The sequence below is a fragment of the Podarcis gaigeae genome, assembly GCF_964106915.1.
Source record: "Podarcis gaigeae genome assembly, chromosome: 1".
NCBI classification, from domain to species: Eukaryota; Metazoa; Chordata; class Lepidosauria; order Squamata; family Lacertidae; genus Podarcis; species Podarcis gaigeae.
The window spans coordinates 45,939,439-46,172,838 of record NC_139678.1 but is presented as its reverse complement, the minus strand read 5'-3'; the positions used below and the strand labels follow the sequence as shown (position 1 = coordinate 46,172,838).

Here is a 233,400-nt window from a genome sequence, read left to right as displayed (position 1 = left end):
GTTTCAACCCACACAGGATTATCACCTGGGGTCCCATTTTTGTGAGGGTATAATAATGCAAAATGCAACACTCCCTCTTAAAATATGCTGAGTTTTGGAAATGTTGCATCTTTAAACTCGGCTGTGAATTTTGCACCCCCAACAAAAGCTCTTGAAATGATGCCTGATTTTAGATGCTTGTGAAGATTTATTTTTTTTCCACTCCAAAGGCCACTGCTTAGCCATGTCTGCCGAGGCGACCGACTTCATTTCTTAACAGTGGCCTCTGACTCATGACTGGTGAGAGATAATGAAAGCTTTTAACAAGGAATGAAATGTCTGGTTCCAGCAGCACACAAGCACCATCGCGTTCTCTGAGGACTGACCTGAATTATTAGACATGTCTTCCCCCTTCTCCTATACAACCTGTCGCCTTCTTTGGATCCCAGGATGGAGTGAGGCAGAGAATCTGCAAGGAAGGGTGCTGTTGCTCTGATAAGGCAGCCAGCTTTTCCTGTGAGTTATCTACCGCCTACTGCATAACAACAACCCGCCCCCCACTGTATCTCCATATTGGGAACATTGTACCTGTTGAATGTCTGCCTGCTTTACAACTGTGCATTAAGAGCATCCAACAAAGAGCCTGTTGGATCAGACTAGTGGCTCATCTCGTCCAGTATTCTGTTCTCACAGAGGCCAACCAGGTGCCTGTGATAAAGCCCAAAGCAGAACCTGTGATCAGCAGAGCACCTTGGCTGTGTAAGCACAGCCTGTTCTGCACACCTAGAACTATCCTGCTGCCCTCAGGTGCAGTAAAAGCCACAATTACATTGGTAGTACAGTGGTACCTCGGGCTAAGAACTTGATTCGTTCTGGAGGTCCGTTCTTAACCTGAAACTGTTTTTAACCTGAGGTACCACTTTAGTTAATGGGGCCTCATCCTGTTCTGTTCTCATTCTGTTCTCATCCTGAAGCAAATTTCTTAACCCAAGGTACTATTTCTGGGTTAGCGGAGTCTGTAACCTGAAGTGTCTGTAACCTGAAGTGTCTGTAACCCGAGGTACCACCGTATTGAAATAAGATTCATCTGCTTGTCCAGTTGGTTTCTTTCCATGGAATTGCAGCGGCAGCCAGACTGGTGAGTGAGCAGCTGCCAGGCCCATCTAACACCAGACCTGAAAGACCTACATTGGCTCCCAGTACGTTTCTGAGCACAATTCAAAGTGTTGGTGCTGATTTTTAAAGCCCTAAATGGCCTCGGCCCAGTATACCTGAAGGAGCATCTCCACCCCATCGTTCAGCGCTGAGGGCCTTCTGGCGGTACAGGGCACCAAGCAGAGGGCCTTCTCGGTAGTCACACCCACCCTGTGAAACACTCTCCCATCAGATTTCAAGGGGATAAATAATTCTACAACCTTCCATAGACACCTGAAGGCAGCCCTATATCAGCACACTTTTAATGTGTGATGTTTTGTTGTTGTCTTTTTGTATATTATGTTGAAAGCCGCACAGAGTGGCTGGGCAACCAAGTCAGATGGGTGGGGGTAATAATAATATAATAATAATATATTCCAACTCTTTTAATAAAATGAAGAAGAGGAGGAGGAGGATTTTTGTCCCATTCATCAGGCACCTCTTGTAGCACAAGCTCTCCCTGGTGACACACTGACACTTTACAGCCAGGTGAAAAACCTGAATATTTTCTGTGCTCTTGAGATTCCGAGTGTTTAATCAGGTACAGGCCCCCTCACAACAGACAGGTATGTCTCCTCTACAGGATGCAAAACTGGTCCCTTATTCTCCGCCTGCATATGCTCTCCCGAAGGAACATTTTAATGAGACTCACACAGCTGTACTATCACACAGTGAACATTAACCATGCTAATTGCCTAAAGTTTAGCCTGTGAATACTCAGTGAGGGATACCTCAGTGACTTGCTGGTGTTGGGGGGTGGGACTCAGTTCAGCTTCCATGAATTTGAAATGCAAGGCCAGGCTTGTGGAGGAACACAAATCCAAGAAGGGAGCATCTTCTGAAAGAGCTGCTCTATAAGCTTGTGTGACTTGTGCCTGAGCCCGGAGGAGGAGCTGATATCTCTGAAGAAAATTGCCATGAGTTGCCCAAATCCATGGAGGAAATTGTGTTGCCAGGCACCTTCCCACTTGGGTATATAAAGGCCTGTGTGAAGTGAGGGGGAGGGAAGCTGAGGCTGGGAAGGAATTAATTGTCAGACAACTGCAGCTGTTAAGGCCTAAGCTGTGGAATCAGCTGGGAGATGCGGAGAGGCAACACACACACACACACACACACACACACACACACACACACACTCCTATCTACCTTCCTGGATTAGTTTCAAGCTCTGTGCTTGTGCACCATATGCACAGCCATTCTGTAGCTCAAGGTCACTGCAGAAAAGGGAATTGAACAGCTTTGCTTTTCCAGCTAGCTTGAGCCAGTCAAGCTCCCATAGCAGTGGAGCTTAGCCTTGTAAAGGGTAAACAATGCTGCCGAAGTCTGCATGCAGAATGGCTCCTGGCACAGCTATTACGCTGCCTGTCTTGCCAGTTCCTCCTCTTCAAACTAGCCATTACCTGATGCAGAGCAGCAACAGCTCTGCCCATCCTCTGTCTCTCTACTGGTATTCAAGCACTGGTGTTTCCAAGTGTAAAAGATGCATTTCCATAAGCTGAGCTGAGCCCCGTTCCAAATGAAAGCAGAGGCGGCATCCCAGAATGAAGTTTCAGAATGCTAGCATGAATTCCTATTCACTGAAGGTGTTTTTTGTTTTTAACATCCTCTCCCATTTTCCAGAGGATGACCGTGTGATTCTTAAAGTTGAAAGTATTAAGAAGACGTAAATAATTGTTGGACTTGACATTCACATACAGAAGCAAACCAAAAACATTTTCAGCTGGAGTTTCTATGAACAACATCCTTAATTCCATAATGCATATTATAGGCTGTGCCATTTTGGAGCGCTATAGTTTTTGATGGCTCCTTTTTCAACTGTTGTTTCCAAGTCTAAGTAAAAGTAATACTTGGCCTCTAAATTTAGAACTGAAGACACACTATCACCCTCTTGACCAAAATGCTCAGGGTGATGATCTTCAGATGGAAAATGAAATCAGGGAGACATCTGAAGTGGCAGGTTGAGTAAATGCATGTTCTGGTCATGACACAGGTAAAAATTCTAGATGTCCTAAACCATTATGCTTTAGATCAGCCATGGAAGCAGAAGGGATTCAACTCTGAACTTAACTCTAAGTGATGCCCATCACTTCATGTAAGTGTTGTTGAAGCATGAGAACTGTGATGACTTAAGTGTTATCATAGATATTGCCAATGAAGTCTAACACAGTCACATTTCAGTTCAAATAAGCCTTGCTGTTGGCATCCATTTGTCTGGAGAGACAATGGAGTGTGCCTCCAGGGGTGAAGCCCCAAAGTGACCTCACCAAGGCACAAGCCTGGGCAGTGTGTATGGAAGGTCTGGGTTGCCCAGACAACAACCCCTGTCCCCCGGGCCTTGCTGATGTGGTGGTCCATTGATGTGGTGTAATGTACACTATGAGAAAATAAAGTTCACATTTGCACTGATGGGGTTCTGAGCTGGTAGCAACTAATAATGAAGGGATTCTGAGGTCATCGTGGATAGCTCAATTAAAATGTTGACCCAGTGTGTGGCAGCTCTTTTAAAAAAGTGGAGATTATTAGGAAAGGGATAGAAAATAAAACTGTCACTGTCATCATGCCTTTATATAAATATATACTGTGACAACACCTGGTCAGCACAACTTGGGGGGGGGGGATAGTGCAGAGCAGAAAAGGGCACCCAAAATCATTGGAGAGCAAGTACAACTCCCAAGGAGGAGGAATGGTTACATTCAATGCTTGGAGCCATTTCAATTAGAGGAATGGTGCACATAAAATTATACACGGAGGGGAGAATGTGGAGAGAGGGAAGAGTTTTTCTTCCTCCCTCAGAATGCCAGAACCACCATCCAAGGATGATGAGTGGCACAATATTCAGGGTATATAAAATGAAGTACTTCATGCAACACATAGCTAAAACTATGGAATTTGTTTCCATAGTTTGTTTCCATAGTTTCCAAGATGTAGTGAACGGTCACCAGTCCAAACAACTTTAACCTGAGGTTAGACAGATTCCTGGAAATCAGGCTACCAAGCTGCTAGTTATGGGTATACATATTGCCTCTGGGATCAGAGGCTGTATTGCCTCTGAATACCAGTCACTGGGGAACACAAACAGGAAAGTGCTAGGTCATCATGTCCTCTCATTCATTCATTCAGTTTTTCCTCCAACGAGCTCAAGGTGGCATACATGATTCTCCCCCCTCTAAATCTCCACAACAACCCTGTGTGGTACATTAGGCAGAGAGGCAAAGACTGGTCCGAGGATGCCTAGTGAGCTTCATGGCTGAGTGGGGATTTGAACCCTAGCCCAGCACTTTATAGCACACTCTTATGGGTTTTCTATAGACTTTTGGTTGGACACTGTCGGAAACAGGTTGCTTGGATAAGAAAAGCCTTTGATCTAATCCAAGGAAGGTTCTTCTTAGGTTCTCAGGGTTATAAACTATTCCATTTTCTAAATCTATGGGCACATATGGGCACATTTTAAGAATTTTTAAGTCGCTTTCTAATTAAATGTTTTAATAACAACAATTTAAATGTAATATTAAATATATAGTTAGCCTTGTAGTCTGAGGATGTTGATCTCTCTCCTGGACCATAGCTGAGGAGGACCTAAGCACAACAGTTTTCATGTACCCCAAAGATTCAGTTTATCCTGCCTATAAACCAGACTTTAAGTTGGTGCCTGTCCTGAAAAGCCATTTAACTAGCTGACTGGGCTTGAGGTCATTATTAGTAATTATATCACTGCTGAAGACAAGGTTTGGCTGCCTGCCAGTCCTCACTCCAGCTTCCTATTCTGCTCTCACCAGAACAGAGAAGCACACAGCCAATCAACCAAAGCCTTGACTGAACCCACATCTAGTTTTTCATTACCCTTGAAAGATGCTTTGAATGCTCAGCATGAAGTTCCTGGAACAACACTTGAATCGAAAAGTCTTGCAACTCAGAGCCAATTCTCATGGGTCTCTCTGGTGCGTAGCAGCAGCGTTTTTGGTCAGGTTGCATTGACTTTTCCTTCCCTGCCATGCATGGAGTTGATTGTGCAGATGCAGATGTCACACACCAAACTTGGCACAGATCATTCTCTCTGTGCTTGCAAAAAGCTAGTGCTTTGAGTGCTGCTCACAATGGTACAAAAAAAACCAAACAGACACATAATACATGGTTTCTCCATAAGACCCACTCATATAAACTTATCTACATACAAGGCCATTTTAATGAACTTGCAATGCACTTCTTGTTATTTTAAAATGTTGGTATAGCAGCTAACAATATATTAACACTGGAGCATTTTATTTGCTGGCACGTGAAATCTTAGACTTGAATTGCCTACAGTCCTGGTCATACTTTTACAGCAATGAGTCCTATTAAAATCAATGGGGCTTACAACTAAGTATTTGTGTAGGATCACAACCTTAATTTGGGTTGGCTTAGCCTGCTCAGCTTTCCATTTAATGGGTTTCATAACTCATGTGTTTTGCTTCCAGTGCTTCTATTTGGGGCCCAAACAACTCTCAGTGCAAGAGAATATGAGGAATAATAATGCATTTTCTTGTGATCTAACAGCAGACAAAGTTTTTGATGGCTCTAAATGGTTCTCTTGTCCTTTGCAGAACTTGGTTGCATCATATGTATGAGTCCGGGTATATAAATGTGCAACTTGCCATATGCTCTAATCTCATCATAATGAATTAAAAAATACAAAAGGTTACAGACAATGCAAACAAGAAAAAACAATTCAGTTTTTTTTATAATTCATTGCGTTTTAATTTGTTGAGGAGGTGGTGGCAATAACGTCAAGTGATACTTCTTTTGACAATGTACATTTAAATGCTCAGGTGATTCATTTTACAGAGAAGCTTCGAAGAGTGCATATTTTTTTCCCAAATGCAGCCTCGGCCATCTTCCTATCTGACTTCCATTGATCCCAGTGGAGCTACCCATTACTTCAGCAAACAAATTGCCCAGGCGTTTGCTTGTTAACAGTATTAAGGAATGGGATGGAATTTGTAAAGGAGAAATAGTGGGCAGAGAAGGGCTCTTCCCAGGGCTCCTCCCAATTAGCTGGGGAGACGTGTTGCAGGTGTGCTCTGCAACATGTCAGTTGACACAACAACAGTGCATTAGTGGTGGGTGTATACTGTATCACTCACACAACGTTCTGCTTTATTAGTTATTTGCCATCTAAAGGGGCACCCTTGAGGTACAGCACAACATTTGTTGTGGAAAAAGCTGCAGGATTTCGGTGGGAAGCCTGGGGACATGCACGGATAGGAAACTAAATGGGATGTCTGCTGCAAAACTTTTGCAGGTGCAAACACTTTTAAAAGCGAGGCCACCCTGATACCATTATGAGTGCAAATCATCATGAATGGGCATGATGGAGAGGTCCTCACTGTTAAGAACCTCCACCTGTCAGCTGATCCTTTCCTGCAAATATCCTCCCCCTCCACATTAGTGCCACATGGCAAACACAAGATTTGTAATTCCCCTGCTTGCCATTCTGCATTCCATGGACTGCTTTGAGTTCATAAAAAAACAATGCTTTTGTCATTTCAGACAACTTTTAGGGCCAAGAGAGACATGATTTTAAATGCCTCCTTGGGTTCCATTCTTGCAGTTCCTTATGGGAGGTATCCAATGGTGGGATTCATCAGTAGAATGAGGGGTGGGGGCAATTTCCCCTGACAATTCCCTATCCCCTGCCACCTTCCAGGGCCCTCCTTAATCTGCTCTCCAAAACATGTTTAGGGGAGCACAGGGGCTGCAGGGAAGGGTGAAAACCTCAAAATTGCCTCCTCCCATTCCGCAGATGGATTTGTTCTGTGAGCAGATGGTCTTTCTTCCATTTGCCTTTTTTCTCCTTTTCCCTGACCCTAAAAACTGCCAAATCAGTTTCTTGCCTTGCTATGAATGCTCAGTGCTACTCAGAGCATTACTCAGCAAAGGGATTAACTAAAATGTACATAGTTGCATTGGCATTTCAAGATAACACTGTTCACCCCATCCCTTGATCTTAAACACAATATAATTGAAAGCAAATCCAATTATTTCAGAGCAACTTACTCCCGAGTACTGGAAGTTGATGTACTGAGCTTACAGAAATGTGTAGCAGCAACAGTGTCCAGGATGGATTGCTCTGGCACAAGACAGGCACCTCATATTCTGGGCACATCCATCCTGCTGCAGTCCCATTTCCGAAAGGTTACTACTTAATTTTAGCTGCATAGCGTTGTATCAACTCAGATGACACATTTCAGCCCCATGGTGACTGAAATGTCATCTCAGTCTCGCTCCCTCTGGGCAATACTGGGCCATACAGTCACTGTGCGTAACACCACATCTGGTAATAGAAGCTGATGGGATGGAAGCTGCAGTTATGCCAACTTAGTTAGTGCTAAAACAGTGCTGTAGTTCATAAACATACACAGTGATAGCAAATGATAACACTTACAGAGCCAGCCAGCCAAAATTAAACTTTTTATGATTGAAATCTGATGCATGAGCAAGTCCCTTCGGTGGGGTTTACTTTCGAATCAAGATTTAGGCTCTAAGTCTCATTGCTTTCTATGGCAGAAATAAGCAAAGTCATAGCTGATATCTATGGGGCATAAAAGTGGTCAACCTTGGCTGGATTCTACCCTTATTTCTGAGTAGTGGGTTATGGCACTTTAAAATAGATTCTAGAAAATCTATTTTATATTGCATATTGCAAAACGTTTTACCAGCAACATTTCCCCCCCCCCTCACTTTTGTTTCGTTTAAGATCAAGTTTGAGGAAGAGCCTGGTGAAACTAAAAAATGAGCATGCTCCTTTGTGACTGTTAGCAGCTGGCCCAAAGAGAAGTATTAGGATTCTGTTCTTGCTGGAGTTTTCTTTTAAAACATGGCGGCCTGCACTTTTCTGAAAATAAAGCCTACTTGCTTCTTTACCTTAAATGGTGGCCTTGAACCAAAGCAAATGGCAATTTTGAGTAGTTTCCCCTGGCATATTACAACAAATTAGTTATGGAACGTATACAATTTATGCATCTACATACAGCCATTCTTTCTCTAAAATCAAATGAAAGAAAAAGGGTCAAACACAATGTGTCAATCATAAGGACATTCAGACAACCACAGCTCAATGATATAAACAGCTTAGTGCCCTGTCTCCCACTGTGCCAGTACTGGATCCTTCAAAATAAAGCTACAAGAAAGCAGGTGCTTATAGAATGAAGGACCCCCAGTCATCTTCCAGCTTCTTGCAACTGGAGGCTCAGGATATCTTGACAATCACAATGTATTCTGTAGCCATCTTAAATCATGATTGGTAGAGACCTAGGGTCCACAGAAGATATGTAGGACACTACAACCATCTTGGGTTCACTTCTCTTTTGTTTTGAACACAGCATCTAGAACATTTGCAGGTCTTCTTTTAGGGAGGGAAATGTGTTGCAATGGCCATTTTATATTTTCGCGAATCAAGCAAATCCTCCATTCAAATCTACAGGAACACCAGACTCTAGATTTTTCGCTTTAGCAAGGGGTTCTGCTGCTCCTGCAGCACCTTCCCTGGGGCTGACTGCCATCCGAGTGCAGCTGCTACAGCAGATGTGCAGTTGCTGCTGGATCAGGGCACCACCATGAGGATACTAGCTGTGCGCCCTCATCTCTACACTGGAGAGTCCTTTAAGCAGTTACTAAAATCTGCAGGTTCAAGGAAAGGGCTGACATTCTGAGTTCCAAGTCTCTTAGTGTTTTGGTAATATCGGAAGCTGCCTTATCCAGAATCAGACCATTGGTCCATTGTCTACACTGACTCAGCAGGGTCTATCCCAACCCTGACTCAGCAAGGGTCTATCTCAACCCTACCTGAAGATGCCAGGGATTGAACCATAGAGCTTCTGCATGAAGAGCAGATGTTTTACCACTTAGCTACAGCCCCAGCCCCTGCTTTATACACTTTAAAATGTCCTTCCGACAACTAGAGGAAATTTTGGCTGGACCATGCTCCTAAGTACTGTACATAGCCATTGATTTAGATGGAAGAGAGTTAAGCATGGGCTTAAATCTGTGATACTTAAACATGCTTAACCTGGACTAGTGATGCTGCAGTGCAGAGGTGGAGCGCATTCAAGAGGCTGAACTTGGGTTCAATCCTTGTCTTTTCCATGTAGGGCTGGGGATTCAGGGAAAGACTCTTGTCTGAAACCTGGAGAACTGCCATTTGCCGTAGACAACACTTGAGCTAGCTGAATCAACGGTCTGGCTTTGCATAAGAAAACTTCCTATGGATCATGCACACAGCCATGGGATGTTGGGTGCTCTACCCTAAGCACATGTGCTGCTCCCATTTTAAGTCTTCGGATCAGGCCTGAAGAAACAGTGTCCTTTGGCCCAACTTAAATGTTGGCAGGTCAATGTGTTCGAAGAGGAGGGTGGTGGGACTTTTCCAGCCTGAGGACAGCATTTCCTTGTGGGTAACTTCCCCGAGGCTGCATGCCAGAGGTGGGGGAGACCAAAGGCAAACAGATGGGTAGAGCGACAGATGCAAATGCAAAACCAGAGGCTTCCTCACACACACACACAAGCACACACACCCTTCTCCACCCCAGCAAGCGAGGGGCATTATCACAGTGAAGGACAAATTCCAGCCAGGCAAAAGAGCTTTGAGCAGCATGTGGAGTAGGGACAGTGATAGGATGTGGCTTGGGGAACATTCTGAGCAACCTGGAGAGCGATATTTGGACCCCAGGGCTGAATTTTCCCACCTGCTCAGATCTACTTCAACCCCATGTAAGCAGGAGGCTGAGGGCATGGCCAACAGTTAGGGATGGTGTTGAAAACAACATCTGGAGAGTCACAGGTTCCCCATCTCCACATACATGTTACCAGAGAATTGGGAGGACTTGGACTGGTAGCACCCAACATGTAGCTTGGGCCTTACTGTCAATGACTAGGAAAGAATTGTGCTGTTGTATCCTTTGAAGGTCCTCTACATCTAAAAGTGTGCTTGTGAGGGGGGAGTTCCTCTAGAGAGGGGTAGGCAACCTAAGGCCCATGGGCCGGATGCGGCCCAATCGTCTTCTCAATCTGGCCCACGGACAGTCCAGGAATCAGCATGTTTTTACATGAGTAGAATATGTCCTTTTATTTAAAATGTATGTCTGGGTTATTTGTGGGACATAGGAATTTGTTCATTCCCCCCAAAAAATATGGTCCCGTCCACCACATGGTCTGAGGGATGGTGGACCGGCCCACGGCTGAAAGAGGTTGCTGACCCCTGCTCTAAGACACCTGCAGCGAATGATACTTCTCAATATCTTCACCACAGCTCTGCATCAAGGACGGATGTGAAAATGACACTGGCATTTCTCTTGGGGTGCTAGAGTGGGGGTGGGGGACAACAGATCAAACAAAAAGCACAATGCCACACAGTTTAAATGCCTAAATACCAACAGTTACAACAGTTCCCTGCTTTGCTATTATCATAACACATGTGAATCTATTACGGCATATCTGCAACCATGCACTGCAGTGGGGATGGGGGAACATAAAAAAACAAACAAACCATGTGTCTTCCTTCTAGTAGAACCCAGGAGGTACAAGATTTGTGAAATCTACACTTGGACAGCAAATACCACAGAAATTTCTTTGAATGTCCATTCTCTTTCATGTGTGTTTGTAGTGACATAGATCCTTAGGTGGCAGGTGACAGTTGTGTGCTGGTGCCAAAAGTCCAGGAACAAGCCCAGTTCTGGTCCACGGAGACTCTTCTAGGGCTGGAAGCAGAAGGCAGATGCTCTCTCTCGGAGAAGTTCTCGGCACAAATGACAACTCCAACTCCCTATAAATAAATACAGTAATAAAACCATCAGATCAGTGAGTGGTCCTGGGGTACATCAGTGGCGTAGCGTGGGTTGTCAGCACCCGGGGCAAGGCAAGTAATTTGTGCCCCCTAACCCGTGGATTTGCGCCCCCTAACCCTAACCCTCAGATGTTGCGCCCGGTGCGGCCGGCCTCCCCTGCACCCCGCAAGCTACGCCACTGGGGTACATCAATCAATGTCAGGCAGAATAAGTGGGAAAGCTATTTAAACCGCACTACACAAGAGGACCAGTTTGTATGTCACATATTTCCTACAGGTAAAACATTTGCAGGTTGGAGGACATGCGGATCCACATGTGTGATCACAAATATGCCTATTCCTCTGTGTGTGCATGCTATATGAACAGCCTATATGTATTTTATATTAAGGACCAAATGACAAAAGATGCAGGCGTTCTTCAGATGTTTCCCCACTGGAAGCATCAGTTTTGATTGGCACCCATCCCTCCACCACTCTGAGGTGGTACAATCCTTTTTTAAAAAAAAATGTGGGTACACACTCTAATCTGAAATATGCTGTGCACATCTCTGTGTCTCTGCATGAGTGCAGGTACGCATACCTGCATTAGAGGTTTTTAAAAGCAATATTTAAAGCACCACACAACTACAACTAATTACAGTGATGTTTGTCACAGCTGTGTGATAAAGACAAGGCTGGTATCAATTCATCTTTGGAGACAGTGGAGGAGTGTGCCTTTGGGGGTGAAGTCAAGCTGTTGGAAGGTTACAGCGCCTGCTCTCTCCCACTTTGCAGTGGAATGCAGCACCAAATGGGGTTACAGATGCTTCAGGTTACATACCCTTCAGGTTACAGACTCCGCTAACCCAGAAATATTACCTCAGGTTAAGAACTTTGCTTCAAGATGAGAACAGAAATTGTGCGGCAGCAGGAGGCCCCATTAGCTAAAGTGGTGTCTCAGGTTAAGAACGGTTTCAGGTTAAGAACAGACCTCCAGAATGAATTACCGTATTTTTCGCCGCATAGGGCGCACCGGCCCATAGGACGCACCTAGGAAGGTTTTTTTTGGGGGGGGGGAATAAAGAAAAAAAATATTTTCCCCCCAGGTGCGGGGCTGGGGCGGGGGAAGCCCGAGCTTCCTCTGACCCCAGCCCCCAGAACAGGCAGCTCTCCGCAAACCTTGGGAGACCGGCGCGACTTCCCACCGGGCTCCCACGGCTTGCGGATATCTGCCTGAAGCCCAAACCAGGTCAGGGAACAGTGGGATGGCAGCGCTCCGCCTCCCCACTGTCCCCCGAGCTTGTGGGGCTGGCAGCAGGGCACTTGTCCCTGCCGCAAGCCTCCAAACCAGGTCGCGGAACCGAAGCCCGGGGTGCGCTGTGCAGCGCGCCCCAGGCTTCGAGATGCAGGCTGCTATCCGCAAGCCTAGGGAGCCTGACGGGAACTCCCGTGGGCTCCCAAGGCTTGCGGAGAGCTTCCTGAAGCCTGGAGAGTGAGAGGGGTTGGTGCGCACCGACCCCTCTCACTCTCCAGGCTTCAGCGAAAGCCAGCATTCGCCCCATAGGACGTACACACATTTCCCCTTCATTTTTGGAGGGGGGAAAGTGCGTCCTATAGGGCAAAAAATACGGTAAGTTCTTAACCCGAGGTACCACTGTATAAACAAGGGGGATGCAATGATGTATTGCATACAGTGTGCCTAGTGAGTGGCAGTTATGTTTGCCAAATATACAATACCTTTCCTTTTGGGTGGTTTCACTAAATTGTATTGTATTCAGCCTAATAAACAGTTGGATAGTTGAAGATGTGTCAAAATTACTTCTGTCCCCCACTTCCCTTTGAGGCTGATCAGAAGGAAGTTAACTATGTAGAGATTTGGCAGGCAGTTGACTCTGTGAGGTAGGATTTTGGACTCGCATAACACATTTAATTATTTAGTTAACTGGTTGATTTCCCATGGCACAGGTATGGGCCTCATTACACAATCTGGAAAATCACTCCTTAGCTTCTGTCACCACACACACACACACACACTCAAAGACACAGCAGCTTCCACAATCAAGATATATATATTTAAGGAATATTTTCAAGAACACTACAATGAGATTGGATTCCCATTAGCCTGTTCTTGCCTGCATAAATTTGTTTGCATCACAGCTAGGTAAGTGCTGACCTATAGTCACAACGCTAGAGATTATTTCCAAAAGCCATCACTTCCAAAACTTTGAAGGAAAGCAAAATTTGACCTGAGTGTGTAGCGGAGTCAATAAGGCAGCTGTTAAAATGAGTAACTAGTGGGTAGAAAGTAGGAAGAAGTTTTCTTGTCTGCTTTTGCTGCTGTAATAAAGAACTATTTAACACTGAGCTTTGTGCTATTGGCCTAAGCCAGGGTTGGGGGACCTGTGGCCCAAATGTTGTCAGACTGCAGTCTGCATCAGACCCAGCCAGCATGGCCAGGGATTGTGGAATTTGTTGTCCAACAATATCTAGCTCGTTCCTGGTGTAAGCTGACCTAATACAACAAAGGAGAGGTTACATATGCCTGCTTGTAGACCTATCAGTTTCAGGAGATGCTGTTTCATCATGTCATGATTCTACAGTAGATGGAAAAGTGGAGATTGCTTCTGGCTACTCATCTTTAACAATACCAGAAAGAACCATGATTTGCAAATGCCTACGTCTCCCTGCTGCTAAATATGCATCAGTTTTCAACAACACTGAGTCAGTGTTTCTCAAACTTGGGTCCCCAGCTGTTGTTGGACTACAACTCCCATCATCCCTGACCACGGGTCTTGCCAGCTATGGATGATGGAAGTTGTAGTCCAACAACAGCTGGGGACCCAAGTTTGAGAAACACTGCTCTAAATACCCTTGCAACTTCAGGAGCAACCCAAATTTGCCATGAATTGCTTTGGAGGAGGCTTGCTCTGTTCCAGACAAGATCCAAACCTCTCCAATGCATGCTGATTCAGTTTGTGATGTAGGTTTCATCTGAAGCAGGTGTACACCTCTAAATGTAAGTAGGTTTCATGAACAGTCATGTTTTCTAAGTCAAGAAACCACCCATTTGGTTTGTGTTACTTTTGTTAGTGTAGGCTTCTGAAATGCTTGCAAAGCAAGTTATAAGTCACCTGAACTCATCTGCTGGTGCAAATTCTGTTTGATGTGCAAGGAGTTTGCATTAGTATTTGTGAATCCTTTGGCTAAGTCATGCACATACACAGCATGATTTACAACAATGACTGCTTTACCTTTTTCCATATCTTGAAAACGTCTTGACCTTGTCCCATATTTTGGCAACATGGGAACAGGCCTTTTCTGTAGTGGCTCCCTGTTTGTGGAATGCTCTCCCCAAGGAGGCTCATCCGGCACCTTCATTACATATCTTTAGGCACTAGGCAAAAACATTTCTCTTCAACCAGACACTTGGCTGATTAACTTCTATGGCCTTTTAAGTATTGGAGGGAGTTTATGGATTGGTTTTGCTTTATTGTGTATTGTGTTTTCCATTTTGTATTTTTCTGCTGTGAACTGCCCTGTGATCTTTGGATGAAGGGTGGCATACAAATTTAATAAATAAATAAAGTTGGAAATGGTACCCTGAGTGCTCTCTGAGCAGAGAAACGGGACAGAAATATTTAACAACAACAGCAAACAGCAAATAGGGTAGATTCCAAGCAATGTTACCTTCAGGAGGTTCAGAGACTGGTGGGTTTAAGCAATACATGTGATAGCCGCGGTCACAGTCATCACAGAAGAGCAGCTGGTCCTGATCCAAGAGTGTTAGGAGGAAAGAGAAGAAGACAAACATTACATTAGTCATAGCAGCTGAAAGTATCTCATAAATGGGTGCGTTGTGGTACTATAAATATGAAGTTGTGGCAAGAAGACAACAGAGAACATATATGAATGCAGATAGAGACAGGAGCATCCCTCCTGCTTTCTGAAATGGCTGTCACTCTGTTCTCACTTTTTCACAGGCAGGAGTTCTGGACATAGCTGGCATGCATGTTGCAACTTGTATTTCAAATGGGGGGGGGATCTCTCATTTTGTTCAGGGCATGGCCTAACAGCAGCATCAACACACACAGAGAGAGGGGGTGGGCTTCTTGTAGCCCTTGCATTAAAAAAGCAAAGTTTCCTTGCTAAAACAAGAGGGGCTTGTGTAAGCAGCTTATTTTCTGTTTTTTTTTTTATTATTGTTGTTGCCAGTTATTATCTTGGAAAGATGCTTAAAATCTCCAGTGCCAAGAGAAGCTGCTTGCCAGGTGGAGCAGAAGTGCTATGTGGGTCGCTGTTGCTTAACAGGATGAAGGGGGAGTGGCAAGGCAATGGGAAGGTTAGTAAAGGCAAAGGGACCCCTGACCGTTAGGTCCAGTCGTGGCCGACTCTGGGGTTGCGGCGCTCATCTCGCTTTATTGACTGAGGGAGCTGGCATACAGCTTCCGGGTCATGTGGCCAGCATGACTAAGCCGCTTCTGGCAAACCAGAGCAGTGCCACAGAAACGCCGTTTACCTTCCCACCGGAGTGGGAATATTTATCTACCTATTTATCTACTTGCACTTTGACGTGCTTTCGAACTGCTAGGTTGGCAGGAGCAGGGACCGAGCAACGGGAGCTCACTCCATCACGGGGATTCAAACCGTCAACGTTCTGATCGGCAAGTCCTAGGCTCTGTGGTTTAACCCACAGCGCCACCCGCATCCCTATGGGAAGGTTGGCATGATGCAAATGCACCTGAGGAGTTAATCCAGCGTTCCTCCTGGTGAGTTTGCACTACACCAACCTCTCCACTGCCTCTCTCCTGCCCTTCTCCCTTCCAGTAAGCTAGGACAGTGGCTCTATCCCATCTTTTGAGCCACTTCTGCAGCAGAGATTCAGCAGGCATCCTCAATGCTAATTTTCAGCCATCTCTTGAAGACCCTTTAACACCAACAGGCTGTGCGAATTTTCTCAAGATGAGCCAGTCATTTTTAATGATTAGTCAATATTTTATTTATGGTCTCTTTTGCTTTACAACAACCTCCTTATCTTGTTGTGCCCCATCTTGATTTTTATATGAGTGGTCAGGTTTTTTAAAATAAATATATTTTTTTAATTAAGCAACACTAAACAAAACAGCAAATTAGACCAGGTGGGAAATTCAGCAACCTACTTAAGACAAATGACACCAGTGGTATCAGGAGGAGGAGGAAGAAAGGTAAAAAAAAAAAAAACCATCTTCAGATCTGAGATTTCCAAGCATTTTACTAAAGAGTGCTTACAAAGCTAATGTACATGTAATTGAACTGTGATTCTACCACATTACCTTTGGGACTTTGCATGTTCTCCAATGTCCGCTGCCTGCAGCCAAAACCTATTCCAGGTCCTAATACACTGAGGCTTGAACCACCCTTAGCTATCGTAGTTCAAGTCCACACGTATTCAAACCCAGATCAGAAAGGAACATACTCTTATTATAGTGGCCTTATTAAGAGGTGGAGAATCGGTGGCCCTCCACATCTTGCATCATCTCTGACCACTGGCTAAGCTGGATGGGCCTGATGGGAGCTGGAAATTGTCAACATCTGGAAGTCCTCAAGTTCCCTTCCTCTGCCATAAAATGATGGGAGCCTATCATAGGCCTCCATTCCCCTTGCTGTCTGTGCAGAGGGGATGGTGTTTGCATTGGGCCACATCTTGTGAAACACCCTTCCGCAAGACAGCAGAGATTTCCTCCTAACCTGAGACTGGAAGCCACATCATGTATGTGGTTTCAAGAAAATAGTGCAGGGTGGTCCCTCATTTATACTGCAGTGGTTTTAATTTACTTGGGATAGGGAAAGGAGCACTAGCAGCACTCCTTCCCTTGGTTGTGCTGTGGGTGTCTGCAGAGTTGGCAAATGCAGAGCTTGCCCCTCCCTTGCTGCAAAGTTCTTTAGTGGTTACATCCTGGGTAGAGCAAATGAGCCTTATGAAGGCCATCTGAACCATCACAGTTTTGTTATCATCTTGATCCATTTGAACCAAGTGTTATCATCTTAAATGATCCTGTGTAACAGTTCAAAACAATGGGGCAGGGAGGAGAGAGAGCATATGTGCGCACCAAAACATTATAGATAATAGAAAAGGCTATCTTCTGCTTGCGGAAAGTGCTGCGATTTAAATGAATGAACGTTACAAATGAACTTGTAGCCTTTAAACTAAGTTGCTAATCTCAATACTGGTAATGAAGATGAACTTACATCATTCTCAGACGTCCCACAGAGGCTGCAGGATTTGCACTCAATGCATTGCCACTGATAGGTTTTGACAGCCTCAGTCATGTTTGCTGTGAACTGCAAGCAGGTTGGGTGACCTGGAGAAATGGGAAATGTCCACCCTTAGTCAGGCGCACCTTGGATTGCTCCTTTAATCAAAGTCATAAAGTTCAGGAACAAAACACACATGGACATGGACCAATCACAACATGGGCTCCAAACTAATGGATATCAAAGAGGAAAGCAGGCATTAACCCTTTTGCTGCCGGGCACAAGAAAAACCAAAGTCATCCCTTCCCGCTTCCCCATTGGCAAAGCAGTTTTATTCAGAGCTCTTAAAAACATTGTGGGCTTCTTCTTCTTTTTCCTCTTTTACAAAAGCAAGGAGAGTGAGAGGAAGGAACAAATAGCGCCTCCCTCTTCCAAATGAATCAATGTGGGCTTTGCCCACCACCTTGCTTGGAGACCAATTTGAAACTTGCGGCTGCAATAGAAATTTGTATTTTTAAGAGCTCTGCACTCCCAAGGTTGGTTCGCACAGAAGAAACCAAACTGCACAGCTAACCTTTCAGGATCAAACAAACAAAAGAAAAAGAAAAGCACACCTCCCAACGACCCCCAGAACCAAAAATAACCTACAAAAGGAATAAACGAAGGAAAGCTAGCATAACAGTCACATCTATTGGGGACAGCTGCCGGGACTCTGGCCCCCTTCCCTACATGCGTGTCGATTCCAGCTTTGCAAAACAGCAGGACTACGGTAGCAGGATCAGCAATGGGGGGTTCTGGAGGGGAGGGGAGGGGGGAAAATACAAACAAACAAACCAAAGGTAGGGTCAGTGTTCCTTCTGCAAAACAAGAAAGACAACAGTAGACCACTGAGATAATGACAACAATCACCTTCTCAACCACATCTCCCATCCCTCCAAGGTTTGCCTACACATATGCAATCTTCATCTCTCACAAGCAGTCTTCTACATCCCTGTCTCAGCAACTCCCAAGTTTTAACATGCATCCAAAATGCACATGTGCAAAAGTAAGCAAAGGACGTACGTGTGGCTTCATACAGGGAAAGCTTGTCATTTCAAGGATTTGCATGGCTTAAGACTTGCAATCATTAGCAATTGGGCAGGGGTGGGGACGAAATGACTTTTGATTGGAACAAAATCAATCAGCGTAAGAGCTGTGCTCAAAATGAACGTGGTTACAAGGAGCAGCAACAAGGAGCAGTGAAAATTCCCGAAGAATTGATTCTCCCTCTTGTTGTATTTCTGTACAATGCTGCGGCTAGACAGCATTCACCTTTCTTTTCTTCCAGTCTCTCAAAGGATCTGAAGAACTCCTAGGGGATAATGGCTCAGCTCTGAAGTTATTCGGTCTCAATGTGGCTGGCTGTCATGGGTATTGTCCCTTAGCATTTCCTGCAAAGCACAAGTAGACTCAAGAGGCTCCAAGTTCAAGGATCATGGGCTGGAGGGAGGCTGTTTAAGCCTTTCACCTTCTTCCATTTTTCTACTCAACTCCCCCCACTGCTTTCCATGGGGAAGGAGACAAAAGGAACCTGTATCTTTTTCCACAGAGGTGGAGAAGCAGCTGCTGGAATGGAAAAGACTGAGCAGGGAGGGAAATGACAGATGGAAAAGAATAGAGCATGTCCTCCTACCCACCATTCCTTTGTTCAGGCTCACTTCCTAAGGCTGCTTTTGGTCTTTAAAAAGGTCAAGGGAAACATGAGCACCACTGCATATCGCATCTAGTTTAGGCCTCTGAGCAGAGCCACCAAACTCAAAAGACCACGTAACAGCCTCCATTGTATTTTTGTTGCCTCCCCTCCATAAATTCTATTTTCTAAGGTGAGCACTTGAGAGCTAGTGAGCAGCCTAGTGAGCAGCCAATTCTAAACAACCGTTTGCAAGTATGACCATGCATATGCTATTGTGGTGGTGCCACCTTGCATTTGTTCCTCTCAAGTCTAGCCATTCAACCAGCCCTCTTCACCTACTTGTCTGGGTATGTTCACTCATCTTGACAGTTCCATGAGGTTTTGAATGTACTTTGCATGTTAGGAGTCCCACTGATTCCTGTGTAAAGGTAAAGGGACCCCTGACCATTAGGTCCAGTCGTCACCGATTCTGGGGTTGCAGCGCTCATCTCACTTTATTGGCCGAGGGAGCCGGTGTACAGCTTCCGGGTCATGTGGCCAGCATGACTAAGCCACTTCTGGCGAACCAGAGCAGCGCACGGAAACACCATTTACCTTCCCACCAGAAGGTACCTATTTATCTACTTGCACTTTGAGGTGCTTTCAAACTGCTACATTGGCAGGAGCAAGGACCGAGCAACAGGAGCTCACCCCGTCGCGGGGATTCGAACCGCCAACCTTCTGATCAGCAAGTCCTAGGCTCTGTGGTTTAACCCACAGCACCACCCACGTCCCTGTGATTCCTGTGTATCCATAGCTTATTGTATTGTAAAAAAAACGGTGGACCTGATTGCTAAACCAAACACTGAATGGGAGATCTGTGATTGCATCTCCCTGTATAATTTTCTTTTCCTAAAAGCAGCTGTGATGGAAGGTTGGAATGAGGCAAGGTGTGGAAAAAGTCTTGCCCACTATTCTATGGTACAACACTAATCCAGCCCTAAGGCAGAGCTGTCATTAGTCACATACAGGGAAAACACACAAGCATATATGTAAGTTGTAAGCATATATATAGTTGCCTGCATGGTTTCACCTCTGTAACTAATAAGAGATCTGAGAACAGTGATTTGGACCGAAGCCATCATGTGCAGGGGAAGGGTTAAGGCCCCACAACATGTTGCAACTCCAATCCATCTCTTTTCCCCACCCCAGATATTTTGGGAAGAAAAGTAATGTATAATTTGGTGCTTATGAGTTTAATGCAACAATGCAAAACTGCTATGTCACCCGTAGCAGTAGGATATTACACATACTTCGGGGTGTAATTCTGTATATTTTTGTCTATGAAATCAGAGTAGGGTCCCCTGATCAAGCACATGGTGATTAATTGAAAGTCTGCCTGGTGGAACAATTCACTTCTACCAAGCAAAATAAAAAAAAAAAAGAGCGGAAAGAGGAAACCCTCACAAAACACAGTAGCACTGAACTAACAACTTGTTATGAATGTTTAAAGGCGGATGTGTGTGTTTGTGTGTGCATGTGTGTTGGAATTTACAACAAGGTTCATAATAATCTGTGAGCCTTGCAACCCATAACTATATGGGGAGACAAGAAATACATGTCTGTTGGTGCCGGTTATTGTTATTGTTATTGTTACATCATGTGACTGATCTTAAAACAAAGAAAGATGCTTGAGAATTACATGTTACAGTTGTGGGACAGGCAGGGGAGACATTTGAAATGACACTTGGGGGCAGGGCCCCTCCTATCTCAGTGAGGCACTTCCCTTATTATTAGATTCAATTCTCTACCAGCTGTCCAACTATCTAGTACAACAAACAAGAATTTATCTAGTCATTTCAGCTGACTGAGATTTAGGATGTGTGACATCCCCGTGAGAAAGGTTTCCTTCTTCAGATTCATTGTTTGCTTTCCTTGAAATTTTTGAAATGTTTTGCTTAAGAGTCCTAATTGGGGGATGACCTGGGGATGGATAGAATCACCCTAAAGTTTCCCCAGTCTTGCTCTCCTTTCTGTGTTTTCTGTCCTTTCTCCCTCATTGGCAGGTATCCCATAACAAGAATCCCAAAAATTACAGCCTTGGCCCTCTTTCACCAAAGGCCCACGCACATTCTTTACACAGAATCTCCAGCAAAATGCAAACTCTTCATCACAGCCAACTGTTCTGAAGTAGAACCAGCCCTGAAGTAGAACCATTAGCCATTTCCTAGCTTGCAATCATCTCTGGATCCGTTGGTCATCTCACCATAGCTTTACAGCAGCCCCAGAATTAAAAACAGGTTTTTGTGAAGGGATTTCTTTCTAAAAGAATACTGTTAGTCAGGTACACCTGAGAGAAAACAAATGGAATTCTCGAAGAAGAGCTTGCTTCCCAACACGCACACATATTTAAAAAGAGCGGTTGTCATTAATTGTGAAACCTTAATGACCAGAAATGCCATTAAGGGCAGGAGCAATTGCTGTATGCAGACATCCAATGACCACTAACGACCTTAACACAGCTCATTTATGCTTCTTCATTAGCGAATTCTCCTCTACAAGATTAATTGTGGCCACATATGCGCAGCCACCGCAACCAGACATCTTAAAGCAAATCAATATCCTCTCCAAACAACAACCCTAATGACTTCAGGAAAAAAATAATGGCCATTTACTTAAGAAAAATATAATATATCTACCCCACCCCCTTTTACTAAATGGCTTTCCTTACAACAAAGATGAGGTTGTGCCAAGTGGGCCAGGAGGGGAGCTCTAGGACCTAAGACAGCAGTTCCGTCCTCTGATTAGCCTTGCATGACAGCAGCCTGGAGGCAAGTGATTAGGCTAGGTGGACTTCAGGGAGGAAAACTCAAAGAATGTAAAGACAGGATATCACTCCAGGTTGGTATTTTATTCTCACTGGTACACCCTATATTCAGCATTTGAGTAACTGGAAATTGAGGGCCATTATGGATTTTAATTGGTCAACGGTTGAGGGGGTCACATCTACAGTAAAGGAGAGTGTGGCCTGATTCACATTTCATACTAAGACAAACCTTGGCTTAACATGAGTGAATGTGCAGCCTCCAGAAAGCAGCATGCAGCCAGTGGCGTAGCATGGGGGGTGCAGGGGGGGCCGGCCGCACTGGGCGCAACATCTGGGGGTTAGGGGGCGCAAATTCACGGGTTAGGGGGCGCAAATTACTTGCCTTGCCCCGGGTGCTGACAACCCACGCTACGCCACTTCATGCAGCCGCTTTGCTCCTCCCTGGTCCTTTTTGCTGCTACACTGGACGGGGCTGAGCTAAGCCAAGGTTCTCCAAACCCACAAGCTCATGGAGCCACAAGCTGTAACCAAAAACAAACCAATATTTGGCTTAAAATAACCTTTGGACCAGGTCTATGTTGGATGGCAAAGCCACTCCCCCAGTGGATGGCAATGGGAAGCTCCTACTTCTAATATTATCTTCAAGGCCCAGTTTAGGCTAACCAGCATTCCAAATACAAATCTCAGCATTTACATCCTTGCCCTTGCCTTGGCCGCTTCCTAAGCTCAGTGTTGCTGAAAAGCTGTCAATATAACTTAGCTACGCGCCCTTCCCTGATCTTTCCCCTCTCCTAGGACAACCTATAAGGCCTTTCATCTAGCTAACTAGGAGCACGTAATCACAGAAAAGCTTCCCTAGGATACAAGGTGGCTCTATTTTCCAGTGTAAGCCTTGCAGGTGTGTACACTCAAGTTATGAAAAACCAGTTTGTGCAATTTAAGAGTCAACACAATACCATTACCAGCTCAGCCTCCAATGCAATGTCATAGCCAAATAATTAAAGGACAGTACAAAGTCATTACCAAAAATAGGCCAATTGACTTCCCAGGATTTAATTGTGTTAAAAGTGATAGCTCTCTTCTTGTTTCAGAATTAAAACTCCAGGAAGCAATTCATGACCTAGGTGTACAACCCACTGAACTCGGCGGGAGTTTATTCTGTGTAAACAACTACAGGATCAAGATACAAATGCTACACCATGAAGCAAGGGAACCTGTAGCCTTTCAGGTTCTGCTGGATAAAAGCTCCCCCTCCACCCCAGTCAGCATGGCCAATGGTCAGGGGCGATTGGAGGTGGAGCCCAATAATGTTTGAATAATACCAGGTTCCTAATGTATATTCCTGATATATAGTGTTGTTTCTGGAAGACTTGTGCTTTTTTATTATTATTTTTAACAGTCACTGGTCAGACTGTATTATTTTCCTCTGAACTCTCTCTCTTCTACTTGTGGTGGTTTTCTAAACAGAATCCACACGTGCAGGTCCTGATTGCAAATTTAACCCCAAATTCATAGAGTTGTGGGTTCCTGAACCACGGGACAGATTTGAAAACTTAATGCTACTCTCTCAGCAGGTCTGCAAGTTGTTCCTGAGGTAAATCATATTTACCCAGTTCAGTGGACAATTGGTCAGTGATTGGTCAAAGTCTAAACACTGTAGTGGGAAGATTTGTTTATCATAGATGACAGCTTCCATTTATAGAATAAGTTATTGGGTTTTTTTTTTCAATTTATGTGTTGTTGATGCTTACAGTTCACAGGCAGTTAAGCGCACAGAGGTTTGATGAAAAGATAATGAAATTTTCTTCTGGTTACGAGAAATTCCCTGGTTTTCTATTAATAGTGTTAGAAATTACCAGTTATATTATGAAGAGCAGTTATTGGACCTGTTCCTTGCCAGCACCCAGCACCAAACTGATCCTGTGAGGAATGCTCACAACCAGTTATTATTATTATTATTATTATTATTATTATTATTATTTTATACTCCGCCATCTTCCCTGACAGGACACAAAATAGCTTACAGATAAAAACAAGTACCAATAAGAACAGAGAAAAAACAATCATTAAAAACAATTAAACATTGATAGAATTAAAACTATATACATATATACCTATCCCATTGTGTAGCACTTAAATCTGTTCTTTCTGCTGGCCCACTATGGTGTGGGGAAAAGACATTACATATCTGAAGGAGAAAAAGAACAAACTTTTCAAAGGCTTGTAAGTTTCTAAGTTTAAAGTTAGCGGATAATTTATTTTAAATAGATCAAATGTTTAGATTTGCTGTTCTTACATCTCAGATTAAACAGGTGTCTACCACAACACTTACAAAGATACTCACAAATCAAATACATAACTCACTAGGGACAGGCATTCCCTATGTACTATGCTGCACTATCCTCATATGTCCTATCAATATCTCCATGATCAGGGCTACTTAACTATACCATCTGCACATCAGTTCCTATTATAAAGTGACATACTAAGCTCTCAGAAGAAGGGGATGAACATGATCCATTCTTATGCCATTCCCTTTCCATTCATACTTGCCAAAGTGACTATTTGGCTGAGCTTTAAGTGGCAAGAGGTTAGTTGGAGGTTCTGATTGGTGATCTTTCAGGTTTTAATTATAGTTTATATTTTAAACTCAGGCTTAAAAAGAAATGCATTGTATGTAAATACATTTTGCTGAGTTACATGTATTATAAATTTTGGCTAGAGCTCAGCAGCCATGGCAAGCTTCCTTTTCACTGAACTGAGAGTCAAAGAGGAAGTAAAACTCAAAAGCAGATGAAGAGTTAAAGGAACAAGGCATCACACCTGGTTTATTCACTGTGACACCTAGGCAAAGAGAAAGAAGGCTCAAGACAGAGCTAAACTAGGATTCCTCATCACAGCACCCCCTGATAAAATGATGTGTCAGTCCTAGGGGGGAAAGTAGTTCTGCTATATACTGTAGAACTAGAAGACAACTTTCTTTAAGACAGAGGTTTTCAACCTTTTTTGAGTCCGTGGCTTCCTTGACCAACTGCATTCTTTCTGCAGCACCCCTGTGGGGCTCAGGAACCCAGTTAGGTCACCCCTTGCCTGCAGAGCTGGCAGCCCCTCACCTCTTTTCGAAACCCTCCCTTGCAGAGTGTTCCTTCAGCCTCCTCTCTTCTCCCTTCTCCTTGGGAGTCCTCCAGCTGCTGGTCTCTGAGCTCTCCCCCCTGCCCCAAAGGAAGGTGCCTCCTCATGCTGCCCCACAGGGACCTGGGCAAAGGATTCCCCCAGTCCTAGTGGCCCAAGGCAGATGAGCCAAATGTGATTGTGAGGCCAGCACCTCGGCATGGGAGGCAGCAGCAGGGCTGCTGCAACAACAGCTGTGCAAGCCTTTGGAAGGCAAAGACACGAGAGAGTGCCAGAAGAGGGAGAGAAGGAAAGAGGGACAGAGGCCAGTGTTGCCCGCGGCACCCTGACCACCATTCAAGGCACCCCAGGGTGCCAAGGCACACTGGTTGAAAACCACTGCTCTAAGAAATCTTTATCCAAGAGGATGGAGGGTTTAAACAGCTCAACACTGCTCACAGCTCCATGCCAAAATGCAACCAGCTATCAATTTCTGTATCAACCACTGTGGTTCCCATTGCAAGATCCCTGTATTCAACAACTATGCACATGAAACAAGATTCCTCCATGGTAGGAATCGTGGCCATGTTTTCACTGCAAAACCCAATAAAATGCATCTCTTTGTTGCACATAAAATTCTTGAAACTTCAGGTGTAGTTTGGGGCAATTGTTTCGTTGCGTAGAACTTTGCAAGGTTTGTGACAAATTTTTATATTTTCCATTATGTGACGTACAGTATATGCAGATCTTCTATATTTGAGTGAGAAGAGCCCAGTCTTCATGCTCATCACCAGAATTTAAGACAGTGATATTCTTGTTACATTCAAGGGACTACAGACAGCCACCCAGTCTTAAACAACTCCTAACCCACAATAATACTACAACCAGACCTAACATGGACACTGGCACCAGAGCCTGCAATAAACCCAGATGCCAACTTTGCCGCCACATACACCCGGACAACACCATTACTGGCCCCAACAACATCACACATACCATCTCGGGACTATTTAATTGCTCATCGTCTAACATTGTGTATGCCATCAAATGCCAACAGTGTCCTTCAGCTCTCTATATTGGACAAACAGGCCAGACCTTACGCCAAAGAATAAACGGACATAAATCGGACATCAGGAATCACAAGACAGAGAAACCAGTAGGAGAACACTTCAATCTCCCAGGACATTCTATACAAGATCTCAAAGTAGCTGTTTTACTACAAAGGAATTTCAGAAATAGACTGGAAAGAGAAGCTGCTGAATTACAACTTATCACCAAACTTAAAACCATGGAGAAACCTGGCCTGAACAAAGACCTTGGATTCTTATCTCATTATACATGACAAAGCCATTTTTCACCTTTTCACCCCTTGCTTCTTCCTGTAAGACCTATTGCAGTCGTTAAGAGTCGTCAACAGGCTCATCACAGCTATCTGCCAATCACCCATTCCCACCACCCTTCTGAGTAATACCCCTCCCCACCTTCTCACTATATAGAAGGGTCTGGAAACTTCTGTTTCAGTGTATCTGAAGAAGTGTGCATGCACACGAAAGCTCATACCAAGAACTGACTTAGTTGGTCTTTAAGGTGCTACTGGAAGGAATTTTTTTTGTTTATTCAAGGGACCATTCATTATTTAATTTGTCGATAATCAGAATAAGAATTTATAGATAGATTGAATTGATGATTTCCACCTATTATGACTGTAGGAAAACACACAAAAGAGAATCTTTGTGAAGGATTCATTTTACTACTACATACATCACTGTTGGTGGTTTATATATTATAAGTGAGACCTGTTCAAAATGCTAGCATGTATCCTCCTATCCTAACAACACAGCTCGTGGTCAGGGCTCCAGCCAGCCAGTCTGCCAGCTATGTTCTCCTCTAGCATATGCCATTCCACTCTTCCCCTTTCCCATTTTTCTTTTCCATCTGACACCCAGCTTTCTGTGACTACTGAGCACCCTCAGTCCTCACTGGGCTGCTCCCTTATGAGCGTGTGTGCACGCACATACATTTCTGCAAACCTTGATATTCCTCTGGATATGCTGGTACCTCCCTGATGTTTCACAGTGACCCCATTTTGGCCCTAATTCTATTGTCACTTGCCACCTGAGTTTGCTATTGGAGTGACCTGGTTTTTTTGTAGTAGATCTTAAGTATATTCAGGTGCCTGGTGGATAAAATGCAGATAAAAGAATGGCCATAAAAAGCAAGAGAAGCAGCAAAGAAACTTCTCTCCTGGACATGACTTAAATAGGCATTATAGCACTGTTAAAAGATCAGAGGAGGGAGAAGCAGACTTTTCATCTGCTAAAAATAAGCTTCTTTAACATAGTAAAGGCAAGACTGGGAAAGGCCAAGAAATACAAATCTGTGCTTTTCTAAACAATATGCAAACTGACAGACAGCCATCCTTCGCACTTCTCCAAATTTTGCAATGCAGTTTTCCAGCCAAGTACCATGTACAAAAATATGCAATTTTGTGGTGTGCATAAAAATGTATATACTAGTGAAAATAGCATACAAAAATGCATTATATAAGGGGAAATAGCTTTGCAAAAAAGTGTATATTAGGATAAATTCGCATTAAAATGTTGCTGAATTTTCATAGGGACTTTTAAAATAAAAAATATTTTAAAAAAAATATTTCCAAAGTGATTTGGGAATGTAAAGAACCTGAACTTAAAGAGTGGTGAAATGAGAAACTGAGAGAAGTGGAAAGAGAGGAGAGATAAAAACATCTAGCACTACACAGAAGTTTGGAGATAATCCCAACAGAACCAGATCCTCAGGATAAGAATCAAGGGTCCTGAGAAAAATACAGTAGCAGAGTTCAGAATGATACCCTTCTTGGAACACTTACAAGACAGAACACACAAGAAGAAGTCACAAAGAGGAAAACAGATCAGTGCAAGAGGAAGAACTTCTGGACAAAATGTAAGGAACAGAGAGGTGCATGTACAAATGTAAACAAAACTTGCATCCATCCAACTTTAATGGCAGAGCCTTTTCTGGCCTAGATCTAGGAAATGCAAAACAGCTAACATATGAGCTGAGTTACAAGAAAGCGTTTTCTCCTTCAGGGAGAGCACGTGTTGCGGTGGGGTCTACTGAGCCACCCCTTTGTTGCTGGGTAAGTTCTCCAAGATGGCCAGGGGGCATTGATTGGATTGCCGAGTTGCTGGGGCAAAAGTTATGTTGCAATTTTGGTGGGAGGGGTAAAAGGTTTAAATACTCTGCACGCAGCCTTGTACTTTCTCTTTTGCTGCATGCAACGGATCACCTGGAGCACTTGGACCGTCTGGAGGACAGTGGAGCGATCTTCTCATTGTCTGGTTACATTTCTTTATTTTGCCCTTCTTTTTAATCTTCTCTAGTCCCTTAATTAATTTAATTCCCCCCCTTTTTTCTGTTTGATTTCCCACCCCACACCTCACCCTGCCCTTTGGGAAGATTCTCCCTGTACCTGTGAGCACTGCCTGTGCATAATCCTCCTTTGCTTGCTTTTCCCAATAGGGAGAGAGCCCCCATTCGGGGCTTTCTTTTGCAAAAAGGTTTTCCCCATTTTCGCCTGTTTAATTGTGGGGCTAGTCAGGGCTGTTCCCAGCTTACCTGGAATCACTTTCATTTATAAGTGTCCCCATAGGTTGGCTTTATTTTGGGTGCGTGTAGTGCTGTTGGCCAAATGCAAAACAGCTAACATATGAGCTGAGTTACAAGAACTGCCTCACCTTCAATATCCTGGCAAGGAAGAGCCTTTTCTACTAATAATAATTTTTTAAAAAACACACCAGGGCATCAGACTGCTGCATTAAAGATGCAGGGCTGACACCTGGACCCAAGCATGCAGTAATTATTGATTGGAGCCTTAACCTGAGATCTGTTGATAACATGGCTTCCTTATAATTCTCCTTGTCAGGCTAAATACCTAGTGCATTGCCTCAACTTTTACCAAACTGCCCCTTACTGACATTCCTAGTTGCTAGGCAAAATGCTTGCTCCTTGCCTATGAAATCTACTGGGGAAGCACTCAAATGACCTTATATTGATGCATCAGCTTGTTAATGCACTAGATAAGGCGCCCAACACTGTTCAATTCCTGGGGGTGAATTAGGTCACTGCGACCTCCAGAAAACACAGATAAACACACACAGAGACACACACACAGAGTACATATTACAATGAGCAAAGCATGGGGAATGAATTGCTAATTGCCAAAGGCAGTTAGACAGCTTAGCAATCCCAACAGGGAAGAAACCTGTCTTCATGCAAAGCAAGGGGATTTAATGGGAGGAAGACTGATATGTAAAACTGGAATTTAAGCTTGTCATGTAAGCGCTCTGAAAATAAAGCCTCTTCCAACTTATAAGATACTACCAATCAAAAGTACATAAAAGTTAACTTACTCTGGGCAAATCTTTCATGCTGAATGTACCTCTCTGCAAGGGCATTTTGCTATACTTGACTGCTGAGCTACGGGGCAGACAAACAATATGTTGATAGGAAGGAAGAGAGGCTGGGTGAATTGCCACAATGCAAGAGCTACAAGGGGGTGCTCCCTTTGTACCCCCTTTTCACCCATCACGACACCCTCGGCAAACTTCATCAGGGGAATCAATTTCTTCAGGGGCTCAGGAAGTTCTCCCTATATGCTGCAGGCTTTTCAGCCTGGCCAGTTCACACACCACAGAGCTTTCAATCAACTTGCAAGCTCACTAACCCTTTCAAAATGTGCAGCCAAGCAAAAACGACATGGTCATGGTACGCTCAAAATTCAGGGTAGCAGACTGGCTGTGGTTCTTCCCACCCCCACCCACAATACTTAATAAACAACACCATTTCCCATAAACTACACATGTACCTTTAAACTTCCTTATAAAGCTATAATGCAATGCAATAAAGCTTCTCTCTCATCCTTACTGGGTTAGTGCAAACAGGCAGCGTTGTGTGTGCATGATTTGTAGTGCTGCCCAACAGACAGACAGACAGACAGATTTAAGGTAATACTTACAAAGAATGAATCTATGCCCATGTACTGCAATGGCTTCTCTTGCTGATGAATGAAAGAGAAAGGTCCAAATGCTTCCTCTATCATTTCACTCTCACCTGGAACTAGCCCAATGACCTTCTGAAACCGAAAGATCACCCATATACTTAATCTTCAAATATTTATGAAAAGTTGGGAGGAGGAAGAGGTAACAAGGAAGGTAACTGGAAGAATGTTCTTAATAATCCACAAAAGGCATATGGCAATTGACAATATGCCTAATTTTATGATTAAATATATCCTGCTTGTAGGGGATACTGTGATTAATTTTGTATTATTAGATGTTATGTGGACATGGGATGTGCAGCTATTATATGGCTATTACGTTGACGTTTACATTACATTCCTACGATTATTTAGTGGTTGCTTATGAAATGTGAGAGAGAGCAGATTCAATACAGTAGAACTGTAGAATCTTAAGAACGGGAAGGGGACCCAAGTCCAACCCAAGTCATCTAGTCCAACCCCCTGCAATGCAGGAATCTCAGCTAAAGCATCCATGACAGATGGCCATCCAACCTCTGCTTAAAAACCTCCAAGGAAGGAGGGTCCGCCGCATCTCGTGGGAGTCTGTTCCACTGCCAAACAGCTCTTACTGTCAGAAAGCTTTTCCGAATGTAAGCAAGTGCATCACATTTTCTATGCGCCAGGTCAACAATGTGTCAGTGAGTCATACTGAACTGAAAATACTTGGAATAATGTATATGAAGAGTTCACATAGCACCTCCAGGGGAGGTTGCAGTTCAGGTTGTCTGAACCTATATTTGTTTGTGTAAAGTACCCTTCCCCAATCTGAGGTCCTCTAGTGGTTTTGGACTCCAACTTCCAGCAGCTTTAGCCAGCAGAGTCAATGGTCAGGGATGATCGGAATTGTAGTCCAAATTGTCTGGAGGGCATCTGGTTGGAGAAGGTTGGTGTAAACATACCTTTGGAATTAGACAGCGTATCCTCATTCAATTCAGAGTCATGGCACAATGCTTTGCAGTTATATCTTTAACAAGAGATAGAAGTCTGTAGGTTTACACAAAATGTTAAGGGATGCAAAGACCATGTGCTAACACACTTCATAGGAGGATTCTCTACCCATGGACTCTGAAGAAGCCTGACAAAATACAGCTGATCTATTAAATGATAGGAATACATTTGAATGGGTGCCTATAAGCAGGAGGTGGTGATCTTATTTCCAGTTTTCTAGCAGTGTCTTTCTTAGAAAATGGTATATTGTTTACTATCAACTCCAGTACTAAGCAACACACTTCAGAAACATTTTTTACTGTGGCATAGCGTGTTATATTGTGGGGGGAGATTATAATTTCCCATAATTAGTAAACTGAGAACTCAACTAAGTACAGCAATACACATAACTAGCATGTGCACATGATGATTTAACTGTTTGTGTCATGCAGATACACACTGTTCAATAGTTCCACCTTTTACATTTAATCCTGCTGACACCTGATGGTAATACTAATGCACTATTCTAATTCCCACGTCTAATAAAGGCCAAACCAAAATAAGAAGATTCTGTGCTGAGTTCTGCTAAGTTATTTACCTTCAGAGACTATTTCAACCACTTGATGTGAGTTCAATGTTTAAAATTTAACTTCCCATTAAAGAGAATGATCTATTGATTCCTCCCCTTTTCTTTTCAATTAGAACCAATTTAGTTTGCTTCCATTAGAAACAGAACATTAGCAAGATATGGTTATCATGTTTAGTTCTGTACTAGCAGTTGATCCTCAAGATCTGCATTTAGCACACGCCATTAGCGGATAGATGGCTGGGGCTGCGAAGCTCATCCTGAAGTTCGGAAAACTGTCTCAGGACTGATTGCTTCTAATGTTCCTGGTGCTACTATAGAAAAAAGGTTGCAAGCATGCGGTGAATTCCATTTTTATACCAGGCAGAATTGCTATGAAAGAGCAGCTTCTGCTGCATAAAAACGCTTACCTGGAAGAAAGCCCTATTGAACTCAGTGGGTCTTACTTCTAAGTAGATATGAATATGAATCATTTACCGTCTGCAAATAACAACAGGCCCCAGGGAGATTAGACTGGCCTCAACCAAAACCAGGGCCTTTTCAGCCGTGGCCCCAGCCTGGTGGAATGCTCTCTCACAAGAGACCAGAGACCTGCGAGATTTGACATCCTTCCGCAGGGCCTGCAAGACGGAGCTGTTCCACTAAGCCTTTGGTCAGGGTTCAGTCTGACCCTTTTCTCTTTGTATAAGAACAAGCACGAAGGAGGTTTCCCAGCCCGCTCACAGGTCCTTATAATATCAGTGGAAACAGTTGGTTCTGGCAAGTATTAACAGCTTTCAATTTAAACCTGGGGATCGTCATTTGTCCAGTTTTAACTTTAAATTATTTGAATCAATTTTGGGATGCATTTTAACCGACTGATTGCTTGTTTTTATGTATATTGTATTATTTATGATGTTAGCCGCTCTGAGCCTGGCTCCGGCCGGGGAGGGTGGGGTACAATTATTATTATTATTATTATTATTATTATTATTATTATTAGAATTGGAAGGGACCCTAAGGGTCACTTAGTTGCACCCCCTGCAATTCAGGCGTCTCAACATGTGCTCCCCCATCCAATTTGAAACCATACTGGACCCTGCTTAGCTTTGCAAATGTGCCAGCAATTTTATTGCTGCACTATCAGGGGTGGGGGTAGGGTTAGGATTGTGTTGTAAACTCTAGTTAACAAAGGATTTCAGGGTGCTGGCACATTTAGACTTTTAAAATTAGTTATCAACTAGATCTCCCTAAAGGGAATGGGCTTGATGGCAGGATGGGGTGTAGGGAATTTGGTCTCTATAACAGACTTCGAGGTCTAGTCACTGAACTTGCTACTGAGAACCACTAATGTATAAGCAGGTCTTATGAGAGTTGAGGAAAGAAGTTTTCAGGTTGCTACATGTCCTGAAATATTTGGCATAGTTCTGATGGCACACTCGGGGGGTGGGGGGTGGAACTACTCAACCCATTTCACCAGATATATCTACAAAGGGACCATTGAAAAGATGTGCTGATTAAAGTACAGTGGTACCTCAGGTTAAGTACTTAATTCATTCCAGAGGTCCGTTTTTAACCTGAAACTGTTCTTAACCTGAGGTACCACTTTAGCTAATGGGGCCTCCTGCTGCCGCCGCGCCACTGGAGCACGATTTCTGTTCTCATCCTGAAGCAAAGTTCTTAACCCGAGGTAATATTTCTGGGTTAGCGGAGTCTGTAACCTGAAGCGCATGTAACCTGAAGCATATGTAACCTGAGGTACCACGGTACAGTTCACCCTATCTGTCCTATTAATGCTGACATAGCAGTGACAGAGTGAAAAACAGCACCATTTCACCAAACTGTACTTTAAAGTATTACCAAAAGCACTGATGAGAACACTGGTTTTGAACTGGAACTATAATAATCGCTTCTACAACAAAACACAAAAACATTTCTGTAGCTAAATCTTAACTCTACAGGCAGAACTCTGCTAGGCAGAACTATCAGACAAGGACTAACACCTATGAATAATTTCCAAAGTTTTGCATCTCTTACATCAAGCAATGGCTACAAAAGGCTGTTTCAAACTGTTGTTCATTTTTCAGTACTTACAATAAATCTCTGTTTCCATAGCAGTTTTTAGCTGGACCTCATCTGTAGGTCATTCAGTACTAGTGCAGTCAAGTACCGATATTTCTAAAGATATTGAGTACAGTGCTGTTACAGGAGTTTCTATCCTGAAATATAGAAGTTTTTCATGAAAGAGGAGGAGGAATTTTTAGAACTTGGTATTGCTGAATATGATGCTTTCTTTTGTGGGGTCGTTAATCAAATTCGCATTTTAGCGCTTATGCTAGTTAAAAAAAATCAGGCTAGTAGAAAAACTGGGCTCTGCCTAAAGAGATGCCGGCAAAGTGGTTTACATGGTGGTTATCCTCTTTTGGAGGAGAAATGGAAGTTCCTATTCATAGGGAGCTCTGTAGTGTAGCAATGGGCTTAAATTTTGTGCACACCAAACTGCATTTAAATCTGAAAGGGGATCAAGTGTACATTAACTGTAGGTCAATTTATGGCCATGAGATGATAGATAGATAGATGATAGATAGATGATAGATAGATAGATAGATAGATAGATGATAGATAGGTAGATAGATGATAGATGATATAGATAGATAGATAGATAGATAGATAGATAGATAGATAGATAGATAGAGATAGATGATAGATAGATAGATAGATAGATAGATAGATAGATAGATAGATAGATAGATAGATAGATGATAGATAGATTAGATAGATAGATAGATAGATAGATAGATAGATGATAGATAGATAGATAGATAGATAGATAGATAGAGATAGATAGATAGATAGATAGATAGATAGATAGATAGATAGATGATAGATGATAGATAGATATAGATAGATAGATAGATAGATAGATGATAGATAGATGATAGATAGATAGATAGATAGATAGATAGATAGATAGATAGATGATAGATAGATAGATGATAGATAGATAATAGATAGATAGATAGATAGATGATAGATAGATAGATAGATATAGATAGATAGATAGATAGATAGATAGATAGATATAGATAGATGATAGATGATATAGATAGATGATAGATAGAGATAGATGATAGATAGATAGATAGATAGATAGATAGATAGATAGATAGATAATAGATAGATAGATAGAAAGATAGAAAGATGATAGATAGATAGATAGATAGATAGATAGATAGATAGATAGATAGATAGACAGACACACATTAAGAGAGGAACTACTGTGGGATTCTATTTGCTTTTACATTTCATTACATATACTACTGATCAGGCTGCCACACCAATTTTAAAGTTTCTATGAATTGGGCATCAACCTTACAAAAGTAATCAAATGCGTAGTTTGATTCTGTCAGTCTGATCCTCAGCATTTTTGCTTCAGAGGTAAATCCCGCTGAGTTCAGTAGGACTAATGTCCTAGTTAACTGATGAAGACTTAAGCATTCCTAAGCAAAAGACTTAAGCATAAAAAGACTTTAATCATTCATCACAATCCTTCTGGAAGTTCTGCTCTGAAAGCCCACTGAAATGTATGGGAATGTACAATAGCTGTAGCATGCAACTCTCGTGCAGTTTTCTCCAAAGGACTCTGCCCCTTGCCCCTTGGTTCCCTATTACAGAAACTACTGCAGTTTGTGCATAACCTGCTGCGGCTTTCCTGGGAGGGACTGACACCCGTGGAAGGGCCAGACTACAAGTCATATTGAACAAGCATTATTTCGAAGGAAAAGCGGCCTTTAGGGACTCCAAGCCAGTTTCCCACTGAAAATCTACTCAGCTGCCCCTGAAGGTGTGATTGACAGAATCTTTGAGTTAACAGTAGTTTGGGGTTCAGTGGGAATCCAGTGAGGGACCCTAATCTGGGCCTGGGAGCTCCCAGAATGGATTTTAAATGGCCTTTTGAAGGTTTATTTCTTCAAAATAAAACTGGTCAGCTTAACCATGCTATTTCACATGCCCAATGTAACATGTAGTTTTGCCTTGCATCTCAGTGGTAGCTGCTTTGCCTACAGAAGAACCCAAATTCTATTCCTTGCATCTCCCATTAAGAAAGACCTTGGCCTGAAACCTTAGAGTCAGTCAAACTGCCACAGTAGATAGCAGGAGTGAGCTACACGGACAAAAGTCAGACACAACATCAGGCAGCCTTGCACATCCTGTTCTCTACCTTCACAGCAGCCGCTGACTATGACTATGGACAAAGTCAAAATACCAATGGAAAACAAAACAAAACAAAAAGTATGTTAAACATTTGTATTTCGGTTTTTGTTTGTTTGTTTGTTTTTTGAAAACTGAAATAATATTTTACCACATGGGGAAACAAACAAAAATAAGTAGAGAAGGAAGTTTTATTTTCAGTATGGAGAACAGCATTGTAAACAATGAGGACCTTTAAAAACTATGTACAGCAATTGCAGTTTCACAATTTTTTTTTTCCTTTTAAGAAAGGTTGGGTAAATAAATATTTACAGAGAAGTATACAGGAGGCGCCTTGGAAGTTGATTTTAAGTGAACACAAAACACAAGTTAGTACAGTTTGTGCATTTTGCATCTAATGGGAACATTTGTTTTTAATGGCAGCATAAGGTAGTCTGCAGATTTCCAAGTGAAATCATTGAAGTGACTGTCTGTCTAAATGGGTCTTCTGTCACTGACCCCAATAAGAGTTCTGCCACTGATTTTAATGTGCGATGTTCTGGAGCTCCAGCTCCTCAGTAGGATGCAGATTTGACCTACTGAGTTGAACATGTCTGATGCTTTTCCGGACTGGATTCTGCATTGCCCCCACAACCAGCATCCCTGAAAGAACAACTGAGCATGCAAAATTCATAGCACCCTGCTGTACAGTTGTATATTTCAAAGTGGTTTCACTCCCCTGGACTCCTGAGCAAGCTCAATGAGAATGCACGATGGCTGGGTTTGCTCAGTCCTCTTAAAGCAGGATCGCTCTAAGAATTTCAGGAGAAGGCTTCAGGTTTAAATTGTATGGGGATGGTGTCATTACCTTTACTCAAAACCAAATCGTATAGCAGACTCCTGTGCACACTTACTAAGGAGTAAGCCACATTTTAACTCAGCGAGTGTTACTTCCAAGTAAAGGTGCATAGAAGTACATTGCACAGTACAATTCGAAGGCTCACACAATCAACTTTTTCACATCATCTGGTAAGCAAATATCCACTGAAAAGTTATATCAGAATGGCTTTTCCAATTGGATTTTCCCAGGAACTATTCTGGATCAATGGGAACCTGGGGTCATGTTCATACGTCCTTCCCAGAATAGGTAGGGATCACTCTTTAAAAGCTGTCACATAAGCACCAGCTATCAGCATGTCACATGTTGGTCCTAACAAATTACTATAGAGAGAACTATGACCTGTGACTAGATCCAACTGTATAAACTTTGCTATTCCTGGAAAGATTTTTTTTAATATTCTACCTCTTCCCAAATATTATTTCAAATGCCTTTTAGAACAGTTGTAGAGAAAAAGGTTTCTCTCCAGATGTATTGTCCCGGTTGCTTCTTTTTGTCTTGCTTACATTATTTGTGGACTATAGCAAGCAGCTGTTAGCTGCTGATAGCTCTTGAGTAGAATAATCAACACAGGAAAACAACTTCTTTTCAGACAACAAAATCTATTTTATAAGCACCTAGTTTAAATGGCATTATTGCTGAGAACTGGTAACACCCAAAGTTCCTGTCAGATGATAGTGCTGGGAGACTGCGCTTATAGTCCTTGTTACAACAACTGTCCAAGATCCAGCATTTCATTTTCAAAATATTTTGTTGAACGTTTTGACTTTTGCCCTAATACAATACAACCAAGCAGGAAACATTAGCAGACATTCAGGAAAATAAGCCAGAACAACTTTAAACTTACCACATCCAGTTTGGGGAAAGAAAAAAAAAACACCCAGCGTGTGTATGAATGGCATCTTTAAAGTAAGAGAAAGCAGAGTTTATCTTTATTTTCATAACTTAAAAAAAAATTAACCTGAAAGCAAATAGTCAGTCTTCATCTTACATTTAAGCGCTCTAGGGGAAAATCCCCTCTTCACAAGAATTGCTTTTAAATTTTGAAGTTAAATGCATTTTAAACAAAAATACTGTGCGACATCAGCACTACTTTTCTCTCTTAAATATTCAAATAAATAAAATAACTTGTTCTATTTTTTGTCAAGGTTTTTTCTCTCTCATTTTGTTTCTTGTTTTCAGTCACTTCTACTGTAAATCAGTTCCAGTTTGACCTGGGCTTTTATATATATATATACGCACACAAACTCATACAACACTTAAAAGAAAGGGATTTTAAAAAAATAAAATAAAATGGAAAGGGTATCTTTGTATTGCACAAGCTTAGGGAATCCCCAAGACTTCTCTGAGCAAGTGCCAGCAGGCGTTCCACAGTCCAGGCTCCTGTGTGGGATGAGACACAGGTATGAAAGGATCAGGCAATAAGAGGACGATCAGAATATCCTGGCTATTCTTGGTTGGCTTCTTCCAACAGTTTTCTTGAAAGATGATGGATTCAGAATCTAAGTGAGCGCAGGCCCATTATCTGCAGAAGGAGAGGCAATGAAAGGGAAAACTAAAAAAGCAACCCTCATACAACAGGCAGAACACACTGCTCCAACACCCCCTCTTTGCACATTCAGTGTATTCCTGTTGAACAGAGTCCACAAACAAGAATGAAAGTGCTCATATGCCTGAAACAGTTGCACAGAATTTCAGCAAGCATATATGGATGTGCCACAGGGCTGCTGAGGTGAAAACTCCTCCTGATGACTTTCAAACTATTTTTTTTAAAAAAGTGCAGGAGTCCTGTGCTTTATTGCCTCTAGGAGCAAAGATATACACTTCGCTGCAACAAAGAACGGCAATGCTATAGTTCAGGACAACTCTGTGACTACAAACCTAAGGACTGCAAACCATAAATGGCAATCATAGCTGTGTTGGTTTAATGTTGGAATCAAATGAAAAACTTGCAGTTTATCCTTGGCCTAAATCTCCTGCTACAGGATTACGCTGACACCAACACCTCGGCCTATGAGCTGCTAAAAATAGCCACAATGACTACTTCTCATAAAAGTACATCACACCACCATCACCATTCTGTATACATGCACACATGCACACCCACACTTCATAATTGAAACATTTGCTGAAGGACAATATTGAATTCTGAAACCAAGAGGAGTAAGAAAGGATTTTCATACTGTGCACCAGCCAAATTCAAACATTTCACCAAGTTAACTCAAATTCTATGCTCATATACAAAATTGATTATTTTGAATGAACCTAATTTACATCCTTTGTTATTGACTCAATGTTTTCTTTCTCTTTTTTTCAAAAAGTGAGAAAAAAAGGTGTGGTAATAGGAGAAAAATATATTGGAAATATCAACAATGGGAGTTTATGAACGTGGGAATCTGACTGGGAGTATATTGGTAAGGATATATATTTATGCAGTCCATTGGATTGTAGTTCCATTTGTACCTACAATCCATTACTTAATTAGTGTACTTCAACCAAATTATTTCAATGGGCTTAAGTATGGGCTGGATTGTGGACCAGTCTATGTTTTCAACCGTTTCTGCACAACCATGGAGATTTTAAAGGTTTATTAACAGCTGAGATACTTGGGGTTCTACAGCAAATAACAGACACCACACTTATGGGAATACTATTAGAATATGTGGGTTTATGCATACAGAGAAAAAGGACAAGAGGGTTGATTTGGGTGTGCTTGTCCTACACCTGCAGCTGCTTAAGTGTGAGTCGGCAAACTTGTGAGTCAGAGAGTGGCTCAATCTAAAGTATAAATGTCCTTGTGTTTATAGCAAGTTTGCCTCGGTCCCTGTTGCTTGGCTAGAACCGAATGCTGCAAGGAGGACAAATTGCTGGAAATACTTTTTATTACTTTTGCTATGAGCTGTCTCTTGGGACAGACTGAGGTAGGATTACTTTATGCTACAGTTGAATATAACTGCTAAGCTAAGGGGCTGCGTTATCCTTTGGACTACCTGTCAGTAAAGGAACTGACCCTACCCAAACTGTCTGGTGTTTTTCTTTCCCATTCTGGGTTCTCCATTTGCACATTTGCTGTAACCTTTCATTCACCTAGGAGTAGAACATCCAGAGGGCAGATATTACTATAATGAGCAAAATTCCCAAAGAACCATACCTAGGCCTATTCCAACTTTCAGATTGCAAATTTTGTTTTGTCCCTGCCTCTCATGATGATGATGAAAAGAATTTGCCGGATTCAAATATGACAGCAGGCACAGAAGGCATTTAGCACAGATGGTGTCCCTTCTACAGGCTATGCTTATCAACTATCTGATTCGCTCCAGGCATTAGCAGGAATGATTTTCTGTATCTATGGAACTACAGCCACAGGCTGAAAAACAGCAAATCTGAACAACTTCTAACAATGAGTAATAGATAGGGGAAAGGGAAAACAAGTAAGGGTGAAACCACATAGACTGCCCTCACCCCATATGTGTCCAACACAGAAACTATGGACCATCTCATTATATATAGTTATAAAATTATTTTTGCTACAGTCACAGTAGTTAAAATGGGGTGCTTTTAGGCAATATGTTTTATCAAGTTGGCAAATATTAGGAGAGGATCAGATTACCACCCATCTGCCATTAACTTCCATGGTGTATCAGGAGGTACTGCTCTCCGTAACTCAATGATTTGTGAGAAGACAGCTGATAGTGCCAAAAAAGAAAGAAAATGAGGAGGAATAATTGCTACAGCATTGGCCTTGGGAGATATCTGTATGAGAAATGTGTCTGGAAGACAAACTGTATTGAGGAGTTAGTGACCTGACATGGTTACCCTTCCTGCATCTGTTCCTTCTCCCTCCCTCGCTCTTGTTATGTTTTTGATGGTGTGAGAACAGTCTTTAATGTCCTGAGAACGTTGGGAGGAGGTGAAGCCCAGCACACAGCTGCCTTAATCAGTTGTGGAGGATAATGCTGGGTGCCTTCTTTGATGCTGGACATTGTTTTGAGAAAGTGAGGCATTGGGAGGGGATGGTATGTGCATAGATACACAGGCTATCTATCAAACTGGACGGTTTGGGCAGAGTTTCTTTGAAGCTCGTGCCTGGACTGATCGGCCACAGGGCCATAAAAACTGAGGTCACCTGGGGGAGTCTCTTCACCAATTCTTGAGGGCTTCCAAGTACACTTACTTGTGTACTTATTAGTATGGTTTCTGAATCTCATTTTAAAAGAATCGCCTTCCGCAAGACAATATCAAGTCAGGAGGCTGGAACAGATGGTGCAAGTTGCCCCCCTGTTTCTTGCAATAATGAGATTTTGTATTGTGGGAAACAGAGCAGACTTTCTTTTCTGTACTTATTAAATGAAGGGTGGTGCTTCCACAACCCAAGTTCAAACTCGCGCTCCCTAGGGCTGCTCTATACTAGGCTACAAGTTCTTCACCTCCACATCCCACAAAAACTTTGCCTTCCAGAAGTCCCTTCTAAATGCTGTCACCTTTTCTTAGTTCTTGCTTTATCACTCTAGAATGTTCTGCAAACATTCAAGCACCAATGATGCTATATACATACAGTAGCTGTTGCTGGGAACTTGGTATATACGGGAGTAACACACAAAGATATGGTCTGATCATAATCCTATTATAAATTAAAGGCCGTAGAAGCACAGAGTCTTGCACTAAAATTTCCATCAGCAATGGTGACTGGGGCTGTTGGGAGTTGCAATATATCATAGGAAGTCACTAGGTTGGGGAAGGCTGGTGTATACTGACTGGCATATAGGAATACTTCCCAGCCCTCCCTAGAGAAGAACATCCTATGTTAAGTCAAAGTATCGCTGATCTATTATAAGGCGCCAGCAAGCAGTAACATGGCCTCGTAGAATAATAACAGGAAACAATCATTAATATAAAATATGGATCACACACACACACACATACACCCCACATACATATATACACCATGACACTTTTTCAAACTTACATCTATCTTTAAGTCAGGCTTTTAAATGAATTCCTCTCGGGAACTCTACAATTGTCTAGGTCAGAGCTAAAGATGTCCCAGCACAATGTCAACTCTATAAATACCTAAAAGCATCACACAACACAATGCTATTGTCCCTATGCAAACATAGTGCTTATCCATGCTGCACTTTGGGGATCTTAACCAATGTTAAGCTAACCATACTTGAGTGCTGGCCCAGTTACGATGATCATATCCCACCTTTACTAGCCAAGATATAAACTTCTCTTTTGCCTACACATGCAGCCCCTTTGCTCTTCCCTTTGTAGCATGAGCAATGAAAAGAAGCTTCTAATAAATCATAGTTTATTGTGTCACCTGAACCAGGAAACTATGGTTACCAACCAGAACAAGCCAGGATATTAAAGCAATTTCAAATTGATATGATCATCCAAACTTAGCCAGTATGTCTGCATTGTGCTCTTTAAACAAGAATGCAGAATAGTTTGGGACAAACTTAAAAGTGCAGCCATTTCACAAACAATGAAACATACTTCATTTTGGAACATACCTTTTACTCCTGCTGCTCAGCTCCATGGTGCTGGAATGAGAGAGATTCTGTCTTCTCTACTGCCCTTTGAAGATTAGTGAGTATTGCTTTGGTTTATTTCAACAGGAGCTATCAAAAATAAGACTAAATGGGTTTTTGTTTTTTTGTTTTTCAAAAAGTAAAAGAAACGTGAGGTATTTTTTTCCTTTTCATTTCTTTCAATGTTCACATCCTTTGTTTCATTTTTGCAGAATCTGTGACTTGATGGTTGTATTCCATCCCTGTGCTTGGAAATGTCTTTCCACAACGTAGAAGGTAAAGGAGCGAAACGTAAAACACAAAGCAGTGGCTAGAAAAAGATGCCAAGGTGGGGGAGAGATGAAGCATTCTTTACAGAAGACAAATGTGTCCAAAATAAGGAGGCAAGAAATTCCTCAGTTTTATGTTCTTTGTTGATCTTCCTTGCCTTTTTATTTTTCAAACTGTTAAAGGTGAGGACAGCAGGAATATGAAGGGGGAAGTCACAAAATCCAGTGTGCTACAGTAAATGCAAACTTTTCACAGTGCAAAAGTCACACTGGCAAGGGATTGAGTTTCCTTTCCATCTGGGAACTATCCATACCACAGCGGTTTCTCTTTATGTATAGTTAGATTATCAAGTAGACTTCATTGCTTTTTTTCTCTTTTAATCTCAAAAGGTCTCTTTTTTCTAATAATATATAGAATATATAAATAAATATATAAACACTCTATGAGGCGGGTTCCTGGTGTCCAACCCTTCTGTACTTTTATTTTTTGTATCTGGCTGATATATATTAAAAGTCCAGAAAATTAGCCTTCTACTACTTATTTGTTAAAGATGTCTACATTTCAGTGGTTGTAAAGAAAGGAAGGGGCCATGAATGATCATGAATATAAAATAACCCAAACTTTAATAAAAAGAGAAGGTAAGTTTTCTATTAAAAAAAAATTATACTGTTGTGCTTTCAGTGTACACATCCAAAAGTGAAAATGGGTCTAACTGGCGACAGGGTGGGGTGGGGAATGCAACAGCCACAATAAACGTAGCAAAAAGGGCAGGAAGTAGCTCATAGAGTTTGTGTGTGATTAGTTAGTTTAGCAGCTGCCCTTTTTCTTTGTGGATGGGGAGCTGCTGCCCTGGTTTGAGAGAGGCTCTTCTGAATCATCCTCTTCAAAGCCGTGAAAAGTTGAGGTGTCGCTTTCAGATGTGGAACCGAACAAGTCCTCCGTAGTGTGTGCTGCTGCTGCTGCTGCTGCCGCCGCTGCCTCTTCCTTCCTGCTTTCTCTTCCCAAATGAGCTGACATGTATGATGAATATATCAGCACATGGGTTAAGCAACAGGCATCATCATTAATTTCATCATTATCGCTTATTATCACTATTCAACAGTTCAAACTAAAGAGATCTCCCAGCCATACAAATATATATATGTCTGTGTGTGTGTCTGTCTGTATATATCTAAAGTGGGGTTCAGGTTGATAACAGAGCAGTAGAACAGCAGCAGGAGCAATAAGGAAAGTATAAACTGAATTGCATTTGAAAGAGTAAAAAGCAAAACAACCATCACAGTTGCCCATAAACTAAGGCAGCAAAAGGGTTAATATTGTTTTCCTCTCTTTAAAACATACAGAAAGCATTTTTTTGTGATTATTTTGAGCAGCTTTAAAATAACTCATACTGTGTGTAATAGTGGGAATTCATTAAGAGTATGGAGTAACATGACTGGCCTTCATTTTGGCATCAACTGCCCTAAATGTATTATTTGAGAGTAATAATCCATTTCAAAAGTTTTCCATAACTTAAAAAAAAACAAAAACCCCAAAGCACCCTCATCCTGATCTTTCTGCACCTGTTCTCCTAAGTGGCATAGTTCTTTCGTAAAACAAAGTGGAAAACTTTTTCAGAACTAGTAAATAAGTAAATACATAATGCCAGCTTAGTAAAGTTTCTCTTTGTATATATGTTCATATATAAAAAGGCAGATAAAGCAAATTTTAAACATTTTAAAGCATTTCGTCCAAAGAAAGAAAGGTTTCTAATATGTAACTTTGACACAATTTTCAGAATACACTATATTCCTGGATCCATCTTCAGAGAGTGAAACAACAATACCCCCATTGTTTCTTGTTCAGTAATTCCAATTAGCATGACTTCAAATAGATGAAGGAAGTAGATATCGAGAAACTATTCTGATGTACAAATATCAGAAAATGTTCTGATGTACAAATCATATTCCCAAAGATGAAAATACATGTAAAATAGTAACACTTAATGATTTTACTATGTCTATACAGGCAAAGAAGCTAACCTGTCTCCTTTTGTCATATGAAGGAAGTTTCTTCAATGGGTAAATTAGTAAGGTTTTTGTTAGAATTAAGAATGATGCGCCCCCCAGACTGTATGTGCTTGTACCCAGCATGCTGTATACAGACTCAGACATCTGTGTAACAGATAACTGACTCTGGTAAACAATTCAAACTGAGTAATAGTTGCTTTGCAAAAGGATTCCATTTACGGGAGTATCCATCTCCCCCTCCTCCAATGGTAGCTTATACTAATATACTGGACTCTATAGTTAGAAAGTCTAAGCAGGTGGTTTGCAAATATGAAAAATAAATGAATAAGAAAAAGCTTCATATCTAAATTATAATGTAAAATTAGGGATGCTGGAAATACAGTGTTACCTCGGTTTAAGAACAGCCCTGTTTACGAACTATTCAGTTTACAAACTCCGCAAAACCGGAAGTAGTGTCCCGGTTTGTGATCTTTAGCTCGGTCTAAGAACGGAATCCGAATGGTGAAAGGGCACCAGCGGCGGGAGGCCTCATTAGGGAAAGCGCGCATCGGTTTAAGAACAGACTTCTGAAACGGATTAAGTTGGTAAACCGAGGTACCACTGTATAGACAGGGGCTACAAAAACAAAAAACAGCCCAGAAGACTTGGATCCAACTTTAACTGACTCACCCCAATGGTAAGCATATTCCTAGCAGAACCTAGGAAAACATCTGAAAGACTAACAGATTTATTGTGGCATAAGCTTTAATGTTTTACAAGGCTGGCCCAAATTATTGTGATGCCTGAGGCAGAGAAGCAACTGCCCCCTACACTGCAAGTCAAGGTACACAATACCTCAGGCCGGTCAAGTTATTTTGGCACCTAAGGCAGAAAATCCTGCAGCTGCATCTTCCTGTCCCAGGAAAGTACAACAATGTCAAATAAAACAACCAATGCTTTTTTTCTGGCAGTAAGCACTGGTTCAGTTGTACTATGGAGGCTCAGCCTCATGTTGCCCTTAGGGAGGGTGAAGCTTTGGAGTACTGATACTGTTTTTCCAGGGGGAAAAGCACTGAAAATAACCAAGAAGTTTCTGCCATTTCATGACACTCAAAATCAGCTACCTATGACAGCCACTTTACTCAGCCTAATGGTAGGGCTGGTGCTATAAATGACCTCCTTGATTATAAGCATGGAGTCTTATCCTCAGCTAGCAGGTGTATGTGTGTATTTGTAATTCAATATACCGGTAATGTTTAAATGTATGCAGAACGGGCCTAGGTTTGCCACCTTTGGTTGGGTTAAAATAAAGGATAGGTCGGGCAAAATATGGGACAGGTCAGGGGGGGTAAAATCCCCCTTGCTCTCCACTAGGGCCCAGGAAAGTGGGTACAGGATTGCAGCATAAATCTGTTGTGCTTTGTTTACTTTCTGTAAAGCACAAAATAGCATTCTGCTGTCACCAGCAGAGTTTGGAAGACGTAGGGACAGTCTTTGTGACCCACCGGTTTTGATAAAAAGTTGACTACTGGTTTTTAGAAGAAGTTTCTGCGTTATTTGGACAACAAAAGTAGATGATCCTACCATGTAATTAATGTCAGGAGCAGAATCAATGCAACAGATTTCAAATTCCAAGGATTTTTGTTACTATAGACACTATACAGATGCCCACCACATCCTCCCAACCTCTCTTATGTGTATGGGAGTTTCCTTTCACCACCACACACCATCAGTCAGCAACCCTACATGTGTGAAAATCTGCGCAGAAAAGGGCTGAGTGCACATAATCATGTGCATAAGAACTAACTGGATTGAACCTTATGATTTTAACCCATGGGTTTATATTCCCCCAAATCCCTAAAAAAAAATAGAAACAAGTTTAAAATGGAATAAACATTGTTAAAAACTCCTTTTTTCCTTGTTAAAAACAACGCCCCAAGTAGAATGAAAACATCCATACAATCCCCAAACTCAACAACTGAGCTGGACAAATCTCAAGATGATAATGATAAAAGGATCACAATTTATATTAAAACAGACGCACATAGATTAAAAGCATTTTTTTTAAAAAAAACCCCTCTTCAGTAGTATTACACTGCAAAGAACAATGTTTGACACACATCCTCAGTCCTATGCAATATTGTGTGTATGCTTGTGCGTGTAAGAGAGACAGAGAAACAGAGACAGAGGAGAGCGCAGTGGAAATAATTATCCAAGTTGAATGGGAACAAATCTCATCTGTATATACGGTTTTTAAGATGCCCACCCAAAACTACGTGTCTAACCAACTCCAGTTGTACAAGAAAATATAACAATAAATCTACAATTCCTAAGTATGAGAAAAAGGAATTTACACATGTCAGTCACTCACAGGAAGTTACAATAAGGAATCACCTACCAGATCGCCCACAGTCTGAACATGAGACAAGTTCCTCTGGCCTTCCGCTTTTTTTATTCATGTTAGATCCTCCAAGGCAGAAATCACAGTAGTTATTGGAGATGATGGCCCCATCTGGTCCTTTCTGGGCTGCAGGTAAGAAACATTCTTGCTTAAACCAGGAGACATGCAGTATGCAACTTTCACTCTTTTCTCTACATGGATTTGAACAATACATTTGACAAAGAGAATAACTGGAATAAAGCTAGTTCAGACTGCCCAGTGCATGTATCTGGGTGCCCCATGACTCCTGTGCTCTATGGCTGAAAATTAAAAGCAATCCCCGGTGAGTATTTATTGTGAGATTAGTGTGCCTCATGCACATAAGGTTGCTTTTCGGTGTTTTGCAGCAATCACACTAGATCATTGACATTAAAATGCCATCCAGTGTCCCCCAGACCCCTGGTAATCTGGATTTACCTTTTCAGGGGCGGGGGGGGGGGCAATCCAATAAGTGAACACAATTCCCACCTGTTGCCAACATCCCATTTGCAATATCTCAACAACCCTTGCAAATTAACCCATCACCTCTGAGTCTGGAAACACTTTAAGTTAACTGAACTTAGTTCTCATTGAAATCAAAGAGACTTGAGTTACGACTAACTTGTCCAATATATTTCAACGCAACCTAAGTTCAACTGACCATTTGGATCCAACCCATTTTTTTTTAAGTCAGAGAGCAAAGGCCAATGATGTTCCAAATTACTGCTAAACAAGTTTTAGGGGCATCCAAGTGTGCTAAGCAAGACTAGCTTTACAATTCTGGGTGTTTCATTTTCACCTTTTCCTAACTCTTAAACTGCAATTTTAAGCATACTTAAGGAATTTTCATAACAGCACATTCACAAGTAAAGGGAGAGAAGGGCAATCTCTGCCAGTCCCACTGCACACACTGATGTGCCTGCTGGATAAATTTTCAGATGGCAGGGAAGGGTTACTTGTACTTGGAACCTCATTAATGCTGGAAATGTTGCCAATGGTGACTAAGGCTAGACCTCAGGGCTAAAGTCCGAAACCTTATGGCCCAGTATCCCAATTAGGATATTCCAGTGAGGTCTTGTGCGGTTATAATTTTGTGCTGTTTTAATTTAACTTCTGCTCAGAAGTATACATCAATATTTTTTTTAAAAAAAATGGAGATTGTCTTTCAGAACCTTCTTCCCAGCCCCCACATGTTTTCTAGTGCTATCGCCAGTTTTATTTGTTCACTGTTTAAGATTTGCACCCCGCCTTTCCACCCAAAAGGTGCTCCCAACATGGCAAACAAGAATAATATAAATACTACTAGTAAAACATAAAGTTGTAATTAAATATGCAGCCCAAAATGAAAGCAAGGCAGATAAATTATCATTTAAAATGATTAAAGGTGACATGTTAAAACCGATTACAACAGGCAAGTCAGCCTGGCCTGTCTAAATAAAAATGTCTTTGCCTGGTGGCAGAGGTTCATCAGCGACTGTTAATGGCTGAACCTCTTGATGCGAATATTGTAACTCCACCAAAGGGGGAGGTGTGTGCAGGGAGACCAGCACTGATTTAAACTGGAGTTATTTTTTTACTCTAAATTAAGCTTTATGACACTACTCTAGAAGACAATTCACATCCCAAATCAGGAAATCTACCATCAGCGCCAGGAAGAGACTGTGCAGTAAGGCTTGCAAATAACAATAAAGATCGCCAAGCACTTGACTCACGTTAAATAAAAGTGCTATTTAAAACAATTAAGGATAACAATATAATACAATGGGCTGCATGAGACTTTTGTTATCTGCTTATTCTGCGTCTTATAGGCCACTATAGTCCTTTGTGCTGGCACCTCAGGTCAAAAAAGGAGAGAGGGGAGAATGAAGCCCCTGCAGTTAGTTATGAGGAAACAAAAGCTCTTTGTTTGAGGCCTAGGCTGAGAGCTTCTCTGTCCTGCGCCCTCAAGCCCTCTTCTTTGCAGTTCAAATCTTGTGTTCAGAATCTGGCTTCCCTGTTTCCACATATTTCCAAGCCTTCATCCCTCAGAGGGGTGGCTGACATACAGTCTGAACCTATAGGGTAAGTGGCACTGAGCTGCTCTCGTGTTCCTTCCCTACCCCCCCCCCCCCCACTGCTGACAGAGCTCATCTCTCTGCAGGTCTGACATGTTTCCATGACAACCAGAATCCCAGGCTCCTGCTGCCTCTAGTCTTGCCACCTGTTATTACCCTATCTCTCAAGTGTAAAGAGCTGATTTGTGGCCTCTTGTTTCTCCATTCAAAAGCAAGTTTGCAAGGAATAGGTGGGATTCAAGAAATGAGAAATTAAAAAAAAAAAGAAGCCACAGATTTGCATCAGCTAATAAATGGGAAAGGAAGAGCAGTAGAAACAGCAGAGAGGAGACAAGCTTCTTGGAAGCGCCTTGCGCTAACAGAATGAGAGATTGAATCCCTGCTGGAGACATGTCCACCTCTGGCTGGCTTATTCCCAACATTTAATGAGAAATGGAGAAAGTCATTGCGGGTGGGTTTCAAAGGGAATGGTTCATTGCACAGACCATTACATTTATTTTATTTTTTTTATTCTTTGCACACAATAAAGGTGTGGACTGAAACAAGACATAGAATAAATCGGTCAGAGTGCTGAAGGACAATCCAGATGCAGCTTACACAAAACTTAAGACATTTCGCATTCATTCAAAAGGAGCCTTTTCCCCCACCCCCACCCCCACCCCCAGATGCTTTCAACATTGCATTTCTCTGCTGCTGTTTTTAAGACCATTGGCTCAAGATGTAAGTCTTTGTAGTGGCCTGATTTCACAAATGGCTTGGAAATTGCTCTGATTATCCCCTCCACTCCAGCTGATTTGCAATCACCTCAGTTCACAAGGGAAGCTTCTCTTGGTGCAAAGGTCACCGTTGTCCTTCCAGCAAATGTTGTAGGGAAAGTGTGCAGTTTATGGGATCCGTCTAGAAGACCTGGTCTACACATAGAACAGGTCACCTTCAGGAATATTTTGCCTCAGAACAACATATGTATTCCTCTTTCCTTAACATCCAGCAGAAGGAGGGGTAAATGGACTGAAGGTGGGATAAAAATGTAAATAATCATAACAATAACGTGATACTGTGTTCAGTGAAAAGACACTGCTGTCATGCTCCTCAAGGAAGGCAAGGGAAAACACTCTTTGCATTCAAATATACTTCCTGCCATTGACCAAGGAGAAAATACCACTGGGGGGGGGGGAGGTCCCTCATGCAGCATTCTAAATAGCTGGTGCTTGGTGTGAGGAACAAATAGCTTCTCTCCCACTGAGAAGCCGTCTTGATTTATTTATTCATCCATAGCCTCCTGCTTAGATGAAAATAAAAGTTAAGAAGTTTCAAAGGAGATTTTGCATGGGAAATGGGGGGTAGCTTGGGATTCAGTGGGATAAAGGCATCATTTTGTTTTCCATTTCTGGAGACTAGGTATCAAATTATGCTTCAGATCTAAAACTGACATCAGCTGATGAGCGGAGAGGTTCCAATTTTATTTTATTTTAATCTGTCCTGGTCCAAATCAACCACAATGCAAGGTAATTTACAAGATGGCTTCCAGTAGGGTTGTCATCCCTCCCCTGACACTACAGATAAGAACAGAAAGTTTCTGATGCATCACCAGAAAATACATGGCTGATCTCAGGTGTGTGTGCCCCCCCCCCCATTTTACTCATCTGCACTAACTTTTGCATGGCAGACTTGAAGACCTGCTTGTCCCACTGGGGGCGAATGAGCACAATGGATGATAGGACTGAGAAACAAAAAAAAGAATAACAGCTACAGCTGCCCTTTCCCCTGTATATGGAGCAATTAAAAATTCCATGCCAAGTATGTGGGGTAAAATGAGGCATTCCCAGGCCTATTGGAATTCTTATTTGGACTTTATGGTCTCGAGTTCCACAATGCAGAAACGTGTCTAGCTTCTATTAGCAGGAGAGTCCTATATGCTAGCCATACTCTTCAGCACAGAGTGTGCATTCAGATGCTGCATATTACCATGAACAGTTGGGATGGCAGTAGCATTAAGCACAGAATGCTGCTAATATGACAATGGATAATTATATTTAAAGCCAGAGTACAGTAGTAGAAAGTAGGGCAAAAAATCAGGAGCAGTTAGCATTGTTGGAGCTATCTATAACTATGCAGTATGAATAGTCACACTCTCACTATTTTGTAAAAGGTAAAGGTAAAGGTACCCCTGCCCGTATGGGCCAGTCTTGACAGACTCTGGGGTTGTGCGCCCATCTCACTCAAGAGGCCAGGGGCCAGCGCTGTCCGGAGACACTTCCGGGTCACGTGGCCAGCGTGACATCGCTGCTCTGGCGAGCCAGAGCCGCACACAGAAACGCCGTTTACCTTCCCGCTGGTAAGCGGTCCCTATTTATCTACTTGCACCCGGAGGTGCTTTCGAACTGCTAGGTTGGCAGGCGCTAGGACCGAGCAGCGGGAGCGCACCCCGCCGCAGGGATTCGAACCGCCGACCTTTCGATCGGCAAGTCCTAGGCGCTGAGGCTTTAACCCACAGCGCCACCTGCGTTTGTAGACCCTTGCAAAAAATTTTATGAAAAATATTATACACGCCAAAAATAGCATGCTGTCTCCATTTCTTGAAGTGGAAAGGCTGATTTAAAGACTGGTCTTGTGTTGCTGCCCTCTGGCATAAGAAGAAGGACTTCAGATGATTGCAGGGTCTGGGTGGGTTCATATGGGGAGAGGCAGTCCTTGAGGTATTGTGGTCCTGAGCTGTTTAAGGCTTTATAAGTAAAAAACAGGACTTTTAATTGGGCCCAGAAAATAATTGGCAGTCAGTTCAGTCAGGCCAGGATCAGTGTAATATGCTCAGACCATATTGCTCCAGTGAGCAACCTGGCCAATGAATTCTGCACCAGCTGAAGTTTCTGAACAGTCTTCAGAGGCAGCCCTACATATAACATGTTGCAGTAATCTAACCTAGGTTACCAGAGCATAGGTGACAGAAATTGAGCTATTCCTGTCCAGACAGAGGCACAGCTGGGCCAGCAGCTGAATCTGATGAAAGGCATTCTGTACCACTGGGGCCACTTGAGCCTCAAGCAACAGCAAAGGATCCAAAAGTACCCTCAAGCTACATGCCTGCTCCTTCAGAGGGAATGTAGCACAATCAAGAGCAGGCAACCTCCCACCCATCTGGTCTAGAGAAACACCCACTAGTGCTTAACTCAGTCTTATCTGGATTGAGCTTCACTTTGTTGACTCTCATCCAGTCCATTACCAAGGCAAGACAACAGTCCAGCACCTCCACTGCCACACCTGAAGACGTAAAGGAGAAGGATTGCTGAGTGACATCAACATATTGCTGACAATGTACTCCAAAACTCTGGATAACCCCACTCAGCAGTTTCATGTAGCTGTTAAGCAGCATAGGAGATAAACTGAACCCTGAGGAACCCCACATTGAAAGCTCCATGGGACCAAAGAGCACTCCCCAAGAATCACCCTCTGGAAACAACCATTCAAGTAGGACCAGAACCACTGCAATGTGCTGCCACTCATCCCTCCAGAAGGATACCATGGTCAATTGTTTCGAAAACCGCTGAGAGGTTGAGAAGAATTAACAGGGACACATTTCCCCTGTCTCTCTCCCAACAGAGGTAATCATACAGGGTGATGAAGGCAGTTTCTGTACCAAAACCAGGCCTAATCCCTGGTTTTGGCATCCAAAGTACCTGAAGGATGGTATAGATGGGGCAAACTTAACATCCCATTTTGGACTCTCTGTTTTTTTATGAAGCAGACCTTTTGGAAGCCAGTCAGTTCAAATTAGGATGCCCTGACAAACATTTTCTCCAGAGTCCTTGGGAAATATACTTTTTAGACATCCACAGTGGCCAGAGTGGGGGATAGAAAGAGGAAGGAATGTTTTTCTTCCAGCAGCTGACGTCAGACAGCAAATCTATATCTGATTTTGGCAGATTCCGCACCAGCCTATTATTACCACAGATACTGCTGTGAAGAGATGCTTGAACAGAAGACATGGATGAACTAGGAGGACGGAAATAAGCAAGAACCCTGTACTGTGGCAATGATCTATCTTCCACCACCCCACAGGTCACAACCTATTCTGGGTTTGTTTTGCATTCATTAAACTGGGCTTCTTGCATTTCTTTCCCATGTAGCTAAGGAAATAATCACGGCCTGCCGTTTAACGTGCGTTTGGCCTTTCCGGCCATTTCAGAAGGCTGCAGATTAGTCATATGGATTAACACACACCCCCCACTTCCCTTCCCAAGAGCCATACAGAGAGGATTCTTGAAGTCCAGACCTTGTGACCTTGTGGACCTGTCAGATCTGATTCACAACACGCACCCAACTTAGGGAGTAGACGGCTCTGGCATTCTGGTTTTCCCTGCCTCCTCCCTGCGTACAAAGGCACCACTTAACTACTACGTATTAGCAATATGAACAATTAGCATTCACATGAAAGATGGATGGCAACATAAATTAAATCCTGATAAGTGAAAGAAGAGAGGTTTTCAGGCTGTAAATAGACATTCAAAGAGAAGCCAGGTTTTGGCTGCAGGGGGGCGGGAGATTGAGTGACTGAAAGAGCGCACTATGTAAAATCCTGTTCCCAGATACAGTGGTACCTCGGGTTAAGAACTTAATTCATTCTGGAGGTCTGTTCTTAACCTGAAACTGTTCTTAACCTGAAGCACCACTTTAGCTAATGGGGCCTCCTGCTGCCACTGCACCGCTGTTGCACGATTTCTGTTCTCATCCTGAAGCAAAGTTCTTAACCCGAAGTAATATTTCTGGGTTAGCGGAGTCTGTAACCTGAAGTCTATGTAACCTGAAGCGTATGTAACCCGAGGTACCACTGTAATACTTTTTACCAGTTCTAATAAATTTCCTGCTGCATAAGGTGGGAGAGCAGATTGTGGCTGCTGACGCAACCCACCATGAACACATCTAGGCCTGCCAGATATCCAGGTATGGGTATCCAATAGGTGTAGGAGCTCTGCACAAAATAATTAACATCTGTATTTGCAAATAATTTGGTTTAAGCCGATACAAGTTGGGTTTTTTTGCATATAGGTACTTTGCTGGTGAGATGCTCATGCATAAACAGCAAGTGAGAAATGCTTTCATTGTGAACAGGGTGGGCAGACTCAGTCCTCCCATCTCACATGAAAGCTAAGTTTATCAGAACTGGGCCAAGAACAGAAGGCGTTTGAAGGAGCTGCAGGAGCCATCAGAATCAACCTCGGAGCCAACCCTACCACTACACCCGGTGTAGTGAAGTGGCCCACCTCAGGCATCTTCTTATGGGGATATGCGGGTCATGAGTGGATAGAGCCAGCCAGAAGTGGGGTCAGGAGGAAGAGCAAGACCTGGAAGGAAAGCTCAAGGTAGAGGAAAGGGGGCTGTGGTTAACACAGCCACAGGCAATTTAAGAAGCTAAGAAAGGGTTAAAAGCGGAGCATGAGTTCAGTGTGCTTAGAGCCAGCAGATACAGCATGTAAGGGAAAGGAAGGAAGAGATAAGGAGCTAGAGGTGAAGGAGAATAGGAAGGGACTTGTGACAGGGGATGGCATGGTGCACCTAAGTGCTGTGGGCAGCTGGGCTCAAGGCAAAGGCTGTGTAAAGAGGGATAGCAGCAGCAACAGGCCTGAATGGCCATGTTCCTGCTGGAAAAGTGCAAATCACTGAAAGGATGAAAGCAGGGTAGGCTTTCATAAGGCAGGTGAGCTATGCCACCCTGCTGGGCTACGGGATATGGCTCCCTATGGTGTTTAACTGCCCCCATTGCAAATCTGTGCACTGTGACAAGCTACCCTTAAAAGGCAACAAACTGTCATTTGGTTTGTCTCCATTCTTGTGAAGAGGACATGGACACTTCAGATGGGACAGCATGCAGCAGCTGGTCTTTTGGAGTATGTTATTCTACTTTATCAACTGCTGGACCAGTTTTGAGTCCAACTGAAAGTCCTAGATCTCACTGTTAAAGCCCTAAAACATTTAGAACTTGGATGGTTAAAAGGCTGTGTGTGTTTGTATATATAAGTAGCTTGGACTATGTTTTATTATTTTTTATACGTGCTGGAAGCCACCTAGAGTGGGATGATGATGATGATGACTATAATAATAATTGCTCACTGTTGCTCGCTTCACTCACCAGCTCCACCTCCCTGCCACCCCCCCCCCCCCCCGTGAAACCTCCACCTTTACACCTGACCAAAAATGCCACAAGCTTATTTCTCTTGTTTTCAGCAGCAGCAGTGACAGGGGGTAGTGTGGGGTGGGTAGTGTGGGGTGGTTTGCAAAGCCCACTCCACCCTGCTATCACTGAGCAGTCAGGGCTCCCCTCTCAGAAGAAAATGCCTACGAGGATTTCTGTGTTACTTCTGGTACTACTCTTCCTACTGTGAGTAGCATTTGAAAAGGGGGGGGGACTTCCCTCTTAAGCACCTAAATCTCAGAGCGATTAACAAATGTTAAAGGAATTAATATGGCTTTAAGCCACTGCCTAGCCTAAGGGTGAGGAAGGGTGAAAGACAAGCAGCTTCCCTCTGAGCCATCCTGCCAACAGCATGCATAATGCCACATGGAATTATGGTGCAGGGCTAGCCTGAAATGCCCCTGCTACATAGTTGTAAAGACTTGAGTGTGTTTGTGTTGTTTACTTTGCTGTGGCTCACAGTGTGATGGAAGACACAAAAGGAGGAACACGATCAGTTTCTAATGAGTCTGGTAGCACCCTTGATGCTCAGCAATCCCCGTCACTTGAGAATGTAACAGAGGTGATAAACAACTTGACTTAATTTCCTGGAGCAAGCTTAAGGGTGGTGGTTCTGTACATTGGGGGGAACCCAATGTCAGCTGTGTTGACATTAGCATCTTCCTTCCCCATCCCTGGAACAATTTGTGAAATGTTTTTAATCACAGACCAGTAAGGTGGAAGATGGACATAAAAGGAGGATAAACATGCACACAAATAACTACTACCGCTAGAGCTTGTGGTAATTAAAATCAAAATCCCACTGCATTAAATGAAACAAGAAATCTCAGCTAGATCATACATGACAGGTGGCCATCCAACCTCTGCTTAAAAATTTCAAATGAAGGAGAGTCCACAATCTCCCGAGAGAGACTATTCCACTCTCTAACAGCTCTTGCTGTTGGAAAGTTATTCTTGATGTTTAGTCGGAATTTCCTCTCTTGTAACTTGAATCCATTGGTTCAGGTCCTACCACAGTAAAATGGTTTGCCATTTGTTGATAGCCACAAGAATTCAAACAGATCCAATATGACTACTAGCAGAAATGCAGTGAGGTGTGAAATCCACCAGTGTTGATAACTTTGATAATGACATATTTTATGATATAGAGATAGGAGAATGAGTTGTATGCTAAATATGGGGATAGTATTTCCCCCCCAGTACTGGATAAGGCACAGGGGTCTTTGTTTAAATGGAGGGGCTACTACTATGCAAGCCTCTTGAAGGATGCATGCAGTGAATTGAGGGAATTGATATGGTTGCAAATGAATGATAATTATTAAAAAGAACAACTGAACAATCTCATTTAGTTATTTGACAAACTGAATTGCACATTTGAAAGAGCACCTTGAGAATATTTGTAGTTTGCTTTTAAGGTGCTCAGGGTAATTATATTTTGATATTCCAATCAATCAATCAATTGCTGCTTTAAAAGAAAAGAAAAAGAAAGACAAGACTGACTGCCTGGTTCAGTCCACCTGCTTCATCTTATATTCCTACAATTAAATATAATTCAACAGTCACCTAATCTAGTTTAGCACACTGCCTCTGGGAAGAAACCAGTAACCAATGCTTCAAGAGAGGCTTACTAACCTTAACTTGGTAAGAAGCTATGGTAGTTTATCCTGCTATGAAGAGGAATGCACTTTGTTACTTCCAAATTTATTTGTAGCATTAATAATAGTTTGATCCTAGCAAAGATTTTATGTTACCGTCGGTACAACTTCACCCCAGTTATAATAAATTCTACTATAGCCTTTCTTCATATAAGAGCTATACAACACTTAAAATAAAAAAAGACTCTCAATATGTCTAAACGCACGGTAGAGATTAGTGTCTCCGGGCTTTGCTTTCAGCAGTAGAATCAGCATCCCCTCAATAACCAGTCTTAGGACTTTCAAATAAGAGTTGAGAGGGGGACATCATTACCTTTTGAAACATCCAGAGGCTTTCTGGAGCAGAAAATATTATCAGATCTAGGCCTAGGCCCTTGCGTCCGACTTGCTCCCTTGATATTTATGGAGATCATATCATGTGTCACATAAGAAAGACATTGGAAACGTGCAGTGAATTTTGTACAATAACAAGAAGAAAAGAGACAAAGATAGAAGATAATAAAAAAGTGTGTTTTCTTGTTCTCAGAGCTAAACCACAGTGAAATGGCTTGACAATGGGCAGATTGGGTTCCCCTCTTTCGCTTGTCTTCCCTCGACATGTTCGCCCCATGGGAGCAGTGATGGAAAGTGCCCTGCTGCAGAGTTAATGTGAGGTTTGGAGCTGAATTTTTTGACTAGCTGAGCTCAGCACGTGGGAAAGCTGCAGTTGATTAGCTCCTCTAAAAGCCCAGGTCCCAATAATTCACAGAGGAGCAAAGTAATTGTGGCCACTGCTGAAATGCAAGTGGGAAGGTAGCCCAGGAAGAATAGATGGTGGATTTGGAGCATTCCACAAAGGAGGGGGTGGGCAGAAAGAGGAGGGAAATGTATATTCTACTCACGTTTGTGATTTTCATTTCTGTGGACAGGTGGGGAGCGTGTCTCCTGCTCTTGAGCATCATCCCCCTCCTCACTAGCAAGGTGGGTGTGAGCATAATGGTAGCTCAATCCTGGCCTGTTCTTGTAGCGCTTTCCACAGACTGTGAACAGAGAAAACACAAAGAGCAGAAGACAGAGGATGATACATCAGTAACAACTAAAGTGGCCTTAAGTATTTCCTCACTGCTGCTGCCTTTCCCAGACAAATAGACGTTTATTTCTATTTCATAACACCAGAGGGATAGCTCTTCACTGAGGGCTAAATACCCACATACAAAACTACCTGTCCCTCCAGTCAGGTTTGAAGTAAAATATTTCTTTTAAAACACTCCGAAGAGGCAACCGGACATGGACTGAAAGTCTGAGGAAAACGTGTTTTCCACTGGACAATGCATAGCTGAATAAATGAAATGTAGAGTAAGAATCAGCCCCAAAGGTATCTCAGGGTGGATTCAGATGTGGGGAATATTGCATTAGTTTTCTGGATTATAATACTAGCACTTCCATCCCATTTTCTAATATTCCTTTCACACCACAGTACCTATCGTGCTATGGAACTATGGCTTTTTGACCAATATACCAGCATACCACGCTAAATTTCATTCAAACCAGTGGGTGCAGTGTGACACAACAACAAACGTTATTGGACAATATTTCTATGCTCACACCCCTTCTGCACATGCAGGCATCTGTATACTGCTCCAAATTCCATCCCTTTACTGCAAACAGATTTTTTTTTCTGCAACCAACTAACATGCAAATGAGCGTAAAACATGCACCATCTTCTACTGGTTTTCCAGAAGTGGCGTTTACGTTCTGTGAAAGCTCAACTATAATTTGGAAAGTCACAGTTAAGGGAACATTGAGGAAATGGAATGATCTATGTGTGAATACAGCCTCAGTTTAAATTTAGATGCTGCACGGTTAAGGTCACAGCTGAGTGCCATGCTGTGGTAGCTCTCCTTCAGACTAGGGACAGTGAGCTGCCAGCATTTAGGGATCAGATGCCTCAGAATTCATGTTAACGAGAAAATTCCCAAGGAAAAATGCCCTGCTGAAGCTGATAGTCTTTATCAATTTTAAATACTTTCCCATTAGAAACTGCTTTCTGAGTATTAGCTTGTGAGCATTAATAACAAATTATTATCAGTTTCCCATTGAAGAGACTAAAGCATGTAGAAAGGTTAAAATAGCTTATTATGAACACAAATGATCTGTGCTTATATTAGAAACTATATTATTATATGTGTTCATGTACTTATAATCTTTTTAGGCCATCTCTGTGGATAATGTTTTTTCCCTCTCTCTCTTTCTCTCTTCTCTTTCTCTCTCTCTCTCACGTATTGTGTATAGACCCATTATAATCAATGAATTTGAGACCATTGATTTCAATGAACCTGTTTTATAACTAACATTGGATGTCATGTCACCCTATCTATTCCTCAATGGAAACTGGCTTGAGTGAGAGAGCTGAGGCCCTGGAGGAAAACCATCCTGGTTATGGCAAACAAGCTGAAATTACAATGCTGCAAACTATCTATTAACTCAAATTGAATGCAGCTCTGGTGGCATGCAAATTGCAGCTTTGGCACTAACAGTAAGTTGTAGTTGTTGTTATCATTATTTAGTAGTGATACTTATATAGCACTTAATATACCACTCTCTAAGCAATTCTCATAAGATATACTATAAAATCACAACTATAATACATATATATATACAATTAAAAAAACTCACAACAATAAAACTGACCAGTGCATGCTTTATTTATTTCATAAAAATTATATACTGCTTAATTGTAATAATAAGCCTGCTAAACAAAAGGGTTTTTAGCAGGCCTTTAAAACTCATTACAGTTCCTGCCTCTTAAACTAAATGAGTCAGGTTGTACTATATCTTACAGGAATAAATGTTAGCAGGTCAACACCATGTGGAAATGAGGACATGATGAATAAGGTCAATGAAAAGCATCATTCTTTGTTTATACCACCGGCTGTTTTAACTACCAAGCAGCAACATTGGGAGAGATGCACAAAACTGTGCAGGAACTATTTTGAAAAATTATTACCCTAGACGTCCTGAGAATATTGTCAATAAGCTTGAGAATATATCAAAATGTTTCTAAATTAAGACATTTAATTAGAGGTCTAAGAAGTACTGGATTATGGCAGAATTAGGAAAATAATAGAACATCTTTTAAAAAAAGATTCTGATGAGGTGCAGCTATCTTAGCCCAGCTATTCTTTTAAAGAAATAAAAAATGAGTGGTCTGGATGGTAAGGGGCAATGATCAAAGCAATACTTAGACATATTTAAAACATGAATGTTGATACATATCATACACACTGTCCCATTTGACAGGTGTTGAATGTATAATTAATACTACCTTTCTTATTTATATAAGACTATTACAGTCAAGCGACTGTCAGGTATTGAATGTATAATTAATATTACCTTTCTTATTTATATAAGTCTGTTATCAGAAACCTCACTTGTGTGCTGAGAGTAAGCTATTAGGACAGTTGTCAGGGACAATACAGTACCTAGTTTGCAGAGCTCAGTAGTTTTTCAGGCTTCAGCTTCATTTAACAGCCACCTCGTTCAAACTAAAGTGAGTGAGAACAAACGTCTAAAGCAGGGGTGCAGAACCTCTGACTTAAGGCTAATTAAACCCGCCAGGCCTTGCAATCCAGACCACAAGGCTGTTTTCAGCTGGCCACACACACCTGTTACTTACCTGATGTCATATGACATCAGCCACAGCATAAGCAAAGCTGCTATGGAGGAATCCAGAGCCTCAGGGTGTGCTCCCAATTTTTCCTCTGCAGCCCTAGCTTCCGAATGGATCCTATCACTGCCAAAAGCAGGGGGACTTGCATTCAGTGCCAAATGCACGTTGGGGCTGCAAAGGAAATATTGAGAGCAATTGTTCCTTTGCAGCCCTGGTTTCCAGCCTGATGGAACAGGTGCCCTTTAAGCAAGCTCTCAGGGAAGGGGCACCAGAAATTGAGGGGAGGGTTATATGCTCCCCACGGACTGTCAATTGATCAGTGATTTAGATAGATGGACTTTGCTAATCAATGCGTGTTCCTAGAGCAAATTTCCCCACAAACGGAAGTAGCAGGAGCATTAAATGCAATGAAACAACAAGCTAAGAACATTCCTTATTGCTAAGGAATTCAGGTGCTGGCTGAGAATATGGTAAGAACTGTGGAATAAAAAATGTATTTAGAATTTTATTGTGGCGTGGTTGGAGGAAAACGGAACAAGGCCAGAGGTAACAAGCATTAAACAATGATTCCACAATATCACACAGAACAATCACTTCCAACAAAGTATGCTGATCTGGGCCACATTGGTTCAGTCTTCTCATCTTGGCATAAACTTTGGAATGTATCTGCACATTTCACTAACTGAAGATTTTCCACAAAGGAAAGCTGAGTTTAGGGTAGAAATTCAAACCAGCTATGGTGCCATCTCACATCTGTTTCCATGCAGGCCCTCATTTATTGTTAATTATATGGATTCATTCACCCTTCCTTCCTTCTCAGCTTCAGTAAAGGAGATTGCCATTGGTCAGCCCAGGTTTTCTATAACATTAGAGCAACTAAGCCAATGAAAGCCAGAGGAGACTTACATTCACAATCCCCCTATAATATCAGGACAATTCCACCAATGTTATCAATGGAAACAGGGCAAGAAGAGGAGAACCGAACCAAGCAAGTAAATTGCAGAGGTGAGTTTAGTCTAGTTTCATGTTAGCCTTCACCCAACCTATCCTTTGTTCCAAACAATCTTTTTTGAAGTTTAATTTTTAAAACTTCACCATGGGTCCTAGCAGTGCTTTTGAAAAAAGGAAGAAAAAGAAAAGGTGCCAGGACTCACCATGAAGTTGCTATACTTATAACATTTAGGAGAAAAAAAATGGTGTTGGTACTGTGTACCTTTGAGTACTCCCAGAAAAAAAGCACTGGATCCTAGAATCCAAAATCAAAGGATCAGAGCGACTGAGTAAATGAAACACAGAGGAGACTAACCTACAAGCCCCTCATAATATCAGGACAGTTCAGCCAATGTTATCAAGGGAAACAGGACGGGCAGAAAAGACTGAACTGAGCAAGAGGTGAAGAAGTTGAAAGAGGAGACAGAGGAAAGTGAATGTACAGCATACCACCCTTCTTACGGATAGGCTCTTCACTAGTTATAACAAAAATTAAAAATTAAAAAGTGGGCTCCCAGTCTCCCACCACCATTCCATCTTATAGCAATCTTGTTATCGGGCACATCTAGGACCCTGAATTAAATAGCACTTTGCTCTTATCCAAGCAGGGCTCTTCTTATACTGTCACCTTTCTGTACTTTCCCTTTCTAGTTGGCCAGCCCCTTGAACAGTCACACCACATGGTAGGTTAGGGAAGCATTCATATAAAAAGGCAGTTCTGAGGACTGAATTCTATATTGGTTTATTCAAAAACAGCTCTTACGACACAAATTACCTGGTTGGGACTTCATTAGGTTAAATGTGTGGTGTTTAATGTGCCTTCTAAATTGGTGGGAGAAAGTTCTCAATTACAGTACAGTAGCACCAATAAAAAGCCAATATAGAATTCAGTCTACAGAACTGCCTTTTTATATGATTTTAATTAATTTTTATAATGAAAGGTTTTTAGAATGTTGGATTATTTTGATTGTTGTTAGCCGCCCTGAGCCCAGCTTTGGCTGGGGAGGGCGGAGTATAAATAAAATTTATTATTATTATTATTATTATTATTATTATTATTATTATTATTATTAATAATTAACAGAGCCTTTGCAGGGGTTAGAATGGCAGTAATGGCAAACATAGGAATTGTTACAAAAAGCAAGTTCATTCCGCGTGGCTTATTTCAATTACATTCTCTGCCACGTCTGTCATAGAACAGAGAGAAGGATTGATACAACTGAGCACCCAAGCAGGGCTCAGTCACGTATTGTGCATGCAGTGTTCGAAACTCCCATTGTTCTAGGCACATTTTGCGACAGGGAATTTCATTAGTGCGAGCATCAGCTCTGGGCACAGTACTGCACCTAAGATTTCAGATTAAAAATGCAGAGTGGTAGGAAAGGAGAACCTTTTTCTGCCTCCCCACTTCCAGCCACTCTCTGAAGACTGCAGAAGAGACCCTCTGAAGAATATTAAAGGGTTAAGCAGGGGAAGGACTAGACCATGTGAAAAAATGAACGTTATATTTTAGCTGCACTGCATTCATTTTCAGCTTTGTATTCTTGTTATAAAAATATGTGCCTAGACATTCTGTTGTTGCACCCATAATCTGGGTTTAAAGTGCCATTTAGCTCCTAGCTTTCGTATCTCAGTTTCTAACACTGTGTACACGACAGTTCTGTCCAAGTGAGAGATGGAGAAAGAGCAGCATGAGATTTTGCCTTTGGACTGGAAAAAAAAGTTTTTGGGAAAAGGGAATTGCATACCTGTAAAGTACCTAAGTATTCAGGTGTTACTTTTTATTTCTAACCACAGAGTTGAGCTAGGTGTTAAATGAGCAATGCATATAACAGTTTTCAGGCAGAGTTTGTGTGTATTTTTTTAATGGAAAGCAACCACAGGAGGCTGGCAGTTTCAGCACAGGGACAGCATGAGGATAAAGAGCTATTTCATCCCTTTCCCCTTTTGCCCCAAATCATCCCCAATTCACAATGGGAGAGAAAAATGGCTACCTCTATAGAAATACAGGCAAGGGACTAGTTTTGAGAAGAAGAAAAACATAACTGGGAGGAAGTGGGTGAAGCAGCTGCTTCTCCCCTTCTCACCATACCTCTGCTCAAACTGGCAGCCTCCCACAACTATTTTTTTCATTTGAAGAAGAATGCTGGGAGGCTGTTCATGCATCTCCCATGTAGCATTTAGTGTGGCCCTATCTGAACCACAAAAAGAAAAGAGAGTGACTCATGCGGTGGACATAGATACCAAGGCATAGAAGGCCGCAGATGAAGCAGAGAGGGAAACTGAGCCTAAGAGAAAGAAAGAAGTGAGGTGTGATGTGGTCTCTTGCCACGGGTTTCATTTTCACTCACTCGCTCAAAAAACAGTAACAGCAAGTAGTGATGGGAGTGGCAGCTCAGCAAATTCTAAAGCAGTGAAATGTGTTTCATTTTCTGGAAAGGAATGAATTATGTCTTGATTGCTGCACCAGACTGAAAGCAAAGTGGAGGGTCTGGACGCTACTTACTGTCACAAACGTAAGGTTTATCGTGGTCGTCCATAGAAGAAACATCATTCCTTCGCCTGCCACCTCCAGAACCCCGAGCCTAGAAATAAACCAAGATGTTAATGCAACAGCCACCACCCAGACATCACAGTGGTATCTCTAGGTATCTTCTGTGCTTTGCACATGCACAGAAGTGCTGAATCGCAACCCGCATTGCAAACGTGCCTCCCACACGGATCATGTTCACAACCCGAGCGTCCACTGTAAAAGGACACATTCTACTCATGTAAAAACACCAGGCAGGTCCCACAAAATAACCCAGAGATGCATTTTAACTAAAAGAACACATTCTACTCATGTAACGCTGATTCCTGGACCGTCCGCGGGCTGGATTTAGAAGGTGATTGGCCTGGGCCTTAGTTTGCCTGCCCATGCTCTAGAGACTATTAAAACCGTCTCTACATGTAGGCGTAGGGACGCGGGTGGCGCTGTGGGTTAAACCACAGAGCCTAGGACTTGCCGATCAGAAGGTCGGCGGTTCGAATCCCCGCAACAGGGTGAGCTCCCGTTGCTCAGTCCCTGCTCCTGCCAACCTAGCAGTTCGAAAGCACGTCAAAGTGCAAGTAGATAAAGAGGTACCGCTCCAGCGAGAAGGTAAACGGTGTTTCCATTCGCTGCTCTGGTTCGCCAGAAGCGGCTTAGTCATGCTGGCCACATGACCCGGAAGCTGTACGCTGGCTCCCTCGGCCAATAAAGCAAGATGAGCGCTGCAACCCCAGAGTCAGTCACGACTGGACCTAATGGTCAGGGGTCCCTTTACCTTTACCTTTACATGTAGGCGTATTTTCTGGACCAATGGGAGGACTCAGCTAGTCATACACTTGGCCTTGTTAGTGTTGCTATGGTAACCCAGTGCACCTGGCACCCTTATCTTAGGACAGCCATATTATTGGGAGGGGGTACTCCTCAAGACATGAGACCAAGCACTGTGTAATTTAACCCATTGTTCACAATACACCAATACTAGGAGGGCCCTCTGAGACTAATTTTCTCCCTCTTGCCCATGTCCCTGGACTCCAGTACATTGGGCCAGCAGCCGCAAACAGCTGAGAAGGGAATGATGCCTCTGTTCTACAATGCTGCGGAGCAATGCTCTGGCAGGGTTGATGCAAGCCATCTCTTTTTAAAACTTCACAAGGGATACAATATAATCCTCATTACCAGGAGGAAACAAAGTGAAAGTGGAAATGTGATTTTTAAAGGATATAGTCTCTGAAAAGAGATGCTCTAAGAAATGAACACCATTAAGCATTTTGTACACATCCAAATGTGTTATAGCATTGTTAATAGTGCAGTAATTATAACAACAGTTACATAGCACACAAAGTTTTCACTTTAAAGTCTCCTTGTTTAAAATAGGAGAGAGTGAAGCACATGCATAAATTAAAATGTCTGAACCTGGAGCTTTCAGCAAATTTTTCCCCCAAGCACATTCATGCATGTTGATTTCTAATTTCTTTTCTTGTTCCTTTTTTTAAAAAAAAGAAACGGTTGCTCTTGTTGTGCTGAGGACACTGAATAATGAATGGTAGCTACACCTAACCTGCATCACCCAATGCGCAAAATATACATCCCTCCCCCCCTAAAATACATGCTCGTGTTCTCAGGTTGTGTGTAATGTGCACTCTGTGATTTCAGGCCTTATTGTCCTGCCCATTATTTCTGCCCGACAATGTTCTTTAAATCACCCTCTCACTGTCTGCAAATCCATATATCCTTGGCCTTCAACTCTCTTTCCCAACACTCCCATAATTTCATGGCTGGCCTCAGGGGGGCTGGCAAATAGACAGCCGCCCCAGAGGCACAAACTCGAGTGCCACGTGCTTGCTGTCAGTGCTTCAGCATGTGGCATTCAGTCATCCATGGCTGCCTTCAGCCTCCTGCCGTTCTACAGCAAGGGATTGATGTACATAGCCGGAAAGCTTCGCCAGAGCAGCCTTGGAGCGTTCAGATGGAGCCAAACAGGGACGCTTGCCAGAAGGACAGATGAAGGGGCCCAAGATTAAAAATGAAATCATGCTGCAGGAAAGGGGAGGACGTGCACAAATTGGGAATGGCCAGCACATCAGCTCCTCCGCATTATTTCTGTTGCAGTGCCTATCATTTCCTCATTGCTGCTCTGAAACAGCCAAACACATGGGCCTAAATATACATTTAGGGGCCTCTACATTGCTTCTGGAAATCTAGTGCAACGGTGTCCTTAAAGCAGATGAGTGGATAGGAAACATACCTTCTAGGTCTAGGAAAAAAGGATGAGGTGCTTTGTTACAATGGCCACCTTCGGTTTTTTATGTGTCCTAGCGGGAGAGGCGTGCGGGGGAAACATTGTACCAGAGCTTCAGTGTCTTAACTGGCTCTGCATTGTACTTCAGGCTCAGCATACTATAAAGTGGGGGGTGGACAATCTTCAGAGCTACTCTGTGTTTTCTCAGAACCCCGATAAGAACCAGTAGTGTGGGGCAATTTCCTATTGCATCCCAGGAGGGGCTGGCATAGTGGAGCAGTGCTGTGCCCCCACCCTCACAATGGGAAAGATCTCTTCAGGAGAGAGCCACTGCCAACCAGAGGAGGCAGTGCCAGGTTAAATGGAGAGGCAGTCTGAGCTGGTAGTGAATTGGGTCCATGACAGTACACATTATGGCAACAGACCCTCATCTTTAAAAGTTGGTTTTCCCAATTCATATGTAAAGTGAATGTGCTTGCACGTGTTTGTGGGAGAGGGGTTAATGGTTTGCTCTGTTATGCATGTTGTATTCTCATTTTGTATTTTTCTGTCGTGAACCACCCTGGGATCTTCAGATGAAGGGTGGTATACACGTAGTAGTAGTAACAAAAAAATTCCTTCCAGTAGCACCTTAAAGACCAACTAAGTTAGTTCTTGGTATGAGCTTTCGTGTGCATGCACACTTCTTCAGATACACACTGTATCTGAAGAAGTGTGCATGCACACGAAAGCTCATACCAAGAACTAACTTAGTTGGTCTTTAAGGTGCTACTGGAAGGAATTTTTTTGTTTTGACTATGGCAGACCAACACGGCTACCTATCTGTAACGTAGTAGTAGTAGTAGTATGTATGTATGTATGTATGTATGTATGTATGTATGTATGTATAAATAAATAAATAAATAAAGTAGTGGTAGTGGTGGTGGTGGTGGTGGTGAAGATAGGCATGTAGACAAGGATTCATAAGTCTGATCCCACCTGCAGCTTCCCCCCCCCCCGGCCTCTCCTCCACCCCCCAGGAACTTTCCTTCCTGCTGAACTCATTTCCAGTGTAGGCCAGTGGTGGGAGGGTTGTGTACTCCCTGCACAAACACCACTTTGGGCTCCCTCCAGACATATATTTTATTGCACTTTCTTGGTGATTTGTGTTCATGATGCTATCAGGGCTGTCACACACAGTCCAGCTTTCAATATTGCTTGTACCCGCAAGGCTTTGAGGGCAGTTCCACTGCTTCATTTCCAGTCAGTGCGTGCCCCATAACATTCTATAGCACAAATGTTCTAACTTATTTTTGCCCCATTACAGCCGCTCCGGGCAGCAATAATGGGGAAGCATCGCAGAACAAATCCGCCACTACTGTACTATGATTGTGGCAAGAACACAAATTGCAGAATACTTCCGCAACAAAACACCAGTCTGGAGAGGCCCTTTGACCCTTTTAATTGCACTCCGTCCGACTGTATTTTAACTGCAAATTTGGCAGACTTGCCTGCAAAGATGCACGACTGCTGCCATCAAATGTAGTGTGTGCCTCATTCTGTGCAATAGGTCAGCTCCAAGGGCAGCCAGATGTAGTCATAGCATAAAGTGAAGGGAAGCAAGGCAGGCAGGCAGGTAAGGGCCAAAGAGGAAATTTCAAGAGTAGAAGGAGCCGCGTGCAAGAATGAGATTTTACGGGAAGATGAAAATATAGCTTGTGGGCTTTTCCTACTGTTACCACAAGCACAATGTCTTTCCCTCCTGCTTTCTGCTTGTGGCACATTACAATTTAACAGATTGTAAGGTGGCCTGGGTGTCTCCACCGGCCCACCCCGCAACCCGTAAAAGCCACTTATTGATGGAGGAGAATAGAGGAGTTTGTGAACATTTGGCTAATGTAAAGATCTCCCTGCTGTGAGTCTGCTACCGGAGGTTTGCAGGGGCTGGTGCTTGCTCATGTCCTGAGAGCCTCCAGCAGTTCACTCCAGAGAGCAGAGAGGGCCAGAACAGCCAGACAGCATGAAGAGTGGGAGGTGAGCTGCCTGCCTTCATGCTGTGTGGGTTTCTTGCCAGGGGATCTGATTACTGAGAGCCTCCAGCTGCAAGACCCATGCAGAGAGCACTGATCAATAGCCAGCTCTTCCCTGCCAAGGGAAAAGATATAACTGCAGCCCATCTGAAAAGGCAGCTAAAACAAGCACCAAATAATAAAAGTTGTGCCATCTATGCACACAAATATCTCCATGTGTGCATTCAAAGGAATCCTTGTTCATCACATCACTTTATAATGTATACATATCAATACATATGCCATACATACCATACAAAACGTATCACATAACACAGGTATCATTAAGCTCTTTGTCTATCTATGCAATCAATATAAATAGAAACAACAGAATAGTGTTCTCACTCCTCCCTCTCCCCCCTCCCCAATGTGGCTGAGGCAACCTACCCGTCCTCTGGGTCTGTTCTTTCGTTTCGGAATATCTTCCTCCATCTCTTCCTCCTCATTCACTTCATCTGCATTTTCATCATTTTCCAAAACCCTCTGTAGTTAGAACAATAAACAGTAATTAAAAACAATTCCCAGAACAACAGAGGCTTCATAACAGAAAGGCAAATGAAATCAGACATTGTGGATGCAGACTCTGGCTTTGTTTGAATACAAAGCAACTTTGGATCTGGCCATTTCAAGTTATGGATTGAAAGTTCCAAACCTGCTCTCAAGGAGGACATGTAGTTTGGCTGTAACAAGCGTCAACAACCGATCATTTTTAAGACTACAAGGTGGGGTTTGGGGATCTTCCAAAAACCTTATTGGAACCCTTCTGTTGCTCACTTTGTTCAAAGCATCTTCACAGCCCTGACTAGCTGGTGCTTTGTTGCCATTTTGGGGTTTTTTCAAACTGGTTTTCTTGGCTTTTTTCTTCCAGGGAACAGTGGCATCATTATGTAGCCTAGAAAGATGACCAATCTGAGGGAGTGGGGGGGGGGGACACCTGGCAACGAAACAGCAGCCAGTCAGGGCTGTGAAGAGGCTCAAATGGCACAGTGGAAGCTTCCATGGATAAACATATATCTTCCACCCCTACTTTGCAATACACCCATTACACAGGAATGCATCTTTTGGGTGTTTGCTGTAGTAATCCACCTCAAAATTACAGAGGCGTTTCAATTCCCATCATGCTTTTATTCAATAATTGTATCAAATCCTGAATTTACTACAGATATCAAATACACACACACTCACACACTCACACTAGTGTTGCAGTCACAATGCTCGCCCTTCATGTAGTGTTGTGGTAGGAATTTTATGGTCCTAGATATATGGCAATGTTCATAACTGCAAATACATAGATCAACACAGGAAGGCCAACCTGGAACCATTTTGATTCCTAAACTGACCAAATGTTTTCTCTGCAAGGTCAAACTGGAAAAGTCTCCCCATTGTCTCTTTCTTCACAAATCCTGTCTTAATCTGTGTTTGAATAAGGGTGTGAGCCTTATCATTACAAAAGAATGGCCAGGCTCTCAAGGAAATCCAATCAAGTAACCTGCCAGACAGGAAATAAACAAGGACAAGAGAAAAACAACATTTAAATTTCTGTGATGTAGATGGGATGTATCTGAGGGGTGGTCTTAGGTTACACCCCTTCTGTGATGTATGCATAATGTTTCTGGGGGTGGTCTTGATCTAGAGGATGGAAATTTCAAGCCCTTGCACAGCATTTTTGGGGGTCCTCTTCCTCTCCTGCGTGTGAGGGGAGCACCCTGTTGCAACAGATTAATAAAGATCAAGCTTACTAGCTGCTTTGCTTCTCAATATTCTCTGGTTGGCCTCTGTTATTTTCTCCTACCAATAGGGCACCTATGTAAGGACTCTATATGGGCTCTTGGATACCCCATAAGGGAAAAGGGCATATTTTTTATTTACAACAGTGTTGAGATGCAAATGTATCTTCCCACAAGGTGCCCCTGCAGTATTTGGTGCAGCGTTAATTTGCCCTTTCTGCAGTGCATTTGTCTTATGTGAAGTAAATCCACTCCTTCCCACATTCCTCTATTGTGTATTCATTTTCCTTAATCTTGAAGGAAGGGGGAATGAATTGGGCTACCCACTGGGTTGTGTGGGCAGCATTTGCCCAACTGTTATTATGTTATGGTCCTTTGCAATAGTTGGTTATGGCAACAGAGCAACACAATCACACACACACACACACACTTCCTTTCTCCTTCTCACTGGAGATTATGGTTATATACAGCAGCATGTATGTGCATTTGTGTGTGCTCTCCTGTAGATCGTGGGATAAAGGTCACAAGAGATTAATAGGCTGGAGGTTGAGACTGAGCCACAAAATCTTATAAGCAGCCATTTCAGTATTACATAGACTGGAAATGTGACCAGGCCAATAGAAGAGCACTTAATCACCTGGATTTCTTGTAGAGTGTCCTCCTCTTTAGTATCTACCTTCTTTTCAAGCCCTTCTCCACGCAGCAGTGCTTCCAGTGTGGTCCCCTCTGATGTGAAGCCATCCTTCTTCAGAGGCAGGTCAACTTCTGACAAACCAAATACAACAACAGAGGCTATGGTTATTTCCTGCAGCGCCAGGGATGCACAAGCACAGATAAATCACAGAATGTGTGAAATTGAAAACCACTCAAGGGGCTCTCTTGAGAAGTCCTGCCCAGCTCATCTTCTCTACTGCTGTTAAGACTTCTCTCATGTCATCAACTTACTTTGTGTTTCCCTATATGTGTTCCTAACAGTAAATAAGCAACCAGAAGATGTGCATCATGTATAGAAGAATAGCCATGTGGATTTTCAAGCTGACTGAGAATGGGCAACAGTCAAACATGGATTTATGTGATCATTGTCTGAACACCATGAAATAAAATACACGAGTCAATTTTTCCAATGGATTTGAATCCATTAAACTGGACTTGAATCACAATTCAAAAGTGGGGGTGTTAAGGGGTTTTTTTTAGACCTCTTCCTAGCTGACTTGTTTGCAGGAAGCTTTGTTATATTAAAACAATATAACATCCTCTCAACATGCAGTCCATGGAGTCAGTCAGAATTCAACTACCATGTCATGTGAAAAGCTGTTGTTACCCATGCAAAGTCTAAACAAGGGGAGGGCAACAGGTAGATTGGAAGCTACTGGTAGATCTCTGGGTGAGTTACAGTAGGTCAACAATAATTTCTGGTCTCCAATTTTTTAACAAAAGCAAAAAAGACTTCTGTCCCGCCACAAGCTTGAAGTCTTCCCAGCCTTAGTCTGAGCAACGAATACCATTAGCCTTGCCCTGTAAACAACGTTTGTATTTTAAGTTCTGCTTTGCACAAAAATGATAGGATATTGGAGGCCACTTTAGATTGTTCCCTGTGATGACTACCTCCCTTTAGCAAATCATTCACGTGGAGCCATAAGAATGGTGGGCCCTCACCACCTGCCACACAAACCTCCCCAAGCAGTTTGCAATGGTGTGAAGAAACTCCCCATATCCCAGTGGCACACCCCTGTACAGTGGTGCCTCGCAAGACGAAATTAATCCGTTCCGTGATTCTCTTCGTCTAGCGGTTTTTTCGTCTTGCGAAGCAAGCCCATTGACAGCTTAGCGGATTAGCGGTCTAGCGGCTTTTAGCGATCAGCTGAGAAGCGGCTTATCAGCGGAACAGCTGATAAGCGGCTTAGCGCTTAGGGAAAGGGCAGAAAAAAGCAAGAAAAAAACGCAGGAACTCGCAAGATTTTTTCGTCTTGCGAAGCAACCCCATAGAGAAATTTGTTTAGCGAAGCGCCTCCAAAAACGGAAAACCCTTTCGTCTAGCGGGTTTTTCGTCTTGCGAGGCGTTCGTCTTGCGGGGCACCACTGTACTACAGTGAAGTGCTATTGTATTTATTTCTTTATTTCTTTTTTACTCTAGCCTTCTGTCCAAAAGATAAACAGTTTTTAAAGTGCCATCCATTTATATGATTCACATGTGCATGTTGATAAAGCACCATCAAGTGGTGCCTTAGATGTGTCACAGCAGCACATAATGAATTTTCAAACCACCTCTTTGTAATAGAGTCAGTTTACAACAAGGTACCAAAAGTTGATTAATACAAGCAAAGCATGTTCATGGATGAACCAATCCTAAGGCAGCCATTGAAAAAGGAAAGCTGGCTGCTGTTTTGGTGACCACAAAATGGCAGGCTTATTTTTTTTTATAATCCAAGTACATTTTCCACTAGAATGCTGGCATGGTTACAGAGGAGCAAACTCCTAGGGGCCAAGCTCCCTTCGCCCCCCCATAAAACATTTGAGAGGGCCAGGGCCCCCCAAAGTTGATAGGCATTGCCATTCAAATGGTGTTCATGCATTGCGTCATGCGATTGGTTATGTGAGGTAGTGCCCCCCCCACCCAATATTTTATTCAAGTTGGCACCCCTGCATGGTTATGATTAAGAAAACGCTTTTGGATAAATTTGGTATCCATTAAACCATGGGTCAGCAACCTTTTTCAGCCATGGGACGGTCCACCATCCCTCAGACCATGTGGTGGGCCGGACTGTATTTTGAAAAAAAATAATGAACAAATTCCTATGACCCACAAATAACCCAGAGATGCATTTTAAATAAAAGCACACATTCTACTCATGTCAAAACACCAGGCAAGCCCCACAAATAACCCAGAGATGCATTTTAAATAAAAGGACACATTCTACTCATGTAAAAACACGCAGGCTGGATTGAGAAGGCTATCGGGCCGCATCCGGCCCCCAGGCCTTAGGTTGCCTACCCCTGCATTAAACTAACCTCCAGCTTTCCTGAGAGCAGACTAGACATGATCACATTCCAAGAAGCATGCTGTTTCACACCTATTGTCCCTTCCAACTCCTGGGTGCTTCCTCCCAAAGTGACAGCCAACTTAAGTGCTCATAAAGTGGTGATAATTAAGCACTGTCCCTCCTCGATAGGTGTCAGTCTCATTTCCTAATCACATCTGCTTTCAGCAATTAGCATACTCAGTCAGAAGGCCAACTTCAAAGCCCATTTGTCCCTTGACTAAATCCAAATTTGCAAATGGCTATTCACATCTCCTCTCCCAGGCCAGATTGGCCAACAGTCCCAAAGGAAAAAAATCCACCCACACAAGTGGCCTGTTTTCAAAAAGAGAGTCAGACTTCACCACCCTCAAAAAAGAACACACACACACTTAATTTAAAAAATGGGAATATATGGCTTTCTTTGCAATCTACTATGGTCAGCTCTGCAGATTAGTATCAATGCAGAGTGTTGAGTCGTTAGAGCACACTTTTATCATTTTGGGTTTGTTGGATCAATGCATATATCTCCTTTCTTGGATTAAATGCTCTAAAGCGGTGTTAAACTGAACCTCTGCAATCTGATTGCTCTGGAAAGCAGTGGGTGCCAGAGAGAGACTGGCAAGATCCAATGCCCAGAGAGAGTTGGGACACAGATTTTCCTGAGTCATCTTCCTCAGAAGGGTGCCCTATATCTTGTGAGGAAAGAAACAGTCCATAGAGGGGCTAGTAGGAGTGACTTCCTGGTAAGGCTCAGCCTGGAGAAGTAGTTTTTAGTCAGCACTAAACGTGGGTAGCGCTGTGGGTTAAACCACAGAGCCTAGGGCTTGCCAATCAGAAGGTTGTCGGTTCAAATCCCCGCGATGGGGTGAGCTTCCATTGCTCTGTCCCAGCTCCTGCCAACCTAGCAGTTCGAAAGCACGTCAGAGTGCAAGTAGATAAATAGGTACTGCTGCAGCAGGAAGGTAAACAGCGTTTCCGTGCGCTGCTCTGGTTCGCCAGAAGCAGCTTAGTCATGCTGGCCACATGACCCAGAAGCTGTACGCTGGCTCCCTCGGCCAATAAAGCAAGATGAGAGCCGCAACCCCAGAGTTGCCCACAACTGGACCTAATGGACAGGGGTCCCTTTACCTTTACCTAAGGGGATGGCCAAACTACCTCAGGTGACAATAGGCTACAGTAAATCCTACACTCTAGGTTTACCTATTAAAATAAAACTATCAGCATTTTAATTTGCTATACAGTATACAGTGTATCACAACACAATGCCAAATCAGCTGCCACCCAAACTACTGTCTCTCTCTGCACAAAAGCAGCTCCACTTCCAAGTTCTAATTGGGAACGAGATACATTTTGGGTGAGCTCTAGCGATGCTCTGTCACTCCAGGGACAGCTGCTGTGCAAAAGCAAACCACAGCAATTCTGCTTCCTCAGAAATGCTTACACAAAGCTTATACAAACACTGTGTCACATTGATTCTCTGGACTAGCTGATTCTCATAAACAAATACCACTTAATTGTACATCATGATTGATTCTAGTAGATAGCATTTGAGATGGTAAATCCCAGATCCAAGGCTGTAACCCCAATAATCTTCAAATAATAAGTGTGTGTGTGTGTGTGTGTGTGTGTGTGTGTGTGTTTATGTATCCACATGGCACCTAGCTACTGCTGGGTGAATGTAGCCACTGAGCTCATTAACAGGATGTGGCAGGATGTGCCTTAAAGGGCAACTCAGTGGCTCAGTGAGCAATTAAATCTCATGTCAGTTTCAAATGAGAATCTATCAGTGTCACAAGACTGTAAAGTCTCCATTCCTGTTTCCCACCCTTAGCATTTTTATTTAAGGTGGAGCACTGGGAACAATGGAAGTCAGAAAGAATATCACGAAATATGCCACAGGAAGGAGAGGGGGAAAAACAGATTAAGCCCACTCTTCTTCTGGGAAATATGCAGAGAGAGAAGCTGTCTGTTAGCTGTCGAGTTTGCAAAAGATACCATCTTTTGGGATGGTGCTCTCTGCCAGCAGATGGAGCGCCCCGGGGGAAATGGTGGTGAAAAACCCAGACAAGCTGCATCCATCCATCCATCCATCCATCATATTGCTCATTTCCACATCTCTATAGCATTAAAGTGCAAGTGGGAGGGGGTAGATTTTTAAAGATTGGGTGCGGGAGAAAATATACAAACATCCTTAGTCAAATAGCTGGGTTATTAGCTGGGAAAATGATAAAGTCCGGTCATTGTGGTACCTGGAAATTGCTTGTTTTGTACTTAAAAATTGTGAGCCACATCCACAAATTCATTTTTATAGGCCTAACAAAAGGAAAGCTTCACACAGTACAGTGGTACCTCGGGTTACATACGCTTCAGGTTATAGACTCCCCTAACCCAGAAATAGTGCTTCAGGTTAAGAACTTTGCTTCAGGATAAGAACAGAAATCAGGCTCCGGCGACACAGCAGCAGCAGGAGGTCCCATTAGCTAAAGTGGTCTTCAGATTAAGAACAGTTTCAGGTTAAGAACGGACCTCTGGAACGGATTAAGTACTTAACCCGAGGTACCACTGTACTCTAGAATTTCACTCTGGAAGATGTCTTGTGACGCCCTTTCTGCACATACCTCTCCCAATATTCAACAACTCTGACTTTTACCATCATCACTAATCCAGACCTCCACATCATTCTCCCAGACCCAGTCCTGTCCACTCCTTCTTTCCCTCACTCTTCTCTTTCAGTTTTGAAACTTCCTTGCAGCCTGCATTGTTTGTATAAACGATGATGATTAAAATGTTGTTCATCATATGACACAGCCTTAGCCCAGAGAGCCCCTATTGCTGAAGTGAGGTGTGAGTGACTTCATCATGTGAACAAGAATTTGAAACCATCCAATTAATTTAAGGGGATGTCAGGCTTTTAAGGTGCCAGAGCCCCTGAGATAAAAGCTACATTTCCACCAGCAAAAAAAGGACACATGTCAAACGTTCTCATAACCATGTATCTCGGCTCATTTTTGTATGAATGCTGTATTGTGCCTTGACTATGGAAGAAAGGATTGCCAGGATCTTATGTGACAATAAGATCCTGCGATTCTGCCCTAGAACAACAGCTACTTCAAACTGCAGCCCCAAGCAGAGAAATCTTAAATTGCACTAGCAGACAAGATTCTCTGATGTGGGAATGTGAGCAGATGGCTGACAGTGTGCATATGTTGTCTTCGCAGGAAAGCTGCCTAACCATTACCTTCCCCGCACCTAAGTGTGCATGACTAAATTGCCTTAAAGGCAGGACTATGAATACTTTGCAATTAAAAGGGAAAGGTCTGCTCCAAGGTAACCCAACCGAATAACCAGAGAACAACTGAATTCTGCATAATATCGTGTATATACTGGTAAAGCTCCATGCTTGAAAGACCTTACTCACTCCTGGTCATCTTGAGAACAGGTGCATGGGAGAAAGTCAGATTTGAACATGAAATATATAATTGGTGATTAGCACACTAACTTTCATTGCAATACCTTAAAGCTATTGCACTGAGAACATAAAAACATCCCTGCTTGATCAAACCAAATGCCTATGTCACCCAACATTCTGTTCTCGCTGTGGCCAACCAGATGCCTATGGGCATGAATGCTGTAGCACTCTCTCATTCATGACCACCACCTGCCCCCAGCAACTGGTATACTCTGCCTTCAATACTGGAGGTAGTACATAGCCATCACGATTCCTAAATGTTGTTAGAATCATGAATCTATTTATTGGTTTATCGAAGTGTTTACATTGGATTAGATGACCCTCAGGATCCCTTCCAACTCTACAGTTCTATGACTCTATGACACACTGAGGGAGAGCACACACTGGTGTTTTTCACATTCGTTGATCTTCCTCTGTGTAGGTGGAGCCCATGCATCTCATGATGGAGGTGACTTTTGGTCAACTTTCTAGAAGCACAAGTCTTTTGGGTCCCTTCTTTCTCCCTTCCCATTGTATGTGGTGTGTGGTCAATGACAAGACACCCTCCCTTAGTTGTAGAAAACTCTCTTGTAAACCTTAAATCCAAGCATCTCCCCAAAATATTGTAAGAACTTACTGTTTGAGTAACCACTTTTACCAACCAGACATATGACCATTAAAACAAGTTTCAGTTGATTTTAATAATGCTTGAGTCTTCCTGTTTGTTTGTTTAAATAAAACGAGTGTTTTCTTTTTAATTTAAATGTACTGTTGCCAACCATGCACCCCTAGGACAAGAGTATAAACCATCTACGAGTGAGATAATTCCCCCCCCCCTTTTGCTGTACTGTACTGAAACAAACTTCTGAAGGATGTTCCTTAAAGAGTAGCGGAGCTTTTTAAAAGCCAGAGACTTGAAAAATTAATGTGGGGAGTATGATTTGGAGAGTAGTGCTCCTTTAGGTCAAATGCACAGCTATTTGAAATTCAAAGACACCCTGCTTCCCCGCTGCTATTTATCATACCATTGCACTGTGGAAGAGTAAAATCCCAGAGTGTACCAATTCTTGGCTTTCTTTCATCTTGTGAGACAAGTTGGCCTTGCTGGAGGGGAAGCAAACCAGCCCAAAGAGTGTCCAATTGCCCTAATGCACTCTGGAATATTAAACTGCCGGAATACCATAACAACCCCCAACCCCTTAGAAGTTTGATTAGGGTGTTACTACTAAACACTGAAACACTGTAAAGTCCAGCATTCGTCAACAACCAGATACCTATGGGGAAGTTGAAAAGCAGGACATGAGAGCATTAGCTCTCTCCTACTCTAGCTATTTCACAACTGGAATTAGAGCCATGCCACCTCTGATTATAGAATCATAAAATTGTAGTGTTGGAAGGGATCCCAGGGGTAATCTAGTCCAACCCCTTGCAATGCAGGAATCTCAGCTAAAGCATCCATGACAGATGGCCATCTAATCTCTGCTTAAAAACCTGCCATGAAGGTGAGTGCACAGCCTCCTGAGAGGCCACTATTGAAGAGCTCTTACTGTCAGATTTTTCTTACTGATGTTAGTCAGAATTTCCTTCCTTGTGACTTGAAGCCATTGGTTTGAGTCCTACCCTCCAGAGCAGGAGAAAACAAGCTTGTTCCCTCTTCCATATGACAACCCTTAAGATATTTGAAGATGGCTATCGTAGATCCTCACAGTTTCCTCTTTTTCAGGCTCCTAGAGAGCACAACTGGACAGAGAAGTAGGAGAACCTATTAATCATCAACAAAAAATAAGCAAGTTGTAATGATGAAAAAGAGAACAAATATCTCATCATAGGGAGGGGAGGGAACTGGGTCCAAGTGACTGTGTGGCTGCTCCGTCTGGTGCTGATGGGCAGCATCAAGACCCCTGGCTCTCCCTTCTTCTCATTCTTAAACAACCACTTCTGATAGGGGGACCTCTTCAAATAGATCAGTGGTGAGCCATTTTCCTAAAGGCCACCTGCAGCAGTGGATGGGTGATCAGGGGCCACATGCCAGTGGTGTGGACATCGCCTGGTGCACACAGAGACACACGGGGGCGGGGGGGAGCACTTTGAAAGCAGAAGCTGTGCTGCTGACAGCAAGAGCAACCCTCTCTCTCAAAGTCTCTGCCTGCTGATGAACAAAAGGGCAGACCCCTCTTGCCACTGAAGCAGGGAGGGGGAAAGAACTTTGAAGGCACCAGTGACAGCCGGCACAACCCTGGCTTTCATAGCCTCTCCCTGCTGAGGCAGAAAAGGGCAAATGCCCCCCCCCCCGCCCAGCAGGGAGAGGAAAGCACATTTGAAGCAGGGGTCATGTTTGTGACAGCCAGCACAATCTTGATTTCCAAGTCTGTCCTTAGCAGGAAGAGATTCAGAAGCAGGGAAGGAGGAGGAGGAGGAGGAGAAGGAGGAGAGTTTGGATTTGATATCCCGCTTTATCACTACCCTAAGGAGTTTCAAAGTGGCTAACAATCTCCTTTTCCTTCCTCCCCCACAACAAACATTCTGTGAGGTGAGTGGGGCTGGGAGACTTCAGAGAAGTGTGACTAGCCCAAGGTCACCCAGCAGCTGCATTTGGAGGAGCGGAGAATCGAACCCAGTTCACCAGATTCCGAGTCTACCACTCTTAACCACTACACCACACTGGCTCTGGGAGTGCTTGGGCACTTGTAGAGGGCCACATCAAAGGTATGAAAGGGGAAAGGTATTAGTATGTATGGTAGAAATAAGCTAACCAGCTCTGCCAGCAGAGGGCAAGGACTGTGATTGTGCAAGGGGGCTTCCCTCATTTCCTCCCAAAAGCTGGCTTGTAGGGGGTTAGGAGAACCTCTAGAATGGCACGTGAGGGGAGGAGAGAGGGGATTGTTTCATCTGACAAGCTGAAATGCTTGCACCTACAGAATTATGGAAGAACATGACACTGACTTCCACCCTATGAGTGGTAGGTGTCCAAAAATGTGGAATAGAATATTTTTCTCTGACAGCTCTCTGTATAGAGTACCTTTTTTTTTTTTTTTTTGAAAGCATGACACATAGCTACCCTGTGCAGAAAAGGTGGCAATTTCTTGGACCACTGTACTCATTATGTTGTTAGGTGTACACCTAAGCTATTTTGTATATATCACCCCAAAAATGTCAGGTGTAATGGTGGCCGACACATTTGCAAAACATCCCCATCATTCAGGGACCCAGAATCAGCCACAGCTCCACATCCAACATAGGCTCAAGTCAACACTGTCAAGTGTTGCTTACCTCAGTATAATGTGTGAAACAACCTTTAGATATAAAGGAGGTCTAGAGGGGAAGATTATATACCAATTACATCTGAGAGCAGTCAGTATAATCACAGTTTCTCAGATACTCTTCCAATCATTTATCAGGTCCCAAACCACCATTTAGAAATCACTGGCTTTGTCAGGTCTTTTAATCACAGATTCCTGCATTTGACTTCATCCCCTTATGCTCTCTGAGGTTTAAAACGGGAGGAACATGATAACTTTCTTCACTTTGGTTTCTAGTCAATTAAATGAGAACACAAACACACTCTTAAAACACACTTGTCAGATATCCATCCAGAATACGCCACAAAGCTATCTGAAGAGCTGCACATGTAAATAGCTTAATAAAGAACGTGTTTTAAAGTATTGTCAGTCCAACTGTGAATGCCCTCTGAAAACAAAATATTTCAGATGATTTCTAAGCAGTTGGGAGGTTTGTGTGTGATATTCTAGCCTGTCATAGGAACTATGCAGAAACAGGAAGATAAAGCTTTTTCAGTAGAGCACCTGATAAACAACAAGAACAAACATATAAAAGTTCTCTCCTGTAGGTTCTATTATTCATATTAGCAATGCTTTTTTTCTTTAAAAATGTTTAGGGGTACTATCATTTTCCTACTCATATTGAAATACTGCTCTTCAATGAGGCCAAACTTAGATTCACAAAATATTTAAGGGTATGCATACCCCTGCATATCCCCATAAAAAGCATTGCATATTACTATAATAATATTGTCCCAGAAATCTCCACAATCGATCAAGTAAGTATCCTAGGTATAAAGAGGGGGCAATTCATAGAAACATTTCTAGACAGAAAAGTCACTCACTTTACCATTTTGGATACAGCTTGAGGGGCAAAGTCAGTATATTTCCACACAATATCCAAAATGATTAACTGGTCTTAAGGATCAGTCTTCTGCATGTGGAAACCTCGCAAATGCTCCCAGAAAAAAAGGAAGAGCTACTTATGGGGGGCGGACTGCTGAACAAAACCATATTCCTGATTCAGTATTGATGGAATGAGCTCCTTCATCACAACAACCATATTAATTGGCCTAGCATAATACAACATATGGCTAGCCTGTCAGTACTTACTCATGCCCTGAGCTCTGGACTAACAAAGTCAAAATGGACGAGAGAGAAATGAGGCTGCAGGGATGGACACCAGCATGTTGCTTCTACCCTGTCTCACCCTAAGATTTGACATTCAACCCAAAGGACAGGAAACCACATGTTTGTGTTGTCTACTGCAGATATGTAGGGGTGATGGGAGGCTTTCCATTCTCCTCGAGAGTTTTGCCTGGCTAGAATGTGTCCACATACTCTGAGAAGGCCTCTTGCTTGCCTGGGTGTGCATAAATGTAAAACTGGACTACAGTGGTACCTCAGGTTAAGTACTTAATTTGTTCTGGAGGTCCGTTCTTAACCTGAAACTGTTCTTAACCTGAGGTACCACTTTAGCTAATGGGGCCTCCTGCTGCCTCTGCGCCGCTGCTGCACGATCAGTGGCGTAGCGTGGGTTGTCAGCACCCGGGGCAAGGCAAGTAATTTGCGCCCCCTAACCCGGGGCAAGGCAAGTAATTTGCGACCCCTAACCTACCGCCGCTGCCAGCTTCTTCTTGCTGCTGCCTGGTCTGGTGTGGTTCTCTCTCGCGCTCAGTGCTGCGCTGGGCGGCCGCTGCACTGTCCCTCCCCCAGATAGTTCCTCGCTCTCTCTCCGCACCACACGCCTGGCACCCACCCCCTCCACAGTGGGCGGCGACCCGGCGGCTCAGATCGGATTCGCACAGCCAGCACTGCAGTGAGAGAGAGTGAGTGAGCCAGGTAGGGGCAAAGAGCTGCGAGTGCGAGCGCGCCCCCCCCAGATGTTGCGCCCGGTGCAGCCGGCCCCCCCTGCACCCCCCACGCTACGCCACTGTGCACGATTTCTGTTCTCATCCTGAAGCAAAGTTCTTAATCCAAGGGACTACTTTTGGGTTAGTGGAGTCTGTAACCAGAAGCGTATGTAACCTGAAGCATCCGAGGTACCACTGTACAGTACAAAGATAAAATTTACATTCTGGGTTCTGCCCCCTTTTGCCTCTGCCCCCCCTCCCCCCCCCCCGCGCATGTGGTCCTTGAAAGGTTTTCCGGAACAGAGTGCGGCCCCTAGTCTGGAAAGAGTTCCCCGTCCCTGCTATTTGCAGGGATACGGAAAGAGTTTTGCCATGGAGTCATTAGCACCACTAGTCTTCCCAAATGGTGGCAAGAGATGTGTAATTTTATTATACCAATAAGAGGTGTCTGAAAAGGGAAATTCTGCCTGCTCCCGGAGGGTATGCCAGAAGCTTTTATATAAAGTTTAGATAAAAAATACGAGCACTGAAATAAACAAGATTTCTGGCAGCAGAGAATATGCAGATGGGGAAAATGTGCCCTGTGGGCTCAGCAAGAATCAGAACGGTGGGAGAAAAGAGAAACTGTGAACAAGGTAACATTCACAGTCTCTGGGGTATCATTCTGGGGGGTGGGGAGCTTTAGCCAAAAATGCAGCATATAGAGTTGGAAGCCTTAACATAGCTGAAAGGTTCATAGTGCAAAAAATCAGAAATGGAAACACACAGCAGAGAGTAAAATGGGCCTGTTTGCCCTGAGGATATAGAGAGAACTGGTCAGATTCAGCTGATGAACTGAAGGTTTTGACCCAGAGAACAAGAGATGGCAATCTGCTTGTGACTGCTGGGATGGCCACAGAGGACTGGACCAGATGGACTGATCTAGCAAAAGCAGCAAGGCAGTTCTTTTGGAGAATACACCCAGAATATGACCGTGCGTATCTGAAAGTGAAACATGGGAGTTATCAGCCTCTGCCATCTATCCAAATGACAGCATAAACTGTGGGAAGTGGAGACAAATCCCCACACTCAATAAATTATTCTCAGTGCCTCCGCCTTCCCTGACCAAAAATAGTAAAGACTGTGAGGGGAGGAGAACTGCATCTGAGGAGAAAAGCAAATGATAATGAAGGGGGTGAGTAGTGGTGCCTCTGTATTTCTCTTCATTTGATTAATGAGGAGCCAAGAAGCTGCGGGTTTGGGAGAAAAGATTGATGGCTGCAGAGAGGCTCCACATTGCGGAGATGAATGACTGGTCATCTGCCCTTGATGTGCAATGAAATGTCTTTTCTAAACAGCCGTGCCAAATGCAGGCATGTCATGTTCCTTTTAGAAAGACAGATAAACACCAGGCAGATGGAGCCACCTGGGGTGCCTTGCCCCTCAGAAGGAAGGGGAGCGCAGGCTCCTTTGGGTACTCTGGCAAGGTCAGTGTGTTCGTTCGTTAACATCTGGCCATGAGATTCATTAAACTACGTTCCTTCTCCTTCCCACCCACCCCGCTCCCCCACAGCAGTCATCTGTCTGCAGAACATGAGCAAGGCCTAGCCTAGGTGCCTTGCCGGCGAGGGAGGAAAGGACTTTAGGAGCTGAAGAGAACGATGTAATAAGCTCATCAATCTATGGATATCTTTGGCTGGTGAGCTGCTCTTCTACAGCTAGTGTGGAAGACAGAACAGCCCAAACGGCACAGTGGGCTGGGAGACGTCTTATCTCCATTAACGTGTTCTGCATGCATCAAAGCAGTAGGAGACCTATTAAGATTCAGGATTGAAGGACTGCAAAGAGAAGTTAGGTATGCTTTGGTTCAAGCCATCATGCTGACAGTTTAGATTCCTTTCAGGCATCATTTCTAAGAGGAAGTTGATTGATTTGTCCATTCAGATATGAAAAGCTAGAATCACAAAACTATAGAATTAGATAGATAGGGAAACCCCCTCGCCTCTGGTGAGGAATTTGCCTGATCAAAACTTTAATCTCCCCTCAAAAAAATTCTTTTTTTGCTTGAGCAGAAACATCTGCTCCAAAATGTTGTTTTCAGAGAAATTCAGGGAGAACTAGGTTTTAATGTCATAGTGTTTTACATTGTGGTTTTAATTTATCTATTGTATTTTATGGCTTTAACAGAAGCCACCTCAGTATGATTTTGCCCTGCAAGATGGCACGAAAGTCTTCTGAGGGGGGAAGCCCCATAAACTATGTGTATTTTACCATATTATTGGCAGATACAGCAGCTGCAGGCATATACCCTCAAGTTAACATTATCATTGTTTGCTGACAGGCTTGTAATCCATAGCACCACATACAGATCTAACATCACTGCTTTCAGTTCTCCTGCTGTGCTTGCACCTTGCAGAGCAATGAGCATTAGATTACAATGACAGGTGTATGTGAAGGATCATCTGTGGGTACAGCATTACTTTAAATTCCCTGCTAGGGCGAACTTCATTCTAGCGAAAGGGATCTTACAGAGAGTGACACTTTGTCTTCTGCTTATGATACTCACAATCCAAACTTCGCCTATTTTTCTTTCTTATAGCATATGCTGTTTGTTAAATGATCATAAATCGATTGGCTCTACACAGGGTGCTGTTTTATTACCTTTTTTCTTGTGGTAGTATTTCTAAAGTCATAGGAGTCTGAAGTATAAGTTTAAGCCAGTGTACTCAAAGTGGAATGGGGATAGGATCATAGCTGTCAACGTTTCTCTTTTTTTAAAGGGAAATTCCCTTATTCCGAACAGGATTCCTCGCAAGAAACAGGAAAAGTTGACAGCTATGGATAGGATATAAAGACAAGCCACTTTTCCACCTGGTGGAAAAATCAAAATTGGAAACAGAATTGTTAGAACCCAAAATTAAGAATTTGTCAAAAATGTATAACTTGCTGTTGAAATGGAATACGCAGGATGAAACGGTTAAATCAGCCATGATCAAGTGGGCACAAGATATTGGTCATAACATTATGTTTGCTGACTGGGAACAGTTGTGGACCACCGGTATGAAATTTACGGCATGTAATGCCCTAAGAGAAAATATTATGAAAATGATTTATAGGTGGTACATGACCCTAGTCAAGCTTGCAAAAATTTACCACTTGTCTGATAATAAATGTTGGAAATGCAAAGAAAATGAAGGTACATTCTTTCACCTTTGGTGGACGTGCCCAAGGATTAAGGCTTTTTGGGAAATGATATATAATGAAATGAAAAAGGTACTTAAATATACCTTTCTGAAGAAACCAGAGGCCTTTCTCCTGGGCATGGTCGGCCAATTGGTGCCAAAGAAGGATAGAACATTCTTTATGTATTGCTACAACAGCAGCAAGAATACTCATCGCAAAGTATTGGAAGACACAAGATCTACCCACCTTGGAAGAATGGCAGATGAAGGTGATAGATTACATGGGACTGGCAGAAATGACTGGCAGAATCCGAGACCAGGGAAGAGAGACGGCGGAAGAAGATTGGAAGATATTTAAGGACTATCTTAGGAAATATTGCAAAATTAATGAATGTTAGAATGATGTTGGTTTAGAAATTAAGTGGTTTTCAGCTGTAATGATTAAGTAAAAAGAAAAGAAAGGTTAAAAATTAAATGAAAATTAAGGGAGAGGATTTGCTGAATTAATAATTAGAAATTGGAATACAGAAAGGGGAGGTATGAGGAGGTCGGGGAAGTAAGTTATAAGAAAATAAGGGAACGAAACTTTATTTGTTTTTAAATAGTTTTTAGTTTTGTATTTTGTCTTTTTTATATCTGTTATTTTCTGTGTTTGTGTTTTGTTTTTGTTATTGCTTTTTTTCTTTTTCTGTATAACCTTTAAAACTTCAATAAATATCTTTTAAAAAAATAAAATAAAGATAAGCCACTTTTCAGGCACACCTATAACCATCTTCTTAAGAGGCATAATTGAGGCTGGCCTAACCATCTTCCTTTCTCCCAATATTGGGCCCATTTAAGAGCATATTACTGCCCCCCCTTTTTTTCATGCACACTGGCAGTCAGGTAAAGGTAAAGATAAAGGACTCCTGGATGGTTAGGTCCAGTCAAAGGCGACTATGGGGTTGCGGCGCTCATCTTGCTTTCAGGCCAAGGGAGCTGGCGTTTGTCCATAGACAGCTTTCCAGGTCATGTGGCCAGCTTGACTAAACCGCTTCTGGCACAACGGAACACCATGACGGAAGCCAGAGCACACGGAAATGCTGTTTACCTTTCCGCCACAGACCTATATATCTACTTGCACTGGTGTGCTTTTGAACTGTTAGGTTGGCAGGAGCTGGGATAGAGCAACGGGAGCTCACCCCGTTGTGGGAATTTGAACCGCTGACCTTCTGACTGGCAAGCCCAAGAGGCTCAGTGGTTTAGACCACAGCGCCACCCGCATCCCTTATCATTCCTTCACATATATACACAGGTGCAACTTTAGTTATTTTTCCCCTGCCAGATGTTGATGCAATACCAAAGTCACTTTATGAACTCAAAAAATAGTGCATTAGAGATATGATCTCTGAGTGGGGCCTTAACAAACCATAGCATATACATATAACATATATCTTGCTTCAGAGTGAATTACATCAGCTCTCCTTCCCATGCATACCCACTTCCATATACCCCATACAAATGCATTTATTACTTGGAAAGTGCAGGTGTTTGTCTGAATGTTTTAGCATAAAATACCTGCATTTTATTAGGACATGAAGTACAAAATGTAGGGAAATATTGAAATGAATTGCAAACCAGTAAAAAACATATTTAATATCCATCAAGTGTAAAATGATTATGAGGCTGTAAAATGTTTACCCGGGAGAAGAATAAAGATGACAGATTGAAAACATTCGCTGAAGAAAAGGGGAGAATAATAGATGGGGACAAAGGAAAATTATCTTTTAGCTCTTACTGCTCTCTGTGTATCCATAAAACCTGGCTTGTAACATTTCAAAATGGAATTTAATATCATTTATTGCTTATTCATTGAAAGTATACACTGGAGAGGAGGGGGGGGGGGAATCACTGTTTAAATATTATCGTATTTCAACCTCCTAAACAGTTTAATCTGCCAAAGAGACCTATAAAACAGAATAAAATTAAAAGATCACATTTTAATGAAATACAATTCCACATTTCTTTTAACACATAGCACATATGAAAATTTGTATTGATTCCTTACACACTTATTACTGCATCAACTTTATAGAGTTCTGGCTTAACTAGACACCACATGAGAGATATGGCCAATAGTGTCTCCCCAGTAATGCTTGGTAAAAATAATCAAAAATATTATTACATCTCCATCTTTAGGGACAGACTACAGGCTCCCCCCATGGTTTCTAAAAGTCTTAGAAACCAGCAGGGGTGGGGTGGGGTCAATTCAGTTTTGGACCATGCTGGGGGAAGAGGTTTTTCCTTTTCCCCCATGCAGTTTTCCCAGTTAAAAAACCACACAGAGAACCTTCTATTTGACACTCAGGGCAAATGTATGGCATACTGGAATCATACCTATATGATGATTTTGCACGTGGGGAAAAACCAACAGTTTGGAGGGAACTTCTGGTACTTGTTACTTGTAGACCACATAGAGATGACTGCAGTTAAATGGCATATAAATTGAAAGAAAGATAAAACAGCTCTAAATTTTAAAAATGACACAGTCAAATCACAAAAACTAGTTTCAGCTCCTGTTCTAGCAGGTGGGTGTAGCACACAATCCCTTTAATTGATTGATAGTTATTGTTTTTGTGTTGCAGTTTTTAAATTAAGCCGCTAGGTCATTGTAAATATTCTTTTTAAAAAATAACTGCCACTGAGTCTTGTTCAAAAGGTGGACAAGGAGGGGGTGTGTGCTCTAGCCTTCTCCTGTGCCCTGCATAGAAGCCAAGCCAAGCAGGTTACCAGAGGAATGAATAATAATAATAATAATAATAATAATAATAATAATAATAATAATTTATTTCTACCCTGCCCATCTGGCTGGGTTTCCCCAGCCACTCTGGATGGCTTCCAACATAGATTAAAAATACATCAAAATGTCACACATTAAAAACTTCAACAGGGCTGCCTTCAGATGTATTCTAAATGTCAAGTAGTTGTTTATCTCTTTGACATCTGATGGGACGGTGTTCCACAGGGTGGGCGCCACTACTGAGAAGGCCCTCTACCTGGTTCCCTGTAACCTCACTTCTTGCAGTGAGGGAACCGCCAGAAGGCCCTCAGAGCTGGACCTCAGCATCCAGGCAGAATGATGGGGGTGGAGATGCTCTTTCCTGTATTCTGGGCTGAGGAAGATCAGACACCTGCCCCCCGCCCCAGTGTCCCTATTTTCCAGTGACAGTTTCAGATTTACAGAAGCCATCCAGGATCCCTCCTCTAGACCCAGTATAGAAATGCAGTGGGCTGCTGCAGGAATGATGGGAGTACCCTGGTTCTCCTCTTTCAACTCCCAACAGACTACAAACATTTTTTGCAGGCCAATGACATTCATGGGCTTATTACACTGTCGGTACATCCACTTTTAGCAAAGGCATAAAAGAGCTTGCTAGTACAGTTGTACCTTAAATCCCAAACGCTTTGCGAGCTGAACGTTTTGAATCCCAAACGCCGCAAACCCAGAAGCGTGTGTTCTGGTTTGCAAGCGTTCTTTGGAACCCGAACATCCAACGCGGCTTCCAATTGGCTGATGGAGCTTCCTGCAGCCAATCGGAAGCCGTGCCTTGGTTTCTGAACGTTTTGGAAGTCAAACGGACTTATGGAATGGATTCCATTCAACTTCCAAGGTACCACTGTACTTGCAGTCACAGAGCCACAGAGTAATAGGTGAAACAATGTTCATACTTCATACCCAATCTTGATGTGTGACATCCTTTAGCTATAGTACAGTGGTACCTCGGGTTACATACACTTCAGGTTACAGACACTTCAGGTTACAGACTCTACTCTAACCCAGAAAAATTACCTCGGGTTAAGAACTTTGCTTCAGGTTGAGAATAGAAATCGTGTGGCAACAGTGGATGGCCCCATTAAGTAAAGTGGTATCTCAGGTTAAGAACAGTTTCAGGTTAAGAACGAACCTCCAGAATGAATTAAGTTCTTAACCTGAGGTACCACTGTACTCCATGCCTAGAACAATTACATGGATAGCTATGCCAATGTAAAACATGGAGGCAGGAACCAGGCTGTAGTTTTTCTAAGGATTGGCAGAAGATCTGGGAATGAGAGCCTATCCCATCATTCTCTAAACTGCTTAGAAAAAGTGTATATTGAACTAGCAGTATGTCTGTATTCCCTTCCTTCCCAAAAGAGAGTAAAAAGTTACACATTTGAAGTGCATGAACACAGCAGCACATGAAAACCCAGGGCCAGGATCCTAGACAGCCATATCCCTGCACACTAGGGAGATAAGCTCACACAACCAGAAAAGTTTTGTACGTTTTTACTGCTGCCACTCAGGTGACAGAATAGGTAAAACACTTTGCCATATAAAAGCAGCATGCTTATTCAGCCAGGAAGTTGGCTGCAATTAAAAACTTTTTAAAATTTCCAGCAGTGTGCACATTTCTCCCATCACCTGCATAAATGACTGGCTAGCATTGCAGTCACAAATCTGAGCACCTGTACTGGCTGGAGTTACAAAAAGTTACAGTGACAGATCTTTTATGGCTATACGTTTCTATTTTGCACCTGTGCTTTTGGTGTAGCAGTCAGGAATTTAAGTGCACAGTTTTATGTTAATCCCATGAACAAGCTCACTTCTGACATACATCAGCTTAAATGAAAGCAGAATCAAACCCCATACACACAAAATAAATCCTGTAATATTACTCCCTCTGCTGGCCCTAAAACAGTAGTTTTCTGTACTGATTCAAGGCATGGAAATACATATTTTTTTTAAAAAAAAATGAATTCTACAAATTGAAGACATGGGAACTACTTATGGTGTAAATGCAAACAAGCACTATAAATAATTTTTTTCTTCTGAAAATACTGGAGAAGCACTGAAGTTTGACTCTGAAGCAACAGTTTGTTTTTTCCCTGTAATTTTGTCCAGATGTTTTCCCCACCATGCAAATAACATCACATGGAATTATTATTATTATTATTATTACTGTATTATTATTAATACCCCATCAATTGGGCTTGGTTTCCCCAGACACTCTGGAGAAAGAAGGGTGTTACACTCCCTAGTCCAGCCATTGCGCCTCCTGTTGACTCTGCCCTGTCTACACATTGGGGGAAAGATCTGATCTATAGGCTGTCTCCATCTGCATCTTCTGCCTGTCCATCTAGTAAAAAGTGCAACAGGACCCCCAACACTGCTGGAGGCAGGGAGGACTTTGGTAATGATAAGTAGAGCGACATTTATTTTTTCAGAGAATGTGGCTTATTTCATAGTAAAAAAAAGATGCAGTAAATCTTACACAACGTGTGTCAGGGGCGCAGCGGGAGCGCAGGGAGGGGAGGTGATGGAGAGCGAGGGGGAGCAATCCGAGGGCAGCGCAGGAGATGACAGTAGCCCGAGAGATTCCATGAGCCTCTCCAGCGAATCGGAAGATTCACAGAAGGGGGCACCGGTGGCCAGGGCAAGGGGGGCCCCAAGGGGGACACCCCAGAAGCAAGGGGCCAGCGGGGACTCCCAGAGCAGCAGTTGGAAATCAGGACCAGCTTCCCCACCAGAGCGTAGTGGGGGGGGAGGAGTCCCAGGTATCGGGGCCAGCGGATTCACCACCAGCGAGAGAAGATGAGTCAGGATTGACCACGCTTCCATTGGAGAGCGGGGGAATGGTCAAGAGGAAGGTTGCCGGTTGGGCGCGTGCGCCAAGTTCAAACGTACAGGCGAGCGGCACAGCAGGTAGCCCGGATAGGGAGCCAGGTCCTAAAGCCCGCCGGAAGGAGGGGCAAGAATCAGGGGGGTCAGCGTCAGAAGAGTCCAGAAAGGATGAAACCCCAGCGGGCAGGAGGGCCCAGAGGAGGAAGGAGCTAAGGAAGAGGTGGAGCAAGGCTAGAGTCTTAAACTGGTGTGGAAGGGGAGGAGATTCAGACGGAGCTTCGCCGGTCTAGGGTTTAAGACGTAGAGCTGCACGCTGCAGCTTTGAAATGGAAACTGAACGTCAATAAAGACTTTTGTATATAACTACAGCCGGGCGTTGGTCCTCTGTGAGCTGGGACATAGGGGCGGCTCTGACAACGTGTTATCTCAAAAAGCAGATTACACGTCAAATATTTATTCACAGATGGAAGTAGCCATGTTACGTTTCTATATAACGTATTAGATTCATTAAAGAGTATATCTGGGGCAGTCATTCTGAAGGACTAGCAATTTTGCTATTAAATCACAGGAAGCAAAGTCAGCTGAATGCCACTGGTAAAATAGTAAGTTGTCACATGTTACAAGAAGCGCAGAAGAAGGCAGCAAACATTTCCAGAGCTAAAAAAAAAAAGAGTATTGCCGGTGCTGTGTAAATGGGGATTTTCATATATCAAAAAGGCAAACTGTGTGGTACGGGGAAGGTGTGTAATCTGCAATTACCATGGGGGGGGGGCGATGCTTTATCTAAATGGACAATATCAGTCAACCTATCAATTAGACTTTTATCCTGGCCATCTCCCATTTTATCCCCACAACACTGTGATGTAGCTTAGGCTGAAGGCTAGTAACTGGCCCAAGAACAGCCTGTGAACTTTGAACTTGTGCCTTCCCAATCTAACTGCCATACCACACTGGATCTGTCTCCCGTTAAGCTGTTTGCACCCTCTCTCTCCTAAAAGTAAAGGGACCCCTGACCATTAGGTCCAATCGTGACCGACTCTGGGGTTGTGGCGCTCATCTCGCTTTATTGGCTGAGGGAGCCACCGTACAGCTTCCGGGTCATGTGGTCAGCATGACTAAGCTGCTTCTGGCAAACCAGAGCAGCACACAGAAACACCGTTTACCTTCCCGCCGGAGCGGTACCTATTTATCTACTTGCACTTTGACATGCTTTTGAACTGCTAGGTTGGCAGGAGCAGGGACCGAGCAACAGGAGCTCACCCCATCGCGGGGATTCAAACCGCTGACCTTCTGATCGGCAAGTCCTAGACTCTGTGGTTTAACCCACAGCGCCACCCACGTCCCTTCTCTCTCCTAACGGAGCAGGCATTGACCACGTCTGTTCTACTTCCACATAGCCCTATTTGTTTGTATGCCACCATGCTATCTGTCAAAGGGTACCTCCAGATGGGTGATACCTTGCACTACCCAATCATTGCTCTTCCACTGAAAGTTATTACTGGAATTGCAACCAACTATTCCATCCATTGAAGGTACTGCACTTTTTCTACGCGCGCATCCCACTCTAATCCGCCCCCCCCCAATAAAATGATATGTGGATCATGTTAAATAAATAAATGTTTTCCACAATAGTGAGCATGACAGAACAGCAGTGATGGAGATAGCAATTCATCTGAGCTGTCTTATTTTTTAAGACCCCCCTCCCCACTCAATCTTTCCATTCTTGCTCTAGTGCTTGATTGATAAGTTACAACTGCTGAAATATTCCCTCTTCTACAGAACTATGAAAGGGAGAGAGAACTCTTTTGCATCTGGCCAGCCTAGTTTGAGAGCATGGATGCCAAGGGAGCCTCTCAGCTGGGATTCAGAAGGGGGAAGAGCCTCTGAAGGCTAGATCTAGGCATGCGCACAAGCCAAAGTATCACTAGTGATGCTTGGTGGAAATGAAAGAAAGAGGTATGCCCAGCGCTTGTTAGGATTAACCCTCAACTTTTCAAGGCTATTTGAAGTTGTCTAGGATCTTATACACACTCATACATACAATAGAACACACCTTCTAACACCTGATAAAAAGAGGGAAGGTTATTAGTTGGGGAGAGTTGTGTTTTTTCAAGCGATAACAAAAACCTTGGCAGCCCTTCTTTGCTTCCCAAGTCTCCTCCTGAGTCAACAAACCATTGAAAGGACCTTTTGCCCAGTAAAACAAATGTGATTACAGAAGCCGAGCTGAACACAGGAATGCAAAAAGAGATCTGCATGTAAGCAGGGCTAACCTTACACACACATAAACCCAGATGCCGTATTACACTCTCTGACAAGAAAGAAAGAAAAATTGAGATCGCCCTCTCCTTCCCCACCCCCACACCCCAAAATAGTGTGTTGGTGAAAATGCTAATCCTGTAAACAGTTAAGGACACTAACACGGAATGAAGGACATCAGTTAGGCAGTTGAAACCATGTACTGTACAAAGTATTTTGCTTCCTCAGATTAGAATCCCTCTCTGCTGAAGGCCACCTGCTATCTCTCAGGAATGAACTAAGCCATGGGCAGTTCAAACTCCACAGTGACGCATGAAGGCCTCAGAAAGGGGAGATGGACAGTCAAGCAACTCCCAAGAGAAACGCCTGGTCTTTGGCTCTCCCTGGTTCCAGCATCCATGTTCAGCACTGCTTCTTAATAAGAAACAGGTGCTGGTTCTTGTCTAGCATTATTCTGTTAGTGAATGTTATCCTCTTTCTTCCTCCTCCGCCCTATTAGAATAGAATTGCGGCGAAAAGTGCAACGATACATTCTATTCTAATTTCTAAAATCAAAAACCCCTCTTCAAAACGTTTGAACAAACACAGGGGGAACTAGAAGGGAAGAGGAGGAAATAGCCTGCCTGAAAGATTGGGGGGGGGGGGGAGGGAGCTGAAGAGAAGAAAGGCAACTGCCTTCAAACCAGAATTTATGTATGTTTTGTTTGAGCAGCAAAAAGCAGGGAAAACAGAGCTCACAAACCCACTTCTCCAAGCACACCCAAGAAAAAGTGGATAGCCGGGAGGAGTGAGGTTAGCTCACAGCTTAGGATACAGTGAGGTGGCCGGGGGGGGGGGCGGGGAGGGACTGAGAGAAATATCTTAAAAGGAGGAAGACAAGCCCAAATTTAACGGTCGTACCTTGTGCCACTGGTCACTTTACATAAAGACCACACAGGCCGCATTGCCTTTTTTTTTTATAAGGTCAAAAAGGTTCGAGAAAAAAATCAATATTCCTTTGTGGGTCCTAAATGAATCACACGTTCATATTACCAGGCACTGTAAATCAATAGATATTCAATGGGTGCATGTGCACTTGAGACTTTAATATAGCACAGGCATGCTGGAATGTTGTGCAATGGGCTGTGCAGAGGAATCACATTCAGTCCATGCCCCTCAGGACACAGTCTGCGTTCCACCACAGAGGCAGAGGGCTGGCTCATCATGCCCATCGTGTTGTGTTTTTGTGCTTTCCCACCTCTCTAAATTGGAGGTGGGAGAGCTGGGGCATTCCAAGTAAACACATATCTGTAAACCTCTTTGAGGAAAGCACTCCAGAATTGGGGGGGCCACCACTGAGAAGGCCCTCTCTGTAGTAGGCATTTGCCTCACAATTTTTGATGAGTGCACCCAAAGGAGGCTCCCCACCTAAGGTCTTCAAGTATGGGTAGGTACATATGGAGGTAGGTCGTCTGTCATATATCCTGGTCCTAAGCTCTAAGGAGCATTTAATGGTTAAAAGCAGACCAAGTTGCTTTCACATATGATCCCTCATAAATCCATTCTGCCTCATTCCCACATTCATCTGTGGTTTTATTTTAAAAATTCATATTTAAATACAGACTGAAATAAAATATTTTGAAAGTATTCCATGTCAAAATACATGTTGCAACATTCAAAGAAGCATACTGTAAAATCTGAGGGATAGCTATGTTCCAATCTGCACATTACTCCAGAAACTGTGGTTCATACTGGAGTACAAAAACCCAATGAATTCCTAAAACATCCCCACTTCACCCAGGCCCAGTAGCTAGCTGATAGACTTCTTTTCCAAATACCTGGTTTGTTGTTGTTTTTTAGCCATCTAACTAAGGTGGATATCCACACACACCTATCTGGGAATAACTCAGAGGAACTTCCTTCTGAGTAGATGTGTATAGGATTGAATTCGTAGTGGCTATCATCACACGTTCAGCGCCAAATCCAATAAGTGGAAGATGCATTATGTGGAGTGGTAACGCTATGTGAGGTTGCCTGGATTAGTTTTTCCTTTTGTGTCTGCCAATACGGGGTTGAGGGATAGTAGCAATGTTCAGCAAGCCATCTGTCTGGTCAAAGAAAAGGAGGCTTGGTTTGGTGTTCAGAGCTCTGGCATATATACTCAGATTGTGTCCTTGGCCAAGTCATCCACCCACAGAAGAGGCTGCCTGTCGTATCTTTGCAAGATTTACTGCTCTGGACTTGCCTGTTTTCAATCAAGAGGCAAGCCCAGATTAGTGACTCATGCAGAAACAAATCTTTATGGAGTCTTCTGAGGAGAAATAATTCTTGCTTTTACATACTCTCCACATAAACTTCTTCAAATGGAAAAATTGAATTAAAATTCAGAAGAACATATGCTTCTATTACTAAAAGTCTAAGAAATGCTCTCCTTGCATCTAAAAAGGGCTATGAATTGCAGATTAGCTGACTTTTCGGACCTGCAGCTAACACCTTTAATCTTGCAAAAGCTTGCAACCTCCTCTTGGAGAGTGAGGAGGGCAATAGGGAAACTCCCTTGGGACAATTCCTCCCCTCTGCTCCCCCCCCCCAGCTTTCCCACAAGGTTATCAAAAAAACAGAGCATGCTGCAGAAAATTTACTGTGGGTTGTTGTGGTATGCTGCCACAATGTTCTTCTGAAACATTCTCTCCTCCAAAAACCTTTCCTTGATTTTTCACAGATAACTATTTGTAATTCCTAAATACTTTATAGAACACAATGTGACTAAATCACAATTTCAAGTTGATACTGCAGATGAACTTAGACATTGTTTCTGCCATAATAAATAAATGTTTAATATGACTCTGTTGGGTTTTCTTTTCAGACAAGAATTAACATCACCAGACTCTTGATCATGTTATCTTACAGCATCAGAGTGAACAACCCTCCCAGGATACCATAGTCAAAGGGCACTCGAAAACAGCTACTTAGCATTTGATCACAGTAGATAAAAGAGTCCATAATTACTGTTAAATGAGTACGTACAGACAGACACATAAATTAAATTGTGCGGTGCTGGACAATGACATTTGGTTTCAGAGAGATTTCCCATTTTCTACTGTATGGCTGGAGGGAGGAGTTGTAGAAATATGCTAATGTGAAAAAAGACTTTTGGGTTTATTCATCAAATACTTTATTTTTTTGTGGCTGAGATATGACTAAGTGTTGAGCATGCTATAGATAGATTAGATATTAGGATTGCTGCGGTTAGATTTATTGCACATCTCAGTTAGTATCCTAAACAGACTTTAGTTTGGTTTCCATTATTGACCATCTGGCTACTTTCTGTGATGAAGCCAAATGTGATTAAGCCAAATTAAGATCCAAATATGCCCAATTTTGCAATGGTTCAAACATAGAAGACCTGTTCTTTACCACTGGGTCTTCTCTCTCTGGTGAAAAAAATGGAATCTGAACAAATGAGAAAACACACACAAAACACACACCAACACACACACCAGTTTAGTTCTATGTGGCTTGCAATAGGGATTGGAGTCTTCCTGTTTGCCCAGAAGAGGCTGCCACTTTTGTGGGATTTTATCAAGAGTAAATCCTGCAAGTAAAGATACAATTAGGCATCCAGGTGCTCCTCCTCTCCAAAACTGAACAGTATGAGAACACCCTCCTTCTGATGAATATTTAAGCACTAGAAGGGTTTGAAGCATTATTGAAGGGTTTCCTACAAATTGCATTGCAAGAGCTGCATGACTACTTTTTTCAGGTGGTTGTGATTATCTGCTGAACTATGTAGGAAACTACAACACACAAAAATATTTTCCCATATGGAATTGCACCCACAGTTGTTTCACAGACAACCATGCTATGGCTGTAATGGATGAATGGAGCCTTAGCAAACATTTATTAGGATATGCCATCATGAGGCATAACACTCATGAGATACATTTCCCTCCCAAACGTCAAGTGTTAAAATTGAGAAAAACACTTGGCCCCAACATAAATACTGCAGTTTCCCACAATATGATAATAATAGTAATAGTAATAGTAATAGTAATAATAATAATAATAATAATGATGATGTTGATGATGATAACAACAATAATAAGAATGTTTCTACCCCACCCATCTGGCTGGGTTTCCCCAACCACTCTGGGCAGCTTCCAACAAAATATTAAAGATACATTAAAACATCAGTCATTAAAAACTTCCCTAAACAGGGTTGCCTTCAGATGTCTTCTAGTTGTTTATTTCTTTGACATCTGATGGGAGGGCGTTCCACAGGGCAGGCGCCACTACCGAGAAGGCCCTCAGCCTGGTTCCCTGTAACCTCACTTCTCGCAGTGAGGGAACCACCAGAAGGCCCTCGGCACTGGACCTCAGTGTCTGGGCTGTACGCTGGGGGTGGAGATGCTCCTTCAGGTATACTGGGCCGAGGCCGTTTAGGGCTTTAAAGGTCAGCACCAATACTTTGAATTGTGCTCGGAAATGTACTGGGAGCCAATGTTGGTCTTTCAAGACTGGTATAAATTACAGCCGCACTTAAATTCAGAATGAATGGGTTTTTCCTTTTAAAAAACACAATGGATTTTAGCAAAATTCTCTGCTTGCAAACAGGAGATAGGCAAAGACAGAAAGGAAAGTTCAAAAGCACTGAGGTTGTGCCTGCCAGAGTCATGAAGTTACATCAAGAGGAATACCTACCAGGTTTAATCTCCAGTAACTTCAGCCTGGAGTCTTCAGGAGGATGCAAACGTCTCTTTTTGCGCCAACAACGAGCAGGATACGTGTAGAGCTGACCTGGTGCTAATCCTGAGGGTTAGAAGGAACGAAAACAACAATTAAAACACACACAATTTTGTTTCACTGTCAAATCATCATTAGTCTTGCTAGAATCTCACTCTTTCTTCACCTCTGGAATTACACTTCATTACATCTTGTCTTTGAAGGGTTTTTAGCACCTCTTCAGAATTATAGCCAACTAAAAAGGTAAAGGTACCCCTGCCCATCAGGGCCAGTCGTGACCGACTCTAGGGTTGCGTGCTCATCTCGCTCAAGAGGCCGGGAGCCGGCGCTGTCCGAAGACACTTCCGGGTCATGTGGCCAGTGTGACAAAGCTGCATCTGGTGAGCCAGCACCAGCGCCGCACACGGAAACGCTGTTTACCTTCCCGCTAGAAAGCGGTCCCTATTTATCTACTTGCACTTAGGGGTGCTTTTGAACTGCTAGGTAGGCAGGAGCTGGGACCGAACGACAGGAGCTCACCCCGCCACGGGGATTCGAACCGCCGACCTTTCGATCGGCAGGTCCTAGGCTCTGTGGTTTAACCCACAGCGCCCTTGCAAAACTCCTTAGCATCTTTCCATAGCTGGATGTCACTGGATGTAGCAAGTGTAATGCTAGATGCCCCAGCACCAGGAGTGGTCCCAAATTCATGTGGCACATTAATCATGCTAGTGATGGGTCCACAGCATCCCTAACACCACTCAGCTGCACAATGGTATGTATCCAGAACAGCTCATAGCAGATTGATTTACAGCATGCACATTTGAATACAAATCTCATGTAGACACAGGGTGTGTTCACATTACTGCCTTGGAGTGTAGTGATTCCCCCCCCCCCCCCGTGTGTTTCACAGCTCCCCCCTCCCCGCCACCTGTTCACATCAACATACCTTCCTTAGTGTTTGATTTGCTTTTTGTGTGTGTGTACACACCAGGTAACATTGATAGGCAGAGATGTCTTTACCCAGTGCAAAGGTACTCACACCTTGGCTAGAGATGAATTACGGACAGCTTAAGGACTGCAACTGATGTGAAGTTGGTTTGATAAACAATGCATTAAACAGTAGTATTTTATAACAATGTACAGCATACATATGCATTTTGGATAACGCCTTGTGAACACTGATTAAAAACCCAGCACTGGAAACGCAGTGAGTGTACAGCGAATGGGAGTGTGAACAAAGTCTAAGTTTGCTAAAGAAAGCTAGCAGAGTTTATTTCTGAGTAGGCATGAGAAGACAGTCTTCTTACTGTAAGATTTACTTGGGAGAACATTGGCAAGCAGCAGTTGCGACATGCTAAGTGGCACCAGAGGAGGCTTGCCTGGGGCGCATGATGTCAAGATGGGCTCACGGATGTGAATTTCTGAAGTTTAATGCAGACAGGGCTTAGGTTTTGTTTTCCTCTGCAGGAGAAACAAGTTTGTTGCTGCATTTTGCAGAATCCAGAGTTACGTCATGACAACTCAAAAAAAATCATCCCGACAAGTTTGTAGACTGAGCATTGAAAATCGGTTAGTTTGCTGCAAGTATGCCCAATAGGTATTAGAAATTCCTAACAACCAAGAGAAAATGGTAATATGTAAAAAGGTAGCCTTTTAGCAAACTAACCTTGTGTACTGATATGGAACGCTGTATACTAACAATAGTAGCAACAGTGTGATAAACAGTTGACAAAATTGGGGAGGCAAGAAAAAAAATATGACTTTTAAAATAAATCAACGAAGAGACATAATATAGTATTATAATATAGTCTAGACTTTATGTTGGCCAGTACAAAAGACAAATGAGTCCTGCAGGGCATTGAAGAAGAACCTGTTAATTGTAGCATGAGCTGCAATAGGTAAAAAGACTGCAAGAGCCGATAAGTACACATGGGTGGAGGTGCATGGGAGCAAAAACTAGGTTAACAAGGTAAGATTTAACGATTTCCCCCCAAAAGCATGGAACCTAGCAGGGTTCTGCGTTTGCTGAAACATCAAAGCACAAAAGCAGCTATCACGTGGGGGACAATTACTTTTTATAGCCCTTATTTAGACCAAGAGATACAGTAGCAAAATTGTAAGCCAACTCTAATTGGGCACCTTCTCAGTCTAATTCTCTTCTAAGCCTTTCTGTTTAAGCATGGCAATCTTAAGGTCAGAGACAGAACCCCCCGGGGAGCCTGAAAAGTGCTCCACTTGGACATTTCCATTTCTAATACCCTATTATTCATGTCCATTCATTTTCTCACTTAGAGGGTGAACTGCTTGGCTCATGGGCGTGCCACAGGAGCATCGCTGACAGGCACTGAAGAATGCTCTAGTGAATGTGGCTTTGATAATATGGTTGATGGTCTTGGGGGTCATAGTCCCAGCAGTAGATGAAAGGACAGAGCTGGTACTGGCGGGATTTTGTGGTTTTCCTTTCTTTCTTTTTGCAGGAGTTAGTTCTTAGATCTGTCTCTGTCGGGTGAACCACACAGGGCTAAATTTATAATTAAGCAAGAGGAAGCAGCTCTTTTGGCCTGAAGGCAACCTTTGCTTGCATCCTACCTTTGGGTATCATTTCAGAAAGGAGGAGTGGAATGAACCACTATGGGTTTTGAGAGCACCTTTCACAATAAAGATTTCAGGGCAGACTTTACCGGATCAACACATTAAAATATTTCCAACTTAAAATATTTAAGAGGCTGGGGGCAGGGGGTTAGAAAGCTATTTTCCTGGCATGCAAATAGTAATGCTGTAGTATCAAGCAAATTTTCCTGGTTCTAAAAATGTTGTCTCTGGAGTCTTTCCCCAACTTAGCTCTGGCTGTGAGGCTGGGACTTAGGTTGCTTTGCTTTAAAATGCAGGCCACACAAATTTCTCTTCCATTCCTACATGGCATCTCAGGTCAAAACCACATAGGAATTTATATTTCAGCAGCAGAATGTTGAATTTAGCTTGGAAATAACCTGTATAATAAATCTAGCTACAGCGTTGGCTGTTTCCAAGCACAATTCAAAGTGCTCGATCCAGATAAGACTGAAGCACTGTTAGTGGGTGATTCCCTAAACAGGATGGATGGGAGATTGCCTGCTGTTGATGGGGTTATACTCCCTCTGAAGGAGCAGGTATGCAGCTTGGGGTACATCAGGATCCTTTGCTGTCACCTGAGGCTCAGGTGTCCTCTGTAGTGTGCAGTTGCCTTCCATCAGCTTTGGCTGGTGGCCCAGCTGCACCCCTATCTGGACAAGGATAGCCTAACTTCTGTTATCTATGCTCTGGTAACCTCTAGGTTAGTTTACTGCAATGTGTTAAACATAGGGCCGCCTCTGAAGATGGATCAGAAACTTCAGCAGGTGCAGAATTTGGCAAGATGGTTTGAGCATATAACATCAATCCTGGCCTGACTGCACTGGCTGCCCATTACTTTCCAGGCCCAATTCAAAGTGCTAGTTTTGACCTATAAAGCTGTGAATGACTCAGGACCACAATACCTCAAGGACCGCCTCTCCTCATATGAACCAACCCAGACCCTATGATCACCATCTGAGGCTCTTTTTCGTGTGCCTCCTCCATGAGAGGTCCAGAAGGTGGCAACACAAGAAAGGGCCTTTTTCCTGCAGTGAAATGCTCATTTCCCATTTGTGGAATGCTCTCCCCAGGGATGCTCACCTGGCGCCTTCATTACACATCGTTAGGTACCAGGTGAAAACATTCCTCTTCTCTCAGGCCTTTGGCTAATTAAACAACCTAAGGCTTCTTAAACTAGGAGAGGGGTTGCTGTTTTGGTTGTTGTTGTGTTACTTTTTTTGTTTTTATTCTGAAAATCACCCTGTATAAACCACCCTGTGATCCTCAGATGAAGGGTGGTGTAAGGTAAAGGGACCCCTGACCATTAGGTCCAGTCGTGGTCGACTCTGGGGTTGCAGCGCTCATCTCGCTTTATTGGCCAAGGGAGCCGGCGTACAGCTTCTGGGTCATGTGGCCAGCATGACTAAGCCGCTTCTGGAGAACCAAAGCAGCGCACAGAAACGCTGTTTACCTTCCCGCTGGAGCGGTACCTATTTATCTACTTGCACTTCATGCTTTCGAACTGCTAGGTTGGCAGGAGCAGGGAGTGAGCAACGGGAGCTCACCCCGTCGCGGGGATTCGAACCGCCGACCTTCTGATCGGCAAGTCCTAGGCTCTGTGGTTTAACCCACAAGGCCACCCATGTTCCATGAAGGATGGCATATAAATTAAATAAATAAATAAATAAATAAATATCACCTATAAAGCCCTATATGGCTTAGGTCCAGGTGATCTGAAGAACCGTATTGTCCCATATGAACCTGCCTGGGCTCTGAAATCACTGGGGGATGATCATAGCTGCTCAGTAAAGCATAGGACTAGGCTCTTAGTTTTGCTGCCATTAGTGAGAAAGAAATTGTTTTTTTATGGCATTTAAGATCCTGGTACTTTCCTAGAACATTAGGCTATATAACAGAAACTCATACAAGAGTTTCTGTGGGAATATTAGATTCTATTATCTCAGAACGATTTCCTAACTGGGCATAGCCACCACACATGCATATACAGCCCACTACTGAATAAGATTTGACTGTACCGGCCAACTTTGCTTTAAAAAAAAATCCCTTTCCATTCCCTGAGGAGAAGTTAGTGCTAAACGATGCCACCATGAAGAATCAAATTTATTGAGAGAGGTTCACCACACACACCTGCACACAACTCCGTGGTGATCTCCCCACCATCATCAAGCTGCTGCAGACTGTGAATATTAGATAGCATGGCTGTCAAGATTGCTATATGTGAAATAGTTGCAAAAACACACATAAAATATTGTGGAGATTATTTCAGCATGTTGGACGCTGCCGGTGGTGATTCACAATTAATGTGACCATGCTAAATAGCTGCAATGTGAAAGAATGACCCAGATATGGGAACCAAGTAAAACAAATGGAACTATTGGCAAGTTTCTAAAGAAATATGTATTTTCCAATATGGACAATGATAATGAGCGTAATGATTTTTTAAACCCTTAATAAATCTCTCTCTCTCTCTCTCTCTCTCTCTCAAGTTCACCATAAGCAAATGGAGACAGGGGTGTCAAATTTTGCAAATCTAACTGTAGCTTTCATTCTGAAGCATCCACACTTCCTGACAAGAGAGCTTTGCATGCAATTAGGCTGCCCACCCTTCCTCCTCTCGAGGCTGACAAACTCTGGAGTGATTCACAAACAGGTCAGAAATCGCAACCTCTCTGGAATCAAATGTATCAAGCTACTGCAAGTGAGTTTTAAACTTCTACCCTAGGGTAAGGAGGTCATTTAATAAATCATAAGAAGAATAAAAAAATATTTTGTTCTCCATCTGGGGATTCTTCAAAGGTGAGGAACTCCACCAACTGTATGTCCTCTCTGGTCTGCACAGGCTTAAAAAAATAATATTTAAGAACATTTCTATAAGAAAGGAAATGGGCTGCGGTGAACTGAACTACACTAGTTTCCCTTGAATACTAGGAAGAGAAGTGGTTGCAGAACATGGTCTTCAGGTCCACAGTCAGAGGCATCTTGCGCTCCCATCTGGTGGGTGGGAACTAAGCTGCTAGGAGTTCTGCCCCATATTTATCAACCTGTGCTTTGTCACAAATTTCCTTGTATTATTGGGACAATAGTCAGTAACTGACCCAGTTCATATGCTCCTTGCCAGCAACACGACACATTATAATTATTCAACCATGGGCCCCTTCTATAATGTTTTGTGGACATGGTTTAAAAACAAAAAACTGGAGAACCACAGTTGACTATGTTCGCTTGGTATGTTTACCACATAGTTACAGAAGACATTCAGACTCTACAGAAAATATGTGGTCAACCCACAGAGGAAATGCAAGGACTCGCCTTTTTGCTATGACTTCTGAAGGGCCTTATCACAGCTTTGAGAATATTCACTTAAGCCCATAAGCATGAAGTCTGTTGAGGGGGGAGGGGGGAATCCCACTTTATATCATCTAAAAATTGTATGAAAAGAGAGCTCAAGAATGCTATGCTATTTTAATCTGCATTAAGTCCTAGGGCTCTTCCAGACTACTTTAATTGCAGGGATTACAAATGTTGTTTCTTCATCACAACTATATTCTTAAATTGAGTTCAGTGGTGTTTGCGGGCGAGAGAGAAATCCCTACCATTCCCCTGGGGAGTTTCTATAAATTCATAGATGAACAACAACCCGCTGTGGCAAAGAAGGAGCAAGGGAAGAATGCACTTGCCACCTAGATGCACCATTAGATGATGCTGTGCTTGACTGGGAGAGCAGTAGTGTACAGACTGGCATGTGAGACTTTGGAGGAAACTCAAGCCTTTTTTCAGGAACCAACCAAAAGTGATCCAGAAGTTCTGATCAAGCAGCAGAACTTCCCCACTGTGTTTCCTTCCAAGTAAATTCACCCTCCCTCTTGGGTATTTGTAGAGTGGGGGCGGACACTTACCAGAATACATGTGATATCTATGCATTTACCCCAGTGGGGCAAATGGCAGCTACAATGCAATGTCACACCAAGTTTTACCACTGGGCTGATAAATTTAAGACCTGCACCGCTTTACACTGCAACTAGGTGACCACATTACTAAGAGCTCCCCAGACAATTTTTAAATATATATATATTTATATATAACTTAGAAAACTAGCATGTAGCCAAGGCTCATCTTTGAATCTAGTTTTCGATGGGCAGTGGTTTTTATTTGTGTGTTTGGAAGAGTATTCAGCCACGTAAGCCAGCACTTGCAGCCTGAAGTGGTACAGGCCAGAAACAAGCTCACCATCTCATTGAAAACATGGTCGCAGTACCTCTTAATATTTAGAAAAGGTGAGATGCTAACGGGGACAAAGAGGAACATGATCCACTTCCGGGTTGGCGCCATCGCCGAATGGCGGACTCCCTCCGAGCTCCGGAGGGAGCCTGCTCGGCAGGGGCTGGGTTCAACCGCGCCGGCGATGCGGGGACCCTCAAAAGCCATGGGCGCTGAAACCCATGGGCATGGTGACTTGGCGGGCACCATTTGTGCCCCCTGACCCGCGAAGGAGCCTTTTTAAAGGCTGCGGAGCGGGTGCCGGGGGGGTGTGGTGCTATGAGTCTTCCGCTTCCCCTACCGAGCGAAGCCGCATGCCATTCAGCGGAGAGCGCTGACTTCTTCTATTGAAAATTTGGACCAAAAGGAACAACCCGTGAGTAATTGGAAACTGGACTTAAAAAGGAAAAAAAAATTTAAAAAAATTCGGAGCGAGCGGGGGAGGTGCAAAAAGGAAGTCAGTCTCCCCCCGGTTGTAGAGGATCTAAAGCAAAGGATTTGACAACTAAGATCAAGTGCTACCATATTTTGATAAAGTTATTAACTTCACGATGGAAAACTATAAGATTGGGCTGGAGGAGAAAAGTAGAATGTGAGCTAAAAGGCAACCCCCCCCCCCCAGGAGCCGGGAGCAATTCGCGAGAGCGCCGGGAGAGGAGCAAAAGAGGCTTTGACAGCTGTCAAAGGAGCTGTCAAAGCTGAAGAATAAAAAGAGAACTTTGTTACGAGGACTTTGCCGGTTATATTCGTTACAAATTGGATATTAACTGTTTAAAATAAGGAATAACAAGTTACTTTGACTGTTGGGTGTGATCTGGAAACTGAGTTACTAGAGGGGCTGTGGGACACTACAAGTATTGCTGGTATGGAATTTGAATAGGACTCTTTATCTCTTGGGAAACTGCAGAAATGGAATACTATTTTGTCTACAGAGGTCTCTACACTAAAGGAGACAAAAGATTTATCTATTGAAGAATGGAAGGGACTTGACGTAAAGTTTGGTTCCTGAATAACAAAGCCTCTGTAGAGGATTTAGAAGCTTTTGGAATTAGAACATTTTTGCAGGGGAGCAGGAAATGAAACTAGAGGAAACTGAGGAGAGAGAATAACAAGAACAACATGAACAACAAGAATTGGACAAAGCTGGAAGTGGGAACATTTGGGACATCCAGATTTGAAAGGCCTAAAGAAACAAGATTGGAGTTTTTGCTCTTAAATATAGAGATCTGGATGGAAAAAATGGACCTTTTTGAGATAGAGTTCTTCCAAGATTGGACGTTCGAAATTAAAGATGACCAAAAAGGCGGCAAAGACTTTTAAAAAGATGGCAAAGTGGACTTGTGAAGGATTTTGGCCTAGATGTGGGATCTCCAGGATGACAGCAGGCATTGATGGACACTGGGGAACGCAACCGGGAAAGGGGGGAGGGGGGAATTTGGAATCCAAAGGGTGTTAAACTATACTTTATTCTTTTTTCTTTCCTTTTTTATTTTTTTTAATCTGTTCTGCATATTAAAGAGGGGAACTCGTGGAAGGGAGCGGGGTCGATTTTAGGGGATGGAAAAACACTGTTAACATTGGGTTAATCATAATAAGTTTAAAATTTGGGGTAAGAACTTGCTGAATCTATTTGAAGGAACTGGAATACAAAAGGGGGTGGGGCGGGGAAGTCCTGAAAGGATATTAATGAAAATAAGGTTATAAAATGGATGTTTTATTTTTCTTTTTTCTTTTTTCTGTTATATTTGAAAATGTTCAATAAATATTATTTTTTTTAAAAATGATCCAGCACACAGCACCAAGTCAGATCCACCAATTTTTCACAGTACAGTGGTGCCTCGGTTTATGAACTTAATCTATTCCGGGAGTCCCTTCTTAAACCGAAACCGTTCTTAAACCGAGGCGCACTTCCTTAATGAGGCCTCCTGCCACCGGTGTCCTTTCACCATTCGGATTCCGTTCTTAGTCCGAGGTCAAGTTCTCAAACTGGGATACTATTTCCGGTTTTGCAGAGTTTACCAACTGAATCGTTCTTAAACAGGACTGTTCTTAAACCAAGGTAACACTGTATGCATGTCTATAATAGATTATGCAAAAATATTTTTGTGTAGGTATACAGTGGTGCCTTGGTTCTTGAACTGAATTCATTCCCGGAGTCCGTTTGACTCCTGAAACCATTCAAAAACGAAACCGCCAATTGGGTGCAGGAGCTTCCAACGGAAGCCACGTTGGACGTTCGGCTTCCCAAAAAAGTTCGCAAACTGGTTTGTGACGTTCAGGAGCCGATTTGTTCGGGAGCCAAGCCGTTTGGGAACCAAGGCACCACTGTACCCTTAATGGCATCTTCAGAGAGTGGAACTCTTCATACTACTGTGATAGATATGGGGAAATGAGATTCCCTACATACCTTCCTCCTGCAGAATAATTAAGACAGAGGAATCCAGTCCTTTATTCAGTCTGACAACTACAGCGTCACAAGTAATGTCAAGGCAGCTACTTTTAAAATATAAGTTAATTTACCCTGCTTTTGTTCCATATGACCTACTTGTTTTATTAAATACTAAGAAAATGTTGATAGTGGCAACAGTGGCTCATTCCAGAGATGAATGGAAGCTCATACTCATACTTGCTCGAGAGCAGCCTTCCCCAGCCTGGTACCCTCCAGAGGTTTTGGGCTACAACTCCCATGAGTCCCAGCTAACATGCTGGTTACAACACATCCGGTGGGGCGCTGCCACTGCTCTGTCCTACCCCATTTGCCACAACAAAACACCCATAGGGCACTTGGCTGGAGAAGTCAGCTCTAGGGAAAACATTTGTTTAGGACTGAGTGCCACCTGTGACTGAAGGAACACCAGGCACTCTTTAGAGGAAGCTTATATGTTTCAGGCGATGTGGAAACCAACAGCTGATTCATTCACTATGAGCTTTCCCACTTGATTAGCTCAAAGTGACACATGAAGTGGAATGAAATGGGCAAAAAGGCATTGCAAAGCTTCTCTCTCCACCTCTTCTCTCTTCTTCAGGGTTGTGAGATCAAAAGTTCAGAAATACCTGTCACTGCAGAGACACAGTTTCAGTTCTCTTCAGTGTTGTATTGCATCTAAAACCTGAAATAAGGGGCTCATATTAAGTGCTATAAGGATATCACTCCGGAACAAAGACAACATCCCTTGTGAAAAGACCGGCTGTCTTTAAAATAAGGGGCATTTGGCAATCTCCTTCTCACTTTGAAAGTGCCGTTTATATAGCTTTGCACCACGGAGAGTTACATTCTTCTACAACATTATCCATCAACGAAGAATTAGGTCACTCAAACTGAGAGTGGCTGTCTTTTTAAGGTTGGGGAGGCAAAGGTTCCCTGGTCAGAACAGCAGCAGCAACTGGCAGCTTAAAAGCATTGATCTAGAGGAGGAGAATAATGGCATGGGGGGGGGGCGGGGAACGCAGATGCAGCACATGTTAAAGTAGGGTGCCAGGATACTTACCAGCCCACTTGGGGCAAGCAGCAATTGTTCCAGTTAATGTAAATAGTCATGGCTGCAATGATGCATTGTGGGGTGGGCTTTTTTTGTTTTGTTTCTGTAGCTGAACACCTTATACTTAACATCCTGAGAAAAAAATGGAAGGGGGAGGGGGGGAGAGAAACAGCCCCTCAATCGCCTGTCCCTGTTTCAAACCAGGCATAAAGCTTTCAAACTCAAAAAGCTGATTGGGCAGATAACCCCTAGCAGCTACAGTAGAAAGAGGCACAACAGGGATGGGAAATGCCCTACATAAAAATCTGCTTTTCCTTTCCTAATTGATGAGACTGTATGCTAACAAGCAGTCCTACTACACAATCTTGTTAATCTGAAGTAACCTCGTGTTATCTTCAAAAGCAGAGTCTACTGAATTTGGAACAGGAAAGGGATGTGTTGAGCCTAGCCACTGCAATATAATTTCCCAAAAGAAGTATGGTGTTCTTTTTTAAATTCTTCTGCAAACAGAAGTTTAGAAGGCAAGTCCAGGAAGACAGTCATTTCTTACTCTTGCAAGGATCTCCCCAGTTTTGACATGGGCACCAGATACGTGAGAATACATGCATGGTTGTTGTTTTTTATCTTCTTTGTTCTCCTGAGTTGCCTCACAATTCAGTGCCTTATAGGGCAACCACAGAAGGTTCTAACCATTTGATTATAAAGGAAATAGCGGGACCCGCAATGAGTTATGTTGTTTATCTCATTAGTGTAGAAGAGTCATAACTCAAAGCTAAAGTGAAAGGTTGCCGGGGGGGAGGGGGGAAGAGAGGAAAGGAGTTATGTGCAGTACTGTGTGAAATTAACCCTCAACTTTTTGCCATGAGATACAGCATTTATTAAGAGAACTGTACGAAAGCAAGGTGATGCAACAAAGGAATGACACACACACCCCGTCGGATAATGAATATATTTCAAGTATATATGCTAAAGAGCAGAATGAATGGGAAAGAATTGTTCACTGGACACAGTGCTATTCAGAAGTACAGTGCGTAACACTTGAAGAAACCAATACCCAGAGCCAATCTGTGCATTCAGGTCCCTGGGACTGCGCCACTCCAGAGTGCAAGTAGCAAGAGGCTGTTCAGTAAAATTATTATAGTAGTAAATTTTATTTGGCACCTTAGCTTTTATTTATTTGGCACCTTAGCTTTCTTCGATATGGAGTGCGGTCCCCCAGGACTCTATCCCACACTTTTTCTGAACCTGCAGCAGTGACTGGGGCCCACTGGAACTAGTGGTTGAGGACTGGGCAGTCAGCAGTAAGTGGAGCCAGAGCCAATGCCCAGCTGAGTTTTGCAAGGCGGCGCAAGTGCAGCACGCAACGAAACAGCTGGTTTGGATTTTTAAAATGGAGGGGTGTATCAAGAATTCTATGTAGGTATAGTTTGGTCCTTGGGTTACTATTAACGTGTTAAACTTTTATGGTATGTGCAAAAAGGGAACAAGGCGCTCCCTATCGCTTTCTGAAATGGGCAATGGTAAAGTCACTTTAAAATTGCAAGCATGCCACTAATGCATTTTACCTTCTGAGAAATAAGGTTCATTATTCTCAAGTGTATCAGTAGCAACGTACGGATGCCTTTCCCTCGCAACTCTTACTTAAAACCATTTCCCATTCACTTTCCATTGCACTTATGCAATGAAGATCAATAGAAATAAAGGGGCTGAGATGATGCTGCATCCGAAGGAAACAACATGTCAAGCAATCCTCTCTAGTGACAGTGAATGGGGGCGAAGGAATAATTAGGGCTTCCTCAGTGGAGGCTGGTCTAGCAAGGGAAATGGGACAGTGCCCCACCAACCTCAGCCAGCCCTCAGCCAGCCCCCTCCTGCCTCCCAGCCTTCTTAGTTACAGATAGCCCAGGAGGTAGACCTGCCTGTCATCTTCCTCCTCCTTAGTCTCAACTTTGCATTTGTAGAACCCAACAGGGAGGAGAATGGAGACCAAACTGGCATTAGCTGGCTCTGCCTGTCATTGGCTGTGGCTCCACCAGCTGTTGGGCCCCCTGCCTTCCGCCCCACCAGTCCCAATAAGCACCAGTCTCCACTGGGTTTACTCATCTTCTGAAGTTAACAAAAGGAATCCCTTCCAAGCATATCTTTTCAGGCAGGCCCTCCTGCGTGTGGCTTCTCTAAGTTCCTGGTAGCAGAACTCTGTGCGTCCTCCATGCCACTGATAAACAATGTGTACCTGGTCCCCGGTGCCTCTTTTCCATCCAGATGTAACAGTTATTCTGAGCTACACCTGTCTGCGAGTCCAGGAAAGGAAGACGGACGCTGCGTTCAGCACATAGCCGGGAATTGTAGCTGCGACAGTGTTCAATGGCTTCTTTGTAGAACTGGTCCCCAAGTCTGCAGAGGAGGAGGAAGAAGCAGAGGATGAAGCAGTGGACATCCACCTTTCCCCAGGATCAAAACAAAACAAAGAGGGGAAGGGGCATATAAAAGATCAGTGCAATTACAGGATAATGAAATTACTGAAAAGCATTGAAAGCACACAATTAATTGAAGTTCTCCACACCTTCCCACCCCTCACAGGCCTAGTATTCACAAAGGGAGGAAGCTAGTGAGGCCCTAACTTTTAAGAAGGGAGCAGATTGGTGGCTTTTTGTGGGTACACTCTGCAACATGACATTGACACAATAATAGCGCGTTAGTTGTGGATTTACACTGGGCTGTCCACGCATCATTCTGTTCTATTAGTTGTTTGGTGGTGTGTCTCCAGTATTACCCCATTATTGTCATCTGGACAGGGACTTTTGTGCTATAGGCCAACAGAAGCAGGACCAAAAAAACGCCAGCAATATTTGTGGTATAAACAGTTATGAGTTTCAGCAGGCAACTAAGCCACATGCACTGATTGGACTGATAAAGCAGTTTGTCTGCCCCAAACTTGTTGCAGGTGGGAGCGGGAACCAAAGCAAGATCATGTACAAAAGCCCCAATACCATCATGAGCACAAATAACCATGAATGCACAAGAAAAAGGACATCTGGAGAGGCCCACAGTTTCAAACATGAACTGAGAACGCACCCAAAAACCTCTGCAACGTTAACAGAAACTCTGGGGGTCGACACTGCAGTTGCAGAAACAGTAGGCCATGCTATGACAAGAGCCAGCATGAGAAACACACATGTTTTTCAAAAGCATGCAAGTTGAAGGTAGGCAGGTTGTCCTAATTTTAAAATGAAAAAATAATTGAGTTTAAAGCAGCATGTCTGATTCACTATTATGCCTTATTCTTGTAACAACTTTCACCTGACAGGCAATTATGTAGTTTAACAGGAAGCAAGTATACTTGCTAATGCGCTCTCATGCGCACTGAAATGGGCATCAAACGGCAAGCAAAACAGCATGTAATTTGCACTAATGGCTGTCTCAGAGAGTTATTCTCATAGAGTTATTAGCTGAGATCCTAAACATGGATTGATCCATGGATTGTGAACGCAATGGGAATTCCCTCTGAATGAACACAGTTAGCATTGGTCTGGGTGTATTTCCACATCAAAGTCTGTTTTTCTGAGACTATGGAAAACCCATCCCTGCTTAGGGCAGTTGTGTTTTGATTGATGTGTGGTGAGAACAAGATGATTTGTACAATTTATTAGTTACAGTCAGGATGTTTACCATCCTTGCCAGTTTCAAACCGGAACTAGTATCCTTGTTAAGCGCTGTGGTGAGGTTTTGGCCTAATTGTTAAACGACTAGCTAGGGAGAGGGGCTGTACAGCATTCTTCTCCCACCCTCCAAAAATGAATTGTACAGCATTCTGATAATTAAAAAGTAAATAAAGCACAACATGGGAGAGAGGAAAATAGCTGCACAGGAAGGGAATAAAAGAACGACAGAATGCAGCTTTGAGGAGGGCTGAGCTGCTCTGATTCACTGCCCCAAAGGGACACAAGATCCTGCGGTTACAAGCCCCATGGGAGGCTATAAAGATGCTAGCCAGCAGGCATCTCCACCACTGCTTAGCGCTTCTCATCTACTTGACTGCCTCACCCTCCCTTTGCCTTCCTCACCAATGAAGCTTAAGAGAACGGGACAGGGTGTGGGGGCATATCCTGGTTGCTAAGCAACCACTGGACTGGACATACGTACCTCCCCCTGCACCACACACACACACACACACACACACACACCATGCTTCCCACTGCCAAGAAAACTGACAGACTGAGCAACTAGATAGCAGGAAGGTTGAGAGGTGGAACGAGAGAGAGAGGGAGACAGATGAACTGGGGAGGTGGAGGTGATAGCATGCCCTCCAACATGTCTCCGATGAAAACAGTGATGTCCTATTCCATAACAACAACAACATTTTTATTATTTATACCCCAACCATCTAACTGGGTTGCCCCAGCCACTCTGGGTGACTTCCAACATACAGTGATACCTCGGGTTACATACGCTTCAGGTTACATACGCTTCAGGTTACAGACTCCACTAACCCAGAAATAGTACCTCAGGTTAAGAACTTTGCTTCAGGATGAGAACAGAAATCGTGCTCTGGCGGCGCAGCGACAGCAGGAGGCCCCATTAGCTAAAGTGGTGCTTCAGATTAAGAACAGTTTCAGGTTAAGAACGGACCTCCGGAACAAATTAAGTACTTAACCCGAGGTACCACTGTATGTTAGAACATAATAAAACATTACTTCTATTCACAGAGTCTCCTAGAGGACACCCTACTACAACATTTCTCCAATGAAAATAAGGATGTCCCAAAGAAAAGAGGGACATTCTGGGATCCAATCAAAACCCAGGACAGCTTCCGTAAATCTGGGACTGTCCCTGGAAAACAGGGACACTTGGAGGGTCTGCGATAATATGAGGAAGTTTGGTCCAAGGAAAAGAGTGTGGAGTTTGAGGCTTGGGGAAAATTTGGCAATTACATATATAGCCATTCCTTCCAGTAGCACCTTAAAGACCAACTAAGTCAGTTCTTGGTATGAGCTTTCACGTGCATGTATCTGAAGAAGATGTGTATCTGAAGAAGTGTGCATGCACACGAAAGCTCATACCAAGAACTGACTTAGTTGGTCTTTAAGGTGCTACTGGAAGGAAATTTTTTTGTTTTGACTATGGCAGACCAACACGGCTACCTATCTGTAAGTGGATATATAGCCATGTCTGGGTGAGTCCATGTTCCCATGCTGAACTGTGTGGTCCTCCTCCAGTAGTCAGCTGCATAGCAACATATGGCATTTTATCAGAAAGCTTATATGCGGGGTGGTGCAACAACAACCCTAATCTGCTTAATAACAGGAGAAGGGCATAAATAGGCCACAGTAGCTGTTAAAAGGTGCACCCACAGAGAGAGAACCTTGTTCTCTTTTATTTCTTCCCTCACTCTGGACTAAATTAAACCCACTGCTTTTCTTGTGGCCTGGTTCCTTCAGCAGCTGCACGGCAGATAAGAAGTTTAACCGCTGCAGCTTTTCCTGGCACCGGAGCAAAGCAGCGGGAAAGACTCAGGCGAGAGTTTATATTTGCCCGCCGTGCAAGCGTAAAAAGGCGCAAGAGTCTCGCCAGGGGAGAAAGAAAAAGGTAGCAGATATTTATTAGGATTCTCCAGTAGCCTGAAGGATATGGGAATGTGGGATGAGGTGGGGTGGAACCAGTACCAGCGGAGACATTTCCCTGAGGGACTGCAGGGGGCGGAGGTCTGTATGGCACCAGGAAGGGAGGGGTTGTGGCTGTGGATATGCAATCTGCAGGGAGATGCCAGCCTACTGAGAAAGCTCTTTGCACAGAAGTCCCAGGGTGACTGTCTAGACCCCTGTTTTCAATTAGAAAGTGCAGGCCGGGCGGCGGCGGCGGCGGCGGGGGGAGACAACAACAGACAAACCCAACCTGAAGTCTCACTAGAAAGAAATGAAGCTGATTAAAACTGGGTGACACGCACATTTGTTTTATCAGACACACTCACAAAGGAACTAATCAACAATTTAACAGCACAGCGTCAAATTTTTGTGACTGTGAAAATTGAGATGCACAGTGAAAGAGGGGGGGGGGAGAATTTAAGAGAAATGAGAGCATGCTGAATGAAAACAAACTATCACCCGTTGCTCAAGTTCTGTGTGTACCAAAAATTCCTCCCAACAATGAAATATGAGCAGTGCCCATCACTTTGTATTAACAGAAACTAGGGAACAATAAACTACAGTAGTCTTTGCCAAGCTGGTGCCCTCCAGATGTTTTGGGACTAAAAAAAAGTCATGCTTGCTGGGGTTGATAGAAGTTTTAGGCTTAAACATCTGCAGGGCACCAGGCTGGCAAAAGTTGAACTATTGCTACCCATATAAGAATCCCTGCTGCTCACCACTTTAGTTGCAAGGCTAAAAATAAAAGTATAACTTCAAATCTTTTTGTTAAATACCAGTTTTGCTATGGTAGGGGAAAGTTATATGAAAATCAAAGGGTCCAATTATTGCAAGCAGTTGAAAAGCCGATAGAGGTCTGAAAATAAGAAAATTTGATTTTTAATAATTTTTTTAAAAGATGTTTTTTAAAAATGATGTGTCAGTTATTTGATGTTATCAAAAATGTTACTATAGCTTTAACCAGAAAATAAATGTTTTCATAGAATATAGGCTCTACTTTACCACATTTAGCTTTGTTCTCATCATTCATCTCTTGTTCTTATCATCTCTTTCTGTGTTTTAAATTGATTTTGTGGTGTGAGTGGATGCAGAAAGAGGGAGAGAGCATGAATAGCCAGCTAGAGTCTTCCTGCCATAACTCTAGAAAAGTCTCTGCGAGTTGGTTTTGTTTTTCCTTTAATGTTCCTCTCAAATTCCTGTAGTTCTGACACCTGACGTTTCCAAATGGGCTACACAACGATGTTAGTATTTTGGTGTGAAACCACCAAAGACATGAGCTGAACTCTTTGTCACGAACTTAACAAGTGACCTTAACCAAATCAAAATCTTTCAACCAGTATGAACAACAGGCTAAGTAGTGAACAGTGGCCAACCAGGTACCTGTGAGAAACCATGAAGCAGGAACTGAGCACAAGAACATGCCCCATCCTGTGGTTTCCAGCAACTGGTTTGCAGAAGCATTTCTGCCTCCAACCACTTTAGCTATTGGGGCCTCCCGCTGTCGTCTGTTCTCATCCTGAAGCAAAGCTCTTAACCCGAGGTACTATTTCTGGATTAGCGGAGTCTGTAACCTGAAGCGCCTGTAACCTGAAGCGCCTGTAACCTGAGGTACCACTGTAGTCACTGACAGCCATAGTCTCCATGAATTTGATGAATCCTCTTTTAGAGTACAGTGGTACCTCGGGTTATATACGCATCAGGTTACATACGCTTCAGGTTACAGACTCCACTAACCCAGAAATATTACCTTGGGTTAAGAACTTTGCTTCAGGATGAGAACAGAAATCATGCAGCGGCAGCAGGAGGCCCCATTAGCTAAAGTGCTTCAAGTTAAGAACTGTTTCAGGTTAAGTACGGACCTCCGGAACAAATTAAGTACTTAACCTGAGGTACCACTGTATTGCAAGTTAGTGGAGGTCATTGTGAGAAGGCTCAAGACAAGCAAGATAAATACAGTGGTACCTCTGGTTGCGAACGGGATCTGTTCTGGAGGCCCGTTTGCAACATGAAAGGAAAGCAACCCGCAGTGGTGCGTCTGAGCATGCGCAGGTTGTGATTCGCCGCTTCTGCACATGCTCCTGTCATCATTTTGCGCATCTGTGCATGTGTGAGCGGCAAAACCTGGAAGTAACCCTTTCCGGTACTTCCGGGTCACCGCAGGACGCAACCTGAAAAAATGTAACATGGCGCAAACGTAACAAGGTATGACCATACTATTTTTTACATAGATTTTTAAAATATTTAAGCAGCTTATATATGTCTTTCAATAAAATGAAAGATAAATAAACAACTGTGCAATCAAAATACATCCAAACCCAATTCCCATGGCCTTGCTAATAGTTTTCCAAACCTTAGGAAGCAATTGAGAAAGTGGTGACAAACTATCTGAATCACCCATAGCGGAGATCAGGCATAGGGAACATTGGATATGAGAACCAAATGCAGCCCTCCAAGTCTCTGTGTCTGGCTCTTTGGACGTATCTCAGGCTTCATATCCTTCTCAGCCACACCCCTCTCCCAATGCCCCATCTCTCACTGACCTTGCTTACTGTTTCCCTCAAATACTTTTGCCTGGCTGGCATGTGTACTTGAACTGTGATAATGCCTCTTGTTTGCCTGGATGGAGTATTGATCGGTGAGGGAGATGCAGGACCCTCTACATGGCTCTACACAGCTAGAATGTAGCCTATGGCACAAAGATAGGGGTCACATCCATTGCTCTGTCCACTTTTGCTTCTGGCTTCCCCTACTACTGGCCTGTGGCTTCCCAGAAGGTTGCCCATGGATCCAGGCTTTGGGCTCCCCATCCCTGCTGTAGATTTTCCAGGTGAATCAAGATGCAAAGCAGCAATGATGTTTCTTCCAGATGAGTCGTATATGAAAAACCAACGCAGCAAAAATGCACTGGGCATTCGTGAGAAATGACAAAAAGGAAATCAGCCATTCCGCTGCTATCTCTTGATCTATCAGCAGCGAGGCATGGCCGACTGTGAAGTTCTGCCAGCACGGTCAGTACCAAGAGAATGGTGCTAAGCTGACTACACTAATTCCTTTCTAACAGGTCCCAAGAGATGCATAATGGGCAGCTGCTTTTCCTCCCTAGGCAACTCTCATATATGCCTGAGAGCCACAGGGCTCGGTCCTGTCACCACTTGTCTTTAACATCCGAGTAAAACCTGCCCAGTATATTTAAGGTGATTTTGGCTTTGGCCAACAATATGTTGGGGATGTTCAACCAGTCAATGGAGACCAGTGCTCAAAAGTTTCATATTGCATGTTAAAAACCCACTTTGTTCCTACACGCAACCCCCTCCCCTCAAAAAAGAATTAAATCCTTTTGGTGGTGACTGTTAAAGATCCCATGTCATTGGAAGTGAAACTATGACACATCGCCCAATGACAACACAGTCCCATAAATGTCATGCATTAAAACACCACCTTCTGTCTTCAAACAGCAAGGGGAGAAAACCACATTTTAATTATTTTGTTTCCATGGAGTTCTTTCCATTTTAGAGATGAGGAACTAGAATGCTGCTTAAAAAAAAACGGTGGTCGCACCCACTGTGGTTGAGGTAGGATTTCAATGGTGGGCTTCCATTTCTAACAGCACCAGCCACTGTTCTTGCACCTTTTAACATGCTGGCATCGCATATTTGGAGCATTCACAACACAGATCCAAGTAATTGCTGTGCATCCCAGGTGCATTTTTATCTAAAACTGACTTAACTGTGTAGCAACTTGCAAATCCAATCACTGCCTCCCACCCACCCATTCCCGTCAGACTTAATAATACCATTGTCAAACTTCCTGGGTGTTTGGGGATGCTTCTCTGCAACAGCGCATATGCTGTTTTTGCATCGGAAGAAGATAAATCATAGATATCACCTGAAGTAATAATGAAGCAGATTTTTTCTTCTCTTGTAGTTAGTTCACTTGACTCACCTAGTAGCATACGTAGAGAGATGCAAACTGTCCATTGAGAATTTCATGGGCTGCATTAAGATATACAAATCACCTTGGTGAACTGCATTGTGCCACAGGTCAGTTCACAGTTGAGTCACTTCACAATTGGGTCAGAAGATCAAAACTGTGGCACATTGTGCCCATGTGGTCCAGATCACTCTCAGCGCCAGGTAGGGGTGCCAACTTGAATAAAATGTTTGGGGGGGGGGAGTAAGCCCCGCCCTGCATAATTGATCACATGACATGGTGCGTGCACACCATTTGAATGGCAATGCCCATCAACTTTGAGGGACCCTCTCAAATATTTTATTAGGACAGCCGAAACCCCCTTGGTCCCTAGGAGTTGGCTCCTATATTGCCAGGTGGCCTTGAACCACGCCATTCTTCATTTGAGAGTCTCAAGCTGTACTGCTGTTATGATTCACACTTCCTGATGCACCAATAGTGTAACAACAGAAGTTGCAGCAAAAAAAAAAACTTGTTTCACTTGATTGCCTTGCAGGTTCCTATGGCACACTTTCTTTACTCCTCTCTGTTTATAGCATTCTGAGTAATCTAATCTGTTCAGGGTGTTCATAGATGCCGTCTCAGTGCCAGAGGTTTGGCTAGATGGTCTTAAGGTAGACTCTAACCTTACAATTGCATGCTTAATTTATCTGTCGTGCTACAAGTTTATGAAACTCAAAGGAAAGGAGGGAAGTGAGCTGTTTAAACTATGTAATTCTGTCCCCAAGCAACTAGCTCCATGCAGTGAAATAATTCTGGATTCACAATATGAGTCTTGTAAACCACAATTACATTTAACAGCTCTATAATAAATTTACATTAGCGTAATAATTAGATTTTATTTTGCTCCCGAGCCTGGCCTTGAAATACACAAATACAAAGATCCATTTATTTAAACATCTGCCTGCCCTGAATAGATATCATTTGCAGTAATAAAGATGGGATAATGCATAAGAAACATAATCAACATACATAACAAAGCACTAAAATCTATCTCATCCAATAAGTTATTAGTGCCAACAAGAGACACATTTGACAGAAAATGTCTACTTTCCCCTAAAGATCCTCCTTAACTTTAGTAATTAAAGTTTTTTTTAAAAATCAATCTCTTTATCTTTCTAGCATATCAAGAGAACATTCTTTCTGATGGAATTCCAATGAAATCCATCAGAAATGAAGCTGCCTTATAGTCTATGGCCACATAATGAAGAAAGGCATTCAGATATGATAAAGGACTATCGTGGGAGGTGGTTTCTATTCCTCATCAGTCTCAATTCTATTTGCAAGGAGTGTGGTATGCTAACCACTGGACCTCTCCTGTCTAAACTTGAGCTTTCTTCACACACACAAAAATACATACAGATGGAATCCAATTGATTCCTTTGCACACAAAAGGGTTTTTGATGGGAGAGAAAGGGGGACAATTTGTGTTGATAGAAGGGGAAGAAATGGAGGCAGTGAGAGATTTTACTTTCTTGGGCTCCATGATCACTGCAGATGGTGACAGCAGCCACAAAATTAAAAGACGCCTGCTTCTAGGGAGAAAAGCAATGACAAACCTAGACAGCATCTTAAAAAGCAGAGACATGACCTTGTCAACAAAGGTCCGTATAGTTAAAGCTATGGCTTTCCCAGTAGTGATGTATGGAAGTAAGAGCTGGATCATAAAGAAGGCTAATCGCCGAAGAATTGATGCTTTTGAATTATGGTGCTGGAGGAGACTCTTGAGAGTCCCATGGACTGCAAGAAGATCAAACCTATAAATTCTGAAGGAAATCAGTCCTGAGTGCTCACTGGAAGGACAGATCGTGAAGCTGAGGCTCCAGTACTTTGGCCACCTCATGAGAAGAGAAGACTCCCTGGAAAAGACCCTGATGCTGGGAAAGATGGAGGGCACAAGGAGAAGGGGAGACAGAGGATGAGATGGTTGGATAGTGTTCTCGAAGCTACAAGCATGAGTTTGACCAAACTGCAGGAAGACAGGAGTGCTCTGGTCCATGGCGTCACGAAGAGTCAGACATGACTAAACAACAACAACGTAAGAACATAGCAAGACTCTGCTGAATCAGGCCAATGGCCCATCTGGGCTAGTAGCCTCTTTTCACAGTGGCCAACCCACAAGATGGACTTGAGAACCCATTCACCCTCTTCCTTGTAGCACCCTGGGCCCCTGAGAGTGGTGGGACATTCCTAAGAAGAACGGAAGGGGGAAATTGCCTCCCCTCCTCTTTAATATGAAAATGCTTTCCGTAGGTTGTCTCAGACATTTATGCCTTCCTATAATTACCTTTCGGATGGATCCCACTTATCTTACAGGAGGGATTCACCAGCAACTTAGCCTTCATTGGTCATGCAATTGCCTCCTTTTCATCCAGGTTTTGATCCCATCGTTCATGGCAGATGTGGTCTCTGCTTGCCAGGCACTTCTGATCACATAGCAATGGCATGAGGTTTATTTATTTTTTAAGTTTTAACTTATTAAGATACTGTGAAAGGACAAAGGAAGTCAAAAAGGCTTCAAGAAGGGGCAGTATTTTAGCCAAATCTGAAGGTGGGACTTCATATTGCACACAATACTGCAGAGTATTTTTCGTATTTTTCGCCCTGAAGGGTGCACCGGCCCATAGGGCACACCTAGTTTTTTTGGGTGGAAATAAAGAGAAAATAATTTATTCCCCCCCCCCCAGGCATGGGGCTGGGGAAGCCCAAGCTTCTCCCGACCCCAGCCCCCAGAACAGACTGCTATCTGCAAGCCTTGGGAACCCGGCTGGAACTCCCGCCGGGCTCCCAAGGCTTGCGGCTAGCTTCCTGAAGCCTGGAGAGCGAGAGGCACACCGACCCCTCTTGCTCTCCAGGCTTCAGGGAAAGCCTGCATTCGCCCCATAGGACACACACACATTTCCCCTTCATTTTTGGAGGGGAAAATGTGTGTCCTATAGGGCGAAAAATATGGTATTATTAATGATTTGATAGATGTTAAACCTTCCAAATTCATTTAAAAAGAGGAGATAAGTTCCCGTAATGTTAATAGTTGTGTAGAAAGGGGATTTTCAGTAGTTACCAAATCATTAAAAATAAATACTGGCTACCTATTATATAGGGACGCAGGTGGCACTGTGGGTTAAACCACAGAACCTAGGACTTGCCGATCAGAAGGTTGGCGGTTCGAATCACCACAACAGGGTGAGCTCCCGTTGCTCAGTCCCTGCTCCTGCCCACTTAGCAGTTCAAAAGTCTGTCAAAGTGCAAGTAGATAAATAGGTACTACTCCGGTGGGAAGGTAAACGGCGTTTCCATGTGCTGCTCTGGTTCGCCAGAAGTGTCTTAGTCATGCTGGCCATATGACCCGGAAGCTGTACGCCGGCTCCCTCAGCCAATAAAGCGAGATGAGCGCTGCAACCCCAGAGTCGGTCACGACTAGACCTAATGGTCAGGGGTCCCTTTACCTTTACTTTAAAACCATTCCAAACAGACAAGAACTGCATAAATTCAGCAAAAGAGGTGGGTCCCACAAAACACCTTGATTATCAAAGAATGAGAGGCTAGCACCAAAAATAACCACCCTCTCCTGGTTCCCCTCTGCAGATCTTAACACCTGAAAAGTTCAGAAGCAATTCTACAAGCAGGCAGCACTCTCAGATCTGCCTTTGCACTTTAGTCTTTCTACCAGCAAGGAAATAAGCATCCCTGTGGCTCATGTTATATGCTAATAGACTTGCAGCACAACAATCCTATGCATGTTTACTCAGAAGAAAGTCTTGCTGTGTTCAGCAGGGCTTACTTCCAGGTGTACACTTACAGGACTGAAGCATCTGAAAAATCTAATAAGGAGGTCTGCTTGGCAGACACAAAATTTATTAATGAGTAACTCTCCAATACAGATTTTATCTGATTTATCTTGCAAGACACTTAGAAAAGCATAGGCTTTGGAAATGGCTTACAAGTGAGTTACAGCATTTACATATTAATTATAGATGGAGATTTCCAATTAAGTTGGTGGACTTTTTTAAAAAGGTACTACGGCTTCATGCAGATTCCTGAAGAGGACAATTGCTTTGGGAACAGTTAAAAGAAGCTGGAACAATAGATAAGCGAGATGGTTCTTAAGTTTTTAATTTGTCTGGTAATTCAGATAAAACCGTAATGGGTTATTAGAATGACGAGGCCTTAAGAATAATTATGCTTTTGACAGTTGTTAGAAATTGGAATAGTTTGTTTTTGATTAAACTATACAATTGATATGTCTGATGTTGGAAAGTGTATAACTACTGCCAAACATTAATTAGGATAAGAACAATATGAGGTGATGACTAAGAGATGAGAGGCTGTAGCCAGTTTGTTCGATCTTTACTCTTTAGTAGCATTTCAGTCACAGTTGCATTTAAAAAGAAAAAAGAAAAAGAATGCAAGCGGGAACAGAAAATAGTCGAGAAAAAACTAAGCGAAAAGCCCAAGACTTGGGAATGAATACAGAAAGGAGTGTGTCAGGACAGCAATGAGCTATGGTATGTAAATACACTTAAGGCAAGGGGAGAAAATGTTCTGGAGCTGCTCCAGTGGTGCCAACCATTTGCACAGTTTGCCAAGATTAATCTTTGGGTTGCTACTTCAGGGCACGGGGAGAGGGGGGGAAAGCTGCAATGGCATAAGGGAGGCTGCAATTGTTCGAAGGAAGAGCACCATAAAGCAATTGTAATACCAGAACACAGGGCAATGAATGTTGGAATATTCGGGACTGAAATATACTCGGAGTCGAGTGTGGATTTCATGCTCTTTATTCAGCTCATAGTAGTGAGGAATGAAAGTTCCCCCACAATATCTACTTTATATACATTATTTACACAATGGGCTGCATGTGATTGGCTAATTCCGGGATTCTCCTGTAGGCCAACCAGGTTGCAGATTCACTTCCTCCTGGAGCTGGATTGGGTGGCTCCTGTGGACCAATCATACTGCTGCATTGTTCTAGGACCAATCAGACTGCTGCATTCTGAATCCTATTGTTTTAGGACCTGACTGCTGCATTTTGGATCCTATTCAACTCAGTACATAACACCGACAGACCAAAGGAAGTACTTATTTATCCAGCACATAGTTAAAACTGTGGGATTTGCTCACACACGTGATGTAGCGATGGCCAAGTTGGGTGGCTTTAAAAAAGGATTAGACAAGTTCATGGAGAAGACTACCAAGGACATGATGGCTACAGTATGTCTGTGTGCCTTCCTCTCCAAAGAGCAAATCTGGTTCAGAATTCCCAGCTTCACCACCTACAACATTTTAAATATATTGAAATGTAATGGTGGCAAAGGGTGATCTCGATAGTGATGATTCTCCTGAAAAGTTTACATCAAGCAAAATTAGTTTGGACCTGTGATATTTGCAGCTTGCCAGCTTGTGCTTCTTTATCAGCTGCTTCTATTTATTTCCATGACACAGTTCCACAAATGATTGAGGAAGGAAAATGGATTTTGAAAGCTCCCCATTGCCAAGATGTAGATCTTCTGGACATGCTGAGGAACTGGCTGTGCAGCCCTGTCCCTCCATCTCACATTACAAATCACTCAACACCAGCATCAATCAACAGCCACTCGCATTCATCAGCTATCACCACAGACAGACAGAATTGGCTTTCATATCAGGTATAGGAAGGGTTTTTAAAGTACAAAGGCTTGTGTCATCATTATTATCAGCTACTTTTACACTTTTACCCCTTCATGGATCACTGCCTTGCCGTGGCGAAGGGGCTTGAAGAACTCAGAGAAGCTATGAACTATGCCGAGCAGGGCACCCAAGATGAACAGGTCATAGTGGAGAGTTTTGACCAAACGTGATCCACCTGGAGGAGGAACCGGCAAGCCACTCCAGTATCCCTGCCAAGAAAACTCCATGGACAAAGACAACAGGCATATAAAAGTTATGACGCTGGAAGATGAGCCCCTCAGGTCGGAAGGTGTCCAACATGCTACTGGGGAAGAGCAGAGGGCAAGTACAAGTAGATCCAGAGCTGATGAAGCGACTGGGCCAAAGCCGAAAGGACGCTCAGTTGCGGATATGCCTGGGAGCGAAAGGAAAGTCCAATGCTGTAAAGAAAAATATTGCATAGGAACCTGGAATGTAAGAACCATGAACCTGGGTAAGTTGGAGGTGGTCAAAAATGAGATGGCAAGAATAAATATTGACATCCTGGGCATCAGTGAACTACAATGGACGGGAATGGGTGAATTCAGTTCGGATGACCATCATATCTACTACTGTGGGCAAGAAACCCGTAAAAGAAATGGAGTGGCCCTCATAGTCAACAAAAGAGTGACGAAGGCTGTACTGGGATTAATACATTCTATCAAAAATGATAGAATGATCTCGATACGAATCCAAGGCAGAACTTTTAACATCACAGTAATCCAAGTTTATGCACCAACTACTGGTGCTGAAGAAACTGAAATTGACCAATTCTATGAAGACTTACAACACCTTATAGAAGTGACACCAAAGAAGGATTTAACTTATATGCAGAATAAATCATGCGAAAGGCTGGGCTGGATGAATCCCTAGCCGGAATTAAGATTGCCGGAAGAAATATCAACAACCTCAGATATGCAGATGACACAACCTTGATGGCAGAAAGTGAGGAGGAATTAAAGAACCTTTTAATGAGGGTGAAAGAGGAGAGCGCAAAATATGGTCTGAAGCTCAACATCAAAAAAACGAAGATCATGGCCACTGGTCCCATCACCTCCTGGCAAATAGAAGGGGAAGAAATGGAGGTAGTGAGAGATTTTACTTTCTTGGGCTCAATGATCACTGCAGATGGTGACAGCAGCCACGAAATTAAAAGACGCCTGCTTCTTGGGAGAAGGGCAATGACAGGCCTAGACAGCATCTTGAGAAGTAGAGACATCACCTTGCCAACAAAGGTTCGTATAGTTAAAGCTATGGTTTTCCCAGTAGTGATGTATGGAAGTGAGAGCTGGATCATAAAGAAGGCTGATCGCCGAAGAATTGATGCTTTTGAATTATGGTGCTGGAGGAGACTCTTGAGAGTCCCATGGACTGCAAGAAGATCAAACCTCTCCATACTGAAGGAAATCAACCCTGAGTGCTCACTGGAAGGACAGATTGTGAAGCTGAGGCTCCAGTACTTTGGCCACCTCATGAGAAGAGAAGACTCCCTGGAGAAGACCCTGATGTTGGGAAAGATGGAGGGCACAAGGAGAAGGGGGCGACAGAGGACGAGATGGTTGGATAGTGTTTTCGAGGTTACCAGCATGAGTTTAACCAAACTGCGGGAGGCAGTGGAGGACAGAGGTGCCTGGCGTTCTCTGGTCCATGGGGTCACGAAAAGTCGGACACGACTAAACGACTAAACAACAACAACAACAACTTTTACACTCATTTCCAAAGCTGCAACTGTTTTTGCTGAATCCCATCAGTAATACAATTGGCAACTGGCCTGCTCTACATGTGCAGCAAACATGAGATGGGAATGAGATGTCCAGACGTGAGAGAACAATTTTGGGATGCACAAGAAGCATCACATGTTGAATTCTTTTCTGCAATAAGAAAAATCCCCTGCAAATAGAAAGCCAGTATAACAGGCTTACCCTTTATTCCTGAAATAACAGGATTTTTGTTTTGCTTACACTTACAGAGAGTTCTATTTTCAAATATGGGTTGCATTCAAAAATGGCATTCTCACCTGCAATCAAGTTACAGTCCACCACTTTGGGATTCTACCACATTCTGCAATGTGTGCAGCCCAGGCCTATTATGATGGCAGGAAACAAACTCTTATAAAGTTATCTCTAGGACAGAAACTCCAGCCCAGTTCAGTGGATTTGAGGAGGATCCTGGAACGTGAGCATGAGAATTCTTTGCGCAACAGCTAAAGGGCTTTTCAGATGTATACAGCTGGGGATACATGAGATGATGTACTGTGGGATCTATGATGGCAGGGAGTGGAGGTATATATTCTTCTGCTCCCTTTATTTGATTCACCTGCCTCTTCCAGCAGGCAATAGCCCTCCATGGAGATAACTTTAAGCCTGACCCAGCACTCCACCAAGTCTCCAATGAGCCTCAAACAGTTCAGGTACGTCTGGCTGCAGAAGGTACCAGTAAAAGTCATCTCCATCAGGCTGTTGTTCATGGAGGGTATCTTCCTTATGTATACAAATAATACTATACAAGTAAAAAAATGTAGCCCAACCACAGAAATCACAGCGTGTGTAATTGAGCATAAAATTAGCATTAATGGGGATGACCGGATGCTTGATAGATAACTTCTAACAATTAGCTTCTAATGGCTGAATTATATTACGCTATAAATAAGAAGCATTTCTGTAGCTTTCATCCCAGTGATTTTTTTATTAGGATTGTCACTCAAATAAATCTTAGTTGATTTCAGCATATGAATTGTAGTCAATTAATCCATTAGCTGAGTTTGCTTAAATCTGCATAGGAGTTAAAAGTAGTAGTTCTGAAGCCTGAGGCATACTCTGTTACAGCAGGAGAAGCAGAAGAAGAGAGTATTTCATCCTGTATGTGGGAGAAGGAGTGGGGAGATTCCTGTTAAGGTGACGTTTGCCATCAGCAGTTTCTACCAGAACTTACATTTAAAAATAATGTGTTTAAAACATTCTGCCAGATTATCGGGATATTTTTTCGTTGATTAAAAGGTAAAGGGACCCCTGACCATTAGGTCTAGTCGCGGACACCTCTGGGGTTGCGGCGCTCATCTCGCTTTATTGGCCGAGGGAGCCGGCGTACAGCTTCCGGGTCATGTGGCCAGCATGACTAAGCCGCTTCTGGTGAAACCAGAACAGCGCATGGAAACGCCGTTTACCTTCCCGTCGGAGTGGTACCTATTTATCTACTTGCACTTTGACGTGCTTTCGAACTGCTAGGTTGGCAGGAGCAGGGACCGAGCAACGGGAGCTCACCCCATCACGCGGATTCGAACCGCCGACCTTCTGATTGGCAAGTCCTAGGCTCTGTGGTTTAACCCACAGTGCCAATCCCTTTTCGTTGATTAAAAGCTGCTTAATTTGTTAAATGTCTGCCTGGTGCTGACATTGAATATGCAGGCATGTGGGCTCCAGGGGCGGAGATTACAGCTGCTTTGCTCCTCCTTGGTCCTTTTAGAGTAGCATAGCAGCTAAGCCAAGGTTTGGCTTAGTCAGTGCATTTTCCGAATCTGAGCTCATGGTCAAGCTCTCTCCTCCTTAACCATGAGGTGCAGACAAGATCTGCTGGCTTAGCTACCACGCTGTACAGACCTAAAAGGTTTTTGTTGTTTTGATTGCTATTTCTGCTTTAGTTGTGATAATTGTTGTTGAGCTGATTTTATTTCATGCTGTTATTTTAAATATCGCGAGCCACCCTGGAAACCTATACAGTGGTAGCTCGGTTTAAGAACTTAATTTGTTCTGGTGGTCCGTTCTTAACCTGAAACTGTTCTTAACCTGAAGCACCACTTTAGCTAATGGGGCCTACCGCTGCTGACGCACGATTTCTGTTCTCCTCCTGAAGCAAAGTTCTTAACCCGAGGTACTATTTCTGGGTTAGCGGAGTCTGTAACCAGAAGCATCTGTAACCTGAGGCACCACTGTAGTGGAAATACACTAAACAGATAAATATATTTCCCACATGCAAAGTGCAGATTCTAGAGAATCTGAAAGGATATTGACAGATACCCAAGAAACTTATGATATTTGGGGAAAGATGCTGCTTCACTGTGAGTAGCCCATATTGTCCAAAATTTGGCAGTCTGTTCAGAGAACACAGTGGAAAGGTTCATTTACTTTCCAATGTGCTGGAGAGTGGATTGTTTTATATTAGGATGAGTAGTGACAAAGGCTGGAATGGCGTTGGCACCAGTGTGTGATGGCTGATGACCAAGAGCAAGGGACGGTCCAGGGGAAGACAGAGTGCAGCCATCAGAGGAGGAAACCCCTAACGAAGGAAATGCAAACCAGAATACTAATTAACAGCACAGGGTGGATGCAGGAGGCAAACTGAGATTCTCTCGTCTCCCCACCCCAGCCAGCCATATGACAGTGCTGCTTTGTGGAACAGAACAATAGGTACATTATACAAACCTATAATTATCTCAAGAAGAGTGATAGCTAATTCAAGGCATTACATGAACGCTGTAATATTGGATACAGTCCCACAAGAGGCAAACAGGGAAAGGGGGAGGGGGAGAAGAGAGAGTCTTTAAGCAAAGACTGAAAACTGCCTAGCGCAAAACATCAAAGAGGATATTTCATGGTCTCTTCCTGTTTGTTTGGATGCTCCCTGCAACCCCACTCTCTGCCTTCACTTAATGATTTAAAACACAGTTCCTTCATTCATGTGTTTCTTAGCCACATCAGGCCCTAATCAGTTCCAGTTAAAGAACATCCTCTCTCTTTTTTTCCGGGTAACAGCATGGATTGCGGGGATAACAGAGCTCAGCTCCCCTTGCCATGCCCATGTAGGGTGGAAATGTCAAGGTAATGCACTGTAATTTGTTAAACAGCCTGAGAAACTTGCAGACAACAGAAGGCAGAGGGGACGGTCGAAAGAATCAAAATGCCAGAGATTTAGAGGATTACATGATGTACACAGGAATTGTCAAGCTAGAGTTAGCAACTATTTCTGCACCTCCAGCCTCATCCCCATCAGATGGTAACACCCAAAAATCGAAGATGAGATTGGTGACGGAGAAGAAGGGCAGAACGTTGAGACCTATCCAAAACAAACAAAAAAGAGTTTGCTACTTAACATATTAAGCAACTGTGCACAACAGTTTATAAAGAGATTAAGAAGGTTCTCTAACACAGAGCTGGACAGATGGCTTATTCTCTTAGTAGCAAATGCTTATTGCCTCATTATAATTTACCACAAGAACCCGTCTCATTCTCAGTGACATTCTAATTAGGAACATAGGAAGCTGCCTTATCCCAAGTCATTGGTTGATCTTCCTCAGTATTCTGACTGTGGCAGCAGGACTTCAGACTCTATGTATGTATCTAGAAAAACCTTGGGGCAAAAGCCTTATGGGTAAGTTAAAAAGGTAAAGGAATCCCTGACCATTAGGACCAGTCGTGGCCGACTCTGGGGTTGCGGCACTCATCTCGCTTTATTGGCCGAGGGAGCCGCCGTATAGCTTCCGGGTCATGTGGCCGGCATGACTAAGCCACTTCTGGCAAACCAGAGCAGCACACGGAAACGCTGTTTACCTTCCCACCAGAGTGGTACCTATTTATCTACTTGCACTTTGACGTGCTTTTGAATTGGTAGCTTGGCAGGAGCAGGGACCGAGCAATGGGAGCTCACCCCGTTGCGGGGATTCAAACCGCCGACCTTCTGATCGGCAAGTCCTAGGCTCTGTGGTTTAACCCACAGCGCCACCCGTGTCCATCTATGGGTAAGCTAAGCATACATAAATCCCATTGAAATGAAGGGGGCTTGACCATGCATTTGTTGCTTTTTGGCAGACTGAACTCTATTTTCCATCGTCCAAACCTCCTGAATTCATTCTGTCTTCCTCACATGATGTGTAGCACATTAAGTAATTCTATCCAAACAGCATTTCCTTTAAAAAAAAACAACTTACCATTTTATTCAGCTTCATAAAACCTCACGTTTACAAAGGTTAATGAAAAAAATGAAAAGTATTAATTTACATCATGTGAAGCATTTGCTTTGTTATGCCAGTATTCAAGAAATATTCCCCAGTTCTGCCTAAACATTGTAAGTTTCCACCTTTCTTCTTTCACTCTCAAATAACTTGTAAGCTTTGTCATAATGGTGTAATTGCAGAATTTAAAGCATTTCCATTCATTCAAATGCCATTTGCCAGGGATGATGGGAGTTGCAGTCCAACAACATTGGGAGAGCTACGGGTTCCCTGCCACTTCTGCATTGTATTCTTAAGAGTTAGCAGCATGATTGAAAGCTATAGAAAATAAGGGCTCTATCCCAACGTTTTGCATCACCAGATAAAGTGCAGTACTAAAGCAATAAACCAGCAACCAGGGAGAGGCTGACATAAGAGCAATTGTAACCAGCCATCAGGACCGGGCTGCCACAGAGTGGCAGAGTCCTGTGGCGGTCCCCCCCCCCCCAGGCACAAGGCTTTTGTGGGGGCAGGCAGCAGCAGGGAGGAGGCACCTTCCTCTTTTGCCTCAGGCGGCAAAATAGGATAGGCTGCCCCTGCCAGCCATGGTTATGAAATTCCCAGTCCCGTGTACTTTTAAAAGTGCTACAAGACTTTTGAGGAAGGGGTGGCTTCAGACGGCCCCTGTTAACTGTTTCATGTGATACGGTGTTTTGTTATTAAAGGGTTGTGATCTACCTTGAGGCTTTGATATGGTTAGGCTAGAAACCTAGCAAGTATACAAAATAAGCCACCCCTGGGGTCAATGGCAGTCAGATATACCTGAGACCAAAGTGAAGGAGAAGCAGTGAGTTCAGGTAAGGGAAAAGGCTTGAAAGAGTGTGCAATCCTTTCGCCTCATTGCTTAACCCCAGTTTATGGCCAGTTAACATTATGTCTCCATCAGCCCTGGCCGTGTCGCATTGGAGGTAGCAGCTTGCCCAGTGAGGTGAAGCTGCCACACTACCTTCTTGACAGCAGCATTCCTGCCACATAATGGGAGGTCAGAAGTCAGCCTTGCTACTTAGGCTACAATCTCAAGTCAAAGTCGGAGTTAAACCATGGTTCCTTAAGTGTAAATTGGGCCCCAAACCAACAGAGAAGACCAAATGCGGTCAGATGCTTTATTTCACGTAGCTATCACACTTTTGCTCTTTGTGTCGCCTGCCAAATATAGAGTCTGAGGTTTGCCAGTCTTTGGCAGTTTTGGAAGAGGAAGCAAAGAGGGAATGGATTGGCACATTCCCGTATTCTCTCCTGCCTCTCTGCACAAGCAAGACAAAAGCACAAACATCTGCAGGGGAGATAAGAGGCTGCTGTATGGGAGCTTCTCTGCCTTCACTGAGCGCTAGTGTTTAGAGCTAGGCAGCTAGCCCACTCCTAGGCTGAGCTGCACCTTTTCATTGGACAGAGAGGACCCCACAATGATCAGCATTTACACTGGTCACAAGATAGCAGAATCGGACCAAGAGGCAATTACACAAGCGTAACGAGTTCTTGGTGACATTACCCAAGGCATCCAAGATGAAAAAGCATAAATATTTCACCTTGAAACGTGAGAGAGGTAGTTCAGCAAATACCCTCTTCATCAAGTACAACGAAGCATCAATAGTAACCTTTTTCCCTCCTCCAGTGGGCGGAAAACAGTGGGAACCTTAGCCAGCCAGTTCACATTTCTCTTGCCGCAGACATAGTCAAACTGATCTTGTAACCTTCTCCCTGTTCCTGCCCACACAACACCCATCCAACCAACCCACATAGCAGCAGCATTAACTCATATTTCACCTGAACTGCAGACTTCTTGCACTTGTAACTCTGCCACCGAGTTCTGTCAAAAGAGCCACCAGCTGGAAAAGATCCTGGAATGGAATCTATGCAGTTTGGTGGCCTCCTGAGCCTCTGCAACTGGGGCAATTAAACCCGCTAATGCGCTTAACGTTTCTGGCAAAGCTGGAACATTTTTTTATATCTTAGGAGGGGACGGGACTTGAAATAATTTTTATTTTTCATTAGACAAATCTTACTTCTAAGGTGTTCCTTTAGATAGCAGAAGTCTTTTAATTCTATCCCAGGCTTGTGAACTAAGATAGCAATGTTATTATGCCTTCAGCCTTTCTTGCGCATTGTAAAGTTAATGTTTTTAGGTTGTGCATTTTGATTCTCAAACAAAAGCATAGCTCAGTGAGAGTTATTCCAGAGACAGCACAAGTGAAAGAAATATTCCTCTGTGAAGTTGCACAGGCTTGCCACCCACAGCAGGCCATTGTTTACACACAGAGAGAAACACCAATAAAGATGGTAATAGTGGGCACAAATTCATTAAGTTCATTTCACCATAGTGGGGAAAGTGTGGCCAGGTCTCTGTCCTGCTCAAGCTGATGTCTCAAGATTAACTGTTGATGACCCTTCCTGCTCTCTCTACTTATGGCTCTGTATCTTTAAAACAGGCCTGGGTGGAATGACCCTTCAAACAGAAGGCTGTAAAGTATGGCACATTCCCGTGCCACAAGCTCAGAGGAGGAGGAGCCAACTGAGTCTGTGGCTGCTATACCACCAACTGGGAAATAACCAGCTCCTCGTGCTGGCATTTTGGAGCCCAAAGTGCTCAAGGCTGATGGTTTGTATCCCACAAAACCTGAGAGTCCTGCTCCAGAGCTCACAGGTGCCATTCCCTGAACCAAACTCAACACAGGAATCGAGGGCTTCCCATGCTACCACACACCTGCCCAGTGGGGTTGTGCCCCACAAAAAGGTAAAGAAGGGCTCCTTTGCAGGCCAGGGCATTGGCTCTTCAAGAGTAATACCTATGGAGCCTTATCTCCCATGATCACTGAGTTCATTTGCAGGAGGGTCGTTGGTTGTGCCCCAGGTTGCCAAGGCTCATATGACATCAGGGGTGCCAACTTGAAAAAAATATGGGGGGGTCAGGTAACCCCCCACCCCACAAAATCAATCACATGACGCAGTGCATGCAAACTATTTGAATGACAATGCTCATCAACTGGGGAGGCGGTCCCCACAAATATTTTATGGGGGGAGACCCCTCAGCCCCTAGGAGTTGGCTCCTACGTTTGACATCAACATAAAATGGAGCTTCTAGTGTCATCAGCCCAGTCCAGCGGAATGCTTTGCTGCCAGGCTTATGTATGCAATTAATAATACATCTTTCCATAAGAGTCAGTTGATGAGATTTTTAAGAAAGTGTTTTCATTGTATACAGGTATCATTGTAAATTGCTTTGGGGGTTTTTTAAGATAAAGTGATAGATAAATAAATAATCTGTGCTGGTGTAGGGCATCTTCCTATGTTCCTATCATAGCTGCTGTTCCTTTATGGCTGGAACATTCCCTTGCAGCTGTTCCCCATGGTATATGCTGATAGGGACAATCCAAAGGACTGCTAGATCTCTCCAGGTTTTGCAATTCATTATAGTCAAATCTTCAATCCTAAGAAACGCTGAGTCATTTAAATGCAGACTCATGGTCGCAGTCACCAATGCAAAACATTTTATTCCCTGTCAGCTTGTTCCACTTCCATCCTACAGGTGTCACATCAGTAATTATTGTAAGAGGACTCTAAAGAATTATTTCCCCCAGTTTATGGTTTGGGGTTTTTTACGCATTTTTAGTTAATTGAAAGCCCCTACCAATTATATCTTCCCCATATTACTGTATTCCAAACATGAACTGGTAACCGCAACAAAAAGTAAAGCGGGTGAGAAGGACTTGTCCCTAATACTGTATGTGACTAACAAATCATCTTTACATTTGTCACCATAGTAGAGACTATTCACCCACATATAGAACAGTAAGAGAGCGTCAACTCTAAGGAATGCTTAAAAGGGATAGAGAAAGGAAAATAAAATCTAATCAGGCCAGATCAGCTCATCATGGGAGACTGGAAACAGTATCAAGAGCTGGGGAGAGCTGGCAAACATATTCACCTGGTGAATATTTTTAAAAAATCATATTATAAATAAAATAAAATAACCAGCAGCCCCAAATTTTCAGATGACATAAACATAACAATGCTCTAGGAAAAATACAGGCCAAGGGCCTAAGTCCCTGGGCAATTTTCCCAAAGTACCAGTGATTTCAGCAAAAACTGGATTCATGACATTTTTACTCAAAACAAAGATCAAAGAGAAATCATTTACCCATACCGGCAAACTAGCAAAGCTGCCTTCTTGCTTTAGGAAATATATGCATTGATTTAAATGCGGAAATGATCCAACTCTTCATTTCAAAATGACGCTACCACCCCTGAGAACTCTGGTACATTTCCTAAGGGTTAACATATATAGCTTGCATGCGCCTGCTCAGCTGCTAGAACTCTTGAATTGTGCTCTGCCATCCAAGAAAGCCAGATTAGATTCCTGTCCCACTTTTTTGTTCCCTGGAGTGGCCAGCTAATTAAGGAACAACAGAGGCTGCCTTTGAAGACACCTCCTTGGCTAAACACACTTCAAGGGAAGAGATGTAGGAAGACTGTTCCTAGCTGCAACTCCAGCATAACTTGATTTTCTAAATAACTTTTCATTTATTCTCAGGCAGTTATAGATTGATGGAAAACTAGAGTCATCATAGTTATATTCTGTTTCCACCAGTAAATCATAGGGATTGTGAGTAATAAAGTACATTGTTTTCATGTCCTGGTTGTGGGAATCTGGTTGGCCACTATGAAAACAGAGGGCTAGACTAGATAGGCCTTTGGTCTGGTCCACAGGACTCTTTTCATATTCTTAAGAGTTAGGAATGAATAAAGCCATGTCACAGTAAATAAAACTACCACCACCAAAGATAGGTACAGTAGGTGCAAACTGTTTATTTACCAAAACAGCAAGGAGCCTTGAGGAACCTTCAAGATGCAACACGTGTCATTATGATATTATAGGGCTTTCTTTCCATTCCACCTTTAATTTTTCTGAGAACTCGTAGCTCAAAGTTCTTCAGCCTTTCCATACCTTATGATTTAAGTCCTTTGAAGGAAGCCTATAAATGAAAATGAATAGCCCTTTGTTCCAGTGGCATCCATCTGTGTTATTTGGCGTATGTATCCTTGCTGATTACACAAGCCCTTGAATACAGAAACTGTTTTCTACTTTTCTTCTGCATTATTTGGGAGAGTTCGAAAGACATAATAAAATCAGTGACATTCTATATGAAGGGGGATATAAGGCTCTCCAGATGAAGGGGGAATCTGTGGCTCTCCAGATGCATTTGGACTCCAGTTCCCATCAGCCCCAGTCAGCATGACCAATGGTCAGGGATGTTGGGACTTGCAGCCAGCGTGACATGGAGGTCCAGAGGTTCCCCATACGCACATATAAAAGCCGTTCTGAAAATGCTTTTTTAAAATACATTGAATTTTCCATAAGGCTCACCATCGCCATCTAGTGTCACATTGTATATTGTACTTAAAACACACTTTAAAAGTTTTGTTTGCAACTGTAGTTCAACGTTTCTATTGTGATTGGACTTGAAGTTTAAGGATCCCAGTTTAATATACCTCATAGAACAAGGACATCTCATGTTACTGAGTGGTATTTAACTACGTTTTACACAAAGTGCCGTTTAGTCGTTTAGTCGTGTCCGACTCTTCATGACCCCATGGACCAGAACACGCCAGGCACTCCTGTCTTTTATGAACATGGCTAAGTCAGGTCAATTCTTTTCAATGGGTCTGATCTGAGTGAAACTTAGTTGAATACCTTTTTAGTAGCCCTGCTCCTGCACCATTAACAGATGCCTTGAGCAGAGAAGATTAATTCAGCCAAACTTTCCCCTCACATCTCTGTTTAACACATTCCAGATTAACAACTCTTTCATTGTCTAAAAGTGTCTAAAAGTAACAGCTGTTCATGGAGGCGCAGGTCAATTCTGCGTCCAGGGCGGCTGTCTACCAGCTCTATTTGGTACGTAGGCTGAGACCCTATCTGCCTGCAGACTGCCTCGCCAGAGTGGTGCATGCTCTGGTTATCTCGTGCTTGGACTACTGCAATGCGCTCTATGTGGGTCTACCTTTGAAGGTGACCCGGAAACTACAACTAATCCAGAATGCAGCAGCTAGACTGGTGACTGGGAATGAGAGTTGGACACTGGACTAGATAGGCCACTGGTCTTGTCCACCAGCCTTTTCTTATGTTCAGGAAAATATTCCACACTCCTGCCCTGAGGATAGGTGAACATTTTTAGAGGCCTTGTTATTTTCCCTCAACAATGGCCTAGGACCCAGAAATTAAGTTAAGCTTTTCTTATCAGTTTATGTCCATGCCAGGCAAAACATGTTGATGAAGTGATAAAATATGGGCCAGACTGTGTTTAAGCTGCGTGCCTGGCATCCCCCAGGAGGTATGTGGACCCAATTCTGTGAACACCTTCCTAGCTGAGACCAGAAAGGCATCCCTCCATGTTGAACCTCAGGTGCTTTTTATTTCAGTAGACATTTTAAGGAAGCTTTTCTGATTTTATCTTTTGTATCTCTTTTGTAACCTCATATATATATATATATATATATATGCAGGTTTTGGTGTCCTCGGGTGTCTTCCCGTGTAAAAGTTGGGGTGTCTAGGCGACGTTTCGACGAGGTCTCACTCGTCATCTTCAGGCTGGTGCTTTCGGCTTCTTGTAACAAGAAGCCGAAAGCACCAGCCTGAAGATGACGAGTGAGACCTCGTCGAAACGTCGCCTAGACACCCCAACTTTTACACGGGAAGACACCCGAGGACACCAAAACCTGCATTCCTGTACCCGTGAAAATCTACGAAAGCATATATATATATATATATATATATATATATATATATATATATATGAAAATACACACATACACCCCATACACCTACAGGTTAGGCCGACAGTGATGAAACGCAAGAAGTGACCCTCAATCAGAATGAATCGCTATGCAAATGACAAAAATAATGTTGTTGTTGTTTTAAATCTCAAAACAGGAATTTTCAATTACTAAATTTATCTCATCTCCTGGATGCTATTACTATTTTTTAAAAAATGGAATAAACAAAGGTTCTGTTATAAGGCCATTGCAATTGTGTTTGTACATAAGAAGTCAAAATATAGCAGTCACACAAAGGTACAAAAACTATCCTGAAAGAGGCAGAGGGAAAGCACACAAGAGTAAGAAATATAATCCTAATAGGACCTTTAAATTCATAAACAGAAGATGATAATAAGCTGCGTATTCCCCTCTCAGAGAGGCCAGAGGGAGTTTCCATGGTACAGTCAAGGCATCAGGGAAGCTGTCTCAGCTGCAGCCTGATCCAGCCATGGGAATTATCACCATCTGCTACAGAAAAAAAATGAGAAAGGCAAGAAGAGAAAAGGGGGTGCATATCTGAATCTTGAGTAACAAAAAACTGGATTCCAAGAGGGAACTGCTTGGGGGAGATGGTCAAGAAACATGACAGAGCAGAGCTCAAAAGTTCTCCGACACCGAACCACTCCATTGTGGAAGAGGAGTTCAAGGGTATTTTCATTTTAAGAAATCATTTTTACACCAAGACCTCTTTGCGCTTTTGCAGAACTGTGTCAGCCCAACAGTAGAGCTGGTCTCTGTAGCAGTCCTCTAAGAGTGGTTTGATCTGCAGCAATTAGCAGGTGATATACTGTAATGTGTAGCTCTGTGGCATGATTTTTCACATCAAATCTCTTTTGAAGACACAAGATCAAGCAAAGGCAGTTTTCTTCTGGCTCATTGGCAACCCAGTTAAAGGTAAAGGTAAAGGGACCCCTGACCATTAGGTCCAGTCGTTACCGACTCTGGGGTTGCGGTGTTCATCTCGCTTTATTGGCCAAGGGAGCCGGCGTACAGCTTCTGGATCATGTGGCCAGTATGACTAAGCCACTTCTGGCGAACCAGAGCAGCACACGGAAACGCCATTTACCTTCCCGCTGGAGTGGTACCTATTTATCTACTTGCACTTTGACAACCCAGTTAGTTTGCTGAAATTGTTGCTATATTTTCAATTTTCAATTGCTATGTTATGGTTTTTATAGTGCCGGTATTGTTCTTACATTTTTAAGTGGGTAGCGTAATAGATGTAGTCCGCCTTGTATAATGCATGTATATTAGAAAGGTAGGACATCGTTCATGGTGCATTGGGGCATTAAGACCCTATTGGCTCCACACCTAGATGGAATGTGCCTACATAGATTCTTGTGCAGCAAAGGTGGAGAACCCGTTTTCATCCAGATGTGGATGGACTATATCACCCCAACCATTGGCCATGCTGCCTAGGGCTGATGGGAGATTGAGCTGAAGAACATCTGTGAGCCCCATGTTCTCTGTTCCTGGTTTAACTCTTCTTTCCACCCCCTCTCTACACTACCACCTTCATCCCCATCAAGTGCTGTTTGTCCCATTTGGGGAAAGGTGTGCTGTTCCCCATGGGAGAAAATGGCAGCTCAGGGAAGAAGAAACAATGCTGTGTGAACAGCACAAGGAAAAGAAACTTGCTTCTCCCAGTGTATTTCTGTCTCACCCCCAGCACCTACTTGCTGCTACTACAATTTTTCAGTATTTTAATTGTGGATCTCTTGGGTTGTGCCTTCTTACGTCCTGAGGATTGTAGGTGGGAGAATATCAATGGACTGACAGATAGCTAAACCAGAGAATGAACTATTTGTGGGAGAGAAATAAGACATAATACTTCACATACTTGGGGAGGAAGGAGAATGGAACTGCCTTATGTGAACTGCCTGGCTGGGGTTAAAGGCAGTCACTTACTTTTAACAGAACTGAAAGTGTTATGGCTGAAGTATATATTATTATTGGGCCAGATTCAGCCAACCAGTCCCAGTAGCAGAAGCCTGTGGAAGGATGTCCTCTTAACTCAATGGGGCTTTGTCTCCACACCCACAAATTGGCTTGGGGGTGGGGGTGGTCACGAGAATCCTTAGAAAAGTACAGTGGTACCTCTGGTTGCGAATGGGATCCATTCTGGAGACCCGTTCGCAACATGAAAAAAACCCACAGCGGCACGTCTGTGCACACACAGGTTGCGATTCGCCGCTTCTGCACATGAGCGTGATGTCATTTTGCGCGTCTGCGCATGCACGGATGGCAAAACCCGGAAGTAACCCTTTCCAGTACTTCCGGGTCGCCACGGGATGCAACCTGAAAAAATGTAACATGAAGCAAACGTAACATGAGGTATGACTACATGAGAAAAGGAGAGAGGAGATTGTTCCATCAACCAAGGAGAAATGCTTGTACTGACAGAACAATCTCCTTACCATTACAATGAATTCTGATTATTATTCTTATTATTACAATTACGGTTCCTCTGGTCCCTGGTCAAGCAGGTTTTGCTGACTTTTAAAGCACCAAGAAAACCTGATTACCAGCTCAGGCTATACAATGGCTAGGGAGATCTCTTTCATACTACAATCACCACATTCATACTACAATCACTATCATCTGCCTCTAGAAAATTTAAAAACAGAATGAGAAAAGTTCTTGCATCTCTTCTTCTCAATAGTGACTGGGCAAAAGGGAGCCAAAAAGCTTTGGGCATGATTATATGCAATAAGTGACGGTCAAGGAATGGAGCAGGAACACAGCAGCTGCTTGTTTTCTTACTGCTACAGAGCTTTGGAGAGGACAGGCATGATCTCCAAGTTGACAGATGACAATCGACTGAATGATTCCTTAGCCAAGTATCAAGCTGATGAAGATACTTTGAAGTAAAAACAAAAAATCCAACCCAATTTGGCAGTAGGATTACAGCCTTTTTTCTGTAAGAGCTTCTGAACTTTTGAAAGCTATAGCTTTTCCTGGCATGGGGTGTGTGTGTGTGTTGTCTTTCATGCAGCAGCTAGGCAGGTTTTCTGCCTGATTAAAAAAAATGTGGCAGCCCTACTTAGCTGCTCAACCCTATCTTGGCCTCCATCAAACTGAAAATTAGTCTCCAGATTTCAATGCAGCAGGTACATAAACAAGGGAAACAGGATGTGGCCAAACGAACAGAATCAATTTTATTCCGAATCTCAGCTCTGCCCACACTCACACTCTGCATGGAGCATTTCCTATGCAGGTGGCAAGAGGACTTCACAGGATCTGCCTTCAGCATCTCACATATTGGGAGCAGCCTTCGAGAAAGGCAGCGGCAGTTTACCAGGAAGACATTTTTACAAAACGATGCAAACATTAATTGTAACACTGTTTACAAATTACATCACAAAGAATGCCCAGGTGGTGCCTATTAAATGAGCACAGCCACATTCTACGGAAGAATCCATGATGGCAATGGATATAAGATAATGGCCACTAGGCCCATCACCTCCTGGTAAATAGAAGGTGAAGAAATGGAGGCAGTGAGAGATTTTACTTTCTTGGGCTCCATGATCACTGCAAATGGTGACAGCGGTCACGAAATTAAAAGACGCCTGCTTCTTGGGAGGAAAGCAATGACAAACCTAGACAGCATCTTAAAAAGCAGAGACATCACCTTGCCAACAAAGGTCCGTATAGTTAAAGCTATGGTTTTCTCAGTAGTGATGTATGGAAGTGAGAGCTGGACCATAAAGAAGGTTGATCGCCGAAGAATTGATGGTTTTGAATTATGGTGCTGGAGGAGACTCTTGAGGGTCCCATGGACTGCAAGAAGAGCAAACCTATCCATTCTGAAGGAAATCAGCCCTGAGTGCTCACTGGAAGGACAGATCCTGAAGCTGAGGCTCCAATACTTTGGCCACCTCATGAGAAGAGAAGACTCCCTGTAAAAGACCCTGATGTTGGGAAAGATGGAGGGCACAAGGAGAAGGGGGCGACAGAGGACGAGATGGTTGGATAGTGTTTTCGAGGTTACCAGCATGAGTTTGACCAAACTGCGGGAGGCAGTGGAGGACAGAGGTGCCTGGTGTTCTCTGGTCCATGGGGTCACGAAGAGTCGGACACGACTAAACGACTAAACAACAACAAGTTTCCAAAGAAAAAAATATTTGGATTTCTGTGCTTGGAAGATAGGATATCCCCTACCAAGGCATAACCTTGAATGAAATCTTGCATACTATATGTAAGAAATACACACTACTGTAGTTGCATGGAACACAAATGAAATGTTTAAACCGCAACCTAAAAACAAATACTAATTTGCTCTTTGCTCCTATAAAGAATACCAGGAAATGTAGTTCTGAAAGAGAGGCCAGAGATCTCTGACTTGAAAGCTCATCTGCCTCTCCACACTACACTTCCCAATATTATTTGAAAGAAGCCATTGAAGATAAGCTGATTTAAAATAAGTAGGCCTTTGGAGTGCGGATATGTTTTGAATCAGCAGAAAAATCCTAACTGGGACAGTGCTGGCACTGGAGGGAGCCACATGGTCAAATACCTCTCATGTGGCCCATGGCTTTTGATGTGAACCAAGCAACATAAGAAGAAGCAACCCAAGGACCATGAAGACATCAGTAACAGTCTGGCACATGATTGATGACAAGGATTAGGTAGGGGGACAATCAGATGGCAGAGGACAATTAGGGAAAGTGAAGTTTACAGTAGTTTAACAATGGTTTTCCTAAAGAGGCTATCAAAAAGGGATTTCATGGTGGAGAGGGAAGCAACTTGCTTAGCAGAAAGGAGAAGGCCGTTCTGTTGTTGTCGTTATATATTTATTTATACCCTGCCTTTTCCCCTGGCAGGGAATCAAGGTGGGTTACAGATAAAAATAAGAACAGTTCTAGTGTCAGGAATGAGCTAGCTCCAAGCAAAGGTTTGCAGCCAACTGCAGAAAGCAGCCAGGAACAGAGAGGCTTTGATGTTAGGCAGGGGAGAGCGGGAAGCTGCAGACTTCAGCTCTTCCTGACCTTGACAGGAAGGGTGATAAGGCAGTAGCTGAGAGCAGGCTAGAACACAGTCTAAGCTCGCCGGAAGTACAAGCAGACACAAAAGAACTCAGAGACAGCCTGTCACAAAAGGAAGAGGTTGGAGCTGATCCACTCAGTCCGAAAAGTTGATGAATGGGAGTGCTGCTGGATAGGAAGCAAAATAAGAGACGTAAGGTTCATAAGTTCAATATCTGTCTCCGGAAGCAGTCTTCAGAAGGGTCATCTTGAATAATGGTGTCAGAGGCTTTGTTAAGAGCCGTCCAGAGCTATCTGTTTGTTTTTGCAATAAATCGTCCTTTTTAATTACCTACGCTTACTGCGTTATCAACCTGGGAACCTGGACTCCTGACATCTAGGCAGAAGCTGAAACAGTATAGAAGTAGCAGCAGCTTAACAAACAATATAATTAAACTGTGCAATTAGTTTAAAGCATGATTTGAAAGAGAAACAATGCTTCTATTAGTATACAGTATTCAACTGAAACTATCCTTGATGCTTACTTGGCATAATTTATTTAGGAATAAGTCTATTTTTAGAAAGGAGTAATCAGGACAGTGCCACTCATCCACTGTACAGATAAAACATCTATATGGGCCTGCAGGGGAACCATGTGACCAACTTCTGGAAGGCAACCTGGTGGCATTGCTGCTCTCTACTCCCAGGCTGCCATTAGAGGAGGAGGAGAGGACAATACTGAAGTTTGCCTATCATTCCCCTCCATACCCATCTCCTGAATATACTGTGTAATAGGGAAAATGTGTTTTGTTTCCAGGAACACCTTGTGAATACTCGAATTCAAATTTGGTGCTGCTAAGTTGATTGTTATAAAGCAGTCAAGCACTTGTGCTACTTAAGCCATGACGATTAAAAAAACCAAACCCAGACAAGGTGGCAAAATGGAATTGATTCTTGAAGGCCTTGTTTTACTGGAGAATATCAGAAGGTCAGCGGTTCGAATCCCCACGACGGGGTGAGCTCCCGTTGCTCGGTCCCTGTTCCTGCCCACCTAGCAGTTCGAAAGCACGTCAAAGTGCAAGTAGATAAATAGGTACCGCTCCAGCAGGAAGGTAAACGGCGTTTCCGTGCGCTGCTCTGGTTCGCCAGAAGCGGCTTAGTCATGCTGGCCACATGACCCAGAAGCTGTACGCCGGCTCCCTCGGCCAATAAGGTGAGATGAGTGCCGCAACCCCAGAGTCATCTGCGACTGGATCTAATGGTCACCCCTGACCATTAGGTCCAGTCGCGGACGACTCTGGGACGACTCCCTTTACCTTTACTTTAAGCCCAGCTGAGTATCCATTCCAAAGAACAGTTTCTGAAAAGTGGCCACTGGATTTGTTTCTTTGACCTTTAAAGGCATTCACCTGCAACAACTCATCTCAATTCACAGGTGCCTCTGGTCTTTGCTTTCTTCAGGGTGTTTCTGCACTGCAGATAATACACTGATTTAGCAGCCATTCTATCTCCCCGGGGAGCATTGAGAACTATAGTTCTGTGGGGGAGGATAAATACGGATCAGGCACTTGCTTATGTTTCCAGACTGTCTCACCAATTCCTGATGCATTTGGATGGAAGGGAATTGCCAGGCTAGATGACATGGGCAAAAACAACAATATGTGTAACTTGTTTGTTTGTGGTATTTCCAGTACTTTTTTCTTTAAAATATGCTTAGGGGTACTCTCATTTCCCTACTCATATTGAAATACTGCCCTTCAATGAGGCCAAACTTAGATTCACAAAATGTTTAGGGTATGCGTACCCCTGTGTACCCCCAGAAAAAAAGCACTGGGTATTTCTATGCCTCAGAATTGTCTGAGTGGCTTATAGCAATTAAAATGCAATCAGCTAAAATGCAATCAATAAAACAAAAGCAAATGGCAGAAAAATCAATAATATCAATCTATCAGATTCATAGTATAGACAGATTTTTAAAACCTTCAAAATTTAAAACCCTTTGCAAGTTTTTTTTAAAAAATATTCCCCCCAAAGTCTTTTAAAACCTCCAAGGATCCTTTTAAAAGAATGGGGGGGGGGGTAAAAGTCTTCACTTGGCAACAAAATGAGGTCATAGGCACCAAATGAGCCACACTGAGCAGGGCCTTCCATCAGCTTAGGTTACCAGACGTCCCCGTTTCCCAGGGACAGTCCCTGGATTTACAAATCAGTCCCCTGACAAAATCTATCTATTTAGTAGGAAGTTGAAAAGTGTCCCCGGATTCATTGAAAAAAAATCTGGTAACCTTACCATAAGCAAGGTGCTACCACAGAGAAGGTCCCTCAAGAGCAGGTACAAAAAAACACCTGAACTTACAGCCTATTCATATGCATATTTATTCAAAAGTAAATTCCATTGTGCTACTGCCAGGTAAGCAGGCATAGAATTGCCACCTTAAACAATGATAACTCAATCTTAAGCATGTTTACTAAGAAGTACTCATGATTTCAGTTCAAACGGCTCAGGACCACAATACCTCAAGGACTGCCTCTTCCCATATGAACCTTCCCGGACCCTGAGATCATCTTCTGAGGCCCTTCTTCGTGTGCCTCCTCCATGAGGGGCCCAGAGGATGGCAACATGAGAACGCGGCCTTCTCTGCAGTGGCTCCCCGTCTATGGAATGTTCTCCCCATGGAGGTTCACTGGGACCTTCATTATACACCTTTAGGTACCAGGCAAAAACATTTCTCTTTAAGCAGGCCTTTGGCTGACTGACACTCAATGCCTTTTTAAAAAGTGTTGGGGATATTTGTGATAATGATATAACGTTTGTAAGTTTCCAAGAAGCTCTGTAAGAAGGTTTGGTAGAAATATTGTTTAAATAACATGGTAAGATAAGATATACATAGTGCAATATAAATGAAGAAATGTGAAGATATGTAATAATTACGGGAAATTATCAGACATGCTGATGGAAGTCTAAAAGAAGAAAGACGTGTGATGAATTCCCAATGTTTAATTGCGTTATAAATTTGTTTTTATTGGAAAATTAATAAAAATTTTAAAAGTGTTGGGGGCGTTATTGGACTGTTCTTGGTTTTATTTTGATTATGTATTCTGTGTTTTTATATTGTGATTTTATCCTGTGAACCACCCTGAGACCTGCAGGTATAGAACAGAATACAAATTTAATAAATAAAGAATAAATAAACTTGCTTCCTAGTAAGTGAGTTCAGGATTACGGCTTGTGAGGTTTCTAGTTCCCATCACTGGGCTCATGACCTTGAATAAAATAATCTTCTCATATATATTTCAAAGAGAAGTAAAGAATAAAGAAACAACAAGGTGATGTTTCAACTGGTACCTCTAACAGAGTATGGAATCCAAACTTTAATAACTGTTACCATTTACCAGCATTCACACAAATTCCTATGTGGGCACAATAGGCTGATAAAAGAATGGAAACTTACACAACCTTTGGTTAATTTCCTCTTACCTACCAACTTCTATTGATTTCATTGGTCTTTTCCTTGAACAAGCAGATTTGGGATTGTAGGCCTAAGCGACGCACTTCACAATACTTTGTGACCCTGCCCTTGGCTACTCAACCATAAAATTGAATAACAGCGACGAACCGGTCTGCATGACAAGAAAGCAAGTTTTCCACACTGTGTGAGGAAGTTAGGAAAACACAAGAAAATCCATTGTTCCGTTCAGACAAAAAAAAAATGCTTGGAATTCAATTTGTGCAGAAGAAGCGGTGCAATATAAAACGTAACGGTATGCAGTGATATTGCCAACTGGGGTTTACCCAAAGAGAATGTGTGCCTACATAGAGGACACGGGATGTGGGAGAAGGGTTAAAAGCAGGACCAGGTGATGAAAGGTAGAAGAGGCTGACACTCCTTCATCTCCCCCCTGGGGAAATTTAAAGGTTTGTGCATGGTTTCCAGAGTGTGACTTGGTAACATGAGTGGACAGAAAATTTTTGAATCAACATGGACCATCCCTATGGTACAAAGGAAAAAAACCAACTCTCAAGCAGACATGAGTATACCTGTCAACTTTCAGATTTGAAAATAAGGGATCAGCAGCCTCACCTGTCCTGGGGAGTCTACGGGATATCTAACAATCCAGGATAGCAGTGGGAAGCAATGGGAAACGGCACTGGAATAAGGGAATTTCCCGCAAAAAAGGAAAGGTTGACAGCTATGGACAGGACACAACATGGAAATAATTAAGCAAATGTCTGTAGGTGTTACAATGTAGGAGGCCAGGCTAGATTACTGTAATGGTTACTGCAGGGATTTCCTATACAGTGATACCTCGGGTTACAGACGCTTCAGGTTACAGACTCCACTAACCCAGAAATAGTACCTCGGGTTAAGAACTTTGCTTCAGGATGAGAACAGCAATTGTGCGGCAGCAGCACGGCAGCAGTGGGAGGCCCCATTAGCTAAAGTGGTACCTCAGGTTAAGAACAGTTTCAGGTTAGGAACGGACCTCCAGAACGAATTAAGTTCTTAACCTGAGGTACCACTGTATTCACTGTTTCATCAGCAGTCCACCTTCACCTTCACACCCCAGGAGCCCTTGCCCTTTCTCTGGAAATGAAGCAACTTGGACACAGAGGAAGAGGCAAGGAAACAGGCAAAGGGAATTAGAAAAAGAGCCCATGTGGGGGGACAAATGAGAATGTCTTACCCACCCACCCCAAAAAAACATTGAGTCAGCAGTGATCATGAATATGAATAAAAGGCTCTTCCTTTTCTGCTCTTTTATAGCTTACTCTATGGCTTTTATTATAATGTACGTATTGTTCTTTTTCAGATTTTATGTCATGCCTTGCACTTTGAAAATTTTGTACATCACTTGTGGGCTCCTTATGTGTCAAGTGACTAACAAATCAAATCGATAATATTAAAAAGACATCAGACAGTGTGGTTGCATTTGCTTGTTACCACCAGGAGCAGTATTAGCATTACTGTACCTTGTTTTTATTTCACATGTGTTTGAATATATTAAACCAAACATATGCATTTCCATATGCAATCATATTCATGCACAGGAATGTCCCATTATGTTCAGTGGGACTAGTCCTTAGGTAAATGTACATAGGATTTAAGGCTGCAATCATATGCAAAGTAGTAGTAGTAGTAGTAGTAAAAATCTTCTTTCTTATCTTTCTTCCAAATACTCAGAATAGCATAAATCGTTCAGCTCCTTTCAGTTTTATCCTAACTACACTCCTCTGATATACTTTAGGGTGAGAGGCACTGATTGGCCCATGGCTATGCAGTGATCTCCATGGCTATGGGGATCTGAACCCTGGTCACCCAGGTTCTAGACTAAGCTCCCCTCCACACTAGTGTTTAATTGCAGGGACGTGGGTGGCGCTGTGGTCTAAACCACTGAGACTCTTGGGCTGGCTGATCGGAAGGTTTGTTGTTCGAATCCGTGCGATTGGGTGAGCTCCCGTTGCTCTGTCGCAGCTTCTGCCAACCTAGCAGTTCGAAAGCATGCCAGTGCAAATAGATAAATAGGTACCACTGCAGTGGGAAGGTAAACGGCATTTCTGTGTGCTCTGGCACTCGTCACAGTGTCCCATTGTGCCAGAAGCGGTTTTGTCATGCTGGCCACATGACCTGGAAAGCTGTCTGCTGACAAACGCCGGCTCCCTTGGCCTAAAAGCGAGATGAGGACCGCACCCCATAGTCGCCTTTGACTGGGCTTCCGCCCAAGGGTCTTTTTCCTTTACCTTTTACCTATGCGCACTAACACTGCAGGGAATCAGGAATGTCACATTTATATCCTCATTCACTTAGCAGTAAATCATACTGAACTCAGTGAGACATACCTCTGAATAAGCATACAGAGGAACATGTTACTAGGCCAGCAAATAGTTAAATGACTGGCTACAGATTGGAAATCTGATTCCCCACCAGTCACCTACTTTCAGTCCCTTGATGATTCCCCAGAACTAACTACACACACACACACACACACACACACACACACACACCACACGTGTTTCTAGACAGTGTCGGGTACAGTCGCCCAGTCTTCCACAGACATACAATGCATTGCTAATTTGCACATATTAATGCAAATGTACCTGTGTTGAAAATTCGCTACTATTTACTGTTGAATCTGACCATTAAAGAACAAAACACCCAGGTAAGACCAGTCTAACTCATGGAGAAACTATCCAACAAATTTTCAACATCCATATGTATCCTTAATTTCCAGAGGGCTGTACAGAGGATATATTTTTGCTGAATATTCTGGTTCCCCCAGCCCACTGACTGAAGTGTACCAAAATTGGAAACTGCAGCATTCTAGTAGTGGTTAAGCTCCCCCCCCCCCCACTTTTCCTCTCTTCATAGGAGGCTATATTGAGAAAGGTATCTTCTTACAGAGTTTCAAAGTGTCCTCTGATAAGCAGACAGGATCATGTTATCTACCTTCTCTTAGGTGTCATGTCAAAGGGTCAGAGCCTTATTTCAGTTTAAAAGTCCTGCCTTCATGAGAAGTGAATGCAGTGAGTAATGCAATAGCACCAGGGCACTCAAGAATGCAACTGGAGTAAGAGACTAGATGGGTGGGGCACGACAAGGATGTCATCTTATCCCATTCAAAATAGAAGGTTCTGACAGGAATCAGTGGAATTACAATGTATTCAATTGAGGAACCGAACCTGATACAGGCTGGTTGTCAAGATTTACTATCCTAGAGGCCAACATTTTAACATTTCAGGTTTGACTTAAAGAGCTGTGCATACCATTTCTAAGGACGTGCAAACACTCTGGTTTTTAAGGGGAACAAGGGTTCCTCCAGCGCTTCTCATCTTGCATTGTGTATTTCTCAAAAGCCCCAATCCTACATTCATCCTAGACCTGTGTGTCTGCCATTCACACAACAGAAGGTGCTAGGGTAGCATTGTAATAGTAGACTGTACCATTCCTGCTGCCGCCCCCCCCCCTTCCCTCACTTCCTGGGAACCTTGTAAGACCTTTTATGTGGGCAGGCTTTTAGGGGCTCAGGGATAAACTGAAAATTGCAGTGGAAAGTGTTTTAATTCTGTTTAAATTGAATAAAATACAGTGGTACCTCGAGTTAAGAACTTAATTCGTTCTGGAGGTCCGTTCTTAAACTGAAACTGTTCTTAACCTGAAGGTCCACTTTAGCTAATGGGGCCTCCTGCTGCTGCCGCGCCGCCACTGCACGATTTCTGTTCTCATCCTGAAGCAAAGTTCTTAACCCGAGGTACTATTTCTGGGTTAGCGGAGTATGTAACCTGAAGCGTATGTAACCTGAGGTGCCACTGTATATGAAATTTTATTGGGGATTTATGGTTGTTGTTTTTCGCTTACCCCAGAGATGATGTCACACTGTAAGTCTTACACCATGAGATTTCAGCGTGGGGTAATCTACTAATCTAATAATAACAAATAGTGCAAAAAAGAGTTCCAGTTTCCAGATGTTCTGAAATTCTGAATTAGCACACAAATTAAGAGGTTAGCTCTTCCATTTGAACAGTCCTTAAGATTGTATTATACTCCTCAGACATGGAGCCTGTTCGTTCCTCATTATTATGTCATTCTAGCAACAATTCCTAAAGTCTTCTATGCTCTTATAGTTGACTTACAACAGCGGCGCTGACTTGTCCCCCACATTGAGGGGGCCCAGCGTCACGTGACCTGTCCTGCCCTCACCTAGCACTCCAGTGCTTGCCCACCAGCAACAGGGGCTGGGGAGCATGGAGGTAACTTCACTCTCCGGACTTCCTGCCCCCGCTCAGAGTGCCCATCAGTGGCAGAGAGAGCACAGGAGGTGAAAATCACCCTCCACTCCTCCCACCCGGTGCAGTGGCAGAGCATATGCTCCTGCCACCCGTGTTGGGCACGCAGGGTGTGCCCCCAAGGGAGGCAGGGCACAGAACGAGTCTGTTGCACCCTGTTAGGATATAGTTCCGCTCCAGCTTTAGAACAGGCATGTGGAGTTGTTGTATGTCACATGTCTGTTTACTTCCAGCACAGTCTGCTGGGAACTTCTGTTGTATATAGCTTTTGCCTATGCTGTTTGCCTGGACACGAAGGGAAGCAGACATGTTTTTCTTTTGTCCTGATGCTGAATAAATGCTTGTAAATATGCTTACGTATGCCTCTGTCCGCTACTTCTGTTGCAAAGAGTTCTTATCTCTGCTAGCTTGCGTGTTCATTCTCTAAAGGTCTCTGAGGCTTGAGTTGCAGTTTTGATGTTGTTCTGAAAACCAGAGTTCGCCCAGTTGCCAGCCGGTGGGGGGAGCCAGCTGGGGGCCTGCCAATTGCCCCCGGACACATCCCAACACACCTGGGACAGCATTCTCGTGTGGCGCTGCCCAGCTGAAGAGAGGGGCAGCAACACTGCCGCAGCTCTCCTCCTTCTCTATGCCTCCTCGGTCAGACGTGACCCAGGAGCAGAGCTGCGGCTGGGCGCAAGGGAGCTGGCTGCCCCCTCACGGACACAGCGCAGTGAAGGAGAGGGGCAGCAACACTGCTGCCATGACTCTCCTTCTTCCCACTCCCGGGCCAGACCTGACTCGAGGAGCCTCTGTGTGGGCTCCTGGTTGCTCCCCCCAAAAAAATGATATGGCGGGGAGATGTCGGCCCCCTCAGTATTGAGGTGGGGGCTTGGCTCCCTGCCCAGAATTATTGAAGGGGCAAAGCCCCTTCCACCCTCTATAGTTGGCGCCCCTGAGTTATAAGGTACTAATTTGAAGAATCTGAGTGATATCCAACTAAGTTACACCGAGGGCAGTCCCAATTAACTTAATGGACTTAAGGTTACTCTGAATATGAATCACACTGGATGCATCTCCCTGTCTATACCTTTAAGCGCACAGGGATGCCTCGTGTTGTGGAATCAGGATGCAATATGTACCCCATTACTTGTGAGAGGCAACCTCATATATTATTTTTTAACCATGTGGATATACTGTGGGGAGCTGCAACAGTCCTCAGTTCCCATTTATACACATGGCTAAAATAAGTGAATAAATAAATAAATAAATAAATAAATAAAAGTCATCATCCGTCCCTGGTGATTTAATGAAATAGAATATATTTTGTTTTGCTGGGGGTGGTTTTATGCTTACACCATGAGCCTTCAGGATAGGGTGAAATAGCCCTCAGAGCCAGAAAGCCAGTGGAAATTATGTCTTTGGTGTCACTGCACCAATGGTCACTAGCCCCAGCCTTCTCTGCTGCAGGATGTGGGACAAAGGCAGGCCTCTGAATCCTTAAAAGAGACAGGCTGACAGAGCCTCTGGCTTGAGACCTGGCTGCCTTGTGTATTGCAAGATCAAAACCTGGTAGCTATGATGTCTCTAAAAGAATAATCTTGCCTCCAAACAATGAAACATGAAAAGGAGCCAGGGCGTGACTGGCTGCAACAGAAGCACGCCCAAGTCGCTGCTTACAAGCCTGGGATGTGGAGGAGAACAATATAGTTCTGTAGTGGGAAAATAAATTGCCCCAGTTGTGCTTTGTTGAAACAGTATGGCAACCAAAGCCACTTATACCATGGCTTTCTGCAATCTGTGACCATGCAATCTGGCAACCTGTAGTGGATCTCCCTAACCAAGAAATGGCACTATCATTTACCTCCTTCCTTTCCCTGCCAAGGTCTTTAAAAAAAGGATCTGGTCAGCAGAAAAATCGCCACGATTCGGTCAAGCTTGCAAGAACGTGATTCAGTCAAGTTTGGGATTCACTGGGAATGGAAAGTCAGAAGAAGCGCAAATCAGAACCAAAGGTTTCTCTTGAAAAAGGGAAGTGGACTGGGGTGCGCCCAGCTGTACCAGTCTGAGAAATATTTTGACAGAGGGAATGTCAGCATTTAGGTTTTTCTGGGAAGCCAAAGACCAAAGATGAAAGAGCCATTTTCACAGCCTGGATTAAATGGGCCACAGGGCTTGATCCAGCAGTGTTTTCATTCTCATTCTCATTCTCATTCATTCTCTCTCTCTCTCTCTCTCTCTCTCTCTCTCTCTCTCTCTTTGTGTGTGTGTGTGTGTAAGGGTATAGTGGCAGAAAGGCAGCCAGAGGCAGTTTTGACATTCAGCACAGTTGCCATAGTCTTCCTGTACTTTAGGGCCTGAAATGGACAACAGCAGGAAAACCAGAGTGATGGAGGTGGTGTACTGAAAAGTGTCAGCAATGAGCAGAAAGCCCCTGGTTCAAATCTCATTTTTTGTCATAAAACACACTCATTGCCTCCTGCCATTACAGAGTTATGGAAAGGATTATTGAGAAAAGTGGACAGGAGCACTTAGGGAATGCATTCTGTTAATACTTTCTGATAGTATAATTAATTTGACCTGATGTCAAATACCACACAGTCATTTTCCTCCGTTCCCCAACCTCTAAATGAGGCTTCTAACAGTTCACATGACAGGTTTTGCTGTCAGGGTGGATAGCAGGTATTCATAAGCGCTTTGCACATGAAAGCTAAATAACAATATGCTCCCATGCCAAGAGTTGGAGGGTATGTAATTTACTAAAAATGCTCTTGAACCAATTTCAAAAAGGCTTCAAAAGTAACTTTCGGACTGCTGCCACCTCCAGCACTGTGACACGTTTGAGAGGTATAGTCAGCAGTAGCTGGAAGGTGATGTATGTGAAGATGCTGTTGCAATTCCTGGTAACATTGATCTTCTGTGAAGCCTTCTATATTAGGGTCAAGTGTTAAGTCTCAGCATCCCTTAAGCTGAGCTGGGCGCTGCTCCCACTGCTTCACTCTTGGGTCCAATTTCGGTGGCTTTGTACAACTCTGTATTAAAGTTTTAACACTGAGTATGCTTTGTAATTTGCTCATCCCATGCCTCAGCAAATAAAACAATTGCAAATGCAACATGAAAATACTGGTTCTTAAACTCCAGGGAAGTCAGAGTGCCTGCTCAAGTCATGGCCAGATTGCCATTAAGAATTGTCACTTATACTTAATGCAACATGAAACCTGCTTGGAACGGCAAGAATGTACAGCCATGCAGCACAGCCACAAATGGCCATATAATAGAAAATCTTCATTCTCACCCTTCCAGTGCTCCACCGCTTCAGCCACTGAGTCACTTTATATGTACCCTATTAAATGTCATTTGTAATGGGACACGCGGCATCTCAGAGGGTAATTGGTAAAGGCATAGAATTACTATGCCATATAGGATCAAGTGCATTTCCTTACTGTAAGAATCTTGGTTGCTTGGGGATCGGCTAAACTCCGTATCTCCCCTTATCATCGTAGAGCAAGCACGTTTTTGTTGTGCAAGGCAAGAGCTTGAAAAAGGGTTGTACGGTTCCAAGCTTGAATTCACTTAGGCTGTATCCTGGTCATCATTTGCATGCTTGGACCTTCCCTTGCTGAGCCAATTGGGATGTGGAGCCTCAACATCAACATGCCCACTTCCTGCTCTCAGCTTGCTTAGAGAGGTCTGTGTTCAGCTGGAGGAAGAATCACTCAGGATGGGGAGCCAAGACCACAGAGACCAAGGACAAAAAAGGCAGGAGGATAAGGCAGAATGAGAATGCATACTGTAGGTCAGGGGTCAGCAATCTTTTTCAGCAGGGGGCCGGTCCACTGTCCCTCAGACCTTGTGGAGAGCCAGACTATATTGGGGAGGGGAATGAACAAATTCCTATGCCCCACAAATAACCAGAGATGAATTTTAAATAAAAGCACACATTCTACTCATGTGAAAACACACTGATTCCCGGACTGTCCACGGGCCGGATTTAGAAGGTGATTGGGCCGGATTCAGCCCACGGGCCTTAGTTTGCCTACCCATGCTCCAGACGTTATGGGACTCCAACTTCCATCATCTCTGACCATTGGCTATGCTGGCTGGTGCTGGGGGAACCAGAGTCCAACAATATCTAGAGAACCAGACGTTCCCCCCCCCCCCCGATTATAGAGACAGGAGGAAGAAAAAGTGGTTCATGTGGAAATGAGTTGTACCAGTGCACAAGGCGCAACTAGGTAGAGAGTAGCCTGGTGAGGGCCTACAGTCAAAGGTGAAGGAGCTATACATTGTGATCCATCAGTGGATAGACATGGAGGCCCAAGACAAAGCAATCCCCTGATCTATCCAGACTCACATTGCCTAGAAACTGAACGGAGTGTGACACTTGGAGATGTAATGGGCCATGACTAGGTGAAGTAATCACTGCTGTTGTCACTGTGTATTGCTTGGCAATAAAAGATTTTTGCAAAGTGATCTGAGTTTTGCAAATGGCACTATGGATTCCTACAATGTGCAGCACCCCATGCCAGCCTCGTGAGCAGTCCCTCCCCCTTCTCTCTCTCTCCCTCCCTCCTACACCCCACCAAGTGAAGAATTACTAGTCTTCTCTCCCCTGACAAGGCAGCTCTTATTATACTGTAGTTCTTTCCCTGTGCTGCAGTGGTTTCGCTGCCTGCCGTAACACAGATAACTGAGATCAGATGCGTGATTAAAAGACCACCGAAAGAGAGAGAAACTTGCAGGTTAAGTCATGGGATCTCCCTCTCGATGGTATCTTCAGTATTTGCTTCATCCTGACGACCACCATGCGGTTACAATCCTAACCAGTTTTCTACCATTTGACTTTTTTATCTCAGGTCAAAATGAGGTACACTTAGGGCCATGAAAATTGGGGGGGGGAGGCTAAAGTATGCCTGTTTCTGTGGTCTATTTGAACCCCATTTTGTCATATGCGAAAGCAAACCTTTGCTTAGTTCTTGTCCAGACGTTTCCCAGAATAAGACCTTGGCATCTGGTCCACCTTCATTCACTGGGAGAATTATAGATACTCAGCTCCCTGCAAGATCTAGGACAAAGGTTTAGTGCTTTCATTTATCCTGGCTACTGTTAGACCTACTGGTTATATTTGTTGGAGATAAGCAGTGTCCAGTGCACAGCGGAATGATGAAAAGTACGTGCCAACATGCTCTATATTACTTTATTTACACTTCAAAGCTGGTTGTTTACAGAAAAACATGTTCCATCTGCCGGAGCAGAGAAAAGCATCCTCTCTCCTCTAAAGCACGGAGAGAATCACACTGAACTGCAAAGAACAGTGAAAAACAGGAAACCAGTGTACGTCACATCCAGTCTCCTTTCCCGTGAGAAAACCCAACAGCACTTGACTGTGGAATGTAAACATTGTCTTGTGACAAGCACTTCGCTGCTCAGTGAAAGAAGCAGAAACCAACATCCTCCCCCTTTCTGTGAACATCACTGGGCAGCGTGTTCGTACAATATCAGTACAAACCCAACTTCTGCACATAGGTACAGTGTTGATCCTTTGATACAATCTTGGACAATACATCAGCAGGAATTTCATTACCTGGCATATAGGACACCGTTACGAGTCCCTTTTGAATACGTTCCCTAGCATGTTGCAACTTCAATTGCAAGTGCTTTGTGCTTTGCTTACAACCTTCAGAATTCAGCAAAGCCAAACATGCTTTGTTGTCCTGGTAAACCTGGATTGGACATTTGACAGGAATTTTCATGTCTTTGCACAATTGTAACAACCATTCACAATCCTTAAGTGAATAAGACAGTGCATTCAGTTCAGCTTCACAAGTACTTAAGCTAACTGTTGTTTGCTTCTTGCATGACCAATCAAATAGACCCTGATTGTACTTATAGCAAACTCCAGACGTACTTTTCCTGTCTGTAGTGTCACTTCCAAAACTTGCATCTGCAAATATCTCAAGACCACCAGACTTCTGATTGTTAAATCTCAGTCTGTAATGCATAGTGCCTTTCAAATACCGCGCTATGCGTTTCAGAGCTTTCCAATCCTTAACAGTAGGATTGTTGACTTGTCTGCTTAGCAAATTACAGCTAACAGCAATGTCAGGTCTTGAACATCTGGCAATGAAGTTTAGCTTGCCTAGCACACTTCTGTACAGTGTAGTATCAGAAAATGCTTCTCCAGTGTCATCTACCTGATAACCTGTTGTCATCGGTGTGTCAACAGGGTTAGCATCCATCAGGTTTAGTTTGCTTAACACATCAGTAATTTTACGTGACTGGTGTACTAGAATGTTACCATCTTGATCTCTCTCTATTTCCAGAGATAGGTAGTTGTTTACCTCACCAAGATCTTTCATGTCAAAGTGCTCTTTCAGTTGAGCTAGGGCGTTATTGTACATTGTGACATCTTTCCAAAAGAATAAAAGATCATCAACATAAAACAAACAATACAGTTTCTTTTGCCCCTCCTCTTTGACAAATACACATGGATCAGCTTTCCCTTGCTTAAAACCTAGAGAAAACAATACTTCAGTGAGTTTTGTGTGCCAACACCGTGCACTTTGTTTGAGACCATAAAGGGACTTCTTCAGAGCACAAACAAATCCCTGTTTTACCTGTACGCCATCAGGTGGAAGCATATAAAGTGATTCACCTAGAGATCCGTACAGAAAAGCTGTATTCACATCATGGTGACTAATGTGTAGATTCTCTTCTGCAGCTAGCTTGAGCATAAGCCTAATGCTCTCATACCTCACGGTGGGTGAGTAGGTCTCGTGATAGTCTTCACCTGGTACCTGTGCAAAACCTCTGGCTACCAATCTGGCTTTGTGTCTGACTATCTTGCCATTTTGATCTGTCTTCGCTTTGAAGACCCATTTGCTTCCAAGCAGTTTCATTCCTGGGACTACTGGAACAAGATCCCATGTTTTGTTCCTTTCCAAGGAATCAAGCTCAGCCTTCATGGCATTTAACCATGGCTCAGCTTCCTTTGAATCCAAATCCTGGATTTCTTGGAAACTTGAAGGTTCAAACACCTTCTTGGAGCTTTTAACAGCTGTTACTGCTATCTTAGCAAACTCATCAGCAAATCTCTTTGGAGGTCTGCCTTTTGTGGCTCTCTGTGACCTGCGAATTAGCCTTAAGTCTTCAACACTCTCCTCTTCCTTCTTAGGAGAAAAGTGACCTATTGTGAACAATGGTTCCTCCAATTCTTGATCAGAGCTTTCAGAGGGTCGCATAGAGGCTTTCGCACTCTTGAAATCCTCTGAATCACCCGATTCAGTTTCAGACTCAGAATCAGAACCTTCATCAGTGGGTGTGGGTTGTTGCGGTTGCTTTTGACTATCCTCAGTCTCATCACTGTCATCAGGATAACATTGGAAAATTCCCACATTCTCCCCCCACTTGGCATTGTACTCAACACTTCTTGTGAGCTTAATTGCCTTAGAGTCAGTCATCATTATTCTGTAAGACCCTTTCTGATAACCTAGAAAGATACCATGCAATCCACGCTTGTCTAACTTGGAGTTTTGTGGTGAGTGAACCCACATGTCAGAACCAAAAATTTTCATGTGTTTGATGTATGGCTTCTTGCCAAACATCTTCTCATAGGGGGTACAACCAATCGCTGAAGATAACCTGCGATTATAACTGTAAGTGAAACATGAGAGAGCTTCGGCCCAATAACTCTCTGGAAGATTGGCATCATGCAGCAAGGTTTTTAACCCTTGAAGCAATGTCTGATTTGCTCGTTCCGCAAGTCCATTCTGCCATGGCGAGCGAGGACTAGACAAATCGTGTTGAATTCCTTTCTCAGTCAGAAAAGCTTCAAACTGCTGAGAAGTGAATTCTCCCCCGCGATCACTGAAAAGAGTCTTTACCTTCTTACCATGCACATTTCCCAACCAAGCACAGAATTCCTTGAACCTTGGAAAAGCCTCTGATTTCTGCTTGAGATTGTACACATAAATATACCTGGAAAATGCATCAATGAGAACCATGAAGTACCTGTTTCCACCCAAAGAGGGCGCTAGTGGTCCAACCAAATCAGCATGAACAACCTGGTATGGTTCTGTAGCTTGCCTACTAGACACCTTACCTTTCGCAGCCATTTTTACCTTGTTTGCTGCGCATGCCTTGCACTTCATGTGGTACCTGCAGGGTTTAATAGTCATACCTTCAACCAAGGCAGGCATTTTAGATACTGCCTCAAAATGCAAATGACCAAATTTTCTATGAAAATCATGAATACATTCTGCATGCAAACTTTTGTTAGAACCTGCAATGCAACAAGTGTCATCCTGCACAACATCATCAAAATACAAAACATACAAACGATCAACATATTCAGCATGCAATACATAATCATTTTTCTTTGTGATGATGCACCTTTTGTTCTTAAAGGAAACGTCAATTTTCCGCTCATTCAGCTGTCCAACGCTGAGCAGATTATGCTTGGCATCTGGCACATAAAGCACATCCTGTATCGATAAGTCCAAACTGTGAAGAACAACAGTTCCGTAGCCTTTACTGGGGATTGTGTGGTCATCCGCCTGGTGAATCGCACCTTCCTGCGGTGTAAAAGACACGAACAGTCGCTTATCGTTGCACATGTGGTGGGTCGCCGCTGAATCAACAACGAAGAAAGATCTAGACGTCTTCTGGACCTCTGCAACCTTTGGAGTGAAGCGTGAGACCATTGCCTTGTGCTGCGTTGTCCTGGACACCGGACCTTTGCCTTTGCCTCGGCCTTTTCCACGCGATGAGCTTTCGCTGCGCTGCTCTGTCTTGGCCCTGGGATATCTGCATTCCCTCTTCATATGGCCTAGACGTCCACACGTGTAGCATTTCACTGCCTTCAAAGCTTTGGCGCCATCTGGTGGTTCCACTGCACTATGGGATGACGTCTGTGAAGACTCCCCCTTGCCCATGCAGCTAGCACCCTGGCGGTCTGCTCCATTCTGAATCATGGCAGTATCACTGGCTACTGTGAGTTGAGCATTTGGCTGATTGGCATCAAATTCCCCACTAGCATCAGCCAGCCTTCTGCAGCTAGCCATCATGACTTTGGCATTAGCCTTCTGCGTCATCTCTGCTGCTTTAAATCAAGCTGCTTTATACAAGCTGCGTCTGTGTACAGCTGCTTCAATCCAAAAGCAAATTCAAAAACAGCCTCTGCTTTGTGAACCTGTGCCTTTCTGCTTAACTGCTTTGCTTATCTGCAGCTGCTTCAAACCGCATTCCAAAGGCAAGTTCAAAAGTGAAAGTTCTCTCTGCTGTCTTAAATTCATGCTGCGACACTGCTGCAGCTGCTTTACTTTCGATTTCCCCCAGCATAGGAAAAATTTATCCTTCTAGCCTTTTGCCTGTGCCACGGCAAAACCGGCTATAAAAGTTCAAAGTCCAGCCATAAAGCCATTAATTAGAAGCTGGCAGGCTGCCCGGAGCTGTAGCACATACCTCATCAAATCATCTTGACGCGCAGAGATATCGTCCGATCCGGCCCTCTGCATTCCGATCCTTTGCCGGCACTCCAATTCTTTGCTCCTTTGTTCCTTTGCCAGGAGCCCGACTTCTGGAGTCCATTCTCAAAACACTGCGTTTTTCTGGGCCCATAACCAAATGTTGGAGATAAGCAGTGTCCAGTGCACAGCGGAATGATGAAAAGTACGTGCCAACATGCTCTATATTACTTTATTTACACTTCAAAGCTGGTTGTTTACAGAAAAACATGTTCCATCTGCCGGAGCAGAGAAAAGCATCCTCTCTCCTCTAAAGCACGGAGAGAATCACACTGAACTGCAAAGAACAGTGAAAAACAGGAAACCAGTGTACGTCACATCCAGTCTCCTTTCCCGTGAGAAAACCCAACAGCACTTGACTGTGGAATGTAAACATTGTCTTGTGACAAGCACTTCGCTGCTCAGTGAAAGAAGCAGAAACCAACATCATTATGGTAGTTGTGCATATTGCAAAATCAGAGCTACTTATTAAGTGCAGCCTTCTGTAGCTTTCTATACTAGGTTTGGATTCAAAGTAGCACTGAGTAGCGTGTTCTGTCAGCACAAAGATTTCCATCTGCACAACAGGACTCTCTGTCCCCCCCACTACACAAATACAATTTCAAACCCAATACAGATGCTTCTTGAAAATGTGGGGTTTTCAATAGATGCTAAAACAACAGTACCTGTCTGGAGGAAAGTTGAAAATAATAATTATTATTATTATTATTATTATTATTATTATTATTATTATTATTTATTATTATTTATACCCCGCCCATCTGGCTGGGCCTCCCCAGCCACTCTGGGCGGCTTCCATAAAAACCAAAAATACAGTAAAATCACACGTTAAAAACTTCCCTGAACAGGGCTGCCTTAAGATGTCTTCTGAATGTCAGGTAGTTGTTTATTGCTTTGACATCTGCTGGAAGGGCGTTCCACAGAGTGGGCGCCACTACCGAGAAGGCCCTCTGCCTGGTTCCCTGTAGCTTTGCTTCTCGCAATGAGGGAACCGCCAGAAGGCCCTCGGCGCTGGACCTCAGCGTCCGGGCAGAATGATGGGGGTGGAGACGCTCCTTCAGGTATACTGGACCGAGGCCGTTTAGGGCTTTAAAGGTCAGCACCAACACTTTGAATTGTGCTCGGAAACATACTGGGAGCCAATGTAGGTCTTTCAAGACCGGTGTTATATGGTCTCGGCGGCCGCTCCCAGTCACCAGTCTAGCTGCCGCATTCTGGATTAGTTGTAGTTTCCGAGTCACCTTCAAAGGTAGCCCCACGTAGAGTGCATTGCAGTAGTCCAAGCGGGAGATAACCAGAGCATGCACCACTCTGGCGAGACAGTCCGCAGGCAGATAGGGTCTCAGCCTACATACCAGATGGAGCTGGTAAACAGCTGCCCTGGACACAGATTTGACCTGTGCCTCCATGGACAGCTGTGAGTCCAAAATGACTCCCAGGCTGCGCACCTGGTCCTTCAGGGGCACAGTTACGCCATTCAGGACCAGGGAATCCTCCACACCTGCCCGCCTCCTGTCCCCCAGAAACAGTACTTCTGTCTTGTCAGGATTCAACCTCAATCTGTTAGCCGTCATCCATCCTCCAACCGCCTCCAGACACTCACACAGGACCTTCACTGCCCTCACTGGTTCTGATTTAAAAGAGAGGTAGAGCTGGGTATCATCTGCATACTGATGAACACCCAGCCCAAACCTCCTGATGAGCTCTCCCAGCGGCTGCATGTAGATGTTGAAAAGCATGGGGGAGAGGACAGAACCCTGAGGCACCCCACAAGTGAGAGCCCAGGGGTCTGAACACTCATCCCCCACCACCACTTTCTGAACACGGCCCAGGAGGAAGGAGCGGAACCACTGTAGGACAGTGCCCCCAGCTCCCAGCCCCTCAAGACGGTCCAGAGGATGTTATGGTCGATGGTATCAAACGCCGCTGAGAGATCCAGCAGAACTAGGAAACAGCTCTCACCTTTGTCCCTAGCCCGCCGGAGATCATCAACCAGTGCGACCAAGGCAGTTTCAGTCCCATGATGAGGCCTGAATCCCGACTGGAAGGGATCCAAATGGTCCGCTTCTTCCAGGCGTGCCTGGAGTTGTTCGGCAACCGCTCACTCTATCACCTTGCCCAAGAATGGAAGATTTGAGACTGGGCGATAGTTGGCCATTGTGGCCGCATCTAAAGATGGTTTTTTAAGAAGCGGTTTAATAACCACCTCTTTCAGTGGGTCTGGGAAGGCTCCCTCACGGAGGGAAGCATTCACCACCCCACGAAGCCCATCGCCCAGTCCTTCCCGGCTAGCTTTTATAAGCCAGGATGGGCAAGGATCCAGGAGACAGGTGGTTGGCTTCACTCGTCCAAGCAGCCTGTCCACATCCTCGGAGGTAACAGATTAGAATTGATCCCACTCAACTTGACTAGACAGAACTCTAGCACTCTCCCGCCCTGGCCCTGCTCCCACGGTGGAGTCTACTTCTTCCCGAATCTGAGCGATTTTATCTGCAAAAAACTTTGCAAAATCATTGCAGGAGAATATGTGGCCCGTACTGGGCCCCGATGTTACAGGTGGTTCCGCTAAATTGTGAACCACCTGAAAAAGTCTCCTGCTGCTGTTTTCTGCAGATGCAATAGAGGCGGTGAAGAAATTCTTCTTCGCCGTCGCTATCGCCACTTGGTAGGCTCGACGTTGAGCTCTAACCTGTGTCCGATCAGATTCGGAATGAGTTATCCGCCACCGGCGCTCTAGCCGTCTCAACGATTGTTTCTTTGCCCTCAGATCCGTGGAAAACCACGGGGCTCTCCGGGCTCCATGCAATCGGAGAGGGCGCTTCGGAGCCAAACAGTCAATAGCCCTGGTTAACTCCGCATTCCAGCGGGCCACCAGGGAATCAGCTGAAAGGCCATCAACATGGGATAAAGCATCCCCTACCACTCTCTGGAAACCATTTGGATCCATTAAGTGGCGGGGGTGGACCATCCGAATTGGTCCCACCTCCCTGCAGAGGGGATGGGTTGCAGAGAAGTCCAGTTGCACCAGGAAGTGATCTGACCATGGCACTTCTTTTGTTTCACTTTTACTTAGTGTCAGATCACCAACATCCATAGAGGTAAACACCAGGTCCAAGGCATGTCCGCGGCTATGGGTTGGGCCAGACTTATTCAGGGACAGCCCCATGGAGGCCATGCTTTCCACGAAGTCCCAAGCTGCCCCTTGTAAGGTCGTGTCGGCATGGATGTTAAAATCCCCTAGGACGACCAAGCTAGGTGTCTCCAGGAGAACATCCGCCACGACCTGAAGCAGCTCGGGCAGGGACTCCTTGGTGCAGCAGGGAGGTCGGTACACCAAAAGGAATCCTGTACTGCCCCTATTGCCCAACTTCCAGAACATGCACTCAGAAAACTGGGTCTTCCCAATAGGACGCCTGGTGCAAACTAATGACTTTCTAAAAATCACTGCAACCCCCCCTCCCCGCCCACATGACCTGGGTTGCTGTGCGTAAGAGAAACCTGGTGGACAAGCAGCGGCAAGGACAGGCCCATCTGCTTCATCCAACCAAGTCTCTGTTACACATGCCAGGTCGAGTCCTCCATCCATGATCAAGTCATGGATGGCAGTGGTCTTATGAATCATTGACCTGGCATTGCACAGCAGCACCTTCAGGTCATGTGGGTATCCCTTGCTGATTCTAGTATCCATCCGGTCAGGACCAGACCTGGAGGCAGGTAGATACCACAATACTAAAGACCTGAGTCCTGTATCTTAGGGAACAGACTTCCTAGTGAGAATGGGATCTGCAGGAGGAATACACATCTCAAAAGGCAGAGCTAGTGAAATCATGCAAGTGAATACACAAAAGCATGAACTGTGCAGTTAGGCACACATTATTTATTGGACCTTGCTGTCTGCTTATGGTTTCCAGGCCCAGACCTTGGGAAGACCCCTGTACAATACATTTTTCCTGGCGTGGTTTCCCCCACCATATCTGATGATGGGAGAAATAACATCTAGAACGACATACAGGAGCCCCTTCAGGAATACTTCCTTGAGCCCTTTGGCTTCCTGGCACAAAGTTCTACACTACTGAAAGTTCCCTCGCAAGTCCATTTCTTGTCAAAAGCTGACAGCTCATGCTGCTCATCTTCTCAATATTATGCACATTGACGCAATCATTATCATCATCATCATCATCCATGCCACCATCCTGCTTTCTTTTCCTTTTGCTGTTAGCTCCATTAAACAAGTAGCAATATATAATAACTGAGGGAGGGGCTCTGTATCTTGCCTTGCTCAGTTTCCCTGTATTTGGGTTTTATTCTTGGTGATGTGCCACAAAGATCTAGGAAGTGATCTGCATGAAATAAGCAGAAGGCCGCACAGCTTCTGTTTCGATTCCAGAATGAACTGTACTAGGAATGCCCTTAGTCACCAAACCCATGCTTGTCCTGGTCTGTATTTCTGAGCCTTATGATCTGTTATGCTTCACAGTGGGCAAAGCTCGGAGGAGCACCCTTGCTAGGATTATAAAATGCAGGTTCGTGCAAGATTCACAGTCCCCTCCATCTGGTACATTTCTCAAGGGTGGCCAAGGGAGAAGTAGCACAGACAGAAAGGGCAGGGGATTTCTGGGGGGCAAAAGAAGAGAAAGTTATGCATCCATGTAGAAGCACCAGGAATCAGCATTATGGTCAGCAAGTGAACAAAGTTCCATAGGAAGGAATGCCTATTCCATACTTCTTTTAGGCTCTGCCAGGTTTATGTACTAAAACAGAAATAGCCAATGGTGGCACCCGCCAGATGATGTTAACTACAATTTTCGGCATCAGTCCCAGTAACATGGCCAATGCCCAGGGATGATAGGAGTGATAGTCCAAAACATTGCATGGCATCACATTGGCTAAAGGTAAAGGGACCCCTGACCATTAGGTCCAGTCGTAGCCGACTCTGGGGTTGGGGCGCTCATCTCGCTTTATTGGCCAAGGGAGCCGGCGTACAGCTTCTGGGTCATGTGGCCAGCGTGACTAAGCCGCTTCTGGCAAACCAGAGCAGCGCACGGAAACGCCGTTTACCTTCCCGCCAGAGTGGTACCTATTTATCTACTTGCACTTTGACATGCTTTCGAACTGCTAGGTTGGCAGGAGCAGAGACCAAGCAATGGGAGCTCACCCTGTCGCGGGGATTCGAACCGCTGACCTTCTGATCGGCAAGTCCTAGGCTGTGTGGTTTAACCCACAGCGCCACCCGCGTCCCATGACATTGGCTACTGCTATACTAAAGCATGCTATGATTTAAATTCAAAGTGGGCCTGGAAGAAGAGGTGTCCACAAAAATAGAAAACTGCTTTCTAAGCTGCGCTTATTTCCTTCCTTCAGCTGAGACAGGTAGCAACCCCCTCTTCTGTTCCTGTCTTTCGATACGATGGGATTACAACCTCTCTCCTCCAATAGCATTCCGAGGTCTCCCGTGATCTATATTGTTCCCTTTGGGCTTCAAGTGCAGAAACATCTGGCACAAGCCTAGTTTTATTTGTTACAGGAATATTTCTGCAGATGTCACCAAGCCTGGAGATAATTACTGTACCTGGCTTTCGGCTGACGGGGTGGGGGGTGGGGTGACGGCATTCGGAAAGAGAGAGTGGAAACAATGTGCACCATTACTCTTCACATCTGTTGGATAAGGCCTTTTAAAACTTCAAAAGAAGCGGCAGAAGGAAAGTTGTCATGAGAATGACAGTTGGCCATTGTGTCTGAAACTGTTTTAGAATTTATCCCCCCCCCCCTAATTTGGAAATAAAATAAAATAAGGCTGAAGAAGTTTGAGGTTATAGATGCATGTGGTTATTTTGAGAAACTGATTAACCTGCAGCATTTATGGTGTTACATTTTTTTCCACAGGGGCTGTGCTTTATGAGACTCACCTGGTGAACTGGTACATGATCAGCGCCCCAAGCTTTCAGCCCAGAAGCCTCTAGAGCTAGCAGTTCTACAACTCCCATCATCCCTGAGCTCCGGCCTTGCTAGCTAGGGGTGTTGGGAGTTGTAGTTCAACAACATCTGGGGACCCACAGGTTGAGAAAGGCTACTTTAGAGCCTTCTGGGCATCTTCACTGGTCATCTCACACTGCCACTCTCTCTGTTGCACTTTGGTTCTGGTTGTGGGCTTTCTATTTTCATCTAGTTGGCTATTGTGTGAACAGAACGATGGACCTGTGCTCATTTTGGCATATAAATCCCTCTGCAACTCAGGACCAGGATTCCAGAAAGGTAATCTCACACCTGATATATACCCAGTTGATCACAGCAAATTGAAGTCATAAAACTACTACCAGGCACAACTGTGCTAAGCAGAAGGTGAACTGTACAGGAAAGCTCCATAACAGAAAATCTTTAACTATCTTGGCTTATAGATTCCAGGTGTTCCCTGTGCCTTTAAAAAGCCACACCGCCAAATGAAAAATATCTGAGGAAAATGAAACCAATAATTTTTTCAGTATTTCCCTTCCTGTTCCCTCATTTCTTCTATCTTGAAGATAAATCCTCCAAGAACAGATATTATACAGTCGTTTTAATTCAGCTGTTTTTATCTCGGGGTATAAATATTTTGTGAGTTTTAATGAAATTTATTTATTTTACAGGAATCATCTCATGGGAAGGGGGTAGAAATCTAAATAAATGTTGGGTCTTTGGGGAGTTTTCAGTAACAAAAAAAGGAGTTCCGTAACTATAGAATAGTCACTAAAAACATCTCTGCTCATCTCCTTCTCCAAACAAATGGTGAAAGGGGTGTCCTTGGTGACTGACCTTTGGAACTGTATCTTTCAGCATTGAGTGGGAGGTGGTCTCAAGCAACCTCAGGCAGATTAATCCTCTTCACTTGTGTGTTCTAGTAAAAAGATTAGCTTGCTGCAGCAAAACCAGCAAAGTTTTGCCATACTAAAGACTAGCAGGTGAGAGCAGTGTGTGTCACAGTTTGGCAAAAGAAGTACAGAATAGTAAACCTAGCATAAGTTAAATAAATAATATTGATGCTAGTTCTATATTTTAGTTAGGGTTTTAAATGACACTGATAGTTTTATTTGGAATGCTATTTAATGCTGCCATTTTTATTTATTTTACTGGGTCTCTTTTTTTAAAAAAAAAAGCTGCCTTGAGAAAATTTGTAAGCCATGTTTTAAATGCAAAGTAAAAATATATATATATTATTTTTAAAAAATAGAAATAATAATACTGGCTTAAGAGTCAGAGTTTTTAAGAATGCACCAGGGGAGTTATACTTCATTATACTTCATGCTTCTGGCATAGCATTCAAAAATAAAGTTGTGGTGGGGGAGTAGCTGCTCCTGCTATGTTTCGTCCCCTGCAATTTCTATAGGAGTTCAAAGATATTCTGAATGTTTGCCCGCTCATGGCATTCCTCCGTGTGTTTGTGTGTGTGTGTGTGTGTGTGTGTGTGTGTGTGTTACTCTTAGTGTAATGTGGATCTAGCATGCTTCCTCTGGTGACATTTGTACAACACATAGCAGGCAATCAGTATATCCTCTGAGCCACTGTACTAAAAGCTTTCCCAGTCTGCAGAAGGGTTAAATTATACTGCTTCAGTTTACAGCACAATAAAATGCATGCAACCTTGCAATAACCCTAGAATTCACCTGTGAGAATTACTGCATGCTCTTACCCATTCCTTGTAAGCTATCTCCACTCCCTTTTTTTTAACCCTTTCCATAGGGAATGTTACAGGCAGGGTTTTGTTTTTTTCCTGGGGAAAAGGGCATATTTTTTATTTACAACAGCAGTCAAGGGTACACCTTTTCCCACAAGTCTTAAATGTGTGATACTTTCTTTAACAACTTCATGGTGAGTTCCAGTTCCATTTTTTCTTTTAAAAAAGAGCACTGGTTTAGGGCATCCATGAATGGGACTGTGCATTCACAAAGGTCCTACTGATGGCTGCATTACAAGTAGGGGATGGGGGAAGAGTGATAATGTTTGCGGGCACACAAGAATGATGAGACAAGAGACCAGAGTATGGGTTCAAATTGGCCACAATTTTATTGAACTTCAGAAGTGGGAAACTTGGCACAGGCCTTGGCAGGTAACCCTCTCAGCCCGCCTGGCTGCGGATATGCAGGCAGTTGAGGCCCAGTGAGAGGGGACTGCAAAGCGCAAACTTACACAGCATGCCCTTCCACCAACCTCGTCCCGGGAATTTGACCTACATGCTGCCGCTCTAGGGCCTTGGACTCCCGGTTTTTGCCCTTTAACAGGCCCTGCAAGCGCCGCCGCATGGGGACGGAGCATGAATGCACCCCCCCCCAACTTGATGTTAGACTAAAGGCTACCTTGCCAAGGCCTAAAAACTGCCACATGATGCCCTAAGCCTTGGGGTCAGCCTCTTTTCTTTTGGCTTTAGGCCCACCCCCGGCCGGCCATCCATTGTCCTCCCTGGCTGAGGGCAGGTCAAAGGCCAGCTCAAGCAGGTGGGTGGCACCCGCCCAGGTGATCTCCGCTTGGTGCCGCAAACCCTGCCCACCTGCGGGGAAGGGAAGGCAGATACTGGCTGTCAATGCATTCCAAGACTAAGCACAGCCACCAAATGTGTGGTGGGATGGAGGCGTGCAGGGTCATACTCTTGCCGTTGGTGTTGCTGCTGCTTACCTAGATGGGAATAAGGCAGAGTGATGGCGAGGCTGAGGGACACGCAGGTGCACCACTGTTGCCACTTCCAACAGGTGCAAATATGTGGCCTGATCTTCTCACCACACCACCCACATAGGTTAGTTAGGCTTGGGAACTCCAGTGCACCAAGCCCAAGGCTGGCAAACCAGCAATAAGCAGCCTTTGTCTCACAGGCTGTGGCTGTCTGCTGTGCATCAACTGACAGGAGAGCTGGAACCTATTTCTGCTGCTTTGCGTGGGGCTCTCAAGCATCCTCTCCCACTTCTTCTTCCTTTCAACCACAGCTTGCATCTGGCATCATATATGAACACAGAACCAGGTTTGCCCCAAACAGCCTGACAGGCGAATCTCTGAGGCCTGGCAGGCCTAATTAAGCCCAAGGGCCAAAAGTTCCCCACCAGTGGATTAAACCTTTAATTGTTTGAATCTCATTCAGGTTAGAGCTCTTTAATCCAATACAATCCTAACAGGAGCTGGTAGTCTTGGAATTGCCAAATTAAAAAAGAAACACTGAATGCATGAATTAAATTAAACAATCATAACACAACGTTTGCATCACCTGGAAAAGGGCTTTTTAAAAGCCCAATTCAAAGTGCTGTAAATCCCACTGGATCCAATACTTCTGAGCAGACATGTAGTTAGCCTGGATCCAACCCACTTGTTCTAAACTGACTAATGTTTCCTATACTTCACACACTCAAAATTTAAGAAAATATTTCTAGTCGTCAGTGTAGCAATCAAGAAGTAAAGAAGTGTGTGCTGACAACAGTTACCAAATAAGCAGGAGTGGAGGGAAAACAAACTGGAATCCTGATTCAGCATTATATGCAGTTTATGTGGTAATTAGTAACTCTATAAAATATTTGCACGACCAGAATTCATGGTCAGTTTGCAAGCAAATAAATGACTACACAGAGGCCAAGAAAAGAATCAGCTTCTTTGCTCTGAGCCAAAACTTCCTCAGCAATACAGGATGTGAGAAAATATTAACAAACAATATAGGATGTATAGTATCATCATCATCATCATCATCATCATTATTATTATTATTATTATTATTGCCAGTCAGCCTGGAAAGATCACAATGAGTCAGCAGCTCTGTGTTTTAACATAATCCTCTGTGCTTCCACAGCCAAACTATAAACCTGTCAATAATGTAAAGGATGCAAAAGATTCTGACCAGTTCAGTGTGTTCATTCGTTTCCTTTCTGGGCAAGAATCCCAGCAAAGCAGATACTTATGCATAGCCTGTCCTCATTTCATCTAATTACAAGCTTCTCTCTAGGGGAGAGGCTAGAGGAAGGCAGTGGGGGGGGGGAGGTTTGATCGCCCAATTGTAGGTCACTTAGGCAAGGAGTTTCTGGAATATGCATTGATCCATTGAGTGCTAAAACAGCCAAAGTTCCCAGAGTTCTCTACTAAAAAAAATAATAAATAGTCTTTTCCATTACACAAGTTGTTGGAGTCAGCCAATGGAAAACAGTTAGAACATTAGAGTTAGAACATGCAGTGCAATAAATCAGCACATGGTGTATAAGAATGTTTGAAGAACTAATACATTAGCCAGCACTACAGAACTTTTTCTTCTCCCCCTTTCAAGGCCTGGGTCTAGTATGTATTCTCAGAGGGGAAAGAGAAGATCCACACTGGAGTTTAATGTGGATTTGAAGCAGCTTGTGTCACGAGGTGTATGATTCTTTTTCCTGTATCCACACAACATTTTCTTCCTAGAAGTGGCAGCCCTCACTACACCCCTGCTAAATTCAGATTTTCCCAATACACAGATAATTTAATAAGGGAAGGAAATCACATGTTACCCAACTGCAGGTGCACTGAAGCACATTGTGAGGTATTGCTGTCCATCGCCACATTCCCTACGCTTCTGAGTAAGCATGCATAGGATTGCACTGTTAGGTAAAGGTAAAGGATCCCTGGATGGTTAATTCCAGTCAAAGGTGACTATGGGGTTGAGGCGCTCATCTCGCTTTCAGACCAAGGGAGCCAGCGTTTGTCCACAGACAGCTTTCTGAGTCATGTGGCCAGCATGACTAAACCATTTCTGGCACAACAGAACACTGTGACAGAAACCAGAGCGCACGGAAATGTGTTTACCTTCCCGCCACAGCAGTACCTATTTATCTACTTGCACTGGTGTGCTTTCGAACTGCTAGGTTGGCAGGAGCTGGGTCAGAGCAATGGGAGCTCATCCCATCACAGGGATTTGAACTGCCAACCTTCTGATCAGCAAGCCCAAGAGGCTCAGTGGTTTAGACCACAGCGCCACCCATGTCCTTCCATTGCACTGTTAGATAATGGCTAGGGACCTCCTCTGTAGTGCATGTGTAATTTTCTCCTGGTGCACTCTGTTCTTAACCTGAAACCATTCTTAACTTGAGGTGTGCTTTCACTAACGGGGCCTCCCGCTGCAGCCGCGCCGCCAGTGCATGATTTCTGTTCTCACCCTGGGGCAAAGTTCTCAACCCAGGGTACTACTTCTGGGTTAGCAGAGTTTGTAACCCGAAGCGTTTGTAACCCAAGGTACTACTGTATAGCAGAAGACTCAAACTATGACTTTCATGATGCATCAATCATTTGTAGCCTCCGGGTCTGTGGTAAGGCAACTGTTGCTATCCCTCTCTACCCACTTAAAAATCTGGGAGATTATTATCATTATCAAAATCAAAATTATCAAAATCTGGGAGATCATTATCATTATTATCATTATCATTATGAATTAAACATTTATTAGCCACCTTCCCAGTGTTCAAGAAAACAGGACAAACACAACAGAAAAATAGAAAGGCACCAATGAAACCACACAGAACTACCCAGCTGAACCAGAGGCCAAACAGTAAATATGCTTTTGCACCCCTCCAGAAGGCCAATAAAGAGCAGTAAATTCTCACTTCATGGAGCAGGGCCTGAGAAAAGAATCGAAGCTGACATGAGTGACAGTATAGCAAGGCATTCTTTGGGCTCCTTCAGATGACTCTTTGTTCAGCATTCACCTTGATTTGCTTGCACAAAGCTTACATAGTAGTTAGACAATGTCTCGTCTTTATTCAGCATTCATTTTGATTTGTTTATGGGACAGTTATATGCCAATGAGTATTCATCCTGATTTGATTGCAGGGTGTTTACATGTCTTCCCATTAATCATTTGCTTTTCAGTGAATTCTCTCCACCCCCCACCCCCCACTTTCCTAATAACAAAAAACATCCCCTTTAAAAACAGCAAGAAGAATGTGGATTTGTTGTGCTAAGGCAACAACTGGGCGCTTTAATCCACTTTCATTGCGACAGTCTAAAGTTCTGGTACGCACTTGAATCTGACCCACAAAATAGCCCCTGTCTGGAGACAGCCTTTGAAATGTGTGCCCATGCTTTTGCCAGTTCCCCACGTGGTTAAGGAAGGCAAAAGAGTTCAGGCATATAGCTGCTTCCTTCCTTCCTTTCTCTGTCTGTATGTCTCAGTGACACTATACTTTACTCCTTCTGTCAATAAAGTAAGTACAGTGGTACCTCAGATTACAGACGCTTCAGGTTACAGACACTTTAGGTTACAGACTCTGCTAACGCAGAAATAGTACCTCGGGTTAAGAACTTTGCTTCAGGATGAGAACAGACGACAGCAGGAGGCCCCAATAGCTAAAGTGGTGCTTCAGGTTAAGAACAGTTTCAGGTTAAGAATGGACATCCGGAACGAATTAAGTTCTTAACCCAAGGTACCACTGTATTCTTACGACTTCAGCTTTCTGCAAGAGATGCATGGGGGAGAAGTCCGGACTGTGTATCCACAGTCTGCATCCTCAAAAAAAGGACCCAGGAAATCCTTGCTCTTTTTAACCCAGATCTTACTTTGTGTGAACTGCCTCAGTTTTGTTGAAATATTTTAAAATAATAGTTTTGCCAATACAAATTCTAGTACACATGCTGCATCCTATTATTCCCAAGCTGCGGGTTAGAGAGGGCTGTGGCTGGGAGTTCATGGCTTACAACAGCTGCGTATTACAAAGAGTGTTGGAGGTTGGACAAAGAGTTTGTGACAACCCTGCAAGGAAGTCCACAAAATATGGTTTGAAGCTCAACATCAAAAAAACGAATATCATGGCCACTGGTCCCATCACCTCCTGGCAAATAGAAGGGGAAGAAATGGAGGCAGTGAGAGATTTTACTTTCTTGGGCTCCATGATCACTGCAGATGGTGACAGCAGCCATGAAATCAAAAGACGCCTGCTCCTTGGGAGAAAGGCGATGACAAACCTAGACAGCATCTTAAAAAGCAGAGACATCACCTTGCCAACAAAGGTCCGTATAGTTAAAGCCATGGTTTCCCCAGTAGTGATGTGTGGAAGTGAGAGCTGGACCATAAAGAAGGCTGATCGCCGAAGAATTGATGCTTTTGAATTATGGTGCTGGAGGAGACTCTTGAGAGTCCCATGGACTGCAAGAAGATCAAACCTCTCCATTCTGAAGGAAATCAGCCCTGAGTGCTCACTGGAAGGACAGATCCTGAAGCTGAAGCTCCAATACTTTGGCCACCGCATGAGAAGAGAAGACTCCCTGGAAAAGACCCTGATGCTGGGAAAGATGGAGGGTACAAGGAGAAGGGGACAACAGAGGACAAGATGGCTGAACAGTGTTCTCGAAGCTACGAACCTGAGTTTGACTAAACTGCGGGAGGCAGTGGAAGACAGGAGTGCCTGGCGTGCTCTGGTCCATGGGGTCACAAAGAGTTGGACACGACTAAACGACTAAACAGCAACAACAACAATTAAAGATTGTGGGGCTGGACTGAGAGAGAGTAACTTATGATAGCCCTGAAAGTTTGATTAGTATTGTAGGTCAGAGGTAGAACTGTGATTTCCTCACTACAGTGTTGTATTGTATTCCTGTTTAAATGATAGCAATTATTTCTAAATTGCCATCTATACCAATAAAAGCATATACAAAATGCTATGCAAACTTGTGTCTCCTTTGTCCTCTCTTTTGGGTGATGCATAATTGGCTACCCTATCGTCAATATTCTGAACCTTTCACACAGTACAATACAAAATCTCCTCTCCTGCGCATATACACCTCCCCAGTCATAATGATGGGCACTTCGCCAGCCCAAAATATAATTGCCTTTTCCCACTATTCTCTCTCTTTGTACTATGAAAAACCCAAGATTTTATATGCTCAAATGAAATTGCTCAAGCTTTTAAAAGAATAAAGAGAAAATATATTGGGGGGGGGAGAGAAGCAATCATTTAATGACTGACAGGCAGATTTTGAGGACAGAGGAGCCAGACCACACAAAAGGTGTGAACCCCATGGGAAGAAAGTTGACAAGGGAGGGAAGCAGAGAGAAAAAAAGGCCATTAGGGCTGGGGCTTCTCAATGTACCCACAACTCCATATCTACAGCCCCAATTATCATGCAAATTCCCAAATTCTGTGTAACATCATGGTTCTATGCGACATCACAGATATCTCTTATTTTCAGACTCTAGTATTCGAAGAATTATGGCTGTGGTGAGACCAGGTGCAACAGACCTATGCAGACATTCTAAGCATGTAGAGTGTATGTGGGAATTGGGGGGGAGGGGAGACTTGGCTGCAAGCCTCACCCTTCACCTGCCTTCATTTACCAGTAGATTGTGTGCACAAGCCCATATTGCATATAAAATCCTCTTTCAAAGCCATCCAAGTTGGTAACCAGCACTGCCTCCTGGGCGAAAATGTTCCATAATTTGACTACGCACTGCTTGAAGAAGTGTTTTCTTTTATCTGCCCCAAATCTTCCAGCGTTCAGCTTTCTGCCACCTCTGCATTCACTCTGTGGGCTTAGAAGAGCTGCAGGTGTAGAAAAGAGGGAATTTTGGCAACTGCCGCTTTGCACTCATCTGCTGCGCCGCTGTGGCCTGACAATCTGCTCCTGACAAAATTTGCTCTTCCACACAGCTATTATTAAAAGGAACTCAAGCTCTAGCCTCTACTGCATTTAATCATCCTATGCTATTTGCTTTTCAAAGTTTGATCTGGCTGCCTTCCTTGCTAAGAGCTATATCAGACTCTGGCCTGCAAACCAGATTGGCCAACTTCGTAAAGCTCACTTTCCCGTGCAACATGCGCCGAGTATGAAAACAGGGAGGGAGAAGCCGGACAGATCATGTTTCTCCAGCACCTTTCACATAATCATACCAAGGTCTGAGGCAAGAGCAGTACAGTGGTACCTCGGGTTACATGCATTTCAGGTCACAGACTCCGCTAACCCAGAAATAGTACCTCAGGTTAAGAACTTTGCTTCAGGATGAGAACAGAAATTGTGCTCTGGCGGCGCAGCAACAGCAGGAGGCCCCAGTGGTGCTTCAGGTTAAGAATAGTTTCAGGTTAAGAATGCACCTCCAGAACGAATTAAGTTCTTAACCCGAGGTACCACTGTACACGAAGAGAGACTTACATGCACAGGCTCTTTCCACACAATCAGGAATCCTGCCTTTTCCCCAGTTCTGCATCCAGAACATTACAGCCACCGTTCTGTTAGAGTTGCATGCAATGCGTAGAAAATCCAGCTCACCCCTTCCAGATCCACATATGACAGCAAAAGCTGTTTGACAGTAGAACAGTCTCCCTCAGGAGGTTGTGGACTCTCGTTCACTGGAGGTTTTTAAGCAGAGGTTGGATGGCCATCTGCCATGGATGATTTAGCTGAGATTCCTGCATTGCAGGAGGCTGGGTTGGATTGTAGACGACCCTCAGGGTCCCTTCCAAGGCTAGGATTCTATATGCCACCCAAGTAGGACTTCTGTGAGTGACCTCATTTATATGGCACACTCAGACCTTAAGTGCAAGAGGTACCGACTGACTTGGAGGTTTGCTAAAAAGCAACACACTCAGCCTAAAGAAAATCATTTTAATCAACAGCTAAGAATTCAGCACCATACGTAAAATGGTATCAAATGGAACAAAAGAAAGAGGCCAAACCCCAAAGATAGATGGGTCTGAAAGAGAAACCTGACATGCCTTGATTGATAACCACGCTCCAAGTGTGTCGGAAGGGGGGGGGAGGTGGTTGCTGTTGCGAGAGCTTGCCAAAGGAACTGCAGTCCCAGATCCCTGCAGCAGCTGCTTCTCTTCCCAAAAGAGTCACATGTGGTTGCTTAGAGAGGTGGATAGACACGGCTAATTGACTGGGAAAGTTGAGCAGAGGTGGAATTAATACGATGGGGGACATAAGCTCAGGTGGGCCGTTCCATTACCAAGGAAGAGAAGCGTTCAGATGGAATTTGAAATCCATTTTCTGGCCGGAGCCTTGCTCAAAGTCACAGTGGCAGCTCAGCGGCGAACGTTTCCCCCCTTCTCCCAAGGAGTGCCTCCCCTCCTCCCAACTCCAGCCGCCCTTAACTTCGTATCAGAGATAACCTGGGAAATGCATTGCGGTAGGCTGACCAGCCTTGAACTTTGTGTGGCGGTTGCTTAGCAATGGCTAACCTTGGAGACATACCGTGAGACAGAAGAGCCCAAAAGTGCATTCGGTGGGTAAGCTTGCAAGGAAAACAAAACCAGAAAGTAAATAACGGGGAGGGGAGAGAAACTCAACCTTCGGAAAAAGAAAATGCCTGGCCTGTAAGGGATAGAAAAGCAATTAAATGCACGGCTGGATGGAGGAAGCAGGAGGAGGAGGAGGAAGGCTCTTCTCCTAGCACATGATGTGTGTGTATCAGTGCAATGTGCCTCTTGGATTAGTCTATGTGTGGGGTTGAATTAGGAGCAGACTTTTCATTAAGAAATACGCCAAGCTATAAAGAGGACTGAGATAAGGCTAAACAGAGCGCTTAATAGGAGAAAAGTGATCTTAGGCAGTAATGTACTGCCAGTGCTGTGATAATAAGTGACCCAATATTACAATTCTGTCACATTCCTTTTGGCTTGGAAATGCGCGTGCTCATAAGGAACAGGTGCTGGGCAATGCAATTTGTTTTTAAATCCCTTATTTTTATTTTTAAAAATCACAACAAGGCATAAGACATCATCAGGCTGATCATTAATAGATATGAAGAAGTTTATTTTTAATATGTCTGGGGAATTTCTCTTGTTATGCTGGTCCATGAAGGAAAGGTACTTCAGGCTTCCACTGAAGCAGAATTCTTATAAACAATGTTTGTTTCCAGATTGAAATAATAAATGGAAGATTTTAAAGAGCCTCAGTAACATCCCTGGGATTTTTATTTTTTTTAAAGCACCTGGAATTTGGTGCAATGCGCTTCCTCGGAGAGGCAAAATGCTGCTTGTCAGGAAGGGAATGCCAGAGATAGGTCATCTCCAGCAGAGATGGTTTAGCAAGATCTGCACAGGTGGTGGACTCCAGAGATAAGAAAGCTACCTAATCCTCTCTTCAGATGCACAACCACAGAGCTGCCAACTCTTGCAATGTTATTAGGAGACTCGCAATTCTAGGCATCCCCTCCGAAGCCCACTGGTTGATGCTAATCTTTTTTTTCCTCTCTCTTTTTTGAAAAAAATAATAATTTCCCATCTAGCCTTCATTTTTCTTTAAAACACACACTGTGTTAGCAAGGTGTATACAAATGATTCAAAGGAAGTCAGGAAATATACTTGGGGTAATATGACTTAGGGTATAAGCAGTGCTTTTTTTCTGGGGGTACACAGGGGTACGCATACCCCTAAACATTTTGTGAATCTAAGTTTGGCCTCACTGAGGGGCAGTATTTCAATATGAGTAGGAAAATGAGAGCACCCCTAAACGTTTTTTGGGGGGGGGTGAGCACTGGGTATAAGTTCACCCAAAGTTAAAGCATTTTTTAAGGTCCTTTGGTTTAAGTGTATAACTTAAGCATGTTCTTAGCTCTCTTCCTATAAAAGCAATAGGGAATGCAGCCCTAGCCTAGGCATATTTACTTAGGAGTAAATTAAATGGAATTCAATGGGGCATACTCCGAGATGTGCCTAGACTGCAAGCCATTCTATGCAGAGTTAAAGGCACCTAGGCTTAGCAAACCGAAATGAATGGGGTTTGACACATTTAACAGGACTGGACTGTGAAAATCAGATGCTTACATCTGGCAGCATCATGCGGGTGGTGCTTTTCATGAGTCTTGCACTGACAGTGTTTTAAGGAGAGGAAGCACAAGTTCCCACATAAGAAGAAATTGTATTTTTAAACATGACATAAACAACCCGTCCGGCTGGGTTCAGCAAGGTGTACTCCATGTACTGAATGTCCTTGCGGCTGCCATGAAACAGGGAACAAAAGAAGCTGCCTTCTCCCACCCTCCCCACCAAGGCAGACCACTGGACTGGACTATACTGCATAGCAGCAGTTCTCCAGGGTTTCTGGCAGGGAGTCTTTCCCAGAGCTACCTGGAGATGCGGCCCGGGATTGCACCTGGGATTTTGAATGCAGAACAGATGCATCATCACTGAGTTACAACTCTTTCCCCCTTTCTTCCATCAGATGAGTTATGCCATGGGTAGGCAAACTAAGGTCCAGGGGCCGGATCTGGCCCAATCACCTTCTAAATCCAGCCCTCAAGTGGTCCGGGAATCATTCTACATGAGTAGAATGTGTGCTTTTATTTAAAATGAATCTCTGGGTTATTTGTGGGGCATAGGAATTTGTTCATATATTTTTTTCAAAATATAGTCTGGCCCCCCACAAGGTCTGAGGGACAGTGAACCAGCCCCCTGCTGAAAAAGGTTGCTGACCCCTGAGTTATGCAAATGTGTGAGCCTTTCCCACTGGCATGGCTGCTGTAAGACACTATATGCCCAGGAACAGGAGTGCTCAGAAGAAGGGAAATATTTGCTTCTTGCCTCTCTTTGGTGTCTCAGAAACTGAGGGGAAGAGTTGAATGCAGTTTTGCTCAACCCCTCTTCTGGCCATTGCCTGGGGCAAAGGAGAAACATATCATCAACGCTAGCCATCTCCCACCCATTTTTAAAGGCAAAGACATATTGGTCCCCATCACATACCAGGACGAGGCCACAGGCTGTCGACTTGATGCACTGGTCACACAGTGGCCCCAAATGACCTCCCAACATCCTCTCCTCCAACAACCATCATCTGAAGAGATTTCTTCAGTCCTTGGCGTTTGGGGGTGGGGATGGCTGCATCACTCCCTGGACCCAGGCAGAACATAAAGCTACACAGGCCCAAAATACCCATTTCCACCAAAGGTGTTTCTCGTCTTGCCTTCTCATCTGTGTGAAGGATGACCCGGGTGAAAGCATATGATCAACAGCTACTAGTCGCCATGGCTGTGTTCTACCCCCCTGTCCCCCACTGTCACAGACATGATGACTCTGAATACCAGCTGCTGGGAATAAGAGGTGGGCAGAGTGCTGTTGTCAAACCTAGACAGCATCTTAAAAAGCAGAGACATCACCTTGCCAACAAAGGTCCGTACAGTTAAAAGCCATGGTTTTCCCAGTAGTGATGTATGGAAGTGAGAGCTGGACCATAAAGAAGGCTGATTGCCGAAGAATGGATGCTTTTGATTTATGGTGCTGGAGGAGACTCTTGAGAGTCCCATGGACTGCAAGAAGATCAAACCTATCCATTCTGAAGGAAATCAGTCCTGGAAGGACAGATCGTGAAGCTGAGGCTCCAATATTTTGGCCACCTCATGAGAAGAGAAGACTCCCTGGAAAAGACCCTGATGTTGGGAAAGATGGAGGGCACAAGGAGAAGGGGATGACAGAGGACGAGATGGCTGGACAGTGTTCTTGAAGCTACCAACATGAGTTTGACCAAACTGCGGGAGGCAGTGAAAGACAGGAGTGCCTGGTGTGCTCTGGTCCATGGGGTCACAAAGAGTTGGACATGACTAAACAACTAAACAACAACAACAACAGAGTGCTGTTGTACTCATGTCCTGCTTGCAGGATTCCCACAGGCATCTGGCTGGCCAATGTGAGAACAGGATGCTGGACTAGATGGGCCATTGGCCTGATCCAGTAGACTCATCTTAAGTTCAAATGTTTCCAAGAAGTGTATGAATCTTCCAAGTCCTGTCTTTTGTTTTGTTTTGGTTTTTTAGCTGAAAAACAGCCTTGGAGGCTGCAGTCAAGGAACAGAAGAGCAGTGGGGCAGGAGGCATTGCTTAACCCTTTCCCTTCCTACCATTTTTCAGCTCAGAAGTACTACCCTCTTTGTGATGAAAGATACAGGATTCCTGTTATCTTTTCTCACCATACAGGAAAAAAATAAGCTTGGAAATTGCAGTTCTGAGCTGAGAAACAGCAGAAGGGGGAAAGGAACAAGCATCTCTCTCATTTCTCCTTTCCTCCTGTCAAATTGGTAGCTGTCAGGGGGTGGCTTTTCAGTTAAAAAGGAGAGAGTGAAGGAAGACTGCTCATTTTGCCTGTGTAACATCCAATTTGGCCCTCTGGCCACGTGGAAAAGCTCTAAAAGTGCTCTTGCACCATTTATTTGCATATGCAAACTTTGCTGAAATGGAAGAAAGAGAAGAGAACCATTTATTTAATGGAATCTACTTAATAAGCAATGGAACTTTTGCATTTGAAATACAGACACAGGAAATGCAAAATGGGTTTTCATTGTCTTGCGAAAATGGCCTAAGTGTTCTCAAGAGTGTGAAGATATATAGCTCCTGTTGGTTTTTTTACTCCTGAGCAAGAAACATTGCCAACTAACCAGGCAAAAAAACCTGTGCTGACCTGCTCTTTTGCTTTTATGTTTGATGTGCAGGAATCAGGGAGGTGAAACTTTTCACCAACAGAAAAGAAACATTATTACCTATGAATGTTTGCACATCCAGCTGCTGAGCTGTAGCTGGCCGTAATCTTTGGCTGGTTTTTCAGGGTTGATGACACCATGATGCTATTTGCAAGAATGGAGAAAACCTCACAAAATGAAGACACACCCCCCACACACACACACCCAAAGTCTGCAAGGTCCAATCCTTGGCCTGAGGCAGGAAGAAGTGAAATGCTTTAGAAGCATCAAATTCTTTATGCAAAGGTTCAGCACAGGATATGCAAAGAGCAGGTCACTCCTGTAAGAAGTCTAACAGCTGCTATTTCCTCCTTAAGGGGGGGAAAAGGGCAGTTCAAAAGGGTTGTTCTCTACCAAAGGTCCTCCCAATTTCCACCACTGAAGAACCTGTTAAAAGTTCACTGCCCCCCCAAAGAATTAAGCCAGGAGCCCATCTGTGTGTGTGTGTGTGTGTGTGTGTGTGTGTGTGTGTGTGTGTGTGTGTTTCAGGGAGGGGTTACTAATAATAATAATAATAATAATAATAATAATTTATTTATTTATTTATTTATTTATTTATGCCCCGCCCTCCCCAGCCAAGGCTGGGCTCAGGGCGGCTAACAAGCAATAATAAAAACAAGTTGAATGAATACAACTTAAAAACAAGATTAAAACACAACATTAAAATATTGAAACATTAAACTATTAAAATGCAGCCTCATCACAGGAGGAGAAAGGAAAAAGGAAAAAGAAAGAGGGGGAGTACTTATGTCACTGCTGTACTTCTGATTCTTCATTCTGAGATTTCTCAGACTAGTTCTACGCCAACTTTGAGGTACTGCATTTTGCCACTGCCTTCTGTGTCCTGTGAATCAGCAGTGTGGTATTATCACTATTTTGAGAGGAGTGGCTTCCGTCCTGCAGAACCAGTTTGGCACCTTTTCCCTCCCCTCCCTCCCCCCTTCCATCTTTGGCTTTACAGTGGAATTGTGGGAAGGATGTTTTCCCTTCCATTTTGTTCTCCTTGGGCTAACGGTCATGGAAATGACAGTCCCATTTAAAAAATAATAATAATGGATGCTACTTCTCACTGCACACCTGCACATCAAGTTTTCAATAAATAATGCTGCTATCTGTGCTGCTTCTGTGAACTGATGCAGGATGAAGGCTGAACAGCTGGCCCTGCAGGGGATGGCGCAGGGAAAGGATGGAGGGATCAGGCATAAACATGGAGGGAGAGAAGCAGCAAGGAGGGGGGGGGCTCTGGCAGAGGACAAGGCTTGTGAAGGCTTGTAGAACAAGGCTTGTGAAGAAGGCGCCAAAGGCCTCCGGTAACTGGCAGTCTTTACTATTGTCATACACACACACGCACGCGCGCCATGACTCTAACTCTTGTGGCTATTCCAGTTCCCTGATGGGAACTGCATTTTATGAGGAGCTCACATTGTGTACTTTGGCTGGAGCGGATGGCACTGTGGTCTAAACCACTGAGCCTCTTGAGCTTGCTCATCAGAAGGTCGCCAGTTCAAATCCCCTTGATGGGGTGAGCTCCCGTTGCTCTGACCCAGCTCCTGCCAACCTAACAGTTCAAAAGCACACCTGTGCAAGTAGATCAATAGGTATCTGAGGGGTCAGAAGTAGTGACATCAACACAAATGGAGGTGAGCATCATGTGGCTTCTGTCATGGTTGTGCCAGATGTGGTTTAGTCATGCTGGTCACATGACCCGGAAAAATGTCTGTGGGCTAACACCGGCTCCCTCGGCCTGGAGCGAGATGAGCGCCACACCCCATAGCCACCTTTGACTGGACTTAACTGTCCAGGGGTCTTTACCTTTTACCTTGGCTGGAGTTGGAGGGTCCCCATCAGGGACTGGTGGAGATGCAGCCAGATGCAGACCAGCTGCTGCTCACTGAGTGAATGGTGACACTACATTAAGGTGAAGGCAGCCTGGCTGGCTGTTACTATAGAGCCAGCATGCAGAAAGGACCACAAATATATTTTCAAAACTAGGTGGGTGTGAGAAAACAGCATGAAAGGGGTGTCATACCCAACATGCACACATGCACTATACACTGGCGGAGTAACAGGGGTGGGGGGGAGGGCACCGCCCCCGGCGGCACGATCCCAGTGGGGTGCCATTGTGGCTGCCCCCCCCCCGGTGCTGGGCACCATGTCCCCACTGGTAGCATTGTGGGCCATGCCTCCGGGATGCGTGTCACACCCCCTGGCACACAAGGGTGACCAACCCTGACTTAGTCCATGTCAACACCAGACAGAGTTTGCTCCCCTCCTTTCAAGCTTTCTTATTTTAGCAGGAATCTGAGGCACACACAAACTTCACAGCACCCTTGCTTGACTCCTGAGTCAGACTCTTAGCTCTGCCACCCTGACTCCATGCAAATACAGCAGGTGCCATCAAGGCAGGACTTTCAGGCACGGTTCAGGGCCCCAGTCGATAGAATGAGCAGCAGGGCTGACTTACTAATTTTGAAGTAAGTAGAACAGTGCACATTACCATCTAAAGACTGGTGGGAATAGGCGCATGTTGCTATCAAAGGGTTAAAAGGTAGCAGAAACGCTCTAATCACTGAGCAGCTGGAGGTCATTAGGCTTCCAGGAACATGAGTTTGTATAAATAGTCTCCTGTGTGTTTGTTCTTCCCTTTTCTCCCCCTTTTTGGGCGTGTATGCTGAGATGTGTGGTTCTTCGCCAGGGTTGTTTTTTGTTTTGTAAATAAACCTTATCTTTGAGTTACAAACCACATGCTCCAAGACTCCTCTTTGAAAAGATACTGCCTTTCCTGCCCTTCTTCAACTGCTGTGCGAAATACTCTGCTGTAGTGGGACTTGTGACGATGGAAGCGCACTGGGCATTTACATTAAACTAATTAAAGTTTAATGGGACAGGTTATGGGTGTTTGTACGTCAAGAAGGAGCTAAGGAGTGCAGTTCAGAGTGATTTATGAAAGGACTGGAGCGAAGACAGAAGCGGTTGCCGACAACGAAAGCCTTCAAAGCAGCTTGAGTCCTGCAATGTGCCTAGAAAAGTTTTAAACAGGCACTGAGCAGTTTGTACTCGCTGGAAGACGTCTTATTCTTCAAGGAGCCACCTCAGCAGCTGGGAGACGGTCTACAGGTGTGTGAGTATCGTTCCTAAGCCCCAGGGAGGATGGCAGAGTCCCAGGAAAGTTTTACTGTCCCGTTTACGCGACTCAATGGGAAAAATTGGCAAGATTGGAAGGCTAGAGTGAGGGTTTGGTTGCAAGCAAAAGAGTTGTGGAATTGTACTGAAGCACCGCCTTTACAGGCAGCTGCAGACGCATCTGCAGAAGACAAAGCAACAGCAGCAGCTTCACAGAAACGTGACAGGAAAGCCCAAGGTCTACTAGTTTTGGCAGTGGGACCAGAGCAAATGCCTTATGTTTCTGAGTTAAAGAACACGCATGAGGTCTGGACGGTTCTGCAGCGGCTAAATTCCAGAAACACTGCGGGGGCCAAGATCCATGCTACAAGATGTTTGTTTGATTTACGTCTCCAACCGGGAGCGTGTGTGAAAGAACATATTGCCAAAATGGTGTCTGCCTTTAATCAACTAAGAGAGCTGGGCATTCCTTTCTCTATGGAGCAGCAGTCATACATATTGTTGTCTTCTCTTGATAAAAGCTATGAGACTCTAGCTCTAACTTTGGAAGCTATGCCTTCAAGTGAATTAACCCTTGAATACATTTCATCTCGGCTTGCAGATGAACAGGATAAGAGGCAAAGAGAAAGAGGTTTGTCTTTAAAGGGGAGTTATGCTGTGCCTAAGAGTGTTGATGCTGAGTTTGAGCACACAGTAAATGCTTTTGCAGCTAGACACTGTTTTCGCTGTGGTTCCCCTTCCCATTTAATTAGGAATTGCACACGTGAACCTGGTCAAGACAGCACCAAGGCCGTTACCCCTAGTTACCAGACAAGGAGTTCTAGGGGACGTCGAAGAAGAGGAGGAGGTCGTGGCTACTCCCACAGCACACAGCACATGGCTTCAGCAATGGCGTTGATGCAAGGGCGTGGCCAAGGCAGCAATCTACGCTGGTTGATCGACAGTGGTGCATCTCACCACCTGGTGGCGCCATCTAGTGTCCGTTTGCAGAATTGCAGACATTTGCAAACCCTTAAAGTTGTGACAATGGCAGATTCAACTAAACGTTCCTTAGAGACCGTAGGCACAGTGTTCTTGAAATGTTTGCAAACAGAAATTGATGCCTACGTGCTAAAGGGATTGAAGGGGTGTATTTTGTCTGTGTCAGAACTTGATAGAAATGGGTTTAAAACTGTGTTTGAAAATGGGGTTTGCACTATTTCAAAGAATAACGTATCTCTTTTGCAGGTGGAATGCAGAGATGGGTTATATTATTTTGAGACAAGTCCAGATGAAGTTGAACAGGTTCATGCTGGTTGTGTGAACACACCTACCCATAATTCTTGTGTCCATTTATGGCACCGCCGTCTGGGACATACTAATTTTTCAGTATGTTAAAAGGCAACCTGAATTATCAGAAGGGTGCAAAATGAACAAATGTACTAAGTATTTGGATTGTACTGCATGCAAAAGGGCGAAGGTTCATAGATGCAGCTATCCCAGTTCAGATAGGAAATCTGACAAAGTATTCCAACTTGTGCATATGGACCTATGTGGCCCAATGCCTGTTGCTAGCATGGGAGGTTCGAGGTATGCACTGTGTCTCTCGGATGACAAAACAAAGGTTACATGGTTTTTTCCTCTCAAAACAAAAGCAGATACTGCAGAAACAGTTAAAAATTGGGTTCATGCAGTGGAACTTGAATTCGGTACTAGAGTACTTGCTTTTCAGACAGACAGAGGGTCAGAATTTACCGGGTCTGTGTTGCAGAATTTCTTTAAGAAAAAGGGAATTAAGCATCGTCTGTCTACACCTTATTCCCCCCAAGAAGGAGGCGTGGCCGAACGTAAAAACAGGGTTCTGCAAGAGTTGGCAAACTCTATGTTGTTTGATGCTAAACTCCCTCAAAGTTACTGGGCGGAAGCCTGGCAGGCGGCTACTCATATTCTGAACCGAGTATATAATTCGGTAATTGCAACTACCCCATATTTTGCTTTATATGGGAAGAAGCCCAAAATTAATTACTTTCGGGTGTTTGGATGTCCAGCCTATGTACTTATCCCAAAAGCGTTAAGGAAAAAGGGAGGTCCAAGGGCTAGGAAACTCATCTTTTGTGGGTACGAACCACACGCCAAATCTTGGAGGTTCGTGAACCCAAATGGGGATACTACAAGAGTGGTCCTCAGTAGGAGCGCTGAATTTTGTGAGCAATCTGGATGGACTCACTTACATGCTAACCCTGACATTTTGAGAGATGATTTAGGCATTTATGCTGAGAATGAAAGTCCAGAGAGTAGTGAGCCAGAAGAGGATGGTGCACATGGTTCAGATGCAGATTCTGACCAGGCACAAAGTTCTTCTCCTAAGGTAGAAAAGCCAGAATCTAGGAGTGTTCCAACATCGCCAGTCAGTAGGCCTAGCAGACAGCAAAAGCGAAGCAGGTCGCCTGCAACACCAAGCCCAAGGGAGGTATCTAAACGGAGGTCTTTATCCCTAGAGGCACATCCAGGTATAAAGTCTGAGACAGATTCTGACAGCCAACGGTCAGAGGGGGCACAAGAGGAACAATTGTGCAGGTCAAATCGTGCCACAAAGGGCAAGCCGCCAGAGCGGTTTAAGGTGACAAGTGTATACGTAAATATGGCACAGTGTGAGCCAGATAGCTATATGGAAGTACAACAGCTTCCAAGCTCAGAAGCCGTTAAGTGGCAGGAAGCAATGGAAAAAGAGATGGCTTCAATGAAGTCTCTTGGTGTGTTTACAAGTACAGAGCTTCCGAAAGGGCAACAAGCTGTAGGTTGTCGATGGGTATATCGTTTAAAGCCCACAACTACTGAGGAGTTGCAATATAAAGCCCGACTAGTTGCAAAAGGGTTTTCGCAGCGCAAAGGTGTTCACTATTCTCAAATCTATGCCCCTACTTCAAGACCAGAGTCACTAAGAATGCTTTTAGCTTCTTCAGCTAAGAAGGGAAATAAGCTGTTTCATTTTGATGTCAATGTGGCTTATTTAAATGCAGACTTACAGGAGGAAGTCTATATGACACCACCACCGGGTTTTGAAGGAGACAAGCCAAACCAGGTCTGGCGCCTACACAAATCCATTTATGGGTTGAAACAATCCGCCCGTAATTGGAATTCCTGCTTAAATGATGCTCTAGAGAGCATGGGGTTCAGAAAGAGCGCAGCAGATGCGTGTCTTTATCTAAAAGGCTCGGGATGTGAACAAGAAGCAGTTTTGATATTTGTTGACGATTTATTATACAGTGGAAAGGATGATAAACTTGCACAACAATTTGCCACAAAGCTTGGAGAAAGGTTTCAGATAAAATCACTAGGCAATGTATCTGTTTATCTAGGAGTTAAAATTCAGCAAGATGAAAATGGGAACTATTGGCTCAGCCAAGAAGCTAAGATCCAGCAGTTGCTGGAAAGGTTTAAAATGGACAACTGTGCTGGCGTTAAAACCCCAATGGAGTTAAGTTACATAAAGGATGCTCAAGCCGAGCAACAGACAGAGTTCAGTAATCCCGGGGTTTACCAGTCAGCGATAGGCAGTCTACTCCACATTGCACAATGGACTCGGCCCGATATAACATATGCTGTCAACATGCTGTGTAGACAAGCTGAAAAACCATCAATGCATGCTTGGCAAGGAGTAAAAAGAGTTTTAAGGTATCTCCAAACTACCAAAAGGTTTCGCTTAAAACTATCAGCAGAGGGCAGCACACAACTTGAATGTTGGGCCGACAGTAGTTGGGCAGATGCTGGACCAGATAGAAAATCAGTGTCAGGAATGGCGATAAAATTTGGAAATGCACTAATTGGTTGGAGATCAAGAAAGCAGTCACTTATAGCTTTAAGTTCAACTGAATCTGAGTTTAATGCATTATCAGATATATGTAGAGAACTGGAATTTTATAAGCAACTGGTACAAGAATTGTTTGGAGAATGTTTCCTACCTATCAGAGTGTGGGAAGGCAATCAACCTTGTATTAAACTAGCTAAATCAGGTCAATTCAAGGCCCACACAAAACACTTGGATATCCGTTATCAAAATGTATGCCAAAGTGTAAAACAAGGTTTAATTGAACTAAAGTATTGTCCAAGCCAAGAAAATCTCGCAGACGGTTTTACGAAAGCTTTGAGTCCGCAATCTCATAAATGTTTCTGTTCAGGTTTAAATTTGAATTAAGGTTGGTACAGCTCAGTGTTACGAGCGAGAGGGGGTGTTGCTATCAAAGGGTTAAAAGGTAGCAGAAACGCTCTAATCACTGAGCAGCTGGAGGTCATTAGGCTTCCAGGAACATGAGTTTGTATAAATAGTCTCCTGTGTGTTTGTTCTTCCCTTTTCTCCCCCTTTTTGGGCGTGTATGCTGAGATGTGTGGTTCTTCGCCAGGGTTGTTTTTTGTTTTGTAAATAAACCTTATCTTTGAGTTACAAACCACATGCTCCAAGACTCCTCTTTGAAAAGATACTGCCTTTCCTGCCCTTCTTCAACTGCTGTGCGAAATACTCTGCTGTAGTGGGACTTGTGACGATGGAAGCGCACTGGGCATTTACATTAAACTAATTAAAGTTTAATGGGACAGCGCATAAGATCATTCAGTCCAGAGTCTAAAAACAATCATCTTATAGTTTTAAGTATATCTAAGTTGTTGACACCTGCTGATTCAAAGTCAGAAGAGACAGTTGCCAAATCTACCAATTTCCCACAGTGCTAATATACAGGAAGTAGAAGTAGCCCTCATTGAATCTGATTGATCTCTCTATTCCACAGCCATAGCAGCTTGTTATTCACACCATGCATCCCTGAGCATGCTCTTGCAAGTATATGCTACCCAAAATGGTGCCACACAGAGGGCTCTGCGGGCACAGGGAAAGAATAAAAGCTTTGGGACTAAATATAGGTTCCATGGAACTTGTGGAAAGCAGTATGGGGAGAGGGGAATTTATAGCTGATAAGCAGTGGGGCAGGAGTGTTACGCTCTCTCTGCCCAACATTTCTTCCCTCTGGGTCTCTCTCACACACAAGGCCCCTCTGCAGCATTCGAAAGGAACACTTGGAACCTTCTGGGGGTTAAGGCTGCTTAGCTCATCTGCTTTGCATGCAAAAGGTCCCAGGTTAAATCTCTGGCATATCCGGAGGGTGCTGGGAAGACTCCCTGTCTGAAATGCTGGAGAGCTGCTGCCGGTCAGTGTAAGACAATACCGAACTAGATGGAGCAATAGTCTTAACTCAGAACAAGGCAGCTTTTACGCATATGGTCCTGCATACCATTTAATGGAGAAGATACCATTGTTGCACAAAATCACATAAAAATGCTGCCATGCATCCAAAGCATACAGTGGTACCTCGGGTTAAGTACTTAATTCATTCTGGAGGTCTGTTCTTAACCTGAAACTGTTCTTAACCTGAAGTACCACTTTAGCTAATGGGGCCTCCTGCTGCTGCCGTGCCACTGCAGCACAATTTCTGTTCTTATCCTGAAGCAAAGTTCTTAACCTGAAGCAATATTTCTGGGTTAGCAGAGTGTGTAACCTGAAGCATATGTAACCCAAGGTACCACTGTATACAGAAATGCCAGACAGCCGCAGTTTGCAAGCAATTTCTGCAATGGAAGGAGTTTCCAAAAGTCCTGCCATGAGATCACAGAAATCTCTGCAGCAATGTTTAAATCAGAGGTGGGGAACCTGAGGCCATGGAGGTTCATGCAACCTCTCAGGCTTCTCCCCTGAACTCTCCCTGGGCCTCATTCCTCATTGGTCCTGCTGCAACCGCCAAGCATTTCTGTGTAGCTGGAATGTATCCTTGAACTCTGATGTTGCCTCTTGCTTATCTGGACGAGGAGAGGGGGTGAGTGTTAGCATGTGTAAAACTACCCTACTGAACATGCTTTTAAAAAAAATAATGTTGACCCATCTATTTTTGCCTCTGGCCTAGGGCCGGATTTAGGTTTGATGAGGCCCTAAGCTACTGAAGGTAAAGGGGCCCTTCTATGTCCAGCTGTCCTTTGTCAACAACAAATTGTCGCTGTTTTTTGTGCTGAATCTATTCTATATGGTAACTTATGGACATAATAGGTATCTAAAGCCATTTGCACATAACAAAATATGTGATATTTTAAGGAGCAGGCTAGCAGGTGGCACCCATTACTTACATCATAGGAGCCTACACAGCACAAAACACTGCTGCTGTATGTGGGTTTAATTTGTTTTTTATCTTATATTTTGGAAATGAACATCCAGGGTTTTTTCCTTTAAATTTTTTTGGGGGGCCCAAGAGAGTGGGGCCCTAAGCTATAGCTTGTTTAGCTTATATGTAAATCCGGCACTGCTCTGATCCCACCCACCACTCATATGTGGTCCTCAATAAGTTTCCCAGAAGGTAAATATGTGGCCTTAGGGCTGGAAAATGTCCCCACTCATGTTTAAATGATGCCTACAACTAGATGCTTTTCAAAAGAAAAACCCAATGAGTCCTGCCCAGTGGTTTATAATCTGGGGAATGGGGAGTTACAAGATATCAATGAAATAAAAGGAAATCAGTCTTGGACAAAGAAAGCAAGATTTTGATAAGTTGTTGTAATACAAGCAAAGAAGTGGCATGGATATCAGAAGGAATAAAAAATCCAAATATGAGGGGCAATAACAGGGAAATTGTTAAGAGATGAGAGACAGAATTTCAAATTTAACATAGCAAATGAATGGAAGTCATTTACTACAAATGAATAAAATGAAAACAGAGGAGAGCTTGGTGCTGTTTTCTTTATTCACAAAAAAAGCGGCTGTCAGGGGTGAGCTGTAAGGTAGCCAGTTATGCAGATGCTGTTGCATTATTCAGGATTGTGAAAACCCAAACAGACCTCAAAGGGCTCCAAAATAATTTCCGAAAGAGGGTGAATGGGCAACAAAATGACAAACATGTAAGCATAATGTTATGCACATTAGGACAAAACAATCAAACTTCACATACTCACTGTTAGGATATGAACTGGCAGTGACTAATCAGGAAACAGATCTTGTAGTCCAAGTTTCCATCATCTGTGACTATTAAATTACATGCTATTCACTAGTTCATTCACATGAAGCTGACGGATAGCACTAGACACAGAATTTGCTCTCAGCTGACCAAACCAATTAGTTCTTCAAAGCATAAAATGTGGAGGGTTGACAGGGTTGCCAGCTTATTCACTAGCCCTGGCTCCTGTGCCATTAACAGCAACTCGGTCTATGCAAATGCAAGCTGGATAGAGGCCAAGAGCCAAAAATGTGGATGGTTATTTAAATTCAGTGGGCTTCTCTCACATCTGCAGCTTCTGAACATGTGCCCAGCTTCTCTGTGCAATTTCCTTCCCCTCTCAGGAGGGTGCAATTTCTGAGTGGAGGTGTAGTGGGTGGGTGGGTGGGGGCGCGTGCGCACACACACACACATGCTTATCCCTTTCCCTGTTTTTCTTTTCAGAATTCCCTTGCCCATGGAGTTCTGTGTGCTTATTCATTTATTTTATTTGTTCTTTACATTCCCACCTTTCTTCCAAGGTACCCAGGGTGCCATGCATGATTCTACCCTCTTCATTTTATCCTCACAACAAGGTAGTAGGTAATAAGTTTGGCTTCAAGACAGTGACTAGCTAAAGAGCACCATATGAGCTTTATGAGGATTTGAATGCTGGTCTCACAGGTACCAGTGTGACCCCTAACAGCGACCCTGTAGAAATAGGCAGTTGGCAGGGGGGTTATTTAGGGAAAGGGATAAGTACATCTGTACATCTTTGTACCATTCCCTTCCCATTTTCCGACTGAAAACCAGAACCTCCAAAAGCTGCTGCCTCTTCTTCTTCTTCTTCTTCTTCCTCCTCCTCCTCCTCCTCCTCCTCCTCTTCTTATTCTTCTTGCAGTGCTGCCAGGGCTTCTTCCCATTTGTGTGTAGTTTGCCTCTGTCTCCTCTCACTGGCTTTTCCTCAGGCCTGTGGATGAACCACTCCCCTCCTCTAAGCCTCTTTTTGCAGGCAACTTCTTGTGTCTTCTTTTCTTTCTGCAGTCTTCTCCTTCCCTGGGCCTGCCACTCTGTGTCCAAGCAGCTTAGCCAATGACAGTAACATCAAGTGAAGCTCCTCTTAACTTCAGGATTTTAAGTGGCAGTCCAAACCACACTTTCCTGTGAGTAAGACCAATAATTCAATAGGGCCTAATTCTAAGTAGACATGGTTAGGATTGTGTTTTGGAATATACATTGGAGGGCAGGAGGAAAAAGTCTGTCATCACAATAACAAAGGATATTTTTCGTGATTAGTTACTAGAAATATTCCCCAAGACTAAATGCTTGTAGAAGATTTCCGTTCTTTGGGTGGTAATGAGCTGAAACATCAACTGATGGGGCTGTGCCTCTTTCAACCACCACAAGAATCACTCTCAATCTCTGTAAAGTGGGGTACAATGCCAAATGCATAAGGCCCCAGTCACAAGCAGCCACCCAATAGCTATTTCCGGAACTAGGTAATGCCTTAAGGGAAGCTCCCTGATTTGCAAAATGGCATGCTGGGTTATAACCATCATGAAGGTGACCAGGAAAAAGAAACTCTCTGGTTTTTAAGCAGCCCATTGTCAATCTCTCAGATAAAACTGACCCAGGAATAGAATACAGTGGTACCTCGGGTTACAGACGCTTCAGGTTACAGTCTCTGCCAACCCAGAAATAGTACCTCGGGTTAAGAACTTTGCTTCAGGATGAGAACAGAAATCGTGCGGCGGCAGCAGGAGGCCCCATTAGCTAAAGTGGTGCTTCAGGTTAAGAACAGTTTCAGGTTAAGAACAGACTTCCAGAACGAATTAAGTTCTTAACCTGAGGTACCACTGTAAAAGGCGTTGGGAGGGAAAAGGAGAGGATCAAAGTATTATTTGAATCCGGGTTCACCAGTGCTTAATCTAAGAACTTCTGAACCCCAACACACCACTGTCATGGCAAGACTCAGTCCTGGGAGATGTGCAGTAAAAGACGGGGACACTGAGCATGTGCAGAATGCATTTTCCTCAGCACTAAGAAACCATGACCAAACCCATAGATCTGGAATTGAGACAACAAGGCAGGGGGAGTGGATTAAGTGCAATGCAAGTTATAATCAATATTAGGGAATTAAGCTTTTAGCATAATATTTCAATATTTAGTGCAGGTGAGACCAACAGATCTATGTAAGTCTGGCAAGGTGAGCTGTATTACTTCCATTGCTAGAAGCTAATTATTATTTGCCCTTCATCCTGCAAAATGTTGGCTATAATTCCCATTTATTTCAGTTGGGTTACTTATAAGAAGCAAGGCTAAGCAGTCCTTAGCAAACTGGGATCTTTTGCAACATTGATCCCATAAACTGAATAAAGATAAAAACCATTTTGTTTTAGTACCTCTGTTCAGTGAAGAATTGCACGCCCTGTAACTAAACTCTGCAGTATTAAAAGATATAACATTGAACACCAGCTTTTTATGAAATATGAATAATTGGGTGAAGCAGCCCACATCAGTAACACCCCAAAGGAGTTGCCCGAGGAGCAAGTGCCATAAGAAACCAGTCAAGATTCAGTGAAAACACCCTGTTGTGATTACATTCACACCATACGGCTGTGGAATTTGTCATCTCATTCTCTGCCAAGATGCAACAGTTCTGGGCACTGCTGAACATGCCATCAAATGATTCACAGCGGCTGAAGTTGTATTTTGCTTACATTACAACACCCAGCCAGGGAAAGTGTGACCTAAGATGCATTTTGCTGAACTTCATCAGCTATTCCTATATGAGGGGAGAATTGGTGTATTGGAGGCCATGCCAAAAACATCAGAGACACTAAATTAAATCCTTCCTTGAGGCCATTGGCTTGGAATCTGTGGCTCGAACGGGCTCTTTTAGGCTATAAACCATGTCATGAAAAATTCCTGACCAGGGCTTCTTGCAGTGGTTTAAGAGAGAACTATTTAAAATTTGATTGCAACGTTCTTCTCCTTTGTTATGTTCTCATTCAAAAGGAAAATAAACTATTGCTTTTCTACGCCATCCCACTTCTCTTGTGCTGGGTTCAGAAGGCTACTACCGTGTTACAACTTGTGCTTCTCAAACAGTTCCAGCAGAGAAAACTAATGGAATTGGTTAGTTATTCATCACACAGGTAGCTAGTGCACTGTGGCCTCTTGGACATAGTTGTGGCTTTGGATGCTTCCCTAATGTCACCGCATTATTGCAGTCTGGAGGGACACAAAGAAACCATAACCTCGGAACATTTGTGGTATTAAAAGTTACAGGATGTTAGCAGGAAACTACAGGACATACACCTATTGTAAACAAGGCAGTATGCCCCCCACCCAAGAGCAAATGCTATTGGAAGCCTGAGATCCAGTGTGGTGTAGTGGTTAAGAGCGGTAGATTCGTAATCTGGGGAACCGGGTTCGCGTCTCCGCTCCTCCACATGCAGCTGCTGGGTGACCTTGGGCTAGTCACACTTCTCTGAAGTCTCTCAGCCCCACTCACCCCACAGAGTGTTTGTTGTGGGGAAGGAAGGGGAAGGAGAATGTTAGCTGCTTTGAGACTCCTTCAGGTAGTGATAAAGCAGGATATCAAATCCAAACTCTTCTTTATTTATAACTGCCCATATAACACCACAAGCACAAACCAGATTGGATTTCAGTAAGTAGTCCTCTAACCTCTCCCACAAACTCTTCCTCTCTTCCTCTTCCAGCATGCTCTATACTCTCTTCCTCTGACAGCATGCTCTATGCAAGTGGTTTGCAACCAGTGTGCTGTGGCACCCTGGGGTGCCTTGAATGATGGTCAGGGGTGCCGCAGGCAGCACTGGCCTCTGTCCCTCTTTCCTTCCCTTCCCCCCCCCTGATGCCCTTTCGCATCTGGCTTCCCCAAAGTTTGCACAGCTGTTTATTGCAGCAGCTCTGGCTACTAGCTCTGTAGGCAAATGGTGCCTCTGGAACAGATGGGATGGCAGCAGCAGCTGCCCAGAAGACTCCCAAGGAGAGGGGAGAGGAGAGGAGGCCGTGTGAACACCCACAAGGGTGGGTGTTAGAAAAAGGGTGAGAGGCTGCCAGCTCCGTAGGCAAGGGGTGACATAACTGGGCTCCTGAGCCCCACAGGGGTATACCAAAGAAGTTGGTCATGGAGCCGTGGACTCAGAAAGGTTGAAAACCTCTGCCATTGGTCTTCAACCTGATTCAAAGCGGGTCACTGTAGAAGCACTACCACCATGCAAATATATGGTAAAAAATTAAGAAATGGGTCTCCAAATGCATGTTGGGGTTAAAGGTGGGTCCTGGAAAAGTTGAAGATACCTGCCCTATGCAACCCCACAATACTTGCTTGTTTCTGATTAATATTGGTTTGGTGTTGTTTCTATTAGTTTAGCCTAGAAGTTGTTTACAAGATTCTGTTCCGAATAGAACACCCTGTGATTACCACAAAGGAGTGTACAATGTGACGTGTGAATTGTTATTAGGCAGTCCTATTTCATAACTTGCTCACTGCACTGTTAAAGGATTGATAAAGAAAGCAAATTGCTGAAGCTGGTTATACTGCCCGGTTGTTGTCTCCAGACCTCACTGAAGCAGCAGTTGAATGACCAGAAACTGAATTAGAAAGTGTAGGGTAACTGACAACATACATCAAAACATTCACAAAACCACATGCCTAGATTGCAAACATGTGATCAGAACACAGACTGACAAAATCTAGAGTCCATTGCTTAATAATCCATTGTGATTCATCTCCCAGGATAAGTGTGCAATGTGGAAAGCCCACTTCATTTTATAACACCCTCAGAATGTTACGTTGTACTTAAATCTCATTGAAATTGTTGAGACAGTCTCACCAGAAGTTACCTTGTCCCATTGATTTTAGTGATACTTAAGTGCAAGGACTCATTATTTGTGCAGACTTTCTTTGAAAAAGATTGAATGTGGACCCATTTAACACAATTTGAAAACTTTCCCCAAATATGTTCCCCATTACCATGAAAGTCCTTTCCCCTCCCATCCCCACAGATAGGGAGATTTGTAGCTTAGAATTCTTGCAACAATTTTGATTTCCATGTCCCTTGAATGTTATTCCCATCCAAGCCTATTATTGGGGCTTTTGGGGTGGCAGGGGGGAGGAGAATACAGTATGTATAAACAAATGTAGAGCCTTTGAGAAATTTCTTTTCCCACCCCCTGACAAATTTATGAAGCCAGCTCCATCCATGGGCTGTGCAAGACTTGAATTTTGAGGAAACAAATTACAAAAGCACTAAGCAACTAATCAAGTCATTCGTGCAACTAAATAAAAGGGGAACCTGTCATTTTCCAGATTCCCCAATAGTACACCCTTCCCCCAGCTCATAGCAGTTCTCGTTTCCTATCTCTAGCCTATTTCGTTCAGCATCCACATCCACTCACATATCTTGCAGCTATATTTATCCAACACTTTTCCAGGAGGTCAAAGATACAAGGATGACAGAGCTTTACTGATTAGGATGGTTTTGCTTCTGAAACAAATTATAAGTGGGATGCATTTCAAAAAGCATTTCTAAATGTCGAGAGCCACAGAAGTTAAGAATGCAAGAAGAGCCTTTGCTGGACCAATGAGGGTTGCCTGGAGCCTTTGTTTAAGCAGCGGGGAGGGGGGGACATTTCTCTTCTCCCAGGCCTTTGACTAATTTAATCATCAATGTGGGGTGGGGGTATTGTTTTTGTTTGTTACTATGTTATGTATTTTTATATTGTGAATTGCCATGTGATCCTTGGATGAAGGGCGGTATAGAAATTTAATACAGGCAATGACCAATTTAGGCACATCCAAATGATGCGCAATCACACATGCATAGCACTGAACCTGGAAGTAGCCCCAAAACGTCATAAAAATGTCACAGAAAGCGCTGGAATGGGGCAGCACGGGAGTGAAGTCAAACCATTGGGTTAGCATCACTGAATTGACCTCCCCGATGTACAAGCCTGGGCAGTGTAGATGGAAGTCCTGGGCTACCCAGACAAGAGGACCCCCTCTCAGCCTTCTTTATGTGGTCCAAAGAAAGCAGAGCAATATGTTTGGCACCAGCTTGGTTGCAGTTGTCGTCAGAAGGAAGCATACAATACGCCATCCAACCAACCGTCTTATGGACTCCAGAGTTGTGTAGGGTTTACTCCTTAACCTTTTCTTCTCCTGCAGATAGCCTGCAGGGCAACAGAGGTTTAGGATCAGAGTTTTCCTTCTCCTAGATGGGCTACCCTCCCAGGTTGGCGAGCCCCATGAGCCCCATCTGCTTACATTAAACAGTGGCAATTGTCACTTGCATAATTGCTAACACAGCAGAGCTGTTGCTTTAGCATAATATTTTGGATTGGCTCATGACCACCATCAGATTGCGACAATGTGCTGTTATTCTCCATCCCAGCTGCATCTCTGCTGGCACATTGCTCCCTAGATTTAAGCCTCAAGACTCTATTTTTTTTTAATGATTAACATCTGCTGAAAGGACTACTCAATGCCAGACTTGTGTTTTTGAACCAGCAAGCAGGTAGCTATTAAACTCCAGTGAGTTTTTTGTTTGTTTGTTTTCTTAAAAGTACAATTATCTTCATCTGTACTTCATCACAGTGCAGATTTAGATCAAGGCAAAATCATATTTAGGGGGTCTTTTTGTTTCCTTCACCAATGAGACTCCTCAGGCTTGGTTCAGACACACAGCAGCCACCTCCATGCAAATGAACTAGTCCAGGCTGGCTTGGACACTTCTGTGTGACTACATTCTTCTTTTTTATTCTTTGTTTTCAGACCTGTTAACCCTGGCGATAGTTTGAGGCACGTTAGTTACTAAGCACATGATGGCTGCTGATTTCATCAGCACACACACAAAAAGACTCTCAAGGCACCGTAAAGACTAGCAGATATATTGTGGCTTAAGCTTTCATGTGCTATGCTCCATTTTGTCAGGTGCATGACATGTTATCCCAAATTTTGTGTGTGTGTGTGTTGGTACACATATGTATGTATTCTACATAAACACTGGTAAAGGTAAAGGTACCCCTGCCCGTATGGGCCAGTCGTGTCTGACTCTAGGGTTGTGCACCCATCTCACTTAAGAGGCCGGGGGCCAGCACTGTCTGCAGACACTTCCGGATCACGTGGCCAGCGCAGCACACAGAAACGCCGTTTACCTTCCTGCTAGTAAGCGGTCCCTATTTATCTACTTGCACTGGTGTGCTTTCGAACTGCTAGGTTGGCAGGCGCTGGAACCAAGCAATGGGAGCGCACCCCGCCGCGGGGATTCGAACCGCCGACCTGATGATCGGCAAGTCCTAGGCGCTGAGGTTTTACCCACAGCACCACCCGCGTCCCTACATAAACACTGAGTTGTACCCAATTCTGCTAGTATGACCAGAAGGGACACTTGCCCCAGTGAACTCTCGACCTGTCTCCCCACTCACGACTCCGGCAACCCTCAAAAGGCCACTTCCAGTGTTCACGGGATGCTCATTGTAGGCTGGAATGTGGGACAGAGCACTACAGGAGATGGGGTGTGGAATAGTCTGCAATCAGGCAAAAGCATCTTTGGTCAGCAGAGGAGAGCAATACTCTGCCCCACATCCCAGCCCTTTACTAAGGATCCCTGCCTTAACTGAGGAGAGGATTTTGGAAGGTAGCATGGGCCTGTAGGGGAGGAAAAGGTTGGGAATTCCCTTGTGCAAGCAACGTTTACGCTGGCATTCCCAAAGGAATACTGGGGAAATTGTAAAGAGTGGAGCCTATGAAAGTGAACTGTCATTCATTTTGTGGCTGTTTGTTTACAGTGGAGGCTGATTCTCTCTCCCAATGAGATCAGAATGGAGATCACCAACCAGGAGGAAGATTGCATTGGTGAGACTGCCTACGGACCATACATTTAAAGCACATGTCTCCCCCCAACGAATCCTGGGAAATGTAGTTTACCCCTCACAAAGCTACAATTCCCAGGATTCTTTGAGAAGAGTCATGTACTTTAAATGTATGGCGTGTATGTAGCCTTGGGCACCAACCACTAGTAGTACAGCAGGAACAGAGGGGATATCTATAAAACTTTCTTAGCACTTCTCATGAGCAGGAACTGCAGGAGATTGGGGGAGGCGGGTAACAAAGCTGGTAGGAAGAAAGGAGGTGAGTTATCCAGGGATGAAGATGAGCCGGGGGACAAATTATGTCTTGTGTGAGCAAGGACATCTCTTCAGACTTCAGGTGGCCACAGGGCCTGGAGACAAACAGGTTGTGTATGTATAGTAGTGACCAGAGTAGGAATGACTGCTGGGAGGAGCACAGAGAGAAGAAATACTGTACCATGATGCAGTTGCAGCAACATGTTTCTCCTATATTGGTCTCCACAACTGGTACCTGCAGCCTTACAACAGTTTGACTTTACTCCCAAAGGCACACTCCTCCATTGTCTCCTGAGGCAGGTGGATGCCAATTGTCCCAACGGTCCACTAAGAGGTCAATATCAACAACCATCAACAGACAACCAACAGGAGACACTGCAGAATCCAAATACAGGGAGTGATAAGAACATCATTTAATCCCTGCCCTCCAGGGTGTTACAATAAGGCAATGGCAGGCAAATACAGGGTGGAGAGAGACACCCTACTGCAGACAGACAGACAATAAGTTTCCAAAACAAGCAAATGTAAAAAATCTCAGTTGTTTATGGCTGCTTGCTCCAGATAGTTCCAGCTTCCCTTTCTTGATGAAAGGCAGGCCCAGAAAGGAAAAGGGAAAAATAGAAGGTGAATAAAGGAGGGTCAACAGAGATTTGGGGTCAAAAGGGAGGGAGGAGAGGGTTGCACAAATTGTCTCACATGTTACCGCCTTCACCACCAGAAATAAGCCTCCCTTGAGGAGTCTATTTTTTCCAATGCAGACAAGAACAGGTAGGTAGTCCATTTTTATCCAAGGTGGGCATTTGCCCATGCTTAGCCCCCACCCCACCTCCCTACAGTCCAGGTTCAGGAATCCCAGCCATCCAGCCCTCTAGATGCTCCCTGCCTTTTCGCACCGTGTGGGCAAACAAGGTGTTCAGCGGGAGAAACAATACAATGGGCAGTCACACCATTGGCTGAATCCCAGAAGAGAGGGAGGGAAAGCGGAGAAGCGCCGGAGACACCCAAAAGGATCTGCGGAGGCATCGCTATTGTAGGAAAGAAGGAGGAGGAGGAGGAGGAGGAGGAGAGCACTGGGAAATTGAAAACAAACAGAAAAGGGCCCCCAGTGCCTCCAGTTAGGAACTTCAAAGTATTTCTTCCGAGTATCCGGCGGGACTGGAAATGCAGTACTTTATATTCCCCACGTGGAATTAATAGCGCTGCCTAGTTCAGTGTTAGACTGAAAACGAAGGGATTGTTATACACAAAGAGTTTAAGGAGGCCGCTGATTTAGGAGGTCGAGGGATACCGATGGTGACCAGGAAAACCTTTTCAAGGCCAGTTTCTTTGCAAGGGGAGACGGGGACGCCAGTTGTTTTGAGACATGACAATCAAAATGCAGATGGTGCTCGGCTCCCTTTCATTGTCAGGAAGGAAGGAAGGACACACCGGGGCTGAGACGCATCGCGATGCGACACCCCCCTTCTCTGCCCCCCCTTATGTCTCTTAACTGCCTTTGCCCTCATACGCTGGCGCGATGTATATTTATATGGCCGATATATATTTATGCGGTTTATCCTGATCAGCAACTTTTCCAGAACAAACGTTCTACAGTATTGAACTGCGTTTAACTAACGCGCACTAAAAACAACGGCGCAAGTTGTGAATCTGGGAAATGGACACTAACACCACACACACCCATTCCTCGGAAAGCATCTTTGGTCCGCGCGCTGCCTATTGTTTCCTTTCCGATCACCCCCGCGCGGGGGGGGGGGGTTGTTGAAAGGAGAGGAGAGGGCTAATTATATTAAAAGCCTGGTTCTGTCCCTTTAAAAGAGCGGGAGAGAGTCGGCGGGGGGCGAACTCGGGGCCGCAAGATGAATTCATCGGCGGGCAGGGAAGGGCTCCCAACGGGTCACGTGGAGGGGCAGGAAATGATTGATGCACAAGGTTGCTGGGCGCGAAGAAATTTAATAGCGCCGCGCGAGGAGCGGCTTCCCACTTCGGCTACTTCGCCGGGCGCACACGCTTCGCTTGCACCAATGATGTCAGCGAGGCTCGACTCCGGATCCACCCCCCACGCGCCTCCCGCCCCCTTCCAGGCTCGCGATGAAAATATTGCCCTTCCTTCGAGGGAGCCCCTCCGGAAGTGGCTCCTCGAAAAGAAACTTCCACTCAGCCTTTATGGTAGTGGCTTCGTGCCGGCGGCTGTGGACTTGGCCAAGCCTACGGCCACCGGGGCTTACTTCCGAGTAAACATGCCCGGGAGTGGGCTGCTACTGCTGCACGCCCAGCGGATCTGTGCAAGCAGGAGTCAAATACCGGCTGACTCAGGTGCAAGGGTTGCATCGGGACCGTGCAGGCAATAGGGGGCAGGGCTGGCTGAGCTGTCAAGGCGGCCACTAACTGCTGCACTTGGGGGTTTCAGCAGGGAGGGCTGAGCGACCTCGCTCCCCTGAAACCGACGTAACACGTGCGACTCCAAGCGAGCATAACTCCAGATCCCTTCCACAAGATGTAAGCGCATACTGGATCAGGGCTGAGGAGATGTGGATTCTCCCTCGTCCAGCCCTCAGCAGTCTCGACCAGGGGTGCCAACTTGAATAAAATATTGAGGGGAGTAAACCCCACCCCGCATAATCGATCACAAGATGCAGCTCACGCACACTATTTGCATGGCAATGCCCATCAACTTGGGGGGGGGGCGGCCCCCTCAAATGGAGGGGGACGAAGGGACCTCGGCCTCTAAGGAGTTGGCTTCTACGGTCACGAAGCTCTAATCTTACCTAGCTCTCTGGTTTGCTATGAGGATTTTTTTTTTTTTTTTTGCAATCTATTTTCATAAAAACCACGTGCGCCGCCCGGAGCCACTCGGAGGAAGGGCGAGATACGGATGTGACAAATACGGTGTTTTTAAACTTTGCTGGGAAGCTGCATCGTCCATCCGCTTTTGGCCACCGACTTTTGTGTGGCCCCGCTCTCTCCCTCAGCATCGCAGGAAGGGGATCGCTCGCTAATGATCTGAAAATCGCAGCTGCCGCTTCCCTGACGGTCCTGCTTAGAATTCACTAAAGGAAAGGGTCTCATTATGCAAATATTTCATTCCAGAAAGGGAAAGGGGGGGAGGGGAGATGTCAGTTATTTAAATATGACAGCTCGCCGTGCATCCTCTCTCCCCAACCCCCACCGCCGTCCCAAATTAAGGCTGCTTCTTCCTCCGGTTTACTCTCCCCTCCTCCCATCCATTCACATCAACGAGGATCCCCGGAACACCCCTCCGAAGTGTGTGTGTTTTTCCCCCGATCGGAGGAAGGAAGGCTGAAAGGTGGCAGACCCCCCCCCCCCTCCGCCGGATAACTTCAGCGAGTGGTAGCGAAGCAGCCCCAAAGGAGCTTCCCTCCCCTCCGCCACTACCACGCCAGGATCCCTGATCCGATCCGGTCCCGGTTGCAAGTGAGCGCCGGTTCCTTCGAGCGCAGAAGTAACCCTGAAAAGGTTAAGGAAAAGGAAAAGCCCCGCCATCCCCAGTCGCGCTGCCAAATCCCGCTCTCCCTTTAATGCCTGGGGGGATTAAGCTGGCTGTGTGTGCTGCAGACCAGAAGAAAAAACCGGGGAGGTTCCGAAGAAAACTACCCCCCTTTAACCACCAGGGTTAGGAAGACGCACACGCACCCCGCCCCCGACGTAGTAGGGCTGCCCCCAGAACCTGCACACCGGGGCTTTCTGGATGATCTGGAGAGCAGCCAGATTTCACCCTCAATTGCACCCTGGCGGCGTCCACCGAGTGGATGCATTCCAGAATCGAGCTCCGGCATCCTCTACTTTTAAAAGCGGAAAAAAATAAATATATCGAACGGTATGCAAAGCAGATCGCCGGACTTCCTGCGCTTTATCAAAAGCAACCAGCCACCAACCCCAGTCATTCATCTAGAACAAGTCGGTCTCTCTCTCCCCATACACACACACATACAAGTGTAATGGCTAATATGTCCCTACTGTCCTGCCATGAAAAGATCCGTGCTGCCCTTTTGCCAACAACGAGCCAGCCAAACGCTGGCGACTCAAACTCCTTCCCTCCCGCAGCTTTCAAGCCATCCCCGAACTGCAAACGGGGGGGAAACAACTCCCGAAACTGCAACCCGAACGTTTTCCAAGCCAGTCCTTGTGCGCCCGGTTCCCACCAATCGATCTTTCTGTGCTGGACGCTGACAGCGCTGCAAAGGCAGCCCGGACGCCGCGCGCAGGACTCTGTCAAGTGCAACGCACCCCCTCGGGGATCCGTCAAAACCTTGCCGTTCCCGAGAGCCGAAAAAGCCCCGAGAGCTGCGAGCGGCGCCGGTGCCTCAGCGCCCAGAAACTCCGCTTTCTTTTCATCACCTCCAATCAATTAAGCAGGACGCGGACGTAACAATTTCTTCTTATTAATTACCAAGCGAGAGACTTCGTGTGTGTTGCACAAAAAAGAGAGAGAGAGAGGAGGAGATAGGAAAGAAAAGAAAAGAGCGAGGGAGGCTAGAGCAGCTGGGAGTCTGGAGACGCCCGGTTCAGTCTGGCAGCATGCATCGGAAAGGCGCCCTTTTTCATATTTAAACCACGCGGAATATGTACATTTTTGATTCCTACTTACGCTTTCAGGGGGTTGTGAATGACAGTCGCCATTTTGCTACAATGTAACAGAATATTGTGTCTCGGAGTTCTAAAGGTTCGCTCAGGGGAAGCGCTCGGCCAATCGAGAAAGTGGATACCGGCCCGCCGCCCAATCAAGCGCTGAGGGCGGAGCCAGGGTTCTGCTAGTTATTAGGGGAGCTGTCAAAGCCCAGAGGTCACTCCCTTTCTGTGCAACTGTTAAGAGAGCAGGTCTTAAAGGGGCAGCGACGCGGCAGAGGGGCAATCGGCGCACGAACTTAGATAGCGGGGAGTTTCAAGAGTTTTTAATAATAGTTTGGGTCTTTAAAAAAACAAGCAAAACTGCACACGCACAGAGGCGAGCGTGGGGTGGGTGGGTGTGCGCGCGCGCGCGGGGGGTGAAACATAGTTCGTTCATTGTTTCCACAGCTTCTCGTTTCCCGAAGAGCATCTCCTCCAACTATTCATATGCAAGGATTGGGTTCGTGCCATTTTATCGGGGGGGGGGGGGATTACATGTGTGCTCACCCTCACTTCTGCAGTGCACGTTCTAGTTGTTCGGGGTATTAAAAAAACCCCAAACAAAACATGGTGGTCTCCATTTTGTTTCCCTTGATCTGCAGCCACTTTCCCCTTTAGGTTTCTTGGAACGCCGCTCGGTAATTACAGTGACTTCAGGGCAGCACCCTTCCCCCTCCGCCAGGAATTTCTCTGTGTCAGTCATCCAGCTTCTGCAGCCAGTGCACTAGTTACATAATGCACAGTGGCCAAACCGACCGCCTGTTTGTTTCACTCAAAGCAACTTTTTGGAAGCGTGATCGTCTGGGTGTAGCGTGTTGAGACCTGACCTCTCTGATCTTTTGACATCAGAAAAGGGAGCGGGAGGGAGGGAACTTCGCCTACATTTCATTAAAGCACATATAAGTGCTCCCAAGCAGCGAAGTAACTTCTCGGAGGCAGCAGGTCTTCTGACTGCAAGGGAAAGGAGTGGAGACGGAGCCCCATTTCTGGGAAAGACACCAAGACGTCTGAGTTTACCTGTGGCTAATTACATGAGTCTGCAAATGAATTACCCAGAAGAGGAGCTGAAATATTTTTGATGTGTCTAAAGGCTGAAACCATACCCACTTGAGAGTAAGCTGAAATCCCATGCATGCTTACTTGGCAGTGAAGCCCATGGAATCAATGAGACTAACTTTTGAGTGAACACACTCAGCAGGCATGTATGTGAAACCTAATCATTGGACGTTTGAGGACTAAACTGTTAAGCACACTTTGGGTACTTCCAGAGAGGGACCTGGTATCATAAATGAGTCGTCGAGATCTACTTTTTCTGTGTGTGTGTTAGGCATGCTAGCTTCCACACATTCCCCTCCACACCCCTGTAATGGATATTCATGGGTGTTCCACTACTTGCCATCCACACCAGGGTTGTTGCTTTTTGGTCTCTCCCCTCAGTTACTTCTCCCCTGGCATCCACTACCTTTTTTAATTACAGGCATGAACACAGGTATTTCTATACATCTGCATACCTGAAGAAATTGCATCCTAAGAATTGTACATGAGCCAGCATAACCAGCCTTGTTCAGCTAGCTACCATGTTTTATTGGGGGGGGGGGGAATGAAGGGTGGGGCTTTGGCCAGGGGATAATTTTTAAAATACTGTGGGTCGTGTCAAATACCTCTGTGTTTGTTTGTTTGTTTGTTTGTTTGTTTGTTTGTTTGTTTGTTTGTTTGTTTGTTTGTTTGTTAATTAAAGGGGTCAGGTGTTCATACAGTGATTACAACCTCTCAGGAGATTTTGAGAGTCTCTCCTCCAAACCAGATGTGAGGCAATCGGTAGAAATAGGAGTCTTGTATTGTTATCTGGGGCAACTGGAAACAAAACGGGACAACCTACTGAAACAATAGGGACAACGTGGGTGGCACTGTGGTCTAAACCACAGAGCCTAGGGCTTGCTGATCAGAAGGTCAGCAGTTTGAATCCCTGTGATGGGGTGAGCTCCCATTGCTTGGTCCCTGCTCCTGCCAACCTAGCAGTTCGAAAGCACGTCAAAGTGCAAGTAGATAAATAGGCACCGCTCTGGCAGGAAGGTAAACGGCGTTTCTGTGCACTGCTCTGGTTCGCCAGAAGTGGCTTAGTCATGCTGGCCACATGACCCGGAAGCTGTATGCTGGCTCCCTCGGCCAGTAAAGCCAGATGAGCACCGCAACCCGAGAGTCATCCGCAAGTGGACCTAATGGTCAGGGGTCCCTTTACCTTTACTGAACACATGACAAAACACTCACCCTAAAAATTGCACTAACAAGCTGGGAGCAGTTGCAGGTGTACACTGGGCTAGTTTTACATATCTGATTTTCCACATTAAGGGGAAATCCAGACTAAATGTAAACAAACAAACAAAAATGCCAGCCTTTATGTATGTATGTATGTATGTATGTTTGTTTACATTACAATGTCATGTGGATGCAGGGTGGGTGTGGAATTGTGAGCATAGCAGCAACAATTTCACTATAAACTCCCCTCTGGAAGCACCCTTGGTTAAGTCAGGCTTCCTCAACCTTGGCCCTCCAGATGTTTGTGGCCTACAACTCCCATCATGCCTGACCACTGGTCCTGTTAGCTAGGGATCATGGGAGTTGTAGGCCAAAAAACATCAGGAGGGCCGAGTTTGCCTATACCTGGGCTAGAGGTTTCCTGTCCCTGCTTTAGATGGCAGAGTATATTATTCATCTTACTTCAAAATGTGGCAAATCAGCCCTGGGACATTTGGAGGCCCTCCTATGAAGTGGAGTCCTGAGCTTTGATTGTGAGCAAGGAACTTGTTCCAACACAATGCTCCATCTGTGGTCCTGTAAGCTGTATGTCTGGCTGTCTGTAGTTCTGCACATGCTCTTAACTCAAGAGGGATGATCTGTTGGGAACAGATTCCCAACGGTTTTGAACAACGCCTCCTATGAATGGAGTTTGTACTCTACTACTGTGGAAATGATGGCATCCTCTAACATAGTGGAGGGTGTGACTACTACCCAGGCTCAGCTTCCACAAAGGATACTCTAGTCAATAAAATTGTTGCTAGATCAAATATTGGGGGGATGGGACGGACCAGAACGGTGTTTTTTATTTCATGCAGAAATCAAAGGCATGCAGTGTGATAGGAGACATCTACCCTGGACATGCCTTTACAGTTAAATGCAAGTTAATGCTGTTACAAGGCATCTGCAAGGAATACCTAACCTACCCCATATGCAGTGCAGTGCACATCTGGCCTGCTTTGACACCATATGGAAGCTAGTGTGGGTGTGGTGTGGCATGCTGTTACTGCACTGAACATTTTATTGGTCTGAAGGGCAACTTTCCCCGCTTCAAAATACTGCTCTACAAACATGCGCATAGACAGAAACCACAGAAATCAGACCTCCCAATTTAGATCTTTATCAAAAGGCAAACTGGGCACATTTGTTTTTGTTGAACTTTGCGTAGTTGTACAAATAAACCCATGATAGTATCTTGATGAGAAATAACTGGAAAGAGGAAGAGATTGCCAGGAGGGTTGCTACCTGGGAATGTATCACTGCACAGTTTACATCCAAGATTAAACCGAAGGGTGGCAGTCATGGATTTAAGGGAACCGAACCGTACTTGCACCTTCCTAGAGACAGTCATTGCGACTGCGTGTGGAATGATATTGTAATAAAGGGGGCAACAGAAAGAGCAAAAAGCCCATAAATCATCTTTGTCCAGCAGCACTAAACAGTTGCTTATCATCTTGCAGTGCAGATCTGACTTGTGTTTCAACTAAATCTGGTCTCATGCCATGCATGCTTGCCCAGGAAAGTATGCTTAAGACTGCAGCCACAGTAGTCTTAAACAAAAGAGAGAAAGGACCATAGTTCAGTATTATTTTCATGTTCTCCAGTCCTACCATTAGGAAGCATAAGATGCTACCTGTTTGGGGGCTTCCCATGGGCAGCTGGCTGTCCAACATGTGAAAGAAGACATTTGATTAGATAGGCCTTTTGGCCTGATCCACCCAGCTTTTCTAAAGCAGTCTGCTGGCTACATACTTACATCGTTATAGCATCGTAAGCAGGGGGCATTGGGTGCTTATCAGGCCCCAAAATATCTCTGTACAAATGTGATTATTGAATCAAGGAATTGGGCAAAGTTCACAATGGGTACAAGTCTTTGTGGGGGCGGGGGACGTATAAGAGGCCATGGTACAAACTAAGCCAAATGCATCCCATCGGCCATGGATTATGCCCTTCAAGATGTCCAACATGACAACAGCAACTCTTTTTGCAGTGTGAGGCAGAGAAGAAAACAGGGGCCTTATCGAGTCCCTGACAGGCCACAGCACACACCTCGCGGGCTGTTCAGCTTGGTAACTCTCCAGTTGTTCCAGACTGATATATGATATCAGTAGATTTTGTCTTCATCCTGAAAGCAAAGTGGATTTTGGGGGGAGAGGAATTGAGAGTGTGTGTATTGTTGTTGTTCTTGTTGTTATTGGTTTAGAAGTGGCCTAGATATTCAATTGATCCAAAGGATCCACATAGAAAGTTTATGTTGTGAGATGTTATAACCAAGGCTGTTTGCTGCATGGATAAAGTAATATGTGCATAGACTAGTTCAAAGATACCTTAGGTCAGGTACCAAATATAAAGTTCTATGAAACTACACAATAAGAGTGCATACCCTATTGGTGCGCCTTGTAATTAAAGGATGTATTTCTGGCTGCTGTAACAGTTCTTGGGGGAGGCTGTTTATCAGCTAATACAAAGGAGAGGTTGGAACTGGTCCAGCCCTTTGAGCAACCTAAAAATCAAAGGGGAACCAGATAAGAATTTCATAAAGAAGATATGCTGCAAAGTCCAGGAATGCTTCTTCCAAGATAAGCAACTCTCACTTATCTTCTGCAGAGCTCCGGCATTCAGGAGTGTGGGAATCTTTCCTTAAAATAACTGACACCTGTCAAAGTTGTTTGCAACTCACATCCTCTCATGAGATGCATAAACAACTCTTTGACTGCAGCATCAGAAAGAAGCTGCAACTGCAAGTGTTCCAAGCTCAGTGGTTTTAAAAAACTACATGCCATTGTTTTAAAGTCTGGTATCTCTGGGTGGCCACAAAGAACATATTTAGCCTCTAAAGTCTCTCTTTAAGCGTATATACTTGGGATGAATTTGGCTCATAATTCACATAACAGGAAATTTAAACTAATTTGTCCTCTTGGGTTTCATTATACACAGGCAAGGGAAAGCTTGAGTGCAGTTGGACATGTATTCTGGAACTTAAGAAAGCTGATTTCAAAAAGCTTAAGGAAATAGCAGGTGAAGTCCCATGGTCAGAAATACTCATGGAGAAGGGAGTCCAAGATGAATGGGAGTTTCTTAAAGGTGAACTACTGAAGGCACAAAGGCAGTCAATTCCAACATGAAAGAAAAGTGGGAGGCACCCAAGGAAACCAGTGTGACTGCATAAGGCGCTTACAGATGAGCTGAGATGTAAGAAGGGAATGTATAAGAAATGAAAGAAAGGAGAAATCACAAAGGAAGAGTATACACCAACAGGTGCAGGGAGTAGGTCAGGCAAGCCAAAGCTCAGAATGAAATCAGGCTTGCAAGAGAGGTTAAAAATAATAATAAAAGGTTTATTCAGCTATGTTTGAAGCAAGAAGAACAAGCAAGTAGTATGTCCCTTGTGTTGAGATGGTGGAGAAATGCTATTGGGTGACAGAGAGAAGGTAGAACTGCTACTTTGCCTCTATTTTCACAAAAAAAGAAAGCAGTGCCCAACCTGGTGATAACAGAATAAATAATGCAAGGAGGGAGCTGCATCCCAAGAGAGGAAAAGAGGTGTTAAGGGAACACCTAACCTTAAATGACTTCAAATCTCCAGGGCCTGATGAGCTGCACCCAAGGGTACTAAAGCAGCTTGTGGGTGTAATTTCAGAGCCTCTGTCTGTAACCATTGAGAATTCTTGGAGAACAGGTCAGGTCCCTGCATACTGGAGTCAGGCAACTGTTTTTCCCATCTTCAGAAGGGCTGGGGGGTAGGGAGAAGATCAAGAGCAGATAATAAAACAGTCAGTCTGTGAGCACTTAGAAAAGGATGCTGTGATTACTAAGACCTAGCATGGACATCTCAAAAATAAGTCGTGCCAGATGAATCTCATTTCTCTCTCTCTCTCTCTCTTTGATTGAGTTACAAGCTTGGTGGATCAGGGAAATGCTGTGGACATAGTATATCTTGATTTCAGTAAGTCTTTTTGAAAAAGTCCCCCATTATAGTATTGCGGAGAAACTGGTAAAATGTGGACTGGATGAGGTAACTACCAGGTGGATTTGTAGCTGCTTGACTGATCAAATGCAAACAGTGCTCACTAATGGTTCCCTCATCATGCTAGGAAAAAGTGACAAGTGAGTTGCCGCAGGGTTCTGTCCTGGGCTTGTTGTTGTTCAACAACTTTATAAATGACTTGGAAGAAGATATGGAGGGGGTGCTCATCAAATTTGTACATGACACCCAATTGGGAGGGGTGGCCAGTGCTGTTGAATACAAAACTGGGATTCAAGATGACCTTTAACAGAGAACTGTGCCCAAACTAAAAAAATGAATTTCAATAGGGACAAATGCAAGTTTATACAGTGGTACCTGTATACATATGCTTCAGGTTACATACGCCTCTGGTTACAGACTCCGCTAACCCAGAAATAGTACCTCGGGTTAAGAACTTTGCTTCAGGATGAGAACAGAAATCGTGTTCCAGCGGCACAGCGGCAGCGGGAGGCCCCATTAGCTAAAGTGGTGCTTCAGGTTAAGAACAGTTTCAGGTTAAGAATGGACCTCCGGAACGAATTAAATACTTAACCTGAGGTACCACTGTACACTTAGATAGGAAGAACCAGCTGCACAAATATAAGATGGAGGACACCTGGCTTGCCAGTAGTACATGTGGAAAGGATATAAGGGTCTTAGTAGACCACAAGCTTAACATGTCAAAAGTGTGATGCAGCAGCAAAAGATGCTAATGTTATTCTAGCCTGCATCAACAGAAGTATAGTGTCCAGATCAAGGGAAGTAATAGTACAGCTTAATTCTACCTCAGTCAGATCACACCTGGAGTACTGTGTTCATTTCTAGGCACCACAGTTTAAGAAGGATGCTGACAAGCTGGAATGTGTGCAGAAGAGGGTGGTGACCAAGATGATCAAGGGTCTAGAAACCAAGCCTTATTAGGGAGCTTGGTATATTTAGCCTGGAAAAGAGAAGACTGAGAGGAGACATGATAGCCATCTTCAAATACCTAAAGGACTGCAATGGGGAGGATGGAGCAAGAAGTTAGTTGTTAACAAATTGTTCTGTACTTTGGCTTCAGCCTCTCTCAGCGTGACCATTTCACTCAGTTGGTCCCAATGTTCTAGTTGTCTTACCCTTAAGTAACACATTAGCAAAATGGCAGGCGCTCTTTAATTTTTCCAGGTCTTGGTTACAACAAGCATTGACTTATCCAAATATATTTAGCCCACCTATAGTGCCAAAAACCCTTCAAGGCAGCTAACCATCCTTAGCTAAGATACAGCAATTAAAACAATTAAGAACATTGAACTAACACAAGCAGCAAAGCACTACAAAAAGCAGCAGCTAATGGAGGGAAATCACTTCCGTGGTCCAGGACTTCAAAATGCCATTTGAAACAACACAGGCTTTGCTTCACCCTAGAAGGCCAGAAATGAAAGAGCAGGATGAATTTCCTAGGAAAGGAGTTCAAGAGTTTTGGCACCATTATAGAAAAGGCCATACCACAACTAGTGTCCCATTCACAACTAGTGTCCCATGTTGTCTTTGGTCGCTGTTAGCAAATCAGTGGACTTTTGGTGCAGATTTGTTTGACTTTTTCCACCGTTGCTGTTCACCAAGTTGCTGTTTTCTCTGAGGTCTCAAGGGTTGCCAAATTTTGAAAAGCAAAAAATAGGACACACTTGCCTAGAGCAGCACGGGGAATCTTTGGGAACACACCGCCTCCCTCTCCCCTCATAGTGCAGCCGCATGACACACTGCTTGGCCGCAGCCAGCATTTGGGGCCTTCCCAAATGTGCAGAGCCCGTGTGGTGTAGTGGTTAAGAGCGATAGACTCGTAATCTGGTGAACCGGGTTCGAGTCTCCTCTCCTCCACATGCAGCTGCTGGGTGACCTTGGGCCAGTCACACTTCTCTGAAGTCTCTCAGCCCCACTCACCTCACAGAGTGTTTGTTGTGGGGGAGAAAGGGAAAGGAGATTGTTAGCCGCTTTGAGACTCCTTAGGGTAGTGATAAAGTGGGATATCAAATCCAAACTCCTCCTCCTCCTCCTCCTCTTCTTCTTCTTCTTCTTCTTCTTCTTCTTCTTCTTCTTCTTCTTCTTCTTCTTCCCTTTCCGCCTATTTGCATACAACATGCTCTCCTCAGATCTCTCCAAAGGGCCCCCCATTATCTTGTTCTAGGGTTGACCCCCCCACACTGAAAACAGGTTTAAATTTTTAGCATTGTTGAGTCCTGACTGAAGCTAAGTTCTGGCTGAAAACTGGGACACTTCAGTTCATATTACATTACTCTTGCAAGAAGCAGGAAACTTCACTGCATGAAGAAATCTATCTAGCAGCAGAAATCTCCCTGTACCCTGAAAAAGTAGCATGGTGATTAGCAGGCATGGCCTCACTTGGGCCCTACCAACCATATGTACCCTCAAGATTTCCACTCCAGTATTCAGCCACAAGCCAAACCCGTCTACATGCAAGTCAATGGGCACATGCAAAACGATTCATAAATGTCTGTATGCAGTATGTACATTTCCCTGCAAATTCTTTCCTATATGTTGGTCTGTCTGCACACCTTCAGCCTCAGATTAATATCAGATTAATATCATATCAGATTAATTCAGATATGTGCAAATGCATGTTAATGCACATGTGAACCAGTTTGCCTGGTTGACGTCCACAGAAATTTTACTGGCAAAGCCTTACAGACTAAGAAAAAGGTTTTGTTTTTGGATTCAGTCCATTTGAGTCAGCTAAATCCAAGAGCTGTAAACTTCACCATGAATAATGGATAGAAAATTAGAGACACAAAACTTTGGAAAACATTCTCTCACTTACTAGTTTGTCAAATCTCCCTGTCTAGGCTCCATATTTCCCAGTCACAGAGCTGATGAGACTGTACAGAATTATCTAGAGAACACCAACAAGTCTGCAATAAATAGCCTAGGAAATAATTACATTGATATTAAAGTTATCATGTTTTAAGGACTTAATGTTAACTGTTTTGATAAATATAATTAATGTTCTAACTGTTGTGAAAAACATGTGGGAACTGGGGGGCAGGGTAATAGCTCTGGTGGGGGACATGACCCTTCTGGGGTAGTTTGTTCATCTTTCTTTCTTTCTTTCTTTCTTTCTTTCTTTCTTTCTTTCTTTCTTTATTTACAACATAACACAAACCCCCCATCCTCCCAATACACAAATCCACCCTCATTAAACGTGAACATAACATACAGTAAGCATAACATACAATACAAACAACCAAATAAAAGACTTCCTTTATCCTGTGTCTGGCCTCCTTATTTACTTCTTATAAACTTTTTCCTTTATGAATAATTATTAAGTTTTTTCTAATTATAATCTAAATATCCACAAAGTCTCCTGCAGACATTAATCGAAACAAGTCCAGGTATGTATTTTAGGGCACTGTTTTGTGAAGTATTCTCTGCATTTCCCCCATGCTTTTTGAAACTTGTCTAGTGTGATCTCTAATTCCCTCTGTTGATCTAGCCAGTTCAATATACAGTTTATCTTGCCATTCCTTTTTTGTTGGCAAAGTTTCTTTTTTCCAGTTTTTAGCAATTAGGATCCTTGCTGCTCCTGCGGCATAGAGGAATATTTTCTGATCTTCTCTTGCTATACCTGTGTCCATTATCCCTAGTAGAAAAGCTTCTGTATTTTTCGTAAAGTTATACTTAAACATTTTTTTAAGCTCATCATATACTGTGTTCCAGAAGCTTTTGATTTTTTCACAGGTCCACCAAACATGTATAAGTGTCCCCTCTGTTTTACCACACCTCCAGCACAGATTTGTTTTTGTCTTATACATTTTAGTTATTTTTGTAGGTGTTAAGTACCATCTATAAAACATCTTGATTAGGTTTCCCCTCAATACTTCACAGGCTGTAAATTTCCAGTTCTTTCGCCATAGTTCTTCCCATGCTGTTAAGTGAATGGTTTTCCCAATATCTAAAGCCCACTTGATCATTACCTCCTTGACCTGTTCGTCTTTGACCTCCCACTCCAATAATGTATCATACATTTTTTATACTACCTTGGTTTTGTTTTGTAATAACACTTTTTCTAATAATGAAGGTTCATTTGAGAAACCCCTTTTCTTATGTGTCTTGAACATTTTCGGCAACACGTTCATTTTAACCACCGATATTTTGCCAACAAGTGATAATCTTAACATTCCAAATTTCTAAATCTCTTTTTATTCCTTTCCAGGTTTTTATGTAATTATCTTTGAATAGATTACTATTATTATTGGTCAGCCAAATTCCTAAATACATGGTCTTATTTACTATTATTAATCCTGATATCTCCTGTAGTTCTTCCTTTTCTTGCTTGGTCATATTTTTGATTATCATGTTGTTTTATTCTTGTTTAACTTGAAGCCAGCTACTTTCCCAAATTCTAATATTCTTTCAATTATCTGTAGTATGCTTTCTTTGGGGTTCTCAATAGTCAGAATCAGATCATCTGCAAATGCTTTGATCTTATATTCCTTTTTCCCTAATGAGATACCTTTTATTTTAATATTTCTTATGGCATTCATCAATAATTCCAATACCATAATAAATAATAGTGGTGACAAGGGGTAACCTTGTCTTGTCCCCCTCCAAACAAAATTCTCCTGTTATTTCATTATTAAGAATAAGTTTGGCTTTTTTTTAAATAAATATTTATTAAGGTTTTTTTTATAAAAGAAATACATAGATAATAAACAACATTACTTATATCATAACAAAATTTCATAACTTGTTTGGACTTCCTCACGTCTCCTGCTCCCACTTACATCGTTAAAAGGTTTTTTTCAAGCAAATTATCATCTTGTTTACAATCTTATATCCACTCATTTAAGTATAGTCTAGCAATTCTCCGAAAGGTTTATGTTTTCCTTAATCTCACTTATCATCAAGTTCCAGTCTAGTTTAGTGGTGGCCAATTATTTATGATCAAGCATCCTTCTTAACATTCAACCAAATTACAATATTTTTGCAAATAGATCTTAAATTTCTTCCAGTCTTCTTCAATCCTTTCTTCTCCCAGGTCTCGGATTCTGCCAGTCATCTCCGCCAATTGCATATAGTCCATCAGCTGCATCTGCCACTCTTCCAGTGTGGGTAGATCTTGTGTTTTCCAATTCTTAGCGATGAGTATCCTTGCTGCCATTGTTGCATACATAAAAAATGTTCGGTCCTTCTTTAACACCTTCTGGTCGACAATACCCAGGAGGAAAGCCTCTGGTTTCTTAGTGAAGGTATACTTAAATACCTTTTTCAACTCATTATATATCATTTCCCAGAAGGCCTTCACTTTAGGGCAAGTCCACCAGAGGTGAAAGAATGTTCCTTCATTTCCTTTACATTTCCAGCATTTATTATCAGACGAATGGTATATTTTGGCAAGTTTAACTGGGGTCATGTACCATCTGTATATCATTTTCATTACATTTTCCTTCAAAGCATTACATGCAGTGAAGTTCAGCCCAGTGGTCCACAACCTTTCCCAGTCCTCAAACATAATGTTATGCCCAATATCCTGTGCCCACTTTATCATAGCAGATTTAACCATTTCGTCTTGTGTGTTCCATTTTAACAGCAAGTTATACATTCTTGATAGTACCTTAGTCTTTGGTTCTAACAATTCTGTCTCCAACTTCGATTTCTCCACCTGGAACCCTAGTTTTTTGTCATTTTTAAAAACTTCTTTAATCTGGGCGTAATGTAACCAGTCTCGCACTTTACCCTTCATTTTCTCCAAACTCTGCAATTTCCAATTGTCACCGTCTTTTTCTAATATTTCCCAATATTTTGGCCATTTGGCCTCCATATTGGGTCTTTTTCGGGCCTTAGCTTCCAGAGGGGAGAGCCACCTCGGAGTTTTGTTTTCCAATAAGTCTTTGTATTTTGTCCAGACATTGAATACTGCTTTCCTGACAATATGGTTCTTAAAGGCCTTATTGATCTTAACTTTGTCATACCATAAGTATGCATGCCAACCAAAAGCGTTGTTAAAACCTTCCAAATCCAACACATCAGTGTCTTCAAGAAGTAGCCAGTCTTTTAGCCAGCAGAAAGCTGTGGCTTCATAGTACAGCTTTAAGTCTGGCAGGGCAAAGCCCCCTCTTTCTTTTGCATCAGTTAATATCTTAAACTTAATTCTGGGCTTTTTGCCCTGCCAGACAAATTTAGAAATATCTCTCTGCCACTTCCGGAAACATTCCGTCTTGTCCACAATTTGCAATGTTTGAAACAAAAACAACATCTTTGGCAATACATTCATCTTAATAGCAGCAATTCGGCCTAACAAAGAAAGCTTCAATTTTGTCCAACTGTCCAAGTCTCTCTTAATTTCAGACCAACATTTTTCATAGTTATCCTTAAATAGACTCAGATTTTTTGCTGTTATATTTACCCCTAGGTACTTTACTTTTTTAACCACAGTTAGTTCTGTTTCTCTCTGAAACCGTTCTGACTCTGTATCTGTCAAGTTTTTCCCCAACACCTTAGTTTTCTGTTTATTTAGTTTAAATCCCGCCACCCGACCAAAGTCTTGAATCAGTTGTAATACTCTTTTTGTACTAGATTCTGGCTCCTGCAGAGTCAAAACTAGGTCATCTGCAAAAGCTTTAAGTTTATATTGTTTCGCTCCGACCTAAATCCCTTGCACCAACCGGTCCCCTCTAATCCTATTCAAGAGCACCTCCAGAACCGAAATAAATAACAGAGGGGAAATCGGGCAGCCTTGTCGTGTACCTTTTTCAATTTTAAACTCTTCTGTAACCACATTGTTAACTATCAGTTTTGCCTTCTGTTCTGAATATATTGCATCAATCCCATTCTCAAAACCCCGTCCCACTCCCATTTCTTTTAAATTTCCCTTCATAAATTTCCAAGAGATATTATCAAAGGCCTTCTCCGCATCTATAAAAATTAACACTGCTTTTGTATTTATGTTTGTTTGCAAAAGTTCCAAAATGTCAATGATGTTCCTTGTGTTAGCAAACATATGTCTACCTGGGAGAAAGCCTGCCTGGTCTTTATGAATTACTTCATTTAAAACTCTTTTAAGTCTGCTTGCCAAGATATCTGCAAATATTTTGTAATCCACATTTAAAAGGGAGATGGGACGATAGTTCTTGAGTTGTGTCTTCTCAATTTCCGATTTTGGTATCAATGTGATGAAAGCTTCCTTCCACGATTCCGGCGCCTTCTTTCCCTCCATAATTTCATTACTGACCTCCATCAATGGTTGTATCAAATAATCTCTTAATGTCTTATAATACTTGGAGGTCAGGCCGTCTGGCCCTGGAGATTTGCCCAATTTCATGTTCTGAATGGCTTGTTCGATCTCTTGTCGTGTTATTTTGCTGTTCAGGAGTGATCTATTTTCTTGTGACAGTTTTTTAAGTCCATTTTTTTCCAAAAATTGTTTAATCTCAACCTCATCCTGCGGCCCTTGAGTGTATAATTTTTTGAAATATTTCTGAAAACACTTTCTAATCTCCACGGGGTTCTGAATGTTTCTTCCTTCAATTTCCAGGTTTGTGACTATATTTAACTTTTGTCTCTTCTTCAACTGCCAAGCCAGCAGTTTCCCACATTTGTTTGCCGATTCAAAGGTTTTTTGTTTCATTAATTTGATCTTCCATTCTATTTCCTGGTTCATCAGTTTAGAATATTGTGCCTGGTGGAGTTTAATTTCTCTCAGGATCGGCTGTGACTTCGGATTCGATCTTAACTTCTTCTCTAACTCTTTAATTTTCTCCAAGATCTTATCTTTCCTCTCATTTTGTGTTCTTTTCTTTACAGCATTCTGTTGTATCAAGAACCCCCTCATCACGGCTTTGCTTGCGTCCCAAATGATTCTTTTTTCCACCGTAGTGTTCATGTTTATCTCGAAGTAGTCCTTCAAAACTTTTTGGGCCTTCTTAATAATCTCCTGGTCTCTAAACAAATTGTCATTCATCTTCCATCTAAAGGAACCGGTTGGTAATAATGTCATGTCCATTTTCAGTGCATTATGGTCGGAGCAGGTCTTTGGGCAGATTTCCACTTTCCTGACCTTGGGTGCCAGACCTCTAGTTATCCATATTTGGTCGATTCTTGTCCAAGTCAGCTGGGCTTCAGAGAAGAATGTTCCTTCTTTTCCCAAGGGGTTCTTCGTTCTCCAAATGTCAATCCAGTCCATATTGTCTGTCATTTCAAAAAAGGTCTTTGGTAGTCTGCCATCTTTCGTAACATTTTTGCTTTGTGACTTATCCATGTTAGTTGATACGACTCCATTCATATCTCCCATCATAATGATGTTGTCATAGTCCAGATACTCCAGCATAGTCTCATGCAACTTCTTATAAAATTCCGATTTTCCTTCATTTGGTGCATAAATTCCTAATAACAGAATCTTCTCTCCTTGATGTTGTATTTCGATTGCCAAAATTCTTCCATGTTCATCTTTGAATAAAAATTTAGGTGACAGGCTTTCTTTTGCATATATCACCACGCCTCTCTTCTTTATTATATCTGAAGATATAAATTCCTGACCAAGTCTTTTGTTTATTAACACTTTTCTATGGAGCCTAGTCACATGTGTTTCTTGTAAGCAAATAATGTCCAATTGTTCCTTTTTTAATATATGAAAAATTTTCCTCCTTTTTTCCGGAATATTACAGCCATTTATATTCCAACTCAACAGTTGCAGAGACATCCTGAATAAATCTGGTTATTTTTCTGGGGGTGGTACCTTGTTCACTGGGTCTTCAGAATCCAAGGGTGCCGGTGCCTCTGGTGCTCCAGGCCCCGAGGGTAATCCGAGTCCTTTTTGAAGGTCCTCTCCGTACACGTTCAGAAATTTATCTCTATCTTCCAATGTTCTAATTTTAATCTTCTTCCCTCTAAAAGTAAAGGATAATCCTTGAGGAAAGTCCCACCTGAAGATGATTGAGTTGCTCCTCAACAGTCTTGCTAGTTCCAAGTACTCAGATCTAAGATCCAAGAGTTGTTTAGGAATGTCCTTGTAAATTTCAATTCTTTTGTCCAAAATGTCCAGTGACTTTCCGTAGTGCAGGCCCAGGATCTTGTCCCTTTCCTCCTTTGATCTCAATGTTATCAAACAGTCTCTGGGTTTGTCTTTCTTTATAAGTCTTCCAAGCCTGAAAGCTGATACAATTTTAAAGTCTTTTTCCTCTAAGTTCCAGAACTTGGAAAATATTTTGGTCAGAAACTCAGCTAAGTTGTCTTCTTCCACTTCTGGTACCGACCTTATCCTTAAATTAGTCTCCCTGTTCCGCAATTCAATCATAGAGAGGTAGGTCTGGTGTTCACCTACTTGTTTACTGAGTGGTCTCACCTCTTTTTCTAACTTTCCAAGTCTTTGGCTGGTATCCTCAGCCAATTTCCGATTTTCACCTGTAGCCTCCTTCAATTCTCCAATTGCTTGTGCATTCTGTGCCACTTGTCCAGTTAGTCTATTTAAACATTCTGTGTTTTGGTCGATTTTAAATGTTTGCTCATCAGCTTTTTTATCCAAAGATTCCACTCTCTTGTCCAAAGATTCCAATTTTTCATAGATTTTCTCTAAAATAGAAGCAGTTGTTCCTGAGGCCATATCTTCCAATTGTAATTCCTCAGTTTCTCCTTCCCCTGCCCGTGGCAGGGATACAGCTTCTTCCTCAGAAAGCAAGATAGGCACAGACGATCTACGTGACTGTAAGGCTGAGGCTAAGGTTGTTTGTCTAGTTCTTACTCTAGATTCCTTTTCTTTAGGCTCCTTTTTTCTTGCACCACTCATTCCAAAGTTATCTAAAAGTCAAGGTCAAGCTGAGTTATTCCCATGGGAAAGAGACGGCCCAGATGGTAACAGTCAAACAGGAGGCCGGGAAAGAGAAAGTAAAACAATGCCACTGCTGTAAATTCCAAGACCTCTAGGGGGAGCTTAAAATGTCTTTCAGGAAGAGATCAATTCCAATAAAATTCATAAAATCAGAATTAATGTCCAAGAACCTTCAAATAATAGATTTTAGCAGAGTTGGTATTAAAAGAACACAATGTCTCAAATAGTGCTTGCTGGTATTCCAAATGGTGCCTCAAAGTAGCAATTCCAAACCCCCTCAGATTGTTTCCAAATTTATATTCAAAGTATCCAGATCTGCAGACTGACTGCTACAGTTATTCAGGCAGTTCCAGCACCTGGGTTTCTTACTTAAATTGTAATTCCAATAGAAGAAGATATCACAGTCCAAATCAGAAACACAAAATCCAATGCTTACAGTCCTATTCTGCTTCAAAAGAAGTTCAATGGGTGCTCAGATCCATTAGGTTAAAAGTTCACTCTCTGCCTCCACTCCTCCTGCTCTTTGCTTTGAAGTTCAGTAGCAGCGGAAGACGGACTTCCTTTTTATCGTCACTCCGCTTTCAGCCAAATTCCGTAACTTTTAAATCTTTAGATTTTTTAAAAGTCCTTGTTACTCACGGGTTGTTGCTTTCCGAAACACAAATTCCAGGAAGAAAGGTCAGCGCTCACCGGCAACAGCTACGCGGCTTCGCTCCGTTGATTGCGGAACGACCCTCAGCGCCGCTACCCCCTCCGCGATCCGGAGCCCCTTACAGGGTTCCTTCAACGTTTTGGGGGCAGCTCCTGGCGCCCGCCGGGTCCCAAGACCACAGGCTTCTGCCGCCTGCGGTTTTCCGATGTGGGTCTCCGCTTCGCCGTAGCGGACGACCCGTTTCAGCGGAGCTTCCCTCTCCTAGTTAGAAGAGGGCAGCCATTACTGTTCGCGCCACCTCCGGAAGTCTAGTTTGGCTTTTTGTTTCCTATATATTGCCTCTATAGCTTTAATATAATCTTCCCTCAGTTTCATTTCCTTTATGACCCTTTTCATGAAGTCCCATGACACCTGATCAAATTCCTTTTCCGCATCAATTGATATTAAAGCAGCCTTTTTGTCTGATCTTTCTTCTAGGTATTCTAGTAAATCTATTACATTCCTCATGTTGCTGTGTATGTATCTTTAGTCCCCACCCTGCACTCCACTCTCACCTGTGGCTCCTAGAAGCTGTCAGCATGCAACAGCGGCTACATCCTGGGAATGGCTTTGACTCACTGGCTAAATCAGGTGAGGGCAGCCAATGGGTCTCAAACCCTCAGTGAGTTGGGGACTTCCCCCTGCAAGCAAAGACAGGTTCCAGCAGATTGAACAAAGGAGACCATCTGCTGGGTCCAACAGTCAAGAAGGCAGTCGCTGTAGAGGGGGTTGAGGGGCCAATGGGACTGATCAACCTGGGAAGGCAGCCCATCTAGGAGAAGGAAAATCTGATCCTGAACCTCTGCTGCCTTGTGGGATATCTTCAGGAGAAGAAAAGGCTAAGGAGGGTACCCTATGCAAATCCGGAGTGAGGAGTCCCTAAGATGGTTGGATGGTGCCTTGTATGCCTCCTTCCGGCAACTCTTGCAGCCAAGCTGGTGTCAAATGTATTGCTTTCCTTTGGATCACATCAGCATGACCGGGGGGGGGGTCTTGTCTGAGCAAACCAGGACCTCCATCCACACTGCCCAGGCTTGTGCTCCAAGAGGGTCACTTCAGTACTGCTAACACAGCAGTTTGACTCACCCTCAGGGGCGTCTTACCCATAGAGGCTAGTGGCGTGGGGCACCGGGGCACCAAGATCTGGAGGGTGCCAGGGAAGTGGCGGAGGCTGGACGTGGCACCTCCTGGCATCAGCTCGACACCCTCACCCTTGCCCGCCATGCTGCGCCGAAGCAGTGCCGTGTCCGGAGCCTCTGTCTCCTGCGGCTACTGCAGCATGAAGCAGCCAGTTGAGCTGGGAGGCACGGCATCCAGCCTCCCCCTCTTCCCCGCAGGAGAATGTAATAGTTGCAGAAGCTCTGCGCCAAGTGCAACAGCACCAGTAGCACTCCGCTAGATCTTCCTTTGCCTTTGGAGGCGCACTCCATTGTCTCTCAAGACAGAGGGATGCCAGCAAAAACAACACATTGAAATGTTAAAAGGCATCAGCTAAGAATCCTATATCCTCCCTTCCAAGAAAATCTTTTAAGACTGTGTATTCTCAGCTATGAAAACAGCTTCCTTTCTGGCATATAAATTACTGCTATGGAGCAACTTCATTACTACATCCCTGGTACCCTGAAAAATGTACAACTGTAACAGAGAACCTAAAGAGGCTTGGAGAAGGAGAGGAGCTGTTTCTTTCATTTGCCCAACACTTATTGCAGCCACTTTGGCTAACCTCATACAATTCAATGGGATGGTGAAATGGACTAGAGAGGATCTTAAGCAATTAGTTGAACTCTTCTGCATTTGAGCCTGATATAGTGATAGCAACGTGTGTATGTGTGTGTGCACGCACGCATGTGTGTATTGTATATGCAATGGATGAGGCTGGCCAGGGAGGATGTGGCTTTTGCATTTTTTAACAACTGCTGGCTGTGCACTTGTGAGTGGGTTGCACAGCCTATGAAGAACAAGAGGGAGGGAAGGGACTTCTGAAATATGGCACTCCTGTGAGCCAGCAATCACACACCAGCTCCTTAGTGTGACACTGAGGCAGCACTTGACCTTGCAAGTAATTTTTTCTTTAAAAAAAATATATATTAAATATAACCCGGAGCGCACAAAGTGGTGCAGGCACTGCTGCGAGGGAGGCAGCAGCTTGTATTGCACATTACCAGTAATGTCATGGGCCTGCTAACACCCACGCAGTCCTGTTTCACGGAATAGTGCTGCAATCAAAGTACTAGCTGGGGGCTACAGGATCACATTTTCCTAGTAACAGTATATGGTATTTTGAGCATTAGGAAAATGTGATTTTCCTGCTACAGCAGCATTTGCTTGAGGGAGGCCAATTGGATCCTTGGCGCCCACGAAGGAACTGCTGTGCATTCATTGCTCAGAAAAGCAATTGTCTGCATTATACAGACTGCATAAGCTCCAAAGACTCATCAGGCCCAAAGCTCTAGGGAGAATCCATGCCTAAAGCCACAGTTAAACACATGCAGTTCCAGCCACAAATTTAAGGGAGCAAACTCACCCATTATTGCAGGCCTGTGCACAACTCAGAGAAGAACTACAGTAGATAAATTGTTTCCCCTTGAATAGGGGAAAAGGGAAAAAGAACAAATTTTCCACAGAGAACTGGATAGTGATCCATAGGAAGAAAGGATTCGGTCATTTCAAAGCACCATAGCATTTATTTTATAAGACAGATATTATTTAATTTCATATAAAGCATTGTTTGTGTCTGAGCCTTTAAGAATATTTTTTTTACCAGCGAGTGTTGCTTACCTAAAAGGGCCTGCAAAAGAAACGATCCTGAACATTACAAAATTGTTGTTACAGGTTCAAGGTCCTTGTATTAATTTGCAGAAAACTTGCTTCCAGGAGACCTGGTGGATGCCCTGAACCCTTATACCTTTTCTTGATCACTGAGATCATCTGCAGGAATGTCACAAGTTGTTTCCCGAGTTGGCAAGGCTCATTTGATAACAGCAAAAAACTGAGTCTTTAGTGTCATCTGCCCAGTATTATGGAATACCCTACCAACAGAGATTCAGCAGGCACCTTCTGTTTCAACTTTAAAATACAGTGGTACCCCAGAAGTTGAACGGAATCTGTTCCAGAAGTCTGTTCGACTTCCAAAATGTTTGGAAACCAAAGCACGGCTTCCGATTGGCTGCAGGAAGCTCCTGCAACCAATCGGAAGCCACAGAAGCCACGTCAGACATTCGGGTTCCAAAGAATGTTTGCAAACTGGAACAGCGGCGTTCAGGAGCCAAAACGTTAGACTCGCAAGGCGTTCAGGATCCAAGGTACGACTGTATGTGCTGAAAACTTTACTATTGCATCAGGCTTATGCAGGCAATTAATAATATATTGTAATAATACATCTTTCCATAATAGCTGATTTCTATTTTTAATATTTTTATATGGTTTCTATTATATGGTTTTATATGCCTGTTGTCTTTGTCCATGTAGTTTTCTTGGCAAGGATACTGGAGTGGCTTGCCAGTTCCTGCTCCAGGTGGATCACGTTTAGTCAAAACTCTCCACTATGACCTGTCCATCTTGGGTGGCCCTGCACGGCATAGCTCATAGCTTCTCTGAGTTATTCAAGCCCCTTCGCCACAACAAGGCATTGTTGCAAACCATTCTGATAATTTTTATGAATAGCGGTATATAAATATTTTTAGGACTAAATGACCCCTTTTATTTATCTGACACCACAGACAACTCACATGTGCTGTAGCTTGTTGGCTCTTGGAGAAGAGATAGTAAATATCATTGTCAAATCCTTCAGCCTCAACCGCAGATCCTCCTTGCAAATACAAGTCATCTTTCCGAAGAGGCAACAATGAAGATCTGCAACAGAAACAGACACCTTTTGCTAACCCCATACAACAGCAGGAGCCACATTATTCAAACTATAGTTTTGTTTTTAAACACAAGTCCTTCCAGCACAACCATAAATGTGGAATGCCTCAAGGCTATCAAGATCTACTCAGCATCTTCTGAAGCTGATGGCAATCTCAGAGTTTACACAAATCCATTGAATTCCAGTACTATAGGTCCTATTTTCCAGGATAAATGGAGATGGAATCAGTGGAGTTCTGTTTTTTAAAAGAGTCAAGCAAATAAAATAAGTAGGATGCATGGTAGACCTCCAAAGACATAACAAAAAGGCTACTTGTTTTGACCTCTAAAGCTCTGATCACTTTAGGCTCCTCAGACCTAAAAGACTGCTGGCGTTTTCACACCTAAGGTTTAAAATGCCTTTTTCCTTCACTTTGTAATGCAAATTATAAGTGTATTGGCCATAATTCTCATTCACATTACAATGCCCCTCTTCTGGGGTCTCTTCTGCATTTACAACAGCAACCAGACATAAAAAAACCAAAACAAAAAAGAAGACTTGGAAGGCAATTTGAGCCTTGTTTCTGAAATTGCACTGCTTCTCTCCTAAGTGATGGTTTAAGTTGCTATTTCTTGGGAGGAGGAAGGTTGGCCATCCTAGTCAAAGAAAATGTTGTGCTAGCTAGTGAACCCAGATCAACCCGCACCACTTTTGGATTGTGCCAGTCTAGAAAGGAGCCTTATTGGCATGTATGGCAAAATCTGCTTTGCATCTCCTCTGTCTCCTGGCCCAATATTTTAAATCAGCAGTTTTCCCACCATGGTTTTTCTCACCATTTCCTGATATCTCCATCATGCATTCTAACTTTCTAGAAATAATGGTGGTAGTTGGAATGGCATGCTTTAAGAAGAGAAGAAGAGCCCTGCTCCGTCAGTCCAAAGGCCCACGTGGTGCAGCAGTGGCCAACCAGATGCCCATAGGAAACCCAATAGTACTCTCCCTTTCATTCCTTTGATTCTCCTCCTCCTTCTTCTTCTATCACTTGTAGCCAAGTAAGGTTGTCTTTCATGAATATGGCCTTAATGGTGTGTCTGTAGGTGACTATGGAGGCCAATTCTGGACCCACATGTCCTGGACATAGGTTTCCAGGTAGGAGTTGATTGATCAAAGCGAGGATTTGCCAAACTGGTACTCAAAGGCATGCTATCTCTAAGGGCTCCTCCACACTTCCATTTGCTCCACCACTTTCTCCTGAGCAGCAGGGAGACGATCCATTCTTTACCACTGAATAAGAACAAGCTACATTCGGGTTTTCCATAGATTGACGTTTGTTGTGATTCAGCAGTAAAAAGCGGGTTTTCCCAGGGAAAGCTGGGAGGCAAACGAGAAACCTCTCGGATCTGTGCTTTCTAGGTATGGGACAAATGTGTGCATGAGCTGTAAGAGTGGAGACAGAACATAGTCATCATGACTAGTAACTACTGATAGCCTTATTCTCCATGAATTTCTCTCATCCTCTTTTAAAGCCTTCCATGTTGGTTGCCATCGCTACATGTTATGGGAGCAGATTCCATAGTTTAACTAGGCGCTGTGTGAAGAAGCACTGTCTTTTGTCTGTCCTGAAATACTGCCTCATATATTACAGGTTAAAAGCAAGATACACGCTTCTCATCTTAACATTTAACCACTTCTGCAGTGGCTGTGCTGGGATTGAGAAAGTCATGGGATGGGAGAGCCAGGTTCCTGGTTAGTGGCAGCTTTGCCCCATTAGACCACTCTGCCTTAGCAGGAAAGTGCTGCGGAGGACTTGTCAAGACTTATTATGAAATTCTCAGTGATGGATCAGTCGGATCAGACATATGCTGCAGGGCTCAGTACTATTTTTGCTGCTGACCATGTCGCAACACTGGCACACGGTTTGTAAGGATCCCCAACAGAATCCTCATCAGACTCAAGGTGGTTTGTCATCGCCCAGGAAAGACAGATTAAGGCAATGAGCCTGCTTCTAACTTCACGATGGGCTGAGGTTTAATTCAAACCACTTTAATTCAAACAAGCCCCTATTTATTTATAAAAGTATTTATATGCTGCCCTCACACAAAAGTTCAGGGATGCACAGCGACATAATAAAGCTTCAAAAGCAATACAGAACAATCATTAAAATGACTTGCTACACAAGAAAAGTTAAAATGACTTGCTACTCAAGAGAAGTTTAAACAACTGCATAGTCCTGTTGTCATAAAAATAAGAGAAAAACCCAGATAATAGGGAAGTTAACATGTTCACAAAGTGAATGAAAAGCAAAGCAAATACTAACAGGACCTCAAGTTATATTAAACTCTAGAATCAGTCTAAATAAAAGCACATTAATATTTTGCAGGTACCAGAAAGCCAGACTTCTGAAGTTCTTAAATCCAGCTATAAAGCACGCTACTGCAACTTAGTTAGGTCTGAACAAGTGCACTATAAATCATTGTGGCGCATGTGTGGATTCCAAGAAATAATAGCAGCAGCCCGTTCCTATGCATGTTTGCTCTAAGAAAACTCTTATTTCAAAGGGGGTTATACTCACATGCACAAGATTTCAGAACTAGGCTGAAATCCTATGATTTCAGAACCAGGCTATGAAATCCTACAAAGGGAAAAGTGAGACTAGACAGCTGCCCACCTTCTACATCCCTGTGCTTCAGCTGAGATGGTCTCTGCTTCTGCCAGTGAGCAGCACAAGGCTACTCAAGAACCATCTTGTTGCATCAAGGCAAAAGGAACTCTAGTTCTCAATAAAAATATCCCTCCCTGTCATTTGTCTTTTTTCCGTTACATAGTTTTAACGGGTGTCCATTCTTTTAATGTTTCTATGTACACCTCTTAGAGAGGTTCACTTGAAAAGTGGTATATAAAGAAAGAAAAGAAAAGAAAGGAGGATCAGGTTGCCATAAACAGAAAACAATAAATATCCCAAGTATTGATACTGAAGCAGCTTGTGTGAACATCAAAAAACCTTCACACAACATCCTAAACACTAAGCTTTTTTGTTCCTTGAATGTACTGACTTTAAGAGAATATTGTGATTTGGATATTGGAAGCTGCCTTGGGAAAGCATGGCCCTAAAAGGTGACCTAGAAATCTCCAAAAGTAAATGAATGAATGAATGAATGAATGAATAAATAAATAAATAAATAAATAAATAAATGCAGGTTTATTTCCCAGACCCACTCTCTGGGATCTCTTTTGTACAGGGGCCTTCAATTGCCTTATTTGCCCTCCTCAGGGCCAGGTCCTGAACCCAGAATCTCTAGCACTCTAAGTTAAAATCTCAGCGTCTCTGTAGACTGACCCACCAGTTTTAATCTACAAGACACATGCATCCTCCTGCATTTTCTACAGGTGAATTAGTTGGTAACAGTACACACTAGCACTAGGCATGCTGCAGATTCTGGATTCTATTTATACATTTGGAACAATTCCCCACCACCACCTAATGCTTTCCCTGGGTAAATAAACACCCACAGCGTGGAATAGATCCCACATTTCCAGAGTATGGAGGTTGCACACCAAGGGTCAGCATGCGAAGCGGAGTGCCAAAGATATGCAGCTGTTCCCTTCAGTCACTGTCTGCACTTACAGAACATGGGAATTCCGCTTGTGGTCCAAATCCCAACGTAAGCATATTATATTCAGAAGAACTCTGGCAGCAGTCCAGCTTGCAGCACTAACAACAACCCGATTCAGATTCCTGAACGGCATGACAACATTGGTGCAATAAGGGACAGATCCCTTCTGCCTTACTGTGAGAACTTAACCCTTGCCCTGTTCAGGCATTAAGGGTTCCAATCCTATGTTGAAAGATTCAGGGCCGATAAAAGAAAGTAGTTATTCACGCAATGAATGGTGAGACTATAGAATCTGCACCCACAGCAGGCTGTGATGGCCACCAACTTGGGTTGCTTTAAAAGAAGATTGGACAAATCCATGGTTGGATGCAGTAATGCTTATGAATACCAGTTGCTGGAAGCCACAGATGGGAGAGTGCTCCTGTGTTCAGGTCCTGCTTTCCAGTTTCCCACAGGCTGCTGGACTAGATGGGCCATTGGCCTGATCCTGCATGTTCTGTCTTTTTCAGGTACGGTAAACACAGTCTGAAACATTTGCAGAAATAAAAGCAGTGCTTTTTTCTAAAAAATAATAATGTTTAGGGGTACTCTCATTTTGACTCAAGAAAACCACCATTTTATAGTTGAAATTGGGAAAAGTAAATACAGTAAGTGGACAAAAGGACAAAGATTCACAAAATGTTTAGGGGTATGTGTACCCCCGAAAAAAGCACTGAATAAAAGTATACATTTTTTTAAAAAAAAGAAAGATACAAATGGGGGAACACCCACCACAAAACAGCTCAATCAGAACTAAGCATGTGTGGCGGCCTCCAGGAGAATGCTGTGCATCAGATTGAAAATAAAAAACCAACAGAGAGCTGGCGGAAGAGTGAATTGGCCTGCTTCAGCCCCTTGCAGCTTTGCAGTCCTAGAGGAAGCCATGGCACTCTGAAAAGAAGCACTCTTGATCAGGTGTGAAAAGAGACTGCAACATTCTGTTGCAGATCCTAATAGTTTAGTTTATTTTAGACCTTATACTTCCCTTCTCTACCTGTCAGGACAGCATATTAAACAATGAATACATTTGAAATATCTAGACATCAACACAATGAACAAACCAATATTGCAAAAGTCAAAGCACCCGAAGGTAATAAATGCCCAACTTTTAAAATGGCATTTTTTCATAATTAAAAACTATAAATGATTGCCTAGAATGGTTCAAATATCTTTGGAGACATTATACTTGCCTCAAGTTCACATTCCTTCCTCTGATTCTCTGTAGTGCATTCCAGTATCTACAAACCTCCATAATTATGTTAAAAAACTAAAAAAAAGATGTCCATTCAGCTTAGATCTGCTGGGTTCCAGTAACCACCAGAACTTATATATGCTAGTTTCAATGTTTTGCATAAACATTCATAATAGTTTATACATTTTCAAAAGTATACCCTAATTCACACGAGACCCCATTTCAACAAGATTCTTTATATGCATCAACCCACCACATATAATAGGTTCCATCAGGACAGTTTTATAGCACAGAGACGTGCTATCAAAGCATAATCTGCAGGTCAGGTATTGCTGGAGTACCCCACCCCAGTCTATAATGTCCCAGATGTCTCTGCTCATACCACAACAGATGCTAGACTTTTGTATTATGTGACCTGTGCTAAGATCTCAGCCTCCTTGATGGTCCCAATAACCAAAAGATATATGCAGAAAAAAGCAAGGCCTAGGCAATCCAAGAAAAGATACATTCTCCACCTGCATATATTATGCAAACTGGTGAAACTATAGAACTTGCATATTTCCTCTTATTTTGTATAGTTTTAAAAGTTTTGCTATTTTGCATAATTCTGGTGTTTTTTTTCTCCTAGTCAAGGGAGGATGAAGAACACTGACACCTCGTTCAAAAGAGTCTCTGGCTTCTGAGTTTTCAGTAACCATTGTTCACATAACCTTCATGCATCTTTACAGACATAAGGCCTAGAAATGCACTTGGTTTTTTAAAAAAGTATACTACTACATTTTATGCTTCTTCTCTCCATAAAGACATAGCCCCTGTCGATAAGGATTTCAACACACCCTGCGGCACTATTTTATCTATTTCCAGATGAGCCCCAGTGACCAACATTAATTCACCAAACTCTTAGGTTATGCTCTATCTAATCAATTACTTTCCCCTGGACATTTTGAAGTGAAGTTTAATTTTTGCATTAATTTTTCTACAGTGGGAATACATTCTTGCAAAATTTAAAATGCCACGTAAGACCTCCCGTGACACTTATTTCTGCCACCACCACCTCACTAAGTGGCATTAATTACCAAGGGAGAGAAGATTTTGACAGACTCAGCATCCTAGTTGTAGCGCTGCCCAGGCTGCAGTGGGATAAATCCATGTCAGGCAACAAGGTTATGACTTGCACCTGAAGCTCATCAGGCATAGCTCAGCCACCCTGATTGACCATCTGATGCGGGAGGAAGTAAGTGTTTGAACTGGTTGCTTGCTCATGAGTCAGCCAACCAGCAAGCAGCTGGTTGATGGCTGCAGCTGAGTAAGAGAGCAAGGAGGTTGATAAGGTTTCTCCAGTGCGACAAGGAAATTGGGAAAGTAGTACAGACTGCTCTTGAAAAAAGGATGGTCAGCTGTTTATGTTCTGAGCAGTGTAGGACCCTGGGACTGCAACATGATGATTTGTGGACACCTATAAATCCATAAAGCTAAATTAAAAAAAACGAACATTTTAAAAACAAGGATTCCACTCCTAAACACAGAGGTCACACAAAAGATTGAATGGCATATCTGAATTTCAAGTACATAATATATACAGGATCCAACCAGCTCTCTAAGAGTCCAGGTTAACAGGTAGGTAGGTAGGTAGGTAGGTAGGTAGGTAAAGAAAGAAAGAAAGAAAGAAAGAAAGAAAGGCCCAATTCCCTGATCTTTCTTGGATGCACATAAAGCCCTGAGATCCTTCATCTATACTACAGTGATAGGCATGTAACAGCTGAAGACAGTGCAATAGGACTTCACTCCCTTCCTTCCCTCCCTCCCTCCGAGCAGGAGAACCCCCAGTACTTCACATGGGAGAAGAGAGGAAATATAGTCTTGTCTGTACAAGCTTTTCTGCTTCCCCTTAGCGAGTACAACCCAGGATCTTCTCATTAGAGCCAGAAGTGAAAATGTACAGTAGAAGCCATAAATATGGGCTAGAGTCCTGCTCATAATTAAGCTGCAAAATCTCAATAATGACTCAGTGAGATTTAGACTGCCATGATATAAAAACTATGATCCAATAGGATGCAGAATGTCTATCAGGTGTCCAATTAAAATTTACCAACTTCTGCCACTTTAGCTCTTGTATAAAGACAGAAATCTCACTCACAGAACTACCTTGGTTTGAGGCCTTGTAAATAATAATTTACAGGCAGTTAACCCTTTACCATTCAACTATGTATAAAACCCTTTACAACCAATGATTTTTTTCTTTCTTTCTTTCCACTGTATAGAAGATACATAACTTGAAACAGCAATGTGATCCTTTCCTCCTTTCCTTCGGGCAAGCCATAAGATTTTTACTGATACTCATCCAAACTCACAATAACTTTCATCATTTATGTTGCCATCTTCAGATTTATTTTCTCTGTAAAAATGCTCTGGAGTGAAACCAAACAGTTCTTCAAAGAAAGCCAGACTGTCATCTGAAATTACCATTCCCTGTCATCCCTGTTGTATGTTACATAAATTGCCTTCCAAGTCAAAGTCAGTGCTTGCTGTTGCTGAATCCGGTAGCTCTACACACTTGCAAGTAGTTGGTTGAGCTACAGAATCGGCTGTTCCCTCTGGAGGAACTGATCACACACACAAAATCGTTGTTTGTTTGCTTCCCTTGGCTTTACTGCACTTCCAAACCGCCTTATCAGGAAGGGTTTAATCACTCTGTTTGCAATAGTGCAATCTGACAATGCCTCCTTTGGCATAATTCAAAAGTCAGCAGCGGTAAAACCTTCACCTACTTATAGCTTTGGGTTGATCTCCTTCAAAACGGACAGTAGTCTTTCATCATGGGGTGCCATCCCTGATTCTTCTGATTGTACTTTTTAAACTGTTGCAAGGTCTGTCAGTTTGCATTTCTTAGTGCAGAAAGTATTGATGTGTAGAGATCGTTCCTATTCTAATTAATTCAAGAGGGTTCTGGAAGCTTCTCTGCGTGAAAGAAACAAGCAAGGTTCATGACATTTGGGTTATTCCTTCAGAGAAGCTGAATACAGCTGGCTTAAACTGATTCTGTTATCTTTTTCTGTCAAGGTCATGCTGACTGTAATCGTAAGGCTCACTCTCTCTCTTTCTGTCTCTCTTTCCTTCTAGTGTGGTGTTCTGAATATAGTGTTACGGTTTAATCTTATTATAAGTTATTGTAAGTTTAAGTTAAGTCTGCTGCAACTGGATGTCTTATGGACAGTGCCAATCCTGAATGTATGGATTTGTCACCATTATGCTCATTTGCCTTCAGTAATGGTAAAGCTCTGCTGGATGAAATATTAATTTACTCTGCTAACTATATGTTGGAATCTGCTCTGGATCAATTAGAATACATGACAAGCTCATTCTACAATATTTGGTCACTTGATTTCCTTTCATTTGTGAACCTTGTTGTTGGCATCCATCTGCCTCAGGAGACTAGATGAGTGCACCTTCGCGGGTGAAGTCAAGCTGTTGTAAGGCTGCAGCGCCTTCTGTGACCGTGGAGACTGATGCGGGAGAGACATGTTTTCTTGCAGCTAGGGAAGATGAAGGTGTCCAGTTGTGCCGCTGCACATGTGGTTCTTCTCTCTGTGCTCCTCCCAGCAGTCATTCCTCCAGTGATCCATAATCACTGTTATGGATACATGACATGACTCTCTCCTCTCCAGGCACTGCAGTTGTCTGCAAGGGATTCCCATACGGCAGAATTGATGTGGCCAGCCTTCATGTCACGTATGCAGAAATCTTTGTAACGCAGAGTTGGTCTACCAATGGGCCTGGTGCCTGAAGCCAGCGCCCCGTACAGCACGTCCTTGGGGATCCTGCCATCTTCCATTGCGTGGACATGACCAAACCAGCTTAGACGTTGCTAAGATAGGAGTGCGAACATGCTGGGAATTTGGACTTGGGAGAGCACATCTTTGCTTGAAACTCTGTTCTGACATGTGGTACCCAAACACACACACACACCCCAGTAGCTATGACCCTGTGTATTATTATAGCTGGAAAAGGTTCCTTGCAAACACAGGATTACTCTTGGTGCATTACACCATCTGCAATCATCTGTCAAAATAAATATACAGGTGCCATTGTGCAAAATTCTTTTAAGTGCAGATGGGACTGTATATATATTAAAAAAACAAACAAACCAAGGGCATATCATGTCTCTGCAGTAGATAACCAGAGAAGCTGGGAGTGGGAGATAGTTACAATAGCTAACTATCTAATGATGAAGACTCACCTGCCTGATCAAATTTTCCTCTCAAAAATGATTGCACATGCACTTCAAGCTAGCCTATGCCCGTTTAAGTAATTACTCAAGGGCCAAGAGTCAATGAAGGACCTGTGTATTGCACCCTGAATGGAAGGGAAAAAACAGAATCTGCGTATTCTTACTGACATCATGGTTAAGCATTTCTGGAGCTTACATCCATGGCTTAAATGGAAGCAAAGACTGTGCATAAAGTATTGCAACAGGATGGAACATCAATATATTGAAACCAAGGAGATGAACTGTAACTTTTACTAGATGCAACTCTCAAAAGCTCAGTAAAAATACTGTTGCTGCTTTTGTTTCTTTTTAAAAGGAAGTATGGGAGTTTAGTGGTGGGAAGATGAATATTGACTGTTCATTCAAAAATGAGAATGTCCAAGACCGGGGAAGTTGTATGTGAGAAGTTCAAGACACATCCCAAGAGGTGAATTCACTCCATATGATTTAACATCACCCATAAAACAGCATTAAGCTCATCAGTATGAGCATGTGGGGGTTTTGCTAGATCAGTTAGCTGGCTATTTTCCTGCTATGAGCTAGCACGGGACTCCACTTTCGGAAGGGAATCTCTCCAGAGAGGACATCTGCTATGGAAGAATTGCATCCAGATGCTGAGGAACATGCAAATGAAGCCCTGGCCTGAATCTTGGGCCTCAGAGACCAGGGATTTAGTAATAAGACCAGGCTGCCTGTTTTTGCCTCTGGGTTGGCTGCGGGGGAGAATATGCTGCTACTACTGTAAGAATTTTTACCTGGCAACACTGGATGGAGAAGTGAAACTCTTTGCTTGGTACTTGGGGGTTGGGGTGGGACAAGCACTTGACTCTTGGCTATCAGCATCTGATCAGCAAGGAGAACATTTGCTCACTAGTCAGTGTCACAAGGTAAAACCTCGGCCCTATAGCTTTTGCTAAAAAACAATGTATAACTGCTGCCTGCAATGTGTTTATTGTGCTGTTTTATACTGTTTCTACATAGTTTTATCATAGCTAGCCATTCTTTCACTCTTAGGAGAGGGAGGTCAGGATATAAATTAGAACTATATAATAACTAGTAATAATACCAGCAGATTAAACTATAAATGGGATGGTAAAAACAGCACAAGCGGTAAATTTAAAGAGAAAACCAATTCATGTTAATTTTAACACCACTCCTTCTACTAGTCAACCCAGTGGCCAGTGTGACAACAGAAATGGTGCTGTATGTGACAACTTCCAAAAAGATTTTTGAATTGTCCTAACATACACTGCTTCACAACAAACGTAAAGTTTTATTTGTAAAAGAATGTGCTCCGTTGCCATTGATTAAAACAGAAAAAGTATACTGTGTTAATGCAATGCTGCTCTCTACTGGCTGGAATGAGTCCTGACACTGAGCTTATAAAAAAACCCCACACCTCATTCAGTGTTAAAAATATTACAGTGGTACCTCGGGTTACATACGCTTCAGGTTACATACGCTTCAGGTTACAGACTCCACTAACCCAGAAATAGTACCTCAGGTTAAGAACTTTGCTTCATGATGAGAACAGAAATTGTGCTCCGGCGGCGCGGTGGCAGCAGGAGGCCCCATTAGCTAAAGTGGTGCTTCAGGTTAAGAACAGTTTCAGGTTAAGAATGGACCTCCAGAACGAATTAAGTACTTAACCCGAGGTACCACTGTACTTACTTAAAATAAATGAGCAGATGTACTAGTAATGATGTGCAGTACTAGTAATTATGGATTTAAAAGTTTGACAAACTTTGGCCCAACACTGGGAAATAGAGTAACAATAAAAAGAAACAAGAATACCTGGATTGCCAAAATGAAAAGAATTAAGACTTCACAGCACAGTAATGCCACACATTCCAAAATCATGATTAAACAAAACAGACTGGATTAAAGTAACTGGACATGCTAGCAGAAGCCCATACAAGGATCTCCACTAGTGAAATGGGGTTTCCCCACCTCATATCCCCCTACCTAAAAAATAGCTTGGAGTGGTCAGAACACAAAAGAACAGCAAGGTGGGAGGAGAGGGAAGAGGGTTCCATCAAGCAAGTTGCTGTGTGTTGAATTTTATGTCCCATCTCTTGCACATTTAATTCCAAATTATGCCTTTTAAAGAAATGAGTGACTGGTGCAACTAAAGTCCAAAATTCCTCAAGCCAGAACTCACCCAATATCCATACAAAACAACACTAATTTTAAAGGATTAAATCCATCCCAATTTTGTGTAGCCAGTAAGATTTCACTGTATTGCTATACAATATAGAAGTTCCACAGAATTCAACCCAGTATATATACTTATGGGTGGCATTCAATTAAGTCAAAATGATCTCTTTCATATATACATTAGCTGTGATCTCTATGATCTCTTTCATATATACATTAGCTGTCCTAGGATTTACGTAGCAGTCCAAGGATTTATTTGCAGTTTCATAAGGGTATATATTGAAAGTAAATAATTAAATGAGCAAATTAAATGAATTTGGAAGGTATTTTTAAAAAAATAAGGAACAGCAGAAAGAGGGGGAAGGAAGTCAAACTTTGAAATATTAAATTGATT

At 43.6% G+C, this 233,400-nt stretch overlaps 2 protein-coding genes across 3 annotated transcripts; both read right to left on the bottom strand.

Moving 5' to 3' along the window:
• Positions 1 to 5,882: 5,882 nt before the first annotated feature.
• DPF3 (double PHD fingers 3) lies at positions 5,883 to 201,133 on the bottom strand. Of its 2 annotated transcripts, XM_083747471.1 has the most exons (11): positions 201,065 to 201,133; positions 109,687 to 109,847; positions 97,081 to 97,188; positions 70,378 to 70,505; positions 68,401 to 68,496; positions 63,703 to 63,781; positions 57,439 to 57,576; positions 46,641 to 46,769; positions 17,195 to 17,307; positions 14,657 to 14,738; positions 5,883 to 10,969 (listed from the first exon to the last, which is right to left on the bottom strand). In XM_083747471.1, exons 1-11 carry the CDS (start codon positions 201,094 to 201,096, stop codon positions 10,899 to 10,901), a joined length of 1,137 nt encoding a protein of 378 aa, XP_083603597.1. In that variant the 5' UTR covers positions 201,097 to 201,133; the 3' UTR covers positions 5,883 to 10,898. The 2 variants fall into 2 exon arrangements, 1 of the variants encoding a protein (XP_083603597.1); XR_014566363.1 differs by lacking the exons at positions 5,883 to 10,969; positions 14,657 to 14,738; positions 17,195 to 17,307 and adding exons at positions 35,747 to 37,975; positions 41,967 to 43,264.
• Positions 159,360 to 161,269, bottom strand: LOC310846188 (uncharacterized protein). Its single transcript, XM_083742304.1, has 2 exons — positions 159,755 to 161,269; positions 159,360 to 159,422 (listed from the first exon to the last, which is right to left on the bottom strand). Exon 1 carries the CDS (start codon positions 161,169 to 161,171, stop codon positions 160,176 to 160,178), a length of 996 nt encoding a protein of 331 aa, XP_083598430.1. The 5' UTR covers positions 161,172 to 161,269; the 3' UTR covers positions 159,360 to 159,422; positions 159,755 to 160,175.
• Positions 201,134 to 233,400: the final 32,267 nt, after the last annotated feature.

Coding starts and splice junctions, on each gene's coding strand:
- LOC310846188 (XM_083742304.1), bottom strand. CDS start 161,171: ATGTTCTGGAAGTTGGGCAATAGGGGCAGTACAGGATTCCTTTTGGTG.
- DPF3 (XM_083747471.1), bottom strand. CDS start 201,096: ATGGCGACTGTCATTCACAACCCCCTGAAAGC. Junction 109,848..201,064: donor ATTCACAACCCCCTGAAAGC/GTAAGTAGGAAT, acceptor CCTCCTCTGCAG/ACTTGGGGACCAGTTCTACA. Junction 14,739..17,194: donor GTGGGACGTCTGAGAATGAT/GTAAGTTCATCT, acceptor CTCTTGGATCAG/GACCAGCTGCTCTTCTGTGA.